The 288,358-nt window shown below is 39.2% G+C and overlaps 7 protein-coding genes across 13 annotated transcripts; 4 read left to right on the top strand and 3 right to left on the bottom strand.

Annotated features, from left to right (window-relative positions):
• Window positions 1–4,269: 4,269 nt before the first annotated feature.
• On the bottom strand, window positions 4,270–9,278 carry IL22 (interleukin 22). Its single transcript, XM_089527180.1, has 5 exons — window positions 9,084–9,278; window positions 7,193–7,258; window positions 6,941–7,090; window positions 6,606–6,671; window positions 4,270–4,419 (listed from the first exon to the last, which is right to left on the bottom strand). The coding sequence occupies exons 1-5, from the start codon at window positions 9,276–9,278 to the stop codon at window positions 4,270–4,272; spliced, it is 627 nt and encodes a 208-aa protein (XP_089383306.1).
• A 13,712-nt stretch (window positions 9,279–22,990) lies between these two features.
• Window positions 22,991–56,610, bottom strand: SAXO6 (stabilizer of axonemal microtubules 6). Of its 2 annotated transcripts, XM_089524160.1 has the most exons (15): window positions 56,474–56,610; window positions 53,997–54,114; window positions 52,584–52,945; window positions 51,023–51,157; window positions 50,269–50,448; window positions 45,054–45,175; window positions 43,651–43,750; window positions 38,417–38,455; window positions 37,875–38,050; window positions 36,254–36,556; window positions 33,098–33,240; window positions 32,870–33,000; window positions 31,090–31,342; window positions 29,857–29,925; window positions 22,991–25,265 (listed from the first exon to the last, which is right to left on the bottom strand). In XM_089524160.1, the coding sequence occupies exons 1-15, from the start codon at window positions 56,489–56,491 to the stop codon at window positions 25,150–25,152; spliced, it is 2,265 nt and encodes a 754-aa protein (XP_089380286.1). In that variant the 5' UTR covers window positions 56,492–56,610; the 3' UTR covers window positions 22,991–25,149. The 2 variants fall into 2 exon arrangements, with proteins under 2 accessions (XP_089380286.1, XP_089380287.1); XM_089524161.1 differs by lacking the exons at window positions 38,417–38,455; window positions 56,474–56,610 and adding an exon at window positions 55,239–55,310.
• Window positions 56,611–108,619: 52,009 nt separating this feature from the next.
• RAP1B (RAP1B, member of RAS oncogene family) lies at window positions 108,620–146,347 on the top strand. Of its 3 annotated transcripts, none has more exons than XM_089524156.1 (8): window positions 108,620–108,739; window positions 133,230–133,316; window positions 136,049–136,117; window positions 137,948–138,004; window positions 139,242–139,382; window positions 140,660–140,803; window positions 143,747–143,862; window positions 145,103–146,347. In XM_089524156.1, exons 2-7 carry the CDS (start codon window positions 133,260–133,262, stop codon window positions 143,831–143,833), a joined length of 555 nt encoding a protein of 184 aa, XP_089380282.1. In that variant the 5' UTR covers window positions 108,620–108,739; window positions 133,230–133,259; the 3' UTR covers window positions 143,834–143,862; window positions 145,103–146,347. The 3 variants fall into 3 exon arrangements, with proteins under 3 accessions (XP_089380282.1, XP_089380283.1, XP_089380284.1); XM_089524157.1 differs by lacking the exon at window positions 108,620–108,739 and adding an exon at window positions 121,536–121,611; XM_089524158.1 differs by lacking the exons at window positions 108,620–108,739; window positions 133,230–133,316 and adding an exon at window positions 137,813–137,834 and having other exon boundaries at window positions 136,065–136,117.
• A 5,264-nt stretch (window positions 146,348–151,611) lies between these two features.
• Window positions 151,612–181,616, top strand: NUP107 (nucleoporin 107). Of its 2 annotated transcripts, none has more exons than XM_089524154.1 (28): window positions 151,612–151,707; window positions 152,100–152,165; window positions 154,183–154,269; window positions 154,555–154,670; window positions 156,973–157,105; window positions 157,789–157,892; window positions 158,675–158,802; window positions 160,871–160,919; window positions 161,563–161,634; window positions 163,493–163,581; window positions 165,884–165,962; window positions 167,415–167,528; window positions 167,858–167,948; window positions 170,118–170,194; window positions 170,409–170,468; window positions 170,555–170,700; window positions 170,795–170,843; window positions 171,637–171,706; window positions 172,782–172,900; window positions 174,840–174,878; window positions 175,246–175,396; window positions 175,567–175,673; window positions 176,841–176,943; window positions 177,076–177,236; window positions 177,605–177,730; window positions 178,930–179,043; window positions 179,490–179,657; window positions 181,304–181,616. In XM_089524154.1, exons 2-28 carry the CDS (start codon window positions 152,102–152,104, stop codon window positions 181,409–181,411), a joined length of 2,724 nt encoding a protein of 907 aa, XP_089380280.1. In that variant the 5' UTR covers window positions 151,612–151,707; window positions 152,100–152,101; the 3' UTR covers window positions 181,412–181,616. The 2 variants fall into 2 exon arrangements, with proteins under 2 accessions (XP_089380280.1, XP_089380281.1); XM_089524155.1 differs by having other exon boundaries at window positions 151,624–151,703.
• Window positions 181,617–184,697: 3,081 nt separating this feature from the next.
• SLC35E3 (solute carrier family 35 member E3) lies at window positions 184,698–194,942 on the top strand. Its single transcript, XM_089524153.1, has 5 exons — window positions 184,698–185,092; window positions 187,055–187,165; window positions 189,916–190,074; window positions 190,314–190,396; window positions 192,115–194,942. The coding sequence occupies exons 1-5, from the start codon at window positions 184,703–184,705 to the stop codon at window positions 192,299–192,301; spliced, it is 930 nt and encodes a 309-aa protein (XP_089380279.1). The 5' UTR covers window positions 184,698–184,702; the 3' UTR covers window positions 192,302–194,942.
• A 10,053-nt stretch (window positions 194,943–204,995) lies between these two features.
• Window positions 204,996–222,461, top strand: MDM2 (MDM2 proto-oncogene). Of its 3 annotated transcripts, none has more exons than XM_089524150.1 (11): window positions 204,996–205,170; window positions 205,579–205,714; window positions 207,216–207,290; window positions 207,866–207,999; window positions 209,746–209,795; window positions 210,424–210,494; window positions 210,601–210,661; window positions 212,918–213,078; window positions 215,414–215,557; window positions 216,444–216,521; window positions 218,158–222,461. In XM_089524150.1, exons 2-11 carry the CDS (start codon window positions 205,589–205,591, stop codon window positions 218,725–218,727), a joined length of 1,470 nt encoding a protein of 489 aa, XP_089380276.1. In that variant the 5' UTR covers window positions 204,996–205,170; window positions 205,579–205,588; the 3' UTR covers window positions 218,728–222,461. The 3 variants fall into 3 exon arrangements, with proteins under 3 accessions (XP_089380276.1, XP_089380277.1, XP_089380275.1); XM_089524151.1 differs by having other exon boundaries at window positions 205,570–205,714; window positions 210,604–210,661; XM_089524149.1 differs by having other exon boundaries at window positions 205,570–205,714.
• A 787-nt stretch (window positions 222,462–223,248) lies between these two features.
• On the bottom strand, window positions 223,249–264,953 carry CPM (carboxypeptidase M). The gene is made up of 9 exons (XM_089524152.1): window positions 264,900–264,953; window positions 263,678–263,840; window positions 248,500–248,597; window positions 237,316–237,488; window positions 235,335–235,519; window positions 234,252–234,422; window positions 231,710–231,862; window positions 226,474–226,622; window positions 223,249–223,643 (listed from the first exon to the last, which is right to left on the bottom strand). The coding sequence occupies exons 2-9, from the start codon at window positions 263,835–263,837 to the stop codon at window positions 223,401–223,403; spliced, it is 1,332 nt and encodes a 443-aa protein (XP_089380278.1). The 5' UTR covers window positions 263,838–263,840; window positions 264,900–264,953; the 3' UTR covers window positions 223,249–223,400.
• Window positions 264,954–288,358: the final 23,405 nt, after the last annotated feature.

The raw sequence follows: 288,358 nt of genomic DNA, 5'->3' as shown, positions 1-288,358 counted from the left end.
TGCTTCACATATTTTCTCTCTTTCCTGTCTGCCAAAAATGGTGGTGGGGCTAGCTAATATCAATAATAAAATAAAAATAGGACTCTAAAGCAGTTTGGCACCACTTTAACTGTCATGGCTCCATCTTGTGGAATCCTGAGATGTGTAGTTTGGTGAGGTATTCAGCCTGGTCTGTCAGAGAGGTCTAGTGCCTCACCAAACTACAAATCCCAGATTTCTCTAGGGCGTTTTTCCAGCTCAGATCCAGGGTGATTGCGAATTGAGCAATGCGAATTCACGTTATAACGTTAATGTATTTTCAATGGGAGCTCTTCCCATGGGGCTTCTGTGGTGCTTCCAGACTGAATCCTTACTGGCTCCTCATTTTGGGGAGTCCGCTAAATAAGTGAGTTGATAGGATTCACTTTGAGGCTCGCTTCGAATTCACTGTGTATTGGTCTGGTGTGGAATGCCAGTTTGCTTGTGCTCTGGTACACCATCGCAAAACCCCTGGGTTGCAAATTTCCCATGATGCCGTGCTGTAATTTTGTCCCATTTGCTTGCAGTGCCCCCCCCCCCCGAATGAATGAATTCATGTTTTAACGTGGACAGGAGACATGCTGGCGAGGAAGGGGGAGATGGCGGGAGAGAGAAAGGGAAAAGAGGGGGGCAAAGAGAGAGAGTGGGGCTAGTAAAGTTTCTAAAGGACTCTTTGGGGGTGGGGAAGCAGGATGTCCTCCAAAGTGGGGCCAAGGTGGAGGCAGGATTTACTTCCAAATAGAACTGCAGTTTCTACACTGATTATTTTGCAGTGAAATAAATTTATTATTATTATTATTATTATTATTATTATTTTAAAAAATTCTTTCACTGTAAAATAATAATAATAACAACAACAACAACAATTTTGCCAGTGGGTGATACATTCGGATGAAGCAGAGGGCATTTAGAGATAGGTGACATTCCCTATCATTCACGTGAGGCTAGGGATGGAGGGTAGATCCAGATGACAGATCTGAAGGGAAAGAAACAGGAGGCTGGAGGGAGAGATGGAACTCCCAGAATTCCATAGCCTCAAGCCAAGTACCCCACAACAAACTCCAACTCCAATAATAATAATAATAATTTAAGTTATTAGTTTGCTGAGGCACCAGAGCTCTCCGGCAGAGAAGGCTCAATGTCTCAGGAAACTACAGTTCCCAGAATTCCATAGCACTGAGCCAGGACAGTTAAAGTGGAGTTAAACCGGATTATCTCCCCAGTGTGGATGCAACCTAAGAGAAGGCAACTGTTACAAAGGGAAGGAGAGATGTAGATGAAATAGATGAGGAGAATGATAGGAGAATAGATGTAGATGAGGCTGAAATGGATGGGGGCTCTGACAGGGAGGAACCCTTTGAATTTGGCTGCCAGGGATGGGAAACTAGAAGGGAGGAAGAAAGGTGAAGCTGTCATTCCCGTGAAAGTGGAACCAGGCTCCCTTCTTAACCCCAGAAGTGCAAAGGTTCAGGATGCATCCAGAGCCCCACTGAGCATGCGCAAGGGTCTCAATTTGAATCATTGAATCTGCATGGCATGCATCGGTGTGGTAATACAATGTGCACTCACTCTGCTTTGCCTGAATCCACATCACATGACTTGCCTTGGATTCGATTCCCCCTCAGTTCGGAAGGGCAACGGAAGGGCAACCAGGTGTGATAAAACAGTCACGTTATAACATCAATTCACATCGTTCAACCCGCAGTCACCCCTGATCTTAGCTCCAATAACCTCAGTGTGATAAACACCTAGGATTGAATCATAACAGTTAAAGTGGTGTCAAACTGCTTTATTTATGCAGTGTGGCTACACCCCAGGGCAGAAATCCCCAATCAGCTATGAAAACTCACTGGGTGATCCTGGCCATTTAGCCTGAGAGGATGGCAGTGGCAAATCTGTGCTGAGGAAATCTCATCAAGAAAACCAACTTCTTTCTTCAAATTAGTCTCAAAGGTGCTAAAAGATCCCTTTGCATACTGATTTTCCAAACTGACACAGCTATGTCTTTAAATTCCAGAAAAACTTGGGACATTATCACACAGGGAATGTGATGTCATTGTCCCATCCCTGTCCTATCCTTCTCGTGCAATCGAGGGAAGGACTTTCACACGAAATTGCACTTATCCGGACATTGTCCCATCCGGAAAGCACAAATGGCAGTGATTGAGCAAATGACTTTCACATGTCATCGTGCTGATCTTGTCATTGTCCCATGAATAAAGAGGAATTGTCTCCTCATTCCCCATCATTCTGCATTATCGGAAGATTCCGTTAATACAATTCCTCTTCATTCAAGGGACATGAAAGTTCAGCTTGATCTCATGAGAAAGCCTGTCATGCAATCACTTTCACACATGTGAGAAGGATGGGATAAGGACTCCTGTCCTCATGTGATAATGTCTTTCATCACTATAAGTCAGAGTTGACTTGAAAGCACATAAACACATCAACAGTGGTCATCAGGTAGCTGTATGGGAGGCAAGAAACAAATGCATTTGAGCTGCCACTTCAAATTTGTCCTAAATTTGTACTAAAATTTATTTTCATATACGGTAAGTACTGTTGCAAAAATGGGTGAGTGAAGGAGGGAAAGGTGCATTGCAGACATGTTAAGCAGAAAGGTACTGTATATACACATGTATAAGTGTAGAAATATCACTCATAAAATTGACACCCCCCCAAAAAAAAAAAACTGAACCAAGTAAGTATGGTGGTTTTCAAAAAAGCAATCATCCCTTTCTCTGAGTAGAGTGATGAAAGGTGAGGGCAGGAAAATGACAGCGATGGCAGCTCTTTGGTGCTTCCCCTTAAATGTGCACTAAGAGGAATTGATCTTTGAATGGTCTGAATAAGAAGGAATTGAATAAGCTTTTCTAGGTTGTAATCAGGTGAAGTTATCATGTTAAAAGCTACAATCACTGTTAATGCACTTGCCATTTTCTTGGCTCTGCCTTTTCAATCAGGTATGTGCACTTTCCTAGACCCACCCACACCTGGTTGCCTCCCCCACACATCCAACAGCCACCATTTTCTGTACAGTAGTTCCCTCCTCATCCATCTAGCCTTTAGTGTGAGCACAAACAGTTACACCTGCTGGAATTTTGTAAGTTTTTTGGCATCAGTTTCCTTTGCTTCACTATTTAGGTCCTTTGTTACATGTCACTAAGTCTTACCCTTGATTTATCCTTGAGTCATATCAAAATTCATAATTTTGGCCCCACAACCTGTTTTTGACTTATACATGAGGTCGATTTATAGTCAAATATATACAGTAAATGTGTGGCAGTGAATTTATGAAGCTAAACACATCAATTGTTGAACTGACTTTATTATCATCTTCATCATCATGATCATTATCATTCCCACATGTTTAACACCAACACATCATAAACAATGCAGATTGTGGATTGACTGAGGCAATGTTTGATTACAGAAGGAAAACAACAACTAAAGATAAATCATAAATATATCCTAAGACATTGCTATAAATACAAGTTGTTCATATACATTATTTTTTGATCATATTAAATTTTGTTCATATAAATTATGCCCATTATGTAAAAATATAAGTTTATATAAATTATCCTTAAATAGTTAACATCTGCTAAAGCTTTTATAAAATACAATTTTTCTCTGAGAATAATAAAACAGATAACATTTTTTCCAAGCTTTGTTTTTTCCTGATACCCATTAACCAGAAATAATAATTATACATGTATCATCACATGACTATGAGAAAATTCTTATCTAAGTCTGGCAAATTCTTCTTCACTCCAGCCTTCCCTGGTGTGGTGAATCTACATGGTTTGAGCTATATAGCTTTTTGTCATCCCCATTGCCATATTGACCAGGTGCATCCAGAGCCACAAGACTGGAGAAGGCTGCTCTATACTTTATAAAAAAAATTACATCTGGAAGAACAGACAGTCCTTGGCTCTCCTACCCCAGAAGTGTCTCATTAAAGTCTGCCACTGTTCTCGATAAGCTGTATAAATACATTGTTCATATAGATATCGATATATAAAAAACTTTAAATAAATTATCATTTAAAATAAAATAAATTACCTTTAAAATCTTATCTGAATTAAAATGAAATAGCTGTCCTCTGAAGAGAAGTAAACTGTTTGAGAGATTCTGCATCTGAGAGCAACTGGAGAAATCGTTTACAAAAGTATAGCATAAAAGCACAGTTCTAAACCCCTTGTTGAGTGAGCAAAAGGTCTTGTGCAGTGCATTCTCTCTTGATATTTCTCAGTTCACAATAGTGGTCTTCTGTACATTCTTCTTCTTGTTCCCCTGTCTACTCTGTGTTCTCTGTAGCACTTTGGAGCATGCATCTTCCAAGTACTCAAACAGTAAATCCAACTCACCAACCATTTTGTTCTTTCCATTCTCTCCCAACTGTAGAATTAAAGCCAAAACAAGTTCTTCAATACAATGTGTTGTGTTGTGTGTGAGAGAGTCTTCAAGTGAGTCTGTTAACTTATGGTGACTCCATGTATTTCATAGGATTTTCTTAGGCAAAGGACACTCAGAGGTGGTTTTGCCAGTTCCTTCCTCTGGACCATTACAAACGGGCATAAAGTACGGACTGGGTCCGTATTAGGATTGGAAAGGGGCGTCACTTCCGGACGCCCCTAAACCTAATACGGACCGAGTCCATACAAAATGACGGCGCCCATTCCACACGGGGGCTGCCATGTTTACGTAGCGGACGTGCTGCGTCCGCACATCGCGCAGTGCATATGACGCTGCAAGTGCGCCATTGGCGCCTCGCGGCATCATATCCACACTGCAAAGAGAAGCGGTTTGGACACTGGGGCTCCTCCGTGCTGCAAATGAAGGCGGCAGCAGACCACCCCTTCTGGGCGGTCTGTAACACGCCTCTGAAATATATCCTACAGCATCTGATATTCATTGACAGACCACCATACAAGTGCTAACCAGGACTGGCCCTGCTTAGTTTCCAAGATCAAATGAGATCTTGGCTGCTGCTACACCATAGAATTAATGCAGTCTGACACTGCTTTAACTGTCATGGCTCAGAGAATTGTAGTAGGTTGTGGTACCAGAGCTCTCTGACAGAGAAGGCTAAATAGCTTACAAAATCACAGAGCACAGAATACCATAGTAATTAGTCATGGCAGTTAAAGTGGTGTCAAACTTTATTAAGTCTGCTGTGTAGATGCAACCATGATACCTGTGGCCAAGCAACATTAAAGTGTGGTCAATAATGAAAGTTATTAATGAGGAAGAACACACAAGCTAGAAGAGGCAGCAACGGTTTATTTTGGCCCCAATCTACAGAAAGGGTCTCTTTTCTCTCACTGCTGAGATAACTGAGCACAAACTTCTTTTGCACTTTGAACTCAGGCTGCAGCAGTTAAAGTAAGCTGAGGACAAAGTGCAGGGAGGAGAGAGAAATCGGGACATTTTAAAAGCAGCTGAGAAAGTAGCTACAGCTCTGAACCTCCCTGTCAACTGGTAGGCATAATGGGTGAGGGGATTTGGGGATTTCTGTATTAAAAAAAGAACTTGCCCAAACTACAAGTGATTCTGACTTCTGTTCATTTAGTAAATGCACAACAAAATTACTTTATTCCAAATTAGACTGGTAAAATAAAGAAAGGTTGGGCGGCAGGAGATAGAAAATGTTTAGTGTGTGAAAGGAGTGCAAATTTGGTTCTGATGCTGAAAATAAATTCTTGTTCTAAAGCAATAGACTCAGGAGCATATTCTTCCTTAATTCTTCCAGTCATAGGTCTGCTCTGGGTCTCCCTATATTATCTCCATCTGGTGGACACTGAGGACTTGGTGAGGTACTGGAGTGCTCTGGCTAGGAATTCTAAATACCCCTCGTGGTTGTTGTGTGCCTTCAAGTCATTTCCAACTTATGATGACCCTAAGGCAAACCTATCATGGGGTTTTCTTGGCAAGATTTGTTCAGAGAGATGTTGCCTTTGACTTTCTCTGAGGCTGAGAGCATGTGACTGGCCCAAAGTCACTCAGTGGGCTTCATGGAAGAGTAGGGAATCGAACCCTGGTCTCCAGAGTCATAGCCCAACACTCAAACCACTACATGTTGTTGTTGTTACATGCCTTTAAATTATTTCTGACTTGTTAAGACTATCATAAAGTTTTCTTGATGAGATTTGTTCAGAGGGGTTTTGCCTTTGCTTTCCTCTGCAGCTGAGAGAGTGTGACTTGCCCAAGGTCACCCTATGGGTTTCCATGGCTGAGTCAGGAACCCTGGTCTCCGAACGTCATAGTTCAACACTCAGACCACTACGCCACTCCAGCTCACTAAACTACAAATCTCAAGATTCCATGAAAGGGCCCTGAGCTTCTAGAAATGCAGAAGCAGCAGCAGCAGCGTGGATATTTGAGACTATAAGTCTGCCTGTCCTATGCTATACTTCTTTCTGTAGTGCTGCCTTTATTTAACATTGATACTATTCAAACCTAATTCCCCTACATACAGATTGAGAGGTTATAGCCCACAAAAGCTGTAGAATCATGCCTTTCCTAAACATCTGAGTTCACCCCTAGTTGTATAGAAAAAGGTAGAGTTACCAAAATCAACTTACCTGATCTAATTTGTCTTTCATTTGTTTCAGATTGCTTTCAATGTGCTTTTTTTCTCCCAATGGTTTCTGAAAAGGAAGGAACACAATGTGGTTTCATTTCACACCTTTCTCTTAACTTGCACTTTTGACCTGAAATTTCCTCTTCCTATATTAGTGGCAGTGATTTGGTGTATTGCTTTTTTGATGGATATATTGAGATGGACTAGTTGTATATATACATTGGACACCGTTTAATAGCAGGGGAAAGAACGGAACTGAAAAGTAATGAGATTTCAAGGAAATTGGGGACAAGAAATGAATAATAAGGCGGGCCAGCAGATAAATACCATACTTACACAGCCATTCAGATCCACAGACAAATGAGCCAAGAAATTTGCCACTTCCTGGACTTTGGAATGTGTTTCAGGAGAAGATTTTAGCTCATAGAGGACATTGGTCACCACAATATCTGTTACTCTCTTCATTAGGTAGCAGCGATCCCTCTCCTGTAAAACAATTTAATAAAATTATGTGGACTGAAGAATAAGAGAACACGCAATTTTTAAGTTAAAAAATTAATTAATTCATGTAGAAACTGGGAAGCTCACCTTGATGTTAACATACAGATGTTCCCCAATGAATCTGTTATCTGTATCTTTATCAAAAAGTTGGGCCTAAAAAAAAAAGAATCAGAATAAGCGTGTGGCAGAAAGATAAGTTCTTTTAAAACATTCTGCATCGTGGCAGCACAGCTCAATGGAACACTGCAGCTCTCCATTTTTTACAGACAATTTAGGGGCGAGTACTATATAAAAATACAGAAAATCATGCAAAGTAAAATTAAACTGTAGGAATGATGAATGCAAAATCCACTAGGCTAAGAAGGTCCAAGTTGTTTTCAGCTCATGAAGATCTATGCCTATACCTAATTTATTTATATCCCATGTTTTCCCCATACCAGAATGCAAAGTGGCTTACAAAAATTAAAACAAATACAGCTTAAAATATATACCTTATCAGTTAAAAAATATATCAAAATTATGTTTAAAACACAATTAAATAATTTGTAGAATTAAAACCATTTTAAAACATTAAAAGACAGAAGATAAAAGCCAATAAAACAGCAGATCACTAAAAGCCCATTGCATTCAATTCCCAAAAGCCTGCCAGAATAGAAAAGTTTTCACTTGCCCACAGAAGGACGGCAAGGAAGGTCTCTGGGGACAGAGTTACAAAGCCTGGGAGCTGCCACCAAAAAGGCCCTCTCTCTTGTTCTTACCAAACAAGACTGGTGTGACTGAGAGAGGGGCCTCGCCTGAGAGCCTGGGGAGACTCATACAGACACTATTGGATAACTATATGCCAGTTTCTAGTATTCCATTTTGGGGCAAAAGTCTGAAGGGCCTAAATTTCCTAAAGGCACCTGATCTCAGAAACTAATCTAACCAGATCATAGGTGCTAAGTAGGGTCAACCTTGGTTAGCACTTGGAGGAAGGAGATGGAAAAATTTCAGAGGAAGGAACTGGCAAAACTACCTCTGAGTATACCTTATCTATGAAAACCCAAGAAATTCATGGGGTCGCCACAAGACAACAAGCTACTTCACTACACTGGGGTGTGTGGTAGCCTCTGGTTTCACAATGAAATGTTTATTGTTGTTATTTACTTATATCCCACCTCTTTCCCAGCACTGAGATTTAAGGCGGTAGACAAAAATGAAAACAAATAAAATCTCATATAACTGGGGGGAAAACAAAAATTCAAATATAACCAAACCACCAATAAAATTAAAATGTGATTTTAGAGCATGTTCATCTAAAAAAATATACCACATGTACAGATGACAAGATACATTATTAAAAATTTTATCCCCTTAAATAGTCAACTCTCAAAGGCCTTCAAAATAAAATGTCTTCACCTGTCACCAGAGGGACCCCATGGAGGGAGCCAACTGAGCCTCTCTAGAAAGGGAGCCTAGGAGCAGTCATCAAGAAGGCCCACTCCCATGTTCCCAACAGATGTATCTGTTATCGTGGTGGGATCCAGAGAAGGGCCTCCTCATAAGAGTTCAAAACCCAGCCAGGCTCATATAGAAGAATATGGTTCTTGAGATAACCTTGATCCAAGCCATATATTCACATCCTTTGACACAAAAATAAAGTACATATAACAAAGCATAAATGTTTGCAAGGTCTATAGGCAGGTAACCCTGAGTGGCCAATAATGAGTAGGCTATGTGGCTGAGTGCTATATCATTACAGTAGCTAGATATGTTTTAGTGGATTGTTGTGATGTCCCTACTGTACTTTTTTGAAATATGTTGTATAAATTAGCTTATCTATATAACCATAAATCATCAGAGATTAGTTTCCTTTCAGAAAGAAGAAATGACCAAAAAAGAAAGAAAGTGTAGTATAAAATGTCAATAGCCCTAAGTGACAGGAGAGACACTATAGAAGGAAAAAACACTAATGTGATGCATTTGCTTAATGTTTTACCTGTTCAGCCAAGGTGTCGGTACAGTTCTTGATGTAGAATATCTGGAAGACGCTTTTGTTGAGTGTGCAGGAGTGTTTAGTAACAGCATCAGCTTCCTTTGGTGGCACAGGGCTTGCAAAGAGGAGAAAAGACAAGCACCAAAAACAGAAAAGCCAAAAGGAGAGGCACCTCATCCAGTTTTGCAGTGGATTCATGGCTCCAAAAGAATGGCAATAAATTCAGCCACAACCTAGAACCTTCATGAGACAGAACGAAGGAGAATTACCCCATAAAGACTGACAAATATACATATATATATATTCCATTACTATAAAATTATATTTATTAAAATGTTATATTTTTATTTTTTTACATTTATAAATTATAATGTGGTAGAATTTATATGGAGATATATACAATATTGATATATAGGAAGAGAGAGATAAAGAGAGATTGAAAAATTTTCTACTTACTTGTGGATTTTGGTCTGTGCTGCAAAGGAGCGGAGGATTCTCTTTTATATATACCCATTTTCACCTTGTTCAAAAAGGAATGATGAGTTACAGTGACATCATCTTGCTTTCCACTATTACTTCTGAGAATTTACTAACCACTCTACACAAAAAAGCCACAAGACAGAACCTCACAGGTTTTCTATTGTTTAATTTCTTACGAAGTGACCCTGTTGATCATGCTGGGGGCAAAAAGTGTGTGGTTTGAGGGGTAAATTTTGCTTACTTCTTTGGTCACCTAAATCTGTTGCAATTTAGGGTCAAACCAAATATGACACCAAATATGACACCATTCATACAATGCACAAGCACTATGAGGATCAAAGCAGGGAACAAAGGATTGAAGCCTCTTTTCAACTCTTTTAAGGTGCCATCCAAATTGCATTTCCCATAGTTGCGATTTACATTTTAAAAACCATTGTGCAATCGCTACTATAATGAATCAAAAGTAAGGCATATTGCGCTTAACAAAGTCTCTATCAATTTTTACAAAGTGTTTTTAAGCCCTTTCAGCCCCCTACCTTCCTCTTTGTCCTCTGTCTAACTGAACATTTTTAGAAGCAACAACATTGGGAAGATGATGGAGAAACATAGACCCTTGGGGTTTCCTCACAACAGCATGTCTGTCAAAAACATGTGATAAAGCCTGAGCTGGGAAAGAATGGGCTTCTATTCTATCTTAGCAGTGTGCTTTTCTACAGTAGGCAAGGTAAATAGCAGGTGCCTTCAGAATTCCTTACTGAGCATAGGAGAACAGCAAAACAAAGAAAAGGAAAATGGAGATCATCTTGCCTCACAATCTCATAGAATCATAGTGACCACAAGGGCCATCCAGTCCAACCTCCTGCCATGCAGGAACTGTCAATCAAAACATCCCCAACAGATGGCCATCAAGCCTCTGTTTAAAGATCTCCAGGGAAGGTTAAAAATTCATAGATCTAGAAGTTTGATCACCACCATGGGAATCACAAAAAGTGGAGACTTGTGAAAGAAAAAAACAATCTCTGGATGCATTTTGGAAGATGTTTTCAAGTGGTCTCCATGAGATTCAAAATGTTTTCATGTACTTATATAAAATTTACTTGACCTGTTTGTTTCATTTTGCATGTGCCTATTATTAGATTTGAATTCAAAGTGTGCTGAAATATGTGAACTGCTCTTCTTCTTTTTCTGTGTGTGTGTGTGTGTGTGTGGTGGCAGTGTAAGAATTTATCTCTATTCTTTCCATGTTAATTGTGTCTCTGATACCAAATTTTCTGTTAATGAAGTAATGTCCAGGAATACATCTACTTGACAAATCTGTAATAAGAAGCAAGAGAAACAGATTCATCCCTTTCTATCAGGGATCCACTCTGAAGTAAATTTGCAATGAGAGTGAGTGCCACAATGAAATTTGTATGCATTTTGGGTACACTTTTCTCTTAATGCATGTAATCTATTTGCAACCATTTCCCCAACTATATTAGTTACAACACCTTTCACTCACACCCACCAGCCATACCTCACTTGGCACTGATGACAAGTACAAGTATACTTTGGTTAACAAAGAACAGTTCAGCATATTTCAGCTGACCTTTTGTTCAAAAGTAACATTGTGCACATGTGAAATGAAACAACCAGGTCAGGTAAGCCTTATGTAAGTAAACAAAAACATTTTGGATCTTCTAGAGTCCACCTGAAAGTTTCTTCCAAAATGCAGAATGCCATGCCAGCCCAGGATTATTTCTTTTTCTTTCAACAGCCCCTACTTATCTCCTGATTTCCATTTTAGTGGTGAAACTCATAGAACTATTCTTTTTTAACATGCCAGGATAGCTGGTGAGGTGGGTTAATTTGTTTTCCTATTTTCTTTCTGTTTTGGTCTTCACACATGCATGCTCCACATGTGATTTTGGAGGCAGCAGTGTACCTTGCCTGTTGTATGTAAGCACAGACAGCCAATGGTGTCACTAGGGGGTGTAGGATGTGAGGACTGCACTTGATGACACCCAAAAAAAGGGGTGACACCCAGTTAGGCCCTCTTCCCAATGTGCCTCTCCCAGCTTCAGCATGGCAGCAGAGGCCTCCTCACAAGAAGATTTCTGTTGCCACAACAAAGGAGAGGGCCAAATGCCACCCTCACAGCTTCACCAAAGCAGTGGAGGTCTCTTTATGAAGAGACTTCCACCTCAGCAGTGAATGAGAAGGTGGAGCATGCCCTTTTGGCTGCTGCAGCCTGCTCTGCACAATGAGTAACACCAGAGGTGGGGACAACATTGCACACAGCTATAACAGGATCACCTAGAGTAGGATCCTATTCTTTCCAAGGCCAAATTTTATTGCATTGTTTACCACAGATATGCTGCTGCAACCCAACACACTCCTGAACCCAACACTGCAACCCATCACACTGGTACAACTCAATCTTTCTGTACCCCTCCTTCACCATCCTCCCAATAGCAAAGCACTTGAAGCTAGACAGAAGACAGAGGGGCTGGGTTCAGTTCCCATAAAAAAAGACTTTGTAAAAAGGAACTTATTTGCCAGAGGCTTTGTTAACCAAGTTATAGCTCTGATAATTCAAATAATTTTCAGAGTTCCCAGTCTAAAGCATTGTTAGGGAGAATTTTTCCAACCCTTCAGGTTGGTAGGTACTTTCAGTCAATGATAGCCAGGTATTCAGATTGACTTTATCTAGCCTGTAGAGCAGGCACTGACAACGCATAGCCCATGGAGTGTATGCCAACACAACATCTTTCCAATCCTAGCCCTGCAATTTGTCTGTATGTTCAAAAAAGGAAAATCTGAAAAGCTTCCAGGAAATGCAACTCTTTGAAAAGTGTCCAGGAAATGTAAGTCTCATTTAAGCATGGTGCACAGTTTTCCTTTGTATTTTTCTTGTTTTAAAATTATATGTAGATTAGCCATTTTTCATTTTAAAAATGGGGAAAATCATTTTCATTGACAGTGTGACCCACTAAGGGTACCGGGCTGTGTGACTATTGGTGATGGTGATGGTACTGTATGCCTTCAAGTCATTTCTGACTTATAGTGACCCTAGGGTGAACCTCTCATGGGGATTTCTTGGCAAGGTTTGTTCAGAGGAGGTTTGCCATTGCCTTCCCCTGAGGCTGAGAGCATGTGACTTGTCCAAGGTCACCTAGTGGGTTTCATGGCTGAACAAGAAATTGAACTCTTGTCTCCAGAGTCACAGTCCAACACTCAAAGCAGTACACCACACTGGAATATATATTACTGTCTATATAACAATATCAGTTCCATCCCCAACTATGGGGATGCACTGAAAAACTTCCTGGCTACCTTTATCCTCCTTCTCCAGCACTCTGCATAACTTGCCAGCTTCAAACAGGATCTTGACTTAAGAGAATAAATAATTGTTCACTGTAACTTCCTTCATATCTTTGCTGAACTTATGGTCTCAAGCTACTTTGTAGCTTAATCCTGTGCTGCTCTAATACCATCCATTATAAAAAGTGAAATGGGATGGTTATATGATGCCTCCTTTCCCCAAAGCAAAACTGTTTGTAAAGCTGATCAGTGTGAGATGATCTGCAGCTTGACCAACTGACATGTTGTTACCAGAACCAAATAGAATCCAACCAGGGACAAAAGTTTTTGTGCCACACTGGTAATATATTAATTGGCCCTACACATGCTCTCATTGTCTACAGAAGCATCCAAGTTATCCACCCATTTCTGATCAGGCGTTCCCTTGGCATTCTTTTCATTATATGTTCAACCTTGTTTTACCCTCATAAGCATAAGATGGCTACTTGATTCATCTTTAACCATTGTTGTAGACCTGACGTAGGAAATGTGTCACCCTCCAGAGATTGTTTGACTGTCACTCCCAGCAGTCATCAATATTGGCTGTGCTGGCTAGGGCTGCTACAATTTGTAGTGCAACAACATCTAGAGGACCACATGGTTCCCACCCCTGCTATAGATGAAGTACAGTGTTCAAGTCTAGCAATCACCCATGGACCAGGTTGCTTAAGCATTGCAGATGTAGTGCTGACATCAAAAGTGAGAGCTCTTCTCCCTAAAGATGTTTTTTAAGAGACACACTGATGCCTCTTCCAGGTAATAAACCAGTGCTTTTCCACACAGATATCAATGAATTTATTTATTTATTTATTTATTTATTTATTTATTTATTTAAAAGAATTGTTAATTGCTTCCCTACCCACCAGTGCCTCCAAACCAGTGCCACTTGCATATTTGTCTATGGATTTATAACTAAGGTTCATGCCTACAGATGCTCCCCAGTGTGGTCAAACAAAGACAGCATTTTCTATTACATCTGATTTTGTCTGTGCACTTATTTAGCTGAACCTAAAAATTTATCTAAAATAGACTTTGTTGGTGGGATTGGCTCAAGATATTTTCCAGAATGAGATGAAAGCAAAGATATGACCAATAGACTCACTGACAAGGAGGAAAGTAATCCACTCTTGGTTACAGTCAGACTGTCATATCCATGGAGGATCTGTTCTGGACCACCATCACCCCATGAAAACAAAAAAAATGCAGCCAAGATGTGACTAGTCGATCCACTGTCAAGTGGAAAGTACTCCACTCTTGGTTACAGTCAGACCTTCAGATCTGTGGGGGATCCGTTCTGGACCACCACCGCCCTGCAGATATAAAAAATGTGGGACCTCAAGTCCTGTTGTTTCTAATGGTGGCGCAATGTGTGCACAGCTGCTTGTACGGCCTTCATGGTGCACATGCCACCATTTGGGACAACAGAGCTTGCTATCCTCAAATACTCAGGTCCATGGATGGTAAGCCCGCAGATGATGAGGTCCCACTATATGTGGCTCACAGTGTCTCCCAAATTGTATAGGAGCTACCTCAGTGTTGAACCTCTAGAACCATGGTTCCCAAACTTTGGTCCTCCAGATGTTTTGGACGTCAACTCCCAGAATTCCTGACCATTGGCAAAGCTGTCTTGGTCATCTGGGAGTTGAAATCCCAGACACCTGGAGGGACAAAGTTTGGAAATTGCTGTTCTAGAGGGATAGAGTCCAAAGCTGAGAGGCCTCCAATATGTCTCAGATTATCTGTATGAGGAGCTGTAATAAAATCAAAGATGGATTCTCAAAGGCAGAGAGAAAGTCTGGTGCCTCCTCTCTGCCCTCAATAGAAGCTAATATGACTTCCAGTTGAAGATCCTGCTTCAGTACTAGCAATGAGACAATAGTGTTAACTCCAGCTGAGGACAGCAGGCTAGTTGAGGGGATCAAGACAGGCACTTCTGGATAAAGGCTCATTCTTTCAACAAAAGGGAATGGCTGAGGGAGTCAGAAAAGCCTGTTAATTGGTATAACATTAGTGTTGATTCCCACTTATTTTAGCTTGGTGCATGTTTTATGAGTATAGTTTTAAGAATAAAGGCAAAGTAATATGCTTAACCCATTTAAGCCTTTTCTTTCCAGTAATGTCTCAGATGTTAGTCTTTTCCCACTCACAAACTCTGGGGCAACACTTCAACCACAATTGCAAATAGGATTTCCCTCTCTGACTATTCAGAGAAGTCTGATATTTTCAACAACTGACCCATATAACATGGGGAGGGTTCAAAGCAACAGAACAGCAGACAGTTCAGAAGCCACAAACACTTCCTCCTTGATTTCAGCCTTCTGCTATGTACACCAAAACTATCGTTCTTAAATTTCACTCTCCTACAATTTGCACAGACTTGTTTGTACCTAAAAGGTTGACACTGATTTATATAACTAGTGAATAAATTATGATAATACACGTATCAGAATCTTGGATGAGATTTTCCATGGGCTGATATATATACTATCATAGAAAGTCCAGTCATGTTAAATATTGTCTGAGAGTGCTCTCAAGATGCCCAAAAGAACATCCATTTATGAGCTGAAAATCCCAATGACTTTTGGCAGAAATGTATAGTACTTTTCAACTTAAAAATGGACCCTCTTTTGAACATCTTGAGACACATCTTTTGTTTCTCCTATAAATTTCATTGGATGATCTCTGGTTTCTATTTCTAATTTCTAAAAGACCACATTTTCTGTACTCTGCAGCTGGCACAGTCTAGTACTATTAGTGTCAGCAAGTAGGGCTTAAATATTTTGTCAGGTAATAACTTCTATTAGCTGTTTAAATCCTTTTGATGGATAAAGAAATTGTCTCTGGTTAATTGAACTTGAAGACAATGAGTTACAAGAAAATATAGCTGCCTGTAATGGGTTACCTTTCTTTTCAGTAAGAAGACCATAATAGAATTCTATTTCAAAAGTAATGTAATGCATGGGAATTATGCCATCTCTCTCTCTTTTGATGTAGCAAGTAATGCTTTATATTACTATTGTCTAGTAGGCTTTCCAAACAACTTTTTTCACTGCATTTTAATTGACCTTTTCAAATTTAATGGCATTCTCTTTCCATACCTTGGTGTTTTAAGTAAAAGTAACAGATGACTTTCTGCTTCTCAACATTGTCACAAATAACAAGAACAAATTACATTTTAAAAGTAATTTAACAAGCTTTGTTTGGCAGCAATTTTTTAAAAAGAGTTGTTACTTTAATACAAATCCTTTAACAAATGTGTGTGGCCTAAAAGCAAAAAAAGTATGTTTTCTTCAGGAACATTACTTTATTCATACATAACTTTTTTCCAGATTTGTTTAATTCATTATCAAAGATTCACATTATGAAGTGACGCACAAATTTTTAAAATCAGATTACAGCCTTAGTGATAAAATATTTTGGCTATGGAATTTTCCCCTCAGAACCATACTCCCTTTGGAAATAGCTCATATACCCAGTGTGGTTTTAGTTTCTGCAAATCAATGTTGTATTTTATTATGTTTCTTGGTAACTTCATGTCAAGGTTTTTAGGATGTGCTAGATTCTAACAGTTTATTGCTATTTTTGGAGCAATATGTTATTATTATACTTGACTGCTTTGTACAGCATCTAGGGAACTCAATTTAATAAATAAAATGAAGCAATTTTGTCTGTTTGGCACAGGTCTTGTCTGACTACCCACTCACCTATCATCCATTAATGCCTGGTAGGTTATCAGCAAAGAGGAAAGCTTCTAAGCACTGACATGCCAAAAGTACCACTAAAATCTTTCTCTCTTCCTTTTGCCACAGAACACTTTCCAGAAATATGTTCTTGCCTGAAGCTGGAGTAGATTTTAAAAAATATATAAATACATTTTAAAAATGGGAAACCCAGGAAGAAACAGATTTTGTGTGAACTGTATGTGGTAAATAGGCCACACAACAAAACTGAGATTTGGGCAAATCAGATTTGGAATGTACTGGAGAACATAAAATATCTGTAATTCCTTAGAAAGATAGCTACTTGTTCAGCAGCATGTATTGCAATACCTATATATCTGCTTGTCTGTACATTACAACATTCATGCAATATTATTGTGCTCTACACATCCAATCAGTGAGAATTTTCAGGGGTAGTACAATCCATTCTTAATCACATTTCTAGCAGACAGTGTGAGACATGCAGACAATTTTTATTTTTAAGATTTCTTTTACTTCAAACATCTAAGTAGAACATAAGTGGAAGTAAGGAAAAACACTTTCTTACAGGCAGCATATCTACCATCACACTTCAGATCTTTGTGAAAACCTCTGGACGTACAAGATATTTGCAACCTTCAGCTAATTCTTGTTTGTTTGCTTGCTTAGTTGCAGTGTTTTGTTTTTGTTTTTATTGAGTTTTAAAACAGAAAACATACAAAATTTTAAAAACACTCTTTTACACAAGTAACATAAAATCATAAATCTACACTAAACTACAAGCATACCTCTAACTAAACTACCTTCCAGCCCTCCTAATTCCCCCAATCCCCCCATATAACTACAATTAACACAGATCTAATTAACACAACTAACACAAATTATAATTGACTTCCCAAACCTAGGAGTGTTAATGCTCAATATATATACGTTTTCTCAATAATGGTAACTTATCTTTATTTTTACTTCTAACCTACAGAAAATAAACAAAAATGCTTCAAGTCTGAAGTTCTGCTACCATAATCTTCCCTTCTTTCTTAAATGAAAAATAGTTCTTATTCTTTTAAACAGTTATCTAGCAGATATTCTTTGATCAGTGTCACCAGTTTGTCTATCTCAGTCAACTCAAAGATTTTTAACAGTCCACTCTTCTTCTGCAGGAAGATAATCAGTTTTCCAACTCTAGGCATACAACAATCTTGGGGCTGTAATTGATTGCGGTGGTTTGAGTATTCGACTATGACTCTAGATTCCCTGCTCAGCCATGAAAGCCTTGGGCAAGTCACATGCTCTCAGCCTCAGATGAAGGCAATAGCAAACTTCCTCTGAACAAACCTTGCCAAGTAATCCCAGTGGCCAAATACTTTCAGATGTTTCTTGGGGAAGCACTGGTATGGGACAGAGAATTTGTTTGGAGTTTTGGCAGCACTTTACAGAGAAACAGTACTGCCTGATAGTTTTTTGTGGGTTTTTCGGGCTATGTGGCCATGTTCCAGAAGAGTTTCTTCCTGACGTTTCACCAGCATCTGTGGCTGGCATCTTCACATGAAAGCCTTCGACTTCACAGTACTGCCTGAAACTGCCACAAACTCTTATCAGATTTAGAAGACACTAGTTTTTAGTAAGAGAGCACAGCAAGATAGCACCAGTCTAGCAACTGCTCTTCATATCTCTTTCTTTTACCCTGCATTTATCTTCTATGATTATCTTATTCCTCCATGCTCCTGCTCTTAGTTTATTTCAAGACAGAGACTGTAACGAAGACAATTATTACCTGGAAAGTGAAGAACATAGTTAGAACTTATGCACCAAATAAATTCAGCTTAGCCTGGAATAAAAAGCATTCCAGGTTGAATCCAGGCAAACATGGACAGCTGAAAGCACCTAAACATCTCAGGACTGATTACCTTAACCTGACTGTGAGCAATTCTAATGTTACATTCATGATCTCTGTCTCAGATATTGGTGTTGAGTCTATGTTTGGATAAATACCTTATTGAGAGACTCTCCTTCCATCTGTATCCCATTCATTTACTGACCAAGGCAATTCATCATCCCAGGATGTGAATGAGAAAACCAAGCAAAAGCAAAGATAACACTCAAACCATTACAGCAAAGCAATGTCATTTAACTGCAAACATGTTATCTCCATTTTTTCTCAATTAGCTGGTATCATTATACCAAATAGACTTACTTAGGGATGCTTTTGTTCACAAATGTTTAAGTAATCCTAGAGGTCAGGTTAACTCCCAAGTCTGCAAATTACTTAGCAGTTTATAAGGAGAGTAAAGACAGCTGTGCTGAGTGCTGTCACTCTCTGCAAACGCTGAAGAGTAAAAAGTTAACCATACTCAGATACTGCAAACTAATCAAGCCATAATACAAATTGCCTTCAGAAAGGTTAATAAGGACTTCATGGAGATCACAAAAAGCAGTTTGAACCTCTTAGAGTCACCTTTTACCAATATCCCTACAATACAGATTTGCTTGCAGTAGACTGGCTTTCATGTCCATGAGTTTATCAGAAGTTATTTTAGTATTTAGATATACTACTGTCTCATATATGCTGTTTAAAATTAAGTTTTTCCTTTCAGCTTATCAAATAATGTCTGCACTTTTGTGTGTGTGTGATTCAATAATACATCTGTTGTTACTCAAAGGAAAAAATGAATTTTCCATCACCAGCTGCCTTGGCACCAGAAGCATCTGGCTCATTTTCTCCCTTCTTCTATCACATTTTTTGCAGATCATGGCCTCCAAATTACTCATGTAAGTTTTCTGGGGATTCACTGGATATGCAGTTGCTTATTTTCTCTGATTCCTTCCTAGGGAATGAAAAGACAAAGATTATCACAAATTTGGGAAAGGGAAATTTATCATCCATTCACACCCTGTTAGAACTACCCATGACTCCAATAGCAGCTAATGGGTAAGTAACTGTATTGAGAATACAATCAGAAAAGAACAGCAATAGGTGTTTAGCAATAACCACTAACTTTTTTTATTTTCTTCCTCTTATATTTTTATATTCTGCCCTTCCTCGTAAGACATCAGAGAATCTTTTAGAAAACAATTATCTTTAATCTACACGTTAAAAAGAAGCTACAGGAAAAGAAATTTCACCTCAACATCCACCTTCCTGACAGTAAGAGCAACAGAGCAGCTCACTCAAGCAGTCTTGATAGACAAGCTCCCAGGCAACTCCAACTGTCCTAATGCCCTAGAAAATTATGTGCCTCAAAACAGGACTGGCTGCCATGATGAAGAAGTGCTTTTGTTTTCCCCAATTGTCTGACTTTTCAAGTTCATTTACTTTGTGTCCTACCAGAAGCAGGAAGAGTCAAGTTAGTGGCAGTGACCATAAGCATCTCATTAAATGCTTAAGAGAGCATTAGTACTCCTCTTCTTCCTGGTGGCCTATGACATCGGTGAAGAACCTGTGATCCTCCATATATTTATGGAATTCAAATAATTATTATCCTAGACCACTAGCCACCTATACAAAACCTTTGATGAAAGTATAGATATGAAAGTTAATTAAAAAGTAATTAAGCAATTTATAATGTTAAAATATTAAACATTAAAACAGTTAAAATTCATTAAAGGGTTATACAATCCATAATCTGTACAGCACATAATGAAAACCCCATCCCATTCAATTCAGTTGCAGATGGAAGGAGAGCAGAGATGGGCCCATCCTGACCTCTTTAGGGAATGAGTTCCAGAGCCTGGAAGCTCCAGCAAGAACCTGGGAGCTTTACCTTGTTCTCACCAAAGCCTGAAAAGGAGGTGGGACAGAGAGAAGGGCCTCTCCAGATGATCTTACAGCTGTAATAGGCTCTAACACAGCCTGAATCCCTACTCCCATATCTATCAGACTGACCAAAAGCACCTGTTGTTTCTGGATTAATCTTCAATTTGTTCACTCTTGTCCAGTCTGTTACATCTGTCAAGCACTGGTTTATCACAGGAACAGCTTCTTTAGAATTAGGTGGAAAGCCATAATAGAGCTAAGTATCATCAGCATACTGGTGACATCTGATCCCAGATGTCTGGGCCACAACTCCCAATGGTTTCATGTAGATGTTAAATAGTATAGGGAACAAAACAGAATCCTTTGGGACTCCACAGGCCAATGGCCAACGGGATGAATATGAATCTCCCAACACCATTCCCTGAGAGTGTCCCTCCAGACAAGAAGGAAGCCACTGTAGAACAGCCCTAACCCAGCAAGGTGACCCAGGATACATGGCTGGTGGTACTGAAAGCCAAGATCCAGCAGAACCAACAGAGACACAATTCTCATGTGCAGTTTCAGGCTTAGGTCATCCACTAAAGGGATCAAAGCTGCTGCTTTCCCATAACCCAGCCTGAAACCTGACTGAAATGCATCTAGATCAGCTATTGCATCCAGGAAGCGCTGGAGCTGTAAAGCCCCCCACACACACAGAGTCCAGTACCTTGCCCAAAAATGGGATGTTGGAGACTGGCTGATAATTGCCCAGTATAGGTTTCAGGGAAGTTTTTCCCCAAAAAAGTTTTACAACCAACTCCTTCAGGCAAGCTGGAACCCTGCCTTGTCATAAAGAGATATCAATCATTCCCTTTACAACTCAACCAGTCCTCTGGTCCATTTACTAAGCCAGGAAGGGCAAGAATCTGCTCCTTGCGTGGATCTCGCCTCTCCAAGAATCCTGTCCACATACCCGGGTTGCACAAATAGCACAATATTAATTGGAATCTAAAGGACAAGTTAGGAAGAGCTGCTATAGACAATACTGAGTTTGATGAAGTAATGGCATGTTATAAGGCAGTGATGGCAAACCTATGGCACGTGTGCCAGAAGTGGCACTCAGAGCCCTCTCTGTGGGCACACATGCTGTTGCCCTAGCACAGAGTTTGTCAGAGTTTCTTACTAGAAAGCCAGAGGGACGTGGCACTTTGCAGTAAATAAGTGGGGTCTGGGTTGCAGTTTCGACACTCGGTCTGTAAAAGTTTCACCATCACTGTTATAAGGAATCAATATAAGGGTATGTTCAGAAATTGGTTTAAATTTGTGAGAAGCAAACAGATCAGTAAGTGCTAGTAGTCTACTTTTTACCTGTCTCAGAATGGATGATTCATTGACCACATTGCTATTACACACAAAGCAGAGTATATGTGTAGGAATTCTGTGCTTTATACAATCCCTTTCAATTATTACCATAAAACATGTTTCATAATGTGGTAAAACTCCATTTAATGACCTACTTAATTAAATGTTGTACTGACATTTCTGTATTTCCTGCAATGCGGCATCTGCTAAGCAATGACATCAAAAGTGGCTGGGGCTGTAGCCCTATACTCCTGACTTACCTTAGAGGAAGCCCTATTGAGTTCATTGCATGCTAGATATATGTAGGATTGCTCTATCAGTAACATTACTTAAGTACTATGCACACAAAGAAAACCAAAGCTTCATCATGGCTATTTCACAGAAATCAAATGAAACAATATTACTTTATGTCACATAAAAATCACAGGATTTTTAAAATATTTTAATCACTGATCATCGTCATCCACATTAAAGGACTGAACACAAAATAGCACACAGAATTGGTACGAATCCCCCTACAGAGATTTGCTAAAGTGGTCTAAAGTCAATATTTTGAATCATTTTTCTATTTATTTTGAAGAACCTCTCTGTATAGATTAGTGGCACTTGCGCTTGCTGCTGATGAAATGGCATCTCAAGAAAATTCTCTTTAAAATTTTGTAATTGAGATAAATCCATGTTGTAATCATGTTCACAAGGTAAATTATTTTGGTCAAAGCATAGATTCTCTCTTAACATAAAGAAAAAAAATAGTAAAATGTCACATACACAGGACCTGCAAGATCACAAAATGAATGGGTACTTTGAAACTGAAACTTCTAATTTGTGCAGGACAAAATCATGGACAGTTTTTCAGGTTCGAGAGGTAACATTTACTTCCAGTTTCAGCAGAGACCAGATGTAATGGCTCAGCAGTGTTCTGTTTTATTAAACAGTTCCAAAAAAGTTTTATATGTTCAGTGTTTCATTCCTGAATTAAAATGCTTAGATGCCTAAGGAACTGGATCTTTGCAATTTCTCATTAAAAAATTCTACAATTTCTGACCTGCACCTCCTGGATTAATTTGCAGACTGGAATTTAGCCATCCAGACAGGTTTGCTGAATGTTACAATACAGTATCAAAATATAAAAGTTTAAATACATATTGGGAGAAAGGAGATTCAAGTATGAACTAGAATGTTGAGCAGAAATTGCGAAAGTAACACTGAATAAAATATGCAAATTAACCCACCTCAAATTAAACACAGGACTATTTCCAATTAAGGATTTATTGTATACCAAAATACAGCTTGTTTTTCATTTAAACACAAATACAAAACTAAAACTACACAAATCTTTTTTATACAGTTAATAAAAATGCATCCTTTACAAACTGTACTCGCTTAATAAAATGCTGTGAATAATGTATCAGTAAAAAGAATAATTTTCTGGGCATTCTGGCTTTACAGTACTTTTTACAATAATGTCAACAGTTCAGAACTAGTAAACTGGGAAAGAAAATTAAAACTGCACATTCAGATGTCACTGCACAACTATAATTAAGTCCTTTCAAATTGCTGGAGTCTTAAAAAGTGATGTGTGTGATGGTGACAGTACCTAAATAAAAGATTTAAAACTAACTTTATCATCAGTACAGACATTATTAACAAAACTAATAGTGATCATATGCACAAAACTGAAGCACAACTATGATTTAAAAACAACAAACTAGATTGTCAAGAGCCTACCATCCTATGAAATTATGAAGAATGATTAAACGTAAGATTCAGGGGCTGTATGTGTGTTACTTTCCATATGTTACTTTCCACCAAAGTACCTTACATATTCAAGGCAGGGATTGGATGAACTAAGTTTTAGCTTTGTTATTATAGCATTAATGGATGAAGAGGACAGGGCATGACTTTGAAATAAACATTGAGGGAAATCCCAAGCAGACAAACAAGTTGCCAGCATGGTACAATTCAGAAACACAGTCATGTTAGTCTGGAATATCAGTATGCAAAAGATGTTGCAGCATTTTTTAGACTTTACTGCAGGACAGAACAGATGGGCAGGAAGGAACAGCCTGGGGCCACTGAGACTGCACGGCCTGCTCCCAAAGCGGGTCAGAGCTGCAGGAGCCAACAAGCCCCACCAGGCACATCATGTACATGCCAATCCCCCCAAAATGGCCAGAAGCCATTTCATTTGGCTCATCTCTTCCAGGCCTGTGTGAAATACATTGTAGCATGTATATTTTAGACACTTGGTCTACTTCTTCAGATGCATGGGCTATACAATTGATAAAGGTCCTTCCATCAGGTCACTCCCAGCATTTGAGGAAGTAGACCAGGAGCCTCGACAGACCAGCCAGAAAGCCAACATCAGGTTAGAGTGGGGCGTGACGTCGATGTGATATATGCCCCAAATCCAGCCCCAAATCCAACCCCAAGCTGGTATGATGTCAAACGCTCCACAACACAGCGGCCAGGGTTATGGCACTCCTTTGGCGCTGTGTCCAGAAGATCCAGTGCCAAAAAGCCATGGCACCAGCGGCTATGAGGCCCTTTCCACAGCACAAAAAGGAGCCACTTTTTGTGGTTCCTTTTTGTGCTGTGGAAAGGCCAGATCAGGGTCGTGGCATATAGTTACCACATCCCCAATTCAGTGCTGAAAGGGGCAGCCTGTTCAGCCCCTAAGTCTATCAAACCTCATGCTACAACTTTTTGTGCCCAGTTAATCTCAAAAGTGCTGGTGTTAGGCCATGAAAGTAACATCTGCCAATGTACATGGTAATTTCATAATGAAAACACAGACAATTTATGGGAGTTACACTAACACTATTGTTACTGGAAGCTGAACAACCAAACTGACATCAAAGTGAGGTCCATCTATGAACTGCCACTTATTTAATATATTTATATAATATCTTGATAGATCTGAGGAAGTGCCAATGCTGTGCTGGATCACAAGGAGGAATGCTAATGATTCCAACATAAGGAATGCAGAAAGCTATGGTGAAACTCCTGAGTGGGTCTGATCACTTTGAGTTCAGTGGTTACTAAGAAGAGAGGCTGCAGGATCTTTGCAGGGTATTTAAAGAAATAATGAATGGTGCAGATCAACTCCAAACTCATTTTGATTTTGGATTACTCTTGCATGGCAATGATACAAGGTAAAATGAACACATTAGAGTATGGTAATATTTCTCTCCTATAATGTAATTTTAAAACTGTCACATGTTGCATATGAAATGAAAAAATATGTTCTAGGTAAAAAAAAAATTAAATGGCTTTCACAACTTTGTGAGGTAGAGTTCAATTCTAAGAAAGACTGTGCATTCCCAGAGCCTATCCAATGTAAAGTGAATGCTAAATACCTAGAAATTTCTAAAATCAGAGCCTTTTACAAAGCTGCAAACAATTTTCACAAATTGGTATTAAAATGCCCAAGTACAAACACAGCAGAATAGAATCACATTTTGCCCCAGAAGTTCTCTTTTCTCCTTTGAGCTCGTTCTAGAACCTGAGATGCAAGGGAACTAGATGCAGAAGATCGAGCAGACAACTGAGACAAACGGTCGTCATCATCTGTAAACATAACAAAGAACAACCCCATGAGCAGCACTATTACTATTAAATATATCCAAAATATGCTTTGAGATACAAGATTGTGTAATTAATTTCTACATTGGTAATTTCGTTAGGACAGTACAAGGACACTGAAGTCAAAATTTAAAAAGCATTTTTCAAGGGATTCACTATTTTCATGAGGCACATGTTTCTAGTTGCTTCATGGATTGTATGGTATTTAAATGTCACAATTTAACTTGTTAGGAACAATTTAAAGGGAAATTTTATTTTAGAAAGCACACAGTAAGAATTATTAACATTTCTGCTCCCAAGGTATGACTTAAAATTAGGATAGCAGAACACACTGCAAGGGCCATTTTACCGCTGAATTCTGAATGCACCAAGCTTACATATATAGCTGGACCTCCAAATTTGCGGCTTTGATTTTTGCAGATTTGATTATTTGCAGTTTTGATTAATATGTTCTCACTAGGAATCTCAAGGTTCTCCTGCACAACTCTGCCTGAATTTGACCATACAGTTACGCTGGAGAACCTAGACATTCCAAGAGAAAACACTTCTCTAGACATCTGTAGGTCCTCCAGCATGATTCTATGGTCAACTTCTGCAGATGTTGACTACAGAGTTGCACTGGAGGACCTGAAGATTCCAAGAGAGGTGTTTTCTCAAGTAAAAAGAATAGCACTTTTTTTTATTTGCGGTTTTTCCACATTCACAGAGGTATTTCACCCCTAACCCCCAGCAAATGTGGAGTGATCACTATAGTATTTAATTGTGAAAGATGCAAATATAACAACAGCATACATAGAGGAGATGGAGCTACAGGAAATTCTGAATACAAGAGACTGTTGACATATGGAGTCCAGTGGCATACTTCAGCAAAAACTAAAAAAAAAACTTGCAGAGGATTTGAAATAAAAATGACAAACTAGCAGGGAAGAGATGAAATGCACTGAGAGGTGCCAAGGCTCACCACCGAAGTCTCAAACAGGAAATATATACATTTAAAACCAACATCATTAGGTGAAAGCTCAGAAGCTTGTTTCACCACTGCCAACCATTTTCTTTCCTTCTTTAGTAATACAGAAATTATGTATTTATTTAATATCCTGCCTTGCTCCCAATATAGAATTTAAAGTGGCTCACAATATGAGTTAAAGCAAAACACATTTAATAAAACAATGGGTAATACAATTAAAACAAACAACGAAACAATAATATTAACAACACTGAGCACAGGTTTTTAAAAAGCTGTTAAAATATTTTAATAATGATGACTGATGTCTCATCTCAATATGTACGATGAGACTGAAGGGCATCTCTGAAAAATTGGTGATTTGAAATCATTTATATCAACATGTATGGTAAACACTAAAAGTTGTTCATGCTGGTTTCATATTAAAAGAATGAGATGCAGCAAGCCTTTGGCTGGCATACTCCCCACCCCTCCAGTGTGGCTGCAAGGAATAGCTCCAAAACTCTTGCTTCTGTTTTAAACAGCTTGATTGCTATAATTAAGATTAACCAGGCTTAATGGTTCCAGCACTACCTAAACCGTGGTTGATCTAAAATCAAACTGGAACTTTCTGCCTCCTCACAGTCACACCAGAGGAGCAGGTGAGGACTGTACAAGTCCAAGGCTCACTCAGATGTATTTACATAATACTAAACGCATGGTTTAGAACAGGGATTCTCATGCAAAATTCATTGGGAGATGCATGAATGGGTAGGGTGAGCCCAGGAAGAGGTGATGATGAGTGAGGCTAGGATCTGCCATCCACTGACATCCACAAGGAATCACTGGGATGGGGATTTAAAACCTCCTTCTGCCACAAAAATTCTCAGCCAGATCACTGTTTCTCCTGCTAAATATCCCAAATAAATTGTCGCCTTCAGGACTTTGTGGATAGAGAGATCAGTAATCATCACTCATCATTGCCTACACTGTTGTTGTGGAATGTGTAAGGTTCAAGATCCATTCATGGATTCTCCAGCAATTCTAATCAAGATTATTGTTTCTTTATTGCTAACAGCTGTGCCAACACTGTGATCTCTTCTCCACTTCCCAAATGATGGAGAAAATGATGGATGAAAGTGGAGCTCTCCAGGTCACATGGAGAATGGCTTTGGGATGCATGTGATCTGCAACAGATTGGCCATCTGTGGTCTAGCTTTACGTCCAAACACAGCTAAAGGAAAGAAACACTAAATCTAAGCTATGACATTCTACAATCTCCCACTGTCATTCTCTCCTTGATTAACATATGGGGCTAATACTTTGACCATTATCTCTTGTCCTTTCTAAACCTGAAACAACTTTGGATCTTCCTTTTTTAATTATTATTTGAAATTTATTATCCTTCTCCCATCCCATCCCCCCCTCAATAAACAGTCTGTTCACATCCTGTTTTCTCATATACAGTCAGCCCTTCTTATACACGGATTTGTTATACAGTCAGTCCTTCTTATACACGGAATTTTTATACACGGATTCAAGCATACACGGTTTAAAAATGTTCCAAAAAAGTATAAATTTACCTTGATGTTCCATTTTTTATAAGGGACACCATTTTGCTGTGTCATTATATTTAATGGGACTTGAGCATACACGGATTTTGTTATACACGGGGGATCTTGGAACCAAACCCCAGCGTATAACAAGGATCCACTGTACACGGATTCAAGCATACACGGTTTGAAAATGTTAAAAAAAAGTATAAATTTCAATTATCAAACCTTGATTTTCCATTTTTATAAGGGACACCATTTTGCTCTGCCATTATATTTAATGGGACTTGAGCATACACGGATTTTGTTATACACGGGGGATCTTGGAACCAAACACCAGCGTATAACAAGGGTCCACTGTACCATATTGAACAGGGGTAGGCAACCTTTTTGAGCCGGGGGCCGGGTTGTTGTCCCTCGGACAACTGGGGGGGCCGAAGCCGGGGGGTGGAGCTTCCACCCTCCGGGGGCGGAGCCACACACAGGGGTGGAGCTTCAACCCTCTGGGGTGGAGCCACATGCTAGGGCGGAGCTTCCACTATCTGGGGCGGAGCCACATGTCAGGGGCAGAGTTTCCACCCTCCGGGGGCGGAGCCACATAATAATAATAATATTTGCAAGAAGCTACTAGGGCCAGCAATGCCATAACATAGGAAAAATGCATGCACACTGTCTCAACCCAGAAAAGAGCAAGCAAGTCCATGTGGGGGGATTTTGCAAAGAGAATACCAAAGGATAACAACAATAATAATAATAGCAATATTTGCAAGAATGGAAGCGACTAGGCAAGGCCACAAAACAGCAAAAAATGCATGCCACTGTCTCAACCCAGAAAAGAGCAAGCAAGTCCATGTGGGGGGATTTTGCAAAGAGAATACCAAAGGATAACAACAACAACAATAATAGCAATATTTGCAAGAATGGAAGCGACTAGGCAAGGCCACAAAACAGCAAAAAATGCATGCCACTGTCTCAACCCAGAAAAGAGCAAGCAAGCCCATGTGGGGGGATTTTGCAAAGAGAATACCAAAGGATAACAACAACAACAATAATAGCAATATTTGCAAGAATGGAAGTGACTAGGCAAGGTCACAAAACAGCAAAAAATGCATGCCACTGTCTCAACCCAGAAAAGAGCAAGCAAGTCCATGTGGGGGGATTTTGCAAAGAGAATACCAAAGGATAACAACAACAATAATAATAGCAATATTTGCAAGAATGGAAGCGACTAGGCAAGGCCACAAAACAACAAAAAACGCATGCCACTGTCTCAAACCACTTTCTTTCTCTCCCTTCCTCCCTCCCTCTCACTCCCACCCTCGCACCCTCTCTCTCTCTCTCTCTCCTCCCCTCCCTCCCTCTTTCTTCTCCCTCCCACCCTTTCTCTCTCTCTCTCCTCCCGTCCCTCCCTCTCTTTCCTCTCCCTCCCACCCTTTCTCTCTCTCTCTCCTCCCCTCCCTCCCTCTTTCCTCTCCCTCCCACCCTTTCTCTCTCTCTCCTCCCCTCCCTCCCTCTCCTTCCTCTCCCTCCCACCCTTTCTCTCTCTCTCTCTCTCTCTCCTCCCCTCCCTCCCTCTCTCTTCTCTCCCTCCCACCCTCTCTCTCTCTCTCCTCCTCCCCTCCCTCCCTGCCTCCTCCTCCTTTCCCCCCCCCCGCCCCTCCATTTATAGGAGGGAGGACGGAGCCAGGAGGGAGGTGGGCAGAGCCAGGAGGGAGGTGGGCGGCGCCCATTTGAAGGCCCGGTGCGGCTCCTGGAGCCCCGATTCAGGGCTCCAGAGGCCGCATCGGGCCTCCCAGAGGCCCGGTGCTGCTGCTGGAGCCCCGTTTCAGGGCTCCGGAGGCCGCATCGGGCCTCCTAATGGTCGCCGCCATTTTGAAGGGCAAAATGGCAGCCGGAGCAGCCGAAATCGGCGGCGATTTCGGCGGCAGGAGGGACTGGGGGCCGGCAGAAAGGCGCCCGCGGGCCGGAGGTTGCCGACCCGATATTGAACATAACCATGCAAACATATATTTCTGTTAAGCATTTGTAAGATTTTATAAATGCAAACCTTTGATTTTAACTATACCAAATGCATAAATACCTTCATCATTATAGTTTCTCTCCTGAAGTGGTAATTGCAACCAGCTCCTTTGGGGGCTTGCAACATTTCCTAAAAGAAACAGCATAGTCCTGAAGCATTTAACCAGTCCATAAATATTTTATCTCCCAACAGAAATACACAGAGGACTAAATCCAATTATTGATCCTAATTAGAATATACCCATTGAATCAGTAGAAATTTTACAAAAGTTCCACTGATTCAATGAGTCTATTCTAGCTGCCACTCACAGCTGGATTTAAACCAGACTAGCCAACATACTAATTTGTAGCTAATATAGGCCCCATACAGCAGGCCAAAATAAAGCTGCTTCGGGTGACTTTGGGGGTATGCTGTTTAAATGATGCATGCATACTAAGAGTCCAGAAGCTGCACCAAAGCTGCGCTCTAGTCCTTAGGACTGGATCGTGGCTTTGGCATGGCTTTCGGACTCTTAGTACGCATGCATCATTTAAACAGCATACCTCCAAAGTGATCCAAAGCAGCTTTATTTTGGCCTGTTTGTATGAGGCCATAGATACCAAGAGAGCAGTCTCCTAATATTTGAACTCCTTCTGTTATCTCATTAGTAATACAGGAATAATCATATTCTATGTATTTTCTCAAATCAGACTGTCTGAAAGTAATGCTACCAGTTGTTTACTGAAAAACTGTTTAGCTATAAATTCAGTTGTCACTGCCGTCATTTCAATCATGAGTATAAGCAAGACTTTTTTTTTTTCATTTTGGTTAATGTGGAGCCATATTGTGGCATGAAAGAGATAATACAGGGTGATTGAAAAAAGAATGGTGCAAAGTAAACAACAGTTTTACTTTTGCACCATTTGTTTTTAATTACCCAGTACAGTGGTCCTTTCCACATTCGCTGGGGTTAGGGGTAAAGGACTCCTGTGAATATGGAAAAACTGCAAATAAAAAAACCCTATTCTTTTTACCTGAGAGAACACCTCTCTAGGAATCCCCAGGTCCTCCATTGCAACTCTATGGTCAACTTCTGGCAGAGTTGCGCTGGAGGATCTAGAGATTCCTAGTGAGAATATATTAATCAAATCCGCAAATAATCAAATCCACAAAAGTCGAAGCCACGAATGTGTGTGGGGGGGGGGCAATTTAAATTGAACTATCATTTGTATCCAGAAAAAGAGACAAAAGTGGTATAAAACAAAATGTTCACATTTTTAAAAAGGATGTGAATGCAACATAGAGCAAACCAACCATTATGTTGAAACTCTGGTTCCCTGAGAGTTCCTTGAATGCGGCATGATGGGTTCCAAAAAGACTGAGCAGGGACCTTAGTTGACTTCACACCAGAGATTACAGATGCCTGCTCTGCATGCAGTGAAGTTGAAGGAACTCTTACACTACAAGTATCTTGCCTGGGCCATTGATCTTTCCTCAGAGACAAAGGATCCATAGTTTTTAGCCCAGCAGGTAGGGAATGGCTCAGCATTACAGCTTTATTTTCATCCTGAAACATCAAAGTAAATAGGAACTGTCATGCTGTACAGAATGCATCTCTTTGCACTATTACTCTAACTACTGCTGTGCCAGAGTATTCACAGTAAACTCAATACTTTCTTGTTCCCCAGAAACACTGCATACATCTTTTTCATAGGATAGTAAGCCATTTAAAATCATTTTAAATTACTGTCACATATGACTACCTCCAGACAGTTTTGTGAACATGAGAAATGACCAGCCATATTTATTTGCTTTCTTCATCCTCGACTTGGAAATAACATGCTAGATATTTAATCAATATACTTTGAAATTGGTGTCTTAGGCCTCAAACAGAAGGCCCAAAAGGGCCGTTGGACTGCATTGGGGGTGTAGCATTCATATGATGCATGCCCTGAACATGGCTGGAAGCCACCCCGGGCATGGTTCTTTTGCAAGGAACCAGCCCAAAAAGAGCAATAAAATACAGTACCACTCCTTTTTAATGGCTGGTTAAATACTGTGGCAGCAGCCTGGATCAAAGCCAGGTGTGTGCAGCTGTCACGGTCCTGGAGTGAACAGCGGTGGTATGGTCCCAGCGTGGACCTTTTGCACCATCTGCTTCGTCCCTTAATGATAGACTCCACAAATCCTGCAAGCAATTTTGTATAATACAAGAAACAGCCATGTGTCTCTTTCCCCATGTCAGTCTAATGATAGGTGACGTTGAGCCATAAGAAGCAGTTTGGGATCTGTAATAAAATGTAGACTAGAATGTTTAGGTGCCCAATGCAACTGATGTCCTTTCCCAGTATACTCCATTCTATTCTTTCACCACATCTGCAGCTGAAAGAATTCTCACACAAGACGTATCCCATTTTTCTCTCCACAATATACAACTGTGTTCTGTAGATACTCAAAATTCCATGGCTTCTGAGCATGTTCAGTCCTTCATAGATGTCCTCCTACTCCTCAAGTTTTTTTAAAATAAAGTTATTTTTGATATTTCTACAAACGTCTACATGACCATATGTCCAATGCAGACTTCTCACTCACACATACACCATTTCCATACCATTCCTCTATATGGTACACCAAATTCTATAACACAGGACTAATATAGCTATTATAAACACCATTATAGTTATGAAAATATCTCAAGAATTACTACGGTGACATTTACATTTTGTAAATGTGTAATTTCTTTAATTTCATTGTGACACGATGCTAGATAATTAGCTTTTTCATGCTGAAAATGTAAAAATACAAAAGTTTAAAATACAGAAGATCCCCCATGTCCACATGAATGGTATACACATTTTCACTTACTTGCGTTTCTAGGTTCTCCAGTGCAATTCTTTGGTATGTTTCAACCAGAGGCCCAAGACTTCATTCATTTCAGGTTTTAAAAAAAGTGTTCTCAATTATCTGCATTTTTCACTATCCATGGTAAGTCCAGGAACATACCCAGAAATGGGAATTGGGGACCTACTGTAATTTGGATGGGGGGGATCCAAAACTCTTTGCACCCTGTTTTCTTAGAAATGTAGTGCCTTACCATGTTAGATTTTCTTTTTATATCTTTCCTTGAGTTCTGATTTGCCAAAATATTCTTCTCAGGAGATCCCTTTCTTATTTGCATAGAAGATGAAGACTTCACTTTTGGAGGAGATACCAAAACAGCACCTCCTAAATAAGAATATAAAACATCATGGTTTATATTAAATTTCCAAATCATAACTCTTTTTAAAAAAAAATATTTTGAAATAAACAGCACAAATTTTACCAGTAGCTGGTGTTGTCAGGTCAAGATGTGTTCTTTGCGCTCCACCAAGTGCTCTTAACTCTGGGGTAGGAAGCCTGCCAACCCCTCTGTAAGATTCGGAAGAAGAGTCTGCCATATCAGCACCTGGAACATTTTCATTTTCTCTGAAAAATATGACATTGCATACAAAAATATGCATGGTAAAAAAGTGCTCTAAGCACAATTACCAATTAATAAAAATCTTGACAACTTGACTACTCTTCCACAATATATTGACTACTCCACCAAAAGTGGAAGTTGAACTTTTGGGCCATAAACAGGACAACAAAGTAGAATAAGCAAACAAGATATTTCTGAAAATACTATCCAGCTATACTGAGTTCTGTGAGAGTTTGGTTTCCTCAACCATTATGCAGAGATTACTTCTGAATTTTAATAGACAGAATCACTCTTTTTATTCTAACTGAATTACAGTGGACCTACAACTTCAAAATGGCTTTCTCCTCTTCACCATTATGGTCTTATGGCATAGGAACTATGGCATATATTTGTAATGTGCAAGTTTAGCCTCTAATATTATCTCCCAAACCTCCAATTTTCATTTTATTTAATCACTACCATATATACTCGACTATATGTTGAAACGTTTAGGCCCAAAAATGGACCTTCAAATCCTGAGTTGGCCTATGTATACACTTGACTATAAGTTGAGAAATTTATGCCCAAAAAGTGACCTCAAAATTCCAGGTCGACTTAATATGGTAATGTGATAGCAGCTCTTTCAGATTTCCCCATGCAGCCAGGAGAGCACTTTCTTTCTCTTTTGAGCCAAACAGAAAGAGTCCTGGGTTATTAATTGCTTTTAAACAAACAGAGTCCCTCTCCCACCTGCGCTGCTGCTATCTGGGGAGTAAAGGATAAAATGAAACGTTGGAGCAAAAAGCCTCAATTAGAGTCCCTCTTGCCACGGGCACACATAAAACACACCAGAGCCTCCAGGTTTTACCCTTGACGTATCCATGGGTCATGGCAAAATCCATAATTTTGGCCCCAAAACCTGCCTTCAACTTATACATAAGGTCGACTTACAGTTGAGTATATACAGTATAAGACAGTAATACTAGTTAGAAAGGTCCTGAAAGAAGCACCACCCTGTGATTTCTGGAAGAGCTGCCCAGGAAGCTGTGTGTGTGTGAGAGAGAGAGAGAGAGAGAGAGAGAGAGAGAGAGAGAGAGAGAGAGAGATGATTTTCTTCTCAATCCGATGTTAAAACCTTCTCTCTCCATCCATCTCCTCCTGCTCTGGATCTCTCTGCCCCCCCTCCCCAAACACCACATTTCCCTCCACTTCCCAATCCAATGTTAAACCCTTCTCTCTCCACCAGACAAACACCCCATTTAACTCCACTTCCCTCCCTTCAGAATCCGGTGTTAAACTCTTATACTGCAGCACCAAGGAAGTGGTGTTAGGCGGTCAGGAAAAGTCTGGAGAAGGAAAAGAAGGGAGGGAAGTGTGTTTTCCCCTTTACGTTCTTTGTTAAATGCCCCTAAGTTTTATCATAGGTCATATCAAAATCCATGACTTTTTGACCCTAAAACCTTTTCGTCGACTTGTATACTAATAAATACAGTAATTATGCCTGCATCTGTGTGTGCCATTTAGCATATGCAGTCATAGCTAGTGCCTACTCCCCCTTCCCTGCTCTTTAGCTATAACTAAAGAGTGACACATTTTACAACACAATATGTTCACATTAAATATGTTTTGAAGGGTTTTACCAGGCACATCTCAGAGCCATTTCTCATTATGTTCATAGTTCAAAAACACAAACTTTCTGCATCTTCCAGATGGTTTCTCACAGAGATTTAAAGTAAAGTCATTTTTGGCATGGTTTATTGTGCAAACAGCCATTTTCAGAAAAGTCAAACATAAATTTCTCTCAGTAAAGGTACATGAGAGGAAGGTTATTCATTCTTTCTCGTAATGCTTGTGTTTTTTTATCTTGCAATAGCAAGCAATCACAAGTACATTTCTATACCACTTAACAGTGCATTTAAACACTCCCTAAGTGGTTTACAAAGTGTAAGGAAATTGCCCCGAACAATTTGGGTACTATAGTTTTTTGTGGGTTTTTCTGGGTATGCAGCCATGTTCTAAAAGAGTTTATCCCTGATGTTTCGCCAGCATCTGTGGCTGGCGAAACGTCAGGGATAAACTTTCCTAGAACACAGCCACATAGCCCAAAAAACCACAAAAAACTATGGATGCCGGCCATGAAGGCTTTCGAATTCAAATCTGGGTACTAATTTTAGCGACCTCAGAAGGATGCAAGCCTGAGTCAAGCTTAAGCCCCTGGCTGGGCTTGAACTCGCAACCTTATGATTTGTAAGTGAGTGGCTGCAGTACAGGGATTTAACAACTGTGCCACCAAAACAGACATCAGACTATACTCTGCCACTAGTGCAAACATCTAAATAAAACAAAATAAATAAAACATAAAATAACATAAAATATACAAAGTTCAAAACAAACTAAAAACCCGCCTGCTTCATAAAAACCACCTTGCTATGCATTATATACCAAATGCCTGCCTACATAAAAATGTTTTTACTTGCTGGCGAAAGGCCAGCAGGGAGGGGGCCAGTCTAGCCTCCCGCAGAAGGTCATTCCACAGGGTGGGAGAAGCCAGCAAGAAGGCTCTTTCTCGTGTCCTCACCAAGCGAGCCTGTGATCTTGGCGGGACTGAGAGAAAGCCTTCTTCTAAAGATCTTAGGGCTCCAGCAGGTTTGTATGGCAAAGATACGCTTATGCCCATCAATTAGCTTTCCTTCCCTCCACCCACCTCTGGCATGCTTTGCTTGACTAAGATCTTACTATTTTTTCAGCAAGCCACTGTTCATGACTGCATCCAAATCAAGAACTGTAGTTTACATATGCCTTGTGAACCAGGCTTGGAAACTAGAGTAAAATGGCAGTTTCTGAATGAATAGCTCTGTCTGAAATTTCTCTTGTGGCTAATTAGTAATATACGAATTCTAGTTCAATTACTCATGCCAATTGATTATATTTCTCCATTATGCCATGAAACTAGTATTGCCCTACTTAACAGACACTGTACATAATCATCATAACTTAATGACAGCATGGATTTCAAAAGAAATACTTTTAAATATTTACTCCTGCTGATCGTCTCTAGTGGTATTTTTACCACTTTCTTCTGGTTGTTTAACTTCTTCTGATTCCTGCCTTTTTCCTTTTTCTTCTTCTTCTTCTACTTCTGCTGCTGCTTCTCCTAACACCGGTATCTGATGTTCCAGTTGTTCATCATTGCCTGGTTCATCCCAAACTAGACGACGCTTGACTGGAACAGTTGTAGCTTCTGACATGCCTAATTTCCCAGTGTTGTTCTCCTGGAACTCTTCTGACAACTCAGATTGTGGCAAGAATTTAGGGCCTGGAGGAAGCTTTTTCTCAGGGACCCTTTATAAAGAAGAAGCAAACAGTGCATTAAGTCCCATTATTTTGTCTATATATCCAAAAGCTTAGTGATACAAGTCTGTCAAATGCATAGTGGCATTTATGTCAAATCAAATCTGATAGAATTACATTTGAAACATACATATTCAAAATTCTACTTGCAGACAGTTAGTCATTCAAACTGCTATGTTGTTTTGTGCCTTCAAATCATTTCCAACTTTTGGTGACCCTAAGACGAACCTATCATAGGGTTTTCTTTGCAAGATTTGTTCAGAGGAGCTTTGCCATTGCCTTCTCCTAAGGCTGAGAACATGCACTTTGCCCAAGGTCACGCAGTGGGTTTCATGGCCAAGCAGGGATTTGAACCCTAGTCTCCCAGGGTCCCAGTCCAACACTCAAACCAATACACCATGCTGGCATATATTACAGTCTATGTGACCAACAGCCAATGAACTATACAGTTACTTTTGTGTGTCTATGAAGGATAAGGGCTTGAAAAACATAATCTGCAGCATGACAACTTTTATGAAATTTTCAAAAGATATTTGCAAAATGGCATAGATTTGTTCTGATTTAAGAAAAAATGGCAGAAGGTCCACTGGACATGCTTTAGATGAAATCTTTTGGTGCATCTATCATAAATCTGTGGATTGTCTCCTCTACGTATCTACCATGGCACCGAACTACAGACAATATCCAATCCATAAAACTGCAGGAGAAAGCTGCATAAAGCTAAACCTACCTACAGTACCTAGCATACAAGCTTAGATACCTGAGGGTTTATACAGGAATATTCCACTGCTGAATATATATTTTCCTCTTACTCCATATTTTTTGATGTAGCAAATATAGTACAGATGCCTGCAAAAACCTATCGCCAGAGATGAGCACCCAGCCCCACTAAATGCTACAGGCACAATTCTGCCACAGGTTCTACTGACTGTAGCACCAAACAGTCAAGCATTACAGTGAATTGTTAATCACTTCATTCTGCAAGAAATCCCATCAAATTTGATTTCCATTACTGAAACTACTCTTAGCAATTTTTAATGCACAGAAATAGTCTCTCGTATTATGGTGATCCTTGTTTCACTAATTATGTTATGGAGGTGGGGGGGGAAGAGAATTTCATGTCAAAGCTGACTTTTTGAGCATAGGTTTTTTTGTTTTTGTTTTTGTTTTTGGAATTTAGTGGAAGTCAAGACTGCAATGGGATGATTTGGGGCCTTAACTGCAAATCAAGCAAAACTAGCACAATAAATGTTTCCCTTCTAGAACCACCATATTCAAACTTTTCTTCTTTCACACAAGAATCCCTTACCCTGCAAGATCTAGGGCTCTGACATTGTTGCTAATGGATTCTTCTGCACTGGAATCTGAGGATAAATCCCAAAGCCTATTGTTCTCTGACAGAATCTGATTCAAATGATCTCTGGAGAAATGAGTTCCTCGTATTCTTTGCCTGTAAGCCTCTGCCTTCTCTCGAAGTTCTTTCACCTAAGTATGATTTCACAAGATAGTGAGTTTTCTTGCCTTTTCATTGATAATATTTATGCAATATTGATGAGTCAGCAGACACAATTAAAAGCACAGAGCAATGTGTCACAGACAATGAATACATGACTAGACACAACACCAATAATATTAAGGAACAGGGAAAGCAAGTACAAGTAACAGTTTCTTACTATTTTTAAGCAAGCATGCATTTCAAACACTCAAGACAAAGCATAGTTGTCAATAAATTATTCAGCAAGCACAAAAAACACATTAGCTATGCATCTGCTTAGTACTACATTGCATTTCTTTTGAAGGATCATGAATTCTGAAATGGGTTGAAGCATGAAGAACTGAGATGCAACCAACCTCCATATACCACATGGTATTTAGAGTGTTTTGAGACTCCTGAGGAGAGGAACACAGAAATGAACAATATTTACTTACTTAGTAATAAAAGTTACCGAACTTGATTAAATCAGAGCAGAAAATAATCAAATTCATTCTGCTGGGGTTATAGTGTTATTCTGCCTCTTAGAGTTCACACTAAAAAAATTAATTTCCTTTAGGCGTTTTTCTCACTTTCCTTAATCAATAGTCCTACTTGGATCCATTCGTGAAAATAACCATTTTGACATTCTCAAGATTAAGCTCTTCCATGTATATTCTGTGTACAGCTTGTGAATATTAAAACAACTGATTCTAAGTCTTTATAGGATTATAATAATTTTCATAGAACTAGCCTCTGTACGATTGAAGGTGTTTAAATTGTTAACAAACAATTTAAAATTATTTAAAAATTAAATAAATTATTAAGCATGTTTCCTTTCTAAAGAGATAGAGGCATAACAGATTTTATTTACAGCGAATGCAGTATTTTGGTATTATAAACTATTTCACAAAGTCTACAAATTTTGAATCCTAATCCAAACTGCACAGATGTATTCATCGACCCAAACAAGGTTTAAAATAGGATGCTAAAATACTATTTTTCTATATTTCATTGAATAAGATTATCTGTATCTGATTGCAGCACAATCTTCTGCTTTTTATTGAATAGCAAAGACATAGAAAAGGTACTATGCACTAAATAGTTGCACACAGAAAGAATTATGACTTAAGCACTTGAAGACATTGCGGCAATTATCTGTAATGAAGCAGGATGTCAATACCCCTACCCCCATCCACAGCCTACAGCATGTATGCTAGGGCTCAAACATGCAGGCAGAACTGAGTGCAAGTCGAGGTGTCCTTATTCTCTTCACTTGCAGGAAATTATTGTGCAGACAGCACTTGTTTTTGCTGAATTCATTGACAAAATCATTGAAAGATATAGAACACATACCACATAACTGACTGGCATAACTAATGAAAGCAAGCCAACCTTTTTTTTTACTCTTACTCTTCTTTCAGACTCTCATTAGGCCTAAACTATTGAGGAATTTGTAATCATACAGATCTTAAATGAACTGCAAAGTTAACAGCTTGCATTATGGACAGTGACTGTCTCTCAGATAGTTGTGGTACTTTTTCAAGTCTCATGTGCTTGGATGCAAGCAAACACAGATAGATAGACAGACAGACATATATGCAAGAGAAAGATTTAAATAAATGACTCGCCCCAAGATCTGCAGCCAAACAGTTAACTAGGACATAGAATTCCCTTCTTACAACAGTTCCAGTGTCTGCTGACCTGTTTCCAAACATAATTCAAAGAGCTGGTTATGACATCTAAACCTCCATATGGCTCAGGTCTAGGCTACCTGTAGGACCATATCTCTCATAAGATCTAAGATCTTCATCTTGATCATTGTCCCACAACCTTCCCATGCACATTTCGTGGGAACACAAAAGAGGGCTTTCTCAGTGGCTGTTCCTAAGCTTTGGTACTCCCTCCATAGGGGAGCTAGGTTGGCTCCCTTCATTTCCAGTCAGATTTAGGACTTTTTAAATGGTTTTGTGTTTTAATAGCACAAAGTTTTATCGGTTTTAATCTCATGACTTTTAAGGTTTAAAATAGTTTTAATTCTGTGGCTTGTTTAATTGCATTTTAACAATAACTTTTTCTGCTTTTCTTAGGTTTTGTAAATGTTTAATTGTATTTGTTTAAGTTTTTATAATCCATCTTGAGTCCTGGTATAGGGAAAAAGTCAGGATATAAATGGACAGAATGAAGTTTTTTCACTTATCAAACAACTTGCAAACATGACACCAAATTAGGAGGAGTAGCTAATACCCAAGAGGAGTGGATCAAAATTCAAAATGACCTTGATAAAGAAGAAAGCTGGGCCAAAACTAACAAAATGAAATTTAACAGGGAGAAATGTAAGGTTCTGCATTTAGGCAAAAAAAGTGAAATGCATAGATATAGGATGGGGGGCACCTGGCTTAACAAGACTACATGTGAATGGGATCTAGGAGTCTTAGTAGACCACAAGTCGAACATGGGTCAACAGTGTGATGCAGCAGCTTAAAAAGCCAATGCGACTCTAGGCTGCATCAATAAAAGTATAGTGTCTAGATTAAGGGAAGTAATGGTGCACTCTATTCTGCTTTGACCAGGCCTCACCTGGAATACTGTGCCCAGTTCTGGGCACCACAATTCAAAAAGGATGTTGACAAACTGGAGCGTGTCCAGAGGAGGGTGACCAAATTGGTAAATGGTCTGGAAACCATGCCTTATGAGGAGAGATTTAGGGAGCTGGGTATGCTTAGCCTGGACAAGAGAAGGTTAAGAAGTGATATGAGAGCCCTGGTTAAGTATCTGAAGGAGTGTCATACTGAGGATGGAGCAAGTTTGTTTTTGGCTGCTCCAGAGAATAGGACCAGAACAATGAATACAAGCTGCAGGAAAAGAGATTCCACCTCAACATAAGGAGGAACTTCCTAACAGTAAGAACTGTTTGACAGTGGAACATGCTCCCTCAGAGAGTGGTGGAGTCTCCTTCTTTGGAGGTCTTTAAACAGAGGCTGGATGGCCATCTGTCAGGAGTGCTTTGATCCTGTGTTCCTGAAAAGCAGGGAGTTGGACTGGATGGCCTTTGGGGTCTCTTCCAAATCTATAATTCTGTTCTATTCTATTCTATTCTGTATTCTTGATTAATTCTTGATTAATTAGCTCTACAAACTTTACATGGTGACAAAATTCTGCTCTTAAAGATGTATGTGACCCTATAAAGACAACTGCATTAGAAAAGCACATACCCATATATTAATACAATAAGGTACAGCATAGAACACAGTCCACTAGATACTTTATTTAAAACAAAGATTTCAAAAAATGCACTTTTAAGCCCATGTCCTATTATTTTTCTACATTGAAATTAAAGCTGAAAAGCCAAATACTGACAGAATATAGATATGATAGGAACAACTGCATACCACAGGAGGAAACGAATACCGAGAATGCCTCTGATGAATTATGGACAGACACAAAGAACCCCAAATGAAAAAGGAAGCAGCATTTATTCCAAAATGACACTGGCCCAAGAAAGTCCAACTGTGTTTATAAACTGACTGATATGAACTTTTCAGAAGTCGAATGTAATGCATTATATAGTATATAAAAATACATTTTTGGTATAATTGCTTTCAAACTACCACTGTACAGTACTATAACCATAGATTTCAACATATTCACTCTTTTGAGATAAGACTCTTTGGGGTAGAAGCTAAGCCACCTTGGTGTTAAGTATTAGGGGAACAAGAGTGCCACTGAGGAATTATTGTTGCCTTTTCTGAGTTTCAGTTTTACTTGGTGTTCAGAGAAAGGGAAAAAAAGAGACAAGCATTTAGCTTTCTTCTCCCCACCCCCCCCACCCCCACTTATTTTAAAATTACTACCCTACAGACAAAATGTCCACATATAAAAGATGCAGAGGAAATGAAACTAGATACAGTTTTTCCTTCTCATTGACAGTAAATGTATGTTCACATCATAGCAAAAACAAAGAAGAAAATTTCAAAGGGGACAGAAGCAGCTTTAGATAGACCCTTCTCTGCAACTACTGTACTTTATACTATGTGGTGGAACCATCTTTAAAATACAATAACTGTCTTCAGCTTAGTTTTCAGTCATAATGATTCTATAGAAATTGAAATGTACCATGAGGTTCTGGCATGAATAAAAATCAATCTGGAGAACATCAACAGAAACTGAGTGAGAAAGCAACCATTTTGGAAATCATCTGCAGTAAAGAGGTATTACAGTGTTAAAGTATGTCTTTCCACACCAGTTTCCTGTGGTATCATATTATAAAGTTTCCTACCACAAATGCTACATGGTGCATTTGGTACATCTGCAAAGGACTGAGAGTTACTGTAGTTTACTGAGAGTTCACACTGCAGAAAATCCATTGTCCCTTAGTCAAACGGCATGCAAGAAAGCTCAACTCACACAGTAAAGGAGACTTTAAAGAAATCTAAGTTGAACAACTCATATCCACATCTAAACCTGTATAAAAGGACTTACAGGAAATGCAAAGTTACCTGCACAACATGTAAAGGGGTGATGGTTAAAAACAGACTGCCTATTTCACCACCATTGATAAAACTTCAACTGGTAAGAAAAGACATTCAAAAAATTAGAAATTGGGATGAGAAAAAAACAGGACAATTATTATCTTCTTTCTATAGGGGAGACCCATTTACTACTCATCAATACCCTGTGCAGAAACCTGCAGAAGTGGCTCCAAGATGATACAGTTGATTATTTTTAATTGTTAACTTTTATTGAAGATTCTCCCCCCCCCCCCTCCGCCCCCAATACAGGAATAACAGAAGAGATGTGCTAGGTATTAAAAGTCTTTAGCCAATGGTGGATCAGATAAAAAAGAATTTCAAGAGAGAACAAATGAAACTGTTGTAGCCAGTAAGATTTCATAGATGATTCTGGACACTGATACAACGTCAAACTTTAAGAGGGATATGAACAAATATGGCACACTACTTTTTCTAAGAAAGAAGGTGGGGAGAGAAAGGTAAAAAATGTTTAGGTACCTATGTATGTCATGTGTAGATATATGAAGAGCAGGTATGTAAACAATATTCAAATTTCCTTTTTTCAAGAACATTGAGATACTCTATCAAAAAAATGTAAATCTTTGTGAGAGTTTTACCCCTGTGGAATTTGGGCATATGGAAGAAAGGCACTTTAGTGGGCTGCATCAACACTGCAGAAATAATGCAGTTTGACACCACTTTAACTACCATGACTCAATACTATGAAATTTTGGATTTTGTAGTTTTGTGAGATATTTATTCTTCTCTGTCAGAGAGCTCTGGCACCACAACAAACTACAGATCCCAGAATTCCATAACATTGAGCCATGGCAGTTAAAGCGGTGTCAAACTGCATTATTTCTGCAGTGTGGATGCAGCCTTTGTTTCATACTTCAGCTTCTGTGTATCATCTTTAAAAGTATGAAGAAGCAAATATTAAAACAGTTACACCCTGAGCCACCTTTGTCCATGTGGCTCTTGAAAGTACAATTCCAAAAAAGAAAGAAAGAAAGAAAGAAAGAAAGAAAGAAAGAAAGAAAGAAATAACACAACTTTAGAATCTATAAATGAATATTGCTGGAAATATTTAAAGACATACTCACCTGATCAGGTATATTTCCCCTGATACGCAACCAAACTCCATCTTTGTACATGTACTGAGCTGGAGACAAGAAATTTGATCTGTATTCTGTGTTCATTTTCCTAGGAAAAAGATGGCCAGGGAGGGAAACAAATACTGTAATTATCCTGAAGACTTTAATAATGGTTACTGCTCACATACTAAATATTTTTTAAAGCTCATGTACGATGTAAATTCAGGCAAAATTGTAGAAAACAAACTTTATCTGAAGAACATATTCAGGGATAGTTGTGTTCGCCATGCAACAAAATAAAAAATCCACAAAACAGCAATATGGTTATAGACCAACCTAAACGCGTACAATACATCATGCAAGCTTTCGAAGCTCTACTGGCTTCTTTATCAAACAAAGATTGATGATGTTTAAAATCATACCAGAGAAGAAAATTGATGATGTCAGAGTCACAGGCCTACACTTTGTATCAGATGAACTGCTGTAGTTCAGTTTTCTGGAGGGATTTCAATGCAGGCAGAGGCCACTCCCCTTCTTGGCCATACGGGGACTGAGACAAAGGATGGTAATATTTAAATTCCATTAGCAGCAATAAAGTAATTTTACTTTTCATCTGTTGCCTCACGAAGAAACCAGAAGAGGTTTAAAAATGTGCATGATGTATTTCATGCATTTCAGTTGGCTATTAAAGATATCGCTCTTTTGTAGATTTTGTTGTACATATCCGAAGAGAAAAATTACCTATGGACAGGAATAATGTCTCTTTTAAAAACACTATGGACCTCAACTCCACCAAGCTGGGTTTGACTTCAAGCAACAGAACAAACAAGCACTCAGCACATTCTAAGACCTACTCATCTGTACTAGACTACCTTATGAATTCCAAGCCTGTCATAATCAACCAGAAACCTCTTTTGTGTATCTACATAACTCCCATTTGTTATTAGATCAGTTTATGTATCAAAAGAGTGTACTGCACAGCAGTCACACTACAGTAAACCTTACTTACTCAAGGTTTGGGGATAAATCACTTCCCCTTGTAACAAAGTGGATTAATGAAACTAGTGAATTTATTTTATATCTCAATGAACTATCTCAATTAATAAGATGGTGTACTGCCACTGCAAAGGGGTCAAGTTTTCAATCAGAAGGTCTTGGTTCAGATCTCATGAACTTCAGGCAAGTCACAATCCAGAGTGTCAGGTGAGCAAGCTATAGTGGGTGGTGAAATCCTTCCTGGAAAATGTTTCCAAAACCAGTTTAAACCCAAATAAATATAACTAGGGTAAGAATGAATTTCAGCAACGGACAAGTTTTATATGTGTGTGTGTGTGTGTGTGTGTGTGTGTATGCCATTTCAAAACAACATAATGGCTGAATACAATATATATTCTAAAGTATACTGTAATTACCTGAATCTTCTTTGTACGCAGAGAGGCTTATGTTTTTGTTTTTGTTGGTTTTGCTCTGTTTCTGGTTTGCTTTCTTTTGATAGCTTTTCTGTTGTCTTTAAAAATATTTCTGTTTTCTCATGCTGAAGGAAAAATAACAATAAGCCCTTATTAACCTTTTCAACAAAGAATTAACAAGCTCCATTTCAATTAGACCTCTATCTTCAATGTGAATAGCTATAAATGTAATAGCAATGAGAACTTCATTTTTCTGGACTTGCGGATAGGACTATGGCAGGTTAAACATCTCACACCAAAATGCTTATACATGCCTTACAAGGACAATGAATCTGCAAATTCTCTACTGTCTTAACCATCTTTAATTGTTTCATTTACATCTGAAGAGAGTTCTTCCTTCTGGTGGCAAAAATACAGCTTTGATGATTTCTCCTTTTTTTAAACAATGTCTGATAAAAAAGAAAAAGCCTTTTTACAAGATTCAAGTTAAAAAAGAAACAGTGAAAACTTAACAAGATTTGTCTTAAGAAAATGCAGTCAAAAGATATGAAACTTCTTATTTTGTTATCGTTATTTGTTACATTGTTATTTGTACAGTACAGTACAGTTCTTTATTTCAGTCGTTGACCAGTATAAGAGTAAAATAATTGGAATTTGTAATAAGAATACTGACTGTAATTCTCTAAAGAGTTTGGCCCTACATGGAGAAGTGTGAAAAAATGGATTATTTGGCTTCCTTCAAAAGAAAATAAGGCTGAGATAATGTGAGACTGTAAAGTGCCAGAAACTTGCCTTTTGGTTTTAATCCTATAACTGCCAGACCTACAAATGATAAAGCTTTTCTTCAGAAACTTTCCAGATGTTGCTGGAAGAAATGAAACTGATAAAGAGATGAATTTAAGTATTTGAAACAGGGAGTTAAGATTTGAAAGCTGAGTTTAACAAAACTAAGGAAGCAATGAAGCAATTGACTGAGGATGTAAAACAAATGGGTGACTAAGTGGAAAATTTGGATGCACATAAAGAAAAAGAAGAAAATAAGCTCTGGCCAATCCAATTGTGGGAAGCAAAGGCATGGAAACAAAAAAAGAAGACCAGCTTAAGAGACAAGTTGAATCTGGGAACTATGCTGGGATGAGCATGGATATTATGTTGTTTAAGACAATTATGCTGGGATAAGTAATAGAATAGAGATAGAGCTGGCCTGGGCCAGAATGAGTTTGTGTTGATGGAGAGAAATCCTGGGAGGGAAGGGAAGGGAATGTTTGGTTTAAACTGGGGTCGCTATTCCAGACAACATCTGTAATGAGATTTGAGGTTTCATTTAAGCAATGGCAGTGAGAAACCCTCAGATTTGTTAAGACCTGTGGGGAAAAAACCTAAGAGTTATATATAAAAGGAAGATTAAATTAAAGAGTAAGGGTTAAAACAGATAAATAGTTCTGGTTATAACATACTAGTGGCTTAATGGGAAAACGTGTGTTTAAAGAGACTGTGATTTGAATTATTTTTTGGTTAAAAAAAGTATTTATAAAATGAATCTCTAAAATGAGTTGTAGTTGTTATAAAATATTCCAAATTAACACATGGATAGAATTTAAGAGTAAGGGTTAAAATGGGGAAATAATTTTGGTTAGACTGAATTGGTGGATTAAACTGGGGGTTTAAAGAGACTGAAATTTGGATTATGTTATAATTTTAAAGTTTATGCATAAAATGAATATTTATAAAATGATGTATACTGTATGTACTCATTTATAAGTCTAGAAATTTAGGTTTAAAAATGATGCAAAAAACCTGAGTTGTCTTATCCACAGGTCATGTAAATACTGTATCTTAATTCTTATTTAAAAGAAGGAACTATCCCCTGGTGAAAGGCAAGAGTATAATCTGTCCTGGAAGTACCCTCTACAGTCCACTCTCATCCATCTGGCCTTAAGAGTGAGCACAAAGAGCTATGTCTGCTGGAATTTTGTAAGTTCTTTGACATTGTTTTGCTTTGCTTCAGATCCTTTGCTATATGCCCCTAAGTTTTACCCTCGACTTATCTATGGGTCATATCAAAATCCATAATCCCCAAAACTTGTCCTCGACTTATACATGAGGTCAACTTAAAGTATACAGGGTCGTTGCTAGGGAATGCCCTAATGATAACATATGGATGAATAATAGAAACATATGTGATTAGAGATTTAGATTAGGTTAGAATTAAAATGATAGATTATATTGGAAAATTAATTACAATGTATAAAGGAACGGTACATGTTCCTGGGAAACAGTTGTACAGTCTTCTCTTGACATTCATGGCTTTGACACTCGTGGCTTCAGTCATTCGCAAGGTCAAGGCAGCAACGTACACACACACTCCTCCTCCGTCCTGGGCTTTTCCTTTTTGAAGGAAAAAATCCCAGGGGGGAGGGAGCAGCAAGGAAGGGTGAACACACCAACCCCGCTCCTTTCGAGGGCATCTTGGAAAGGGACTTGGGGGATCAGCATGGCAGCAGCCAGAGGAAGGGAGAGTGAGTCCCCCGGCCTCCTTCCGATGCCTGAGAAGGCTGGGGTCAGCTCTCTGAGGCATTGGCAGGTGGGGGAATCCACACGCATTTCTCTCCCCCCTTCTCCAATGCTTCAGAGGGTTTGCCTGAGCTGTCTGAAGCATCAGAGGAATGGTGAGAGCAGTGTGTACGAGTCCCGCCCCCCACTTCTTTCTGATGGCTCAGAAAGCTCAGGGAAGCTCTCTGAGGCACTGGAGGAAGGTAGAAAGAAGTGCACATACATGCTTCTCTCCAACCTCTCCCTGCTGCCTTGTAATTAACCCAGCTGAGCCAGTAACAGGGCAACAGGGAAAGGAAAAGAGGCATGTGTGCACACTCCTCTCCAACCTTTCCTTGCTACTCTGTAACTGGCCCAGTTGAACCAGTTACAAGGCAGGGGGAGGGACAAGCGTGTGCGCTCCTCTCCAACCCCTCCTCACCGCCTTGTAACTGGGGGGGGGGAAGTTAGTCACAATTTTTCCACATTTGTGGGGGTCCTTCACCCCTAACCCCTGTGAATGTGGGAGGAATACTGTATAAACATTTCATGTTTCTATAGATGTTTTATGAGTTTTAGATCTGACAGATATAGGGATTAAAACATTGACTGCAAATGAAATAATTTATGAACATTTCAATATCAAGATAATAAAAGTAAGGGCTGATAAATTAAAGAGAAATGGATATGATGTGTGATCTGACCCCTCAGTTATTATTTGTGGGGGGAAATATACTGGTGATTTGTGAATTTGATAATTAATGAGAATAGTTTATTGGGAAAAGTGAATTGCTATAGACATAGTGTGAGCAGTTATGAATAATTGTTGGCATTTATAACGTCCATAAGGAGGTTTGAAAGTCTTCCTCCGCCCCTGCCCCGCTTCTTCCCTTTCCTAACTTTTTCTTTCTTTGTTTTCTATTTCTTTTCTTTATCTCTTAGATTTTATTGTACTTATAAAATGCATAATAAAAAACTATATAATTTTTTTCTAGAAAATCTTGAATTTTTTCTTTAAAATTCTGTTATCTTTAAGAGATCTGGTTTAGTACGTTTGACTTGTGGCTACATCTACACTACAGAAATAATGCAGTTTGACACAGCTTTAACTGCCATTGCTCAATGCTACAGAATCCTGGGATTTGTACTTTGTTGTGACATCAGAGTGCTCTGTGAGAGAAGGCTAAATCTCTCACAAAACTACCTGAGTTCAATAGCACTGAGCCAGGGCAGTTAAAGCAGGGTCAAACTGCATTATTTCTGCAGTACAGAAGCAGCTTTATGTTTAGCAAATGAGATTTTCAAAATAAACTCTATTAAATTCTATATGGTGTATATATATCTTAGACTTTTTTTTAATATCCAGAAGCATTTGGACTAAAATATCTGATTAAGAGAATGGTTTAGTAAAGCACAGCCATGCTGTGAGCATACAGTCATTATTTGCCCAGATAAGGAACACAGGAAGCAAGAAGAGATCATCATGGAGTGCCACTTCTGCCACTAGAGGCACTTTGATAGAGCTATGGAAAGCTCTGCAGATATATATATGTTCCACTAGCAGGGTACACCTGATGGTAAAGGTTCAAGAAGGCCATGCCAGGTATTTTTCTGGAATGGTAAGGATGCACAGGATTATAAGCCACTTTGTTTACTTAACATTTGTGCCACAGGAAAAATATTTGCACCTTTACTGTGTATACTTCAAATGGCAACAATGCTAGTTAAAAGCACTTATATTCCAGGTTGTAATATGACAAAATGTGAAAAAGTCAAAAGGTGTGTGTGAAAATTTCTGCAGGTTCTGCATTGTAGTTCCTCTGCCAGAGGTTCTTTCTCTTTCTCTCTCTCCCTTTACACACACACAGATACATACACACATACAACAGGATTGCTCTGGTCTTGTATAAAGTTAAGTTTGTAATCAACTGTACATTATTATGTATATATACTTATATAAACTCAAGATGTTATACAGGTAGAGCAATCTGTGTGTGTGTGTTTGTGTGTACATTATCTAGACAGATATATACACACACACAAAACTCAGTGTATGTGTATACATATAAATTTTTAAGTTCACAATCAACTGTTTATTACTATGCCTATATACAGTAGGCCCCTCTTATCCACAGTTCTGTACCAGACCCCCCACCCCCTGCGGATGGCAAAAACTTAAGTGACACAGTTTTTAACAGCAGCGCACAAGCACGTGGCCACTTTGCCCGGACCGCATGCACACGTGCCTGTTAACAAAATCTTAAATCCGCTGATAATAAGCCCACAATTGGGGCAGGCATGGTGTATTTATATAAGCCAGCATGATGGATGATTTGGACTAGGTTTGAAGCCCTGTTCAGTCATGGAAACCCACAGGGCAAATCTCTCAACCTCATATGAAAGTCAAACTGATCCTGAAAATCTGTTCTGGGAACTCCTCTGGACCTGGTCTTTGAGTGGCACCAAGGATTGAAGGTAGTGTAAGAAGAGAAGTTCTAACATGCTGGTGATGCTGAATGTATACCTCTTTTTAAAAAAGATAGTCTCTTCTCCCCATATCTCACTGTCAGCCAAATGAAAATCTAAGGAAACTCAGTTTGAGAATATGAGTTTAGAAGTTTTATATATATAAATTATTAAGTGACAAAGTAAACAAATCTTTAAGTTAGGTGTAGCAAAATAATACCTTTTCCCTAGGAGCAGTTTCTAAAGGATCAGATCCAGGATGTTCTCTCTCTTCCAAAGAGTACTGGTGTTTCGGTTCTTTTGCAGGTGGTGAAGCTTTGAAACTCCTTTCATATTCAGTCTCAGGAATAATCAAAGGAGATTTAAATGGAGGAATGGAAGGACTTGAACTGTAAATAAGCTTAACATTCAAAAAATGTATATATTAATATAATGTTTTTAAAGCTAAATTAAGTTTCCCACGGAAATCAGTGGGACTTAATGCTTACGTTTGCTACACAATGCCACATTATACTGAGGAGTGTCTGCTACTAATTTATTTACTGCACTTATATCCCACCTTTCTCCCAAAATAAGATGCTAAAATATATTACAGATATTATGGGACTTCTGTAATGGAGTAAACACGAACCATATCCTCACAATTGTTAATTTTACCTCTCCAGATTACTTATTCGACATATTTTTCATTTGAGAAACAACTAGTTAACATTTTGTTCACCGCAGCTTAATGTATCATTTGGCACTCCCACATCCAGTTACCTGGTATTAAGTCCCACTGAGTACAGTGAAACTTCCTAGAAAAGTTACATAGGATTGCAGTTGTACGTATATCCATATTATTTCATATACACTTAATTCCTATCCAAACTTACTCAGATAAAAGGCCCACTAAACTCAGGTTTACTTTTACACAAACGTGTACAGGTCAAGCTATTCGTTAAAGAAATTATTTTAAATCCTTTGAAGGTTACCTGATCTGCTGCAAGAACTGGAGACAGCTTTTGAGGAGTTTTCCAAACAAACTGCCGCTGATACTCAGAACTTCTAGGGAAGCTACTTGACTGTGGAATATTCATACCTGCTTTCCTCTGCAGAGCTCTGTTAAACTATCAACAGATATTAATAAATTCAAGAATCTGCTCCATCTTCTCATATGCCAGTGACTTATTAGTAGATCAGTTGTTTAATACTAGTCAGGATATTTATTTGTAGCCTATTGATAAGGGCAAAGTATACAGTTGCATTCGATAAGCTCCTATGTAATGTATATGTTTGCCAGCTAAATCCTACTCCCTTAGTATCAATGATAAAATTATTGCTGATTTAAAATGAGAATAAGGGTTTGAAACAAAAATAAAGTTTGCTCAATATGACCATGAAACAATAAATCTGAAGATCTGCAAGTAACTATTTATCTCAAATCAATGTGCAAACCTTTGCCTCCCTTACATTTGTCTCCACCAATATAAGTTTCCTTTCTCCTAGTTTTAAGCTACAATCCCATCTGTATCAGTAAACTTGACATTAAGTCCTATTGAACTGTTTAACGTCCGAGTATTTTTGTATTAGGTCACACTCTTATTACAGTGGTCCTTCCACATTCGCTGGGGTTAGGGATAAAGAACCCCCGTGAATGTGGAAAAACTGCAAATAAAAAAAAACACTATTGTTTTTACCTAAGAGAATACCTCTCTAGGAATCTCCAGTTCCTCGTGCAACTCTGTGGTCAACATCTGCCAGAGGTTGATCACAGAATCATGATGGAAAACCTTTAAAAGCCCAGAAAAATGTTTTCTGTAGGAACTTCTAAGTCAACTTCTAGAAGAGTTGCAATGGAGGACCTAGAGATTCCTAGAGAAAACATATTAATCAAAACCGCAAATAATCAAATCCACAAAAGTCAAAGCTGCCAATGTGGAGGGCCAACTTTATTTCCCTCTTTGGTCTTCTCCTACAATTTCATCTAGACCACTCGCTTGTCCACTTCTCTTTCCATCAATATCTCTATCCACTGCTTTCCTATTCTTTATGTCAGTTTTACTCAAAGTGGTGGTCTATAGACTATTACCAATCCACGAGCATTAGCTGACAGTCCAGGCAGGTTTCCAGAAAAGAAAGTTGTGGTCAATGGATACAAACATGGTGCCAGTCCCTGAGCCGTTGAGGGAAAACCCTTACTAGTTCTCCACATTGGGTAGCTTAAGCACAGCTTTAAACCATTCTTCCCCAGGATCTTTTGCTTGCCTTGTCTTATTAGGAAGCACCCAGCTCGGTCAATGGTAGCCCAAATTCCCCTGCTTCCTCCACCCCACTGCAGCAGTAAGACCAAATCACTGCCATGCCCTTCAAAACCAAAGTCCCTTAATGCATTAAAAAAGTTTTTTAATTGCACATTAGAAAATAGTTTAATTATTATTAGAATATCAGTTTTACTTGCACCATCAAAACAGAAAATATTATTATTATTATTATTATTATTATTATTATTATTATTATTATTATTATTTAGGAAACATTTTAGGAATTCCTTACCCCACTGCTTATTTTCTCTAAGTCTTTTTGGGCAGATGTTAATATTCTCTTTTCTTCCAGTGGAGGTACGGGAGATGCCTTCTTGCTTTTTGGAAGAGCTACTGTTAATTCAGATCTAGAACCTGAAGAATTGAAATGTGTTTTTTCTGGAAGTCTGGGTGCATCAGGTGTTTTAATTTTTTCCTGATTTGTATCATCTCTGCTTTCACTGGCATGTATCTCCAATGGCCGGTGTATTTCAGGTTCTGATGATGTATCTTTTTCTGACTCATTTTCCCCATTCCATTCAAAGGATTTTGAAACCTGTGTATTCTGATAAGGTACTTTTCTTTTGGAAATAAACTTTGGTTCTCTTGAGATTCCTGTAAAATAGGGAATTTCAAATCAGCATTCCCTAAAATTTTGTATTGGTCTCTGACTCTCAGGGCTTTCTGTTCTTTCCCTACAGCAGTTAAGTACAGGTCAAAAACAGAAAGTGCAAAAGACATTTATATAATAAATTCATATCTTATTTAGGAAACACTGCTAAGAATACTTACTAAATATTTTAAAACACTGTCCACTTAAGACATGAGTTAAGGCTATCTCTTGTTGACTTAATATTCACAAAGCCAGAAAACTGGAGGCTAAGATTACAGTCTGCCCTCCTTATCTACAGATTCCTTATCCACAGATTCAATCATCCACAGCTTGATATTTTTTTAAAAAACCTTGATTTTACCATTTTATATAAGGGATACCCTTTTACTGTGCCATTATACTTAATGGGACTTGAGTATCCACGGATCCTGGAACCAAACTCCAGCAGATACCAAGGGCCCACTGTAAATGCTTTAACAGATATGCCACATTATCAATAATGATGTTGTGCAATGTTTCTTTCCAACCTATTCTCCACACTCTGTTACTTCTGCTTTATCTTTCAGGTTCGTATTGAAGCAATTTGTATTGAAGCAATTTGGAGTGCCTGAAACCAGCAAAGATGTCCCTCCTTGTTCTGTCCTTTATTTTCTTATGATGCATCTGAGCCTTATAGTATTGTCTGAAAAGTCCTCCTGTGAGCCGCCCCCTGTCTGTTTGTTTAGTGCACTTCTCTCTTCTAACACACTGGTTTGAGTGATGCTTTCAAGCCAATATAACACAATGGTTTGCAATCCTTAGTTTGCAGGGATATTTCGAACTGGAAGATAAATACCTCACTTAATAAAAAGATTTTTACCAAAACAATGTACAACATGAACAAACATATGCATATAAAAACATAAGACAATGTACACTATTTTCATATTGTTTGTAAGTCTGGATGTCTTCATATTAATAAATCCTGTATAAACACATAAAACATCAATAACTAATATAACTGTTTTCTAGAGCGGTACAGTGCCTGAGAAAGACATAAATAATTTGGCTTACCAAACTCATCTGACCGAAGTCCAGCCCATCGGCATTTTTGCTCACGCGGAGGACTGCAAGGGTTAGTAGACTGATCTGGTTTTCTCCATTTGAAATTCCTCTTGTACTCACTCAGTCCCTACAGCAAGACAAATATATGCAAGAGTAATTCATGACACATTTCAACACAATTCCCATAGAGTCTAACTTCACAACAACTCTAGATATTGTTAAATATTTCACTGAGATTTCAGAGCACATAGTTGACTCATTGTTATCAAAGGTACTTGAAAAAATGAACAGGAACAATAGTTTTTTAAATCCCTGGAGGTCTTTAAACAGAGTCTAGAGGGCCATTTGTTGGGGATGCTTTGACTGAGAGTTCCTGCATAGCAGGGGGGGTTGGACTGGATGGCCCTTGCGATCTCTTCCAACTCTACGATTCTATGATTCCATGAAAATAAAATCTTTTAAAGACACTACTAAAGTTGTGTGCCTTCAAGTCATTTCTGACTACATTTCTGGCTACCGTAAGGTGAAGTTATTGAGGGGTTTTCTTGACAGAATTTGTTCAGAGAGGGTTGTCCTTGCCTTTCTCTGAGGCAGAGAGCATGTAACTTGCCCAAAGTTACCCAGTAGATTTCCATGGCTGAGCGGGGATTCAAACCCTGGTCTCCTAGTGTCCTAGTCCAACATTCAAGCTACTACACCATGCTGACTCTCTATACTACTAAAGACACAATCATATTATGCTAGGGAATTCACGATTATCTTTAAACATGAACAGAAAACCATAGGTAGCTACAGGAATGGAGTTAGGGGCTACCAATCTGATCGGTCATGTGGGGGCTAGAGATGTGAAGGACCATGGAAAATTAGGAAAAAACATTTCTGTCCATGTTTTCCCTGAATCATGGTAAAATAAAATATTCTATAATTGATTGACTTCCTTTTTTCAATTTTTTCTTGTTTTTTCCCCACTTTTTCCCCTGGAAAAATGGGGGAGGAGTGGAAAGAAACAAGAAAAAAATTGAAAAAAGGGGGGAAATCAATTATGGAATATTTTATTTTACCGTGATTCAGGGAAAACAAGGACAAAAATGTTTTCCCCCTAATTTTCCCATGGCCCTACACTATAAACCTCACACAGGATTTCCACCATAATAAAGTGTCCACTACATCTGCTCCTTTTCTAGGAGGAAGGAAATATCCATATCCTCATTAATACGGATCAATTGATCATTTCCCTTTTATACTATTTACCAGTTGTTCTGACAAGCAAAGGGTGTTGTGAGAATCCTTTATTATCATGATTCCTCTGTTTGTAGAAGACCTGCAAAGTCTCTGGGCGTTCTTTTTACCAGGAACCAAATCAATCTATGGCAGGATACAAACCGCCGCTTTGCGGCAGTCTGCCGCCGCCGCCGGTTAGTCTGCGGGGGAGCCGGAGCCTCCACACGGCACAGCTCCCGCGCAGACTGAAAAAGAAGCTCCAAAATGGAGCTTCTTCTTGAGTCACGTTTGCGACGTAGCGAGGCGCCAGGGGCGCACTCGCTACGTCACAACGCCCGCGACGCGTACGGACGCTCAGCGTCCGATACGTCAAGATGGCGGCACCCATGTAGAAGGGGCGCTGCCATCTTGTACGTATTGAATACGTACTAGGGTTAGGGGGGTGCGGAAGCACCACCCCTTCCTAACCCTAGTACGTATCCTATACGTACTAAATGGCGGTATGTATCCCGCCTATATCAAAGGAGTTGGTTTTGTTCTCCCTGCAGATGTATCCTAAACCATTACTCTTTTGTTGTTTTGTACATAAAGGCCAACCTCTACATAAATGGGGGAAAGGAAAGCATGTTGTCGTGTGCGTGGCATATACTGGTTTCAGTGCTGGACTATGACTCTGGAAACCAGGGTTCGAATCCCGGCTTGGCCTTGGAACCCCACTGGGTGACCTTGGGCAAGTCACACTCTCTCAGCCTCAGAGCACGGTCATGGGGGCAAACCCCCTCTGAACAACTCTTGCCAAGAAAACCCCATGACTGGGTCACCTTAAGTAGGAAAAAAAGGCTTGAAGACACATAACAACAAGTTGTTGCATTTATGGTGTAATGCTCTGAGCACTGGACTGTGACTCTGGAGACCAGGGTTCCAATTCCCACTCAGCCTTGGGACCTGACCTTGGGCAATAAGTCACACTCTCTCAGCCTCAGAGGATGGCCATGGGGGCAAACCCAATCTGAACAACTCTTGCCAAGAAAACCCCATAAGCTCTCCTTAGAAAGGACCTGAAGGCACACAACAACCCTTTGTTACTCTCTTCCGTCTCTCAAGCTAGAACTCAGGTAAAGATTGAGTGACGTCACCTATCCAGAACAGAACCACCAACACCCCCGTGTGACTACAATGGATGCTCCCTGTGAAACTGAAGAGGCCAGAGCGGGCAGTACCAAGTTATACCCCGGGGGGGGGAAGAGAAGAATGGGCCTCCTCACCTTCCAGCGCACAGGCATGACTCTTCACCTGGCGAGAGACCTCTGAACGGTTACAGAAGGGGAGGGGGAAGGAAGAGGAGGAGGGAGACGCGACGTAGCTATAAACACTGTCTCCTTGACAAAACTGGCTGCTGCTAAGCCAGAGAGCTTGGGTGGCTCTGCGCCTGCGCGGGGAGCCACCCAATCAGAACCGGCGGATTACTTTGCCTTTATCTCCATCTCTTTCCTCTCAAACAAGGGAGGCAGCGGAGGGGGGAGGTCCGGCTATTCCACTCCTCTTCTTCCCCCCCTCCTCAAAGGACCCTCTGGCTCAGTGCTAGGGAATCATGGGAGTTGTAGTTCGTTGTGGCACGAAGAGAAGGCTAAAATCTCTTACAAAAACTACACCTCACACAGTTCCCCTAGCATTGAGCCAGGGGGCAGTTAAAACATTTTTGGACCAGTAAAAAGCCATTTTTAAATTTAAATTTTTAAACTGTACATTAGAAAAACAATAGTATTATTAGAATATCAGTTTGGAAATAAACTCAAACTGGATTATTTCTGCTGCGGTGTGTTTTGGACACTTGTGGCTGCGACAAAGTTGTGGTTGTGTGTGTGGCTTCAAGTCCTTTTCCCACCTAAAACAAACCTATCCTGGTTTTGTTTTGTTTGGCAGGTTTGAAGTTCAGAGGGGTTTTGCCATGGCCATCCTCTGAGGCTGAGAGAGTGTGACTTGCCCAACATCACCCAGAGAGTTTCCATGGCCCAGCTCTAATTCGAACCTTGGTCACCAAAGTATTTAGTCCAACACTCAAAGCGCTACTACACCACATTATCCACACTGCAGAGATTATCCAGTTTGACATTACTTTATCCGCCATGGCTCAATGCTATGGAAGTCTGGGAACTGTAGCTTTATGAGACATTTAACCTTCTCTCCCAAAAAGTATTGGTGTCACAACAAATCCCAGAATTTCATAGCATTTGGCAATGGTGGTTAAATTGGTGTTAAACTGGATTATTTCTACAGTGCGGATGCAGCCTTGGAGAGGTTTTTCTGCCTCTGCTAGGAATCGCGTTTCAGTTGTATGAACGCTGTAAAAAATAAATAAAGGAAAAGTTTATGTGTTTTTCCCCTCCTGTATGGATTGCTTCAATCCTATATAAGCAATAATTATGATACTAATAAATTTTATTTCTTTCCCACCTCTGCTAGAGGAGCAGGTATAGCATGTCAAAATACAAAATGCAATTAAAAAAACATAAACCCGTAGTTAAAAGTACAATACTATAAAACCACTGAAATACACTCATAAGAGTACATGTACAAATTAAAAAGTCATGGTTTAAAAATGTACAATAACATCCAAAACTGGTACTTTTACTGGACCAAGCAAAATACATAAAATATATGTTGCAAGCTTTTGAAGCTCCACTGGCTTCCTTATCAGGCAAAGGTGTTCATAATATAGGAGAAAAAAAATTGACTATGTTAAATTAATGGGCCTGCATTTTGTCAATATGCTGGTGGTGGGGTTCTGAGTATGGAGGCATATCTTATCCCATATAGTTCAACTGCTGCGATTGTAACTACTGGATCTGGAGAGATCTTGTAGCACCTTTGAGACTAACTTTCGTAGACTTTAGTCTGTTTCCTCAGATGTATTTGATGGAAGAAGCAGACAGCCGTGTCAGTCTGTAGAATCAGTATGTAGAGAGATCTTATAGCACGTTTGAGACTAACTGAAAGAAAGAAGTTGGCAACATAAGCTTTTGCAGACTTCAGTACAGTATATGCATTTGAGAAACTAAGGCCCATTCCGCACAGGCATATAGTACACGCAGAGCGCGTACTAGGGTTAGGAAGGGCCGTGACTTCTTGATGCCCCTAACCCTAGTACGCGCTCCACGCGTACAAAATGGTGGCACTCTATACAGACGAGGGGCACCATGTTGACATCGCGGACGCATAGCGTCTGGATATCGCGCCGCGGAAATGACGCAGCAAGTGTGCCATTGGTGCGCGGCGAGTGCGTCATTTCCTCGGCGCAAGAAGAAGCGCCATTTTGCCGCTTCTTAGCGGCGGCGGGAAGCCTCGCGGTTTGGCCGCTGGGGCTTCTCGCCACTGCTAATGATGGCGCAGGCAGACCGCCGCTTTTCGGTGGTCTGTAACGCGCCTAAGACTTGAATCTATGAAAGCTCATGCTGCCAACTTCTTTATTTCAGTTAGTCTCAAAGGTGCTACAAGATCTCTCTACATACTGATTATACAGACGAACACAGCTATATCTTTGAATTCTACTGGATCCGGAGATTGTTTTTTTGTTGCTGTGTGCCTTCAAGTCATTTTCTACCCTAAAGTAACCCTATCACCGGGCTCTGTTCAGAGAGGATTTGCCATTGCTTTCCGTCAAATTACCAATCTAGAGGGCTTTTAAAAATCCATTAAGACAGATCTCTTCCGGCAGGCCTTCCCAGAATAAAATACTCTGCCATGAATAAGACTTCCCATCTATTGAACTCTGCCCATGATTATTATTATTTGGATTAGTTGGATTTTAATATGTAGTTTTAATTTTATACTGTTTAATCTTGTTTTAAGGGAGGGCATTATGCATATATGGATCCATTTTAACTTGTTGTACGCCGCTTTGATTGCCTGGCAAAAAGCGGGATAGAAATAAAAAAAATATTTTATTTATTTTATTATTACTTTGAAGATGAGAGCGTGTAACTTGCCGAAGGACAGACAGTGGGTTTCCATGGCTGAGTGGGGATTCAAACCATGCTCTCCAGAGTTTGCATCTGCACCGTAGAAATAATGCAGTTTGACACTACTTAACACCATCCTATGGGAACCTGGGATTTGTAGTTTTACAAGGTCTTTAACCTTCTCTGCAAGAGTGCTGGAAAGAGAGACACCTGAATTCAAATGCATTCACAAATGTCAGGCTATCAGCACAGGTTTGAACAGAGATAATGATTTCTTTGTTGCTATCACAGTTGCTTTGTTGTATGCCTTCAAGTTGTTTTTCACTTAATGACGATCCTAAGGCCAACCATGGCTAGATTTCTTTTGGCAGGAAGGAGTTGCTTTTGCCTCCCTCTGAAGCTATTAAAGTTAATAAATCATATACCTGGCCTTTGAGAGTTCCCTTTGTACAGGCTGGGTCTCCCTTATCCAAAATGCTGGGACCAGACGTGTTTTGGATTTCAGATTTTTAAATTTTATTTTATTCGGGAATACCTCTATTTGTACATATTGTATATATCTGTGTACATGTCGACCTCATATATAAGTCGAGGGAAGGTTTCAGGACCTTTCTAAGACTACTGATATAGTGACCCTTATATAAGTCTACCCAAAATTTTAGGGTCAATTTTGGGGCATAAATTTATAATTGAGTATATATAGCATGTCCATAATGAGATATCTTGGAGATGGGACCCAAGTTTAAACACAAAATTCATCTTTGTTTCATATATATCTTATACAAATAGCCTGAAGGTAATTTTATGCAAATTATTTTAAATAATTTTGTACATAAAACAACACTTATGCACATTGAACCATCAGAAAGCAAAGGTGTCACTATCTTAGCCACCTATAAAAAAGTTTTGGTTTTGGAGGATTTCAAATTTTCAAATTCCAGATAAGGGAGACCGGCAGATACTATATTGGCCAATCTCTTACGCCGCTTTTTCCCTACAACTTCTCATGTCACTTCCTAGGAAACTGTCTTTAATACAGCCCATTCTGGTGTCCCTCAGATGTGTTAGACTAAAATTCAAGGTTTGGCCTAGCATGAATGTGGTAGTTGGGGATGATGGGATCTCTACAACTTAATTGGAGGGAATCGGGTTGGGAACAGCAGCTTCCACACATTTTTCTTTGGACTATCTCCCTGTTGCAAATCTGCATTCAAGCAACCAGCTACTGAAGGAAAAGAGCAAAAGGGAGACATAAATAATAAACTAGAACTGCTAAACAAATGCAAGAGAAGACCATGTGTTTTCTTTTCTTTCAACACATTATTTTAGGAATTGTGACCTCTTGCTGTTATTCAACAATTGCAGTACAGAAAGGAGGCAGTGGCTGGCTGCATTTCAAATTACTCAGAGGAGATGTAAAACTGAGCAGACATAAATGATGTGCCATTTATTGTGCTAATGTTTGCTTTTGGGCTGCAGCAAAACAGCAGCTGCTTTCTGTTCATTAAATAAGTATATAACCAATTTGTGTATGTAAATATGCAATCATTTCTTCGGTCAGAAGCCTAGGTTACTAAAGTATGCTATTCACACAGCACTGCATGCTGTCCCATTACCTAGTCACAGCACGCCTCATAATGTAATTACAGGAAAAAAGTGGAATTTCCACACAACAATGGTACAGTTACCCAGGATTGCCACAAATAACAGGTTATGACATGTTCTTGGTGGGTTAAATGATGGTGGCTGGTACGCATGGTCCTTTGCTCCATCCAAATAAGAATGTAATAGCAGACGGGAAATGAAAGCCTAATGGGGTTTCACATTTAAGCTCGGCATACTTAAGGGACACAAAAAATTATTCTCAGACGGCTCAGCAATATAACTTTCCCCAAATGTATTATAGCTTAAATGTTGAGAAAGAGACCTTGAACAACTGCAAAGGAGTTATCCTTGCTGCAGGAAACAATTTCCATTTGTCTACTGAAATGAAAAAAGGAGCCAAGTTTGGATTTTAAAACACTATTGTAAGTAGGAAATTTCCAACCGGTGAACTGCATGTTGTGTGCTAGATCTCACCATACATTTCATGGCCCCCTCTGCAGCCTTGTTGTTGCTGTGTACCTCCTAGTCATTTTTCTTTTTACTTACGATGACCCTAAGGCAAACCTAACAAAGGATTTTCTTGGTATGTTTCTTCAGAAGGGGGTGTGCCACTGCTTTCGCCTGAGGCTAAGAATGTGTGACTTGCCCAGTAGGGTTCTGTGGTCCTGTGGAGATTCAAACCCTGGTTTCCAGAGTCATCTTCTAATGTTCAGACCAATACACCATGCTGGAGCCCTATCCCCTGGGAAAGGCAATGCTTAAAGAAAGCTGACTGCATTGAAAAACATTATCTCAGGTGGCCAGGGATACCTGAAGGCAGGAAGACTAAGCAAAGCCAATTCTTCTTTGTTGCTGCACAGCTGTATAACAGCAGGGTCAAGGTAGCATGCTGTGTTTCTGTGCTATAGAATAGGAAATGGATTCTCTTTCTCCCCATGCAGCTCATGGGGAGGGGAGAATTAGTGAGGGAAAGAGAATGTAATGTGTGCAGCCACATTGAAGAACGTCAAGGGAGACAGTTCAAAGGCAGGGTTGCAGTTGAACATTAAGAAATCAAAACTAATGACCACAAATTATTTACATAAATTTAAAGTACATGAGGAAGACATTCAAGTAGTTAAAGATTTCCTATACCTTGGTTCAGTCATGGATCCAAAGGAAGAATGTTAAGAAATCAGAAAAAGAGTAGGACTTGGAAGAGCAGCTATGAAGAAACTAGATAAGATCCTCAAGTGTAAAGTTATATTATTGACTAGCAAAGTCAGGATTGTCCATGTCATCATACTTACGATCTCTATGAATGTCTGTTCACCAGGTGCACACACACCATCTGAGTTGTCACCCGGTACAATTCGCACCCCCTTAAAGACACCACTGGGTTTTAGAGCAAATCAAGTCTGAATTCTCCGTGGAATCCAAGATGACTAAGCTGAGACATATCATGACAAGACAGGACACATTAGAAAAGACAATAAGGCAGTAGGAAAGAGGAAGTCCCAATTGCAAGAGGACAGACTCAATCAAGGAAGCCATGGCCCTGAGTCTGCAAGACCTGAGAGGGCTATTGATGACAGGGTAGCTTTGAGGTCATTTGAGGGTTGCCATAAGTCAAAGTCAACGTGATGGCCATTAACAACAACAAAACAACAAAAATATGTGAAAAGTGTATGAATAATTGACCATGGTGTTTGGGAAATGGAAAGTACTTTTTTTTTGTCCCAGGGCTTTTTTGTTTTGGCCTTGTATCCCCAATCCCTGCTAATGTACACAGCCTCAAAAGGAGGGGGGGAGTTTCCCTAGCCCTGTTCAAGGTTCATTGACTGTCTTGTCATGGCTGTACCCATTTTAAAACAGTAATAGTAAATACCATGTCTGCAGCTCTTTTGGGGGGGGAATATGAAATGCCACCAGACTACGTTGGAATATTCGTTTAAATTTAAGAGTGCAGTGTTTAATTGTTTAATTATATTAATTTTAGTAGACAATCTAAGACCAATTAATTTTGAATTATTAATACAAGCAGTTTGGTTTTTTATTTTAAAAGATTGAACAAGCAGTCTCTTAAACAAGGCATTCCTTCTTCTAAAGTAACATGGAAATACTGTGATAATGAATTAGCTATGATAATGGATTCTGCTTCTTAATCCAGCACCACATTCTGGTATTATTAATGTTATTAGGATGGCTTTTTTAAAAGACTAAACAACCACTTCTCCCTGGATGACAATGACTAATACCTCTTCTAAGATTCTTTCTGCCATCACACACACATACCATCTACCCAAACACAAATTCAGTACATTAATGCAGCAATCCTGTACTATTTACCTCTAACTAAGCCCTATTCAATGGAATTTCTGAGCATGCATTTATAGGGTTGTGCTCTGAAATGCCCACAATTAAGATTTCCTTAGTCATATGAACTAGTGCATATGAAATTGTGTACATTAAAATAGATGACATGAAACAACAAAGTGCTAATGTTCGTAGTAATTATTTCTTTATAAAGACCTTGCACGTCACGTGAAACATACTGGAAATTTGCAAATTAATAGAATTTTGTTCTGTTGGGGGCTTTTCCCAATGCAGTCTTCAAGTTCAAGGAAAGTAATGAATGATATCTTACATATAGTTCTCATGTATGTTTTAAGTGTTCCAAAAGCTTGTTCCACTCGTCAAATGAATCTGCTCTCCTTCAAATGTGATATGAGTTGTTGTCAATAGGTGGCAGGCCATCAATACAGTAATGTGCTTCATGCTTTCAAATAGATAACAGACACTCAGTAGTACCAGCCTTGAATTACTAGAACTAGTCCAAAGAGCATTACATCACAGTACAACGTATTTAAAGTGTCTATATTGTTTTCTCAGTTTCATGGTCTGAATACTGTCAGACTGTAATAGAGCAGGTGAATACTTTTTGTTATTTTATTCTTTATTGTTTGGGAACTGATTTTTGCAAGGAAAGGATTTTTCTTTATGTATTGTACTACAGTTATCCTTTCTTGTTAAATGGAGATGTTTTTAAATGCTTTAGCTGTGTAAATAGATAAAAACATGTTTTAAATGTCAGTAAACTACCTGTGATTTTACTTCTTTTTATCTTGTGAACAGCCTTAAGTCATAGTTTTGGGGGAAGGTAGGGTAGATAAATAGATAAATGAAGTTATAAATACATACAGTTAGACAAAAGTCTTTCCTGTCTGAGGTTGATGGGAGATTTAATCTAATGCATTCTGACAGCACCAGGATGGGCCAGCCTGTTTTAAACCATTTCCTTTGCATTCAGTATTAAAGCTCAGTATCAGATGACTGCACAATATAATGATCCTCTCATAATAGTGTGACTCTGGAAGAGTTAATGAAATATTAGATTACCTTTTACTATTATCCTACATGGGAAGATTGCATACCTTGAAACTCCATTTCAATTTCATATGTTCAGGCACCAGCAGGGCTTATAGTCTTTTGTGGTAACAAGTTGACCAGCTAGTTGCCCCATGCTCAGGGTCACCACTTTTTAACATCAATGTTAGTTATTTGTGAACCTTCAACTCCTTACAACGCATTACTATTTTGCCTCTGTTTCTGCCCATGTTAATTTGCAAATGTTTTGCTGACATTTCTTGGTACTGAGATCACATCAACAAAGTCCTACTGTTGAACTGAGCTCATTACATACAAGGTGAATTCACCTTGACAGACTCTCACTATATATAGACATATAGATGAATGAAAAGCAAACAAACAGCATTTCTTATAAATTTGTTCTGGACCCTTGTAGGATACAGCTAATCATGAGATGATTAGTCAGACAGACAGACTGCATTCTACCAGGATATAGATTATTTGTATGTATTTGTCTGTATAGGTATATTATTGGAGAGATTAAGAAACAGAACTATTAAGCTCTGTTTCTTAATCACACCAATAAATATAGATATACTTGACACACATATAAAAATAAAAATAATCTACACAAATCATGAAGTAGCAATTAATTTCACATGAATGAACCATGATTGCATCTACACTGCAGAATTAATGCAGTATGACACCTCTTTGGACGTTATCAGACAAGGGAAATTGGAAGTATAATCCAATGACAATTCGAACACAATCATGGAGTTTAATGTTATTGTGTGATAGGCTACCACACACAATTTCGGGCAATGGGAAGTCAGTCCGAACGCAATCGTGGGGTTTCACGTTATTACATGAGAGGTGATCACACGCAATTTCTGGCAATGGCAAGCTATTTTCGGGCAATGAGAAGTCAGTTTGAATGCAATTCAAATTCATGTAAATTCTCTGAACTAGCGAATTCACGTGAATGCATTCTGGTCCCACTTTCCTTTCATTCGAAATTAAGAGAAATTCCTCCCGTGTAATAAACTCCTTTGATTGCCATGGCTCAATACTATGGAATTCTGTGATTATGAGATCCCACTCAAATTTGTCCAATGATAATTTGCCTTTCAACAGCAAATAACAGGCTTGAGGAAATGATTCCCTGTGGGAAAAATGGCAAGGGAGGGAAAATATTTATTTCCTTTCTGTGTCTGTCATGACTGGGTTCTGTATGCAGAGAGAGGATGTGCTTGTGGCTAGTGATCAATTTTACACGTGCTTGAAAGCACATGCAACACTGTTTGACCTTCAAGCACATATTAGCATACATTTCATCACAATATTAAAGAATCACATTTTTGTACCCATCCAAAAATAGGAAGCCTAGAGTGTAAGGGCTTTTTCCAAATTAGCTCATATTATTTTTTGTGTGATTTTAAATTGAAAACTCCTGCCATCAATAAAGGTTTCTCCACCAATAATGGTTTATCCAATATTACAGTCCAGTATATACTGTAAATACAGATCGATTTGGCTTCTTGGCAAATCCCACCCTGATGATAAGATGGAGCTGTATCACTAAGCATATCTTCTAAAAACTACCCCAGAAGTAGAAAGATACAAAAGAGTATGCCAGCTGCTCCCCCAGCTTTCTTAGGCAGTCCAAAAGAGTGGTCTATGGTATGCATGTGTGTGCACTTTCAAGTCACCTGTCAATTGATGGTGACCCCATTAATTTGGTATGATTTTCTTAGGCAAGGAACACTCAGAGGTGGCTTTCCTAGTTCCATCCTCAAAAATATAGCCAAAGCAGCTGGTATTTGTTGGGGGTTTTCCATCCAAGTACTAACCAGGGGTGACCCTGCTTAGCTTCCAAGATTAGACAGGACCTGGTATCTTTAGAGTATTTATGCCCTGCTATGGCAAATGATATTGAAGGCTAAATGATTCCCAGGTCCAAGATTTGGGGAGATGGATGAGGTTGCCTCCAAACACGAGTCCAAGTTGCACATGCCCCACCTAATCCAGATGTGATAAATAGTTTAAATCTGCATACTGATAACTCCCAACTCCAAACTTGCTGGTTACTACCCCAAACATACACATGCTAAAAAGCATTGGAGAAGAATTGTGCCTTATTGGAACCCACAAGATAATTCCTTAGGGACCAAGAAACAATCTCCTAGTGCCACTCTTTGGCATTTTCAGAATCCGAGTTCTTTGTGTCATCTACATAGGTATTAGCTGAAACATAAATTCTCATTTGGGGTCTGCAAAATAATCTGACAAAATCCACAATATGCTCAGTCACCATGGCAAAAGAGAAAAGATACTGACCTATCATCTTCCTTTTTCAAGGAGTCAAGTAGTATCTCTTTAAGGCTATGTGGAACAAAACCTTCTCTTAGCTATATTCAATAAGGGGTTCATAATTTCTCCTGATTCCTCACTAACCAAGATGAACATAGGTCAAGTAGGCTTGTTCTGTTCACTGCCTTGAGTGTCAACAACTGAAACTGATCCAATACACTCAGATAAGAAGGCGACGTTCATGCATATGCTATTCACTCTTAATGAGTGGTAGAACTGAAGGGAGAGGCAAGGCAAATGCAGATTATTTTTGTCCCCAAAGAACTGTGCAAACTGAGTGCTTTAAACCTTTCAAAAGCCAGTCTTTAAATTTCTTCACCCTATCAGCAAAACTCCCTGAAACTGTAATCATGCCAGGGGGGAAAACCTGTTACCATCACTGCTATGAAATTGCTTTTTAAATGGGCTTCACTGAGTCAAATTTGCCATGGGTTTTCCTTTACCATGGGTTCAAGTTATTTTGCTGCAACATTGCTTGAAGCTCTTAATTAAAGTATGGAGAGGCAGGGATCCTAGCAAAGGGGAAAGGATATTTAGAAACTTTCTTGACATTGTAGGTGGCACAATAATTTGAATAATTATCTAAAGACAACCTGAATCCATATGTCTTCACAAAGGAGCATGTTACTAGGACCACTATGCAGTAGGCACAGATAACCACTGCAGTAGGCACAGTTTAGACAATCATAACCTAGTTGTAGTATACAACAAAAGAGTCAAAATTAGGTTATCATACAACATTTGTTTGGAATAAAAGATTCCAAAACTATATTAAGAATGTGGGGCAGACGTACAATGACATAAGTCTGTGGTGACCATCAATTCTTCCACCTGTATTGGTGTGGAAATAAAGATCCCTGGGAGTTATAAACATTGAAGACCTCGGCATTAAGTTGACCTCAGTAAACTCAATCAGAGATTCTGCACTGACAGGCCAGCTCAAGATTGGTTGAGGAGGACCTATATAAACGCCACCTCAAATTTTGCAAAAGGCAGGCAACTCCTGTGAATTCCAAGGATCTCACAAGAAATCTAAACTCTCTTGGGGCTTGAGGTGGCCTTTATATAGGCCTGCCTCACATGTTGCTCATCTCACCCACCTGGGCCTATAGACCTGAGAGCAGGAAGAATGGAGACCAGATGCACTTGCAAGAGATGGGCCTCTACAACATTTAATAATTTGAGGCCCTTTTGCTGCATACCAAATGTTCAAGTGTCAGTCTGATGTGAGCATGCACTTCTTGTGCTCACTAGATCAGCAAATACAAAATTTGGGGCTGCACTGCTTCAAAGATGAAAAACATGCAAAATGGTCATCCTGGCATCATCCTGTTCAGACAACACATGGCCCAAACCCCAGTTCTGGTATAGGCAATACAAGTAATGTTCAGCCCATCCTGCACCAGAACCAGGACAAAAAAAAAAGGTTTAAATATATTTTTAAAAAACCTTTACCTGTTGCTATGGGTGTTCTGGAAAGATTTGGAACTCTCCATTTCTGTAGAGAGTTTTGGTGGGTAATCCTAGAATGAACCAGGTTCATATTCAGTAAAGTGATTTTACTGGTAGTCCTGCACGTTTGGTGCTCTTCTGGAGTCTACCATATGCATCTACCTGTAGGTGTACTATAAGGACTTGTGTCTTCAGGTAAGATTTGAATGTTCCAAAGTGCTGGAAAATTAACATTGCAGTTAGTTAAGATAGACTGCTGATTGTTGGGAGGTCCTCCTAATATTTTATTATTTTAAATTGCATTCGTTGTATTTTGTAAAGCTTTTTAGTGACTTTTCTCCACTTTGATAATGTATCTAAATTGAAAAATGGGTGATAAATTTCCAAATAAATCGCAAACTTGTGTTGTTCTAAAAATATGTGTGGATAATCTGTTGCCTTAGTAGCAAGAGTTTATTATTATTATTTTTACTTTCCCCAAGGAAACTACTTCCCACTGTCATCAACACTTCATGATAGCCATGCCTGAGGAGCTATGTGAAACAACTGTGCTCACTGTTGCTTTTCTTAACTGCTAAGGAGCTAGCTCAATATAAAACAAATTTACTGGCTCTAACACACAAGAAGTCTTTCCAGATTTGATGCTCCTGGGTAGCTGATGTCAAGCAGGCATTTAAAAATACATGATCCACTAGCCCACCCATGATTATAAATGCGAACATAAGGATAGTGTTTTAACAGGTCAATTCCAGTGAAAGCTGTTCCCTATTCCAGTATTATTGCTTTCCTAGAAAATTGCTTTGTGTGCATCATTCCACATATGGAAATCTGCTTATTGGTGACCTGCAGTTGCTTCTCTGCCCACACATTATTCTCACCTGTGCCTACAAATTCTATTAATGAATACATCCAGATCAAGTCACATCTTGTTCAGCTCAACTGGTTTTTTCCCCTTGTTGGTAACAAAAATCTCTTTAATTGTTAAAAAAAACCCATCATGAGCAACAAAATGAGAGGGATAGGCAGGGAGATGTAAGTATCCTTCCATTTAGCCAGCTAATTAATCCCTACTTTATTAAACCAGAGGCAAGGCTAAAATATTGGTAATGTTCAAGGTAATATATTAAGGCAAATGTTCTATCAGCAAAGAAAATAATTTTAATCTTGAACATAATATAATTTAAAAATGCAGATTTAGATACTTTAAGCAATCTTTCATTGTAATCTACATATTCTTGATTTCTATATTTTTATTCATTAAGAACCATCCCTTAATTATCTTATGTTGCCATACTGACAGCTCAAAAATATCTGCTGTGTGCTTCTTATTCCAGTGTGCTTGAATTACACAGGAGAGCATCCCTGATTTTAAAAAAAATATTTCCATTGTCTTCTGCCATTTCCAAATGGCTTACAAGTTATCCTGTTGAAATCCATGGGTTTTGCCTCCAGGCAATATATTAATGGTTCCAGGCAAAGAGATATAAGTCAGAAAGTATTGACAAAGTAAAATGATGAAGATGGAGTGAAGTCTGAATCAGTGAGAAAATTCTGATGGGTTTGGCATACTTCAGGGATATGCTCAAAGGGAAAACGTATAGCATATGGTACGTATTTGTAACATCAAGATTTTCACTTATGGCAGTGCTCCAGATAAAGAAAGCAGATGTTTCATGGTAATCTAAATACAAACATGAATCCATGCAACATTCTGCTGTTCATTTGACCTTCTAAAAGTATTTTATGGCTAAGCAGGTGAGTCATGGTTATGAAAGTTTAGCTGTGGTGAGATCATAGTATTCAAACTTCTAATGTTAACCATCTCCCCTACAAGACAGAGAAAATGAAAACATGAATAAAGATCTTGAGAAGCCAAGCATAACTCATACAAGAATAATCTTGAAGCAGTAATGAAAAAATATGGAATAACAATTCAGGAGCAGAAGAATATAAACTCTACATGATTTGGGATGTCCTCCTTCCATATACTGTACACTCACAGTTGGACCTCAGCCGTCCAAATATTGAAAGACATGTATCCCCTGTCTCTTTTACACAGTGGAAAAAGCATCATAACACAGACTTTCAGTAGCAACTTGGATTCTGGTAGAAGGAAAGGATCCAGTGTTGAGCAAGTAGCACAAATGCTGCATCTGAATGCGGACATCAGTACTGAGCCTGAATCCAGAAACCAAGGGCCTTCAAAATTCAAAAGGACCAGATTCCCACTGACTACAGCCAGCATTTTTTCTGTCAAAGGCCTCATGTGCTACTGAGCACAGATAATGTGCCTGATTAATTAGCAGAGAAGCCACAGAAGTAGGAAAACAGTCTAGGGCTGCATCCACACTGCAGAAATAACACTACTTCAACTGCCATAACTCTTTCCTACAGAATCCTGAAATTTGTAGTTTAGTGAGGCATCAGAGCTCTCTGACAGCCCAGGCCGAATACCTCACCAAACTACAAATCCAAGGATTCCACAAGAAAGTGGTGTCAAGCTTCTTCATTTCTGCAGTGTGGCAGGTTTCTAGGAGGAGTATAGGAAACAGCTCTTCTCTTTCAATTTGTCTGAAGGATTTGTTACTGACCACTCTTGTTTCAAAACTGTGGGTCTTGACCTTGCTAAGTTGTTACTTGTTACTACACTTTGATTCCACTTTAATTGCCATGGTTCCACTTCATGAAATCCTGTAATTTGCAGTTTAGGGATGAATAATTAAACATTTCAGCCCGAAAGCTCTTCTAGTGCCACACCAAACTACACGCCATGGCCTTCTATAAGATGCAGCCATGGCTATTCAGTTAGAATCATAATGCTATAATTGTGTGATATGGAAAGACTCTAGAAGTACACTTCCAGTCATTTCAGGTTTGTGTATTTTTATCATGTAATGATGCTTATTAAGTTCACCCAATGATTCCCCCTCCACAATCCACACACATTTTTTTAACCTGTTTTAACCACAATGCACTTGTTCATGGCATGCCTTGTATGGATGGATGTGCTATAGTTCTAGTCTCCCACTGTGGGAATTATTACTTTATGGAAGATTGCTCTGTTGTGTTAAATTATCATTCTATTGTGCCCCTTGAGCTCATCACTACTATTTGGGAACTGGAGCTAATATCCTGTTATGTGAAAGTAGTTGGGCTTTCAAGCCTAGGAAAAGTATTTTCTGGCAAGAAGCACCCCAAAGCCATATTGTGCTTTGTGATGTGAAAGTAAATACAGCCTGTACTAACACTGTTGTGGTATTTTCCTGTCACAAATTCTCATTAGTCATCGCTCATCTCTCTGTGCTAATTTTTCCCCCCAGTACTACAGTATAAAATAGTACTGTTGTGGGAGGAAAGATAAATCATGAGAGTCAACATGCACAATACTCTGTGAGTAGTCTCCTAATATTTACAGAGTTTTTAAAGTAAATGTAGCCATGCTACTTAATTTATTCAGGAAAGTAGTTTGGGAGTAGGGGGCATTTACACCCACCCATAAATAATTTTCCAGATTATAAGGAGTCTCTTCAAAAGAAATGGGTAACTTTCATTTGCTAAGAAAGGACCAGCCACTGAATCTTCAAGCTAGTGTTTTCTTACAGAAGCATGGGATTATATATGGCAATATCACATGTATATATTTACACACAATTAGAGAGAGAGCAGGTATAACTTGGTGAAGAGGTTGTCATACGGAAAATGGGGGAGATTAAATACCACCAGCCACTACCTACTCTATACTTTCTTGATCAGTTTAGTACACGTATATACATAAACACACACACACATTTATCTATCTATTTATTTTTGGTATTTAATCATAACAGTAATCAGGATCACCCAATGGCTATTCACCTCCACTCCTGTTTTTTAATGTGCACATTACTTATTCCTTATTGTGCATTCAGCAATAAATACATGCTGTATTTAAAGCATTGTAATGCTTTATCTATCACCTCTCAGCCCACCAGGGTCACCAAAGCTATGTACAAGACATAAAAGAATTAAAAACATTTAAATTCACCAGCAAAAATATTTAAATACAGATTAAAATAACTTCTTAATATAGTTAAGAATACAGAGCTGCATTTAGCTTTTAAAAAACACAAAAATATCAGAGCAGTCATAAATCTCATAGAGCTGGAACAGCCCATAAAGGCCATCCAGTCCAACCCCCTGTCATGCAAGAATATACAATCAAAGCATTCCTGATGGATAGTATAAGGTGCAATTAAACTATATCTCTCAGCTGCATATACACTGCAGAATTAATGCAGTTTGACACTGCTTTAACTTTTATGGCTCAATGCTATGGAATTCTGAGATTTGTAGTTTTGTGAGTCATTTAGTCTTCTCTGTCAAAGAGCTCTGGTGCCACAGAAAACTACAAATCCCAAAATTCCATAGGATAGATCCATGACACTTAAAGAAATGTCAAACTGCTTTAATTCTGCAGTGTGGCAGCAACCTCTGAGTTACACATAATGTGTCTTTGAATGTGACATTACTAGTTGTTCTTTTTAGCTAAAAAAATAATTCATACTCGTGCCGACACATTCATCTGAATGGTGATGTCTGAACATCTCTTATCACAAGTCACAGTAGCTTCATAAATACTCCAGTGATAGATCTGAACTGAGAAGGAACCTCTATTATGTATGGCTTTTCTGAAAAGGTATTGAAATTAAGCATTAAATTCAGTGCATTATCAGTGCATTTATCACTGATAATATGTCAACATTTTACAGCAGTTTCAGGCAAATTTGGACTGCTGTAGAAAGCAAGCCATGACTGCCAAAGGTGAATGTGATCACAACCACAAGACAGTGGTCATGGCCTCCACTTTATAATTTTCTTTCTGTTCTCAATTCTTTGGTTCTAACCCTTTATCTTAAACTTCATGGGCCAAGATCATGCCTTGTAATATTGTTTATATGTGGTGAGGGCATACTAGGATTTTCAGCATTACAGGAACATCATGAACTGTTTTATACCAGGCAAGATTATTTATACTGCTTTCTACTCTGACGGGAAGTGGTTTGCTACCCGAGATCCTTCTAAGACAACAAGCCTGTGACTGGATGTGGAAGAAGCTTCTATATACAGAACATCTGCTCTACCACAAAGCTATAGCTTCACCCAATCCTTGTGGGGATAATTGGGGGAAGCAAAAATAAAAAGAGAAATATGTAGTTAGAGGATGAAAAAGGCAAGGAGAAACAAAGATCAGTATAGATCTCACAGCTTCACACATGTCACACAGAATAAATAGAATGCAGCCCAGGTCAAACACAATGTTTTTGACCACCTAACCACAGTTAGCTAATCAGGTATGCAGCCACCAAATGAATAAGACACCTTGCATTTCTATTGAGTTGTGTATCTGGTGCAGCTACACTTGGTGATGATGTATGATATCAGCCAAAACAGTTATGCCAGCAGCTAGACTTAAATTAATCACTGTCTCACTGCTATAACTTCATTTCAGGGATTATCATCACTCTGGAAAGCAATTGTCTCTGACACTGAAAAGCCTTAAAGACTGGAGACTGGACTGTTTAGTGATTGGCATAATTTATAAGCAATTATGCTGAATAATTCATTTTGAAGTGACATGCTGATAATATATGGCTGTGGCTAATAGTACCAAGTGGGGTGCCACTTATAAAACCAGGGTCAGACTTTTTAGCATTCTGCGCTCTTGTTTAATAGACCACACAAGCCTTCATGATAATATTGAGAATGCAATATTTTCTTTCACATATAATACCATACAGTGAGTTTTACAAGCATGGGATTTGGATACAAAAAAGATAAAATTATTCAGTCTTGCCATTTGAAATATTTCACTTCAATGTTGCACTAAATTTCAACACATTGAATATATAGAGAGCTGACTGACTTTTGGCAGATAACATACTGATTTAATCATACCTTTAAAATTATTGCTCTGAAATGTTTCTGTTTGGGTTAAAAGGTTATGTGATCTTGTCCTAACCAATAGGTTGAACTGAAACTATTCTCCCCAGATTATGATCTGAGAGAGCAAAAATACAAATGATCTATCATGAACATACTAAACCTCTGTGTCTGTTTTGTGTACCTTCAAGTCATTTCTGATTTATGGCAACTCTAAAGCAAGCCTATTATAAGGTTTCCTTGGCAAGTTTCATCAGAGAGGATTTGCCATTGCCATCCTCTGAGAATGAGAGAGTATCATGTGCCCAATGTCATTCAGTGGGTTTTCATGGCCAAAGGGTGATTTGAACCCTGGTCTCCAGAGTCATAGTCCAAAGCTCAAACCACTATACCACACTCACTCTCAAAACCTATTGTACCATATTTCTGATTATTAGGGTATAGAGAATACTGAGAGTAAATAATCAGTTGCAGAGGGATCAGGTTCCTAGGCTGTTCTGCATGTTTTGGATCACTATTTTAAAACAAAGGGCAAAAACCTAGACTAGAGTACTAAAGAAATATATGCCATTAAAGGCAATGTTTTGCATATGTTGTTTTTTCTTATACTCTGGTAATATGGCAGTAGCACTGTACCATAGATATTGTTAGATTATTATGACTAGGACTATAATTGTGGGTTGCATGAAACAGGAAAAATTCTGCTGCCTCAAAAAGCCAAGGCTTGACAGTAGCAAGCTGCAGCAAACAGTACCAGTACTGCTCATATCCTCTAGCTGTCCCAGTTTGGCAGTGACAGTGCAAATTAATCCTCCGCTGTCCTGCTTTTTCAGCTGTTTTTAAAATGTCTAGGTTTCTCTCTCCTCTCCCATTTCCCCCTTTGTCCTCAGCTTATTTCAGTTGCTGCAAACTGAGGAGTTTATTGTATTAACGAATAAGCCAGTTTACCTCTTCCAGCGTGAATTCAGGATCCGGGATGTGGTCGCATGTTATGATACCTAAAGCACCGCCTATCTAACCAGGATGCCACCACCTGGATGCATCCCAGGTCAAAGCCTCACACAGCCAGCACTTTTTTGAAGTCAGGGAGCTTTCCGACTTCAAAAATTGGCCAGCTGAGCCAGGCTTCGACCTGGAATGCATCCGGGTGGTGACATCCTGGCTAGATAGGCGGCAATTTAGGTATGATAACATCCAGGCACACCCCAGATCCTGAATTCAAGCTGGAAGAGGTAAACCGGCTTATTTGTTAATGCGATAAGCTCCTGAGTTTGAAGTGCAAATGAAGTTTGTACTCAATTATCTCAGCAGAGAGAGAGGATTCTTGCCCTTCCCAGTAGGCACAGGACAATGCAAACAGCCACTGTCCTAGCTTGTGCATTTTTCCTCATTAATAACTTGGGTCATTTTGACCACTATTTGATGTTGCTTGGCCACATGTATCCCAGATTTCATCTGAGGAATGTTGAAGGGTATGCACTGTTTGGTCTCTGGTAGCTCTGAATTTTGCCAGGTGGGAGAGTTCCAGCCAGGGGTTTGGGGGACCACACTGGTGGGTCTGGTGGCTTCATATGGCCTACAAGTTACACTTTGTCCACCCCATCTTAAGGAAATATCTGTCCAAGGCATTAGATTTTGCAAAGTAATTAACAGCCTGAAATGATCAGGTGATGTATCATCATGTAAACTCATTGTTGCTCAATTGCTTCTTGACAGAGGACCACTCTGGGAGGCTGTGAAACAGTGAATGAGGAGAGGAAGAGAACAATCAGAAAGAGGAGTGTGGGACATAAAGAGATGATCTAGCATTTAAATCCTTTTTTACTACATCCATGGAGACAAAGTGTGTATAGTGGCATTTTTTAAAAAAGAGATGGGGAGGGTTTCCTAAGTTTCCTGTTAATAATTATCTTTTAAAATTATCTTAATAATATCAAAACGATATAGCAATCAGTAAATGTAAAGAACCATACTGAAGTTTTACTGCCACCACTTTCAAAAATGTGAAAGCAGATGCATCTGTTACAGAAAGCTTTCACTACCTTCTGTTTTGTCTGTACAAGAATGATAGAAGGCCAAGCACCCAAAGGAAAAATGGTAAAATACTGATATAAAAAAGAGTAACAGATGCCAATAGCAAAGGCTGCATTTTAGCAAGCGTACAGAGTGTCATATAAAAGACAACTAGCTTAAAGGTATAATTAAAGGAGCCAGTATATTGTGTGCTCCATTCCAATGAGTAATTTGTTTCAAGCACCATGTCTGTTAGAGTGTGTGTGTTTGCATTGTGCATTCTTCAGAAGGAAGACAGATGCAGCATTAGTCTACATCCAAGCTTTCTAGGGTATATCAGATAGTAAAACACATGTGAATAAAAAATACAGCCCAAGAGTTGAAAACTGCTGCTCCTTAACTCTTCATACGCGATAAAAATTAAAAATTGAAAACAAAATATGTTCTATTTTAGAACCTAAGTGTCAGAACACAATCTGAACACATCTAAATAATGGAGGTATATTCCTTGGAATGTCCATATTTCTTATCACTGTGAGAAACCAAAACTACACATCCAAAACTAGAAATCCAAGTCATATGGTTTCTATGTGATGATCATGCCAACAGTCTTGCTGCCACATATTGGCCTAACTGCAGCCTCCTGTTGTCTTCAAGTGCAGTCCCATGTAGTAACAGTTATCTAAATCAGTGCTTCTCAAACTCTGGCCCTCCAGGTGTTTTTAGACTGCTATTCCTAGAAGTCATCGATTAGGAATTTGGGGATCTGAAGTCCAAAACAGCTGGAAGATTAAAGACTGCGAACCACTGATCTAAATGATCAGTTACTAGAGAATGAATTATTGGGTGCAGCTTGTCCTTGGAATTAGGTAAATTGTTTACATTGTTTTATCTGTTTGCCATCATGTGATCTTATGCTAAAAGGGTGGGATACAAAATAGTTTAATTAATTAATTAATTAACTTGTAACATTGTATTGTAAACCGTAAATTGTAACTGTAGTTGAATAAATTGTACTAGAGGAAATAATGAATAATTGGAATTAATTATTTGGCTTATTTGGATAGCAACAACATCATGTTAGGATAAAGATAGAACAAGGCAGCCATAGAATTCAGTTTTAGATTTCCACTTATTCACTATCTTCGCTAGTGTACGCCTTTTGAATATGAGACACATTTAGTAATAAGATTTTACTGTCATGTCTAATTTTTAAAAAAATAGCTGGAATTTATTTAATGATATACATAGTACTATATGCACAATTTATCTCCATTAATTTGAAATAGTATGGACCTATATGCTCCTATACTGAGCAGTTTTTCCAAAAAGTCAAACATTACAATTTATAAACAGGAATACACAAGCTGATCTGGCTAACAATCATTATTTTTAATTCACACTTAGAGTATAATTGAGAGTGTGTATTGTTTTATAAAATAACAAATGTGTTTCCATGTTGCACATTTGCTGCTCACAAGTGAATGGTGTCATCTTCCTTAGGACATCTGTATTCTTGAGATCACTGTTGCAGAAAGAGACTTGCCATCATATCAGTGGGCAAGTTAATTAGTCATGGATCTGCATTTCCAGATGTCTCTTAAATCCTTTCCCTTAAATAGCCCAAACCAGCATGTTAGTGAAGAAACTGAATTCTTCTAAACAAGAAGGAACTTTTCATTGAAAGATAAAGGCAACCTCTAGTTTGGAAATAGAAAAGTCAAGATAATCATGCTGTCCATATGTCAGAGGGTACATGCCTTGTCATTTCCTCACTAACTTGTTTAGGCCATGTGTCATTATATCTAGCATATGTTCAGAGATTATGGTTTACTTCCTAACTTGACACTTCTCTTAGAATTAGCAAAGACGTGGCATAATGACTTGCAAGGAAAGGAATATTATTGATAACTGAGTAATTGTTGAGTTGGCTACCAGGATAACTATTTGAAAAGCATTAGACAAAAGCCTGCTATTGGTGTTTAAATAAGGGGATCTGCTCACCCATGTCACAATGTAATATCATATAGTACAGAACATAACACTGATAGTAAATTTTTGATAATGTGATATTAAGGGGGCAGGTGCTACTTCATGTGGGTCAGTAAAGATTCTGGTGTTGGAAACTTCATATTTATGACAATTCACTTTAAGAACTCTTCAGTGTAAAACAGAGATGAATCACTAAAATCTTACAAAGCACACATGAGAAACATATGATTGCAGATTGCAAAACATATGATTGCAGATTGCAAACCCAAATTTTATTAAAAAGAAAAGGTGTGATCCTATGTTTTCTTGTTTTTGATCAGTCTTGTAAAGGATTGCACTGTCAGTTCCACACACGTATTTGTTGTTGTGTGCCTTCACATTGTTTTCAACTTATGATGACCTTAAAGCAGGGATGTAGCCAAGGGGGGGGGGGGGTCTTGGGGCCCGGACCCCCCCTTCCATTAGAAAAATGAATGGTGTGTGCTGCCGCGCTGCTGTGCCCAAGCTCCATTATAATGGTGGCACTTAGTCTGGACCCCCCCCCCTTCCTAAAATCCTGGCTACGTCCCTGCTTAAAGCCCTAAATTTCTAACTTATGATCCTATCATGGAGTTTTCTTGTCAATATTTGTTCAGAGGAGGTTTGCCTTTGCCTTCCTCTGAGGCTGAGTCACCCAATGAGTTTCCATGGCTGAACAGGGAACTGAACTGTAGTCTCCATAATCATAGTCCAGTGCTCAAACCACTACACCACACTGGCTCTCATTATTTATATGCAATATAAATTGCCAGTTCATAACATATTGTGTGGACAGCTGACAAGGCAAATACAACAAATAAACATGCACAGAATTGTCCTGTTAGCAAAGGAAAATAATTGTGCTTATCTAAGTCCACATAAAAGTCTTTTCTCCGGGACTATTGATTCCCCCCTCCCAAAAAATGTCTCTCCTCATTCAAGCTCATTTCAGAACATTGTGAGATTCAAAACCATCTTGTGTCCCTCCCAAGTTTAGTTTCAAATTGTCTGATACTTCATTTTGGAGTTTGAAAGATAATTAGAGTTGCCAGGTCCCCAACATAGTTAGCAATCATTATAGCAGCAGTTTCATAAGGTTAAATGCATGTTAATTATTAAAAATGTTTCTTTTACATTACAGGACATTGTTCTGTTCAGTAATACAACAGGTGGGGCAATTTTATCATCCCCAGCCTGCAAAGGAGTTGAGGAGCAAGGCCAAGTTAATGAAGGCTTATCTAATGGGCTTGTAATGGATGTCAATAGCTTAAACTGGTCTATGAGTTGGCCTGTATTGCATTCTTCTCAAACCAGCCAGTTAAGGTAAATTCAAATTGCCTCCAAAGGCTGACAGTTTTTAAACATTTTATATATCAACTCCATCATAATTTTAAGTGCTCCGTTTTCCCTATGTTTATTGCTGTTACATTTGGGCACATTACATCCTGGATAGAAGTTAAGAGTAAAAGATTATTTCAGTGAGATAAAATCATTACAAATCAATGTGTTCCAGTTTAACCAGATTCTCAGCTGCAGAAATAAATAATTTTATTGCTTCTTTATGATGTGTAGAATTTATAATCCTCAAGTGAAGAACATCGGGTACAGCCATACAGTATGATGAAATTTTGCTACTGTTTGGAAATTGGCTTTTGGAACACCTTAAAACAGGAATGGTTTCCCACCACTATCTCATTAGACTGAAGGACTGGGGGTCCTTTGCAATTTGTCACCTAATCTGTATCTATCTGGGGCCCTTTTCTCACTCTCTGACCACCTGGATGTCCACCTTGTGATCAACAGCAAAATCCAGACAGGCAGAATTAACATTAGCACTGCAAATAAGCATCTTGAAGTATTGGGATCTCAGGAGATTTAAATGGGAGAATAAGTAAGTTCTCTGTTAGTCTTTTTGGTTGTTTATTATATGCAGTCATGAACACAGAAAAGGGCGGTCTGCTGGCGCCTCCGTTTCCGCCACCAGGAAGCCTCAGCCTCCAAACGGGGAGGGTTCCCGGCGGTGGAAAAAGAAGCCGCCATTTTGTACGTGCTCGGCACGTACTAGGGTTAGGGCGTCCAGAAGGGACGCCCTTTCGTAACTCTAGTACGTGCCGAGAACGTACTTTTTGCCCATGCGGAACAGACCATACATATATTCTCTATATGGAGAAACATAGGCCCGGTACATACCTCTCTTAAGTCCAGGCTGGCAGTGGCCTGATTCCCTCTGGAGGGTCACCGCAGCAGCCAAACTGTGCAGTGTCCCTCTGGAGTAAAAAGAACCCAGAAAAAATGGGTTCTTTTTACGGTGCCCAGCACACTTCACAAATGTGCCAGTGACGTACTCATGACGTAAGTAATGCACAGCAACGTGTATATGCTGCACGTCACTTATGTCAAGATGGCAGCGCCCATGTGGATGGGACGCCACCATCAGGCTGCCGCCATGCCGTGCTAGGGTTAGGGCCCATGCAGTTGGTGCATGGTCCCTAACCCTAGTATTGCTCGTGGCACAGCACTTTAGGACTGTCTGTCCTGCACCATAGACTAGCACATTGATTTTATTATACAGTAATTACATTCAATGTAAAACATCATACATTCTTTACATTACAATATATGATAGGCAAGTTGTTACATTTTCATAAGGACTAAACCTTTATATCTTTTCCCTCTCTTTAGCAGACTTCTCTATAGTTAACACATATAGGATATTACTACCCTAAATAATATAACATAGCCATTTATCCACTAAGGAATACACTCTCTCTTCTGTTGCAGACTATGCATCTCTACACGGGCATCTGTAAATTCACAGGCATCCCAAGTTGCTACGTTTGGTAGTATGTATTATGTATATAGCAGAATGGGAAATATATCTATTTGACATAGGCGGGATACAGACCGCCCAAAAAGGGCGGTCTCCCACCGCCCTGGTTTGCTGCGCAAGGGAGCCGCAGCAGACAAACCGCACGGCTCCCTTGCACAGCAAAAAGGACCTGCAAAAAGCGGGTTCTTTCTGTGGCGCAGTTGTGCCAATGGCACACTTGCGGCATCACAAGGGCGCCGAGATGTGAGGACACTAGGTGTCTGTCATGTCAAAATGGTGGTGCCCATATGTACAGGGCGCCACCATTTTGACGCCCTCGTCACATGCGAGGGGCGTCTGAAAGCGCCGCCCCTCACATGTCATGACGGCGCCCCATAGGACCCATCTAGCCAGCGCCATAGTTAGCTAAGATTCTCTTCTACCAGTCTTTATCGGCTATCCAAAACTAGTTAAACCAGACTGTCAGGAAAGTGTAACATGGCATCTCTGTCTAATCCGTATTATAACTGTACAATCATATAAGATCGATGCTACACTCAGTAACTCAGTAACAATACATGCTGATATATATTCAGAAAAGACTTGGCTTACAGTTGATGTTGAAGCCAGTCATTCTCAGACTTCTTCATGAAAATGTAAGTCAGTTTTTGCAACCAGTTATTTGCACACAACAATTACAAACACACAAGCAATAATAAAAAAAACCTCTTGGCAGTTTTCTGCCCAATAGTTGACAGATGTAAACCCCAACTTTTTAAATAAATGTCACTTCCACTCCTTTAAGTCAAACCTAATGATTGATTCCACATTTCTATAAACTACCCATTGTTGATTCTAATCTCTAGAGAAAGCTCTTAATTTTTGTAGGCTTCTGACATGACTGACAATGCTTTACAAGTTTTGAAAGTAATCAGGCAATCATACTTTTTGCACTATATGGCAAGTTAAATGTTTATTCTTTGAAAAATTTGACTGAAAACAATGTCTTTTTTTAAAAGTGGCTCATATACAGTGTACTTTCTCTATTTGCATTTACACAGCTATCTCACAACCACTAGTGTGTAGAAAATGTAATGAGATATACTGAAAAAGCACAATGCCCCTGTTGCTTGTAGCCCCAGCAGATTGCATACTGCTAGGAGCCGAACATCTGGAAGCACTCTTTACTCCTGACAATGGATCCCTGGAAGAAACTAAAACTACCTAACAACCTAACTATATTGTATAATAAAAGAGTTATTGTAAAGGCTAATAACTGAGTGCAGCCTCTATTTTAGCATGAAATCTGGTTGGACTAGTCACATTATCAATGGTAAAAGTAACCCTGGGCAACTCATGCAGATCCCTAAGAGAAATTTTTAGATCAGTGACAGAGGATAATATAACAATATGTATGCTGAAAGGAAAAAAATATATATAAATGTTTTAAGGCTATAATACTGACCATATTTGATTACAAATTGGGAGGATTTTTGCTTAATATTCCAAGACTAAATTGTGTACAGCACTTTATCACAAACACATGGTATTTAGCTTACTGTAAGGCATTTTGAATTCATTCCATGTGGGGTTCTGCTCACAACTGACCTTATAAATAATAGATATACCTTACATTAGAGCCTTGTAAAGACTGTAAAGAGCGCTGTTTGTCTGCATGAGTTAGATGGACAGAGTAATCCTATACTTATATAGCACTGGGACAAGACTGGAGATTGAGAAAACAGCAACTGTATCCAATGTGCATACAAAATTGGCAGAGAAACAATACACATCCCTAAAAACTCCACCAGTGCCCACAAGCCAGGGGCACTGTTATTACTTGCGATATACAGAAGAAAATAATGTATCATCACATATACAATGACACAATAGTATATGTGTCACTCCAGAAGCCCTTCACGTGACCAGTGACCATTCTATAGCAAGTCCTGAGGCATTCTTTTAGAGAGGAGTTAAATCCCCTTGTGCACCTCTGAAGCACCATTTTGGAGTACAACATACAAGGGAAGGAAAGTGGCAGCCATACAACAATGCAGACCAATTATGTACCTATTTATTTATTAATGCATTTACTTTATTTATATGCTGCCTTTCTCCCAGGATGGGACCCAAGGCAGCTTAAATAACAACAAATCAAAAACATTTACAAAAAGTTTTAAAACCAAAAATATCTAGGATATTTGACTCCCAGTGCAAATCATTTTTAATACCTGTTCTCTTTTGTTCAGCAACCTTTTCTATGGGTCTTCATTCAGGTAGAAACGGACTCACCCCTGGACATGTAATTACTTTTCACATTTTATATGTCAATCAAATGGCAAGAAAAATACAGAAGGTGGCCTATCATGTGGACTCAGAACAAGAGAGAATCTCATGACAAAAGAAACCCATGTGAGCATCCACACAACTCACACAAAATTGAGAAATTAACAGGCTGGCTCTCGTCAGGTTCTGTGCAAAGTGACTGGATGCAAGAACTACAGTACTCTTGCAGTGTGGGGGGAGTGTGTGTGTGTGCTGGAATAATGCATCATAACACCCAGATTGTTGTCCCAGTGCAACAGTTCAGGATGTGCAAACGTATAATCACAGCTGCCGCCTGCAAGCAGTTCCCTCATCCCAGAAAATAGATTCCTCAGCTTTGCAATCCCAGATCAGACCAGTTCATTCCAAGAGCTCAGGTTTCCTGCTGCTGCTAATTGAAGAGATGTGAAAAGGAAGGGATTTGGGCTACACTGGAGACAAGAGTACCCAGCAATAAAGAGATAGCAGTGTAATATGGTAAGCACAGCAAAACTGTTCACTCAGGTAGCACAAATGGCATTTAGACAAGTACCTTAATGGTTGATAGCATCTCTGCCTACAACCTGTTTTATGACTCGTGAAACCATTCATGATTTCCTGTAACACTTGTCCTCTCTATTCATGACTGGGTTTGAGAGGTAGCAAAAACAAGTAGACATAAAGTCACATAATATATCTGGTACTTATTTACATGGTTAGGGAGCAGTCCTGTGGTATTTGTTGCATGGCTCTTCTCTTGATTGCATGGCAAAATGCAAAACAAAACAAAGAAGTTTATCAGACAAGGGAAATTGGAAGTATAATCCAATGGCAATCCGAACGCAATCATGGGGTTTCATGTTATTGCGTGATAGACTACCATACGCAATTTCAAGCAATTGCAAGCTATTTTGGGGCAATGGGAAGTCAGTTCGAACACAATTCGAATTCACGTAAATTTGCTGAACTAGCGGAATTCACATGAATGCATTCTGGCCCCACTTTCTTTTCATTCAAAATTATGAGAAATTCCTCCCGTGTGATAAACTCCAAAAATACAAAAAACCTTTCCCTCCTTGACTGGGTCTTAAACCAATCCCAGGGCAACTTTGTGTCTGTCCAGAGCAGTGGTTCCCCAACTATGGTTCTCCAGATGTTTTGGACTTCCACACCCGGAATTCCTGGCTGTTACTCAAAATGTTTGGGGTTTCTGGGAGCTGAAGTCCAAAACATCTGGAGAACCAAAGTTTGAGATCACTGATCTTGCAGTATTTTGCCCAGGGAATTTTGTGTCTGCTACAGGGATTTCACAAGGGAGGTGCAGGGTGTGTGGACCACACTGGGTGACACTTCAGAGGGGGGATGAGCACCTGGTGAGGTCCCCCTGGCCACCCGCTGCCACCAGCCAGGGTGCCTCTGCCATTCATTTGCTGCAGCCACTTTTGAGGATGGGGTGCTGCTTTTGCCTGGAAGCTCCTTCTAGGGCTGCTGGTGGAGTTGGAAAAAGGCTGCCAGGTGACAACAGCAGCCCATCCCATCCCAGTGGTCCCTGGTGGGAAGGGGCTGCCTTCTGGGTCCAGCAGGTCTGCTGACTGAGCCAGAAAGTGAGTTGCCTCCCTTTCTTAGTGGGCCAGTGGCTCTGCCAGACCTGGAAAAGTTGTGGAGTGGCAGCAACATCCCACTGCCACCAGCTGTCTCTTGTGGGAAGGGACTGCCTTCTGGGTCCTGCAGATCCACCAGCTGGGTAGGTAAGTCCCACAGCCCCATTTTTGGCTGCTTTTTATATCACATATAAAAAGAGTGAACTAATTTCTCTGAGGATCAGAGAATGGCACGATTCATGTACAACATGCTGAGGTATCTGCAGACTTGGCAGGACCCCTGGGTATACAGCAATACAAAAATGAGGTAAGGGCTAAGGAATTTCACAAAACATTTGAATGAGGACTGAATGTACTAATTTGCTCCTTAGCTGACTGTGCTCAATCAGCACAGAATGCTAACGGAAAGCCAACATACATGTCCTTTAAAAATGTGACTCTAGTGCTAAGATCTTACATGCACTTGAAGGGTACTCTTTGGTTGATGCAGAGAGTGGAAGATGCAAACATCTCTTGGAGAAAAGAGAAGAAAGATTATCTCTTTTCATTCCTTACTAGTGCCAGTGTTTATAATGGTAGGAATTTACTTAGATCTGTTCATCCAGTACTACAAGATGTATCAAAATGCACATGCAGGTGCTGGATATAAAATTTAGCTTTACAGAAAGAAATCCAAGGTAATGTGCATACAAAAGCACACAAAAGGGCTTGAACCAGGAACGTCATGTTCCAGGACTAGGATCTAGCCTAATTAGGGTTGCCATAAGGCAGGAGCTCCAAACCAGGACAAATGTAGGACAACATTTTCAAATGTAGGACACGTTCTTATAAAAATGGAGGACATGCGCAAAAAATTGATGATGTTTTTAAAATGTGAATCTAAATGCATGTTTCTAAGGCATGATCAAAACGGAGGACATTTTGGCATTATTCCTAGACCAAAAAAAATAAAAATCAAGACAGGGGTGTATATATTTCATAATAAAAATCAAGAAAAAATAAAAAAGCAATAATAAAAATTAATAAAATAAAAAACAAGAAATAATAAAAATTAATAAAATAAAATAAAATAAAAATTTGATATTTTAAAAAAATAATTAAAAACCCCCAAAATCCCAAGGCAGACCTAATGGCCACTGACTCACCTTTCGTCCTCCTCCTCCTCCCCCTCCCCCTCCTCTTCCTCCTCTTCCTCCTCCCCCCTCCTCCTCCTCCTCTTCCTCCTCCCCCGTCCTCTTCCTCCTCCTCCTCCTCCTCTTCCCCCTCCTCTTCCTCCTCCTCCTCCTCTTCCTCCTCCCCCCATCCTCTTCCTCCTCTTCCTCCTCCTCCTCCAAAACAGGAGCTCGTCCCTTGCTTTGGCCAGCCAGCCATTGGCCAGCTCGCCAAAGACGACTGGCTCCTCAGCGCGCGCCGTCCAGGCCTCAGCAGGGGCCAGCGGCAGCGCGTACGCCTGGCCTGTGTCCCTGCTGCACGCGCGCTGCTGCTGGCCCCTGCTGAGGCCCAAGCGGCACGCGCTGAGGAGCCCATCCCTTTTGGCCAGCAGGCCAATGGCTGGCTGGCCAAAGCAAGGGATGAGCTCCTGTTTTGGAACCCCGCGCACGCGCGGGCGGGCAAGCCTTAACACTGGAGGCGCTGCTGCCGCCGAGGAAGAGGAGGAAGGCGGAGCCGGAAGAGGTGGGTTGGCGCTGCCCACCACGGAGGTGGAGGTGGGTTGGTGCCGCAGCCAGCCACATTAGCGGCAGCGGCAATGGCCGCAGGAGCGGGCCCCGAACCGGGAACAAGGCATGGGTGGGGGCCAAACCGGACCGGGACCAGGAGGGGCCCCCCAAAAGCGGAATTGTCCCGGGGCCACCGGGATATGGCATCCCTAAGCCTAATGAGCTATGTGAAGCTATGTATAATTAGGTCTCAGAACCATCTTTTGGAACAGAGATAAATAAGGATATGAATTCATAGCTGCTGTGCTAAACAATTATAATGAAGTTCCTTTAGATAGGGCCATAATGCTTAATCATTTTTAAAAAGTTCTAAACAACTAAAAAGGTGCTCTGATTAACCAGGCAACAATAGGTATGTGTTTTGAGAAGCATGCCCACACATGCTTCCCAAAACTTTGGATGGCAAGCACCACCTTAAAGGAAGTATCACCCCTTCTTCTCACACACAGAAGTGTCTCTTCTGAGTTGATGCCTGTTACACCCTGTATGTGTATCACCTAAAACCAAGATGCTTCCTGTTTTAGAATTATTGGTACTACTCTCCTGCAAACATGTGCATAAATTGAACAGGTAATTCACTAAAATGCACATGATTAATAGAATATCTTTTGTCATCTCACAGTCTTAGTTATTTGTAAATTTCTCTTTGCCTCATTGGAAGAACAGGGGCTGCTACATATTGAACTTCAAGCCCTAAGCACTAATTTTCAAATTAACCTTCAGCTTCAGGGGCCTTAAAGAATAAATACTCCTGGTCTGAACTGAGAACAGATATCCAAGCTGTTTCCTGATACAGATTGCTCTCACTAAACCAGAATGATGAAGCTGGCAGTTTTGCAAATCCCATTTTCAACAGCTTTCTATATTTTCCCTTCTAAAAATTAAAACAAGATAGCTATGATTGCAACTAATGTTACAGATATTGTATCTGACATTCCAACTATTAACATGTCCTATCACTTTTCAAGAAAGTCTAAGTATTAAATTACACTTCAAATATAACTCAGTGCTATAGTGTCTTCAATATTAAGGTTACCTTAGCAACCATAACCCACTGTTCCTCTGTCTTAGTTTGCACCAAAGTATATGGTGTTAATTATAATGTTTTAACTTTTATGTGACCTGGTTATAAACTACAGGAAATAGATTTCGAGTATTCCAGTTCTACATTTGAACTAGCATTGGGGAAACAGTCATGTGTTTTTGATCTTAGCATTCTGATCCACACGTACATGTACATCTACCAGTGTTTCCTTACCCAGTGGACAACATTTCCTCTTATGCACTTCTGAAGATGTAAACAATTCACTTTGGAAAGTGTTGTGTCTACAATAATTTAAGACAGGGTGCAGAATCTGTGGACTTCCAGTTGTCACTGAATTCTAGTTTCCATTAACACTATCCAGGAAGGCCAAAGGTTGTACAAACAACCTAGTAGGCCACAGATTCTCCATCCCTGGTATCAAATGATATGAAAGACTTGGATGTAATTTATTTATTTGTATTTATAATAACCACATGTTACTGACAACAGAGAAAGAAAAAATAACAATGAGTTAACTGTTTTGCAGAGTGAGATCACTTCTTGAAGCTACTGAAACAGAAAAGCAGTAAGTGGGTAAAAATAACATGGCTGGTTTTTTGCTATCTGCTGCAGGTATTTAGTTCAGAACTACATCTGGTGTACTACTTTCTACATTAATGTTTAATGTATACATTGCATTACATGTATATATTTAATCAGATATTCAGATAAAGCAGTAGCTAGGTTCTTCAACAGTTCTCCTTCGCAAGATTTACAAAGTTCTCATAATGTTTTAACTTCCATTTTAATCACAATTTACTGTGGCGAATCTGAAAACTTGTGGTTAATGCTACAATATGTAGCAATATGTGGCTTATTAAAACAAGACAAACTGACTTATGATGCTGGCTTGTTTAAACAAAATACTGTTAATGTAAACAACAGTTAATATTAGTTAATTGTTGGTTGACATTAGGTGACATATTAAACAGAGATTAATGGAAACTAGATGTTCTTTTCGTGCCTGTTTTATTGAATCATTTCCTGTATTGCTATGTATTTTATATGTATTATCCTACTAGAGAGGCCCCTTCCCCACCACCTTTCCCTTCTCCTTTTGTGTCGTGTCTTTTTAGATTGTATGCCTGAGGGCAGGGAACCGTCCAATTAAAATGATTGTATGTAAGGCGCTGTGTAAATTTACAGCGCTTTATAAATAAAGGTTAATAATAATAATAATAATACAGTGGACCCTTGTTATACGCTGGGGTTTGGTTCCAAGTTCCCCCGTGTATAACAAAATCCATGTATGCTCAAGTCCTATTACATATAATGACATAGCAAAATGGTGTCCCTTATAAAAAATGGAAAATCAAGGTAAATTTATACTTTTTTGGAACATTTTCAATCCGTGTATGCTTAAATCCGTGTATAAAAAATCCATGTATAAGAAGGGCCGACTGTAATAATAATAATAATAGACTCCTTATATCCATACTAGAAAAGTAGGTGAAAGTCCTAGGCAGTAGTTTAGTGTAATGTCTAAATATGGTCTATATAAACAAAGTATAATCTATGAAAGATTTTTCTATTTCAAATATTCATGAATCTAATGTCATTAATTAATGCAAAACTGGAATTAATCAATAAGAAAACAAAGAATTGCCACTGAAATGTTCAAACACAAGACCGCCATCTCTGTTTTAACAATTCTACTGGCAAACCAGCCGAACAGAGTGCCTAAGCACAGTCCTCTCCTCCATGACTCTGACTAATGGCATGCAAACTGAGTTCTATCTAAATTTGTAACATAACTTTAATCCTAACAAATACTTTCAGATCATTTGAATAGAAAATAACATAGTTTTATAGTTCATTAGAAGGCAACACAACACACAGTTAAGTACAAACACATTTTAATTAATTAGCATATCAAAATTTGCATAACAGTAGACAAAAATTATTGAAGTGATTCCTACTTGTGTCACCTAACAGCACTGCCAAATAGTGAAGATATTTACATTTTAACTTTTTAAAAGAATTTACTCTGTGTATTAAAATTGCTTCCTGGGGAGACTAAACCACCCTCTGTCAATTTCTTGTTCTACTGTTTTCAAACAGGGACTTATAGTTGCTGTCCTGTATACTTTTAAACCATTACCACTAAACAGAATGAGTTTTTACTTCTGAGCAGAGGACAGCATTACATTCCTAACTTCTACCATTTCCATTCCAGCGGCACAGTTTTAGAAATGCCTTGCAATGTGCTACTACTACTAATAATAATAATAATAATTTGATGGTGGTGGTGATGATGATGATGATGATGATGGTGATATATATATATATATATATAGGGGTGAAATCCTCTTCCCAAAAGGGCCAACAGTTTCCTACATCATCTCAGTATCAGGGAAGCAAAGAGGAAGAGGACAAGGAAATGTGCCTTCACGACAAAGGCACTTCCTCCCCTGCCAAGAAGCCTGCATGTGTCAAAGGATGTGGTGCAGGACTGGAGTTTCTGTCAACCGCATTGCTAGCTACACAGTTGTCGGGGTGGAGGAGCAGCCCCAGAACTCTCTTTTAACTCTTCAGTTCTTAGGTAGCCAAAACAGCTCCATCAGTGCACAAGAAAGAAGTGCCAACAGGCCTGGAGGAACAAAGAAATGAGAGGGGGGAGCTCTGTTGAGAGACGACTCAAATGAAATCCAATAAGGAGGGAGCTTGCTCAGTGGGCACAACTCCCACATGTTTACTTTGATTTTCACTCCTTGCCAACAGAGGAAATTGGGCAAAGTCCATATTTTCATTTTGAAAAAATACTATAGCCCTACAGCGGAAAGCAAATATCACTTTGAGCAAAGTACTTGCAGCCAATTGAAGCCATATTGCTTGTCAGCCTCTGCCAGCAAACACAGACAGTACTCATGAGAGGTGTAACCTGCTTCATTCATCACACTCAGAACCTTGCACAGTCTGCAGTTCACTGTTTATGGATCCCCACCACCACTCTGCTGAAATAAGAGCTCATGGAAGATGCAAGAAGCCACGAGGCTTACATCAATTGCAATTCTATTTCCTGTGCAAATGGAACGTGGGGCATAATCACAATTTATTATTGGCAACCCGAACATTTGCCAGTAGTACAGTACTTTCCCAGTTTTTTATTTTAGGAGATGTTGCAGGAGGGGCACAAATGAAAACTCAAAGTCTGAAAGGTAATATGTCCATTCTAAATACTGCATGGACTTTATGCACAGAGATGTTTTCCGTATTATACAGTGTTCTGAAAAATGGAGGCAAAACACTGACAACAATATAACAGTGAAAATAAAAAGGAGATAAAGCCATTTTTGAGATTTTCCAGATCCAACTGAACCTGTCCACACTAGTTGAACATACCCTCCAACCATCTGAAATTTGCAGGGACAGTTCCAATTAGTTGTCTGTTAGCCCATTTTTTTCAGCTACTTTCAAAATGTCCCACTTTCTTTTTCCTGCACACACTTACCCACTTCATCCTCAACTTCAGTTGCTGCAAACTGAGTTCAAAGTGCAAAGTGCAGTTCACAATTAACTCAGCAGGGAGGAGGAGAGGGGAGTTGTGCCCTTCCCAGTAGGTTCAGGCAAAAGCAAACTGCTGCAGCCTCTCCTAGCTTGTGTGCCCTTCCTTATTAATAACTTTTGCTGCCTTGACCACACTCTCATGCTGCTTGGCCACACATGTTCCAATTTTCACCTGTGAAACTTTGTTGGATTTAGTTGAGGTCTTCCCCAAAGTGCATTACACAGTTTTACTGGGGCATCTCTACTTCTCCCTCATTAACAGTATAATAACTGTTACTGTAAACTTATGCTAGAAGGCTTATTCTAGAGTTTGTTTTTTTCACAGTCTCAAAAGTGCTACTGAATTCCTTTATGCAATTTTATATTGTAAAAACAATCATCCTCTCACCTTACAACAATGCAAATTGCTAGACTTTTAGTTTGACTGGTGTTTCGCTGAACAGCAAGAGTCAAGGTAGAGATCTCATTTAACCTGTAAAATGTCTAATAATCATATTAAGTCAAATAATCGTATTAATGTTGCTATGGAATGGGGAAGGAGGTTACCTTGGAAAAATATTCCATTGTGCAGGGGAATAATGACTGGCTAGCTTGCTCTATCCTCTCCCCACCAAAGAAAGAAAGAAGGAAGGAAGGAAGGAAGGAAAGAAAGAAAGAAAGAAAGAAAGAAAGAAAGAAAGAAAGAAACCGAAAATCTGTATTCAGTTAACTCCTGATTTTGGGTGTATTACCATCTTGTCTCTAAATCTGAGGCCCTAGTTTGCCTTTATTTCAGTCTAGTTACTGAAAATTACTTCCTATATTCTGATGTAATTATTTCCTGTATTCTTTCTCTCTTTCTTTTCTTTTAATCTCTTCTCTAGGTTGGCACTTAAAGTAACAAAGCAGTCAGAACTGAGTTCTGTGTAGACTATTTTCCAGACCAAGCTAGGCATATAATTAAATCAATCTAGCATTTTAGCTATTTCAAATAAACTATGTGTGCTAAACATGTTTCTATTAATTTTCATCACATTCTGTCAGCTGCCATAGCAGAATTTGCCCTTACACATACAACAGAAAAATTCCACAATAAAAATCCGGGAGGTTTTTTATTCCCACATTAACAGCAGAAATAACTATTGTAGGCATTAACTGGAAAAAACGAAAGTAAGTGAAATATAAAAAGTCTCCTCTTTGCAAGCAATAAAGAGGGAAACCACTTAATCATCTTGTTCCAGTAGTTTCTGTCTCCCTTCTCCATTGAGAATTTTCTCATTTAGTTTCAATATTTGTGAAGAACTGGAGAGAGGGACAAAGATAGCGAGAAGCAGGGAAGTTTGAACCCCGATCCCCAAGACTAAGTGTTAAGGTTAGCCCCCTGAAATGATTTGGCAAAATTGGACCACCAAGACGTCTATGTAGTTAAGACTCCTGAGGAATTATCAGTCATAAGTGAACAAAATGATAAAACATTAAGAAAATATTAAGGCAGTGATTGTTCTTGAGCACTTGTGGTTGAGGAATAGTGAAGGCTGTCTGAAATCTCCCCTACTCACAATTCCTTTTGAGAAAGGGTGAAGGGCACTTCTAATAATGCATTGTGCTTGGAAGAGTCTTCATATTTAAAGATACTTGGATGATAATGGATGGGAAAGGTAATTTGCTTTCCCCTGCAAGTACAGTGAGCCCTTGGTATCCACAGGACACACACAGACCTGTGGATACCAAAATCCATGGATGCTCAAGCCCTATTAAATACAACAGCATAGTAAAATGGTGCCCCTTATATAAAATGGGAAAATCAAAATTTGCTTTTTGGAATTTATACATTTTTAGAACATTTTCAAGCCATGGATAGTTGAATCTGTGGATAAAGAATCTTCGGGGGGGGGGGGGGGCTGTTCCTGCAAGTAGGCAAAAATATAGTGCACCCGTGCCATATGCGGGTGCACCATATGCGGTATGCGGCTTTCAGCTTACGCTGAAGGTACACTTTAATAAAATTAATGGCGCAGCAAGCACAAGCCCCATTGTACTCAATGGGGCTTGAGCATATGTGGTTTTTGCCTTATGCGGGGGGGGGGGGTCTGAACGGATCCCCCCCCATGTAAGGTAAGGGCCCAGTGTAGTAGCAAGCTATCTACCATTGATGAGACCCCACATCTTTAAAACAGTGCCAGGGTCCATGAGAGAGGGTTCACATACAGAGCATCACGACCATTAAAAGTGCTCTCTTTCTGGTCACAGATGTCTGTCCATCTGTCCAGCTAGCTTCCATCTTCCAGAAGTATATCCTGTTTTTCATTTCCCTCTGGTGTACCAACTTTCAGTACAAAGACAATTTGTACATCTCTCCATGACAAGAAATACAAAATATTGTTTTACTAATGGAGATACCAAAGGACAGAGCAAGAATCTCTCTGTTCATGTGGATCACTTCCAAAATGGCTCCAAGCAATCATTTTGCAAAGAGCCTTTTGACACCTGATTGACTAATGAGATATTTGGAAATCATGTCACCATCCAGCAAATTGTAGCAAAAACTACAACTGAACTCTAAAGAAGAGAGATCTATACATCCATGGCAAGGGCAAGTTGTAGTCAAGCTTGTAAAAAATATTTTTTTTTTTAGCACAACTGCCAGAATCACCAAAATAACATGCCCATGTAGCCCCTAAAAATGAACATTTAGACAACTGGCCCTCATAAAGCATTCAACTTTATGCCAGAATGGGCCCAAAACTACAATTTAAAAATGAGGACAAAAATAGCACTACAGGTCTGGCAATTTTATTCTGATACAGTATTTTTATGTTAGATGCATATGATACACAAATCCCAGTTGTACATTGAAGGAGAATCACTGTAAATCACTGTAAAGGTTAAGACCAGGAGCCTGAAACAGGCAGATAGCCAAAAGCCATAAAGTACAGCAATACAGCAAGTAGAGCAAAGAAAGTTATGACATGCCGAGGGAATCTCATATTTGTTAAAAACATTACCTCTAAATTATGGTTACTCCTTCATCACAGGAAAACCACAAAGAACCAACACCTGCAAATTTAATTCTGGACATCTTTAGTCTGTATGTGGGCAGCTGTAGGTGGGTCTAGTAGTCACTTTCTGCTTCTGGGAACCTCTGGAGACTATGTGGACTATCAAAAAGAGACACACATCCCCAAAACCCAGGACCCTAAAACAAATGGCTAGAAGTTTTTTTAATACTCCCTTTTAAAAAGGGAGTATTAAAAAGATGAATTGCTTCCCCCAGTTGCTTCTAGGAGAGGAAATCCACCAATCTGGGGGAATCAGCAAAGTAACAATTCAATGAATCTGAAGGAACTGGGGCTGCAAAACGAGCAGAGGTGCATTTTGTCCACCATATTGGTGGCTCTGCTTAAGGCTGACTCCAGAAAGCCTAGTCTGAACAACAAATGATAAGGGGAACCAGATTTTAAGATATGCTCTACAGAACTATAATATACTGTGACTGAAAGCTGGGGGAACAGATCAGATAAGAAGAAATGATAGAATTATAGAGTTGGAAGGAGGTACAAGGGGCATCTAGTCTAGCCATACAAGAATCCACTATTAGAGCACCCCTAAGAGGTGGCCATTTAAGCTCTCTTTAAAAACTCCCAGGGAAGGAGAAATATACTACCTTCTTAGATAGGCTATTCCGTGTAGAACAGTTCTTACTGTCCAGAAGATTTTCCCAATATTTAGTCAGAATCTCTTTTCTTCTAATTTGAACCCATTGTTTTGGGTCCTATCTTTTGGAGGGCTGCCTGATTCCCATACCTACCATAGAAGTTGGCTCTTCATCATTGTCACATCTTTATCACTCAGATTGTACCTTTGTAAAGAAATGGAGTAACACTGCAGTACCCAAAGTCTTCCATATTCTTTTCTCTACCCTAACAGTGTGTGCCTTCAAGTCATCTGTTGACTTATGGTGACCCCATGAATTCTGTAGGGTTTTCTTAGGCAAGGAATACTCAGAGGTGGGTTGCCAGTTCCTTCCTCTGAAATATAGCCTATAGCAGTTGGTATTCATTGGCTGTATCCCACCCAGGTACTAACCTGTGCTGACCCTGCTTTAGCTCCCAAGATCAGATGGGATCTGGTGTCCATAGGGTATTTAATATCTGTCTTGAATTTTCTGTCATTTAGGAACAGCGGAGTGGAGGAGTGGATTCTGTTTTGTGGACACGGATGTGACTGATTTTAATCAGTAACAGGAGCTTATGCCACAGATGAAAAGAACTATATGTGATGATTCAAAGGACTGAGGGACAAATGGTGCTCGTTTATTTGCCAAGAGTCAGATTGTTATACAATGTGGTCTATGACCATTAGCTAATAAAACAGTACTTCTGAGCTCTGAAGTGCAATAATGCAGATGAGCTAACGCCTAGGGTTGTGAAGTGCTCCCACATAACTGTCTGGAATGAATAAACCGTTCAATATTTTTCCTCAAGGTATATTGTTGTGTATTCCAGGTTCTTTCGTCCTATTAAATAGAAATGAACTGTTTTGTCTTCAGTTAGTCAGAGTGGCACATCAGCTTTGTGTCAGAAATTCATCTACATGATCTGAGAATAATAGAGAGGGCTTCTTTGTACAATACAGCTTACTGCAGTTGCCCTCTTGCCAGTATCTTTTGTTATATTCTGCTTACTCCAACAATACTGGCTAACCTGATACATCTTTTGAATGACATTTAAACCTTTTTTCCCCTTTTTAAAGCTGCTTGGCTTAAGTTAGAAAAGAGAGAGAAAGAGAGTCTTTCTGATTTCTATGATATTGATTATTGAAACAAATGAAGTGAGCATTTCCCCCCCCCCCCCCCTGGATGAGCAACCTGGTGCTTTTAAAATACCATAATCCTGTCATGACTGATGTTCCATTGCTGATACAGGGCCATCCAGTGAATATGATGCTAAATCAGAGGGGGGGAAATACCCTTGGGCAGGGCCCACTCTTCCATTAGGCAGAGCGAGGCAACCACATCAAACGACATATGTGGGTGGCAGCACTCACTGTCCCCTGGCCATTCCACTGTGTTGGATTCCCAAACCCAGCCTGCTACTCTCATTTGCAGCATAGGACATTGTCTGCTGCCACACTGCAAAATTGATGCAGTTTGAAACTGCTTGAACTGCCATGGCTCCAAACTATGGAATCCTGGAGTGTGTAGTTTGTTGTGGCACCAGAGCTCTTTGACAGAGTAGGCTAAATATCTCACAAAGCTACAGATCCCAGAATTCCATAGTACTGAGCCATGTCAATTAAAGTGGTGCATTATTTCTGCAGTGTAGATCCAGCCATTGTCTCATCACCACTGCTGCAATAAAATTTTGCTGCAATTTCGCTTAACCTCCCAAGCAAATAAATTGAGATTGCCTTTCTCTTAATGCTTCATTGGGATGTTTATGACCACGCATACCAAGGACCCAGTAATCCTATAATTCGCAGGTATCGTTTTGTTGGAAATTTCCTGCCAATAAGCCCTTCCCTTTGCGCTTTATATTCTGGCTTGACAGACAATAATTTGGGGAAAGAGAAGGGTTAGTGCCAGAGCTGATAGACAAGCCTATGTACTCACAAAGGTTTTAACAGAATGGCACCATGCTCACCACTTACCCATAAGATTGGAGAGGGCTGCAAATTCAGGGAAATTGTCCCCCCCCCCATCCTCTGCCCCATATCTTCATAGTAGGAAAGTCAGAGACTACAGGTCAAAGACAACAGACACAATGGAGATCAGCAGTTTCAACCAGCCACCTCTGCTTACAAACACACACACACACTCCCTGCACTTCAGAGAGCAAACTTTTTCTCACAGGGAGCCTGGAGGACTGTAAATTTAGTTACTTTGTCCTCTGTTGTGCTTAGGACATCTGGTCACTCAGGGAATATGCACAACCTGAAGATCCTCTGTGTCACAGAACTAAGACAAATGTAGGACATTCAAGAAAAATGGAAGACATGACCAAATAAAAGTTAAAAACATTCCTATAAATATTAAGTTCATGCTTCTTGGACATGATCCGAATTGAGGAAATTTTGGAATGCCTCCTGGACAGAAGGCTGAAATGTAGGACGAGTCACTGGAACAGGAGGATATCTGGTCACCCTGTCTCTTTACAACTTGCCTTCCAACAATGTGATTTCTTTAGAGATACATGTCCCACCAATCATACTTGTCGATTAAACTTGTGCTTACTTTCAATTGACCAATCTTGAAACAAAGTACACTAAATGTAAGGGACATAGGAGAGAAAAATCTAGTGCATGAGAAGCAGATCTGTTTCACTCCTTGGGAGATCACTTCAGCAAAAAAAAAAAAAAAAGTGACAAATAAAGCATTTGGCTTGGCTTGCACAGCCAATAGAAAGAAAGCACAGAGGAGAGTCTTTAGGGAATGCTCCTTTACATCAAGCCTCATGACAGCAACACTAAGGACAATATCACACGACTGAAATTGTAAGTATAATCCAGTGTCATCCTGAATGGAATCATGCATATTCATGTTATTGCACGAAAGGTTACCACATGTGATCGCTAGCAGTCCGGATGCACTCCAAGTGCAATCACACGTCAATCCACAGTTAAACAAATTTGGTGAACTAGCGAAGTCACAAACCCTATCCCTAGGCAACTTCGCACTCAATGCACTCTTGTTTGGTGTGATGTGCATATCTCCTTTGGTCCTGGTTTTCCCCACCCAGTCTGGAAGGGGGGGACCCATGAAGCCACGCTGCAATTCTGCTTCAATTTTGCTTCCATTTGTCCTTCAGCATTGCTGAGGGGGGGCTGCTGCCTGTTAATTAAGAGTCATGGACCGGAAATTATTGGATAACCATTATATTCATGTTTTAATGTGACAAGAGTGAATATATGTTCGTTTTAATGTGAATAGAGTATGTTCTTTCAACCATTCTTCCTGCCCCCCGCCCTCCAACCTCTTTTGTAAATTGTGGGGTTCCTTGGTTCCTCTCTCTCACTCACCTAAATATGCTATGCTCCAGTCATCTGGAGTCTCACTGAGCATGCGCAAAGGTGCCAATTCGCAATTAAGAACCCACCAATGTGATGGCTTACTTTGCACAGAATCTGAGTCACATTCGGGAAGGCCATCACAGTGAATTTAAGGTGTGATAAGTAATCACGTAATTGCATGAATTTTCAAATTGACCTCGCTATCTTCTCTTTCGAAATTGAGAGCCTCCCGTCCCGTGTGATAAACTCCTAAGAAGGGGATCCTGGGCACATCTGCATGCAGCACTGCAGAGGAGGTACCCAGCTTTGATGGTCTCCAATGGGAGGAGACCAGAATCCCCTCTGGGTGGTGCAATGTGCCATGATGTCACATATGGGGGTGACAGAGTCACAGGTAATATAAGGCCCAACCTTTGCAGGTATGACCGCACTCCGCACAACACACCCTCTCAACCTTAGTGCAGTGTGAGCATTGCTAGTCACTATGGAGCCGGTAGGATCCCCCCCCTTTTTTTTTTTACCAGGGGTTTTTCTCCCTACTCCACACTGTATCTGGAGAAAAGTGGTACAATTGGCTAATACTGATGGTGATAAATAGGCTTCCACCAGGCAAGTAGTGCGGAAGATTGTAAGAGTTCTAGTGCACATCTTGGCACTCTTTTGGTATAGAGCTCATGGTTTGAGCGCTGGACAAGGACTCGGACTCTGGAGACCAGGGTTTGATTCCCAGCTTGGCCATGAAATCCACTGGGTGACCTTGGGCATACACTCAGCCGCAGGGAAGGCAATGGCAAACCTTCTCTGAACAAATCTTTCCAAGAAAACTCAATGGTAGGGTCACCCTATGTCAGAAACAACTTGAAGGCATACAAGAACAACGATAAGAGCTCTGAAACCACCTGCTAGGGTGCTGTGGCCCAGGGATAGAGAAGGAATCTGTGGGGTTTTGCTTGTACCTGTAAAGTTACATGGCTTGAGTGGAAGTACCTGGGTTTGCCTTCCAGCAAACGACCAACCAGGGAGCAACCCAATGGACTGCCCTCTTGTCTCAGATGTTTCACCTAAGGGAAGACTGAGGACTAGGCCTCATCTGAGCCTGCATCAAGTTGCTCCCTGTCTTGTGGTCTTTCAGGATTGTAAAGGTTATTAATCTGGTCAGTGGATCTCAAACAGTGGGGTGAGACTCCAAGGCTGGGTGTGAGAGTTGCTTAAGGAGGGCTGAGATTTGGAGGCCCTGATCCCTCCCCCTTTTCCTTTTCCCAAACATTTTTGTGTGTAAAATTTACACACTCATTGAGTTAAATATTGAATTTACTTTAAATTGTTCTAATTTGAACTATGTGTTTTCCTTATAAAATATTTAAAAATACATGAATACATAAATGAAAATATGCACATTAAATTAACAAAATATGTTTATTCATATACTACACCCAGTGGGGGGGGATGCAACATCTGTATATAGATGTAAAAGGTGTTTCAAGGGTAAAAAAAAAGTAATACCACTTAATTACATCAATAAAGTGGCCCTTGTTTAACTCAACTACTCATGTCTGTACTCATTATTCCATGGTAGGTCACCAAAGAGGAAGGAAGAATTGGGGTTTGATGAAATGATGGATAACTTTGATGTAGTAAGTACATAATAAATCATTTAAACACAAAATATAGAACACTTAATTATTTAATTGTTGTTTGATCATTTTACAGAGGAATCAATAGAAATTATCTTAATAATCCTTAAAAGATGGACGTTCTGTGGAAAGATAGTTGATTCATCTGTTTTAGCAGATGGTGTTCAGCCTGTTCTGAATGGTTTCACTACTCATAAAGGATTAGATTCACAGTCAGGAATGCTTCTAGATCCAGTGCAGTCACCAGACACCCAAGTAATCATAGTGGAATTTTTGCTTTTATGATAATGGAGGCAATGAAATTACCATATAGAAAGGTGTTGTCATTTCATGTCCCCAGTGCTGGTCTATCCTGCTTGTTTTATCCCATTTCTTCCAGAAGATGTTCCTAGGAAGTGCAAATCAATGTTCCTATCATCTGTGCCATTTAGACAATGTGCAAGTAATTAATAGAGTTTATTTTTGTAAGCAATCAAGAAGATCTAAAATTCTTTACCTCATAGATGGAGGGGTGATAATATTAAATAGTGTAAATGAAATTGTCTACTTAAGTTGACTGCTGGCTATTAAAAGTGAATGTTCCATCTTTTCTGAGAAATAGAAAATATGTGGAAGAATATTAGAAAATTAGTCAGCGGCGTTAGTAACCAAACAGTTTCATAACCAGCAAATTGGTGGAAGACACCAATCATTCTGTTCAACATAGAGCATTGATAACAGAGGCCTGGAGGCAACTTACGATTGGAAAGAGAGCACATGAATAGGGCTAATTTTAGATCTGTGAGGGTCCTGGACAAAGTTGAGTCTTTGAGTCCTGTTCTTAGATAAAAGCGGGATTTAAATTTAATCAGTTAGTTAATTCTGTGAGCCGTGGCTGGCTTACCCAGTAGCAAGAAGAAGCTCCTCAGACAGTGGCAAGAAACTGGGTCTTGCCAGTATTTTAATTTATCATTATTAATATTATTATGAAAAATATACTCAGGGTCTTAGATCAGCTTGGGGAGTGGAGCAGGACAGGCATCCATGCTGGGACAGCTTCCTTATCATTGTTGATCCAACATTTGAGTGGCAACTGTTAGCAACTAGGTAATATTCCCAAGGCATCAGATCCTAGCTGATCTTGAAAGCTAAGCAGGCTCAGCCCTGGTTAGCACTTGAAATGGACAGTGAATACCAGGTGCTCTCGGCTATGTTTCAAAGGAAGGAACTGGCAAAACCACCTCTGAGTATTCCTAGCCGAAGAAAACCCTATGGAATTGATGGAGTTGCCATAAGTCGACATTTGACTTGCAAAGCTACATACGCACACCATGTTCTCATTTACTTGCTGATTGTCTGTTCCTCTATGTGACTTTTCTTGGGATAATTGTAAAACCAATTGGAGCTTTGAAAAACAGCCAGGAATGAAATGATATCTTAAATATTAACAGCTTTCCTTTACCATACACTTATTTGCACAGCAAGCCTATCTCATCAGATGCATGAAGTCATCAGATGCTAAATGAAACTTGTTTAAGGTACTACATCACTATAGTTTTTGTGGCAATAGGTTGACCCTTCTGGAGTTATCTATAAAGCTGGGAGAGTAAGATTTAAGTCATTACAATTACCTGCTGAAGCCCTTCATAACTGTATAATGTTCTGAGACCTAGAGCATCATCCTTGAGGATGGCTTCCCTCAGTCATGGATGGCTTCAGCATGACATTCTATTCATTCTTTAAAGTACCTTTCTAAGCTCTGAAATATAATGAGTGTTTAAATAATGTTATAAATACATATATATCTATCTACTACTGATTTTTTTAAAGCACACCTACAACACTAACTAAACCTAATATTTCCCTTTCCATTTTCAGAAGACTTTTGCTGAGTCTTCTATGTAAGAATATAATTAATTCACTGCTTATATGATCCAACTCACTTTCTTGTTCGCAGTTTGCAGTTTTTGCTGTGTCACTTTAATCATTCATGCTTCATCATTATAGTTTTCACCACTGGACAGTTTAAGCCTTTCTTTCTCATGGTGTTAAACAATGCTCCTGTGTTTTAATTTGCATGACTTAATGATCTCCAGTGGTTTGCTCTCCTGGAAAAACAAAATAGGCTTTAAATCCTCTCAATTTTTGCAGGGTTTTTTGCAAGACCTAATAAGATATGAACATTTACAACATCAAGTTTCTGTGCTCAAATTTTTCTATTTCACAAAGGGGGGAAATCTTATGAAGACTAAGGGGTTATTCAGAGGGTGAAAATAATCCATGATGAATTCAGGTTGAATCTAAAATGCACCCAATTATGTTTTGTCAGGGGGGGCTGCAAAAAAAACCCTTAACCTTGGATAATCAATATCAAGTTTTTTCCCTGAGTTCTTTTAAAACATTTGCATTATTGACAATGTGAATAACTGATGCAAATAGACCTGAATATTTATTTATTTATTATGTTTATTTGTATCCTGCTCTTTTCCCAGAACTGGGACTCAGAGTGGCTTCACAAAATTAAAAAACAGTAAGATTAAAAACACAGTATTACAGATAGTTATTAAAAGTGTGTGTGTGTGTATAAGATCAGAATAGACCTGGGATAAAATTCTGCCTGTCTTGAACGTGTTCATTATGGATTCCATCTTTATTCAAGTGCTAGCACATGTAAACAACAGAATGTGCAGAGATGTGCATTAGACGTGGTTCCATAGTGTGAATAACAAACTTGGAATGCATGAGTGAGATTATTTGCATCATTGCACTAAAAAAACCCCAGATGTCGGAATGACCCGAGAGAGAATAAGCAGCACTTATCCATCCATTTGCTCCATCACCTATGAAAGTGAAAAGCTCCACAGGTCCAACTATCCAGCCCCTCCAGACTTTAGGTCTAATCTGATATAATATCAGCCACTTGTTTCAGAGGACCTTGGCTAACAATTCGCTCTTTCCAGCTGGACCATGCAGTAGTTGCTAACTTTTCCCATATTCTAATGTTTGTCAAAATAGAGAATTGCCTTTTTATCACACAAGTTTTGTCTTGCTGCAATTGCTTTAGTAAAAGAAAATGGTAAATATACCAGTTTGGGAACATTCGATTATCACATGTCTCTGCAATACCAAAAAGGTATTGGTTTTGCCATTGATGGTCCCTCATACTCTCTTCCACACATCTCCTTAATTCTGCCTTTCTGTCCTATGGTGAATGGGGGAAGGAGTCCTACTGAGATGCTACCCTGCAATAGGGTAAATTGGCCATGAGATGCAAAGGGACAAAGCAAGTATGAAGAGAGGGTTGGCCCATTCAAGGGCCAGGTTTGGGGCCTGTGTAGTTCTTCTTCGGATTGGTTCAGGAGTCCCTGAAATGTTTCCTGCGTGTGTTCTCCATGCCCTGCAAGAAGGCTAGGTCTGGGAAGCAATATTAGCGTTTTGAAATGTTTTTCTGACTCTTACAGAAACAACCAGAATATAAAACAGGGATAGGCAAAGTGTGCCTCCCCGGGGCTTTTGGGGGCCCACAGTGGTCAAGTTTACTGTTATCTTCATTTTGTTCCACAATGCCCAAAAATGATATCTAGGGGGCATGGGGAGCATTCCCACAATATTTAGTTGCCCTCTGGAGCCCCCAAAAGTCAACATGTCATTTTAACCCCCCTCAACATTATTACAGCAGCCCCCTCCATTTTTGCAGACTTAAAGTCTGTGTCTCTTGCCCGTTCATGGGCAGCAAACGGAGGAGGACAAAATGGGGCACACACCACCATTCAAGCCAATGGGACTTGAATATAGGCGAATTTCCATTTTCATGGGGGGCGACGGCTCGGAACAGATCCCCCGCAAAAACAGATGGGCGACTGTATTGTTTTTCTTTAAAATGTTCCAAAAGAAGACCCCCAAACATAACCCCATGTGCCCTAGAGGGCATCTGAAAGCATTTGGGGGCAAAAACGATATTATTTTGGCAGAAGCAGGTACAAAGGGAGTGGCAACCCTCCAAGGCAGGGGTAGGCAACCTTTTTGAGCCGGGGGCCAGGTTGCTGTCCCTCAGACAACTGGGGGGCCAAAGCCAAAAAATAAATAATTAAAAAAATTAAAAAATTTAAATATATAAATAAACCAGGACAAATGTAGGACAAAATTTTCAAATGGAAGACACTTTTTAAAAAAAAATGGAGGACACGCAAATAAAATTGCTGATTTTTTAAAAAATGTTAATATAAATGCATGTTTCTGAGGCTTCTATAGACAATTGCCCCCCAAAGGCCCTGGTGGCAATCGGCGGCAGGACCAGGCTGGGGCTGGTCCCAAGGCCTTGCCGAGCCGCATCCGGCCCGCGGGCCGCAGGTTGCCTACCCCTGCTCCAAGGTCTTGGATCCCATGCTGGGAGAAAGGTGGGATATAAATGAAATAAACATGGCAGCCCTGTACTCTTCTACAGTTGCCTACCCAATATAAAAGTAAATCCTTCCCACTTTCACCATGCCTTGAAAAGGTGTGTGTGTGTGTGTGTGGAGGAAAAACAATTCACTTAAGTTTATATAGCTTTAGCTGGGAACTCGGATTACCCCTGGAATGCTTACATATGTTGAAGAGTTCAGCTCTGACCATTCTAGATACAGCAGTGTAACTCTTTAAGCCCATCACAGGCTGTCATGATACCAATGAATAGTTTATAGACTTACAACAATTTCTCCCCCATATGGAACCACGACATTTTTCTCCAGGCATAGCTTCTGACCAAACTATATGTGAGAACTATTGTACCAGTTCTCCTCCTTTGTCTGCAATGCTCCAAAGCAGTGATTGTGAAGAGCAAAAGGAAATTAAAACTCTTGTCTAGATGAACCCCTGAGGAGTGGTTGTAATGGGGCTATTATTGTCCTTTGAGGCCAATGGACTCAGGGTGCTGTAGCATTAACTTGCATGCTGTGTCTCTTTTGTGATGCAGTAATGCATTTTGGAGGCATGTCCCTATCATCATAAAATCCCAGGTTTCCTCTCTGTATTGCAGCAGGTGGGCATTGTTGCTGGCAGTCCATAATTAAGGAAGCTGGCAAGTGCTCGACTTACCAAAAAACAGATGTATACTGCACCTTAGTACCTCTCAAGTTAGAACAGGCGACTGTCAAAATAACAATTGTAAACCATCATATAAGGCACCATGTACACAGATAACACAGCTTGGGTCCTCAGCATCCTTTAATATGGCCCTAAGGCTGGGAAAGGTCTGCAGTCTTCACACTTTTATTTTCTAGCTTTTTTCTACCTTCACTTTCAGTCTTATGTACACTTTCCACACTAGATACAGTGGCAACTTATCTCTGGTCCTAGCAAAATGATATCTTCTCAGTGAAACATGAGTCCCTCTTCACACATTTGCTGTAGATGTGTGAAAAGGCCACAGTCACAAACTTTGAACCTAGTATCCTTCTTCTCATCTGAGACATTCATGTGCTAGCACATGAAAAGTACATTCTTTTCTTTTCTTTGGCTTGCAATCTCCCTTCAGATGTTTGTGCTGAATGTGCAAACACTGGGAGAGGATAGTACAAATGTCCAGTTTATCCTCCTGTATTCAGCTGAACACCTTCATAGGGCTATCATCCTGAGATGATAATTTTGAACTGCAGCTCCCAGAATCCTCTAGTCAGGATGGCCAGCATCGATCCCGCATCGACTGGGGGATTCCAGGTATTGTGGGTCCCAACGAGTAGTTTTTCCAAGTGTTGCTGTACAGTACTTTAAAAACAAAATTGCAAAAAGTAAATTGAAAACACAGATAATTTACATAGGGCAAGTAGCTCTTTAGATTTTGGAGTAACTGGGATTAAGCATGTATCCAACATCGCAATTATAAATGGCTCTTTAGATTAAAATGCAGTAAAATGCCATTTCTGAGATATAGCCAGGGTTTTGTATACAGTGAACTGTCTTTTTTCATAAACATTTGGAGAGTGCTATTTTTGCTCCAATACACATAGTTTAAACTAATCTTGGTATGCCTGTAGACTCCTGGAAGTAAGAAAAACAATCTTCCTTTATTTTAAGTCATTGTGGTCTAAAGTCCAAGATGTGGGCATCCAGCTTTCGGTGGCCTTGGGCACAGTACCTTTTCAGCTTCTCTTTGTTATAATAATCTTGTTGCATTACACTACATCTGCACATTACACTCTGAAACAAATGTCAAACAGTTTTCTATATGAACAGACAACCTTATGCCAAGTTTGCAGAAAAGTACATTTTACTACTGGGTCAACATGCTCTGGAATAACCATAATTAGGGACAGTCTGCAACAATTTCATATAAAGAACTAAAGATAGCAAGGCACTTTGGGGAAAACACAGGCTTTTTTTACCACGAGCAACTGCTTCTCTTTCCGCCGCTACCACTCCCTTTCCTAGGAGTGTCATTGTCACTGCAACTTCCTGCCAGTTTTACACAAGACCCATTCTGTCTAAAAGTTAGTTATGCCTAAAAGTGCTGTGGCACCAAGGGAGGTAGTTTGTTGCAATGAGCTTAACAGCACATTCCTAGGGATATCTACTTAGAAATTAGTCTAACAGAATTCAATCAGGTTTTAGCTCCCATATAAAAAATTGCAATTTGAACCTAGAATTGGACATAAATTGCAGTCTTACATACACCTGCCTAAAGTAACCCCTGTTAGAGGCATTAGTTCTTACATCTGAATAACATGAATGGCAGTGTATTATTATTATTATTATTATTATTATTATTATTATTATTTTGTTATGGCTAACTTTTGATGGGTTAATATTTCCAGCCAGGAAATATTGAAAAATCGTCACAACGGTCTGGAGGAAGTGAATGTTTTTATATTAACATTAACATCCACATCCTCTTCCTCCTCCTGCTTTCCCCCCAAAATTGGGAGTCAAAGCTGCTTACAATTTAAAAAACAACAACAATATAGGTGGTATCCAGACTGGTGCAAAGCGCCGGCCTGAATACATACTAGGGTTGCCTCCGGGCGTCCTTTGCAGACGCCCCGCAACCCTAGTATGTTGTAATGGCAGTGCCCTTTCTACATGGGCGCAGCCATTATGATGTCATGGCCACACCGTAGCCAAACAGCGTGGCACAGACATGACGTCCTGGCGCCACTGCAGGGCACTTGTGGCGCCCTTTTAGCAGCGCCAGAAGGAGCTCCGTTTCGGAGCTCCTTCGGCCACACGTATCGCTGGCACAGCCTTTAAATGGCAATGCCAGCAATACAAAGAGAAAGGGGCCTTTCTCCCTTTTCCTGCTGCTGTTGGGGTGTCCTTGGGGCATGAAGCCCCAAGGTCACCCCTTTCCAGGCTGCGGGCCTTTTGTGGCCTGGAAAAGCGGCGGATCGGGTGGTCTGTATCCTGCCATAGTTAAAAACATACAAAAAGTGAACATTAAAATAGAATTCAACTATTCACAGTAGTAAAACAGTTCAAACCTCAAGTTAAATGAATAAAATGCAATTTAGAAAATATAAAAAGCTATTAAAAACAGTTGCATTTAAAACAAAACAGTACATTTTTTAAAAAAAAAAACCTTGCTGTATGAATTAAAAAAACTTGTCCAAATAAAAAGTTTTTAGCCTGCTGACAGAAAGACAAGAGGATCCTTCTGGTTTTGCTGGGAAAGATATTCCAGCATCCAGAGGCACCCACCAAGAAGGGCTTGTCTTGTGTCCCCATCCATGGTGCTTGCAAAGGTGGTGGGACTGAGAGAAAGGCCTTTTCTGAGGATCTCAGGACCTGGTGAGGCTCGGATAGCTTGTACTTGAGCCATATCAGGCTTTCTAGGTCATAACCTGTACTTTGAATTGGCAAGCCAGTGTAATGTAGTGTGTGTTAAACCAGTGCATGAGAGATCCAGGTTATTTGTTAAATATACAGTTGGCCCTGTGTATCCACAGATTCTTTATCCATGGATTCAACCATCCACAGCTTGAAAATATTCAAAATAATATAAATTCCAAGAGGCAAAGCCTGATTTTGGCATTTTATATAAAGGACACCATTTTAGTATGCCATTTAATCTAATTGGACTTGAGGATCCATGGATTTTGGTATCCATGGGGTGTCCTGGAACCAAACCCCAGCAGATACCAAGGGCCCACTGTACTGAATATAGCACACCTTTCTTGCAATTAAAAGTGGCTCTTCCTCCCGCTCTTTCTGGGGCCGTCTTTAGAAACTGTTTGGAAACTTCAGTGGGTCCAAAATGCTGTGGCTGGGATGTTGACCAGATCCAGTTATAGGGAGCATACAACTCCTTTGCTGAAAAAGCTTCACTGGTTGCCAGTTTGTTTCCAGGCACAATTCAAAGCACTGATCATGACATGCCATATATACTCAACTACATTATTATTATTATTATTATTATTATTATTATATCCAAATGCATCTGAGGAAGTAGACTGAAGTCTAGGGAAGCTCCTGCTGCCAACTTTTTTCTTAGTCTGTCTCAAAGGTGCTACAAGATCATTCTATTATTGGTATTATATCCAAATGCATCTGAGGAAGTAGACTGAAGCCTATGAAAGCTCAGTCTGCTAATTTCTTCTTTCCAGTCAGTCTCAAAGGTGCTTCAAGATCTCTCTACATTATTATTATTATTACATCCCAATGCATCTGAGGAAGTAGAATGAAGTCTAGGGAAGCTTCTGCTGCAAACTCCTTTCTTTCAGTTAATTCTCAAAGGTGCTTCAAGATCTCTCAACATTGTTGTTATTATTATTATTATTATTATTATTATTATTATTATTATATCCTAATGCATTTGAGGAAGCAGACTGAAGTCTAGGAAAACTCCTGCTGCAAATTCCTTTCTTTCAGTCAGTCTGAAAGGTACTTCAAGCTCTCTCTACATCATCATCATCATTATTATTATTATTATTATTACATCCCAATGCATCTGAGGGAGCAGAGTGAAGTCTAGGGAAGCCCCTGCTGCCAACTTCTTCCCTTCAGTGAGAGAGAGGCCCTGCCTAAGGTTGCGGCGCCTGTGCGCATGCGCAGTGCTAGGGCGGCCCTTTCCCTCCTCCCTCAGCAGCAGCAGCAGCAGCAGGGCCGTAGTGCGCAGGCGCGAAAGGCGTCACGGCAACGGCTCCAAGCAAGCCTCGCCCAGCCAGAAGGAAGGGAGGAAGGGAGGGAAGGAGAGGGGCGAGTTGGCTTTGGCCGGGGCGGTGGCTTCGGCGGCGGCTGGGAGCGTCAGCGCCGTCCGGTAAGTGGAGGCCGCCATGCTGCGCTCTGCGCCAAGGAGGAGGGCGTCGCGGGGCGTGTGCGAGAGGCGCCTCTCTGGAGGGACCAGGCTCCTTCCCAGCGAGAACATGGCGGAGGCGGAACCCAGCGGAGGGAAGCCGGGCGAAGCAGCCAGCAGCCACTCCCAGTTCCCTCTGCCTCTAATGGCCGCCTCCTCCTCCTCCTCCTCCTCCTCAGGAGGAGAAGTTAGGGGCCTCAGGGAAGGAAAGTTAGGGCCCCTTTGCCACCTCTGCCCCGGGCTCCATCCGCACTGCAGGGATAACCCGCTTTGGGTCTCATTTGGCCTCCATATATATATATATATAGAGAGAGAGAGAGATTAAAGCGGGGGGGGGGAATCTGGGGTGAGCTGGCTGGTTGGGAGTAGCCCTCTGGTGCTTCCCCTTATGGCACTCCTGGTTGTGTAACTGAAAGATATAGCTGTGTTAGTCTCTAAGATCAGTAGAGAGGTCTTGTAGCTCCTTTGGGACTGAATAGAAGAAAGAAGTTGGCAGCAGGAGCTTCCTTAGGCTTCAGCCTGCTTCCTCAGATGCATTTGGATATTATAATAATAATAATAACATAGATCTTGGAGCACCTTTGGGACTCAAACAAAGAAGTTGGCAGCATGAGATTTCGTCGACTGTAGTCTACTTCCTCAGATGCATTTGGATATAATAATAAAATAGAGAGATCTTATAGCACCTTTGGGACTGACTGGAAGAAAGGAGTTGGCAGCAGGGGCTTTCATGGACTTCATGAAAGCATAGTCTCCTATTCCCTATAGTGATGAGGCTCATATATTGACCAGTATTAACAATATTAGTCTCAGTTACAACAAGCTGCAAAAGAAAATGCTAATCTATAAATGTTTTCACCCATTATGTAGAGAGATCTTGTAGCACCTTTGAGACTAACTGCAATAGAGAAGTTGGCAGCATGGTCTTTCGTAGGCCTCAGTCTACTCCCTCAGATGCATTTGAAAGTAGACTTAAGTCTAGGAAAGCTCATGCTGCCAAAGTCTTTCTCTTAGTCTCAAAGGCGCTTCAAGATCTCTCCACAGACATTCCTGATGCTAGTTTTCTGTGGGTTTTCTGGGCCACGTTCATAGAAAACTATGGCCACTGGTCATGAAAGCCTTCGACTTCACATTCCTGATGCTGTCTGTTGCCTTGGACCCAAATGCAAGTTCTTGGCACAAATATCACTGAGATCAGCCAGTATTAATTTCTGCCCAGTTGTGCTGAAGAGCGCAGGCATTTTACTTTTGTGTCTTTAGTGAAGGTAACTTTTCTAAATGGAAGAGTCATAGAAGCATAGAGCTGGAAGGGGCCTCATGAGCCATGAGGCCCAACCCTCTGCTTAGTGCAGGATCTCCATCTAAAGCAGCGGTTCCCAAACTCTAGACTCCGAAGTTTTGGACTTCAGCTCCCAGAATCCCTGGCCAAGGGAGCTGAAGTCCAAAACAGTTGGAGGACCAGAGTTTGGGAAACACTGAAATTCAAGCGTCACCAGGAGTTAGCTGTCCAGTATCTTTTTGAAGATGTCCAGAGAAGGGGACCCCGCACCTTTAGGCACTTGGTTCCAAATTGCCAAACTGCTCTTACTGTCAAGAGGTTTCTTCTAAGGTCCATTCAAAATCTGTTCTCCTGTAACTTTAAACCATTAGATCTGGGCCAGCAGACAAGAGTCCTCCACCCCTCCTCTCTTGAAGTGTTTAAAGAGTACAGTCATGTCATCCTTGGTCTTCTTTTCACCAAGCTGAACAAGCCCAGCTCCTACAACCTTTTCTCATATGTCTTATAATAGTCATTAAAAATTCTGAGTTTTACATGCATCTTTTATTCGGAAGCTGCCCCCTCCCTCCCTCCCTCCAACAATCTTGTGCTTTTACCTTTGTCGAATCGCTGTATTCTGTAGTTTCTAGTTAACTTGCCCTAATTCAATATTTGAGTAACTTCCTGTGTTAAACTGAAACCAGACAGGACTGAAATGAAGATTGCCAAGCCCTGTGATTGCTGAGAAGGATGGTGCTCCTGTTAGTATTGTGGCCTTGGGGTGCTCTTGCAATGAGGCCGATGTCTAGAAAGTCAGGATATAATAGTATCTAGTATCTGTCTGGAAATGCTGTTCAGCACTTGTGTTTGTCTCGATCACAAGGTTTGTCTCAAATATACATGTGAGGTTTGGTTACCGTAGTGCTCTGCAGATGATATTACCTTGAAAACAGGAAAGACTTGGACTGGTTTAGAGTGTAGAGGCTGTGAAAACTTGTTTCTAAATAGGGAAAAGGCTGCTGAAAAACACTGTTTCCAAGGTATAGTGATTTTAGTCTGTTACATTCAGAACAGTAGAGTCCTGTGGAGCTTTGGCTAATACTTCATAGCATGAGCTTTCAGGTACTATGGCCCATTTCCTATCTGGGCACATTTTTTTATATGGACTCTCCTAACAACTTCATGGCAAGTCTGTCTCTTCCCATTTCTACTTATGACTCTCAGAAGCAGACCTAATATTGTGTCTTTGTTTTTGATTAACAGACTTGTAGAGGAATATTATTATGACTGCTCCACATTGGTGGGACCCTCTACCCTAAGAATTGACCAGCAACTGAAAATTTAGCAAGAGTAGCATGAACCGTTCTGTTTCTGTCTAATTTTGTCCTGTTTGTGATGCCAGTGGGGTGTAAGTGTGAATATGATCATCACCCAGTCTAAGGCTGCTCCTAGCTGCCCATCTGCTTCACCCCTATATCAATGATATAAAGCCAGGTAGCAAGGCAGAGACCATTGTCTCCGTTGAATTCTCATAGCTCTCTAGAGACTACTCCTGCATGTGGAGGAATGATTTTTATAATCCTGAATACTTTGAAACAGACCTTTATGCAGTACCTCAGAATTAATGCATAATTGTAAACATAGGACTGGATCCTTTTTTTCCTCTCTGCACATAATGAGCATCCATTAATGAAAAGCATTACTCGGGAAGGGACCCCTTCTGTGACCAGATAGTTTTCTATGAGTGGGAGATTCTTTTGTTCACAAAGGAAGGGATTATAGTATCCAAGCAATGGTATATACCTAGAGTCCTAGGAAGGGACTTTCGAGATCATTGGAAAGGACGTTGGAGATTGTATTCTAGTCCAGCTGTCTGCTTAGTGCAGGATCTGAAGTGTCACAGATGCAGTAAGATTCAAATAGTTGTCCAGATTCTCTTTAAACACCATTGCAGTCTGTTGTATTAGTAGGAAGTTTTTCTTGAGCTTAGCTGAAATTTGTTTACCTGCAGTTTTCACTACTGGTTCTAGTCATGCCTTCTGGCGCAACAGAAACTATGCCTACTTCATCTTTGATGTGACAGTTCTTCAGGTATTAGAAGAACATGCCATGCATTTCCTTATTCATATCTTTCTGAATTAAGTGTACCCAAGACTGTTCATCATACCAGAGTTGATTTTGAGTGTCATCCTCATCCTGATTTACATTGTTTAGCATTTTAGTCAACTTCTGGAAATAGAAAATGTGAACTACAGTATATACTCTACTATAAGTTGACCTCATGTATACGTCAAGGGCAGATTTTGGGGCCAAAATTATGGATTTTGATTTGACCTATGAGTAAGTCAAGGGTAAAACATAGGGCATGTAACAAAGGATCTATCTAAAGGATGAAACAAGGAAAACAATGCCAGACAACTTACAAATTTCCAGCAGGCACAACTCTTTGTATTCACCCTCAAGGCTGAACGAATGAGAGAATAGAGGAGGGGTCAATGTTTCCAGGACAGATTATGTTTTTGCTTTTCACCAGAGCATGGTTCATTTTTAAATAAGAGTTAAAGTGCAGTGCTTACATTGACTTGTGGATAAGTCAGCTCAGGTTTTTGGGGTCAATTTTTTGACTAAAATTTCTAGACTTATACATGAGTATATACAGTAAACTATATGGCTCCCAGGTCCAGCTGACTTTAGCTAGTTACATTCCATTATAACAGTATAATATATTTCTAGTTTTGATTAACTATGAGCAAAAGGCTTTAATCAGACTTAGTACTGTAGGAAGAGATCTGCTTGCAATACATGTTTCACCATCTTCATAATTTTTCTATAGTTTTCTTTGCACTTCTGATGTGATTTGCTCTATATTGTGAATTCATGGCCTCAGTTTCCGGCTTGCATAAAAAGTGGCAAAAATATTAAATTATTTGATGAATAAATCGAGCAAGACGTTGGGCTCAATCAAGTGTGAATCCCAACAAGAGTGCACCTATAAAAATTGATGGAATGTGTTATCCATCAGTTGTACAAGTTCCACAATTTCACTGGGTCTGCTTCTAGTTGGGGTAAACATTTGGTTTAGCCTATAGAAATATAGATTTCATACGGAGCAGCTGATGTTACAGGGCCAAGCAAAACATGAGGGCACATAATTTTTAAAATTTCACTTCTCTGACCTGTTCTCATGCACTTCACAGAGTGATAGCTAATCTTTGTCTCAGAAGAGGTAAATAGTTGGTGGAAGTTGAATTCTCCCTGCCATAATTGGTATGCATTGTCACTCTCCTGACAGCCATGCTAGTGTCTTGCAACATGGCTTGACTGAGTGAAAAGCCCAAGAAATGGTGAAACAAGGAGAGAGCACCGCTGCTTGTGAAATTAAAAATCCCCTATAACATTCTGTTTTACATACACCAGTTGGTACAAACAGGATAGGCATGTGAATAAACAAATATGGTTTTCTTCTAATACACCTACTTTGGATTTTACTCTGATGAAGTTGATTTGTTGAACACTAATCAACAATTCTGAGAGTAACACTTAGTGCCTCCATGAAGAAACATCTCCCAGTGATCACCTTTTGCACAGACATTTCCTAAATGTGTCTGTTCTCACTGTTTTGCTGCAATGTATTGGATTAATTCCAAGTCTTCCTGTCCATTAAAAAAACTGAAGCTAGCAAAGTACTGTCATTCATTTAAGTGGCATTTAATCACCTTAGCCTATTTATATTTTGTAGAGGAGTTGCTGAACCATTTCTGTTTTGGTGATGCCTGCTTTATGGTGACTGTTGACCTCTTGATTCAAAGATGTTTCCAAGTATCATTGTACTGTTTAGGGATTAAACTCATGCAAAGAGAAATTGGTTTTTTAAGCAAAGCCTTTGGGAACCCAGTTGATGACAAAATAGAACATTTACTTCTTTGACAAAAGCCACAGAGGTTAGATAACATGCATTGTATGTAAATACCTGTAAAAAGTAAATTATGTAGTAAAAACAATTAAAGAGGCATTTTGACATGACCATGAATTATTCTTAAAGGAATATTCTTGCCTAAATAAGCAATGTAATTTACTGTCGAAGATAAATAATCCTGTGATGAAATTATTAAACTGAATTTTAAAATTAGCACAGGAATTTGGTAAAATGGTAAGATTCTGAATTTCTGGAGGGTTTGCTTTAGAGGGGAAATTTTTTTTCCCCATACAAACCCAGCAAAAGGGTACCTTTGTCTGTTTGAAATTGGGGATTTTTTTTCATTTACCTCTTGATGCACTTCTTGGGGGTGAGATCCATCAAGAGCACTACATGTAAACAGTAATTAGGCCCCAAACCCACAATGGATGAAGACAGAGACAAATGTAGGCAGGATATCCTTTTTCCCTCTCTTTGCCCAGGAAGCTGGAAATAGCAGTAGGAGATTCAGTATTTTTTGCAGATATCTGAACTGATCGCTTGCAGAAAGAGATTAAAAAGTGGGGTCAGCTCTGGTTAATACTTGAATGGGAGATAGCCAATGAATAACCAGTGCAATAGGCTATATTTCAGAGGAAGGAACATCTGAGTATTCCTTGTTCCCTAAAATCCTATTAAATTCAGGGAGTCACAATAAGTTGACAGGTGACTTGAAGGCACAAGAACTGCCAGTTGCTCACCGGTGGTTGGAATGAAGGAAAATCCATGCACTATAAACTTAGAATTTCTGGGTTGTTGTTTTTTATGACATAGGGGTTTGTGCAGGAATGTGGTGGCAGGGGAGAGATTAGTGCCATTATATATTTTACCTTCATTTAGTGTTTTAAACTCCTTCATTTAGTGTTTTAAACTTGACCATCCATGTTTTGGTGACTTGATTGGAAAGAGATTTCTGAAGCATACAACTTTTTACAACACATTGCAAAAGCACATTAATAAAGATTTTAATAAGCGTTTCTGCTAATTGCAAAATTAAATATTTCACAGTGTTGTCATTTTACAATAACAATTAATCTCAACATTAAAATGAATTACAGCTTAATGTTAGGAAGGCATCTGTAAATGTGAATGATTAATTGAACCATTCTTGGCTTTGGTTTTTATTACTGGAACACCAAGGTCAGTCTATAAGTGTATTTTAACCAATGAAGATAAAATAGTGTCTTTTAATGTATTTATTAAAATATTTATATAATACTCTATATCCAAATCTAGCACAGCATACAATATATTTAAAACATTTAAAACAATTTAAAACAGTACAAATATTTTAAATAGGTTAAAAGCACACAGGTTGAGTATCCCTTATCAGAATTGCTTTGGACCAGAAGTGTTTTGGATTTTTTTGGATTTTGGTTTGGAAAGACCATAGCTGGCTGACAAGATGGAACTGGCTCCAGTTAGATTGTGCCATGCAGGCCACTTGAGTTTCCTTCAGAGAGGCTACAGACCTATTTCTCAGATCCAAGAACCACCAGTCTGCAGAGTTTCTGTCTTCCTGGGATTCAGTTTTAGCTTACTGTCCTTTATCCATCTCATTATAGCATCCAAGCACTGATACAACAGTATCTTGAGAGCCTCTCCCAACCCTAATGACAAGGAGTAGTAAGAGATGAGTGTCTTCAGCATACTGATGGCCCCGTGGCCCCAAATTCCTAATTACTTCTCCTAACAACTTCATGTAGATATAGAATAGCATGGCAAACCCTTGTGCAACTACCACATAATGACCCTAGACTGAATTCTGGAACTAACCTTGCAGATAGGAGAAGAAGCACTGTAACACATTGCCTCAGCAGGGTAGCACTACCACAGTCTTTCTCCCAGAGTAGGTCATTAAGACAGTCAGGGCCATGTCAGTAGCATACCCTGGCCTGAAAGCAGATTGAAATGGATTCAGATAATCTCCAAGAAATTTTTCCAATTTCCTCCAAGTGCATCTTAAGTTGCCCACTCACCACATGATCGTGCACTTGGCCCAGAGAGGGGATATCAGAGTGTGGTGATTCTTACAGTTTTCTGGGTGTTTAGGGAGGTTGGCTTTAGGAAAGGACTCGCTGCAGCTTTCTTCAAGGAGGCAGACACCTTCCTTGTTATAATGAAGCATTTGCTCCCCATGCATCCATATGATCAGTCCACCTCTGCTAGATCTTATTGTCAAAGTCGGGCATGGGTCAAGCTTACATAGGATGGGATGACTTGATTCTTTTGAACATTATCGAGTTAACACAAGTGAAACTGATTCTCACCACCACCAAAAAATCAGACCAAATGGAACACTGGACACTTCCCCAGGCTCTGTGATTACTAATGCCAAGTTATGAGTGAATACAAGCAGCACTCGCCTCAAAATTCATAGCAAATGCATCACAGCAGACAAAAAATATAATGCAAGTGTATCACAGATCTCATCTCATAGTAAGGCTTGGATTACTTTTTACTTTTGTGTTACAACTGTATGATATGTGATTTCTCTAGGAGAGTGTTTTTCTTACACACTCTGTTTTTTTATAGTTTTGTTAGCTCTAAGGGTGTGAATACCGTTCTGTATGTGGTAAAAGGTATTGTGCTTCTTGTTCAAGTGTATGGATACACATTCCAATACAAACTGTAAGTGGCCGACAGAATCAAAGAAATATATTAATGATGCAAATAGAAACTTGAATTGTAGATGTCAGTGAATAACAGATTCACTGTCCTGTGAATGTTTATGAATACAAGCTTGATTTGGGCTATGAACAACATGAACAGTACAAGAATATTTCTTTCTACTGTCAGTATTAGAGTTTTTAAAATGTTTTGTAGTTAATATTCAACGTATTTGAAACTTTAGAAGAATTTTCAGCATTGCTTGTTATAGAAACAGACTGTTTGGAATAAATTACACTTTTTTCTTTCTTTTTGAAAGAAACAATTTACTGAAGAAAAACAGATTCTTTTTGTGGCTTACACAGTTTGTCTAATTGAATGGTTTTAATTTCAGCTTTTAAATTGAAATGGTGTAAGTGAGTGTGACCTGTTTTACAATGAGGTGGCCATAAATCAAGGGTTAAAGGAAGAAATGTTTTACTATAAGTATAAATTAAACAAACAAATCAATTTACTGTTCACTAGAATGATACAGGGCTTAGAACACTGGTGGAGAGAGTTAATCTCAGTGGATCACTTTAGCTTTGTTCTGTAATGTCTTTATGTGTCATCAGAAAAAATAGCATACATTCTGGTATTCTGCAGTCTTCATGCAGACCAGCTAAATGGAGCACCCAGATCCCAGTTCAGGAATATCTGGGCTATAGTTACAGAATGTTGTAAGACAGCAGCAGTCATGTTGACCTTAAAACAAAACCCAAAGTCAATATGATGGCAATAGAATGTTGACTTCTGTTTAAAATAATCCTTTTGTTATGTCTGCCCTCAATTTTCAGTATGGAATTTATTGATGATACAGTTGGCCCTCTGTGTCCATGGATTATATCCATGGATTCAGCCAATCACTGCATAAAAATATTATAGAAAATATAAATTCCTGAAAGCAAACCTTGATTTTGCCATTGTATAGAAAGGACACATTTTACTATGCCACTGTATTGATTGAGACTTGAGCATCTATGGATTTCGATATCCTGGGGGGGGGGGGGGCGGGGGGTCCTGGAACCAAATCCCAACAGACAATCAAGGGCCCACTGTACTATATTTCTTGCTGCTGCCTTCATAAAATTTACTTGGTTTAAGAATGGAGAAATTCTTTAGGGGGGAGGGATATTGTCTAGTTCTGTGTGGGTAACACTCTTGGCTGTGTATTTCCAGATAATAGTCCTGCTGTGTAGAAGAAAAACTAATGAAGAGAGCAGCCGCATCTAGGTTCAATGTGTTGGGGAGGACACAAGAATAAAGAAAAATGGTGCTGAAACAGAAAGCCTTGTTTGAAAGATGTGTAGTAGGAAGAAGAGGATTGCAACTATTGTAACATAGCTTGAAGGAAAAAGGAAGCATGAGAACCACCACATCAAATGTCCCTTTGTCCAGTACAATTTTGGCACTGTCTTATAGCTATGACTAAGGTGGTACTTTGTTGGACCAAGGGGACAGGCAATCAGGGCAGCTGCTGAATATTCCTGCATATATTTTGGGGTACAGCTCTTGTAAACCCCCAGCAAGCAGAGGCTTCTTGGCTCAGGATTATGGCAGTTGTGATCTTAAACAACTGGAAGGGCACTGGCTTCGAGGTTGGTCTGTAAACTCCATAACAAGCTTGAGCATAAGCACTGAAGTATTTATCCAGGGTCCTTAGAGTTACTGAGTCCCATAGGTCAAGAGCATGTTTTAGTACAAGTAGCTTTTTTTAATGCAATTGCACATGGGCTTGTTTCCCTTTAAGCAGGGGCTTTACCACTTGAAGAATTTGTGTCCAGGAACTCCTTTTTGGAATTTCTAAGGCCTTCCTTTATTGGAGGTGTGCTCTTTTTTCCTCTGTTCTGAAATTAAAATTTAATAGCAACTAGAGCAATGAGACAATAGACAAGGAGAGGAGAAGGATGACTCAGTAGATGAAAGAGGGAGCTGAATATGCAAAATGGTGTTAATGCAAGTGGTTCTCAAAGGAATAAAAACATAATCTAATTCTACTCTGATGTCTGTCAAGTTTTTATAGAATACTGCCTAAACCTTTCTTCTGATAGCACTTGTGATTCTCCTTTAGAGGGCAAGTGTTGGTAATACTGTTCATATTATCAGAAATTCTGAACTCATTAACAGTATCTAAAATCATTGGCAGCTTATCTTTTTGTACATATGAATGCTATTATTAGAGTGCATGATAGTAAATACAGCACCAAAAATTAGTAAACATTTGAATACTGACTATTTTGCCAACTTCTGCAATGAAAGTACTTGGCTAGAAAGGCAAATTACTTCATTTCTTACATGTCTGGCAAATGTATATGATAACAAGCATTTGAGAAGACCATGTCAGAACTCCATTAACAGCTAAACTTTCACTTCCTAGTTTTGTGCTTTTTTGTTTGTCTTCCAGACTAGTTGAGGCTGCAGTGAGATAAATGGATGGGCATAGATTACATTTTCCAGATCAAGTAAACAGGCTGAGCATATGAATGTGTGTTTTTCCACCCTTCTTGGAAAAATTTCAGGTTTCCATAATGTGATATCAGGAAAAGGCAACAGGTGTTCCAAGGGCCAGAACAGACAACCAGGAAGAGGCAGCTTGAAGCTACCCCCACCAAAGACACATTGGGGCAGCAGCAAACACATGCCACGGCCCCAATCCTCCCTGAATTCAGCCCAAATAGGAGTAGAAAAGCTCCACTACTATTTGTCTCTTGCCAATGCTTTTTCTCTCTCTCCTTCCATGTCTTTTGATCTGACCACTAAGAAAGGGTGGAAGTATTGATATCCCCACCCCACCTTTCACCTTTGGTTTCTAGTTCCTGGTTTTTCATTTAACAAGGAATCCAGGAGTTTGGCAGTGACCTCTTATATTCACTGTGCATGCATATTTATATTCTTATAAACCAAGGCAGTGATGCTAGAGTACTTGTAAATATAAATTCCATTTGTAGAAATTGATTTGTGGCTTTTAGACATATGTACAGGTAAATCTGAATACAATACACTGTGAAGAACTGTTGAGAGTGATCACTACTGTTTTATTTTTATAGATGAAGCGGGCAGATATGTGATAATTGCCTCTGAATTTATCATGTACCTTGTGCTAAATGTTGTCCATATGTTTTCCTGTTGTTTCCTGTCAGGATTTATTTAAATATACAGTGCCCAAAACTGATTTTGAACCATATCAGTTCAAAGTGTTTAGAACTATATGTTCTCATAGTTTAGGCCAAATGAGAATAATGAAGTAGAGAGGATCTGGGATGTCCTGAATACCTTAGTGAGTGTATGAAGCAGAGTAAATGATGCAAAATGGACTTAAAATGCATTTTTAAAAATCCTTGTATTTCAGGTCAGTGCACTTCTAGGTCAGGAGACTGCTCCACTATTGAGAAACTTGCTAGTGTCTGGTGGACATCTCTGGTAGAAATGCATACGTTCCTGAGACATCTTGATATCTCTAAATTTAAAACACCAGTGGACAGCATTCTGGAATATTCTGTATGCTAACTATGTCCCATGACAGATGAAATGCCTAGCTTGTTAACCTGGGGTGCTTCATTAAACACCTTTTATCATGTTGGCCTGAGAGCATTATAAAGTAGTGGTATGGAATTATACAATCAAGATGATGCCTGCAGTCATTATTCATGTTCTTTGAAGTTTTTCTAGATGGCATACAAATTAAGATACGTGGAATAATAATAATAATAATTTATTTAAATTGATCTCCCACGGATCAAGGTGGGATTAAATAATAATATTAAAATTATACATAATACAAAATACAATCAATAAAACACTAATCCTGAATTAACCAACATTCCTATTATTTCTCTAAAATAGCAATTCATCAGTTAGCCAACAATCATTGTCAATAGTGGAGCAATTGTCATAACCTTTTATATGGAGTCCAGTGGATAAGCCTGCCAGAAGAGATCTGTTTTGAGTGCCTTCTTAAAGGCCTCTAAGGTAGTGATAAGACAGATCTCTTCCAGTAGGCTGTTCCATAACTTTGGAACCGTGGCAGTTAATGGCCTATGGGAGGTTGTCATTAACCTGGTATTATGATGTTATAATAAAAACTTCCCAGATGTTCTGAGAGTGTGGGGCGGATTATGTAGGGATAGGCATTCCCGCAAGTAACTCAGGCCTGAGCCATGTAGGGCTTTAAAGGTAATAACCAACACCTTGTACTGCTCCCGGAAGCTAATTGGCAGCCAGTGAAGAGATTTCAACACTGGTACACCTAGGTTTGACCATATGATGACCAATCTGGCTGCTGCATTTTGAACCAATTGAAGCTTCTGAACTTGGTACAAGGGTAGCCCCAAGTAGAGCACATTACAGAAATCTAAACGAGAGGTTACCAGTGCAAATACCACTGCTTCAAGGTCCTTTCGGTCCAGGTAGGGGCTCAGTTGGTGTATCAGCCAAAGCTGATATCAAACACTCCTAGCCGTCAAATTTATTTAAGATGACAACTGCAGAGATGGATCAAGGAGTACTCCCAAACTGCAGACCTTGTGCTTTAGGGGAAGTGTAACCCCATCCAGGACTGGTTGACAGATCTCCATCCCTGGACTTGGGGTACCTCCGTTTTCTCTAGATTCAACCTGAGTTTGTTTTCCCTCATCCAGCCCATTACCTATCCAGAGGAGATACCATCCCCAGTCACTGCAGCAATTAACCATTGTGAGTGTGGTGCATGCCTCTGGCAAGCAAAAACATCCCAAATTTGAAGTTGTAGAAGTGTGGAATTGTCAATAGCTTTGTGTTGATCAGTAGTTTCTCCATAATGGGAGTGGAGGAAATTGTTGCATGTGTTGGAAGCACAGTCCTTGCCTCTCTTTCCTGTGGGAAACAGAATCAGGGAGGGAGAGACTCGTGCAGTTTCTGTTTGAAGGGCTATGAGTCTTTTCACTGAGCACCGAGGCCAGGATTTTCTCCTGCCTTTCCTGAAGGAACTGCTGAAGGGTAAGGGTCCCTTGATGTTGGCTTAAGCTGTTTGTCTCTATCCAGGATGGTAGGACACACCTAAACACCACAGATTTTGGTTTGGACAACAAGGCTAGAGGAAAATTGTAAACTGCCTGGTTTTGCCCTATACTATTTGTGATTAAAATTATCTGAGGGAGATCCTGACCTGAGAAAGAAATCTATTACTTGCAAACCTGATTCATAGTGTTAGGGATTTCTGCTTATTTTCACTATCACTATCACTATCACTGTTCATTTAATTAAGATTATTTCAAAACAGTATAATTATCTTGGGCAAAAGCATTGGATTTGGTCAGATGTGAAATTTAGCACTTGCACATCTTTTCTAATATGAATATAATTACACAAATGTGAAATTCTGCTAAGCTGTATACATGTATGAGGTTTCAAAAAAAATTGTTTAAAGATGTTCATAATATACAATAACTGTAAACTCTTCATTGCATATGCACAGTACATATGCATATGCCAAATTTTAATTTCTTCTCTGTTTCCTATGTTACACTTGGTATTTATTTGGAAGCAAATTATGAATGATAAGTAAAAACAGACTTAGTCTAGAGTTGTACTTTTGAAAATTGCTTTAGTAACAATAAATATGTTGGATTTATTGTTGTTTTGGTATATACTGTTTGGTCAAAGACAAAAAGAGATTATCAAGAATCCACACATGCACCTACCACTGAAAAATTGTTTTCATTCTTATAAAATAATGAAGTTGTAATCCCACTCCCCTTTCTTGTCTGGAAAAAACTGGAGATTCTTTCTAATGTCATAGTAGCTTCTCGATATTCATATTGTCTGAAAACTGGATTTTAGTTGGATAAGCTTGAAACATAAAACTGTAATTAGACTCCTCTAGATATTAATGGAGAGCCAGCATGGTGTAATGGTTAGATCATTGGGCTACAACCCTACAGAAACCCACTCGACCTCAGGGAAAGGAATAGATAAAATCCCATGTGAACAAATCTTGCCTATAAAACTCCATGATAATTTAGCCATAAATTGGAAGCAATTTGACAGTACACAACAGATATTACATATGGTTGTTGTGGTAGATGAGCAGTAACTTCTAAGCATTTTAACTGATTGTTGGCTTGCTTTAATACAATGATTTTACATTAAACAGTATCCGATAGCAGACTACATGAGAAATATTAATCAATAAATAAAATCTTTTAAATACATGTGTTACATCATCAAGTCTTTCTGCTACCTCTAAAGAGTCCAGTACTCTCTAGCCATTTATTGCTCTCTTGCAACAGTATTGGGCAGATATGATAAAAAAGCTATAGCTCAAATGTTTAAAACAACAGACTTGCATTTTGTATCGTTTAACAATCCACTGTGGTTACAAATAGCAGGAAATCTTTTGGAGAACTTTTCGTGTAGGGATTGATTACACAAAACCATAGAGAAAAGTTCTCATAACCAGGAATAAAACAACAAAATACAGTAATAATGTTGCCTGTTGGGCGACTTCAAAAGTGGAGAAAATTTGGCCCTACAGATCTTGAACTACAATTCCTAGCATTCATCACCATTAGCTGTGAGAATAAGGGATGCTGAGAATTAAAGTTGCAACATCTGGAAGGCATATCATCCTTGGCCTGCAAATATTCAGTCTTAAAGTAAAGACATCAGTAAAAATACTGGGTTTAAAACTGAAAAAGATAAATATACAAGGACTTCTGAAATACAATACCTATCCATCTGCCATATAGTAGTCTTTGGAGTTTAGGCATGTTCCTAGATAGCTAGGTAGCAATAGGTACATTATGTTTACTTTTGTCTTTTCACCATTTATGCTCATTATTGGCTATATTAAATCTATTTACCCATTTTCAAATAATTTCCAAGTTTAGTGATTATGGTTCTGCACACTACATGGATGTCTTTGAAATTAGTTTAGACTGGTTTAAAATACAAGTGGTGGGTTCTAACAAAAAGCTGCAGGTTGGGTTAAATTAGCCAGGTTTTATACCATTGATTATTATTCCATTTATAGGGTCAATTTGAGGTACTTGTTTTGATCTGTAATGTCTTAAAAGTCCTAGGAACAGGGCATGTTTCAGAAATTGCCTCCTGATTTACAAACTTGGCTGAATGTTAGTAGCAAAGACTTTTCTGTTTCAGTAGACTTCCTCAGATACTGCTTACTGAATAATTCAAATGCTCTTAGTAAGTGTTATTTTGGATTTATTTTTGAATTTGAATTGTCTCCCACCTTACTGAAAAGGCATTTTAATTTAGAAATAAACATAGATGAATGCTTTCTTGTGTGTAGAAACCTCTAGCATGAGTTCTTGGATAGCTGTCATACCTTCATAATTAATTTGTTGTAGCTTGGGTTAAAGAAGCCCCCAGTACTTGGTCTTAAGACTTTTTATAAAATAGTTGGCAAGCTCATTTATAATATTGGCCTAGTATAAATTATCAAAACAAGCGGAGGGAGCCCATTCGATAGCAAAAATTATTAGCTCATTGTTGGTGGAGAAAAATGAGTCAGTAGTGCTTGGTAGTCATGTGGCATCTGATTGTTTTGTATGAGGGGGGAACTTTAGTCACAACAGGATAGCATCAGAGTTCTTGAACTGGGCAGAGCATCATCCAATGTCAATAAAGGCCATTCACATCAAGGGAATCCAACACAAAGGCTTTCTAACACAGTGGGGAATCAATATCACAGGCTGGAACTGGCAATTAAATGATGTAGCATGCTGCATCTAGGAGCTAGATGTTAGTCGCTTCAGCAGATAATACTAAGCTTGCTTGCTTTCTCTAGGAAAATGAACTCATCTTGGCAAATGTCAAAATCAATGTCTCTGCTGTTTTTGCTTGGATGTTCTTTCAGATATCTTTAACTAATGCTATCATCTTTTCCATGACTTCTGTGGAACTTGTGCAATGAGAAGGCATAATTACTGTTAGTCTGTCACTGGTCTTGCTCAGCTTTTCTCATACAGGAAGTTGGGCTGTAACTTACATTTCCAAATATGGCTTCACATGCAGAATAAATGTTTGGCAGCAGTTTAAAATTAAAGATTAAGTCTGAACTGAATTTACTATTGTAAATGGCTTCCAAGCCAGTTATATCAGAGTACTCACCAAAGCAAATGATTAACAGTCAGTAGTTACTGAATGCTGTTGGAACCTGGACCTATATATAGCAGATTTAGACCTCAGTTTTATATTTGAGCCTATCTCAGCTGTTGAAGCATGATGGTCACAATCATTTGTGGGTGAGCAGCCACAAACAAATCCCCTTATTTGCACTACTTCATGATTCTGCATAGACACTGCAAGCTGCTGTATAACTGCCCTTTTCAGAATCCTTTGTCTATGTTGTTCAAATGTGAAGCTTAAAATGACAGTCCTGAACTTGAGCAAGATTACTTTGACTGTATCCTTGTCTACTTCAGCATTCCTCTCCCTTCCCAGCATATGCCTGATGATTTATTTTTCTATAGCAAAGAGGTGGTAGAGCAAATAGACTTTCCACAATAGATAATGGCTATGGAGAAATGACCTTCTTAAGCATGTGAACACTTCTTAAAAATCTAGACTGAAATGTCATTTTATTCAGGAATGCGTAGACAGAGGATTATGCAACTATGGAATTCATGTATCTAGGCACACATGCAAAATATTTTCTTTGTGCCTTATCTAATAAAAATGTGTAAAGGAACTTTTAGTTCTAGAAGCTGGAATAAAGTATTGTAATGGAAATAGAAAGTATGTTAACATTTGTAGACTATTTTCTTGTGTCTACTGCATATGTATGTGCTACAACCAAGATTGCCTGCTTTTTAAGGCAACATGGACTTAAAAGGGCAATGGAGTATATATGCTTAGTAATAATGCTGGTCATTACTTTTTTCCAGAAAACTTAATCTTAGAGTTGGCCTTTTCAACTCACCATCTCCTCTAGCGTGAGACTGATAAAGATCTCTGATCTTTGATGTAGCTCCTGCTTTGGATATTAGTGGCTATAAAACCCTTTATAAGAGGAGACAGTTCTCCTCTCTACTAGTATCCATATATCAAGTAAAATGTTTTGCTGTGCTTCTAGCAAGAACGTGAACTAAAAAAATTGATTTAGACTCTTCCACTGCGTCACTATTTGTACAGCAGTATAGAAGGCAATGATAAACCTCCTCTGAACAAATCTTGCCAAGAAAACCCCATCATAGGGTCACCACAAGTTGGAAATGATTTGAAGTTACACAACAAGAAATATATTTTAATATTTTTGGCTGGATAGCAATGTCTATAGTTTTCAGAATGATTGGTCATGACATTGCAATAGCAGTGTTCAGTGTGAAGCAAGCAAAAGAAAAAGAAGAGATTGCCTTGTCCACATAGTATATCAGTGTGCTTTGTTGTCTTCGTGTACTTGCTCACCTGTAGCTTCTGCAGAAGGATCCTTGATGGCTACAGAATTTTGTCTCTTATATGGGCCCAAGTCAACATTACCAGTTTCTAAAAATGTACTTCTTCCTTATAACATCAGTTTTTCTGATCGTGCACTTAAAACAGGTGCTGGCTTGGAGAGTGGAACCAGTGCTGAATAGAGTTACAACTGAAGGGGCAATATCAAAGATGTTGCCTTTAGAAGCTATGAGGGCATGAGCATCATATCCCTGCATGTTCTAGTTAATCTTGGGATGGATTGGATGCTGCATCAGGATGGTTGGAGTTAGGGAGACCCAACAACAATAAAATTTGTTTGAAGCCAGAAGTGGGAAAGAATGAATCAACATCCCACATTTATTTTCTCTTCTGTTTGCCCAGTAGAAATATTGCTGTTTATTTTAATAGCATGGCCTGGTGGTGCTGTTCTTAAATACTGTTATAAAACAAACTTTGCCAAATGTAGTATTTAACCAGGCCACAGATAAAGAAGCAAGGGTTCTTTGGGCCAGATAAAAATACTGATATAACAACTTAGGGCCTGTACAGATGGGGGGGAAGGAGTGGACAGAGGCTGCCCCTTTCTCCCCTGGATCGTGGCCGCACCAACTGAACGGCACAGCAGTGATGTGCCATGAAAAAGGAGCCGCAAAATGCGGCTCCTTTCTCTGCCACTTTCGAGGTGCCATTAGCGCCCTGAAGCGGTGTGATGACATCCCTTGTGTGCCGCTCCATTTGGACACGGCACACAAGGCATGTGATCGGTGCATGCACGGTCTGAACTCACACATGCCAAAATAGCGCCCAGACAGCGCGGTAGGACTTGGGAGCATGCAAACGCTCCTCTCCCCTGAGCCCTAATTTTGGCTCCAGGCCTGTGCATACCACCAGTCTGTACTGGGCCATAGTAACTTTATTAGGCCATCTGAAAAGTTAGAAATAATGCACAAGAATTTCAGTTCAGAACTGTTCATTAAGTCAAATGATAAAGGAGGGAGGGTAGGAGAACGTAGCTGATGTTCAAAGTATGAAATCTGCATCTGTTTGCAATTATAGGATAGAGCCTGGTTTGAATGATTTCCTGTTTCTATCAGGTACTGAAATGTTTTAGCTTTTGCCTGTGACTCTCCTAACAGTTTGTTGGCAAGGAAAAACACATAAGCAATAGTAGATACCCATAATACAAAGTCTTGCAATCATAAAACAATGGTATAAAAAAGTTTCATGTCATTAAAAACTTTCTTTATTAAAATTTTACACAATTCAATTCGTTTAAAATAAATCTGACCATAAAGAACAGTGGCTAGATGGAGGAGAAACGGATGTAAAACTTGTATTAATGTAATCTATAAGAGGAGACAATTTTTCCTGAACAGGTCTTTGATTTTGTTGTTTTGAGTTATATTTCATATTATATGTTAATTTTTCCATAAGCCATTGATCCCAAATTCTTTTCCACCAGCTTCCCTCCCCCCCCCCCAAAAAAAAAAGTTGATACCCCATGCTGGAAAATAAAATCAAGCATTTTTCTCTGAGCAATAGGGCAATTTTGAGAGAACTGTATTTTTTCTTTTCATTGATTGAGATTGATCGCTGGGCACTCCAGTGATCTCTGAATAAAACTGAGCATTTAGATCCCTGCTGTCTCAGGCCCGGTTTAGGGATAAACTCCCTTGACTGCTTGTTAGATGAGTTTTGAGAGAGAGTGGGTGGGAGAGCGGTGTGAGGAAAAGTACTTTCATGATAATTACTTTTAGGACCATGTTATCTTATCTGAGCTAGGTGTAGCAGATTCAGAAGTGGTTTCTAGAAGATTATTCATTTGTCCTTTGAGAGTCATGCTTTCAGATTCTGCTCTGTTCTGTTTTTTCCCAGGCTGTTTAACATTTGCTGGGGGAGGTCATCCAGAGATGGGGTCTGAGGTATCAGCATTATGTGACGTAGTGTTCTGTTTTTGTTAAATGTAGATGCGACTGGTTATCCTGCACTGTTGCTGGAATAGCACAGCAATGGACTGAATGAGAGTAAACGCATTGAAACTCAATCCAGACAAGATGGAGGCATTGTTGACTGGTGATTCATCTATTTGTGTGAATGGCATTGAGCTTGTTCTAGGAGTTTCCTAGAGGATCAGGTTTGTAGTTAGGGTGTGCTTATTGATCCAGCATTGTCATTAAAATCTTAAGTAACCTTTACCCACCTTTTGTTGACTCTGGTTGATGTGCCAGCAGCAATCTTACCTCACTAGAGATAAGTTGATCACAATTACCCGTGATCTAGTAACCTTGTGTTTATACTATTTCACTGCATTGGTGCTGGACTATCTTAAATTGTTCATCCCAAATCATCAAAATAAGAAAGCTAGATTACTAGTGGGTACTGAGCAACTTCACAGTGTGCTCAATATCAGCTCCCAGCCCATTTTCAGGCCAAATTAAAGTACAGTACAGGTTTTAATGTTTAAAACCTTAAATAGCTTGGGGCTAGATTACTGAAAAGACTGTTTACTCAGATAGGTAAATGCTTTTAAAGCATACATTAATAATCCAAAGTTATTAGGCTGTGATATGATTTTCATAAATACACCAAATAAAAACATCAATTTTTATTGCTTATTATTCCTACTAAATCTGAATGTATGTAGACTGTACATAATAAAACATTACAAAGTACACCCAGAGTTGTTTTGGTTAAACCTATGTTAATTCAAGAATTTGTTCTGAATGGCAAATGACCCCAGATACTGGTCTAACAATGAACAACTGCCAATAAATTGTTAAAAGTTAAAATGTTTAAATTCAAACAGTCATGGTTGTTCCAGTAAGACGGATGGAAAATAATATTAATAGCCAGACGTTTTTTAAAAAAATAAAAATCAGGTTTTTAAGGGAGGTTTGTTTTTTAAATAGTAATTTGGTTTAAACCCTGATTTCAGATAAGCTCAGCTTAGCTTTTACTTGGTTCAGTTTTGATTTTTTTTTTTTTAATCAAGATACTTTTTCTCCAGTACTTTAAAATAGTGCTCCCCAAAATTATCTTCTAAAGGTGACCCATTTTGTTGAGTGAGGCTGTGAATTCCTCCACATGCATCTGGCTGCATAATTCCATGCATATTGTATAACTCAGGCTTTTGAAGGTCAAAGGAAGAATTCTGTCCTCTCTAGAATTGGAGCTTCTCATTGGCTGTTGGCAACTGAGCCGGAATGTGGGTTCTGAAGGGAGATGCTAAGCACCTTTTTTAAAGTATCTCACCTACTCAATATTGACAGAGTTCAGCTTGGCTTTTATTACTGTTGTGCTTTTCATCATAAACAATGATTTCATAACTAGTTTTCATGACTTATGGCTGTAAGCAGTAAACATGCTGTCTTCTCAGCTGGTTGTATTGAGTGTAGCGTTTCAGTACTGAAAGGACAAAAGTCTGCTAAAAGGAGAATTTAATACAGCTTCCTAGGTCAAGGAGTCTGTGGGTTGACTTTGGTTCTTGGAGAAAGGAAAATCTGATTTTCTGTGTGCTCAATCTTCATCTTTTTTATTTCTCCTATTCAGGTATATTAGTAATTTTGAATCATTGTAGATGCTGTAGAACTCTATGCTGTAATATTTGCATGGTTAGTAAGAATAATAGGGTTCATGTGTCCCATTGACATCTAGGTTGGGGCACTGTATTACAAAGTCCCTGACTAGAAGAACAAATTAGTGTATTGTGTTCTGCATGTTGCAAATCCTTGACAGTGAAGGCTCCCATGTGGCAGATATGTAACAGAGCACCATGCTGGAGCTGAGCCAACTGTGCTTTCACGCCTAAACGATGTCTTCACGTTCAGTGCATGGAGTATACATTGCACTATGAGATGAGACCGCATAACATAGTATGAGATTTATATACAATAGGGTTCCTTTGATTCAAAAAGAAAACTGATGAGGCAGTTGAATACACTCTGCCATAAAAAAAAGAAGATGGAAAATACCATCTTTGAATCTTCCATGTAAAAAAAGAAATTATCTGCAAAGGTTTGGATTTGATATACTGACTTTTTATTTGAGTGATTTATTTTAAATGTAGGGCAATGTTCCCAGCTGAACTGCAAGGTGGCTGTCCATTATGATATCTTGTTTCCGATGCATTCTGGCTCTAATCCTGATGGTGTATTGCACTAGTACCTACATTTTTTCCAGGGTCACAGAGGATGATAAGGGAAGGCAAACAAATCTGCCAGCTCTGAAAAGCCTATTTCTCCAGTGCCTTACTTCCTATGTTTGGGAATGTATCATATGTACCAGAGATGAAGAATCCGATTAAGACTGTTTGTTGCCTTAATATAAAAAATAGCCCCTAGGAGTACACTGTATATTGAAGCTTCTGCTCAGATGGAATTTTTAAACTATCAGTCAACTCTAATTTTTAGAGGCCCAAATGCACTGTTCCTCCCCATTGAGAAATACCCTTGTTGCTGTGCCACCCCAACTGAGAGAGAGGGGGAGAGAGAGACCTTATAAAAAGAAGCATTGGTCAGGACAAGGAGTATTTGCCACCTTCTTTCCCCACTTTTTTCCTCCAGTTAATTTTCAGGAATTTTATTTCAAAAAATAACGTGTTCTAGCAACAACAAAAACTGTCTCAATGTGCTAGTATGATGGATAATGAATGCATTAAGTAAAATTGCAGGTTCTTAATATTATAACCAGATGTGTTAGAAATATTACAGTTTTCTGGCAGAAAATGATAAAAATAGGTGTAAACCTATGGCAGTTTGTCGCTTAACAACAGTGAACACTGTCAATACTTACCCTCTTCCTATTGTCATTCTGCTAGGTTCATACCCAGCAAAAAAGACTACTTCAACATGTTTTAGTAGACATTTTGTCCAAAAATTGCCAAACTGACATAAGAGAAGGAGGAGGCTACTGTGGCAGTGGCTGGGGACTGAGTAGTACAACCACCTTCCTTCCCTAGCATTGTGGCTACTCCTACAAGCTCATCCACCCCAGACATAGTGGTGGCCATGAGCTTCTGCTTGTGTGAGATGGGTGTCTTCTCTGGACTCTTGCCATTTTGCCCTTGGGGAGCTGGAGCTGTAGAAGGCTCCTGGGTGACAGTGACAGCTGATCACTGCTGCCCAGAGCTACTGTATTCTAAATAGAGAAATATCTGTAGTCCAAAGTCTTAGAAACTCTGAAACACTTCTCATCCCAAGCATTTTGGCTAAGTGTTACTCAACCTGTGATATCAGATTTTCTGTTAAAAGAAGTAATGCATAAAAATGAATACATCTGCTATAGTCATATTTGATGCCTGTTTTGTTATACTATTAATTTGCCCAGACCATTGAAAATGACTTCATCTTTTTGCTAGGGCTCAGCCACACATGTGATCATTGACCCAGAGTCTACACCTGCTAACATAACACTGAGTTTCAAATATTACTTCATCATAGGCTGTGCAGTTTTGTTTGTTTTTAATTACCAACTAGACATTCCATGGGTGGAAAATCATATTAATTCTAGAGGTAATAACTACTTTACTTGGTAGAAATCATTTAGGGAATCTTTTGGGTGTAAATGCGGTTACTTGTATATACTAACAAATGAATGTGATGTTTCTCAAAGTGAGGTGAGAGGCTGGGTAGCTCTATTTGGAGGTGGTTCAGTTGTTGTTGTTTTGTAGAAGTAGAACATGTAACTTGTATATTTAGAGTAAAAAAAATTAACACTTGCTCTTTCTCATTTTATACTTTGTGTGTGCTGTGTGTACTAAAAAAATAATAAAGTTTATTTAATATTATTTTAACTGCCAGTAACTTTATTCTATATACTAGAACTGATATTAGCTATGTTATTTGTTCCTTTGTCTTAGCAGATTTTATTTCTACATACATTCTTATATTCTTCCTCTCAGACAAATTACCTACTGGCTGTTATGCTTAAACCAGTTAATAAGCAAATTATAAACAGTCTTAGCCAATCTGATCAAAGACAATACAGCAAATTGCAGTTATCTGATTATGAACAGGAAATATTTTAATCAGTCTTTTTAAGGTCCTCAGCCAACCAAATGGATCTTCCTGAGGCAAGGAATTTCCACAGGTTGGGCTCCATGGTTGTGAAAGTTCTTCACCGCTATTAAGTTTATAATCCTTTTTTATTCTTGTTGAAAGGGCTAGTACCACTGATTTCTTCATTCTTAAATTATTGCATTTATATTAGAGTATACAAATGGGCTGTGGAGAACTTGGAATCAAACTTCTGTTGTCACATAATAAGCTTTCACGGAACTTGTGTCTGTCATGGATTTTACTGAATTTCTTAAAGCTGGGATGATACAAGTTGATTTTGGTTAATGTGTTTTTATCTGGTATTTCAAACAGTTATTACTTGCTGAAGTGACTCACATAAGTTTTGAGAAAGAAAGAGGGAGAGATGTTGTGCCATTAGACTGTCCAAAAAGAGAAGGAGTGTGGTGGGGAAAGAAAGAGGAAAGAAATCAGCTCTTCAAAAAAGATGAAATAACAGAGGCTTGTGGCACTCTTAACGACTATGATTTTTATTCAGCCATCCCAAATAAAGCTTGTTAGTCTTTAAAGGTGTCATTATACTGTTGTTGTTTTTCCTGCAGCAGCCTAACAGGATATTCATTTTCAAAGTACAAACAGCAGGCAGTTAAATGCAGTTCATGCAGTTTCTGGACAAGCTAATGCCCTCTTGCTAGTGATTTTGCTTTAATATCACATGTTGTTTCTGTAACAAAAGGCCAAAGTATTCTTCTACCAGTGTTCCAAGTGTTTTATCAAATGTCAGGACTGAGGAAAAGGTGGGATGATGATGATGATGATGATGATGATGATGATGATGATGATGATGATAGCAGCAGCAGCAGTGTTTTATTTCATCAAATGGTTTATAGTTTCTGGATAACTTTGACAGGAAACTAAGTAACAAAGATAAAAGTATAAGGGAAAATGATGTGGGTTTTTTTACCATTAAGATTTCCTAACATGCTTTTGCGGGCTTAGTACATAAAAGTGCTATTAACTTTGGGAAAGAATTGCTATTGTTCCAAATTCTGTTCAGTAGAAGAGTATAAATATGATTGCTATTCTGTACATATTAGGCATAAATTAGTAAATCAATTTGACACATACAGGGCTGTAGTGTAACATATTCTTTCTGCATTTTAGGTATTGAGGTGGTGACTCAACACTTCCATCATGCGTGAATACAAATTAGTAGTGCTTGGGTCAGGAGGCGTTGGAAAGTCTGCACTGGTAAGTAGTATTTTGTTGCTTCAGATATGCATGACCTTGGATCCCTGGAGGAATTTAGTATCTATGTTGACCAGAAATAATGACTATGGAGGAACTACATAAATTCAATCTGGGCAACGAGGAAGTCGAAATAGCTAAAGGGTTCTCATACCTTGGATCAAACATTGATCAGAATGGAGACTGCAATCAAGAAATCAGAAGAAGACTAGGAAGGAGAACAGCAGCTATGAACTAGATGAGTTTATAAAGCGTAAAGATATACAACTGAGCACTAAACTTAGACTCATCCCAGCCATTGTGTGGACTGCTGTAACACACTGTATCTAGCGGGTGCCTTAGAAACTGTTCTGAAACTTCAGTTGTTTCAGAATGCTATAGCTTGTATGCTGACCGGGGCCAGCATTCTGAGCATATAACTCCCTTGTCGAAACAGCTTCACTGGCTATTGGTTCATTCCCAGGCACAATACAAAGTGCTGGTTATGACCTATAAGCCCTATACAGCTTAGGTCCAGATTATTTGAAGGACTGTATCTCCCAATATGAACCTGCCAGAACACTCGGATCTTCAGGGAAAGGCTTTCCCTCAGTCCCACCATCAGTGCAGGCTTGCTTGGTGAGGACACAAGAGAGAGCTTTCTCAGTAGCTGCTCCCACCCTGTCAAATGTCTTTCTATGGGAGGTTAAGATGCCCCCCTCCCTGCTTGCCTTTCTTTGGCAAGCTAAGATATTTTTATTTAAGCAGCTGTTTAATATATAATCATACCAGGATGTTTTTTATGGAGTATGTGTGTTTTAGTCATGCCTTTTAACTTTTCTATATTTTTATGTAATACTGTTATACTGTTTTTAGATTATTTTAACTGTTTTAAATGTTACTGTAATGTTTTTAAAAATACTTTTATCTGTGAGCCATCTTGGATCCCTTCTGGGAGAAAGGTGCCATACAAATAAAATAAAATAATTGTATGTGTCATCACCATATACGGATGAGAGCTGGACAGTAAATAAAACATAAGAAGAAAAACAACTCATTTGAGTTATGGTGCTGGAGAAGAGTGCTGAGGATGCTATGGACAGCCAAAAAGACAAACAAATGGGTCCTTGAGAAGATAAAGCCTGAAATCTCCCTGGAAAACACAGGCGGGTTACAGACCGCCAAAAAGCGGCGGCCTGTACCCGCCCCTTTCCCTGGTGTATCGGAGCCTCAGCGGCCAGAGCGGCAGCAGCTGAGGCCCCGATCCGCCTCTTTCCGGGCCGTGGGGAAGTGGCAAAAGGCCCCTTCCCCGCAGCCTGGAAAGGTGTGTCCTTGGGGCTTCAAGCCCCAAGGACACCCCGCGGCGGTGGGGAGGAGGAGAAAGGGGCCGCTTGGCCCCTTTCTCCTTCACGTCGCTGGCGCAGCCGTCTGAAGGCTGCACCCAGCAACGCAAAGCCAAGAAGGAGCTCCGAAACGGAGCTCCTTCTTGAGCTGCGTAAAGGGCGCTCTAAGCGCCCTTGCGCGGCGTGATGGCATCACATCCGCGCCGCCTCATTTGGAGGCGGCGCGTTCGTGACACCATCATGGTGGCCCCCATGTAGATGGGGCGCTGCCATCTTGTACGTCCTGAGGACGTATTAGGCTTGGGGGAGTCAAGAAATGACGCCCCATTTTAAAACTAGGACGTCCTGAGGATGTCCCTTATGGCGGTTTGTAACGCGCCACAATGACCAAATTGAGGCTTTTGTACTTTGGCCACATCATGAGAAGGCATGACTAAAAGAAAAGACAATAATCCTAGGAATGGTAGAGTAAAGCAGAAAGAGAGGAAGACCACATGGCAAATGGATAGACTCAATTAGAAAGGTCACAGGGCTGATTACAGGATCTAAGCAGAACAGTAGAAGACTTGTCTCATCCAGAGTCACTATGAGTTGGGGTTGACTTGAGAGCAGTCAACAACAACAACAACAACAAGTATTGGATATATAATACTCTTTCCTTCAAATAGTATTCATATTAACATTTAAAGTATATAAAGCACAAATATCAAATAAATTCAGTAAGATAAACTTAAAACTTTTAAGTACTGAACCAGCATCTCTCGCCCAAAGCTAACTTAGCTTTCCTTCCTTAAAACACAATGCTAGTAAAGAAAAGGTGTGACATGTCTTTAAACACTCCATGTGTGCTGTAGCTGTGCCCAAATTGATTATAGTGAGACATGTAACTTAACAACATAGTTGGAAATGAGCAGCAACCTTGACAAATTTCTCTCTTAAAAATGGCTGATAATTAAATATTTTCTGTAACATTATCTTGAAGATAGAGCAAATCAGGCCTGAACTCTTCCTTGAAGCAAAGATGACAAAACTGAGGTTGGTGTACTTTGGCCATATGATGGGAAGGAAGGAATCATTTGAAAAGATTAATATTTGCTAAAGTTGAGGGTAATAGGAAAAGAGAGAGACTGCATTCCAGATGGATAGATTCAATCACAGAAGCCATGGCCATGAATCTGCAAGAGCTGAGCAGGACAGTTGAGGATAGGGTGACTTGGAGGTTTCCCATTCATAGGGTTGCCATAGGTGGAAGGCCGTTAACAACGACCACCATAACATAACCAACAAGCTAAAAATAGCTTTTGTGGGTGCAGATTTTGTGTGTGTAAACTTCATGGTTTAAAATTGAGATTCTAGTTAATCCAAACAATTGTTTATAAACTGTGTATTTATAACCACTGTCTTTTGTTGTAGACTGTACAGTTTGTTCAAGGAATATTTGTTGAGAAGTATGATCCTACGATAGAAGATTCCTACAGAAAGGTATGTATATTATTTTAAGTTGGTATCATTAATTCAACAGCATATTTGATACCTGTTGAGTCTCCCTTATCTGAAAGGCTTGAGACCAGTAGTACTTCGCGTTTTGCATTTTTTTGGATTTTGAAAAATTTGCATATATGTCTTGGAGATGGGACCCAACTCTACACACAAAATTCATTTGTGTTTCATATACACCTTGTGCACATAGCCTGAAGGTAGTTTTATAAACAGTATTTTTAATAATTTTTTGCATGAAACAAAGTTTGTGTACATGGGACCATCAGAAAGCAAAGGTGTCACTATCTCAACCACCCGTATGGACAGTTTTGGACTATTTCGGATTTTGGAATTCCTGATAAGGGATACTCAACCTGGACTTTGCAAAACTCTAGTCCACCATTTGATATCACTTAGCTGAGATGAGGAAGAATTGTTGTCCAAAAGAGTAAAAGTTGCCTGCTCTGTTGCTCTCAGTAGCCAAGGAGCATATCAACTCAGCATGAGAAATGAGGCTTACAGACTTTTCCAGTTAGATGGGAATGGATTGGCTAGAAGCTTGGCCTAGCTTTCAGAATCTAGAAAGTAAGGTGATACCTTGGCTTAGGAAAGATGCTAGGCTTTATCTTGAACACTATAATTGACAAAGTAACTATCCAAACCCTATTATATCAGTAGTAGAAACTTCAACTTCACCATAAGGGGAGGAGTTAAAATCAAACCCTCATGACCCTGGCTAAAATTTCCTTCAGCTTGACTGGTGGTGAGGCATGGTGGGAATGGTAGTTCATCAGAACCTGGAGGCCGGTAGGTTCCTCACCCCTGTTCCAAGAGAATGTAGTGGGTATGGAATTATTTATTCTCAGAATGGAAGACAAAGTGGACCCCCGTGCTAGCTGCTCTGAGGCTTGCTAAAAGGAAATATTGGATAAAGAGAAAGAAAGAGAGCATGTAACAGTCCAGGGCTGTTTAGGACATCATTACACTTTTTTTATTGGTTTGTTTTATTATTCTATGATTTTGCAAACTGCTTTGGGATTTGTACAAACAAAAAGCAATATATAAATATTGTGGTGTTAATGATAATAAACATGCTAACATCAGTCAAGGATGTAGAATGTCAACTAACATCGGTTATATTAAAGACAAAGCTTAGGTTAATGCCAAACAGTAAATTGACCTTAGGTCTAATGCGTGCATATATAATGCACTACATAATTTTGTGAATGTCGTTACAGTTTGTCTCAGAATTGCCTGAGTTGATATGATATTGTAGGGTGTTCATGAACATTCTCTTGAGAGAATAAAACAACCAAGAGTAGAATGGTAGTGCCTGTTCTCCTAAGGAAATGAAATTATTGATTCTCAGATAAGCTGAAGTGCAGTGGAAAAATCAAGGGGGAGCTAAAGAGAAAATATATTTACTGGGGAATAAGGAATAGAGAAACAGAAGACTCTAACCTTAATAGGCAAGTAAGGAAAGGCAAGTCTCTCACTACCATAAACCACAGTCAGAGGCATTATGTATTAATAAAAATGAATTTCCTGTTAGCAAACATTACAGTTGTTAACAGGTGCTATAAATTTTCACTGACATTTTGTTCCTCGTATGCTGTCTCTTCCCTCGTTAACGTGGTGACCCAAGAAAAAATAACCATTTTGCTATTTTATTATATAAACTCTTAAACTCTCTTACAGCCTGCCATTTGCTTTGAATATGGTAAGGGACAAAACCTTGTGCATTGTGGATATAACTTGTAAATGCAAGCAATTGAGTTTTTGAAATTTCATGATCTATGCTTCAGTACAAATTTGCTTCTGTTCTTTTGACAGCAAGTTGAAGTAGATGCACAACAATGTATGCTTGAAATCTTAGACACAGCAGGAACGGTATGTAAAATAAAACATAACTGTTGCAGGCCAACTCATAATACTGTTAGGCTTTAAAATAGTCTAAATTTTTGTTAGCATTTCCTGACTATACTTAGCATATCATTGTAGTTTTTCATTAATGCACAAATAACTTATCCTGCTGTACCATTTTGGTAGAAACAAGTGGAATTAGTGGTAAATAGAAGGACTGATAAAAGTGCCGGATGTGGATTTTTAAAAAAATAAATTGTTGTTCCCTTAAGTGAGCTTCTTAATTGAAATGTGAGCTATTGACAATAAATTTGCCATATTAATTTTATATACTGTGCAAATTTATTATCCTCCCAGTAGCCAAAAATAGTTTAGTTGGACTGTTATGTTTTTAGCTTTATTTGAGTATTGTTTTAAAGATTTGTCAGGATACGCTATTGTATACAATAGCATATAGAATGTGCCCGCCCCATACGTGGGCTTGTCATCTGCGGCTTTAAGCTTACACAGATGGCAAGCCCCAGATGTTATAACGGAGCGTGTGCCTGTAGCATGCACAGCCATTGAAACAAATAGGACTTGAGGTCCCACAGTTTTTCCCTTATGCAGGGGCATCCAAAACAAATCCCCGCATATACTAAGGGCACACTGTCCATCATATAGTTTTTAAAAGGGGTGGAATGAAGGCACTGCAAACTAATGATGAGATATTTTTAACAGGCCCACAGAGCTGTGTTCAAGAAGTTTGAAAGACTATTGCATAGTTATTTCTCTTGTGATGCTAATTATGTGTAAAATCTTGGAATGTAAAGCTGTTTCTTGATTTAGCCTTTTCCAGGCTGCTCTTTTTAAAAACTGGTATATGTCTGGACTAGTAAAATGACTGAAAAGAATGTGAATTTGAATAAATCAGTATAGAAAAACATAGCCTTTCTTTATACAAAACAGTTATTTTACCTGTGAAGGAGTAACATACCTGGTTTTGTTTCTATTTATAACTCATGTTTGCTATAAAAATAGGAAAGGGATTAAAAAGGGAAAAAATGTCATCCTTGAAAACCCCTGTTGCATTATGTTACATATTAACGTTTCACTTTTTATGCAAAATTCATCATAAAAATAGTTATCCACTTTTTCTTTTTTTAAAAACTAGGAAGAGGCTTGGGCTTTAAAAAGCCAGTTGTGTGATTAGTCTTCAGAGTTATCAAAGTCATGTTGCTTTTGTCAAAATCTGAGTTCTCCATTTCCATCCTTGTGTTAACAGGAACAGTTTACAGCCATGAGAGACCTCTACATGAAAAATGGTCAAGGATTTGCTTTAGTATATTCCATTACAGCACAATCCACATTTAATGACTTACAGGATCTAAGGGAACAGATTCTTCGAGTTAAAGACACTGATGATGTGAGTAGGTTACAAAACTTTCTAGGGAAATGACTAACAGATTGTCTTCATAAATTTACCTTAATAAGTTTATCTGGGTAATAATGGGTTCCTTGCTTCTCAATTCTAAATGTGACCACTCAGCAGAAATCTATGGATAGTAGCCTCATAATTGCTGTAGTTGTACTTGTTGCAAAGCTCTAAATGAAATAAAAGAGACTAAAAAATACATAGAGGATATTCTTCAGGTCATGGGTGGAAATGAGATGGCATTCCAGATGTTGTTGGACTGCCATTCCCACCTACCCTAGTCATTCTAGATAATGCTGAGGAATGTTGATACTTATAGTTCAACAATCTCTCGAGGGCTGTATGATTCCCACCCATGCTTAAAGGATTTTTTTCAAAAGGGGACAAGAGAAAATAAGCAAAGCAATGAGCAAGAATTAAAAATCATATATAGAGTTGAACTGAGAGAATTTTGATTTTATTTTTTCTCCTGTTAACCCCAAATGTCAATACAGGAAGAACTGTCAAATGAGACTGTTGCTAGGTAGTGACGGCACTTGCTTCAGAAGGTTAAAATGTCTTAAAATGTTTATGATAATCAATAGTGCCCATTAAAAATAACCTGATTTTTTTGCTACTTAGAGATATATATATAGGTACCACTTCTTGAATGAACACGCCTAGAAACATTAAATTTTCACTAGAAGGGAACAATCTTCAAAACATTTTGCAGAAAAATATATCATATGATAGGTTAAGACCATCTAGCAATTTAACTTGTCAAGATTTTTATTAACTCTGTTGCTGTATATTGCAATATACTTTATAGCATCACCTGTCTGGGTGATGCTGATGTGGAGGGATCAAGGCAGGAGACAACTAAATTGTCCTGGTAGTCCCCAGGTAATTTTTTGAATAAGAACCGTGCAGTATATTCTCCATTATGATCCCATGAAACTTTCGCATCCCCATGGGGCATTTTCTCCAGTTATGAACTAGATAAATGAATTCCAGTTCCCTTACCCCACTTTCAGTTCTCTAAATATTGAGATAAAACAGAACTACGGTTGGCCCTCCACATTTGTGGCTTTGGCTTTTGCAGATTATTTGCAGTTTTGATTAATATGTTCTCTCTAGGTCCTCTAGTGCAACTCTGTCAGAAGTTGACCATACAGTTTTGCTGGAAAACCTAGAGGTTCCTAGAGAAAACACTTCTCTAGGCATTTCCCACAATAGCAGGTGTTCAATATGCTTATTTAATCTTTATGCATTACTCTTTATTATTTCAGGTACCAATGATTCTGGTTGGCAACAAGTGCGATTTGGAAGATGAAAGAGTTGTGGGGAAGGAACAAGGACAGAATTTAGCAAGACAGTGGAATAACTGTGCGTTTTTAGAGTCTTCTGCAAAATCAAAGATAAATGTTAATGAGGTAAGGATAAATATTCTAAGCTTTTAATTGAACTGTATTTGTTTTATCCAGCAGCCATGTAGTCATCATTAACAGCTCCTATTTTATTGCTCATAATATTAATCTTCTGACATTAAATTATACATAGGGTATGATTTGTGCTGAGGTCCTGTTGAAATCAACAGGATAATTCAGACTTTGGTAGTCTGGAAATGCTGTGTAAACTGCTATGGCCTATGTCAGAAGAATGTGTTATAGGTGTAATTAGTTTTCCTTGAATGAAGGACAAATATTATTTTAATACAGGTTGAGTCTCTCTTATGCAAAATGCTTGAGACCAGAAATGTTTGGGATTTCACATTTTTCTAGATTTTAGAATATTTGCATATACATAATAAGATATTTTGGAGATCGGACCCAAGTCTAATCATAAAATTTATTTATGATTTGTATATATTTTATACACATAGCCATAAGGTAATTTTATACATAATTTTTTTTAGTAATTTAATGCGTGAAACAAAGTTTGTGTACATTGAATCATCAGAAAGCAAAGGTATCGCTATGTTAACCACCCATGTGGACAATTTTGGAGTATTTTGGATTTTGAAATTTCAGATAAGGGCTGTTCAACCTATATTAAGCTTTCAGTGCTGTTTGCACTTTCCTAGAGTTTCTGGATTGAGATTTTGAATGTTACTACTTTATAATTTTTGTTGTTGTTTATATCCTTCTAATGTGATAGTTTCATTAGTATCTTCTTTGACGTAGTGCAGCCTTTCTATCCTGTAATTGTAATGTGGATTTCAAAAAACTAATTAGCAGTTCTAGACATCTAAATTTATTTTTGATGCATGGTCTTTAAGATTTGAAGTAAGTATTTTGGTTTAATTTGATAGTCAGGCAATATTTGTGATCACTGGTGATTCTCTTAAGTCTCAAAGAAGTCCAGGAAGAAGGAACATAAACTATCCTTTCATGAATTGTGGGGAAATGTAGTAGTAGTTAATCTGAGTGTTCAGAAAGTACAGTGCGTCCTCGCCTTACGCGGGGGATCCGTTCCGGATCCCTCCGCGTAAGGCTAATTCCGCCTATGCTCGAGCCCCATTGGAAACAATGGGGCTTGTGCGCGGTAGCGCGGGCGCGTGCGGGGCGCACACGCCCATTCAATTGAATGGGACGCTCTGCCCCGCGCGCGCCGCGGCTTGAGCGCATACGCTCAAGTCCGCGTATGGCGCGGGCGCACTGTATATATTTACTGGATTTATTTCTCAACCTTTCCCCCCAAAAGTGGAACTAAAGGCAGCTGACAACAAAATGTAATTAAAACAAACAAATTCAAATATTCAAAACACAGTGACCTAAATCCATTTGCTAGTCTCAGTCAGAGTAGGCCCATCAAATCACTGGATATTCTATGAATGTTGATTTAACAAGTTCCCATAGATTGGGTCTGTTCTGGGATTTAGATCAATTAGATAAAAAAAATACAGTTTAAAACACATCAGTGAGGAACATTAAAGTACTTCCACGGTAAAAAAGCCCCTTAACTTCTCATTTGCCAAATGCCTAAATAAATATGTTTTTGCCTGCTGGTAGGAGGATTGCAGGGTGGGAGCCTGCCATGGTAAATAGTTTCTCAGTCTGAGAACAGACTAAGACAGTTGACCCCAGACATATGGGAGAATACATTCTTTCATATAATCTGGACTAAACTGGACAAGGCTTTATAGTCATAGGCTGTACTTAGAATTGTACCTAAAAACAGGCCAGCAGCCATTGAATCATTAGTAGCATTTACCAGCCTTAATCATCAGTCACACTGTGGTGCTTTGACCAATAGAAGTTTCCAAACACTTTTAAAAAGTAACCTGTTGTACAGTAATCTAAACAGGGTGCATTTAAGACACAAATAGGACCTTCCTTCTTGTAGGTCCCTGCAGTTCCCGGAGAACTGAAGTGAGAATTCAAAGGGTCTTGCTTGTTCTTGTCATGTGGAACAGAGGGAGTTAGACATGTTGTCCAGTCTGTTTGTAGAACCATTGGACTCTTGCTTTTAAAAATGCTTACTAAAATACACTCATTGGCCTCATAGCAGTGTCTTGTGGTGCTAAGGCAAAAATGGATATTCTTTTTGAAGTTTATATCTTTTAAAGATTAGTAATTAAATGGTTGGAAAATGTTTTATAACAGAGTTTGGGAGGAACATTTTGCACTTCCTGAAGTTTTCCCACCCACCCCAAAAAGTGCCTTCAACACATGCATCCCTAGAATTGGCAAACTAGTTTTTAGATCTGATGTGACCAGTTCAGGGGTTTCCTGAGCTACCCAACAGGAGTTCTCGTTTAAAAGCATCAAATCCCCCCAAATGCTTTTTAACCATCAACGAATTTAAACTGTGTTGAGGAATCAGGGAGGTGTTTTGATTATCAGTGGCTGAAAGAAAGAAAAAATCTGAGAAAAATCCTCATAAATGAACAGATGTCACGTGGATGTCCTGCAACTGTGCCCCCAAAATTGCAGTATTAATACATATCCAGGCTACCCCTGGATATATTTTAATAATTGGTTAATTAATAGAATTGCATCCATTACCATACACATACAAATCTATAGAGACTTAAAACAGCAAGTCCACCCAATTACAAATTGTATTTTTGGTTTCTTGTGCAAGATTTCCAGAAAGGGAATAAATATTCATTCTAATTGGGAGCCTGCACACTTATGACATCTGTTGAAATTGGATCAGGCGATCTTATAGTGGTAGAAAAAGCAGATATCCCAATGTACTGCAGTGCAGGAAGAAGCCTAAGGTTTTATTTTTTTTGGTGGTGGTGGTTTGTTTTGGGATTTTTTTGGTATATTCTCATTTCACAGTAAAACATTTTCATCTTTGTAGCTTTTTGAAATCTAAAAATGACTAAACTTGTCAAATGTTTCATATATGATACTCCTTGTTTACAGATCTTTTATGACCTTGTGCGACAAATTAACAGAAAAACACCTGTGCCTGGAAAAGCACGCAAAAAGTCATCATGTCAGCTACTTTAATACATGTGTGTACTGTAGCACTGAGCCAGGTAAGACTGAGAGCAAACAATAATAATAATAATAACAACAACAATAATAAAATTTATTTGTATTCCGCCCCTCTGAGAACAATCGCCCCTCTGAGATAATGAAAGACTCATAGCCTATTTTTGAAGTGCTAATCAAGTTGATTGTTTGAAATATGTCTTGCATTAAATGGTTTTGATCTTTTAAATTTTGGTTTTGAGGGATAAGAGGGTACAAAACTGGCTACAGATGAAGAATTGTAACCTGTATGTAGGATGTATCTTAGTTCCAAACATACCCCTGTGCAAGCAGAAGGCATTTCTGTTCATAATAGAAGAGTCTCTGATTTTTATGCTTTTTTTCCTTACTCTGCTTCAATGACCTCTGATCTCTGCTCTTCTCAAGAATCTCTATTGCATGAGTACTACTGGCTCACAGCACCCCCAAAATAACTTTTATGCTGTGAGAAGAGGAAGGTAGGAAAACTCTGTTCTGAGAGACATAGTTGTGATCCAAGTCAATTGTTAGGTCTGAAAGAAAGAACATGAGATTAAGGACAAACTCAAAAATATGGGAAAGTGAAAATAATACAGAGGCTAAGTAGAGAGAGAGAAATTGGGGTGATAATGAACCCCATATTATACACTGTAAATAACAGTAAAACAAAGTCTATTTTGGGGAATATTAGTACAAATTTTGAAACTGTTACCCAATGAATGAGTGATTAAGCATGCACATGCAATTAGCATCAAAATGTAAGCCAGTTGGACAACATGTACAGCCAATACTGTTGTCACATTCTCAAAATTATGTTTAAAACAAAATATAGCAATAACTATATTTTAATTTCAGTAAAAAAGTAAACAAATGGGGTGAAGATGCAGCCTGAGTCTGGCAGAGAAGTTGTATGGCCTCCACATCTGGGGAAGTTGCCTGCCCCAGCATAAAATTTTCACCCTCTTGATAGAAGTGGAATATAAAGACGTACATGGATTATCTATACATATTTCAGTTCTCAAAGTCTGTGGATGTTCAGAACACTTTCTGGTTCATGTTTTCTCTGGGTTTGATTTTTATTATAAATATTTAATCCAGTTTGTTTGAAGATCCTAGCATAGCAGATGAATTATACTAAACACCAGGAGGATGAAAAGCCAGACTGCCACCTGAAATAAGAAATGTTTATAACACAGTGATTCTGCGTCATTGCCTAGATGCTATCTGAGTGCTAAATCTTCCTGGTTTCTTTCTTCATTGCTCTAGGTCTGAAAAACTGTTGCTGACTACAACAGTGCCAGCGTTCCAACTTTATTAAATCTACCAACATCTTAAATGGACTTTCCTGTGGTGGTACCCTAATGAAATGGATGACAGCTACTACATCAGTTTGCACATTCTAATCACTTTCCAGTGTCACAAGAGATTTTTACTTATAAATGATCTATGTGTATGCAACTGGTAAAACCAGAGCCTACATCCAGTATTACAGATAAGAGACATTGTTCATCCACCAATGTTGTACATGTATGAAAACTGTACTGTACCTGCAACAAACCCATACTTCCTATTGGAGAGTACAATAATGTAAATCCTAAAAGCACCACTATTTTAGCGTAATAAAAGAAAGTCCAAAGAGCTCCTATATAGACTACTCCAGATAACTTTGCTTCATTGGTATTTGTAGCTTACTGTAACTTTTTTAAAAGAAATACAGGATCATCATTGTATTGTACAAAAGCGCTTTGATTAACACAACAGCTATCTAGTTTTTTAATTTTAGGATAAAAACCTGTGGAGGCAGTGATCTAGTCTTATTAAAATGAGTCCTTTCAGTATAATGTCTGCCTAAAGACATTGCCTTTAATATCTGTTGGGAAGGAAATGTCCAGATTTTTCAACCTTTTATTGTATGTTTCCTTTTCCTTGTTTACATAGGGAACAATGTTTATAGTTGTGTGTACAGTGGGGGTCTACAACAAGAAGTGTATATTTTAAAACAATTTTTTAATGATTTAACAATTTTTTGTAAATCATTTTTGGGCTTCTGCAGCTGTAGATTCTCACTGTGAATTCCCTTGCTTGCTCATGCATAAGTGTATTTGCAATACCAAATATACAGGTTTAGTACTTTTGCCTGTTAGTGATTGTTTTACATGTGTAATGTTTTGGTTGAGATGTTAAATGGTGGACGAGTACTGTGGATGTGAATGTGGGAAGTAATTTTAATCATGTGTAATTGGTCCCAGGGCCTAAGTTGCAGTAATTACCTTTTTGCTGATTTATTTAACAATGCCTTGTTGCTTTGTATGCATTAACGTTTGGGTGTAAAGATTGCGTGTAAAATCCAACAGGGAGCCACAGTATTTAAATTGACCAACCTAATGTTACAACTGCTTTGAGGTGGCCAAATGTAAACTAAAAGCCTTAATTAAAAGTGGTGCAATTTTGTATGACTTAGCATCAGTAGTTCAATAAATTTGGATTGCCATGCAAGGGCTTGCATTACAACTAGCTGTAACTGAATGTTTTGTATCTCTTGCTGATGTCAACCACAAGGTGTTAAAACATTACTTGGACAAAAAGAATTTAGAACTGCAAGGAACTGTTATTTGTCTTTTATATAACACTTAGCCCAGTTTAACTAATAAGCCATCAAGGCTGTGCTAATCACTAATATTCCAATAACTTCCTGTTTCAACACAACTTTCTGGAATTGGATCAACCACCATTGCTGAGTATCTGTTTTAAGAAAGGTGAATTCTTCAAAGTCCCAGTACAGCACTGACCACTTTTTAATTTTACATCATATAAACATATCTCATAATGAGATTCATAACTCTGTTTTAGGATTAATATGTCCAATTTACCATTCAGAGTTTGTTATAATTTCACATGGTAACTGAGCACATCCTAATATGTTAGTACAAACATCCTGGAATATTTATTTTAAATTTGGTAAAATCAAACAATCTTTGAATTTTGCAAACCAAATTTTAATGATGCAGGCTGTTTGGACAGGTATGTCTTCAAGACAAACTAACAAAATATTCTAGATAGTAGTCAAGCATTGCATGATAGTAAATTCATAAGGTATTTTAATGTTATTTGTGACTCTACTTTGCATGACTTCAAATGTTTCTTCAGCTTTCTGAGGACTTCTCCAAAGCGGGCAAATGTGTTGGGATGTTGCAGAATTTTTTGTTGTAGTTCTCAGGGATTGTTTTAAAAATATCCCAATAACTTTTCCTGTTGTCCTGGAATATATTCTGCCAATTCCAAACACTATTTTAGTTTATTTTTCATTCCAAGACTAGAACAATATATTCCCTTTTCTTTCTTTCTTTCTTTCTTTCTTTCTTTCTTTCTTTCTTTCATTTATTCATTCATTACAGGGCTATAGAGCATCAGTGAAATTGCAGTTTTGTTCTCTAACTGTAATCACACACACACACACAAGCTCCAAGGAGCTATATTGCAAAACCTTGCATTTCTTTAGATCAAACTGGAAGGGTCCTGACATTGTCTAGATTTTCTAGATATAAAGAAGCATCTGGTTTCAGTAATAAGGATTCTTTCTCTTTAGAAATGAGATGGGGAAAGATTTTGCTGACTTCAAAAGCCCCTTAATTCATTTCATCTCAATGAACAACTGTACTCTTGAATAAGTGGCTTGTGTCTAGTGACCTAAAACCCAATCCTAACCAAAAGTCAAGCTGCATCTGCACCGCAGAAAGAATCCGGTTTGAGACCCCTTAAATGGTCATAGCTCCATGCTATGGAATTTTGGGAATTCCCAGAAGTCCATAGCACAGAGCCATGCCCATTAAAGCAGTCTCTTGGTAGTTTTTGCAAAAATCCAAGAGAACTAGACTTTAAGTAAAGAACCAATATAGTAATGTAACATTTATTGACTTCTCAGCACTGTGTCTTATTAGTAACTTAATTTTGGAGACGCATTCACGGCAACATTTCCACTCAAGCTAGTCACTTCAGTTCAATAAAGGTGGTTTTGGTTAATAAATTTTCATATTTCATACCTTAATTGATTTTAATTATTATCACTTGACTGGGCTTTTAATTTTAGAGCAGAAGGGATTTCTTCTTACACTCCATTTATGAAGTTCAGGAATGGTAAGGAGATCAGTAAAGACATGTAGCTTGTTTAGCTATGCTGGGATAGCAAAGGCACAACAGCAAGATATAGAATTGGCCCTAAAATTTCATTTTTGTTGAAAAGTACATATTTTCCTCTTAGAAAATGATAACTGCACATGGTATTTCTAAGTAATATGAAATATTGTGCCAGACACCTGTATATATTATCCTTCTGGTCAACCTTTTATGTACAATCCTACCTTTTCCATAAGATTTTAAAGAAATTGTGCCTTCTCCTATCTTCTTTAGTGAATGATGAGATCTGAGAGGGAAACACCAGCACTCATCTGTCTATAAAACTACATTGGAATGCTGCCAGGGTACTCCTGCTATCCCTTTCTAGCCAATAAATGGTCACAGTAGCATCCTGGTACATGCAAGCTGCTATGGATGGTGCTAAATGTTGTGCAAGGAGGTACTGAATACCTTCTTAACACCATCCAAAAAGGACACAGACACAAATGTATCCTCAACAAGAATCTAACCTGTATGTTTCAGTGCGAGCCTTAGCTGCAGCTCTGTTTAACTTACTCTAGCTATATTGTAAAATTGAGGGGCAGGTCCTCTGTCAGAATTGCTCTTTTTGCAACAATTGTGTAGATGTTTAGTTTTGGAGTATTCTTAGATCCATATTTATCAGTATAGTCCCGGTGGATTCCATGGCTTGGAGTACCTGGGGCCACCTCCAACTGGTCTGCCACACAGGGATAACTTAGTCATAATAGTTGATGTGAATGTAACCAAGTAGACTATTGCAATGCGCTCTGAAGACAACTCAGAAGCTACAGCTAGCTGAAATGCAACTGCTAGATTGCTGAACAGAACATTGTATAAAAACCATGCATAAAAAACATGTAAGCCAGTGAAACCTCGACAGATGACAGATGAATATCTTCAAGCAGTTTAAGGAAAGATGAGAGGCATAAGAAATTCAAAACAAAACACTAGCATTTGGAATGGCAACTACGTAGGAACTAAACAAGATCCTGAAATGTAAAGATGTAACATTTGAATACTAAAGTTAGACTTGTCCATGCCATCATACTTGTCATTTCTATGCATGGTTGTAAAAGCTGGATAGTGAAGAAAGCTGAAAGGAAGAACATGAACTCATTTGAAATGTGGCACTAGATGAAAGTTCTATGGATATTATGAAGTGCTACAACGACCAATAAGGGGTCCTAGAGCAAATCAAGACTTCTACTTTCCCTAGAAGCCAAGCTAACAAAACTGAGGCTGTCATACTTTGGCCATATCATGAGAAGACATGACTCACTGAAAAAGACAATAAGGCTTAAGTAAAGCAGAAGGAAAAGAGGCCTCAAGGTGGAAGAATATGCAAAAGGGGATTGTGTCTATTTATAATATAATATACAGTGGGCCCTCCTTACACGGACTTGCCATTTGCGGATTTGAGCATCTGTGGAAGCTAGTGGGGGGGAGGAGGAAGAGGCGGCATGGCAGCAGGAGGAGGAGGGAGAGGAGGAGGAGGAATGCGCACCAAGGTGAGGTGGTAGGAAGAGGAAGGCATGGTGTGTGAGGTGGGAGGAGGCGGCTGCGTGGCTGCGCTACCATTGAAGTAAATGGGACTTGAGTATATAAAAATTTTGGTATCCGCGGATACCGAGGGCCCACTGTATGTATGTATGTATAAATAAATAGACACAATCTATTTAAACTAATTAAATAGACACAACCCCTTTTTGCATATCCTCTGACCCTGAGGCCTTGCTATTCAACAGCAGAACAATACACAGATGAACATGCAAACCACTCCTTCCAACCTAGGGTCACACAGTATATGTGTGTGTGTGTGTGTGTGTGTGTGTATACATATCTCCATCCCACTCACTTCCATGCCAGCATTTTCTGAAGATGCCAGCCACAGATGATGGCAAAACGTCAGGAATAAACTTCTAGAATATGGCCACATAGCCCAAAAAACTTGCTAAAAACTACTCAGGTCCTCTGGTGGGCATTTACTCCAGTCAGCCAGGACTAGCCAGAGGACTTTCTCTTCAGCCGCCCCTAGACTGGAATGAGCTGCGGGAAGAGATTCGTTAGCTGAATACGCTGTCTGAATTTAAAACAGCATTGAAGATCAGTCTCTTCCAGAAGGCTTATCCAGATACTATTTAAATTGTGAATGTCAAATGATGATTTTAAATGTGAATTGTTTTAATAAGCGTGTATCTTATTTGTCATTTTAAACTGATGGGCATTTTAACTGATATGTTTTTAACTGAAGTCGTATGTTTGTTAATTGTTGTTCTTCCTCACCTGGATCCATAGGGAGAGGTGGGTATTATTATTATTATTATTATTATTATTATTATGACATTAGTATATAATAATGAGTTATGAATAATTGCATTATTATATTAATAGTAATTATTATTAAGTCAGTGTGGAATAGTGGTTTGAGCGTTGCACTATGACTCTGGAGACCAGGGTTCAAATCCCTGCTTGGCCATGTAGACTCACTGAGTGACCTTGGGAGAGTCACACTCTCTCAGCCTCAAAGGATGGTAATGGCCAAACCTCCTCTGATTAAACTTGCCACGAAAACCCTGTGATAGGCTTGCCTTAGGGTTGGTATTATTATTATTATTATTATTATTATTCAAAACACACATCTTTTTACTGATGATCCAAACAAGGACATAAGCCTTTATTCCCCCAATGCTACACACAAATGATTCTTCTTTTGAATGGCTTTGTTTTAAATTTTCTCAGTACCAATAGTAATGTAGTAATGTATATTTTAGTAACGTTTTAACTTTCTGTATGTTTTGGTTTTAGGGATTCAATTCAGAGGGCTTGACAGTGTTAAGTGACCAATTCATCATTAAAACACACTCATTATTATTAATAGTAATTAATAAAAGCTATTATATTACATTAGTATATTATGTATATATATATATACACACAGAGACACATACACATTAATAAACTAATATATTAAATACATTATTCTACAACTCTATATATACATACATACATACATATATATATATATACACATACACACACACACTTTACAATTATTATTATTAACGTTGTGGGCAAAGGACTGCTGGGCACCACCAATAAAGTCCTTCTTTAAGTACTACACTTAACAGTACTATAATCATATATATATATATATATATATATATATGATAATAATGATAATAAATTTAATATTATAATGTATTTAATATAATTATTATTATTATTATTTATATTCTGCTTTTTCGCAGAGGAATCAACAAAGCGGATTACAACAGTTATATATTATTAGTATGATATATAGACACATATATTAATAAATACACTAACATATATTAAATACATTATATTATTATTATTATTATTATCATTAACCTTCTGGGCCAGAGCCCTCCTTTCTTCTATAGGCTCCTTCCCCATCTGCGCCTGTGTCAGCGGTCCTCCTCGCCTGCAGGTGGCGCTGTGAGCGGCGCTCTACATTACCCTTTCATACCAAACTCGACAGCGTGCAGCCCAGTAGACGGCGTTTCCGGTATATAAACATAGATGCATGTGGCTAAGTTACTTAGGCAACCTTCCTAGAGCGCCTACACGTCCCTCACTCCCAAGGGATCGTCCAGGAAGTGCTTCCGGTTTCTGGGTTTTACTTCCGGCTCATGGTTAAGCGCACCCTGAGGGCGGGAAGTCTTATGGAGCAGAGGCTGTCTGGAGGCAGGCAAGTGAGTGCCGTTGAACGTGTGAACGCGCTATTAACGCGTGTCAAGGGACTAAATGCGTTTTCCCGCCTGCGGAAAGCAGCAGAGGGCTTCTCCTTCGTAGAGTCTTAAGGGCTGCAGGAATAATAGGGTTTGACACCGCTTTTTAAGTGCTGTGGAATCCTGGGATTTGTAGTTTCTCTACGTTGCTGTTGTTATTCTGTGCTGCTTTGTCAGCCTCGCTTTATCATCTTCCGTTTTTAGTGTCTCTGGCTGTTTATGTTTCTCATTTAAAGCAACTGCCACCCCTCCATTGAGGAAAAGGAGACAAAGCTCTCTGCCCAGTTGCTCTGCTTTAAAGTGCCATAAAGGATTTAATGATTTCATTTGTTCTCCCCCCCCCCCCCCTCTCTTAGGAATGTCTTCTCCACAAGAAATGGCTCAGCCAGTTTGGAAGCAGAGCTCTCAGAAAAAAGTCTCTAGTATCCTTTTTAATGCAAATCTACAGTAATATTAATATTAATAATAATAATAATGCCTGTTGGAGTGGTCCAAATGTTTGCATTTCTAATACAATTCTTATTCTAGTAAGTTACTCCTGTTTGTTCTTAATTGTATGTATGTAACATAAACAAAAACATCCTCAGAATTATCTCTCATCGGGAGCTTCTTCTAATCTGAATTTTATCATCAAGGTTATTATATTAACCAAGGAAATGGCTAGGGATCTCAGGAAATACAGTTAAAATGTATTATATGTATGTATAGGGTCACTATAAGTCAGAAATGACTTCAAGACACACAACAACAACAACAACGTCACTTGAAGAAGAATGCTAAACATGCAGTTTTATGTATATTTAGACAAGGACTCAGTTTTCCTCCTAGCAGGCAAAAGCCCTTTGTACTCAAACAAGCTTTCAGGAACTGCTAGCTTATTGAGTGATGCCTTTTCTCTATTAGTAGGTTTTTTTAACTCCCTAATTTAATTGTGTTTAAATATTAGAAGTTGTTTTATGTGTTTAAAGGTAAAGTCCCCTGACATGACTGTCCACTCGTAAATGACCTTAGGGGTTGGTGCTCATCTCTATTACTAAGCCGAAGGGCCAGTGTTGTCTGAAGATGACTCTTGTGGTCATGCTGCCAGAATGACTGCACCGAACGCTGTTACCTTCCCACCCAAGTGATACCTATTTATCTACTTGTGTTTGCATGCTTTTGAACTGTTGGGTTCAAAAGCTGGGACTAGTGACAGGAGCTCACCCCATCATGCAGCATTCAGGCCTCAAAGTACCAACCTTCCAAGCTTCCGATCATCAGACTTGGCATCTTAACCACTAAGACACCACATCCCTCTTTATGTGTTTACATTTATTTGGGGGGGATTTCTCCCAAAGCAAATACAGTTGGCCCTTCTTATACACAGATTTTTTATACACGGATTCAAACATCCACAGTTTGAAAATGTTCCAAAAAAGTGTAAATTTCAAATATCAAACTTTGATTTTCCATTTTTTATAAGGGACACCATTTTGCTATGTCGTTATATTTAATGGGACTTGAGCATACACGGATTTTGTTATCCACGGGGGATCTTGGAACCAAACCCCAGCGTATAACAAGGGTCTACTCTACCTTCATAGAGCCAGCATGGTGTAGTACTTTGAGTTTTGGACTATGGCTGCTCAGCCAAGGAAACCCCCTGGGTAATGTTAATAAATAATAATAGTAGAACTTTTATTTATAGCCCGCTTTTTGTTAAGACAATCAAAGTGGTGTATATCATTAAAATAATACAACAATATATACACAATATCTCCCCCCCCCTTAAAAAGAATTAAACAGTTAAGGATTAAAATTACATAAACATTAAAATCAAAGACAGTGGGTGAAATCCTAGCAAATGTGGGAGAGATCACTTTGGCCAAGTGCTATTCCGGGAAGGCCTGCCAGAAGAGATCTGTCTTGACAGCTTTCTTGAAGCTGTTTAAGTTGGTAATTTGATTGATCTCGTCCGGCAGGCCATTGTTAAGCAAGTCACACTCTCTCAGCTTCAGAGGGATGTAAAGGATACCCCTCCCTCCGAATAAGTCTTGCCAAGGATATCCCATGATACGTTCTTCTTAGGGTCTGCATAAGTTTGAAAGGACCTGAAGGGACACAACAGCAGCAACAACAAATATCTTCAGAAAAGACTGTTTCACCTTCAGGAAAGAGAAGTGTAAATGCTACCTTCATCTTTCTCTGTTTATTATCTGTCCTCCCTCCCATCTGATATAATTTGCATTTTTTAAAAAATAATTTCCACTTCATCTAGTTTCAGCCAAGGTTTTGTGGAAAAGATGGATTTGGGGAAAGGATTTAAAAAGGAAGAGAGGGAAAGAAAGAGGTGGCCCTGCCTAGATGATCTTGTCATGAGATCTGTTATAGCCAGAGATCTCTGGATAATGAAACACAATGTAGAAACTTTATTTTCTTAACTTGATTCCATTTTCTTAGTCCTTGCTTCCCTAGATGACAGTTTAAGTGGCATGGCAACAAGAGGAGTGACAGTTCCCAGGACTCCAGGACTATATTCTCACCCCTGTAAGCTCTTTTGTACTTAATGCCCTGCTTTATTTACAGTTCAAATGCTTGTTTTATTTCGGGAATTTTACTAATGTTGTAAATGTTTACATAGCGTGTTTTTCTTTCCCTCAGTCAAAATTCAATTAAGTTAGTATCTTTTAAAGATAAGAGTTTTGAGCACAAGAAAATGGTTCTTTTTGTAATGCAAGTACAGAAATTTATTTATCTCACTAGAGAGACTGACAAATGTCATGACTTGATCCTATTTCTCTTTGAAAAAAATACTGTAATATTTTTCCCCAGTTACTCCACAAAGCCGGAGTTCAATGAAGCAACCAAACATGTCTACCATTCTGGGCACAGGGGGGAAATCTCCTTATCTTGTGCATACTCCTGGGCGTCTTGGAAATTTATCTATGGTAAGAACATGCTAACTTGGAATGGGCTGCATGGAGTATGTATGACAGCTGAATCTCCCATCCTTCACAGTGAACTTACACACCATTAACAATACAGTCTAGTTCAAAAAAGCTTACTGAAAAGTAAATTCTGCTGTCTGTAGTGGAGTATTCTTCTGGATAGCTAATGACAGAAGCTAATTGGATTAGCAGTATAGTATTATTATTTTTTTCCTAAAATTGGTTCTAATTCTCCTTTCTGTGGAGGTAGAATTCAAAGACATAGCCATGTTAGTCTGTATCAGTATGCAAAGGGATCTTGTAGCATCTTTGAGACTGGCTGAGAGAAAGATGTAGCATAATCTTTCAAAGATAAAAGCCCAGGTCAACTTATTTATGGGTCACTATGGTAATGTGATAGCAGCTCTTTCAGATTTCCCCATGCAGTTTGTTTCTCTCTTGAGCCAAGCAGAAAGAGTCCTGGGTGACTGATTAATATTGCTGTTTGTTTAAGAGTCCCTCTTCACTGTCTGGGGAGTGAAGGCTGAAACAAAAGCTGAAACGTCGAAGCAAAAAGCCTCAATGAAAGTCCCTCTTGCTGCACGCACACATACACACACACAGGAGCCTCCAAGTTTAACCCTCGACTTATCCATGGGTCATGGCAAAATCCATAACTTTGGCCACAAAACCTGCCTTTGACTTATACATGAGGTCGACTTATAGTCGAGTATGATTTTTGTTGTTTAAGGTTTCTCTGAGCTTGTTGATAACTACTTCTTTTCTCATTGGCCTTAGTTTTCTTATATAACTATCAGTAATCACATCTTGATTTTACTGCTGGAGAAATATAAAGAGTGGCCAAATTTTTTCTTTTAATAATACTTTATAAATTACATTATAGAGCATAAAATCATACAAAATTAACAATATTCCCTTCCATAATTAATTAATTTTCATTTCCCATGAAACAGCTTTTTAAGAGCGGTTTTGATTTTAACTATCCCCTAGTTTAGAGAAGCTGTATCAGATTAATAATATTTATAATAGTTAGGAATGAGTTATATAGTTAGCTTGAAGAACCAGAATTATCACCTCACCTGCTCTAGCGTACTGCTAAAACATGCTTTCATTTTGGAGACTAAACATGAAAAGCTCTGCCATTATGTGATTGTGACATCATTGACTTGTTGACTGTAGTTATTGCTAGTAAAGTAACTGCTCCTCAGCTAGCAACTATTACAGTGTCCCAGCTTTCACCTTGAAAGCTACAAAAGCTTGTCATGTTTTCAAAGTAAGAAAGTTTCAGTCTTTGAATGAATGGAAGATGCAGGCTTTGTTTATACTCTTGCTAAGGTTGACATTTCATTGCTGATAGTTTTGCTATCATTTTGCATGCCATAATATCTTGTGTTGACACTACAGTCCTTGAAGGACAATAAGCAATGTGGGGCTTCTTTTTCTTAAAGCTTTTAAGGGCTTCTGTTACTTTCCTGTTGCTCAGAATGTTTTAGGGGGCATTTTACTGTTTGTTTCTGGGTGTGTGTGGAGATACAGTGTTGTGTCTTATTTTCAGTTCATGAGCTAATAAAATAACATGTTTTGGTGGCAGCCATGTAATTTTGTGGCAAATAATTAATGAATATAAAGCATTAGTAGATAGAAATGATGGTCATGAAGGAACTTTTCTTCTTTCCAATACATTTTTAGGGAGTCTAGGAGTCCACAGCATGGGTGTGTGTCACTGATGTGGGAGACGCAAGGAGTTCAGAAGTTGGGATTGCTGTATTTGAGTGACATTTTTGTTTGCTTGTTCACACATGCACTTTGAAGAGATGAAGAAGGCTAGACACCTAGAGCAGAGCCAAGAAGTAGAACAGACTTTATTCTAGCACTGCCATTCCATCTTCTCTGCATCCTCTCTTTTGATTCCTCATGTGGCAGGATTTTCTCTACAACAAAACAAACTTTGTTCCCAAAACAGAGGAGGCAAATGCTGCCTCGTCCAACACTTGTTTCACACTGCAGACCTCCTGTGGCTCTCTTGTCTCTCCATCCACCAATGTTTCTTGACTCAGCACTTTATCCTGCACTGATTTTCCCAAAATTGACCTTACTTCTAGGCATGTCTAGTGTTCCTAGGATGTATGAGAGAGTGCCTGTTTTCACCATGACTTTAGTAAAGACATTTATTTTGTTTGGCTCGACTGACTTCATTACCAAACAATAATTCATATAATAAACTATTATACTGTCAAACCATTGGATTTGAATCCAGGCTTTATTCTTTATCCTTCATTATTCTTTCTTCTGTATTGTTCAGTTAGATGACAATGACTGCACAACTGCACTCACTCCTCCACATTCAGTGATGTTCACAAATTTAGACTACAGTGCAACAGAAGATGTCACTAAGAGTGCTGTTTTGTTGAATGAGGATGATCCTGGGGAAGCAGGTATGAGATTACTTTTCACCTTTGTGCTTTTTTTACATACATATTTAGCACAGTTTTGGTGTTCTGTTAATGAGCTACATAATCTGTGGGGTCCAGCTAGGGTAGACCTGCTGAATGGAACACATAAATAAAGGTTAATAATAATAATAATAATAATAATAATAATAATGTAAATCCCATTAATTCAGTGGGTCTTCTGTAGCTGAAATGAGTGACTGAATTTATGTCTGAGTGGTTTACACTAGGTCATCCAGTTTGATTTGTTTTACAATTATAGAAAAACAGTTCCTTAGGGAAATGGCCATATTTAGTATAATGCTAAGTGTCTCAGATATACATATGATACACTTGAAGATGTTAGGCAAACCACATATGCATTACTACATACTTGGGATGACAACAGTGGGTTATTTTGTTTTGGTATGGTGACTTGGATTTATTATGAGTGAATAATTCATGTTATAACTCTGACTTAAGAAGTGTTAGAATCATCCTATGAAGACACTCATTTTACCATTCTAAAAACCTTTCAGGACACCTTGCTACAATAATCCACTGTGAAATGTAGTACTTAGTGTGTACAGTTATTAGAAAAAATAATTTAAACATTACCTTATTACAAGCTAGAATTTTTAAAAGTAAAGCTGTTCTAATATGTACTTTTTTCTCTTTTGTGACTGTAGCTACTAGGAGCATGTACTCCGATTTTCTGCATTTGTTGTTAAAGCACACTTCAAATACCATTTTTGAACTTACAGATGAGTATGAAGATATTTGCAGTAGCCAGGTATTTTTTGTTTTTGTTATATTTTAACTCATTCATTCATTACTTGATTTAGTAATTTCCCATCAGTGAATAATTACAGAACTTGTACAGCAGATGTGGCATTCATTAAACATTAAAGCATATATGCTTAAGATGAAGCTAGTAGCTACTTGGTATTTTTGGCTGTAAAGGAAGTGTTAAATGACATATGATGCGTTGAGCACGCAACATAAAGGCAGTTTATCTATGGCTCTTCCATTTCTCTTTTCTACTTGTTATATTGCACTTTTGACTGTATATTTCTTCGGACAGGACCTTGCCCATCTCTTTTTTTCTGCTTACACTGTGAAGAAAGAGAGAACAGGCTAGCCTCATGAGGCTAACATTTGAGCCCTGGACCAACCACAGGTTGCACCTGTTCCAAACCCTCAGCCCAGAACTGAAAGTGGTTACAAGTGCATTTCCAGTTTTGTAAAAAAAACCAACAATAACACAAACATTTTGTTAAACAAGACAAAGGAGAGAGGCACCTTATTTTAAAGGATAATTGCCTCTCCTGGGGATTCCAGGAGATGCAGTCCCTTTTTGTCCCCTGAACTGTTTTCAGTAGGGGATTTTCTGGGGTAGCACAAAATAGCCTGTGTCAGGGGGAGTGCATGACACCTGCAGGCTGTATGAGTCCCAACTCTGCTATAAAGCCAGCTACAGATACACATATACACACTATTTTATGGATGATAAAATATTATGTATTAGGTGAAACAATGTAGACTAAATGAAGGTTTCTGATTTTTAAATATCAGGTAAACATTCTTCAAAAAATAGTATACCGAGCAACTCCTGGACAACAAAAATTTTCAAAAACTGCCAGTGTGTTGTGGCTTCTCAAGCAAGAGATGGTAACATGGAGACTTGTGTCCTCAATTTACAGGTAAACCACCCCAAAGAATGCTTGGTTCCCTGCCCTTCGCTCATTAATTTAGTATAGTGTGGTCTTTTAGATTGCAGATCTAGACACCTGAGTGTAGATTATATATGATGCTTCCATGAATTATATATGTTTTATGTCTTATAAGACAGCACTGAATGCATGTGAAACAGTAAGAAAACAAAGTGGTTTTTTTTCTGTGTAGGGACCTATGCAGATTTTTCAAAAGCTTTTCATAAGCTTGCAGTGCTGTCCTATGTGTTCTTACTTAGTGGCTTCTCACCATGTTCAGTGGGATATTGTTATTGTGTGCCCTCAAGTTATTTCTGATTTCTGGCAATGCAAAATCTGGGATTTTATTGGCAAAATTTGTTTAGAGGGTATGACAGATTCTGACAGGCTGGCTCTGAAGTTCCAACACTTGGAATCCTGTTACTCACCCTGTCTTTGTTCCCCATTTAATCCCTTCCTAGACTGGGTACTTGGGCCTCAGGCTGACCCCTTTTATGTGGGCTATGTTGTGGTGGTGGGTTTGCTGTGGTTAGCATGACTAGCCCTCCTCCAAATTTAATATGAACAGATGGAGAAAATGGTAAAAACAAACAAGTGGAAGTTTATTAAGACATAGGTAATCAATATATTAACTCTGCAATTCCCAATCAATTTTAGCTCTTTAAACTTCCAGTCAGTTCTTTCCTCTAGCTGACTATCCTATCTGTACACTATCTATTCTTTACTGTCGCATCCTTTCCCTGTCTGGCCTCTCACAGAAACAAACCTCTGTTTTGTTACAATTTTTCTCCACCTTGCTTACAGAATTGGTTTGTATGCCTTCCGCTGAGGCTGAGAATAGTGCAGCCTACATATTGTGTTTTTAAACCATATTGCCCAGTTGCCTAACTAGCTATTAGCTTGATTAGAAATTTTTATTTAAAAAGAATAAAATTTCAGTCTTCAGGTCACTGACACTGATATTTGTGGAATAACATCATAAAAGCAGCAACATTTTATTAAAACAACCCATTTTTTTGTAAATAAATTGTTAATAAATTTAAACAACCCATTTATCTGTAAATAAATTGTTAATTGAGCTAGGCAATACCCCAAGGCAAAACCGAATACAGCTTCAGTAACAAAATATTATGAAATAAAATGATTTAATTCCAGATGCTGAAAAGCAACTCAGATCAAATGGTCTTAATATTCTAAAGTTGGAATGTATATAACATGTCTCCTTCCATATGCTGGTGTGCAAGTCTCATTAGCCCTATCCCTGTAGCCATGATAAGGGATGAAAATAGCACTCCAATAAGATCTAGAGAACCACATTCCCCACCTTTGTTTTAACGATATCCAGCCTCTTCATTGAATTACTAGAACAAAAGTGGGATCTGCCTTTCTAGATATTTGGACTCAAGCTCCATTTATCCTGGACCATTGGTCATGTGGCCTTGGTGGCAGTTGGAATCCAGAAATATCTGGAAGGATCACCAATTACTCACAATTGCTAAAGGGAAAAAGAGATTCAGTACTTAGGGAGAAGTCAACCTTTCCTTCTTCTGCTATGTGTTTTACTAGTATAGTTGGTGTGAAGAAACTATTGCCATTCTTACTAGACTACCTTTTCCCTGTATTCTGTATGTTGACATTTTTGACTACTGTCAAGTTGTGCTTTGAAGATAGTAGTGAATTAATAGGAGAATAAAGGAGTTGAGTGAAAGATGCAGTGTCACCTATTTTGGAAGATATGTACAAAAGAAAATATACAGATACACAGGAGCTGTTTCTGGCATGGAGAATCCCAATAAGCCCTGAGTAGAACTTGTAAGAAATATAACTTGCAAGACAATGTGGGCCTGCATGGGGATAAGAGATCTTTCAGTTTCCATAACACTGGATAAGTCTAGGTGGAAGAAGGGGGAAACAAAGCTAAGAGAATCTCTTGTATATAGACAGTGTACGTATGACTGTGAGAATCATGTCCAAATATTTTCATTTGTTTTTAGGTATTGAAAAATAACATGTAATGCTAATCTGCATTATTATTTTTTTCTCTTTCCTTTAAATCCAGGGATAGGATACAGTCTGCTTTGGAAGATGAAACCATGTTTGATGTTGCAGTAAGTTTTGTTACAATCATTTCCTATAAAAGGATTTGTTGTTATTGTGTGCTTTAGTTTCCAACTTATGGTGACCCTGTTATAGGTTTTTCTTGACAAGATTTATTCAGAGGAGGTTTGCCATTGCCTTCCCCTGAGGCTGAGAACATGGATCTTGTCCAAGGTTTAATGGGTTTAATGGCTGAGGGGGAATCGAACCCTGGTCTCCAGAGTCACAGTCCAGCTCAAACCACTATGCCACACTGGCTCAAGTCTAAACACATGACAAGTGTTGCACTGTTTGAAATGTAATGGAGCATAGACATGAAGCTATGGAATGAAATACTTAAAATAGCTTTGAAATTCTCAAATATTATCTAAATGTCCAAAACATTTAAGTAGAGCACTGTGCAAATGGACTCCTACTCACAGAAAAGAAATCTGCCTTCCCATAGCAGTCCCCACTCACATGTACTATAATCTTCATGAAGCCCTCTCATTCTCTGGACTAGTCTTAGGGAGGAGGTTACAGCAGAAAGGGGGAATCCACTTTGCTTACAGATCCTATTCCACTGGATGCAACCAAGAGAAAAAAGATTGTCACTTAGCTGAACAAAAACTATTTGTTGATCACTCATCTGAAGATGAATGTATTGTTCCCTAGGTTATAAATGCTAGTGAAAAGACTGCTGTAAACAACCTGTTCCAGAGAGATTCATTGGTTCGACAAAGTCAGGTATGATTTAAAAGAATGCTTTTTTTTTTTAAGAATTAGGCTGCACTTACTTTTGAATACATCCACTTAACCCAGTTGTATCTGCTTCCAATTAAATATGCATTAGATCTGGCTACCTATTCTTCTGAATAAATTGCCAGACTTTATTAGTTCATATGATTGTTTGGTAGGAGGCAAATGCTTTTCCATTCTTCCTAATGTAGAGAAGCAAAACAGATTTGTTGTACTTAACAACATTTACAATATTTATCTTAACATATTTAAAATAGGTAAATGCACAGCTATACTACAGCTTCTTTTTATTCATGAGTGTTGGCAACTATGTAAGATACTTAAATACAGGGCTTTGCTATTTGTTAGTTTCAATAAAATGTTTCTAAATTGCCCTACATTTTTAGGATACCTGGCCAGTAAGCCATACATAATAAAACACACAATGGCTAAGTATAGTCATAGACATTAATATTGTATTGTTCTATAATATTTCTTATTATAATACAGTTGAAGAATGGTTAGAAGGTATACCTAAATTAAAATGTTTGGGTCAACTATTTTATGAGCTGCTGAAAAGCTTGTATTGTCAGTGGCAGTCATATGTCGGTGGGGTAAAATTCCACAGTTAGTATGCCACTACTGAGAAGATTCTGTTCTTGTCTTTATTCTGACTCTGCAGACTTTAAGTGTGGGCAGGTTACTATAGGGAAGGGCACTCTTCCAAGCAATTAGTTGTCAGGCTGTTTGAGGCTTTACAGGTGAACATCAGTACCTTGAACTGGACTTGGATATAGCTCTTTCAGAATCCATCTAAATTTATTCGTTATGCACTCTGTGTACTGAATTTTGCAAGAGCTAAACGTTTGAAATCATTTTCAAGGATAAGCTCAGCTATAATGTTGCAGGAATCCATTCAGGAAGTTATCAGAGCATAAAACAAGCTTGCCAAGGAATGATGCTACAGACATAACTGAGTTAATAAAGCCTCTAACAAAGAAGCTTCTTTTTACAAAGTCTTTACTGGGGTTTGGTTCCAGGACCCCCCATAGATGTCAAAATCTGTGAATGTTCAAATCCTGTTTAAAACAATGGTGTAGTAATATGGTGTCACTTATATAAAATGGCAAAATCAAAGTTTGTTTTTTGGAATTTATATTTTGTAAATATTTTCAAGCTGTGAATGGTTGGATCAATATATATGGATAGATAACATCTAGATAATAGATAATATAAATAATATCTATGGACCCACCCCTTAATCCCAAAGAGTTCTCCATCTCTGGTGCAGATGTTAAAACATGAAGGGGAGATGGAACCTGGCAGGGTTCTGCTGGTATTTTGTAAAACAAATGCCCTGTCCCCCGTATTGCATTCGGGAACCACTTCTGCAGTTAAGAGCAGAAGCTGTATATCACAAATACATTTCAAAAACCCATCCCAAAGGGAAGGTCTAGCAAGAAGCCAGGATCATTAGTTTCAAAAATTTAAGATACAAGGAAGAAATAACTGGTGTTTCACTCCCTAGCCCTCCAGTTTAAAATCATTCTTGAAGGCAATTTAGGAATTTTTTATTCTAATAAATCTCAACTTGAATCCATATTGAAACAGAGGGATGATTTCTCTCAGAATGTCTTAAAATATTGAAGAAGGAATCGTGGATTAGACTGCAGGCTCAGAACACATTATTTACTTACAAATATGTGTTCTGAGCCTGCAGCAGTATTTACTGTTGGGCCTAGAGGACTTTTCCTAGTAAATTGGGCTGAAGCAGTTTTGATTTTCCATAGTAAAAGGTAGGATGTATGCTAGAGGAAAGTGGATTGTCTTATTTTGTGTTTATTTGTACATTTAATTTAATTTTCAGTTGGTGGTAGACTGGCTGGAGAGTATTGCCAAGGATGAAATCGGAGACTTTTCTGATAATATTGAATTTTATGCGAAGTCTGTGTATTGGTAAGTTAATGGCAAATACTGAATGCTCATTTTTGCTTTCTGTTGGTATTTTGTAAACATTTCAAGCAACTGTTTGCATTTCTCTTAAATATAACATGAAAAAAAATAATCTATGTACTCAAGCAATGTTGTGATTTCTGAAATACATGACTTTTTAAAAAAAAAATAGAGATATTTTATTTCTTTTGGCTTTACAAATATTTTAATACAGCTTGAGTATGTCTTATCCATATCTCATATTCTAGGACCAGAAGTGTTTTGTATTTTTGATTTTTAAAAATATTTTAAATCTTTTATTATTATTATTATTGATGGCCACCTGTCAGAGGTGTTTTGATTGAGAGTTCCTGCATGGCAGAATGGGGTTGGACTAGATGGCCCTGGGGTCTCTTCCAACTTTATGATTCTATTTTTGGAATACCTGTATTTGCATACACATACGTAATGAGATATCTTGGATATGGGGCCCAAGTCTAAATACAAAATTCAATTTTGGTTCATATTCAACTTATATACATAGCCTGATGGTAATATTATGCAATATTTTAAATAACTTTGTGCATAAAACAAAGTGTGTGTATACTGAACTATCACAAAGCAATGTTATCACTATCTCATCCACCCCGAAAAAAGTTTTGGGTTTTGGAGAAGTTCATATTTTGGATAAAGGAGACTCAACCAGTATCATACATCTGAACTCACTAGCAGGCTCTTTGAAAGCAAGGCTTTATGACAATTCATGTTAAAACCCAAAATCAGTATTTATCAGCAGCTACCTCTTACAAAAGTTTAGTGATTTTTACTATTAAGTGCACATTTACTTGGATAAGCCCAGTTGTCCCAGTGGAACTTCTGAGTAACATGTGTAGATATAGACTGGATATCATTTACCATATATATTCAGTTATAAGTCAGCCTCATGTATAAGTCGAGGGCAGGTTTGGGGGCCAAAACTAGGGATTTTGATATGACCCATGGATAAGTCAAGGGTAAAACTTAGGGTCTCAGTACCCTTCCTCCCCTTCCGCAGCCCAGCTGTCCCCTCAGAAGACAGCCGGGCTGTTGAGGGGCAAGCACTTGCCTTTCCTCTTCATCCCCAGCCTAGCTGTTTCCCAAGGGGGAACCAGGCTGGAGACAAGGCTTGGAGGGCAAGCACTTGCCTTCCCTCCTCCTCCTCCTCTAGCCTGGCTGTCCCTTCGGGAGACAGCCGAGCTAGTTACCATACTGACCTGTATATTTGTCAACCCAGGGGTTTTGGGTCAGTTTTTTTGTAAAAAAAAAATTTTTTTTACTTAAGTATATGTGGTAATATGGGGCAGGAAAAAGAAAAACTTCAGTTTACACATTAACTCATTTGTATATGCCATCTTCCATTTACCCCATTTTCCTTATACCAAGCCTGCCATGGGCTTTTTAAAAATGTTTTGGGGGAGTGTTAGCCATCATAACCAGTGATGTGTAGCTTATAGAGTGCACTACTTGTGAGTCTACTGAATCCCCTAGTGCTTCTGGGAGGAATTTAAACAAAAACAGACCCTTGACTAAGAGTTCTGGTCTTAAGCCCTCAGGCTGCAATCCTGTATGGAGTAAATCTAGTTAAGCTCACTGCTGCTATGTGAGTAAACATAGATCAAATTCCACAGTCACTTGCTCAGATCCAAGTCTGCACTGAATAATCTGAAGATGCTGTAATTGCTTTGGGACTACAGAAGATAGGGAAGCAGACATTCAAGCGCTAGCCAGAGGAATGCTGGAAGGTTCCACTCCCAGAAGGAATATAACAAGGGGAAAACTGATGTAGTTTCAGCTTCAGCTGTCAGCCACAGAATGAGCAAATGTAGGGAGCTTCCTACCGATGTTCAAAGTATTTGTTGGATGGGGCCTCAAGTGAGGTGAAAAGTGTTATTTGCCAGTGAGTGAAGGACACTGTTCTTGCATAATGTTCAATGAGTTGGAAGCTACCTAGAAGATTATTTAATCAAAGAAAATACTTCAGTACCTACAGTCAGCCCTCTGTATCCACAGATTCTCCATCCACATATTGAACCATCCATGGCTTGAAAATATTTTCTTTTAAAAATCCAGAAAGCAAACCTTGGTTTCACCATTTTATAGAAGAGGCACCATTTTACTACACCACTGTATATAATGGGACTTCCACAAATTTTGGTATCTATAGCAGAGTCCTAGAACCAAACACCAGCCAATACCAAGGGCCAACTGTAATTGTTTCAGTAATAGAATATTTAATTCAGTAGCCACTGCTGTTGAAGTACTGTAATTAAGTGCCTTGTGTTTTCAGGGAGAATACCCTGCACATCTTGAAGCAGCGACAATTAAACACATTTGCTGGGAGCTCACGACCACTCGTGACTGAATTAGTAAGTGTAATTTATTGATTTCAGGTCTTAAATAACTAAACTTGAATGAAGAAGCAATTAATAATTTCCTGTTTGAATAAAATGCTTCAATAATTTATTAGGAATGTTGTTGTTTTTTAATGGAGAAGCACTGCATTTATCTGGCTGTAGTCCAGTCTGAACTAGTTTCAGACTTCCATGTTCTAATAAAGTTAATGCATAGTAGCATTTGCTTATGCAACAGTTTTTATATAGGGATTGGCAACTGTTTTGGCCATTATATGAATAAATTAATTACTGTTTTAAAACACTTTTTCAAAATGTGATAAGATGGAACATCTTACACTGGTAGCATGTGTAACTTATAAATATAAACAAAATTATTGTGATTTCATGGAATATTTTATATTTGTACATAATGAAAAAAGAGGACCAAAAACTGAGGATCCCCAAAATGAAACAAAGGAGGAACAATCAAACAAAAAAGATTTAAGTCAGGACAAAGCAGTCCCCATTATTCACAGTGGTGCCAAATGTAATAATAAGATCTGATGATCCAAAGTAAAGGCTGCAAAAAGATCCAACAGGTTCAGCACAGATGTTTGATGCTGAGCTTCAGCTGCTAGAATATCTTTTACTACAGTAGTAAAAGCCATTTCAGTGAGTGGCATACACAAAAACCTGATTGAAATAGGTCAAGGAGCACATGTGTAGTCAAATAAGGTGTCAGTTAGGAAAAGGTAGTTCTTTTAAAAATTGTTCTGGATGGATTTTTAGCTTGACATATATCACATCATATAATAACTTCGGTCTATATAATTAATCCAATAGGTGATACCAATGGTCTATTTGGGCAGATACTAAGGAACTCAAGACTCATACTATCCAGTGACTTCTAGAGATCAGGGCCTTGTAGAGGATTTCTAAATAGGTTACAAGCGACTGAAAAAAGGAAAAGCATTGTGTTGAGAGAGGCTGCATGAACCAAGCACATCTTAAGTAAGAAACAGGTTATACCAAAGCAGGAGTTGCAATACATATGTAGATTGATAGTAACTAGAATTGTATAGGCCATATCTGGCTTCTTTACTGATTAGTGAGAAGAGCAACACAGAGAATTAAAAAGATCACAGAAGAACAGAGGAAGAATTGGCAAAAAAGAATGTACTGTCATTTTCCTGTTGTTGTGCCTACAAGTCTTTTTTTTACTTATGGCAACCCTAAGACCAACCTTCTTGGCAAGATTATTTCAGAGGAGGTTTGCCTTTGCCTTCCTTTGAGAATAAGAAATGCCCAGTGGGTTTCATGGCTGAGTTGGGAATTGAACCCTGGTCTCCAGAGTCATAGTCCAACACTCAAACCACTATGCTTGGCTGGCATAGTCACTTTAGCATAAATTCAGGAAATTCATAGAAAAGTATGCTTCCATGATTTAACAGAATTTGTACTGTACTGTTTTTTTCTTATATTTAGGATCCAGATGCTCCAATAAGGCAGAAAATGCCACTTGATGATTTGGATCAGGAAGATGATTCACGGTTGCTCAAGTTTCTTTTCACTCTTATTAGAGCAGGAATGACAGATGAAGTAAGTCTCTGAAGCTTTATATGGATTTTCCTTTAAGTGTACACATCTGTGAGCAAACTATATCTGCTGGGTTAAAACTAGTTTAACTGTGATTTATACAAGCTGTGGGTTAGTTATTAAACCAAGATCTGAAACCATGCTTTGATCCTATGAGTTTTATCAGGTATTTGAAGCCTTGAACACTGCAGGGCTCATGTTCTAGGCTAGGAGCAACTCTGGCCATTCTTTCTAATGGCTAAGGATGCACTAAAGAATTGTTTGCCCTGTTATTTAAAAATGAGGAATGACTTTTTCCTTCAAAATTGGTCCACTCATGTTTGCTTTTACAGGCCCAGCGACTGTGCAAAAGATGTGGACAGGCATGGAGAGCCGCAACTCTCGAAGGATGGAAACTGTATCATGATCCTAATGTGAATGGAGGTGCTTATCTGAAATGTGGTGTTAGTATGGCGGTGTAGGCTTCTGTTCGTACATTTGTTCATCTTAACCAAGTTTGCCCAAACTCTCTTCCTAAAAGATGTATTTTGAGAATTTTTGGATATATGCTTTCTGTAATCTATATTTCTGTCTGTAAAGATGTATACGTCATCTGACTAAATTAACAAGTATTAAATGAAGTGGATAGTGTCCATATAGCAGAAATAGGAGATGATATGGCACTGCAATCTGCCTGTTAATTTTCTCCAAATTTCTTGGAATTTCATATGCCTAATACCAATTAGGATATCTAGGGGTAGCCGTGTTGGCCATATAGCAAATCCAATAACATCCTAACATTGATACCTTTATTGGGACAACCAAAAGACACAATTACATGTTGCAAATTTTCAAAGTCATATTGGCTTCTTTATCAGGCAAACAGGAGAAAGAAATTGAAGATGTTAGTCCATTTTCTGCATGGTCTTAGTTCAGATGATAGGTTACTGGTCTTAGCTCAGATGGTAGATGCAGATAGCCCTCCCTACCATCTGAACTAAGACCAGTAACAGAAAATGCAGGCCTATGACTAACATCTTCAAATTCTTTCTCCTGTTTGGTTGATGAAGAAGCTAGTGTGACTTCGAAAACTCGCAATATGTAATTGTGCATTTTGGTTGGCCCAATAAAGGTATCACTGTTTGGATGTTATTGGACCAGTTAGGACTGTTCATGATCTCCAAACACTGGTAGACTTAACATTAGTCATCCTCCAGTCTATGATTAGGAAAATCAGTAATGAGCCTGGTATTTGTGTGCCTTTCATTCACTCACACATTAACTTAATGGACAATGTATTAGCAAATAATAGTTTGCTGTGATACCTAAATTGGCCAGCTAATTTGAGCAAGCCCACCAAACTAGGACTGCAGGGAGTTGGTTTGAATTACATAGCAGACTATGGCTGGATCAAATTAAATTATGAGAATGGGAAGAGGAATGACACAAGTACAGAAATAGTTTGAAGAATATGTCTGAATGTAATCATTATGCTGCTATCAGGCTCTCCTTAACCTGGAACTACTAGTTTTACTTGGAGTGGGGGCTTGATTATTGCCATGGGAGCTCTGCTACGTTTCATGGCTTTATGTTGCACTGCCTGAACATCCCTCTATGCAGATAAATGGTTTCTGCACTAAATTATCTAATGGTCCCAGTGCACAGAATTCATTAACTGAATTGTCTTCTCTGTAAGCATTGTAATTCCAGCCTTTAGCATCTGCAGCTAGGGATGTCACTGAAGTCTTAAGAAGGCATTCCTGCATTGGACTTGTTAAATCATTTAGTGGAACCTTGTGGTCAACTAGCTGTGGCCAACTAGCTGTTTGGAAGTAATATATTATAAAAAAGCATGTATTAGATGCAATGTGTTGCTTTGGGGATAGCTTCAGTAGTGTCATTGCCTTTTTAAAAAGTCATGGTTGTACATTTCTACATTTAGCCATTTGTGCATTTTTATTCATTTTTAAGTATATTCTAAACAACTGAAAAGTGACTAGTCATTAATAAGTAATAACAAGTAATGTTAATGAGCCACTCCCCAGGAATATTAATAAAAGGATGCCCCTGTTTAAAAGATCAAACAGTTTTGACTTCTCTCTGTCTTGATAATTGTCATTTCAGGGTACTCTTTTATATGTAATCCTTAATCCCTGTTTGCTCTGGTAATTCAGCTGAACTGGGGGTGAGGGTGATATAAACCATTTCTCTCTCTTTCTTAGCCTCTTTTTCCCCCTTTAATTTTCCATGTGTAAATACTGGTCCTCCACAGTTAGGAGTCATAAAGATGTAGATTGGAGCCATAAAGAATTAGAGGCAGAATTTGCAAGCAAACAGTATTAGCAGTTGAATTAACATTAGAAAGGGGGAAATGATAGCTCGGAGTAGTGAATATTTTAGAAAGATTTCTAAGGATTTGCAAAATAGAGCTCATTTTTTAAGTCTTCTCTATTTTAATAATTGACATTCATGAGAAGTTCTTCAAAGACATCTGTAACTGAACTTTGAGAGAGGTTTCAGAGAAACTGAAATTGATGGACATTACATTGCACATTCATTACTGAATTCTGAAATGTCATCTTTCCTGGTTATAAAATTACTGTTTATGTACAGGAACAGAGCTGGAGCCCGTAGAAGGCAATCCATACAGATGTATTTGGAAAATAAGTTGCTGGCGACTGGCAGAAAAGGTAAGAAATTGACTTTAAAGGAAAATCTTATGCAATTTGCTTACAGTAGATAATGTAAGTAATCTAAAAGTGTATTATTTGTATGACTTTTAAAATGAATCTGAATGTAATATTTTTATGTAGCAGTTACCCATTTGTGGTACATGTCTTAAATATCTGAAGAATCAAGACATAATGATCTTAAACTGAAATATTTTTGAACTGAATATTTTAGGAGCAGTTTGACAAGTATGAAAGAGCAATATATGCAGCACTCTGTGGGAACCTAAAACAGGTATGAGATTATGTATAATTCACTTATTTTTAATGCTACATTTTCTCTCTTAATTTTGACTGATTTTTTTCTTCATAAACCTAAAGCTTCTTCCAGTTTGTGACACCTGGGAAGATGCAGTCTGGGCATATTTCAGGATTATGGTGGATACACTTGTTGAACAGGAAATTCGTTCTTCAGTTATGACCACGGAGGAAACGGAAGAACTCCCTAGAGAATATTTGGAAACAAAGTGAGTTATCATTTGTGTGATAAGTAGCTATGATGCAATATTAGAATCATCCCTATTAATTCCTGTGTCTCAATTCTTTTAATATATTTTGAAGCTGGACTTTAGAAAAGGTGTTTGAAGAACTTCAAGCAACAGACAAAAAGGTAATTTGGGCCTGAACTGAAAGAAAGGGATAACTCTTTATTTTTCATTTTGCATCACATTGGTTTGTGTCTTCTCAGAGGTATTGAGTTCAGTAAGGCTTACTGCAAGTTATGTCTTGGGCCACAATCTTTTTACTTGTTTGGGAACATGTCCTATCAAATTCAGTTAGATTTTTTTAATGAATGTATCTCACACTTTTCTGGCTGTTCATGCACTGTTTATACATTTGAATCTTGGTGTCCCAGAGTTCCAGTCCAACATTCAAACCACTGCACCACACTGGCTCTCTCAATGGCAGTACCAGATATTTAAAAATATACAGTAATATAAGCACAGGAACTTTGGTATATCTAGGAAAACTGATGCTAGCGGGAATGGTTTGACTTGCCTCCACTGGCTATAAGACTTGGACTTGACTCAACTGTTTGTTTAGTCAGAACAGTAAACTTTTTGTTTACTCATTGTGAATGATTGTCTACAATTGAGGGGGGGAGAAAAATGAATAAAAGGAAGCATCAGTCCTCATGGATCTGATAATATTTACTTTCTCCCTCTTCAGCAGCTGCATGCATACTTTTTCTTCTCAAGCTCTGACAGAAGATGAGAGCCTTTTTTATTTTTATACTGCATGCATATAGTTTAGAATACGATATGCTTCTTTATTTCACAGAAATTTTGTCCATCATGCTGTGGTGCAACGTAAGCTTCTTCAAAATATATATATGGTTTGGCTGTACATAATTTGGTATGGTTATATGGTGTGTTTTCTCAAACTTACAAACTGTTTTTCAGAGAGTTTTGGAAGAAAATAAAGAGCACTACCACGTGATTCAAAAGTTTGTTATCCTGGGAGATGTGGATGGTAATTTTGCTTTTTCTGTATCTCAGTTCACTGCATTTCTTTTAGTAGCTCTGTAATAACTGACATATATGACTTCTTTCTGACTTCAGGGAGAAATGCAACTAATGTGATTTTATGGAAACCTGTGGAACAGTGGTTCTCAAATTGTGGGGCGGGAAACCTAGGCAGGGTATGAGAGTTGCACAAAGACAAGGTGCAAGACTTGGAGGCCCTGAACCCTCTTCTTCTTCCTCTTTCCAAACTTTTTTACGTGTAAAATTTACACATGTATTGAGTTAAATAGTGAACGTATATAATAGAATAAATCTATTCTAATTTGAACAATATTGTTTCCTTATAAAATGTTAAAATATGAATATATGTGTATGTACAAATGAAAATATGTACACTAAACAAACAAAATATTTTTGTTCATAAACTACATTGAGTTAGTGGGACAGGCATGACATCTGCATGTGAGATGTAAAGGGAGGAGTCACAAGGTTAAAAAAACTGAGAGCCATTGTTATAGAAAGTCCTTATACTTTATAGGAGTGAGGTGTGTGTGGGACAAAAGAGATGTAGTTATTTCAAATATTGATATATTAATAGCAGAATGGGATTTCAGCTGTAGTACAGAAGAGTATATTTGTCTCCCCTTTACTTTTGCAGCATGGCCATATATAGTAGCATTTATGTCTGCACAAGTCTTGGTCTGCTGCCACACTGCAGAAATAAAGCAGTTTGATACCACTTTAACTTTCATGGCTCAGAGTTATGGAATTCTGGGATTTGTATAAATATCTCACAAAACTAGAAATCCCAGAATTACATCGCATTGAGCCATAGACATTAAAGTGGTGTCAAACTGCTTTAATTCTGCAATGTAGATACACCAATGGTGTGATGTCATATTTACATCAAAGTTCTAGTCAATTATGTGAATGTGAAAAATGAATTCTTTTAACTTCATGGTATGAGGATGCAGCTATAGTCAATGTACCGTGTCCTTTTAAGGTAATATATCATGTACAGCAGACAACTTTAAATATTTGTTTCTCACCACTAAAGCAAACTGGGACTTGTATTTTGTCAGGTTTGATGGAAGAATTTAACAAATGGCTCTGCAAAGACAGAAATATGCTTCCAGGGCACCTGCTTCGGTTCATGACTCATCTCATTTTATTTTTCCGTACTTTGGGACTACAGACCAAAGTAAGCTTATTTTTATGAAGATTAACTTATTCTGAGACTCAAATATTTATATTCATTTTCCTGTAGCCATTGAGCAGAGTTGAGGAGCTAGAGGGATTGAAGTGGGAAAAAAATAGACAAGAATATATGAACCTTGAGAAAATTTCTTAGTGGTTCTTTGCCCTTTTCAGATTGCTAATAGTTAATAGAATGAAGTTGGCCACATTCAACCTGAAAAGCTATAAGCAGTTATTATTTAAAGTAGAACAAATATAAAATAAATAACTGTGCTAAATATTGCTGTTTGTTTGCACTGTAATGCATCTCTGCAGCAACAGTCAAAGTGCTCCATTATTGAAGGGGAACTTGGGTTCAAGTAAATACAAGTAAAAGTCCAGAAAATAAGTCCCCCTTCTTTCTGTATGTATCCCATGCAAGCAAAATTGTGCTCAGAATTCTACAACACAGACTCCAACCATACATGGAAAGAGAAATCTCAAAGAAAAAGTAGGGTTCAGAAAAGTAAGCAGCACTAGGGACCACATAGGAAACACATGACGGCTAATGGAGCACACCGAAATTCCAATGGAAATTCATTATGTGTTTTTTAGACTGTTGCAAAGCCTTCAGCTGCATAGATCATGAAAAGCTATGGAACACTCTTAAAGACATAGGAGTGCCACCACATTGGATAATCCTGATGAGAAATCTTTGTTTAGAACAAGAGACTACTGTTAGAATATGGAGACACAGAATGGTTCCCAATTGGCAAAGAGGTCAGGCAAGACTGTGTCCTTTCACCTTCTTGTAAGCAGAAGATTTCACAAAGAACAGGCTTGGACACAAGAGGAGGAGGAATGAAGATAGGAGGAATGAATATCAACAATCTAGAGACGACACCATACTACTAGCAAAAAAAAAATCATAGACCTAGAATATCAAAGAAGAAAGTGCAAAGGCAGGATTACTGTGGAACATAAAGGGAAAAAATGACCACAGAGGAGCTACACAAATTTAACCTAGACATTGAGGAAATTGAAATAGTAAAATAGTTCCCATACCTTGGATCAAACATTGACCAGAATGGGGACTGCAGTCAAGAGATCGGAAGAGGGCAGCTATGAAAGAGCTAGACTAGATCTTAAAGTGTAACAATATACAACTGAGCACCAAAGTTAGAATTGTACAAGCCATTGTATTCCTCATTACCCTCTACAGATGCAAGAGCTGGACAGTAAAGAACGTGGATAAGAAGAAAATTAATTATTTTGAGATGTGGTGCTGGTGAAGAAATGCTAAGGCAAACAAATAGGTCATAGAACAGATCAAGCCTGAAATTTTCCTGGAAGCCAAGATGATTAAGTTGAGGCTGTCATACTTTGACTATGTCATGAAAAGACACAACTTATTGGAAAAGACAATAATGCCAGGAAAGGTGGGGGAATGTAGAAAGAGAGGAAGACCACATGCTAAATGGATGGACTCTATTAAAATGGTCACAGGTGTGAATTTGCAGGACCTAAGCAAAGCTATGGAGGATAGAGAATCTTGGAGACGTCAGATCTACAGGGTCTCCATGAACTGAGATCAAGTTGAAGGCACTTAACAACAAACTACAATATCTGAAATGAGAGAACTGAATATAACAAATCTTAGTTCTTCGTTCAGCTGTTTCCTCCAAAAAACAGCTTCGGGAACAGTTGATAAGAGGGAATTTTATATGAATACTGTCAACATTGTGGGACTGTTTGATCTCATTGTACCTTGTGGCCCAGGTATGAACAATGCTACACTATAATCTTTCTGGTTCTCATTTGGACTTAATCCTGCATCTTTAAAGGTAACATGAGAAGTGTAATTTTCAATTTCCTAAAAAGACAAGAAAATGATAATTTTAGTTTCCATTCTTTAAATTAAAGTATTGATTTATTTAATGTATTAATCTATTTTTCCCATTCAGGAGGAAGTGTCTGTTGATGTTTTAAAAACCTACATTCAGGTAAGCCATCAGATTTATCCTATGAACAAGCTTTAAACATACTAGAACATTTCTCCTTCTCAAAATGGAAGTACATGTTGATCATAATGAGCAAAATATTAGCCAAAGCATTGTGACTATCTTCAGCACATTTACTTACACAAATACAACCACTCGCTGTATAAATAGTCGATTAATGGTCCTGTTTATAATCATAGAATGACCTTAAAATTTAGTAATTCTGTTTATTTGAAAGACACTTGCAGAGAATGCATTTTGATTCTTTACCTCTTTTTTTCTCATGTAAATATGCAGATACAAAGATGAAATCTAGAATGACTCCCATAAGTAAACTCATATTGTGTTAAATTTTTGTTTTATGCTGCAGCGGTTAATACGTGAGAAGCACACAGACCTTATAGCATTTTATGTGAGCCACTTACCTCAAAATGTAGCTATTGCTCAGTATGCTGTATTTTTGGAAGACATCACTGAGACTGAGCAGCGCCATCATTGCTTGGAGCTAGCAAAGGAGGCAGGTAATGAATACTGTGATTCATGTACTGAGGAACTGCATTCTTTGAGGGAATATTAAGTCTTATTAATCTTTTTTCTTTATTTCCTCCTGTAACCTCTATTTGACCCTAAGTAGTATTTTGTTTAAATCCCTCCTGATTCTTCATATGTACTTCTTACCTTTTCAATACAGGTCTAGAAGTTGCAACTATAACAAAAACTGTTGTTGAAAATATTCGAAAAAAAGATGCTGGCGAGTTCACTCACCATGATCTTGCAATAGATACAGGTACAACAGAGGTGAGTAGTAGTGCAAAATGTATTCTGCACACAATATAAATATTGTTAGGTGGAGAACTCAAACACCAAGATTTCTCGGTTGTAGTATCTGATCATATTTAGAATCAGAGGTTTCCGATCATTTTTAGAATTAACAATTTCCCAGCACCTCTGGGAGAGGTGCATACTCATGATGTTTAATAAGTTGCATACAGACCAGCATGAAAAGCCAGCTTCCAGTTTGTTTGGGAGCACTGCGTACACATGGCACATGCTCCCATGATGCCCAGAAGCAACTGGCTTCTGGGCATTCTGGTGGCGTGGCATTTAGACACTGCATGCCACCAGAGTGCCGTACAGCTACACAGGAGCAAAAAAGGAGTGGCATTTTGCCTCTTCTTTTTGAGCCAACAAAAAAGCAGATTGGGGACATGGCATGAGATTGCTGCAGCCCCAATTCAGCTTCCTGAGGGGCAGCTTGAAGCCGCCTTTTCACAGCTGTCTGTTCTGCCCCTTAATGGCAGCAGTAAGTACTGCTCATAATATAGATAGAAAGCATTAGTATTGGTATGAAGTGCACACTATTCAGTGCTAGTACTGATTCAAGCCAAAGCATCAGCAAAAATATATGGAGACCTGTGTTGTGGTCAAGATGATTCTTCTCTTGTATAGCTACCCCTGAGAGGAGACACTTGACGTTTATAGTTTATGCTAAAATATGTTTGTTCTCCTTTTTAAAAACACTTGGCACACACTATAAAATCATTTTTTGTTATTGTTAAACATGAATTTTAGTTTCATGGGGAATCTGCATAGTAGTGAACAACTATTTTTTCCCGTAAAAAAATTGATATGTCTTATCATGTATTGCCTTACTACAAATGTAACTTTTACATATACCCTGTGTTGAGAATTTTACAGCCACAGTATGTCCAGTGGGACTCTTTGGAAGGCTATCTCTACACCACATTTACAAAATGTTTATACACATATCAAATGCATTTTGTCCTGTGAGACACATTTCCTGTTAGAGCAATCAAGCCTAATGCCTTTCTGGGAATACAGATGTCCCCACTAGGTTCTCTAGAATTTCATCTTTGTTTTTAGCTTGGCTTGTATCCTTAAGCAAAGAGTAAAATAAATTTGTTTACTGCATATATACTGACAGTAGATTTTTTCCCCTCTCAGGAAGATCAGTTGAAGATTGATGTGATTGACTGGATAGTATTTGATCCTGCCCAAAGAGCAGAAGCACTTAAACAAAGCAATGCTATAATGAGGAAATTTTTGGGTAAGGCAATGTTAACCATCAGTTTGAAAGTAGAGATAAAGTGTAATGCATCTGAAAGCAGTAGTTCTGTTCATAATTTGATTTATAAAAGTGATAATTGACTGATAACTCTTTGAATATTATATTTTACAGCATCTAGGAAACATGATGCAGCCAAAGATGTGTTTATAAAAATCCCGCAAGACTCTATAGCAGAAATATACAACCAGTGGGAAGAGCAAGGAATGGAGAGCCCACTTCCAGCTGAAGATGATAATGCTATCAGAGAACATTTATGTATTAGAGCGTATCTGGTGAGAATGTGACTAAGTTCCAAAAAGAGGTAGTTGGAAGGCCTGTCTCTAATTCCAGATGTGTGGAGTGGGTTCATATTTTTCATCCATGAGAGAAATGGACATGGTCAGATTAAAATAGAATATTTTAATTATATCTTTCACTTGGGTATGGTTGAAAAGTTATTTTTGATAGTGTTAGCAATTTAGATCATATTTTGATGAATCAAGTAAAATGTATTTTCTAAATTGGTCAGATGTTCAAACTGTCTGATTGCTGCAGATCTGTCTATATCAGGAATCAAGACTGATCTGGTACATTTTTTGACACATAACTAAATATTTTTCCATTTATCAATATAAAAAGTAATATTTTTGCCCCAATTTAGGAAGCCCATGAAGCCTTTAATGAGTGGTTTAAGCACATGAACTCAATGCCACAAAAGCCTGGCGAGCCTGCCCAAGCAAGTTTCACAGAAAAAGTAGCCCATGAACTTAAAGAGAAGCAATATGAGGTAAATAGACATGAAACCAAATATTGTTTTATTGTTAGCTAAATATATATTGAAGAGTCAGTGTCATGTATTGGGTTGACTGATGGACTAGGATTTCAGGAAAACAGGGTTCAAATCCTTGCTCTGCCATGGGAACCTACTGGATACCTTTGGAGAATCAATACACTGAGCATAAGAGGAAGGCAATGATAAACCTTTGAATAAATCTTGCCAAGAAAAACCTAATGGGGTGATCATAGATTGGAGTAGATTTGAAGGGACATAACTGTAATAAAGGGCCGGAACAGACTGGCAAGAAGGTGCGGCTTGAAGCTGCCACTGCCAAAGACGGATTGAGGTAATGGCAAACACACCCTGCGGCCCCATCTACCTTGAACCTGGCCCAAATAGGAGTGGAAAAGATCTGCTTCTATTTGGGCTGGGAAAGAGCTGGCTTGCCCAACCCTGCCACAGCCCCAAGGCAGCTTCAAGACACTCCATCTTGAATTAGCCCATGGGTTCTGGGCATGATTGGAGCATGCAGCATGGAAACGCCATGCTCCAGTGACACCCTGAAGTGGACTTTTTTCAGCCGTCTGTTTCAGCCCAAAGTATATTAGAACATAAATTATTTGCCACAAAAAGACATTGATTACTCTGTTGATTGCCAGTAGAACAGTGTTCCTCAAGTTGGGGTATCCTTCAGATGACCATGTGCACTGAATGTTATGAAATTCTACTCAAAACACATCTGGAGGGTACTGCTATATAAGATATTGCAAGTTGAATGCTAGATTGCTAGCTAGTTCCATTTCATGAATTTATGAAATAGTTGAGACAGCCATACTTGTAGAGACGCTCACTTGCCAGAGAGGGTAACTTATAGGAGCAGAACATTAAATTGCAGGTATATATTTGTAAATGGCTGGGTTTTTTAAAAAGTGTTAGTGAACAACATCATATTGTGTAGGTATTGTATACATGCATTTTGAATTAGTAACTAAAATTCATGCTAAATTGACACATTTACTTGGACATATTGTTCAGTTCAGCTTTGGTTAGTTAATGAGATTTAATGGCACAGTATCACAACTGTGGTTCAGCATTTATTCTTGGGGTGGCAGGTGGAGCAATCCACCACATTTGGGATTATCCCCTTCTGCTTTAAACTGAATGTGTTATAGAGCAGTTTGTGATGGTTTCACTTTTTCCTTTTACAGATGGATTATGGTATTTGGAAAGGTCTTTTGGATGCTTTAACAGCTGATGTGAAAGAAAAAATGTACAATGTCTTGCTGTTTGTTGATGGAGGATGGATGGTTGATGTCAGAGAGGTAATGCATACATAATTCAGATCAACCATAGAGGTGGTCCTAACCCAACATATAATAGGAGTAGTAGTTTCAAAGCCAATCAGTTTTCTGCCTTGTAATTGTTCCAGGTTTTTATTTACTGTGGATTGACTGCTACCTTGGTTATGATTGTTTCATTTACATGTAGGTATACTTGCCATATGAATAATGTCTATACAGAGAAAACTGACTGCAGCTCATAGGTCTGCTGCTTTTAAATGCAACAATGCTTAAATCTCACATTACAGTGAAAACCCAAATTCAGACTAGCTTTTGGCAGTCACGATTGAGTAGGCATAATTATTAGTAGGCTTAAGAGTTGTCATGTTTTATTGTGTATGAGAGACAGACAGACAAACACAAATAAGTCTTGCTAAAAATAATAAAGGACACTGTTGCTTAAACTTAATTCTTGCTTTTTAATCAAGGATGCTGAAGATGACCCTGAGCGTACTCACCAGATGATCATGCTGAGAAAACTCTGCTTGCCAACAATGTGCTTCCTCCTTCACACAGTATTGCACAGCACAGGACAGTATCAGGAAGACCTAAGGCTTGCTGACTTGATTGCATCGGATCGGCACAAACTCTACATGGTAAATTAATACCAGGGAGCTCTAAGTACTTCATCACATTTTAAAGGCTCTGCTTGGCAATTTTGTTGTGAACATCTACACAATAATAATCTCTTCCTTTGTTTGATTTTCTGTGTATATTGTGGGGGAAATCATGTTACACATATGTGCGATGTACCATTGCAGTTCCTCATTCAAGAATCTAAGCTGAAGTTTGACAGGAATCTTTCCCACTCTGTTCATGCCTTTAAAAGTCTTGCCTTAATTCCCCTTAGTTCCTTCTCAAAGGCCTCTCTTGTCATCCCATAAAAGGCTAGAAATTTCACTCCTACTCTTCAGCAAGAAGATGGATGATGCTGTTGCTTTTGCTGTAGGGTTGGTCATAAATGCTACTCTGTAGGGGATGCCTTTCTGTTTTGGCAGCATGATCCTCTTCTGAGGCTGCCAAGATGCAAGCAAACTGGTAAGATTGCATTCTGATAATGCTTACCTGACCACCCATGGTCCACCTTGCCAATGGTACAGAACAGGCAGCTGCTCAATATTGTAGACTTGCTAACCCTCCCCTAGCGGCAGGATACAAAACTGCATTTGGACATACTGAGGTTGACAACATGACAGATGACCCTGGACTCTTGCCAAAGGAAGTCCAGTATGTTGTAGCTGCTCAAAACCCAGCCACATGCAGTGGACATTTTTGCCCTGTTCAAGGAACATCAACCCATGCTCTTGCTATAAAGTGCTGAGCATTTGTACATTTTCCATTGCCTGTAGTGTTCAGTATATTTGCTATTGTTGCTTGCTATGTGTGTTCAGTAACCTAAATATTTTGCAGTGACATTTATAAAGGTATATTGGTTCTGTGTTTTGGGCATATGTTATTTACCAATATGGTAGAAATATATATCCCCTTTTTAGAATAATGTATTTCATTTTACAGCTCTATATACAATCAATTAACATTTTCACCTGTATATTTTGTAGCACAGGAGAAAGTGTTGAACAGCTCTGTGATGTCCCATCATCCCACATGCCTCTTTTATTTTCTGAATCCTCTTGAGTCATTCTGCTGATAGAACAGCTTCTGTCAGCAGTGCTGGGAGGTTGACAATCCCTCCTCTTCCTCTATGCCTTCAAAATTGGCATTAGAGGGCTGGAAAATCCTTCAGAGAATTTCTCAGACAGCACAGAGGGGTTGCTGGGAAATGGAGAGGGCAAAAGTCATGTTCCAGTTGTGGATCTACAGCAGTGTGGACCCACTATGTTAAATATTTCAGAGTAATTGTTACTGTGTTTTGCTTTTTAAAAAAGAATAGGAGAGAGTATGAAGGAAGATTTGGAAAATATAATGCATCAATAGTCTCCCAACATAAAAAATGGAATTTCTATCTTAGCATAGCATTTCTAGGAGTTAAAAATCCTTGTGACTGATTCTTTGAATGTATTTTCTCTGTAGATGCAAGCCTTCCAAACAGAAGGTAATTATAAGGGAGGAGGAGAAGTTTTTGACAAGCTGTTTTGAAAAAAAAATCCATGGCCCATGGGGGGGATTATTGTGAATGAATACCCTCACTGTTCATATTTAATATGTTCTTATTAACTTGATCCTTATGTTGCGAACACTTACAAAGGCATCTGTAACTTAAGCCATCTCTCTCTTCCTTCAGGTGTTTTCTAAGGATGAACTCCGGAAGCTGCTACAGAAACTGAGGGAGTCTTCCCTTATGCTTTTGGATCAAGGTCTTGATCCTCTTGGATATGAAATTCAGTCTTAACTGTGTCTTTCTAGATAATAAAGGGGCTGAAGAGTGGTATAATATAATGAAGACAGGAATCTTTGAATTCATCCTACAGTGTGTGGTATGGAAATGTCTTAATGATGTTGTAGTGCATTGTGGCTGATAAACAACTTTTGTATATGTAAAGTGACAACCATTTAGATATAAATGTATTTTTCTCAATAAAATTGCAAATGGTTTAATAGGAAAAAAAATCTTTGGCACTTAAGTGTGTAAACAGTCATTTCAAGTAAATACCCTTGTTTGCCAGACTGTGTGGCTGGGTCTATATATACCAGCACAAATACAGCTTAATGCAGCACTTACGATGATGAAAACACTCTGGCTGGAATCTTAGCTTCTGGTCCTGTTGTATCTTTTTCTATGCCACTTGGCAAGCTAATTTGGATGGAAGAACATCAGAAGAGTCCTGTTGGATAATATCACAAACATGCCATGCAGCATTCTGTTCCCACAGTGGCCAAGCAGATGCCTGCGAGAAATCCATATACAGGACAGTAATGGCACCCTGCACCTGTTGCCCAAGTTACTGAAATACATACTGCCTCTGGTATTGGAGGTAATATGTAGCATTGTGAGTACTGGATGCTTATTCTCCACTTAGCCCCACTAACTTGGATAGCTTTTAAAAAGATATCCCTAGTTTTGATAGTTTGACTATGTATCTATATTGGGATGGGCAAGCTGCAGCCTGAGGACAATATGTGGTCCCCAAGGGCCCTTACTAGACCAAAAAGGTTTTTTTACAGAAAAAGCAAATTGTCCCTGTGACACGACCTCCTTTTCTTTGCCTTGAAGCCACCTTTTTCCTCTTTCCAATTATAGAAGGTCCCCTGTCAATTACACCTGCCTAGCATCCATCCTTTATACGGTTTCCCTAAATGTATAAGGGCTTGGGTCCCAAGTGTCTTCCTTTTACAGGTTTAGTATCTTAGGTAGCATGTTTATATGTGTCTGTATGGTTTAGAACTCAGGCAGAGGCTTCTGTTATAAAAATGAAACATTGACTTTATTGAATAACATTTAGCAAGAGTGTAGTTCATGTAGAATAGTTCAAACGTGGTGCGGTTACACTAATGTAACAGTTTCAGGCATTTCAGTCAGTGGTGTCACTAGGTGCAGACCACAGGTGACACCCTAAAAGGGGGGGGGGGGTGATACCACCGCTCCTCAAACACCTAGCTTTTTGCAGAAATGGGCTGTGGCATTTATTAGTTTCTAAAATGCTTTAAGAGATGGTGGGAGCGGGGTAAGGCTCAGTGAGAGGAGAAAGGAGAGGCCCCAGAATTTTTTAAAATTAAAATGTCAAATTTTAAAATTTTAAATTTAAAAAAAATGAATTTGTTTTTTTTAATTTATTCTTTTTAAATTTTATTTAAAAACATCACATTTTAATGAAATATCCACTATGTATATGTGATTACTTTTAGGTTGTACTTATGATATTGTAATTTGAAGGTATATATTTAATTTTGCTAGTTGTTTATGTCACAACTATTAGCATTACATTCAGTTATATATGGGAGGGCCTGAACAGACAGGCCAAAAAAAAGCTGCTTCTGGTCACTTTGGGGGTATGCTGTTTAAATGATGCATGCATCCTAAGAGACCAGAAGCCATGCCAAAGCCACACTCCAGTCCTAAGGACTGGACCACAGCTTTGGCACAGCTTCTGGCCTCTTAACATGCATGTGTCATTTAAACAGCATACCTCCAAAGTGACATGAAGCAGCTTTATTTTGGGCTGTCTGTTCAGGGCCGGAATTATGATTTACAAGTAACGTTAGTGCAAAACAGCATTACTGGGGATCCTGTATGGTGTGAAATAGTTGGAGGCTGACACCCTGAGTTACTGCAGCAGGTGACACCAACCCTAGGAGCACCACTGTTCAGTTTCCTCTTTACAATCTCCAATACACTTTTTCTCCCAGTCAATAAATATTATTTTCTCAACTCAATTCCCTTCAACTCCCCCTCAACTAACACTTAACTAACCTTACAGTCAGCCCAAACCATGATTGTCTGTCAAGAAACCAAGTCTTCCTAGTGACTCCATCCCAGTCCCCCAACTCCATGCTGTTTTTAATATCTCCATCCTGCTGTTTTATAGCAGCGGAGGGGGCAGTGGTTGAAGGATGGCACAAATGATCCCCAGACCCTTAGAAGTTACCTACACACACAAATAAGTACAGATCTGTCCCCATTCAACTTACATGGATGATGGCAGAAGGAGAGAAGCACCTCCTGTTTGAACAATGCATAACTGGATACAACTCATGTTTGCAAGACTTTGTCAAAAGCCTGTTTCCCATTCTCCAAAACTCCCTGTATAACGGAAAACACAGCAGTAGAATAGTAATTATTGTATTTGGCAGCTAGTCCCAAACCTCAAAACTATGTGTCCCTACCTGCTCCTGTGCTATATAGTCTTGAGGTTCGGGAGTAGCTGTCAGATACAATCAATAGCTTTAAGATGTTGTAAAACTGCCATCATCTCTGACTTGTTCATGTTATCTAAGGACTGCCATAACATCTGGAGAACAACTTGCCCACCCCAATATATCAGGAGGATGGTTGGCCAAAGGTATGCTATTTTAACTCCTGACACATCTGTGTCCCCCTCAACAGTACCAGCCTCCTGGCCCCTGTCGGCTGGAGTCCTGGGTGCGAATCCTTGAGTGTGGGATTCATGCTGCCACATTTGATTGCAGACCTGGCAAGGGAGGCTGGATCCTCTTGTGCTCCACTGCCAAGGATGGATGGAGGCTGAAGAGTTGGCTTCATCACTCCCCACCTGTTTGGAGCTAGGGACACAAAAGGGTTTTTTATCCTAACCCTGCCACTCAGTTTTGGGACATGGCTTCCTCTTACATGCTTGGATCAGGGCTATGGAATTCTGGGAACTGTAGTTGGCTGTGGAACCAGAGCAGAGCTACAACAAACTACAGTTCCCAGAGGACCCTAGTGCCACCACAAACTGCAGCCCCATCCACACTGGGGAAATAACCCGGTTTGGCACCGCTTTAACTCTGTCTCTTTGCTATGGAATTCTGGGAATTGGAGTTTGTTGTGGCCCAGAGTTCCATAGCCGGGAAGAGTGGAATTGGCGCCAAGCCGGGTCATTTCCCCAGCGTGGCTGCAGCCAGCAGGGAGAGCTAGAGGGCGGCAGGGGCTCCCTTGGCGGGAAGGGCCTGTTCCAGGGCGGAGCCGGGGCCTTTCCTGAGCCACGTGTCCGGGGCTGGCGGGCGGGAGGCGGGGTGGTTGGCCATGGCTGTCGGCGTGGGCTCCTGGCGGCTGGGTCTGGGTCTGCTGGGGAACCTGGGCGCCTCGACCTGCATCGTGTTCCTGAACAAGTGGCTGTACGTGCGGACGGGCTTCCCCAACCTGAGCCTGACGCTGGTGCACTTCGCGGCGACGTGGCTGGGGCTGGGCCTGTGCCAGGCGCTGGGCCTCTTCTCGCCCAAGCGGCTGCGTCCGGGGCAGGTGCTGCCTCTGGCGCTCAGCTTCTGCGGCTTCGTGGTCTTCACCAACCTCTCCCTGCAGAGCAACACCGTCGGCACCTACCAGCTGGCCAAGGCCATGACCACCCCCGCCATCGTCCTCCTCCAGAGCCTGGCCTACGGAAAGGCCTTCCCCGCCCGCGTCAAGCTCACCCTGGTCAGAGGGAGGGAGGGAGGGAAGGGAAGGAGGGAATCCAGGCAGGGAATCGGGAGGGAGGGAAGGAAGGAAAGCAGGAAGAAGAGAGGAAGGAAAGAGGGAAGAAGAAGAGACAGAGGGGGGGGGGAGGAAATAGGGGAAGGGACCAAGGAAAGAAGGGAGGGAGGAAGGAAGTGGAGAGGAAGAAAGGAGGGATGGAGAAATGGAGGAAATGGGGGGAGGAAGGAAGGAAATGAGGAAGAAGGGAGGGAGGAAATGGGGGAGAAAGGAAGGTTGTGGCACTAAGCTTTCTGACAGAGAAGGCTAAATGTCTTGTTGTTGTTGTTGTTGTGTACCTTCAAGAGTTTCAGAGTTATGGCGACCCTGAGGCGAACCTTATCACAGGGTTTTCTTGACAGGTGTCTTCAGAGGGGTGTGCCATGGCCATCCTTTGAGGCTGAGAGAGTGTCACTCACACAAGGTCACCCAGTGCGTTTACATGGCTGAGCTGGGATTCAAACCCTGCTCTCCCAGTGTCCTAGTCCAGCACTCAAACCATTACACCACACTGTCTCTCACCACATGTCTCACAAAACTGCAATTCCCAGAATTCCATAGCATTGAGCATCAACAGCCTTCTCTCTGGCGCCTCCTTGGCCTAGTTGGCCATTTCTGAGGTGAGCACGGCTGACTCCAGTCAGCAGCTTTTCTTTTGAGTTTCTCAGCCATAGTGGCCTTAGCGGCATTTATACTGAAAAATTAATGCAGATTGACGCCACTTTAACGACCATAACTCAGTGCTGTGGAATCCTGGGATATGTAGTTTTGTGAGATGTATAGCCACTTCTGTCAGAGAGCTCAGGTGCCACAACCAACTATCATTCCCAGAATTCCATAGGACTCCTGGCTTAATAGCTCAAAGCAAACTGGTGATGCCCACCAAGCTGCTTGGAAGAGGGAGCAGGTGCACAGTCCACACATCACCTTTCCGCTTAACAGAATTAGGCGTTTTACATTTTGAAAAGTTGTGTTCTGTGAAGACAGTGTACAGTCAGCCTTCCACATTTGCGACTTTGACTTTTGCGCTTTTGATTATTTGTGGATATGATTAATATTTTCTCTCTAGGGGTTCCTAGGTCCTCCAGTGCAATTCCATGTTGGGAATTGGCGATAGAGTTGTGCTGGGAAAGCTAGAGAAAATACTTCTCTAGGCATTTGTAGGCCCTCCATCATGATTCTATGGTCAGCTTTTGACAGATGTTGCTGGAGGCTCTAGTCATTCCTAGAGAGGTGATCTCAGGTTTAAAAAAGTAGGTGGGATTTTGTTTTTGTTTAATTTGTGGTTTTTCCACTTTCACAGGGGTCCTGTGCCCCTAACCCCAGCAAATGTGGAGGGTCTACTGTATAGTGAAATAAGCCCCAACTCTGTTAAACCAGGTTTGTCTGGTGAATTTCTGCCTTCTTCTCCTACTTTCTCAAAATCACTGGCTTCTGAAGCTCCTGAGGAACGAAGAGAGCATAGGTTTTTCAGCATAAGAGATAAGAAAGGAAGAAAGCTGTGATGTGTCTTGTGTTTGCCTTGCTTTTCCCGATGGCACGCCATGAAGAAGATAATGCTTCTTCATTTACAAACTGTTTAACCATCCTAACCTTGCTTATCATTTTGGCAGCATTGTGAGGTCAGTTACCTTGGCCATAATCATAATCATGCATTTTGGATGGAAGTGTCATTCACTTACACTGTTAGTTGCCATGACTTTTGTTTCTCTTAACCATTAGTATTGTTTATATATTAACTATATCCTTAGCTGTGGTGGTCTAGCTTTCTATGAAATTATGACTTAATAAAAATGCACCAGCATCTCTGGTTGAAATTGTGTTTTCAGCATTTTGGGACATTACAAATAGGGGAAGTTTTGTTTTGCTGAGTTGTAGTGGCAAAAAATGCATAGAAAACATAACATTTCTTCCTCTTTCTTACAGATTCCAATCACCTTAGGTGTCTTCCTAAATTCCTATTACGATGTGAAATTTAACCTGCTTGGAATAATTTATGCTACTCTCGGTGTTCTAGTTACCTCTCTTTATCAAGTGGTGAGTTTTAAAAGGGGTTTTTTTTCATATGCAGTTTTAAATTGAAAACATAAACTATTTTAATGTAATGCATGTACGTCTCACCTTTTCAGCTTGTCCCTCTCTTACAGCCAGTCTCCTGGGTACAAATATATTCTTGCAGCTCATATCAGCACTCTCCACAAAAGTAAAATATAAAATGGCAAAGGAGAACCAAAACAATTGTCTTGAAGCAACAGGCAAACATGTGTGTTATATATACGACATTCTTCAAAATTATGCTCACCCTTTATTTCAAGATTGTTGTGTAATACTCTACAAAGCTGTGAAACAGTAACTATACTTCCTTTCTTTTGCACTCCACCCCAAGCTTGCAGCTGTACATGTATATAAGCGTAAAGGAAGTTGATTATGTATTATAAAACACCACTGTAGAATGGCCTTTACCTGAACAGTTTGTTTATTCAAAGCCACTGTAGTCTTCAATTGAGGCCTAACTTATCACAGTTTGTTTCCATCACTCCATTATACCTTTTCTGAGGGAGGTGGCTGCTATTCCCACTGCTACAGAATGGGAGATGAGATGAAATCCTGTTTTGGAAGACTGTTTTCTTGTCACTAAGTAGAATTTTTGATCCAGGCCTTCCCAGAACAAATAAAATCTATTTTTAAATATATTTAAGACTTTTTTTAAAAAAGAAAAAGCTCACAGAGCAGCTTACAGGTCAGTTAAAAAGAAAGCCCACACCCTCAGGTTTTCACTCTAAAATACACAACACAAAGGGAAACTGGGTGGGTGAAGAATGGAAGGGGAAAGGAAGGATGTATCCACACTGCAAAAAATAAAGTAGTTTGACACCACTGTACCTGTCATAGCTCCATCCTGTGGAATCCTGGGATTTATGGTTTGGTGAGGTATTCAGCCTGGCCTGTCAGAGATATCTGGTACCTCGCCAAAATGTTACTAAGGTTTTGTAAGTACCCTCTGGGATGAAAATAAAACAAGAGGAAAAGCTACAGCCAGATGGAATGACTTCTGCCAAAATGACAGCTAAGGGAGGGAAGAACCCAGTGAAACTGATTGGCAATTAATGGAGAGGAAAAACCCAGAACTGTTGGCAGAGCTGATGGCATGACCTTGCTTCTCTCCTGCTTCAACAGGCTATATAATTTCTAAAAGGAACCATTACTATCTCAAACCACTGCTCTTTTGTGGTTTTTAAAAAAAACTATATGGGAAATATGTAAGGCTGTATTCCTAAGCATATTACAAGGCACCTATAAAACCCATAGAATTCAGTGGGATTTTCCTTTGAAAAATGCAGGTTGTGAAGCAGTTTATATATGAGAATATTGCTATCCACTTCATTGCTATTTTACTCATAGAAAGAATGACATCTCAGACTTAATAGCTGTGAAGCTATCTTACGGTATTTTCAGGATCAACAAACAGCAAACAGCCTGCATTAAGAAATGGAATACTTGAATTTCTTATTGCGTGCCCTGCCTGTTGACACTGGGAGTAACAAGTCCTGTGAGTTCCTTAGGGTGGAAGTATACTCTCCCTGCTTTTTCCCTTCAACTACTTGAGCTCTACAGTGTGTTTTCTTCTTAGATAATAGCCCTATTCAAGCCTTTGCCTCAATGTGGGTGACAGAACCTGGGCATGCACCCTGATTAGGCAAGATTCTTAGTCATGGGACCTCTGGAACTGCTAGCCAAATGCTTTTGAAAGTCATGGGTTCCATGAACCACACACAGAGAGGTCTCTCACCTTGCCAGGTAAATGGGGATATTCAAGGAATGGGGCTCATCCATGTATCCATCCACATTTTCAGGCAAACACCTGAATCAAACTTAGGTTATACTTCTGCTAATCAAACATAGGCATCATCAGTCTCCACATTGAGAAGCACCATTTTGTTGAGTTATCTGAACAGTTAGAGCACAATCCTGTGCATATTTACTTGGAAGAAAGTTTTACTTTCAGTGCATAGGAACTAAGGGCCTGAACAGACAGACCGAAATAAAGCTGCTTCAGCTCACTTTGGAGGTATACTGCATACATCCTAAAAGGCCAGAAGCTACACCAAAGCCATGCTCCAGTCCTAAGGACTGGAGTGCAGCTTTGGTGCAGCTTCTGGCCTCTTAAGATGTGTGTGTCATTAAAACAGCATACCTCCAAAGTCACCCAAAGCAGTTTTATTTTGGCCTGTCTGTTCAGGCCCTATGTCTCGCTTTCAGCCATACGCAAGTACAGTGCTATGATTTCACTATAACTTTCTGGAAAGCCTGGGATTTGCAGTTTAGGGAGGGATGTTCAGAATTCTCTCAAGACCTCTACCATCTCACCAAACTGCAAGCCTCAAGATTCCATAGGATGCAGCAATAGTGGTTAGAATGGAATCATAGTGCTAGATTTACAGTAGTGTGAAAGTGTTCTACTAGGTAATTTTGCATCGCGTTCTTGCATATGCATGAGGAGATCCAAACAGATTTTTCTTATCTGTAAGTAGATTGATTTCTGTAGTCTACGTGAACTGCAGCATCCAAGCCCTATTAAGTAGCAAACAAGTATAAATTAAACATTATCCCAACAATTTAACATGAATGCATGTTCAGGTAAACTGGATAAATGGAGCTGTGCTGTTTTGTAATGTACATTAAAAAAAATAACACAGTAATCTAGTAGAAGGCACATAAGATTACTTGTAACTTTTGTTTTAGAGCTGGATGTCAGATCTTATTAATGTTTTTTTCTTCAATTTCAGTTGGTAGGAGCAAAGCAGCATGAGCTGCAGGTAAACTCTATGCAGCTCCTCTACTACCAAGCTCCAATGTCTTGCGGCATGCTGTTGTGTATTGTGCCCTTCTTTGAACCAGTATTTGGGGAAGGTGGGCTTTTTGGTCCCTGGACACCTTCTGCTGTGGTAAGACTTCGTGCATCTTGCTTTTTGTTTCTAAAATCTTAACATTTGTGTGTGTCTCTGTGTAGCATTCTTGATTATCTATGTCTGATACTCCACCTTTTGGTGAAAAGGGCATTATAAATAAATGCTCTTCTTCTTCTCAACATTAAATTCAGTAATCACTGTGAGGGGACAGAGTAGAAAATCTTCATTTATCTCATATAACTTGTTTTTACTTCTTTTCTTTTTTTAATTCACAGTGTCTGGTGCTGCTGTCTGGAGTAATTGCCTTTATGGTGAACTTATCTATTTACTGGATCATTGGGAATACTTCACCAGTCACGTATCCTTTCCCCTTTTACCCATTATGTTTTTGTTTTTGTTTTACTTTCTGTTGGAAAAAATAATAAAGTACAGAAAACAGGATCACCTGCAGATAATAATTATGTTTGGGTCATGAAGATAAGTCAGGAAACAAAATATCTTACTGAGTTGTTTTGTGAGGGAGTGAGGGCAGTCACCAAGTATCTTCCCTTCCTTGTCTGTTTCTAGTGGCAGCTGGAAGCATTGATGTTAATGGAGCAGTGAATCTTCTCTAGGCTTTCACCTGAAGCTGGAAAGCACTATTGTTGTTGTGTGCCTTCATGTTGTATGCAACTTATGACGACCCTAAGGTGAACCAGTCATGGGGGTTTCTTGGCAAGATTTATTCCAAGGGGGTTTGCCATTTGTATCTTCTAAAGCTGAGAGAGTGTGACTTGTCTAAAATCACCAAGTAGGTTTACATGACCGAGTTGGGATTCGAACCCTGGTCTCCAGAATCATAGTCCAGTGCTCAAACTACTACACAACACTGGCTCTCTTAAGTACTATACAAGCTAGTAGAGTTCAGCACTTTGGATCACTACTTCAAAGTTTGGCTAAATGCAAGAATAGAGTCACTGCTCCACTGTCATTCGTTACTCTGAAATTTATCATGGTGATTATTCCAACCCTCTGGCCATGGAAAATTGCCTTACACACATAGGAATATTGATTGGTCTACCCTGGCATTGTATATTCTGACTGGCAACACCTTTCCCCAGTTTCAGATCCTTTAAACCAAGGTGTAAGGACCAGTGGCCATCAATAAATACATGGTGCTTTGTTACATATCCATTTTGTCCCTCCTCTTTGACAAAGGGCGAAATCAGTGTCATTCCCTACAAGGTGAAAATGGCTTCTGCTCAGAAAGAGGAATCTTTGGATCAAAGCCAATACAATTTCTCAATCTTTTCACCTAAGCTTCTGGGACATTCAAGGATAAAATATACTTTCTATAAAACCTAGCCAGGTTTTATAGAAACTATATTAAAACCTGAAATGCCAAGTTTTATAGAAAGTATATTAAATGACAATATATTATGAAGTGTAGCATGTTTAAAATTAAAAAAAAGAAGAAATGTCTAAAGTTCGGACAGCAGCGGTCAGCTTTGTGATTGAGTTACTTAGTATAAGCAGTGTGGTGTAGTAATTTGAGTGTTGGACTATGACTCTGGAGACCAAGGTTTGAATCCTTGCTCAGCCAAAGTATAATCATAATTTTCTAACTGCATGCATTTGCATCTTAAATGATTTTAAAATGCACTAATTGCTGAAAGAATAATGATAATATCAACTTGTTAAGCAGATGAATTGCATTTTGCCAGATTAACTCTTCTGCATTCAAATTTTTGGGTGTGTATGTACCATACCTCAGCAGCCTGATTACAATAATGAAATGCCAGGTTTTATAGAAAGTATATTAAATGAATATTGTTATATAATGAATGAAAAACATGTGTTATATTATGATAGCAGAGAGCTAGATGGAATTTTGTTTAAAATCTGGGTTACCAGGACGGGGACGGTTAGTAAGTACTAACTGCAGCCTTGTGCACAATTACGTAACCTGTTTTCAAATCCCATTGACTCTGTGGGATTTAAGCAGAATTTTATCCTTGACAGTGCTAAATGAATTCAGCATGTTTTACATTTAATCTTCATTGATGAAAAGATGTGTTCCTTAACAGAAATATGCAGCTATAATATGTTTGGACACTTCAAATTCTGTCTCACTCTCATGGGAGGGTATATCTTATTTAAGGACCCTTTGTCAATTAATCAAGGCCTTGGAATTACATGCACATTGTTTGGCATTTTAGCTTACACCCACTTCAAACTTAGCGAACAAGATGGGAGCAAAAGCAAGCTGATTCAGCGCCCATAAATCATGTACCAATGTGGATGGTGGATGAATCCTTTTAATATGCACTGACTTCAATAAGAACAGAGAAGCTGGATTAAGAAGTAGATATATCCTGTTGTTAATAAGGTACTGTAAATTTGTTCTCTTTAAAAGGAATAAGGCACTACATAATACTCATCCCTTACAGTGTTCAGATTATTTTCTATTACATATAAATGGGCTTCTTCAGTTGAAGGACTGGTCATAATTACAGTGGCACTTCTGAGTGAACTCTCCAGTTTGTACCAAATGAACTCATCAAGGCAGATGTGACATTTATGGCCAAAGGAATTTATTCTTCTGATCATATCAGTGTTACCATTGTCAATCTGTGCTGATATTCTGAAATCATATGAACATTGTAGCTTCTCAGTCTGGTTAATTATAGAAAAACAGTTTTAACCTTTTCTGATTTATTGAGAAGGACTTCAGTGGTATTGTGTCTAACATACCCATGCACACATATATCCCCCCCTTTTCTTTTTTCAAATACAGTATGTATTCATTTGAGAGAAATTAAGTTTCTTTATTCATGGTCCAACAAAACTCTGGTATTCTAGTACTATCAGGGCTTTGCATCTTGATCAGATTTCCAACTTCACAGAATATTTTGTAGTTCGGTACAGGGCTGGTCCCTGTAACTTGAAATACTTTTCTTCCTGCCCTGCTTTAGGGCCAGTTAAATAACTTATTCAAGAGGGTGGGTTTCTCAGAGGATCTAAAGAATCTGTGTCAGGCCCTTATGTTAGAACAACACAGGCTTGAACAAGACTGAAATGCTTTGGGGAAATTACGTATTATGCCTTAACTGAAAGATTAAGATGTCAGATATCTGTAAAATAAAATGAGAACATAATAAAGAGTGTTTTTGATAGCCTTACCACAATTCTAGAGTGGAGGGCAAAACCTGGAATAAACTGGACAAATGGATTCTGCCATAACCTGATGGGTAGATGGCTTTAAATACTAACTATACCTCCTTGTATGTGCTGCTATTACTGTTCATTGTATCCGGACCTGCAACTACAATCAAAAATAGTCATCCTATGAGCTATATTACTTCTAATCAGTAACTCATTTTTTGAAACACCACCAGGATTTTTCTTCATGTGCTTAAACAGGGATGGTGAGATACACTTTTTCACTTCTCTGTTTTTGCAGCCTCGCCTGTGCTGTCACTAAATTTGAGCAAAATAGCAGTAGGAAAACCACACAGATTTTCAAGTTACTGGGTTATTTGAGAACCAGGTAAACATGATTTACCTGTAAAACAGGATAGATGATTGTACTTGTTCTGCTGGTTAAAAATATAACAATTTTTTTCTTAAAGGAGATGTGTAGTAGCTACTGTACAACAAAATTCAAACTTAGTGAAGAAGATAGGTGTAGGCATGTGAAATTGACCCCTGGGGCCATATCCTGGCAACTAGCAGTTTTATACACGGAGAACTGAATAGGAACTGTTCTTTTGGTGTATTACACAGTACATTCATGCTAGCTCTGCCATGAAGCCATCAGAGCTTCAGCTAGAAACTTGAAATATAAAGTTTTAATATAAAATACAAAGTGCCCTGCATCTTGTCACATTGGCAGCCAACCAGCAGCACAACAGGACATTCTTCACCTCCTTTCTGTGGCCCTTCATCAGACCTACCAACTGGCCCTGGATGGTTTCCCAACCAGGATGGGGAAGAGTCGCCTCCCAATGATACTGATTTTTCAAGGTGGCACCCCATAAAATTATGCCATATTGCTTTCAAAGAGCAATTGGCTTTGGGAGGTATGGAACTTTTACCTTAGAAACTGAACCATTAATTTGAAAGTCACACTAGGACAATGACATGGAGATGTTCTTTGTTTTGTCTTTGAAAAACAGAACTTAATGTACTGCCTGTATTCTAATCTATTTTTGTCCCTGTGGCTTGAAGGAAATATATGAAGAAGAACAAATAACTGAATTGTACAATCTGTGTAAAATTGATTGGATTCTTATCTCTTCAAATAAGGTCTTTCTTAACAACTATGATCCAAATTTCTCATTATAAATGCTTTCGGTGATTTGAACAGCACAGTATGGGGGTGGAGGGGGAGCCTCACAAACATGACTTGTGTACATTCACTTTGCTTCTTATTCAGTTCCGAAGTCTAGTCTGTCCAAAGCAAAATCTCTTCATAATATACTTGTATATAGTTGTTACGGATTTTTGTCAGTATTATGGTATCTGGAGCATTTCCTCACATTACCAACCGTATCTTAGGCACTAAACAACCTGAAGAATTATTTAAATACATTGTTAGATATCTGTAATTAGCACTGAAAAAAGTACTCATGCAAATCTGTTCAGAGCAGGTGCATATTGAAAAAGCAATTTGCATTATATTTGTGCTGTGCACAAACTTTCCTGAAATATACACCATAAGGATCTGTTTAATTAAAAACAAAGACTAATGCAGCTGGTTGCATAAAGACATAAGCTTTTATTTTACACAAGACAGCTGTAACATTTCATGCCCATCCTGTGTTTTAAAAGGTAATATAAAAGAGACAAATATACTAAGGCCTGTTACAAACTGCCAAAATAAAGCTGCTTTGGGTCTCTTTGGAGGTATGCTATTTAAATGATGTATGGGTCCTAAGAGTCCGGAAGTCGCGCCAAAGCCGTACTCCATTCCTAAGCACTGGAGTGCAGCTTTGGTGCAGCTTCCAGATTCTTAGGATGCATGCATCATTTAAACAGCATACCTCCAAAGAGACCCAAAGCAGCTTTATTTTGGCAGTCTGTAACAGGCCATGTGTCTTTATTCAGACTGTTCAAGATATTCTTCTTTCCCTACTGAAAGGTTCCCAGATATGAGAGAGAATGGTGAATCTCATCATACTCAGCTATATCATGGTTTGTAGTTGTAAACAGATAGTGTTAATATGCTGTATAATAACCATGTACCGGGGGAGGGGGGGATACTGTTTGTGGCGGTCTGTGCTGGATAAAGTTGCAAACATGTTAATAAAATACACAAAACTTTAAGAATATGCTGCCCAAATATACAGATCCTCTAGTAAGCAGAATGAAGGTGTGTTTTTTTTAAAAAAATTCAAATACTTTCTGTTTTTGCTTATGAATAAAATCATTCTTCATTTTAAACTTCTGTATGGTCTCTCTCTGAAGCAGTTTGTCTTCCTAGCCATTTTTTCATTATGAGAATGGTATTTTTTAAAAGAAGAACAGTATCATTAATGGTTGATACACATGCAATACATGTGCTTCCTTAGTCCTGCATCTTCATATTTTAGTTTAAGCTTTTTTTTCCCATACTGTCAGAAGCTGCTCTTCACATGAGCACTCTGTCCAGGTAAGACAATCTCCTGAATAAAAATATTTTTATTTCTAACCACTATATTAACAAACAAATAGTGATACTCCATTGCCAATAACCTGTTATCTTAGCTCTATGTGAGGAATGGGTATTGAACTTAATGGCCTTTCCATCATTTTAGGGTTCTTGTTGTTTTCCATTAAAGAGTGCATTACAAGAGGGGAAAATCTAAGAAAAAGAATTCAGGAGAGGAGGGGATATTAATTGCATCAAAATTTATCCTGTAACTGATATTGTTGTAACCCGCCTTGATCTACGGAAAGGCGGGCTATAAATAAATATATTATTATTATTATTATTATTATTATTATTATTATTATTATTATTATTTATTAAAATGCATTGAAAGAATATGGCTAAAGGCCCTAATTTTTTGCAGAATCTATCACTAGTAATTGGACAAATTAAGATTTCAATAAACTTGAAAAGGACATTATTCATTTATCTTCCTAAACTTTATCAAAATTCCCATACATCTCAATCCTGTTCAACACTCTGCTGTAGTTGTTCAGTTCTCATAAGTTGTAGAGAACCACTGTGGACTCCTATTGAATGAAACCTCTGTCTTCTAGATAGACAGGCCTCTTTCATAAAAAGAAGAGACAACCAACATTCCTTCATGCCTCACCACCCAGTGCAAAATGCTTCTGAATCAGAAAACACAGTTAAAAGAAAGAGTACTGTTCATATTCCTTGCTACAATTTAGCCTTTTGTGGCTCCAGAGACGCCAAAACTCCTGCGGGAGTTTATGAAGTTTAAGTGGGGATTCCTATTTATTGTTTTTCTGGAATAGAAATAATGTTAGCTCTCCTTTGCTGTTTGCTCAGGCTATTCACCTGACCTCTTTAGTTGCAGATTTTGTGGAAGGAAACTACTATGTTGTGGATTGTTTGGAATTTACCATAGCTGGGGGGAATGTTTTCAAGCTAAAGTGTAACTACTCTTTAATATTATTAAAAATTTACATAGCACTGTTAATATACACAAGATCTGTTAGGTAAAGAGTGTTTCTGACTGACTTTGCAGGACAGTCAAGGTTCCATCACTTCTGGTATTGTCTTTCTGTTCCTTGGTATGTAATATTTCCTCCAATAATTTACTCTCCTGGTTATCAATACGTTATTATTATTAACCTTTATTTATAAAGCGCTGTAAATTTACACAGTGCTGTACATACAATCTTTTTAATTGGACAGTTCCCTGCCCTCAGGCTTAGATATTTTAGTCAGAAAATTGACCCAAAAAACCTGAGTTGACTTATCCATGGGTCAAGGTAAGTATATATGTGGAGCCATCCCTTTCTATGAATACAGTGGTAAAAGACGAGAGCTTAATCCATCCTGTGTGCACCAAAAAGTAGCATGGATCCCTTGTACTCTCTCAACCATCCATCCTTTAGAATGAGTTACGCCTGCCAGAATTTTCTAAGTTCTTTGGCATCATTTTCCTTTGCATCAGCCAAGGGTTATGCCAACATAACTTAACAACATGATCCTGGCAATTATGTTCAATGACCTTCACCCCATATTTAAAATAATAAAAATGTCTGATCTCTGTATCTTGTAAATATTATCTTTACCCATCATTGCTGTTCCTTCATCTGTATTAACAGCTTAAAAACTGCTGTTTTTATTATAAATTACTTGGATTCAAAAGTCTGCAGTGGTTAATCTCAGATACTTCAGTTCCCTGTGCAAACATTTCTAAACCAAAGGCAGCACATTACTTTGGTATGCTTTCAGTGCATTTGTAGTGTAGAGACAGGAATTAAACAGACCTCCAGAGTTTGCTAGAATTCAGCTCCTCAGCCGGTGAGGAACCCTTGGAGTTACAAATAACGTCTGGAGGGCTGCACAATTTGCACCCCTGTTGTAGAGTGTAGAATATAACCACCTAAGTAGGAAGTGAACCCAATGCAGTGGAGATGCCTTTATGTGCAATTCTATTTCTTTTTCTTTATCTAGACTACATTCACTGAAATATTATGCTCTGCATGCTGTTCCTGCACAAATTAGGTCTGCATTAATTTCAATTCAGGAACAGTTCCATTGACATCCAGGGAGCTATACACCAGGATTGATGGTGGCAACATCTGAACTAGTCTGAAGGTTATTGCTTTCCAACAGCCAGTATCAATACTGTAACTATTATTTTAATTCTAACAGCTGTGATTACCCTTCTATTAACATCAGAAGGCACTAAGAACAAACGGATTAATATCAGTGGGAATAAAATGTTAACAACACTTCAATACAGAAATTGCAACACAGCAAAATTTGGAGTGGATAGAGGGTGGTAATACATATCAATGATACCAGCAAAATTGTGCTTATGATAACTACCGCTTTACCCCAGTTTTTAAAGTTCATTGCCTGGTTTGTGTCTTATTTGCTTCCACAAGATATCAGTGCTATATCAGTCAAATTAGTTTATTAGAAACAAAGACCTCTTAAGAAATCTGAGATGTAGCTTACCCTGCTGGTTCAGCCCTAGTCAAAAATCCTATGGGCCAGGGTCCCCCTCCATGGGTTGCTACGAATATAGCTGTGCCCTGGAGGAGGAGTTGGGAACCTTTGATCCTCCAGATATTTTGGACTAGAACTCGTGCAGACTCTTAGATACGTTGGCGATGAATAATGGATGAGATAGCTAAAAATCTGGAGAGTTAAAAGTTCTCCACCTGAGCCCTACAGAGTAGAAGGGAGAACTAACTCTAGATGGGAAACCTGAATATGCTGACTTGATCTAACTGAGGATGGGGCCAGAGAAACTATTGTCAGAAGTAAGTTTTTTTGCCTAATTATGCAGTGAGGCATATAATACTGGTTCATTTGTTTTTTTCACAGCATACTATTGCATTTTCCTGCACATATATTGGGAATTTATACTCCAGAGGAAAGAAGACAAGCTAGTGACAGGCCCAGTCTGCACTTGCATGTGTATACATGAGCGGTCACTTACATGCTTATGTATGAACTAAAGCCCATATTATATTAGTCATGTGATTCACATTTTGAAGAGCTTTTAATGTAATCCTGGGCAGAGGGATTGGAGAATCTCCATAGGTACAGCAGTATGCTATGGGGGAAACTGAATAAGCCACGGCAATTACTCTCATAATAAAACCTCTTCTCTGCTCATCTGAAATTCTGACAAAAATCAGCAATTAGCAATTAATCTGTTGCACTTAAGTGCTGACTAAAGCCAGTCAATTTGCCAATGATCAATTTTTAAAATATCTTAAGGTGATCAAACCCACCCTGTTATCCTAAATTGTAATTAGGCTCTCTGTTCAGGCATGCATGGGGTAATGGTTTGAGCACTGAACTATGACTCTGGAGACCAGGGTTCAAATCCCAGCTTGACCATGTAAACCTGCGGAGTGACCTTGGGCAAGTCACAGTCTCAGCCTCAAAGGATGGCAATGACAACCCCCCTCTGAAGAAACATGCCAAGAAAACCCTGTAATAGGGTCACTTTAGGGTCACCATGAGTCAGAAACTTAGACACCCAGCAACAAACAACAAGTTCAGGCATGTTCAGACAGGTCTAGTTGTCTGGAAGAAGTAGAGTTAAAACTAACTGTTGCCCAATCCTAGTCTAAGGGAACTAGGTACTTTCTCTTTGTTCTAGGCAGGGTCTTTGTTCTCATACATTAAAGGTGGCATAGGACAGAATGAGTACAGCTGAACAAGTGAAACAGGTTTATGATTTAGCAGTTAAAATGCCTAGAGGAGAGAGAAAATGCTGAAGGATAATTAGAGATCAAAGAAGAAAGATGGTAAAGGTGAAAGTGCACTTAATGACAGAAAAGAAGCTTATTCTGGAATGGATTATAAACATTCACACTCCTCAGAATATACACTATAAAAATTACAGAAATGTTTTCTTCAATAGATTACCTAATTAGTTATTGGAGAGTGTGCTCTTGACCACTAGAAGTTAATAGTATAATTTATTGATGACATCATGATATTTGGTAATCAAGAAATTAAAAACAGAAGGGTGCAAGTCAACATCATCTGATTTCAGTCAAGAAAAGGAAATTAGTCATAAACAGACTTTAAATAATTGTTTTATTTTTTTCTTTATTATGCTTCCTCATTTGTTTGCTGTATTGCTTATGCATATAATATCCAGATATAAATCAATTTAAATAACACCTTCCCTCCCCCCCCCCTAATTCCAGCATTTATTCAATATCAGCAGCGTTTACAGGCTGGGTTTTAGTATGTTCTTTCTCTTTTATTTGACTATATGATAGGCCTGTATACATGTATTCAAAAGTATGTCCCATTGAATGCAGTGATATTCCAAGGAAACAGGCTTGCAGATTTAATTAAGCTGGTAATGAAAGATGCAAGCCTTCATGAATTTACAAGTTAAACAAATTCAAGTGTGCAACTTTCTTAGTTTAATTAAGTAATGATTTTGATAATGTCAAAGCTGCATTTCCACTGAGAGTTAGGAATACGTTTACTTTAGTTTTTGAGGCTGTTTGGTCTAAAAAACATTGATATAACACAGAAATAAAATATTCAAGACAACTTTCTAACATCAAATGGTAGTTTCTCTTTCTTGAACTGCTAGTCCTCTAGTTTTTCCGTACCTGATCAGTATTTTGAAATGATGATCACATACACATTTATTATATACATTTATTTAGTTGAATCACTTTGATGGGGCAACACCCATGCTAATAACCCATGGTGTTAAATCCAATTGTTAGTCTCACTTAGAGAAGATTTATTAAATCAGTGAGAACTTGCTTAGTCTGCCCCTATTTAGGTTCCATAGGCGGGATACATACCGCCATTTAGTACGTATAGAATACGTACTAGGGTTAGGAAGGGGCGGTGCTTCCGCACCCCCCTAACCCTAGTACGTATCCTATACGTACAAGATGGCGGCGCCCCTTCCACATGGGCGCCGCCATCTTTGCGTATCGGACGCTGAGCGTCCGTACGCGTCGCGCCGCTTGTGACGTAGCGAGCGCGCCCCTGGCGCCTCGCTACGTCGCAAACGCGACGGTAAAAGAAGCTCCATTTTGGAGCTTCTTTTTCGGTCCGCGCGGGAGTCGGACCGTCTGAAGGCTCCGGCTCCCCCGCGGACCTACTGGCGGCGGCGGCAGACCGCAAAGCGGCGGTCTGTACCCCGCCATAGATTTATTCAGGACTAATAATTGCATTTGAGCTGTTATCACACATCTGATAGACTGTTGTCTGCAAAAGCTAATTTTTTTTAACCTGTATTGTCTAGGAATTTTTTGTTTAGATTGGAGCAAAGGTTGCATTGAAAGATCATGCTCTGTCACCTGTAGGTCAAGGAACATTCCAGCCCTTAATAACTCTGGAGATAAATGGGGAAACGCACACAGATTCCATTACTTAAATGCCACCCCTTGGACTTTGAGTTTTAGGTTTAACAGGGCTGTCTGGATAAACTTTTCACAAGTGACTAAATTCCTCACAGACTTGCTCATCATGTTTCCTCGGTCCTGTTGTTGTTTAGCAGAGGACAAGCCTGGACAAAGTCCCTAAGAAGAGACTTGCTGGATCAGACCAGAGAACTGTCCAGTTCAGCATCCTACTGCCTACTTTAGAGAACTAGATAACTATGGAAGCTCACAAACAGAACATGAGAATGATAATATATTCTTGTTCCCCAGCAATTGGTATTCAGAGGCACACTGGCTGGGATCCATATACATATAGATAGTAGCCCCTGGTAGCCTTATCCTCCATTAATTTATCAGCCCACTTTTTAAAGTCATCTGAGTTGGTGTCTGGCATAATAAAATAATAATGTTTTTTATTATTTTTATGCCGCTTTTTGCCAAGCAATCATGTGTTACCCAGACTGAATTTGCCTATCTAATCCTCTCCAACACCAGTCACAGTTTAACATGTGTATATCCACACCACTATAATTGTCTCTGTGTTACTTTATTCTTTGTACAAAAATCCTACAGTTGGACTTAAGTTGCAACACAGAGGGTGGTTAAGATGTTCCCCCCGTTTTTTATTTTGTTTTGCCCATTCCACCCTAAAATGCCATGGAAAAATGGTTTCCCTTGCCAAGCAGTACTCATTCTATCCACACCAGACACAGCAGCTCTACTCATAAGATCGCTGGCAATGGTTGCTAGTGGAAGACATCCAACCTGCTGGTGGGAATAAGCATGTTGCAGAGTTACATGCATCAGTTTGTGTGAATATACACTATACATGTCAATTGATGCATGTTCAAGTGTCAATGCTACATATACTTAAAGTAAGCTGCACTTACAATTCTGCTTCCAAGTACAGTCGGCCCTTCTTATACACGGATTTTTTATACACGGATTCAAGCATACACGGTTTGAAAATGTTCCAAAAAAGTATAAATTTACCTTGATTTTCCATTTTTTATAAGGGACACCATTTTGCTATGTCATTATATTTAATGGGACTTGAGTATACACGGATTTTGTTATACACGGGGGATCTTGGAACCAAACTCCAGCGTATAACAAGGGTCCACTGTAAATACAAAATGTATGTGAATCCATGCATATAGCTATGAATATCAAATTTAGTACATTGTGTGATCTGGAACAGAAATAAGAGACAAAACCGGATGTTTACTTGCCCAGTGCTATCAGTTGCACAGACAGATTTGGAATCTACAAAAATAACTCATTTCTCTCATTTAATCAGCAGCAATAACTCACTCATATTAGGAAGAAACTGAAAGTATTATTTAAACAGAAGCGATAAACAAGCACTTAGTAGGCTTACTGTGACAGGTCCTTTCTCCCTGTCCTCCCTATATAGAAATAGGGGATGGTGAAGAGTAGCACAGCACAGTCCCTTGAAAACATCAACCCTTCCTCAACACATACTTAATATTAAACCCAATGTGTTTCTTGTTGACTATTCCGTTCCAAATAGCCAAATAGATGCCTATGAGAAACCCAGAAACAAGGATGAGAATGACCACAACCATTGTCTTGGTTCTCCAGCAACTGATACATAGAGACATATTCAAATAGTGGCAGCAATATGTAGCCATCATGATCAATTCTAGCCTTTTCGTCTTTGAATTTGTCTGCTCCCCATTAACAACTTGAAGGCACACAACACACAAATGTGACCTTTTCTCCAAGGGGAGCTGCTCCAGCCCCACCAAAAAAAGATTTGATGGTCTTTTTTTTCATACTTTTCCCAGCTGTTCAATGCAGAAATTGCAGATGTTAACTTATCTAAAATGTGGTGTCATCCCATATTAGCGCCACCTCATGCACACCTCTTCAGAACTAAACCCGGCTTAATTCAACAGGTTTTGCTTACAGAAGTGTAAGGATTGTATCAGCATGCCATCCTATACACAGGCTACATCCACACTGCATAAGTAATCCATTTTGACACCACTTTAACTGTGACATGGCTCAACGCCATGGAATTCTGGGAATTGTAGTTTCGTGAGATATTTAGCCTTCTCTGTCAGAGAACTCTGGTGCCACAACAAACTGCAATTCCCAGAATTCCATGTAATAGAGCCATGAGGGTTAAAGTGGTGCCAAACTGGATTATTTCTGTTGTGCGGATGCAGCCTTTGTTTGGCTTAACCTTCATCTGAATTCATGCTATTGTTCAGGGAAGCGTTCCCAGGCATTATATCCAATGTTATTTTAATTTGCTGTCTGCTTTATTTTATTGTTTGAATGTTAAGAAGTATTAATATGTATTATGTTTAATTCTTTTTGTAGAATGTATGTAGGGTTGCCATATCCCGCCGGGGGGCGGGACAATCCCGGTTTGGGAGGGGCCAACCCGGTCCCGGTCCGGTTTGGCGCCCAAACCGGGACGGCCCCGCCCACCACGGCCACCTCAGCCCCCGCGGCGGCTCCAAGGCCTTGCTGAGGCCTGGGAAGGCTCTCCGCGGTTGGAGCTCCAGCCGCGGAGACGCTCCCTCCCGGGCCCCAGCGAGGCCTTCGAGGCGGCTCCGCAGTCGGACCTCCGGCCGCGGGGTCCTCCAAGGCCTCCGCAAGGCCAGGGAGGAGGAGGAGGCCGCTTCCCACTGCGGCAATTGCCACGATGAGGAGCGGCCCCTGCCTCTTTCCCGGCCTGGGAGCCTGCTGAGGCTTCCTCCCAGGCCGGGAGGAGGAGCAGGCTGCTTCCCCTTGCGGCGATCGCCGCGATGAGGAGCAGCCTCCGCCTCTTTCCCGGCCTGGGAGCCGGCCTAGGCTTCTTTTCAGGCCGGGAGGAGGAGGAGGAAGCCTGGCACCGCGGCGATCGCCGCGATGCCAGGCTTCCCCCCGCCCTTCTCGGCCTGGGAGCCGGCCTAGGCTCCCTCCCACGCCGGGAGGAGGAGGAGGAGGAGGACAAGGTTTAAAAATCTAGGACTTTTTTTTTTTAATTTCCTAGCCAGGAAATTTTTAAAAAATGTCCTACATTTTCAAACCTTGTCCTACATTTGTCCCGTTTTCGAGGTCCTCCATTATGGCAACCCTAAATGTATGCTATAGCCAGGTTCATTTTGATCTATTTTAACTGATTGTGTGTAAATGTACAGTGCTTTATAAATAAAGCTTAATAATAATAATAATAATAATAATAATAAATAATATATCCTGCCCTTTTCTTCACACAATGGGATACACAACAAGTATGCCAAGCTCTTTTGGAAAAATGGGTTTTCTGCAGGAGTAAGAGGTTGTTGTGGTTGTTGTTGTGGATTAATTTTAGATTGATTTTTAGCAAATTGATAGCATTTTATGATGTTTTGTTTGTTTCTAAAAATGGGGGTTAGGGAATTATGTTTAATTAATGTCATTGTGATATTTTATAGTTATTACCCGCCTCGATCCTGTCAGGGAGAGGCAGGCTATAAATTAATTAATTACTTAATCAATCAATTAATAATATATTATTGTTATATATTATGATTATAAATAATAATATAATATATTATTATTATATATTATTATAAATGTTATATTATTTATACATTATTATAAATAAGTTAGAATAGAATAATATATTATTGTCATACATTATTATAAATATGTTATAAAATAGAATAATCTATTATTATATTATAAGTAAATTATATTATTATTATTATTCTGTAATTTTGAGAGACGTTTAGCCTTCTCTCTCAGAGAGAGAGTGCCACAAAAAACTACAACTCCCAGAATTCCCTAGCACTGAGCCAGGGCAGTTAAAGCGGCCTCAAACTGGGTTAATTTTTCTGCTGTGTGGCCTGAAAAATTCAAAAAAGGAAGCGACTAGGCGCGCCCACTCCAGGAGAGGCGGACTACTCCTCCTCGGCCCAGGCGGCGCCAGCAGCCAGAGAGAGGCGGCCGTTGCTACTGCGACTATTCGAGGCCTAGTCGTCGCTCGCGCTGGGCCGCGCCAAAATGGCGGCGCCTGAGGTAAAATCTGTCCCCGTCGAGGGCAACGAAGACCCCTTCCAGCGCCTTCTAGGCGAAGTAAATGAATCTGTGGACGGGGGGGAACGGGGTTCTAACGAAGCCAGGGGTTTAATGTTGACTCTGAGGGGGCGGCGGCGGTGGTAGAAGGCGGGTTTACGGAGAACGGGCGAGGCCTAGGCTTCTTTCTCACGGGGCCTAGTCCTGCCCTCCCTGGTGTTGATTCATGCTCGGGCATGTCGGGCGGCGCTTAATGGAGGAGCCAAGCCCGGACTTGCCCCTGGTTACAACGCCCAGAGATACTATTTATACTCGGCCCTCTTTCAAAGGAGCTTCGTGGCCCAGACTGAGGGAGCGGGAGGAGAGAGTTTCCGTGCTTCTCCTTCCTTGGCAAAGGGCTTCTTCCCCTGCAGTCTCAGTTGAATCGCGCCGCCTTTCGTCTTCTCCTCTCCCACACAGCAGGAGGAGGAGGAGGCCCATGTGCAATGAGAGTACCAAGATGGCTTCCACCGCAGACCCGGCGGCGGCTGATGCGGGGACCTCCTCGGGCGAAGGCAGCAGTAGCAGCAGCAGCAGCATCCGCCGAACAGGGCAAGAAGCGCTGGTGAGTATCTTTATTTCAGGGGTGGAAAACTAGAGCGAAAGACAATACCGCCCAGGCCTTATTACATGATTATTATCCAGTGTTGTTTTTAATTTGTTCTCTGCTATATTGTTATTGTTTGGGTGTTAAGATGTATTAATATGTATTAAGGTAAAGCTATTCCCCGTTGACGAGGTTGTCTCAAGTTGCGCCCGACCATAGGGTTATCCAAGGCTGCATCCACACTGGAGAAATAACCCGGTTTGGTACCTCTCTAAGTGTCTTGGTTCATGGCTATGGAATTCTGGGAGTTGGACAACAAACTTCAACTCCCAGAATTGTTGAGATCCACAACAAACTCCAACTCCCAGAATTCCATAGCCTTAACCGAGACACTTAGAGCGGTACCAAACTGGGTTATTTCTCCAGTGTGGATGCAGCCCAATGTTATTTTAATATTTTGATTGCTATATTTTGTTGTCTGCTCTCTCTCTCTCTATTCTCCAACCATATGGTTATCTAATGTTATTTTAATTTGTTGTCTGCTGTATTGTTATTGTACAAATGTTAAGATGTATTAATATATATTAAGGTAAAGGTATTCCCTGTTGACAAGGTTTTCAAGTCATGTTCAACCATAGGTTTATCCAATATTGTTTTAATTTGTTGTCTGCTATATTTTGTTGCTTGCATACATACATATGACCATGCAAATGTGCAAGGGATGAAAAGTTCAAATCATGCGGTCTACATGCTTTTAAGGTGGTTTAGAGGAAGGGTCTGTGTAGACCAATGCTACTGAAAGTGGAAATCCATGAACTGGTGGTAGTGGTCCACAAGCCATTGGCAGCCAGTCTGTGATGAGTATTCAGGAAAGAAAGAGGAAGAAAGGTAGGTAGGTAGGTATAGCCAATGGAAACAAGTATGCTGCCATTCCCCAGCACATTAGAGAAAAACACTCTGCTGGTTTGCCAGATCAAACAACTGAAGATGCACTGGCATAGAACATGAAATTATTCCATGTCATCTGAGGTCATCAGTGGACTGGGTATAGAGGCAATGAAGTTAGCATCTGTATTACAAATCACTCCCCTTAAAAATTCAACATGCTGGTTTACATTATAAGCTTTTTAACCATATTTATGAGATGTATTGGTTGCCTTTTTAAAGATGCTTTGAGTTCACTAAGTGGACAAAACCTAATTTTAAGTTAAACAAAAAAAAACCCACATCCCCTCTGTTTGGCCAAGTTGTGTGAATATACCACAACCCTATAGTTCTGCAAAGATTCCCCCACCCCTGGCTTTCTGGTGTGTAGCTATCAAAGATAAATGTGAAACACTTTTGTCAGCAATACTTTTGTTGTTGATCTAAGTGAACTTGTCCCATTCATGCTTATCAAAAATGTTTAGATCTTCCATGCTTATTTTTTAAAAAAAACTTTTGCACTTCCCAGACAGGAAATAGCTGTTTGAACAGTGGGGACACCTGTTCAGAAAACTCTTATTTTAACTATTTTCAGGTCAAACCGAAACCATTGTTGTTGAAGCTTTTACAGTGTGCTGGTGCACAGAAGGATACTTTTACTATGAAGGAGGTAAGTCACGTTCATTGCAGTAAAGATATACTACTTGGGGCTCTTCACTTACTTCTGAAAAAGTGTAATAGTAATTAAAAATAAAGAACATTGGGAGAACTACTGTAGTTTTATCACATCTTTTATATGTGAGGACATGGGCCAAGGTGATATTAGAGCCTGTTCTCCCATCTTCTTTATTTTCAGTGATATTTCATAACTTCTGAATAGACAATTACATGATGATAGTTGAAGCACTGCATAAATGTAAATAATTTCCAGGGATATTTTACACTAGCATTATGAAAGATAGTGTGTAGAGTAGAGGAGAAGAAGAGAGACATACATAATTTAGTAGAAAACATAGAAGCCGAAATGTTTTTCTGCATGTTAATCCATAATTCTACCTATTATCCCAATCTTAATTTTTTTTTTAATCATGACAGGGTGTGATAGAAACCCTAGTTGGAAACTGGCTTTTAGTTGGCATGCCTATCTAAAATATTAATACTGTGGGTGTTTGTGCAATAATTATACTACAAATTCTACATTTATTTTGTACTGTAAAATAAAACATATTTTAATATTTGTTATAGATCCTGTTCTATATTGGTCAATATATTATGTCTAAACATCTGTACGATGAAAAAGAGCAGTATATTGTCCACTGTGCAAATGATCTTTTGGGTGATCTCTTTGGAGTACAGAGTTTTTCTGTAAAAGAACACAGGTAAAATATATATATTGTAACTTGGTATTAAACTCTGAGAAAGCCATATTAGTGTGTGGCTTTGATGGTCATGTTCTTAGGTGCATGGGGGTTGGTGGTGGATGAGAAACATGGCTGTGTATTGTTACTCAGTTCAGTTATTTATTTTGAATTCAAATATAACCATTTGTGTAGTTTTGGTCCTCAGTTGTCTTTTAAGTGTTATAGATACTATCTGCCATAAAAGATAACCACTTTTTCTTTTTTAAATATTATTTAATGTACAAGGGTTACACTAAGAATATGTTGTAATTAACAATATGTATTTTCTAAATTGCATATATACAAGATGCATATATTTTCTAAAATTTCCCCACTGAGTTTGTTGGGAAGTTTCTCTGTGTATGAAGTTGGATCCATGTGGAGATTTCCATACTTATGCCTATGTTGGGAACAGCTCAACATGCCCCAAGTAGTCAACAACCTTGCAGTGGATGGAACAGCCCTCTTATGCTGCTTCTGAAGTCTTCATCTTTCATAAACCTCTTTAAAAAACTGAGTAAGATAGATGCCCAGTTACTTCAACTTCATTACTTGGAATAAACCCAATGTAATGCAGCCCAAATGTTGAGACTCTTAACAACTGTCATGAATAGTCACTTTGGCCTGTTACAGACTGCCAAAATAAAGCTGCTTCAGGTCTCTTTGGAGGTATGCTGTTTAAATGATGCATGCATTCTAAGAATCCGGAAGCTGCACCAAAGCTGCACTCCAGCGCTTAGGAATGGAGTGTGGCTTTGGCGCGACCTCTGGACTCTTAGGACCCATGCATCATTTAAATAGCATACCTCCAAAGAGACCCGAAGCAGCTTTATTTGGCAGTCTGTAACAGACCCTTGTTTTAGATCAGTTACATGTTCTTAAGCTATCTGATGTGGGGACTGGCGAGCTGTCTTTGTCCCCTGTGTGCCAGGGACTGGCACCGGCACCATATTTGTGCTCATTGACAACTACTATTTCTTACTTTCCTAGAAACTCACCATAGACCCTCTCCCCCAACCTTTAGCTCACAAACTCATTGATCCCCAGACTGTTGCTTTTAAGCAGCACTGATTTAGATTACCTTGATTAATGCCTTATAGCTCTGGAAGTTTCTGATAGTTAAACAAAAGTACTGTTTTCTTAAACCTTGGTATTCAGAAAGAAAGGATAAAAACATGTGCACGTTTAAGTTGGCTTAAACTTTAAAATTTCCTCTGCCCTTAACAGTAACCTAGTATGTAGAAATTGAGTAAGTGAACATTTTTCCTGGAAGGGAAATAAATGTTAAGGGAAAGCATTAAACCTTATGTGAGAATTATATTTAAGTCAGAGGAGTAAGGCTAATAATGTGAAGTTGAAGGCTTTCATGGCCAGTATCCATAGTTTTTTGTGGGTTTTTCGGGCTATGTGGCCATGTTCTGGAAGAGTTTATTCCTGACGTTCCACCTTCTCTGAAGGCGCCAACCACAGATGTTGGTAAAACGTCTGGAAACAACTCTTCTAGAACATGGCCACATAGCCTGAAATACCCTCAAAAAACTAAGGCTAATAATGTTCTTTGTTTTAAGGTGGCAGTACTTCTCTAGGACTACAGTTCTGAAATCATGATGTAAAGATATTAAAAGATCTTTGAGCTTTATCTGCTTCTATAGTGCTTGTTTTTCAAAAATAAAAGTACCTAATTTGTATGCCTTATACCTAAGATCATGTTCTATCTTTCTAAAGGCAACTATATTTGATGATTTCCAAAAACCTGATAACAGTCAATCGGCAAGGTAAGTTACTTTGCTATTCTGATGCTGTTATTAAAAACATTGACTGTACAGGGAAATATTATATATTTTATTAAGTTAACTTGTACAATAAAACTGGTTTGTTCTGACAGCAGACATTTTAGGGAAAGCAGGAAGTGCTTTAGGTGAAAAGTAATTGCAGACTTGTCTTACCAGTTATTATCAACAGGCATTTGGGATATGCAATAGTTACTTTTTAAAACTAGAGCTAATTTAGATGCCATGAGAAGTCATCCTTTGTGTGCCTGAGCAAAGCTTATAAATGGCTGTTGGCCTCAAGCCCCCACAGTGTACCTTCTAATGTGCAATTGTTGTCATGTCTCCAAACATAAAAGCCATGCTTTTATCTTACCCTAAACCCACATCTTAGAATAGGTCCTGAAAAATTCAAGATAAACCCATATTTAGTTACAGATGTAAGCTCATTGTTTTGTACAGGCTGCTGCACCTCTTTGTTTTTTCACATGTTTGAATTTTCTTAACATTTATTGCTGAATTAGGATTTTGAGTGATTTATACTGTATTTACAGAGTTGCAGTTTAGTAATCCATTTGTTCTTAAATGTATATCTGAACCACTTTGGTGATTTCCAATGTGTATTTCTTTGAAGACTCTAATAATGTTAACCCATCGGTCCAGAATCAATCCAGGTGCCAACTAGAAAATGGAAATACTCTAAAGGTAATTTTAATTACACAGTACATTCCTATATTTCTGTCTTTCAAGTGTGATGTCTGGATCAGCAAAGCAGGTTTCTGTGGAGTATTAATTATTTATTTATTTTTAGCAGGAATTGGTGCAAGAAACAAGTGACACAACTACTAGGAGGAGGGCACACAGTGAAACAGGTAAGACTAGGCATCTGTTGCATAAGTTTCATTATAACAGTTTAAGTGTTTAAAGCTCAAGGCATTGATAGATAATGGAAAAAGTCATAGAGAAAATTTGGCTAGTTCAAGTATAAGGGCTGGCTTGCCTAAGTCCTCAGGTAGAGGTGGATAGTTGCCTGACTCCACATCTTGGCCTTATGGTTATGTTAGCCGTTACCAATTTCTTGAGTGTATTTCTAAAGCTCTACAAGCTTCCTTTTATCCCTTCTCCAGATGGAGACAACACATTGAAAGGCAGTAGAACAACCCATACAGCCTTGACTTGTGCCTATGACTTCCATCTTCCGGTTTGCATAGTCTGTCCATATGCTACTATTATTTGCCACTCTACAAGCAGCCTTATGTTGCTACCTATAGCCTGTTACAGACTGCCCAAATAAAGCTGCTTCGGGTCTCTTTGGAGGTATGCTATTTAAATGATGCCTGGGTCCTAAGAGTCCAGAGGTCATGCCAAAGCCACACTCCATTCCTAAGCACTGGAATGCAGCTTTGGTGCAGCTTCCAGATTCTTAGGATGCATGCATCATTTAAATAGCATACCTCCAAAGAGACTTGAAGCAGTTTTAATTTGGCAGTCTGTAACAGGCCTTAGTCTCAAAAAAGATTCTCCCAAGTGTCATAAAGGGCCCTCTCCCATCTGTTTGTAAATTAAGGTGTTTTTTTGTGTGCAAATATCACTTTTAGGTGCTTATTTATCCTTCATCTATATGAGATCAGAATTCTAATCTCAACTAATTCTTCCTCTCTAAGCCATTTAAAAACTTATTTGGCCACATGTACTTTCTGCTGCTGGCAGTTTTGAATTGTGTGTGTGTATTCAGCTATTTGATTTGGAAAAAATTCTGGAACAGTCTTTTTGCACTACATATTTGTTATTTTTCACAATAGTCTTGTGAAGGGAATACTTATTGGGGCACTGATATACTTAAAATAATTAGGCCATGCTGTGGATATACGCCTTAAATTTGGTGGTTCAACTTAACACAAATTTGTTAAGCTGGCTTTTCATTTTCAAGATGGAAAATGTGTTTACTAAGACCTGTTGTAGAAGTATCAGTTGTTGAGTTTAAACCGCTTTCATACAGAAAATGATACTCCTCTTTGTATATGCTATATATAAGTTCTTTCTGGTCACTCTCATGAATTAAAATATTCATTATATGCGGGTATTATTAATTAATAATGCCTTCATATATTTAAAATGTTTTAAAAGGAATGAGTATAAATGTTATGAAGTATAGCTACTTGTAGAACTGTTTCCTTCTATATTTTGTTACTACTAAAGACTTGATTGGTAACTCAGGGCCTGAACAGACAGGCCAAAATAAAGCTGCTTCGGGTCACTTTGGAGGTATGCTATTTAAATGATGCATGTGTCCTAAGAGACCAGAAGCCACGCCAAAGCCACACTCCAGTCCTAATGACTGGAGCACAGCTTTGGTGCGGCTTCTAGCCTTTTCAGATGCACGCATCATTTAAACAGCATACCTCCAAAGTGACCCGAAGCAGCTTTATTTTGGCCTGTCTGTTCGAGCCCTTAGTTATCATCTTAAAATGTTTTTAAAACCTTGATTCTTCAATTCTTAACAACTCTATAAATCTAAGGGCCCATACAGACAGGCCAAAATAAGCTGTTTCGGGTCACTTTGAAGGTATACTGTTTAAATGATGCATGTGTCCTAAGAGTCCAGAAGCAGCTCTACTCCTTAGGACTTTGGCGTGGCTTATGGACTCTTAGGACTCATGCATCATTTAAACAGCATACCTCCAAAGTGACTTGAAGCAGCTTTATTTTGGCCTGTCTGTATGGGGCCTATGATTTATAACTAGCTACACGTTCCTGTATATTATAATAGCTACATGCTCATATATGTTATAATGTATAATAGGCACCATTGAACCCACTGGAGCTTACTTTGGTCTAGAATGTAAAGAATTGTTTTACAAAATCTGTAAAATCCCAATTTGTTAAAATTGGATTGCTCGTGGTTCTTTTGTGGGCTTTAACACTTCATGTTAGAAACATCTTTTGATTTCCTGAGAATTCAGTGGTGAGTATTAAAAATTCAGTGGTTACAATAATGGAGACAAGCCTTTGCCTTTTAGAGGTAGGGAATCTCGTGGCAGAAATAGGCACTCAATCAAGACAATCCAGAACAAAATTAGAATTTGTAAAACATATAAGAAGCTAGCTAATTGTTTCTTATCATGCAGAACATGGTTCAGAAGATATTAATGATGAAAGACAGAGAAAACGACATAAGTCAGACAGCATTTCCCTTTCATTTGATGAAAGCCTTTCCTGGTGTGTTGTAAGCGGATTACGTGGTGATCAGAATAACAGCAGCAGCTCTTCAGGATCGCCATCAAGTCCAGTAAGTAGAGATGGGTTTTCATTAGGGAAATAATGCTTTGTAACTCTCTCCTATGTCCTAAGAAGTTTTCTAAACAAAAATGTATGTGTTAAAACTATAGTATTGCACTTGAAGGATTGCTTGTAAACCAAGGTTGGTGTACTGGAAGGAAACTGAAGTTAATTTTCTGTGTAGATTGTTATTATTACCCATCCCATTGTTCCTACTCCTACAATAAGTTTAAATAATAATTTAAATATTAAAAGAAGGAAGAGGTGGGATTGTGTTTATGAGGACTTGTTTTTTTAGAGGGGGTAATTAAGGCCTTTGTCTTTCTTATGAAAGCTATGAATCCTCTACCCAGAAAAATACACAAAATATACACACAGATGAAACATTGAATCAAGTTTATCTTAATGCATTGGAAATTTACTTCCTACATATAGACTGGTCTGAAAAGAATTAAAAAGCAATGAACACGTGGAGACTTAACATTCACAGTGACAAAAAAAAATTAGACTAACAGGAAAGAAATAGGTGTCACTTTTCCCACCTAATCCATGGACCCCTGATTAAGAACACTTGACCTCTTAGTTTGAAACAGTTATTCCAATACTGTTTGACCATGGCCTAAATTTTTTCCTTTTGATATCTGTTATTATTTTCTAAGACAAAAACATACTCTGTTGCAGTGGGAACACAGTGTAAAAGATAAAGTCTCTATGAGCTACATATTCTCAGTTGTTTTCAAGTCTCAGTTCTCTTCCTGCGTTCACCATCACCAAATTACATGTCAGGATCATTATAAAGATAGCTGGTGTGAGCAGTCTGATTTTTGTCCTCTTAAGGAGTGTTGTAACAATGTGCTATTGCACATTAAAAGTGGCACAAGTTCTTCGTTACATGCTTCAAGGTGATACGTGCATCTTTCCTTCACCTTCATTAATTATGTTCAGAGCGGAGTAATACGGTTATCAAGACAACATTTAGCCCTGACATATATTAGCCTTTGTCCTCCAGCTTCCTCCTTGAATTCTTAGCCACTTTTGATTAACAGTGTATTCTCCATCTATTGTGTAGTAATTCATCCAAGAAGCTAAAGCTCTGGAAACCAAGCCCTATGAGAAATGGTTTAGGAGGCTGGAAATGTTTAGACTGAAAAGACTTGAGAGGTGACATGAGAGTCATCTTTAAATATTTGAAGGGAAGCCATGTAGAAGATGGAGCAAGCTTACCCTTCTGCTGCTTCAAAGATTAGAACGTGAATCAGTGGGTTCGGATTTTGAAAAAATAGATTAGACCTGAGCATTAGGAAGGACTTTTTCACAGAAAGAGTGTTTCAGTGGTGGAATAAACAGCCTCAGAGGGTGGTGGATTATCTTGGAATTTTGGAATGGTTCTTAAAGATTTTCAGATGAAGAACTGCTATTCACTTTCTTCACTCCCTTCAAAGTGCATTGCCCTCTTGTAGTGCAATCGCATGCACGGAGGCATGTTCATCACTGATATGGCCTTGTCCACATTTCGTTTTCCTGTGTTGCAGGATACTGGCCTCAGTTCAATTGCTGGTCTCAATAAATCTATGGAACTTGGTAAATCAGTACGCATAAGAGTTCTGTTGATTCAGTGGGATATTCCTAGTTAGGAATAGCAGTTGGCTCTAAGTCTATATCATGCAGCAGGCCTTTACACATAATAATAATAATAATAATAATAATAATAATTATTATTATTATTATTATTATTATTATTATTATTATTTATACCCCGCTCTTCAGCCAAGGCTATCGGAGCGGCTTACAATTTGTAAATTAGACATTTCCTTGCCCTCAGGCTTACAATCTAAAAAAAGACAAGACACAAAAGGAGAAGGGAATGACATTGAGGAAGGGGGAAAGTCCAGGAAATGTCTTCTCCCTCAGAGGCCTGTTGGAGCTAGCCTTCCTCTCTCTCCCTCAAGATGGTGGGTGAAGGGAGGGCTTGTCTTCTTCCAGGCAGGCCTGTTGGAGCTAGATGTGGTAGTGGGTGTTATTTCATCACTGCCTGTTCATATGTGAATAGCTGCTTGTAAATAAAAATATGTATCTTAGCATATGAAACCTGTATTTTTGGTTATAAAAAGTACAAATTAGTTGCAGATTGCTTACTTGTTCTTTATTAGTCTCTGTGACACTGCATGTTTACTTCTGTTACTTCAAGCAACCCCCCCCCCCATTTCTATATATATATATATTATTAGTGCATTCTATAGGAATGTACCACTTTCACTTTATGGACTAGTAAGCTGTTAATTGCATTATGGTTGTTCTGGTCACTAATCTATTTAAAAAGCAGTACATCTTTGTCTCACTTTTAGGATCACAATGCCAGTTTAAGTGACTGGCTGGATGATGATTCAGCTTCAGATCAGTTCAGTGTTGAATTTGAAGTTGAATCTGTCTATTCAGACGACTATAGCCCTAATGAGGAAGGACTTGAACTTACAGACGAGGATGATGAGGTATGTTATACTCATGATGTATGAGTTATACAGTTAGTTGGCAGGTTAGTGCAGAAAGTGATGTCTATGAGCACTAGATTGGATCCAGACTTACTCATGACTAGAATAAGCCCGCTAAAATTAATAAGATAAATGAAATGCTGAGTTTTTAGCTCCCTGACATCAGGAAGTCTAATGTCTGCTTTCAGCTCACTGTGTTCAAATTTCATAGAACACAGAAAACCAAACTATAATTGTGTCAGACTGTTTGGCTAGTCTGTCTGGTAGTAGGTCTTGGCAACCTGAAAGATCTTCCCCTGACTGCATTTTAGATGACTCTGGGATTTAACTGCCAAGTACATTCTACAGTGCCCTGTGTCTCTTTTCAGAATATGTTTTGTAACTTTCATATTTCCTAAGAGAAATCCAGAAGATGACAGAGACTGATTTGAATCCTTTTTTCAGCTTATTGTCTTCCATAGATGATTTTTACCCAGGCTTATTCCCATGTCATCTAATCTTTACTGTGTGTTGTTTTTACCAACAATATGTATATAATTTGGAAGCAGGATAAATAAAAAAATATAACTGTCAGTTTGAATATATGTTCTTGACAGATATAAAACTATATTTTTTTCTTTATAAAATAGCCTGTATTTTAGGCTGAGAACCCAGTTCAACATGAAATTAGGAAAATCCATATTAGACCACTGATGGATCAAGTGGTTGCAAGGACAGAAATGACTGTAGTGTTTCCTTGCAAAATGGAAAAGCCATCTATGTCCTACTGGCAACAAATGGAAGAGAACTAAAATAGTTATATGAGTACGTTTTCCCTCTGATGTTGTAACAACATGGTTTTGGTGTAAATTATAACAATAAGGCATTAACCATTTCCTTCCATCAGATATATCAAGTAACAATATATCAGACTGAAGACAGTGATATGGATTCATTTGATGATGATCCTGAAATTTCAGTGGCTGTAAGTAAATTCTTGGGTTTGCACAAATTGCATTGTTCGCATTAAAAAAACCCCCACAGATTCTAGTGCACGTGTGGGCAACCTATGAATTACATGTGCTCTCCCCCCCCCCCCATCCCTACCCCACCAAAATATATATTGTTCTTTTAAAAGAAGGACTGCTTCACCTGAAACGTTTGGAACCTGCTTTGTTGTTAGTTTGTTCAAAGGGGGTTTCAAAAACCATTGAAAACTTGCAGTTACTTATGATTTTGAGACAACCACTAAAACACTCTTTGGGTGCAGGTATAACCCATGGCAGATCCCCCTAGCATCAAAATTGTCCCAAAGACCCACCCAGGTTGTCACTTCTGCTGCTCTGGTGTGTACTGGACAACAGGTACACTTTTTAAAAAAGGAATTTTAGGATAAAAATAGATTAACAGAACTCACCTTCCTCCTATGAGAGAAAACACTTCTTTAGACATTTGTAGATCCTCCAGTATGACTCTATTATCAACTTCTGGCAGATGTTGACCTAATAATAATAATAATAATAGGATTTATTTATATGTCGCTCAATCACTGGGAATCCGGGCCGCTTACAACAGAGGGGTTAATAGACGTATCCCTGCCCTCAGGCTTATAATCTAAAAAGACACGACACAAAAGGAGCAGGGAATGGTGGGGGGGGGGAGGTTATTTGTGTTATACTGGAATACCTTCAGATTCCTAGAGAGGGTTCTTTCAAGTAAAAGGAATAGTTGGGGGGTTATTTGTGGGGGGGTTTTCCACATTCATGGGGGTCCTTTACCCCTAACCCCAGCAAATATGGAGGGTCTACTGTAGTTCCAATAACGTGCTGTTTAGAGTGTGCTTTTAAATGCACATCTCATGAACAGGAATGGGTGGATTGACGTTTGACATAAAGGTTTTAATTATTTGATTTATTCAAGTTTATTTATGTGATAGCATGCAATCCCACCTTACTTCAAAATTCTCCCAGTTGCCAGAGTAACTTAGTACCATCCCGCTGTCCTACAGAAGCCACATTTGAGAATGCAGAAGACACCTGAATTTTCATTTAGGACACCTGCTGAAATTCATACTATTGTGTGATGCAACTAATTATTTTGGTGTTCTTAGAGAGGTGCATGAAACATCATTCTCCCTTGAATCTGGGCATCTCAGAAAGCTTACTTAGGCCTGTTACAGACTGCCAAAATAAAGCTGCTTCGGATCTCTTTGGAGGTATGCTATTTAAATGATGCATGGGTCCTAAGAGTCCGGAAGTCATGCCAAAGCCACACTCCATTCCTAAGCACTGGAGTGCAGCTTTGGTGCAGCTTCCAGATTCTTAGGATGCATGCATCATTTAAACAGCATACCTCCAAAGAGACCCAAAGCAGCTTTATTTTGGCAGTCTGTAACAGGCCTTAGGATACTGGATGGTTAAGAACTGGTGGGCTGACTGACAAAGTCCCCACGCGAACATATGCATATGTGAAGATGTGGATGGCAGGAGACATTACAGGCTGTCATTAGTGTTTTTCTTACATGCTGTGTGTCTGCCTTCTAAAAATGCTGAATTGTTGATCTGTGCCTTTTCTTTAAATTTTATTTACATACATGCTGTTTCATATATAATTCATTAAAGGATTATTGGAAATGCTCAAACTGCAATGAAATGAACCCACCCCTGCCACGCCATTGTCTTAGATGCTGGGCTCTTCGAGAGGATTGGCTCCCTGATAACACTGAGAAGTCTAAAATGAGCAAACATGAAAACTCCACATCACTAGACCCTGAAAAGACAACAGAATTAGATCAAGAGGATGGTTTTGACGTTCCTGATTGTAAGAAAGGGAAAATAAATGAGAAGGAAACAGAGGATGCAGAACAAAACTTAGAATCTCAGGAAAGTGAGGCATATTCTCAGCCATCTACATCTAGCAGTATGCTGTGCAGCAGTCAAGAAGACGCTAAACATTTTGAGAAGGAAGATACTGAGGATAAAGGCAAAAGCCCAGAATCCATTCTATCTATGTCCGATGTAGACCCATGCATCATATGCCAAACTCACCCAAAAAATGGTTGCATAATACATGGAAGGACAGGACATATTGTGTCATGTTTCACATGTGCCAAAAAACTGAAGAAGCGGAACAAGCCCTGCCCAGTCTGTCGGCAGCCAATAGAAATGGTTGTGCTAACTTATTTTTCCTAGCCAGGGAGAACTGTTTTAAGAATTTCTATAGACTGATGCAAAATATTTTGAAAGAGTACAAAAGTATGTTATTTTTCAAGAATCTTAATGCAAACATTGCACTGGAATTGGTTGATCAGTCATAAATGTTTTCATAGTATTTGTTGGTTGGATTTTTGCAATCAGTGTGAACATCTAGGCCTAGATCCTGCACCAGGAGATGAAGCATAAAGTTCCACCCAGGTGAAACAACAGCCTTCACATCATCACCTCCCACATGAGGTAGTTCCCCCAACATGACCATGTAGAGGCTAAACGAGAACAGGTTGGGGATGCCAGGAGAGCATTTGCCTGTGTATTTTGTTACGTGTGCAATGTCAGAGGAATCCTCTGGGTCCTCCAGCTGTCCTGTAGGATGGCATCCTTCACCTACAGCTCTGTACTGGCCACCACATGGCCATTATGGGTGGGGGAGGCGAGCTGTGAAGGAGTGGGGCACATTATACAAAGGAGGCAGGAAATTCCTCCCACAGTGACAAAAAAAGCCATTAGCATTGTGCTGATGTTTGTCATTGTTAACAGGATGCTGACCCTAGTTACGTTTTTATATAAAAACATTGTAATATTTTAAACTTGGTACTTGTGGTACTGGTTTTGTTCTAATAATTCTTGTTCATTAGTTCAATAGAGTAAAATTACCATTCAAGTCTTCTATTTATATAAATTTGGTATTTGAAAAAAATGGGTTTGCAGCATAAAAAATCCCTTCAGTTCTTCATTTATTTTAAAACTACATTTATTTAGCTAAAACTACCCTGCTCTCAGACCTGCTTCCAGTTATTCTTTTGGGCAATGCCTATAGTAATATCAGTGCTCTTTTAAAAGTGATTAAAGGGTCAGAAATAATACCGTGTGGTTGTAAGCATTTGTCCCTCTCTCTGGAATTCTTTTTCTTTTTAATTTCAGCTGTTACTAGATTACACAGGACAGGGGGTTACATAGCTTTGGGAGCTGATGTGGAACCCCTTGGTTGGCATCTTACCAGTGTTGCGATGGTGAAGGTGGAAAACAGTTACTTAAGGGCTCTTCCCATTCTTTTCACAAAACCAGTTTCAAATATGTAATCACGGTTCAAGAAGCATACATCCCTTTGTCACTCAAAATCCAGGGGACACTGATTAATGTGATCTCTAATGAGGTAAGAATTGCTTGCTCTGGGTACTGAGAGAACAAAGGCAGCAAGCAAAATCCCTTGATTTAGGATGCTTTAGATCATGGGTAGGCAACCCTTTTGAGCCGGGGGCCGGGTTGCTGTCCCTCAGACAACGGGGGGGCCGAAGCCAAAAAATAAATATTTTTTTTAAAAAAAATTAAATAAATAAATCGGGGCAAATGGAGGACAGAAATTTCAAATGGAGGACACTTAAAATAAAAAATGGAGGACACACGAAAAGATTTGCTGATTTTTTAAAAAATGTTAAGATAACTGCATGTTTCTGAGGCTTCTATAGACAATTGCCCCACCATGCCCCTCGCGCGAGATGCCAAAGGCCCCGGCGGCAATCGGCAGGACCGGGCTGGGGCCGGTCCCAAGGCCTTGCCAGGCCGCATCTGGCCCGCAGGCCAAAGGTTGCCTACCCCTGCTTTAGATCATAGACACCATATCTGAAGTTCTGTGGTGAAATTAGGTCTGTTGAGTTGAAATAAATTTCTTGATTCATACTTGGTTTTCACAGCATAGATAAAAAGTTTCCTGTTTTGCTATTTTTTAAAATGTGTATGCTGTTACTGTAAGTAGGATCTAGCATTCCATTCTTGTCAGAATAAAAAGGGACAACACAATGTGTTGCATCTTAAAAATTATTTAACATGACCAGAATGAGAAAAAATATGCATACAGACATGCAACGCACGTGCACATTTGAGTTATGTTTGGCCAAGTACGTGACCAAATCCCTCAATAAATGTCTATATTAGCGGTACACATTTATATTAGCGGTTCACATTCTTTGGCTCTACCTCCCAGTTTTAATCAGGACATCAAAACAAGTGGCTAGTAACAAGGATTCAACACGCTGTCTGCTAAAGGCATTTCTACAACTGGAGTGGAGTAGCATTAAATTATTCATAGTCCCCTACCCCAGATTATGTAAGGAAAGGCAATGTGTTCATCTCTGCTTCTTCATCAACTCCTGGTGTAGGTTTTCTGGAGGTTGTAAATATTCCCTACAATTTTTCTGTAACTCATGTTTGATTTCAGAAAATAGGGCAGGGCCAGGAACAGCCTCCACTTACATATGTATGTATGTGTCAGGTTCAGAAAAGAACCCGAAAAGTGTCTAGCTCAACCTCATAGCACTTCAGTACTAGTTTTAGCATGCCATCCTCTACCTTACCTGAAGGCAGTGAAGGATATTTTAACCTCATCACATTACAAGACTTATGCAGTTGATGGGATATCAAAAAGAAAAATGGTTAGTCAAGACTCTGCCGGTACATATAATTTTTTTGGGAAAGTTTCATTTGCTCTGGCACTTTCAGGAGTGCTTCATTAGGACATGCTAATGGTCATTCCGGTGCCACCTTCTGGCACTGGAACAAGGGATGCTGGAGAAAGGTGAAAGCAAAGGGATATAAGGCTCTGCCACCCACCAGATTTCAGTCATGCCAGCTGGTTCATAAAGCTGATCATACAAAGTGCCTGTTTCTTGTGTGCCTTCAAGTTGTTTCTGACTTATGGTGGGGTAAGGTTATTCAGGGGAGTGCCATTGCCATCCTCTGAGGCTGAAAGAGTGTGACTTGCCCAAGATCACCTAGTGGGTTTCCATGGGCGAGCCAGTATTTGAATCCTGGTCTCCAAAGTCGTAATCCAATGTTCAAACCACTATACCACACTGACTCTCATGCTTGTTTCTTAATGCAATACAAATCTGGTGCCCTCAAATATCCTGAGTTCCTGGAAGCCCTGAAAGATGTCAGTCTGCATCTTGCTGTGGGACATGGCATCTCTGTCCATATTAGATGTTTCAATCATTATGCAGCCTTAGGGGATTCATTGTCACTCTGCCTGATTCAATCCAGGGTTGATGCGAAGCTATCACTGACACCTTGTGCATATTTTCTGAAGCGAACCAGCAGCCTCCACTTCCCCTGAGGGTAACAAACTACTTTAGGGATTACAGGACAGGCTGTGTGGAAGACACACTTGGCTTTACACAGAGGATAACAGCCAGCTCCATACACTAAGCATCTACCGTCTGCAGCCACTGCCTTGCTGCTTAACAATAGGGTCTGTCTTGTGTGGACTGCAGAGCGTATGAGCTGATAAAATTTTATATGGATTATTTAGCTAGGCTTTCTATTAACTGCTTGATGATGACTAATATGGTTGATGAATATGCTGATCAAAATAATCAGACTAGAATCTGATGAATCCTTATTTCAACAGACTGGTATGGCAGGTACAATATAATTAGAAAAAGTTTTGTATTTACAAGAGCAATCCTTTGGTGTAATAGAAGGCTGGAATTCTTCCTTGCCTGGGAATAAACACTACCAACAATATATGTGCATGCATTTGTACTTGTAGCCCAGTGGATTAGACCTGGCTTTGTGCACTGCCTGTTAAATGAATTTCTGGAAGTAAAGGGGGAGATGCCATTAAAATTCATTTTCCCTTGTGGCTATATGTTGTTGATGATGGTACTGAATTCTTTCAGCAAGAAAATAAACTACAGGCTACATTTCTAAAACAGCACATTTCTTTGGTATTGTTTTATTATCACATCAGTACAGAGCTTTAGTGAAACAGTAGCAAGTGTGTTTATTCAGCAATTATTTTTACTTGCTTTCCACTAAGGATAAGTGTTAGAGACAAGATGGAACAATGCTGCAGTTTGGGCACTCGGCTTGTAAAAGGTTCCCCATCACTGGCTTATGCAGCAAAATGTTTGTCCTGTTGCTTTGACCTAAGAACTGGCATTACCAACAATGCTATCCTAAGCCAATAATGTTCCTGTTCTTGATTTACCCAGGAAGGTCAGAACTGTAGAGGTAGTAATTCTGAACTCAAGAGCAAGCCCAAGGCATTTTGCCTTGGAGGACTAAATAGGAGGAGACCCTCCTGTTCCACCCAGAGAAGCTCAGACTAGCTCTTCAACACTGGTAATAGCACAGCATCTTCCATTGTCCTGAGGGCAGCAAAGGAGTTTGTAACCTCTGCATATAAGTGGGGAAATGATGCAATTGATAAGATACCAAAGGTAAGTAAAATATTCCTCAATCCAGTCTTTGCTGGTAGCTGTAATGACCTTTAGGGAGATGTATTAAGTCACCATAACAAATGCCAAGGTAATAGTTCTGCAGCTATATTTGCCTGAACACAATATATTAAGTTCCCTTACCTTGACCTCAAACAGTGAGACACACATTTTAATTTGTTAGTTTAATACATTTTTATGATGCAATTTTTAAAATATTTAATTTACGGTAAGTTGTTTAAATTGTCTGTTACTTGAACATCTCTGGACATGGGGCAAATACAAATATTTTAATAAATAAAAAGAGTATGCGACAACATATTAAAATAGGCAATATTTATTGATTGTCAAGAATGTAGCTCATTTTTATGTCTTATATGTTCAAATATAAACCATTTTTGTTAAAGTACTTTCAAAACCACACACATTTATAAGTTACCTGAATGCTAGATATAAAGTATTAATTAAAATCAAGAAGTTAATAGAAGGTTTCAGCATGGTTGAGGTGCTTTTATGGGAATCTGGAGGATAAAGTGGCACATCAGGGCATGGAGCAGGTTCCACTCTGCTAGGGCTTTCACTGGGGAAAATAAAGTCATGTTTCAGGGCACTGAAGTTTGCTGTGCCATTTGGTACATACACTTCGTGCTGCAATGAAGTTGATCCAGGTATTGTTGCCTAAAAACAGCAGAGTAAGAAACATCCTTTCAGTTAGTCAATACGACTAGATTCAATTTTCCAGTAGAAACTGAACATAAGAACCTTCTTGTGTGCCTTCAAGTTGTTTTTGACTTACGGCACCCCTAAGGCAAACCTAGGGTTTATTGGCAAAATTTGTTCAGAGGAAGTTTGTCATTGCCTCCCTATAAGGTTTAGAGCAGTGGTTCTCAACCTTCCTAATGCTGTGACCCTTTAATACAGTTCCTCATGTGGTGACCCCCAACCATAAAATTATTTCCATTGCTACATGCAAATACGTGTTTTCCAGTGGTCTTAGGTGACCCCTGTAAAAGGGTTGTTCGACCCCCAAAGGGGTCCCCAGGTTGGGAACCACTGGTTTAGAGAGTTTGTTTTGTCCAAGACCACCCAGTGGGTTTCCATGCCTTGGTCTCCCAGGGTCCTAGAAGCTCACTGGACCAGCTCTTCAGCATTGGCACAGCATCTTCCTCTCACCTGAGGGCAGCAAAGGAGCTTGTACCCACTCCATTTCAATGGGAAAATGGTGCAATTGACGGTATATCAAAGAGAAAAGGAAAACATTGCTTAATCCAGTCTCTGCTGATAACTGTCAACCCACTATACAGTATGCAGCGAGGAAGTAGGCTGAAGTCTATGAAAGCTCATGCTACCAACTTCTTTCTTTCAGTTAGGCTCAAAGGCACTACAAGATCTTTTTGCATGCTGATTTCCTAGAGTAACATGGCTATATCTTTGAATTTACCTACTATACAGTGAGCCCTTGGTATCTGCTGGGATTTGGTTCCAAGATCCCCCCCCCCCCATGGATACCAAAATCCATGGATGTGCAAGTCCCATTAAATACAATTGCATAGTAAAATGGTGCCCCTTATATAAAATGGCAAAATCAAGGTTTGCTTTTGGAATTTATATTTTTAAACTATTTTCAAGCTGTGGATGCTTCAATCCGTGGATTAAAAAAAATCAGTGGATATAAAGGGCCAAATCAGTACTACCTAAATTAGTGCTACCAAATCAAGTCTTGATTTATATCCAATCAGTCAGAAAAAGATCCTACATCAGTGCATAGCTCCACACATGTTGTTCTTTATCTTTCCACCTCTTGGCAGCTGTTAATGCCCAGGAAGGGCCCTTGCTGCAGTTGTTTACCAATGGAGAAAGGAGAGAGAGGTGATTAAGACCACGGAGGTAAGAACGAAGTGTGCACTCTCAAAAGGTATACTCACATTATCCTTCCGCAGAAGTTCAGAAGGGTTGGATCTCCATGGTCTGAATTGCATGCACGCACGCACGCACACACACACCACCTTTCCATCCCAACCAGGAAGCATCAGCAGGCACCCTTCCCCAGCATTTGATATGCATGGAATACAAGGACAAGTGAATATCCCTCTGTAGCTATTTAAAACTACTGGTAAGTATCCTAAAGGGATCATATCTGATCTGATCTTGGAACCCTATGAAATGTATGGGGTCATCATAGGTCAACAGCTGACTTGAAGGCATATACACATACACATGTGCACACACCTATTTAAAATGGCACATTATGCACATGTAAGCTTTACTTATGCATGCCTAAGTCACTTAACAGGATGCCAGCCAGCCACTGCCAGACTACCTAGCAGTGACAACCCAGGGTCTCAGGCACTGCACTGATATGCCAGAGACTGGACTTGAGATGTCAGTCAGGATCCAACAGTGTGTTTCCACTGGGTCTCAACTATGACCATCCCTCCCTCTAGTAGCTCTCCTCTTGTCCCATGCATCCTAAACATCTGTTCCAGAAGGCTGGTAAACATTTTGTGTATGTGTGTGTATGCACACATGTTTCTTCAAGTCGTCTGTTGACTTATAGCGACCTAATGAATATTATAGATTTTCTTAAGCAAGGAATACTCAGAGGTGGTTTTGCCAGTTCCTTCCTCTGAAATATAGAGTACAGCACTTGGTATTTGTTGACAGTCTCCCATCTAAGTACTAACCTGAGCTGACCCTGGGGGAAGGAGGAAGAAAGTCCCAGTCCTGCTATTGCTGGATATCAAATTACTGTTGGATCTGGGCTCTTGCATGTGCATACTTGCTTGTCCCAGCAGTAAATTACTTGCAATGTGCTTGTTTCTTATTGTACCATAAATCTGATACACTACGAATATCATATATGGTATGATGTGTTGTAACCTCTCAGCACAGAAGCTTTTCAGCTTCATTCTGTAACAATTAAGTCCCTTCAAGCATAGGTTTATATATTTATATATCTTATTCTATACACCAATGAAATTAACTTCCCCATTGCAACCACATCAAGCAGCTAAATCTCTAACAGATGGCCTAGCCAGTAGAATACAGACCTCCTGCACTACTATAATTAATGAGAGAATTAAAATAGAGATTCCTTCAAATACCAGGGCAAATTTTGGAAGATGGCAGTATGCCTTTAATCAGAACCTGATCCTTGGACATGGGTTTGTCAAAAGCAAGGATTTTCCAGCTATGTTTCAGGGAAGCCCTATCTGGAAGCAATTTAAATGTAAAACAAAATTTGGCATAGAAATTTTATGGACATTACCATCAGAATATCAATCAAAATCAGAAAAGATTTGGGGATGTCTACAGTATTGTGCAGGGAATTTCAGTCTGATTTCAGATAGCCTCACTACCAACCCACCACCCCAAAAGCTGGAGGAGTAAATGACTAGCCTACCTCTTGTATAGGCCCAGAAGCCTTTTGTCAACAAGAATGGTCCACTACACATCTTGACCGCCATTATTGCTACAGCAGCTTTTGTACCTGGACAAGAAGACTTACATTAAGTGTATAGGTCCCAGGCAGCAGCAGCAAATAGTACTCTCCATTTCTTCTGGTTCTGTAAGGACATATGTGCTGTCTTCCTGTAGCCTCCACTATCACGCCTGGAATAGGTTTTCCATTCTTATCCAGAACACGACCTTTTACTCCTATATGGCAAGAAAGAGGTTAAAATGTGAACATAATTTCATTTATTTTTTAATTTGTGACTGGAATACAGTTGCTTTCTGACAAGGAAGGGCAGCAACACAGGTGGGCTTCCTTGGCATCACTGCGCACAACCTAGCAATGCCCCTTTGTCTCCTAATCTAAGGCTGTAGTGAAAAGGTGCACAATCTATGGAAAGTGCATCTTTACCCAGAATTATAGTGGAGGGAACATAATATATGGGGCTCAGCCAAATAGGTTGCTGAAGCCAGCAAAGGAAGCATGCCCATTTTCTCTGTAGGCCCCCAACAGAACAACTACATAAAGGGAAGGTTGAGTTTACCATTGGTATTAATAGGAGCCTTTTTTGAGGCACAAATTATGGCAGAGTAGCAATTTGGTGGTCACAATAGGGGAAGAAAGGGCTAATTTAAATCTATCCTATAGCTACTACAATTTTGAAAAAAATCTTCCACTGGTAACTGCAGCAAGCGCGCACGCGCACGCGCACACACACACACAAACGTGTGTGTGTCAGAGAGAGAGAGAGAGAAAGGAAAAGAGGAAGTACATGCATGCAATATATGAAAATGTTTGAGTGTTTGCATATGTATGAAAATATGGTTGGCATCCCATGACATACACAGGCATACATTGCACGACACATTTGGAGTACAGTTGTCCCTCCATATTCGCTAGGGTTAGGGGAACAAGACCCCCGTGAATATGGAAAAACTGCAAATAACAAAAACACCATGTTTTTACCTGAAGGACACCTCTCTAGGAATCTCTAGGTCCTCCAGTGCAACTCTGTGGTCAATGTCCAACATACACTGACCATAGAATGGCACTGGAGTAGCTACAAATGGTCTTTCAGTGCAACATTTAGTTAAAGTTGACCACAGAGTTGCACTGGAGGACCTAGACAGTCCCTAGAGAGAACATATTAATGAAATCCATGAATAATCAAATCTGCAAATATCAAAGCCGCAAATATGGAGGGATGACTGTATTATTTTTGACAATGCACAACAGTCATGTACAGCTAATGTCAATGTAAGTAAAGTTGCACATGTGGAACCATTCCACATGTGGTAGCATATTATAGTACACAAAATAACATGTGAATGTACATTGTCTTTCTGCATTGTGCCTTCCAATTGTGCAATGGGTTGTTAGCCATGAATATTGCTCATGGATCCACATACGTTGTGCTACACTTGTAATCAGTATAGGGGTTGTATAACATAAATCTGCCTGTATATATTTATGCTAAGTTGAAGGAATATAGGTTTTCAACCTTTGTGTGAGTGGCACCAGTCCCTTTGGTTTGGATCCCATCCAGCTTTTGTAGAGGAGAGGCCACTCAGGCAAGCATTCCTCTGGTGTAGCCTATAGCCTAAAGGAATGTTTCCCTAGTTGCAGTGAAGGTTAAAAACACTTGAGGTATTTTGCAAACATGCTCCCTGGATTGCATTTGTCTGATTTTAAAATATATTCATGTGGGAAGCAAATTGACCTCCTGTGATTTGAAGAGAATAATGAGCATGGTGGGTGTATGCTGAGCAAAGGGTGAGGAGATAAATAAAATCTGCCAATTCCCTCAACACATTTCACACAGAAACAGACATCTCTTTTCCATCAATGCACCTCTACTGTAGGCCTGCCCAGAAACCACAACAAAGCATGTACTCTTGCAGTGAATACTGAAGGGAAAGAAGGATCCCAAGTGGAAGATGTGCAGGCTTCAACTGTGTCTCCCACTCAGGATACCTATACTACAAAACTCTGTGTGACATAAACAATGATCATGATTCTAGATCAGCTACTTAGCTACATAACTGCTTAGTTATGCAGCTAAACAGCATTTCCTGACCCACATCAAGACTTTCCAGGAAGTAGCCACAATTGAGACACAGCAAACTGATGTCCCCAACTCTCTAGTGCAAGAATCAGAACCAGAATTCGTGTCATAATTCCTCTGCACACAAGAGATTGCTTGCAGAAGGGGGCTAGAAAAGTCAGTCTTTTGTGTTCCAATCAACAGGAGAGCAGGCTCCCACTGACAGCAGGAGTTGCTGCTCAGTAAGTCCAATTTGAGGGACTTTTCCAATCCCTAGGTATTCCCTACTCTATTGAATGCGTAGGGCTCGTGAATATGAACCAGTCATAAATGAATGACTCTAGGATACACATTTATAACTGCAATCATGAATTTCAGTCATCATGTGTGCTATTTCTGTTGGGTAAAATGTCCCTTTAAAATGTTATAAAATAATTATATGGCTGTAAATGGTGAGAAAAACCAGGTATCAATCCTTAGTTGTTAGTAATGTATATAATAACTCTGAAATCCAGAGCAAGTGAGGGTTGAGGATAGTGGATTGGAGAGAGGAGTTGGTGTGTTCGTTTGGAGAGTTTGGATTGTAAATATATCAGACAAGTCTATGTTGACAGAAGTCAGAACTTTGTTGTATATACTGTACATATTGCAACAGGAAGATAAAAGCCTCCAAGGACTTTGGAAGAAGTTAACTGTGTCTGTGCCTCATTTCAAGTTGGTCAGTGCCTTGTTGCCAAATATTGCAATACTGCATACTGGGTTGTGCTTCTGCACTCTTATGTGCATGAGCTACTGTTGAGGTCAAGCACCTCAGACAGTGCTGAATGTTTGCACATCTGTTTGGGCCTAGTTTTTGTCACTGCACACCTGCAGTACATAGAGGAGAGCCAACAATTCCCCCTTAAAAAGAAAAAGGCATGGGCTGAGAATCAAATCAAAAAGAAAAATATACTGATCCATTGTACCATAATGGAAAACAATGGCTGAGATTCTGAATCAGGAGACATAAAGTTCCTCAAAGGTGGAACTATGACACACCTCCCCCTCACACACCTCAAACTCACCTTTCAGACACTGCAGATTCCCTAGCAAAGCCACTTAGTGGTTGTTGGAGAGGAAGGATGGAGCAGTGTCCAGCTATGTTCCTACAGCTGGATGCTGTGACAGCCATCCTCTGGAACCTCTCAGGAGGTCCTCAAAAGTCCTGGAGGATGATGTCATTGCTGTACATCCATACAGAGAAACACAGCTGGATACTTCTTTGTCTGCTCTTAGCTTACAGTTGTAAACTGCTTAGACACTGTTCATCCAGTATGAAGTGGTATACAAATGAAGCTGTTTGTTTTTTGCTCTTTATTGGCCAATAAACTGGGATTTGGGAGCAGCTTAAAATGTGGGTTGAAGGGGAGTTGGTTTGTTGCATTATCAGTAAAGAATATGACCTTCCTCTGAGGCTGACAGAGTGTGACTTGTCCAAGGCCACTCAGTGGGTTTCCATGGCCAAGAGGGAGCTGAACCAGAGTCGTAGTCCAATGCTCAAACCAGTACACAGCACTGGCTCCCTTGCCATCCAATACTTAGTTTTAAATTAATTAGGGAACTTATTTTTATGGGAGTAGGAGGGAATGAAGGAGTCCACTTCCAAACAAGGAAATTGGCAGAGGAGTTTATCACGGGGAACAACTGGAAGTATAAACAGTGATAAACCTGTAATAATCCGTAGTAATTGCGCTATTAGTTTTCGCATGACGTCATGTTGAAAGTGATATCCCACAAATAACCCATTATTATTGTGGAATTGCGCAAATGGTTTTCACACAACACTGAGGTGAAACGTGATTAAAGTGCCATTAACCCCATGAATAACCAGGCAAGAAACAGCAGCACATCATTCACAAGATTTTCCTGTGAATGGCCTTTTGCTGGTTATTCCTTGGTTATTCCCTGGTTATTCACAGGATAATGGCTCTTGTGTTAATCTCATTTTAATCACTTTTTAATGCCAATTGCACGATTTTCTCGGGTTAATCACTGTGTAAAGTCCCAATTTCCCCCAGTGTGACAAACTCCAGAGTTTATATGCCATAATGACTGTATCACTGTTTTTAAGTTCTGCCCTTTACAAGCCATAGGAGGGCAGTGTTGTTTTATAGCAATACACTGCTCTTATCAATGAGGCCAATATAAGAAACATTGCCAGTGGACAAGAGAAGGACTACAATGGAGTAGTAACATCATCTTAAGACAGAGTAGTTAGTGTCACAGAACAGTTGGGTGTATTGTAATACTGATTTTACCGGAATAGGAGCTAAAAAGGCCTCATCAAGAGCCAAACTAGATAGAGGAGCGGCAATGTTTTATTAGATGAAAATCAGCTACTGGAAAAAGGGCAGGAAGTGGAAAAGTTACTTTTGTGATACAACCCTCAGAATGCCCCCACCTGCAGGACCACTGACCATGCTAGCTGCAGGATTCTGGGACTTTTAGTCCCCTCCTTGCAAAAGGGAATTTTTCAAGTTTTGATAGAAATCAACACTTTCCATTTTACACTCCCTTCCTCTGTTCCTAACTACATGCCCTTGTTGCTGCATTTCATTAATTAAATGAAAAATTGCACCCAAGAATATGCTTACACATTATGATCTAATGACTTTTCACGGAAAGCATTTAGCAGAGCCATTTTAAAGATAATCCCCCAACCTTAAGAACATAAGATCCATGTTAGAGAAAGCTAAGGACCATACCAGTCTAACATTATTCTTCCACTGTGGTCAACCGGTTGTTTGTCAGAAGACCACCAGCAGTGCATGAATACAGCTGCATCTTCCAACTTGTTTTCCCCAGAAATTGATAGATAGGGACATTCTGACCCTGATACTAGAGATGATATATAGCCATGGCTCGCTCAGTGTTAGGGAATTCTGGGAACTGTAGCTTGTTGTGGCACCAGAACTCTCTAACAGAAGGCTAAATTTCTCACAAAACTACAGTTCCCAGAATCCCCTAGCATTAAGTCAGGAATTAGATTATTTCTGCAGTGTCTTTTGTCCGTAGAGGTAAAAGGAGTGGATCTATTTTAGTCAGGATTAACTATAAATTTTATGCCAGTGTATAGCAGAGAGAAATTTCATGTAGAAGCAACATTATCAGAGAAGTTATCTTAACTGCCCTTTCAGCAATTTTTACCACAAGATTTAAATGAGAATACAATGAACAGTAAAGATACATTCAGCTGATGCAACTTACCAAGATGAACTTGCTTAATGTATTCAATCAAAGCAACTTTATTGTCATTCCAGAAGGATGGGAGATCATTCTCTGGTGGATACTGACAACATGATACTTCTAATGTAATTTCGAAGCACTGACCCCAGATATAGTTATAATCCTGCATCCCACCTAAATAAAATGTGTAAATGCATAGTTAAAATCTGACTAAGAAAGAAATATACATGTTGATGCTTTTTAAAAAACATGCTGGCTGGGGGATTCTGGGAGTTGTAGACCAAAACATGGGTATTTCCAAGCTCTGTTTTGATATGAACAGCAAACAGAAATAACTGGAATCCTGTTGATGACATATTTTGGTGAAACCTTCCATTAAAGTAGTGTACGTTCTTTCCTGGTTACTGGGAAAGAGGTATCCAAATTACTTCCTTGTGCAATGAGCCTTCCTAGAGTAGGCAGGAAGAGGACATCTCCCTTCACATTTCTAGCCATTTGTTAGAAGAAGGCTGAAAAAGATAAATGGGTGATTTTCCCCCCTGGAAGATTAACAGCCAGCCACAATATATGACTCTTTTTTGTTAAGTGATATGGTTACATTCAACCTAAAAATAATTCTACACACTCCACTTCTCTCCTTATTGTAAAGTATAGCTGTGTAAGTAAGAATTTAGGCTTACATTTGCTTTGCCTCACAACAGCTGAACACCCTGGGGGAGGGAAAATGTAACCAAAAGGTGGAGTGTACCAACAGGATTCCAGCTCTTCTTTGTAAGAAAAATTGTGCCTCTGTACACCTCCAGAAAGTATCTTCCTCCAAGTTTTTGACATGTCTAATGCCAAGTCATGGATGGTGTAATCCGTGTATGAAGAATCCATTTTGCTACTGCTGTAGCAGCAGCGCTGGGTTCAGCAGGAAGGGCTGGGGGAAGGAAAAGGGTGTTCTTCTTGGGAATTTAATGCAGCCCTCTGTCCTCCTGAGGTTGCCCATCCCTGTTTTAGATTAAAATTAACATTTCATTTGAAACAAGATTAGAAGCTGTGGTGATGGGAAATGTGTTGGTCATTAATAAAAGACAATGCCACTATTTTCTGGCAGCAAGTGCTGGAAAAGATTACCCATCTGCATGGAGAAGCTGGAAAATGAGAGAAACAGGTGAGATTGGAGAGCAGCAGAGAAGGGGAATTTGAACTACAGTAGGGACACATGCAGACAATCTGCCTTGCAAGGGGCCGACTAGTCAGAAGACTGCTACAGCAAGTGAATAGGAGATCTAGCGTCAGTCCATGCCATGAAGTGGTGGGCTTGTGAGTGACTGCACAGTCTGCGTCAACAGCACCTGGGCAACCTCTACATCACAGGACTGGGTACAACTAACTGGTCCCATGTAAACAAGAGAAATGTCATTCTTTTCCCTCCATTTCTACCTGACTTCATCCTGTTGGGCATCTTACAGTACAAAACTAGACAGTGTACAAAACTAATCATACTCTTTTATAATAAAACAGCACAGTTGAGCATGTACTGTGGAACAGAATGACTGTGCAATCTAGCCAAAGCAAGTTTTCATTTGACCTAGTAAAATCCAAAACAAGTAGAAACCAATTCAAGCTAATGCACCAATAAGTCACAATCCCCTGAAGCACCCCTTGGTTAATACTGTTTGCCAAATTTTAATGGGGTATGTTCATTATTTTTTCAAAATCAGAAACAATGTTTGCCTGGGAGTCAATGTGTTGGCTGGAGCTTTGAAATGCAAATGAATTTGTCACTTAGCACTCTGCATAACTCACCTTCTTCAACCCCATAACCACCACCACCCCGCCACAAACCACCCTAGGGGAAGGAGACTTCAGGGGTGCTTCATGACTTGGCTTTTATCATATAATTGCCCCGTTTCATTCACTCAGATTTATGGGGTCCTAGGAACTTTGCCTTCTGTGGTTTCCCACTGTTTTCCTTGATCTTATTGCATCTGTTAAAGATTGAAAACCAGAATAGTTGCACAATGCAATTTTAATTATAGTACCAGGCTGTCTCCATTTGAATGCTCCTCAGGGCTACGGAGTCTGTATATGAGATTCATCAGCTAGAACCTGGTGGATAAATTTAGACCTGAAGCACCATTTGAGCAGTGACTGAGTAATAATAAGGATTTTTTCCCCTGTGGCAGAACTGTGCCAAACTCCTAATCCTTTCGCACATAAATCCATTGTGGACTACCTCAAACTGTCTTCATTTCAACAGTCTATTATGGGGAAAACAAGTGTTGTTGTTGTCAATGATTGTTCTTAATGTTAAATAACTGGATACTACAAGTAATCAGATAACCATGAATAGATTCTAAACTACAGCTAGCCCACCCAAGCCTAAGAGGAGTGATTCTTAAACTGGGGTTTTCAGATGCTGTTGTATGACTCCCAGAAGCCCCAGCAAGGTATGCTAGTAGCCAAGACGTCTAGGAACTGTAGTCCAACAACCTCTGAGGAGGAACCAGGTTAGGAAACAACTGTTTTAGAACACACACATACAAAGCTGCTGAGAAAGAGAGGAAAGTCTTACCTATCAGCCTGTACCAAGCATATCCATTTGTAATGCCATGTGGAAAGTTGTCTCCACTGAGACATGGTTCCCCTTGATGCATTGTAGCATGGTTGCTTGCATATGTTTTTGCAAGGTGCACAAAAACATCATCATCCAGAGTTTTACTAATGCCTTGCGAAGTAACTGTAACTATAGGAGAGAAAGTGATCACATTAAAATCCAATTAGCATGTGTACAGGACTTCACACCCATATTGCAACTCATGAATTCAATTCACTTTATAGAAATTTGGGATACCTCTAGAAGTCCCTCCCAATGCAAAGGAGTGTTAGACTGTAGTCCTGTGTTGTTATTTTTTTGGTTTTGTTGTGCTAAATTACATGTCATTTTATCTGATAGCTTCTCCATTAGCTATTGGCCCCAGATTCTTTTCCACCAATTATCTAGGGATACAAGTGCTATCTTCCAAGCTTTGGCCACTTCAAGTTGAGCTGCAGTCAAGAGAAAGGTAATCAGCATTCTGTGTCTTAAATGTTTACTACCCGTAGTATAGATTGAAAGTAACAAGAGAGCTGGGCAGAAGTTGATTTTTTGCTTAGTAATTAAAGAAATCTGATCAAGCACTTCATGTCAAAAGGAATTAATTTTGGGGCAGTTATATGCCCCTGGGCATCCCTGCCAGCATAAGGGCAACATGGATTTTACCATCCATGATAATCTAATAGGAGTCATATATCATTTGTGAACCACTTTAAAAAATTCTGTCTGGTCAAGACAGATCTTGCCTTCAGTGGGAGAGATGACCAGATAGCAGCCCATTCAGATTCGGGTATTGACATATTCAAATTGCCTTTCCAGCTTATTTTAGAACTAGATACTCCTGGCTTTAACTGAGTGAGTTAAAGAGTTGTTGAAGCCCTATGACTGACACTGGAGATGCTGATGAGATTTCTAGTCCAAAACACCTGAAGGACTCCAGGTTGTGGGGAAGGTACTTCATGTAATAAAATAGGATTTATTTTAACATGCATTTCAGTTAATATCAGCTGGGAGCCATCAAGATATCTAGTGCTCCAAAATCAAACAGAAGCTTAAACTTACCTGAATCACCATTATCAAATGGATAACTTGCTACCAGTGAACCACCATGCAGATTAGCAGAGAGGACAAACATCTCATTTTTTATCCAGTTCATCACTGCTCGAGTCTCTGGCTGGATGGTGGCATTATTCCTATCGAAGACATCAGGAAAGTTCCTGTTCAGGTCTTCCATATTAGCATTGTACCTTAGCAGGATAAAATGAATATTATTTAGGCTCCAGTATGAAACATACCTTCAAATGTTAGATTGTATTCTGACCATCTAGGGACAAGTGCATCTTCTAGTATTGTCCCATCATATTATTCTAAAGCAGTTTGAGCTGTCTATGGTGTTCCTTGTTTTCCAAGTGCAAGAGGTGCTTTAAATACAGGGTTTATAATATGGTGCTGCCTACAGAGAGAGAGAGAAACAGACCTAATATATAGAACAGAATGCACCCCCAGCCACAAAACATATCAAACTGTGTTGCACAAATGTGAAAATCTTAACCTATTGTAGGGTGATGTTCCTGTCATAATGAGCATACTGCCTCTAACTCACACTTTGGGTCATTCCAGAGGTTAGAATTCTGTTACTAACCAAAAGTCTCCCCAAACCAGGGTGACTTGATGTCCTCCTTTCTGTTAATAGTTTTAGCTTTTATTTTGGAATGTCCTCCATTTTTCTTGAATGTTCTACATTTTTCAGGGCCTTGTCCTCCTTTGTGGTTATGACATCTGTCCCTCCCTTTACCTACATATACGGTCATTTTCTGCCTGGTGGAGAATGTATAGAGTGACAGAGAAATGTTTAGCTATTTAGGTGGACAATGACAGGTGTTCTCTGGGACCTCCTGCGGGGTTCTTCTGAAGTTCCCGAAGATGACAAAATTACTGTGCATCCAGCTATAAGAGAACAGCAGGACACTTCTCTACTGCTCTTTTGGCATTACACTAGACACAAAATGGAATGGGAGGGGGGCTGAAGAAGATAAAAGGGCAAGGTTTGGGGGAGTGCTGAATGGGAGCAGTATCATAATTATGTACTGTATGTGCAATTCCCATCTCCCAATCCAGGATCTTGACTCTTATTCAGGGAGATGCTTACAGTGACCCAGAGAAATTTCACTGTAAATAGCAAACTAAACAAAATACACAGTATTTTATTGCAGAGAATATGCAGGGGTAGCTGTGTTGGCCATTTAGCAAATTCAAATAAAAAATCCACCAAACAGCGATACCTTTCTTGGCCAACTGAAATGCACAATATACTTGTTGCAAGCTTTCGAAGCTCCACTGGAACAATAGATGCAGCCATCTTACTAACATCTCCAATTTTTCTCCTGTTCAGTTTGTAACATCTTGCCTGATGAGGAAGCCAGTGGAGCTTGAAAGCTTGCAACAAGTACATGGTCATTTCGGTTGGCTGCCAAGAGAAAGGCAAAGGAAGTGATGGCAAAATGAAAGTGGCACATAATAACTAGCAATGTATAGATGCTTATGAAGTCAGCTAATGTCTGTGGCAGACTGGTCCCCAGAGGTACACACATTGAAAAAGACATACCCCTAATAAATCAAGTCTCAAGTGGCATTTTCAAAATGTAAAATCAAACTTGCCCTTCCTGCTCCCAGCAAGCATAAGAGCTATTCTTGGTGAAGTGTGAACAACCGCATCATACCTTTGGGCTACTGGATTTTTTTACAAATGTTTCTCTCCTGTAGAATCCTCTTTCACTTGTTTGTGTCCATATTTGCTCAGTTCTCCTGTTTCTTAGCCTTGCCATCTCTGCTACCTCTATCTAGAGATAGAATGTACAGTATTCTCACATTTAAGAAGGTATTCTCACTATCTACTGATCCCAAAGAACCTTAGCTGGAACGACCCTGAATCAATGCCCTCTATGGTTTGAGCTTCTGGTAGGCAAAAAGAAAAGGTGAAAAACCAAAAATATAGGTATTAGTAGTAGTGGAAAGTAGTGCTTAAGATACATATCCTTCATACCTGCCATATGGGGGGAAACAGGCAAGAACTATTGCTGCTTCAAATCCATCAGGGTTCATTGAAGGTAGGATGTGTATCCTGGTGCTGTCAATGAGTTTTGTAATTACTGGATCATGCTGGTCACTTGTCACCAAAAACTCTATCAAATGGAGCAGCAGCTCACGTCCAACTGCCTGTGTTAAGAAGCATAAGAGAAGATGTTTTTAAATGCAGCTGACAATACGAAGCAGCACATATCTGAACTGAACTGAGAATAAAGGTTTATATAAGAGGCAGACCTAACACAAAGCATCATGTGCTTAAATACATCAATGAAATATGTCAACATTGCTTGTTTTTTTTCCCCAGACATTTAAACAGACAGGGAAAATATGACAGTACAAAAATATGTGCTAGGATTTGAGTTCTTCAGATCTCTTCATTCAACAAGATTTTTTTTAAAAAAAAAGACAGTCTGAGAAAGAGAAAGAGGCAATAGATTCAACCATTAACTCTTAATGTTGTGTTGCAATATAATTAAAGGGAAGGGTCAGATTGGGCTAAAGAGGTGATGTGGTGACGTTAGGTTCCACCCAGAGTAGCCACTAACTAGCCACTTTTACAAAACTCCGAGTTTATAATGTAAACGCTGAACTCTCTCCATTCTGTCCAAAGCTCAGAGTCTTTTGTCACTGAAAAGCTGAAGGAAACAAGATCATGTTATAGTTGGTTTCAACACAACTGTGCCAGGGTGTGTCTCTGAGCATTTTGGGATCTGAAAATCAACATTAAATGGCTGTTATCATAGTTAACACCATCCATGTGGAAAGTGAACCAGATGATCAGCAGGTGCAGCTACCTGACAGTGCCTGAAGGAAAAATACCTATGATGGCAAAAATCAGGCTAGGTTATATGTATGACATTCTCCACACAAATAGAATTCAAATACATAGCCATGCTAGTCTGGATCAATGTGTAAAGAGATGTTGGAGCACCTTTGAGACTAACTGAAAGAAAGAGATTGATACCATAAACTTTCATAGACATAAGTCTACTTCATCTAATACATCACCGTTAAGTCTATGAAAGCTTATGCTACCAACTTCTTTCTCTCAGGGGCTCAACATTTCTAGCAAAACACAACATTGTTTTCTCCACTGTAGGATGGCTACACTGACCTTTAACGAAATCGGATACATGTTATCACTGCAAAATTGGACATCACAGTTGTGAGGGAGATTCTCTAAGAACTGGGAAGGATGTGTGTGTATATGAGTTGGGAGTGTAGACGTATATATGAATGGGTAATGAATCTATGAGTGTCTCTGTGAATAGAAACTGAATGTATATCTATGCAAAATTAAATGTTAATCTATCCTTGCATTAGAGAACTTTCTTAACTAGATCCTAATGGAGTGATGGAGAAACTTTGCTGATCCAGATATTTTGGCCTACAACTCCTGCCCATTAAGGCCAATAGTAAGGGATCACGGGAGCTGTAGGCCAAAATTTGGAGAGACATATGTGCTCCATCTCTTCCCTAACATTGGAATATCTAGGATTGATACTAACAATGTTTTCATCTGTAGATGGTTCCAAAAAGATGATAAAATTCTCTTTGTGCACAGCAGGACAATAAAACACCTAACCTACTAATACTAATAGGATAGATACATGCTGTGAGGAAACTGAAAGCTAGCAAATGATCATCTGGATTTTACCCAAATCTGTCAACACAAAATAGAAATCAGACAGAAAGGAAATTTGATAGAAAGGCCAAAAACATACAAACCAGCATTTTAACTATATTTGCTCAGTGTCTCATTTGGTTTACTTTAGGATACAGTAAAAATGTTCTCTAGATGCTGTGTTTTCCCTACTCTTTCTTTACTTGATAACTGAGCTGTGGTGTGGATGTTGTTAAAGATGGAAGCCAATAACATGAGGAAAGCAGGCTGTGAACAGTGTCACAAGATTGCATATAGGTCAATACGTTTACTTCTATTTTAATTTTTCAGTAGGATTTGCCATGTCATAATGTGATCTTGTGAAAATAGTTTCTTGGGATGAAAACTAGTATCAAGGTAACCTACCTACTCTGAGAGATTATCATTGTTTTACATTAGCCTTTCTCAATCTGATGGTCTTCAGACATTTTGAAGTACAACTGCTGGTTGGGAAAAGTGAGTTTTGTAAGTCCAACAAATACTGGGGGTTACACAATCTGGGCACGTTTTCATTTTCTGTTTCTGTTTTCTCCTGCACCTTACTTTTTTGGTACAATGGAGTCTTCAATACTTTCCCTATAATAATAATAGTAAATATTTAATGTCTAAGCAAAGTTCTAAACTTCAGACTTGGCTTTTGACCCTTAAATATGAGATTATTACTCTTTGCATAACAACATTTACTAGAAGTCAACAGCTCTTCTACAACATCCAAGTATGGTGAACATAACAAAAGTTATTAATGAGGAAGAGCACAAAAGTTAGGACAGGCTACAGCAGTTTGCTTTAACCTAAATCTATAGGGAAGGGCAAGATTCTGTCCCCTACTCTTCTCTCCCTCCTACTTAGTTAACTGAGTGCAAACTACTTTTGCATTTAAAATTGAGTTTGCAGCAGCTGAGCAGACATTGAGAAAGGAGAGGAGGAGAGATAAACCAGGACATTTTAAATCAAGTCAGAGATTGTATTTTATCATTTTTAAAATTATGTGAGTTCCAAAATCACAATAAAATGTACAGGCCCTTGACTGCAGGTGTCACTGTCTAAAAAAGATGAGATAAAAGGGAAAAGGAACTTGGGGGAGAGGAGAAACTTTGCACTTGCTAAGTAAGACTGAAGGATTACATTAAAACCTACACATTTAACCTTGATGTTTGAAGAATGGTAAGAAAAGATTGGAAGCATTCAAGGAAGTAGTAGTGTTATTTTCATAGAATGAAGGGAGGGAGTAGTAAAAAAAAAAAGATATGTGGCAGCAGCTTGAAGACTAACTTTTTAATTTTTTATTTTTGTATAAGTTTTCATGGATATAAATTCACTTCTTCAGATGCACTACCAAGTGGTATTACACCTGAGGCCTTACTACCATTCAGTACTGCTTCTGAAGAAGTGAGTTTATATCCACGAAAGCTCATGCAAAAATAAAAAAATGGTTAGCTTAAAAGATTGGAAGGACTCAGAATCTGTCTCTTCCATTTCTATAATTCATCAAGAAGGAAACACAAGATAATACACATAAGATCTTAAAGGAGGACAAAAACGTTTATTTATAAATAGTCCCCCTGGGCAGGGTAAGCTCAGAGGGCTGGATACAATTAAAACTGTACAATAAAAACAACATATAATAAGAATAACAGCAACTAGCAATTAAACCAGCCTGTAACACAGAACAGCAATTAAAATAACTTTTCAACATGCTGAAATGCCTGGGCAGGCAATAAGGGATGAGCCTCACCCACAAAGGCCAGCAAAGAAAAGAGAAAGCACAGAAATAAAGAACTATACAACGGAGTGGAAATTAACTAAGAAGATTGGCGTTTGATGAATAGTGAAAGAGAGAGAGACCAAGAAAAACAGGGAGAAGGCAACAAAGTAAGATGGGACAAAACCATAAAAGGGACTTAAAAATCACAAGTTGGTTAAACTTAATATAGCATAATGGAGCAACAAGTGAAAAACAAACACAGACGAATGCAACATGATCAAAGTGAAGGAGGAGAGACAACGTACACCCACTGAATCAGTGAGATTTTAATAAGGCCAGGATCCCCAAATTTCCATTGGTTTAATTAGTCCACTCTAGCCAGGATTAACAGTTGAAGTCAGCCTGAGAGTGGGAACTGCGCAGCCCCCCAGATCTTTTGGGACTGTAGCTCTCATCAGTCCTAGCCAGCACAGCTAATATTGAAAGATGTTGAAAGCTGCTATTCAGCAGCCTCTGAAGGGCCACTCAGTTCCTAACTCTGATTTAGCCCTATCAGTTCTGTCTTCTGCATACCTGACATAATCTGACACTGAAGCAAATGCAATTCTCATATTGGAAATATCGGCGGCGGCGGGGGAAGAAAATGGGGGGAAACACACACAAGAGGCAGAAGTTGGCATCTTCACTATTATCACTCCACATGGCATACTGTTCATCAGCTCAAGATAATGTCTAAAATGCTATCTACTAAGCCTTGGGGAAAAGATGGCTTCAGCTACTAGCCCTGCAGTGTAGCTCTACTCAGTATGCAAAATGGTTTGAACTGCTGTGGGGTAACAGAAAACAGCTTTTCTTCCTGGGAAGTGGAATGTCTGGACATTACGAACCCTTGGCTCTTTCTATCCCTCATTTCTTAACAGGGAATCCATAGTTTCCTGAGAAGGAAAGTTCTGGAGAAGCCTATTTATTCTCATTAGAAGGAGGCTAACTTCATTTTTTTCTCTCCTTCCTTTTTGATATTTCCAGTTGTAACAGAAATAAGGTTAGCTTGGAACTGGAAGCCAGGAATACCCACCATTCCTTCCAGTTTGACCATAGGCGCATCCTATGGGTCTAATTTGATTTACTTAAGAATAGATTGTTGGTATCACACCAGAAGGACTGGCCCTACCATTAGGCAGAGTAAGACAGTTACCAATGTGGTAGTTATTTAATTGATTATAGCCTCAGTTTTATTACCAGGCAATAAGAGAGATTTTTCTCAGCTATTCAACCACAGGTGCCAAAATCGCTTTAGCTATTATGCACCTTGATGAAGGGTGAGGAAAATGCAGCATTTACTGCTCTACCTCAAGTAGCAAAATGCCACGGACCAGCTCTGAACATAAATAGTAAAATAAAACTGGAATTCTATGGGGGGGGATTATTTTAAGCCATCACCATGATCTGTGTCTTAGGGCTGAGGCTGACACTTCTCAAATGGTTTGTGATTGAATGCTTTCCTTAAAAACAGTCAAATGCAGTTGTGTAAAAGCTGTGCTCATATTGGTACTATCAAATTGCAGCTCTAAAGAATGCTTCTTTATCAACACTAGCTTGCCTTTCAGCAATGAGTTGGCACAATGGTTTGGTCTTGCTACTTTCAAAGAAGAGACACACAGAGTATTGAGAGAATTTTTTGTTAACAGATGCCAGTTTTCTGGTTAGTGTACACAACTGAACAGAGCTTGGAAGGGTTTTGTTGTTTTCTTAGCACAGGGCATGTTGCCTTGGTGTTTCTCGAAGTTTTAGTCCAAAAGGTAGTCTTTCCATGATGTGTAGCTGAGTATCCGATTTACATATTGGGCCTTCCTTTTTCAGAACTGAATAAAATGAAAAAGCCTTTCACAGGTTTACTGGAAAAGAAGATGGCTACAGCTCACAATTTGCTTCTTCACATAAATCTTGAATCTTCCAGTGCTTTCAGCCAGAAGACTCCTAGTACTACCAATGGAAAGGTATCATGAAATTATTTTGTCTTCTTTCCTTCATTATATTTTAATGATAAGGTAAGCAGCAGTGGGAAAATACAATAAAGGAACAAATTAATGAGTCTGTTATCTGAAACCCCTTATAAAATTGCACAAATATGGCAGGGCGATTCCAAAATACATGCTTCATCTACCAAAACTTTTTCATGGGTGGGCCACCTTAATTGACACAGTTTAATCCTATGGATTCCACCCTAATTGCTACAGCTGTGGGATTCTGGGATTTGTAGTTTGGTGAGTTACTCCGGGATCTGTAAATACTTCCCTAAATTGCAAACCTTAGGATTCCACAGGATCGAACCATGGCAGTTAAAGTGGAATTGCAGTGTTATAATTGTGACATATGAAAGGGGCCTAATACTAAGCATGTAGATAATTTTCTGAGTAACTATCCTTTTACCCTTGCTATTGTAGAGAAAGTTTTTAAACCGTACCAACATCCACCTTGTGTTAGGCATCTTTGTATTTGATATGAAATGTTTTCTGTTCTTTTCAATGGAGGAAGAACAGAATGTGCCAATTAATATGCAGGGGGATAGGTTCTTTTCCTAACACAAATGGAGGCTAATGCACACACTCCTTGCCTTCATTTTAGAGATAAATAGTTGTAGAGAGAGTGTAGTTGTTGTGTGCCTTCATGTCGTTTCCAACTTATGGCGATCCTGAGGTGAACCTATCATGGGATTTTCCTGGCAAGATTTGTTCCGATGAGATTTGCCATTGGCTTTGGCTAAAGTCCAATTAGCTACATACAGGTAATGGAGTTCAGGTAAAAGAAGGACAAACCATGAGGAGTACAAAGCTGTTCTGTAGTAGACACTGAGAAAGCTCTGCATTGGTTTTAATCACTTACTGGATCATAGCCAAAATAACGAGAGGCTCAAACAAAGGAGGGACTTTAAAGGGCTCCTCATGATCATGATAAGGTAAGTAGTGCTGCATGATGGGGTGAGCTCCTACCACTAGTCCCAGTTTCTGCCAACCTAGCAGTTCAAAAGCATGCAAAGGCAAGTAGATAGATAGTACCACTTATCAGTGGGAAGGTAACAGCATTCGGTGCAACCATGCTGGCCACATGACCGCCAGAGCAGTCCTTGGACAACGCTGACTCTTACAAATGGAGATGAGCACCACTCCGTACAGTCAGTTTTGACTGGACTAACTTTACTTTTTACATGATCATTTGAGTTGCATTTCTACACATACTTACCTGAGAGTAAATATCTTTAAATTTAGGAGGCTTATTTGTGAGTAGACATTTATTAGCCTGCTTTAATGATAGGTTTATCCCTTTTGCCATGCCAACACTTCAGTGTGTTCCCTGAAGACTTCTCAGCAGTTGAATTAATTTCTCACACTGCAAAAGGTTTCCCATTCTTGACTTATTCCTCCTCTATAGCTTCTTCTCAGTGGTCATCTACTCCAATCTCCCTTCTTCTCCACTGCCTCAGTCCCTGCGAGTCCATTGTACAAGCAATATTACTATCTATTGTAAATCTGTGTAAAATATTCTCTCTGTTATCCTAGCATTGTCTTTCGCTGCTGCTATACTGCAAAATTAATGCAGTTTGACACTGCTTTAACTGTCATGGCTTCATCCTATGGAATCCTGGCCCCATAACCCTCTGGCAGAGAAGGCTAGATATCTCAGAAAGCCCCAAACCCCAGAATTCAATAGCACGGAATGGCATTTAAAGTGGTGTCAACCTGCATTAATTCTGCAATCTAGACACAGCCAACCTTTTTGTGTGCGAAACACACATCCCTTCTGCCGGCTGATGTGGGCTGAAAGTTGAAAGTGAATTTAGGACAAAAAACAAAATAATTTGTGTAATTGAAATGCTTAACTTCTAAATCTTGTCCTTTGTTTTCTATTTATTTTGACATCTTCCTATATATACATTGTAGTTTATAGTACCAATGGATGGATGTTATTATTATTATTATTTGCATTTGTATGTAAAAATACCAGACTGTCAAACAATCTTTATCTCTGTGCCCAGATTATAAGTCTCACTCCCATTGTCCATGATTATTGTGGTAACTTGTAAGAAGTTTCCACCCCTGAAAGAATTGTGGATTTTTTATCTACAAGATTCATCTGCTGATTACATATGCAAATAAACAAATAATTATACAAATAGATCAAAGCAAAGACAAATCAAGAGTTATTGACGAAGACAAAACCATTAGTATAACTAAACATTTCCAAACACTGTAAAATAACTGTTGCTGACAAAGTCAATACGTGATGCAACAGACAGCAGGTAATTCTATCAATAATTCACATTTATAGTTATGCACACTGTTGAGAAAACGCTGGAATTAAATGTTAACATTTAAAAAGCCAGTCTACCATTTCATTAAAACAGTATGCACTCATCTCAGTTTCAAACAGTAACACTTTCCCTCATACACTGTGAAGCCCTAAAAGGGATGAGAACCTGTTCCGCTCCCTCTTAAGTGCCTTTGTATGTCTATTTAGAGAAAAAGCCTGCCAAGCCTCATATCACTTGCAAGCCACAAGAAACACCACAGAGATTAAACAGCAGTGTTAGTGTTAGGAGAGAACCCATGGATTAAAATAGGTCTTATGAACTGCCTTTTTACTGAGGTGCACTAGTGCAGGCAGGGATAATGGTGGTTGGGTAGGACTCTATTTTGTTCAGCATCAGTGATGACAGGCACACTAGGTATCAGGTGGCTGTTACACTCATGCAACTATAATTCAGACAACACTATTCTTTGGCAAACCTCTCACTTGACATCATCATCATCATCATCGTCATCATCCTTTATTGTTGTTGTTGTTTGCTATATTACTACTAATGTTGCTGCTATTGTGGCATTCCCTTAGCATATTTTCTTACAGCAGGAATTTAGAACATGTAGCCTGTCTTGAGACTCCAACTTTCATTAGTGAACACTCAACGGTTCTCTTACTATCTATAACTCATGCCAATATCTGGAATGATGTTTTAGCTTGATATGAGGTATTATGCATGGACATACACAGATGCTAAAGGTATATATATATATATATATATATATATATTCTGTTTCATGAACTGTATCATTACAGCTAATGTTAAATTTGTTTAACTTTTATCTTCGTAACACATTTGTTAAACATAATTTTTTTTAAATGGGGGATGGAACCTGCAAATTAACTTTAGGTACAATGTATCTATATACAAATGACACATAGGAAAATTCTTCCTAATTACTGAGAGGCGTTATTTGCGCACCCATGCAAACACGCGGAGCGTTTGCCTACTGGATAATACAGAAGAATTTCCTACCTGCTAGACAGAAAAGATAATCTGTCCCTTCCCTCTAGGAAATTACAGAATTAGCTATTACCTGCACCCTAATCCAAGGGTCAGTTGATTAACCAACCATGCAATAATTAACCACCCTGTATTTTTCCCTATCTAAGGAAAAACTAAGAGCTTTCTGCCTATAAAAATAAGAGACTTATATGATTCAACCTGTCAATTGAATTGACCAGCAATATCAATTGAGCTGATCAGGATCAATCGAATTGTTCAAACCAGATGGCTGATCTTGTCTGATTTCTCTATAATGATACACCAAAAAAGAGGGAAAAAATGATGTTCCTCTTTTTTGGTGTGTCATTTGTACATAGATGTACTGAGATTGTAAATCTACCTTCCTGTATCACTATAATAATAAAAAACACTTTAAAACAATTGCATTTCCATCTGCCACACATACTTATCAGCACAGCAGATTTTGTTCATTCCCACCAGAACAACCAATTCAAATGTAAGTATTTTCCCGCTTCCCAGCAGTCTTACTTCAAGAGGAGAAAAACTAAGAGCCACTTTCTCTTAAAAAAAAGAAAAGAAACATCATAAAATGCCTTTCTAACCCTCTGAAACAATAGGATTTTCCTATTCTTGCTAACTAAGAATTGCAACATCTTTAATGTATCAACTAGATAACATGTAAAATTTCCAAAAAACAACTAAATGCAACTAAATTTCCCATATGACATATATGAGAACCAAACACAAATTATGAACATGGAGTGATGTAGGAGGAAATTTGTTAACAATACATTTGATAAAAGGGATACTGTATATTTGTTACAACACTTGTGTGTGATTAAAGAGCTGAACTGACTGCCTAGAGTAAGAATTATACTATGGTTCCTTGATCCTTTCCGAGATAAGTTACTTCTTTTTTAAAAATAATCAACATTAAACTTATATTTACATAATAGTACAAAAAATAGCCAAGTTAAATACAGTTCTAGAAGGCAATAATCCAGAAAAACAAGAACATAATGCAAACCAATGCTGAGTTACTTCTACTATCCCAAACCGTTTATGGCTAGAAAGATAAACCATGTGCAAAGCTAAACCGTACTCAATTTATTCCAGAATGCACAGTAACTGTGGACCCTTTGAACTATACAGTTACAGCACCATAATTACATTTTAACTGCCTGGGCTCCATCCTAGGGAATGCAATGACTTGACGTTTGGGAGATACAGTGGTACCTCGGGATACGAATTACCCAGCTTACGAAATTTTCAGGATACGAAAAAAATTAATTTAAAAAAACTGTTTCGGGTTAAGAAAGTTTTTTCGGGTTACGAAAAAACTTTTGGTGCTTTTCGGCGCTATTTTACACCAAATCGCGGCTTTTCCCCATTAGCGCCTATGGGGATTCGGCTTGCGAAAGCCTTTCGGGTTACGAAATTGACAGCGGAACGAATTAATTTCGTAACCCGAGGCACCACTGTACTGGAGCTCTCTGGCTGAGATTATAAATACATCTTCCATAAACTGCAAATGCCAAGATTCAACAGGACATAATCATGGCATTTAAAGTGGAGTAATAGTACTGTGATTGTTTAGTGTGGAAAGGCACTTTGGCATTATATCCTTGAGCAGGAGTGAAAAACCTCTGACCCCCCAGATGCTTTCGACTTCGGTTCCCGTAATACTTTGCCAGGGGTCATACTGGACTGGGCTGATAAGAGCTGAAGTCCAAAAAGCCTGAAAGGCCAAAAGTTCCTCAGAGCAACCCTTGGAGCGCACACACGCATACACAAAATCTTCCTAGCACCAATTTTCCAGATAATTCACTATAGTATTTCTTTCATGTCTTATCAGTCTGAAAATACCTCCTGATAAATATTATGTTTACCCAATGATGCGGATAATGCACTTAAAATAATTCTGCTAAGTTTGCTTTAGACTGTAGACTCATTGTGATAGAGGAGGAAAGTCAGGATTTCTCACCCAAACACTAACAGGATAATCCTATACATCTTTACTCAGAGATAAATCCCAATTTCAACAAGGCTTACCCCTAGGTGAGTACAAACACTTATTATGCAGAAAGCCTCATTCAGCAGAGCACTTTAAAAACAGCTCCTCTCAATGTTAAATGTGTACTTTAGCAGAGCACTTTAAAAACAGCTCCTCTCAATGTTAAATGTGTACTTTGATCATAATTTAATGTAGCAGACACCTCTCCTCTGACACTATGATTCTTCCATATTACCAAAAATTACAATAGCTCTTTTAGGGATAATTAATCTATTTATTAGAGTCAGACAGTCCTTCTCACAACTACTACCACTTCTTCTACATCTTTAAAAAAATCTTCTAAATGTCCCCTGTGTGCATGAGCTGGGCTGCTTCCAAGGTACCTGGTAAACAACATTGTAAAGGAAATTGCAACAGTTGAAGTTGTACACGTACCTCATCCCCATGCATATTAGCAACATACTTGAACTCTGGTATGCCAATCTTATGTTGGGTTGGAAACCTTCCCAGAGCAAGAACCCACAGGTCTCTACCTTTAAGTGGAAAAGAAATTTTTTATGTATACAGTGATAAAATAATGCAAAGAAAAACAACGGACAAACTTCTTTTGCTTTTAATTTATTGTCCTCAACTTCTTCCCCAATCCCTTTTCCTAAAATAGCAATATTATTCTGCAGTGGGTCCTTGGTATCTGCTGAGGTTTTGTTCCAGGACCCCCATGCATACAAAAATCTGTGGATGCTCAAGTCCCATGAAATACAATGGCAGAGTGAAATGGTATCTTTTCTATAAAATGGCAAAATCAAGATTTGCTTTTTGGAATGTATATATTTTTAAAATATTTTCAAGCTGTGAATGGTTGAATCCATGGATACAGAGGGTCGACTATACTGACTGTAAAGGATTTGCTTTCCACCCACTACTGCTGCACACCACATCAAATTCTCAATGAATTCAGGAAATGGCCATGCAGACTGGAGGATTCTGAGAGTTGTAGTTACCCCCCTCCCCCCCCCCCAAAAAAAAAAAAGGTTTTGGAGCTCTAGTTAAAACTCAGGGTCATTATGCACAGGATTGCAACCCCCAAATTCTTTTTTAGTTTAGCTTAAAAAAATAAATAAATCCTTAAACAATATAGAGCAAAAATAGTTTACCAAGTTTTAAAACATGCCAGATTCTAGGAGCTAAAGCATTTTATTTATGAAAACAAGGCTGTTAAAATGCATCAACAGGAAATGTGCTGCAAAAGGAAGAGACAAAAATAACAAAGTAAAACAAGCAGGCTCTCAGTAAAACAGATGTATGCATGGTATGGTACAAAAACAAGCTTTCTTAACAAGCCAAACATGAAATAAAAGGCTGGTCATACATTTGGAGACGTTAGAAATAACTGCAAAACTAAATGTGACTAAAGAGACACTGGTGTACAGTATATATATTTAAAAACAACTTAATGGTTTATTTTAAGACATTTTGGTGCCTGGGGTAGAAAATCCAAGGGGAAATCCACCCACTAATTTAAAAAGGGGACACAAACCACTGGAAAGTTCTCTGCCTCACTTAAATGAAGGGAAGCTCTCTATTCACTACAGTGGTACTTGTGCAGTAGATTATACCCCAGTCATAGCTTAGAAAAGTTACATTTTGGATGACAACCCCCAGAACATCTCAGACAGCACAGTCACTGGCCATGCTTGCTAGACAGTCTGGGAGATGTAAATAAAATGAACAAACAACCCCTTTTCCAAACTCTGTTCTGAGTCCCATTCTACTACCCAAAGTTCACCATTTGAAGCAGCTGCCATATCTGATCCTCGCTGCTGCTTGAAGTTTACATAAGTCTTATTAGAAATGAAACAAAAGATTCAGTGGCCATTGTCCACTGAAAGCAACTTGACACACACAATGATACAGGTTCTTTCCCATAATTATGAAGAGAGACTGGGAAATTGCTTTTCAGAATTAATCCATTATCATGACCGTGTTTAAAGATAAATTAGCTGCTGCTACTCATTATTGTGGCAAAAGTTGGTAATTTACTATGTTGTTTTTACACTGCCCATTTCTTTTCCATTACTTTCTGTTACCTTTGTGAGGTGGGGAATGCAAGAATGGCAACAAAAGCGATAGCCCTTTCCCATTTTTGTTCTGCAGAAACTAATATTCAGTGGCATACTGCCTCTGAATCTGGAGGTGGTTTGCATATAGCCAATCTTTTCTAATTTCCTAATAACATCTTGACTAATCGCAATGGGTGGATCTGTCTTCCATTAATTTTTTAATCCCCTAGTGGCTATCACCAAATCTTCTAGCTGCATATTCCATCAACTTGTGTTGCATTCAAGTTTACCTCTCCCTTCCTACTCTCAACCCTGCTGCTGCACTACTTTCAAAGCACAATGGCAGTAAGGAGGATACTATTTTCAGTAATATATTTATGTGGAACTCTGATCTGGACTAAGAGCATCTTCTGAATTAGTGTCTCGTAGCTACTTTCTCTTTGAAATGTAATGTCCCTTTATTCTAGAAGTGAATAACCTGATGTATAGCTTATACTTTAGACCTATTTCACAGTTTATGATATACAGCACAGGCTCTTGTCTAACACACATTCACTTGAGAGTCAGATTCCCCCCTCACCCATGGATTGGGACTTAATTTTCAATAAACATGCACAGGAGTCCATGTTTGGAAAAATTATATTTTGGGGCCACCCTCCCCATGTAGACGAAAAAAATAACTTTCCAAGTTCTGAGAGTATTACAGTATAGGTAACTGATGGAAGAGGAAGCCAAATTATTTATCTGAATAATTTTAAGCTTATCCGTTCTACCACTTATGTGCACCTACTGTTTTGTGGTTCTAAAACATGCTTGAGCACAGCATTGTTTAGTCCCCCCCTTACCATTCTTAAACAATCACATACAGGCTGGGTAAGGGCGAAACCCCTGAAACATTATGTTGTTTTAAGTATAAGAATAAACTTTTTTCCATAAGTATATCCACACTGCACTACTGTAGTACAGTAGTTTAATATCACTTTAACTGCCAAGCCTCCATCCTATGCAATCCTGGGATTTGAAGTTGGGGGGGGGGGGCTACTAAAGTGTTGGTCCATTCCTCTGAACTACAATTCACAATTTTCTTGTTGAGAAATCTGAGTACCTCTGACTAATCTACAAATCCCAGGCTCCCCTCGTGTTTTAGAGCTTGTTTTAGAGCTTCCATAGCAGTTATGGTGCTTATGAAAATCATATAATAGTGCAGATATCTCCATTCTTGGTTCAGTGAAAGCACTAAAAACAGAAATAAATGAATTCAGCAGTAACTTTTGTCTACAATTGTTAATTACTATGAACAGTTGCTTGTGCAATTAGAATGTTTTGCTGCTGCATTTGATATAGAATCGTGTCTCCCAAATCTTTCAACTACTGATTAAAAATTTATTGCTAACCTATTGTCTCAGTGAAACCAATGGCTGCAGAACAGCTGGAAGTCTCCAGAGCTCTATATGAGAGTGGCTTACTTCAACATTTATTTAATGTTTCTCTTCCAAAGGGGAGTTTATTGTGTTAAAGAAATGGAGATGCACAGAGATGGCCATTGAATACAGGGCTGAATTATTTCCACAAATGAAATACACAAAAGCCTGAAATCCAGAATGTTCCCAGAAAGAATAGTGATGATAGCAATTGATTGGTCTTTTTTTTTTTTTTGCAAAAGCTAAGAGCAACAGAAAAGCAGCATGTTTCAATTCTTTCTTTTTTAGAAAGGTGGGGATCCCCACATACTGTGATCTAAATAGAAGTCCTTCCCCCATGCCTGTTTGTTTGTTTTTTTAAGTGGTGCCTTGTGACACTTTCCGACTCAAGGCTATTTTGTCTTCTCCATCTCTACCCTTCAAAGGGTGCAAAAACAGGAACATGTTGTCACTGTCACAGAGAAAGAATGAAAACAAAGGCAGAAAGAACAAAAAGGCAGAAGTAGTGACACTGTCAGCAGAACTAGTTTGCATGATAATGAGCAGACACAGAAGAATGTATAGGCTCCCTCTTATTGCTTAGTTAGATGACTATCTGCAAACAAGCTGAAATCTTGGAATGAAACAGTTATCCATGCCTCTTGAAAATCCTGTTGGGGGCCCTTTAATGGTGCACAATTACATTGCTAATGATCCTGCTTTAACTCCTATTGTTCCATCAAATAGAATCTGGGATTTGAAGTTTGGGATGGGGAATTTTGAATTCTCTGCCAGAGAATTCTAATGTCTCCCCAAACTAAAACAACAACAACAACAACAAAAACAGGATCCCACAGGAACAGGATAGAGCTATGACACTTGTAGTGAAATCACAGTGCTATACTGTAATTATGCAGTGTGAAAAGTCCCTCAGTGTAGACAATGTTCAGTTAGATTGGAATGGGTAAATTGGAAATAGGTAATATAGGTGAACAACAGCCTCTGCAATACCACATATTCTTCAACTCTGAGACAGACCAGCAGTCTGACTCAATATAAGGCAACTTATTGTGTTCCTACATTTATTCAAATGTACAACTAGCAATTTCAGTAAGAAAGTCTGTCCCACAATTGTGGGACTTGCATTTAAAAAAAATAGTATTGGGACATTAAGCAATCCACCATCTAAAGACTTTTTTTCAGAAAAAAACTCAGGAAAATTCCTGAGAAATACAGCGAAATGCAGATAGGATGAGCACCTGGGACAAAGGCCTGCATGATATATCTTCTGCATTTGGTCAGCCAATAAAGTTATTGCTTGTTTGTAGATTCTGTATTTGCTGCATGGCCAACACAGGTACTCATGAATATGTTTCCTGAACTTACACTTGGTCCCTTTAAACAGGAAACAAGATCTTTAAAAAAAAAGATTGTCAACCACTTTCAAAGGCCACTGAGGTTTAGGTTATATTTCAGAGGAAGCAAAACCACAGTAACTTTTCCAAGGTATAACTTTTCCAAGTTCAAACAAGAATGTCCCTTGCAGATTGTTCCGATGGCACAAGCCATTTTGGGATGGGTTCTTGTCTATTTTATACCCCTAATAAGACGGGGTATAAGATGATTAAGGGAGCCTTTTAAATCTTGCAGGGTAAGGGCTTCTAAAATGCCAGAGACAGCTGTGTTCCTGAAGTGATCTGAAAAATTATAGATATACAGCCATATAGATGAGGATATTTCCAATTGAAACGATGAGAACTAAAGAAAATAAACAAGCACAGTACATCTGTTAGAATCATAGAATCATAGAATCATAGAGTTGGAAGAGACCACTAGGGCCATCCAGTCCAACCCCCTGCCATGCAGGAAATCCAATTCAAAGCATCCCTGACAGATGGCCATCCAGCCTCTGTTTAAAGACCTCCAAGGAAGGAGACTCTATCACCCTCCGAGGGAGTGCATTCCACTGTCGAATAGCCCTTACTGTCAGGAAGTTCCTCCTAATGTTCAGGTGGAATCTCTTTTCCTGTAGCTTGCATCCATTGTTCCGGGTCCTGTTCTCTGGAGCAGCAGAGAACAAGCTTGCTCCCTCTTCAATATGACATCCTTTCAAATATTTAAACAGGGCTATCATATCACCTCTTAACCTTCTTTTCTCCAGGCTAAACATCCCCAGCTCCCTAAGTCGTTCCTCATAGGGCATGGTTTCCAGACCCTTCACCATTTTTGTCGCCCTCCTTTGGACACGCTCTAGTTTCTCAATGTCCTTTTTGAATTGTGGCGCCCAGAACTGGACACAATATTCTAGGTGGGGCCTGACCAAAGCAGAATAAAGTGGCACTATTACTTCTCTTGATCTAGACACTATACTTCTATTGATGCAGCCTAAAATAACATTGGCCTTTTTAGCTGCCGCATCACACTGTTCACTCATGTTCAACTTGTGGTCTACTTGGACTCCTAGATCCCTTTCACACGTAGTTTCATTCAGCCAGGTGTCACCCATCCTATATCTGTGCATTTTATTTTTCCGCCCTAAGTGCAATACCTTACATTTCTCTGTGTTGAATTTCATTTTGTTAGCTTTGGCCCAGCTTTCTAGTCTATTCAGGTCATTTTGAATCTTGATCCTGTCCTCTGGGGTATTAGCTATTCCTCCTAATTTGGTGTCATCTGCAAATTTGATAAGTATGCTCCCAATTCTGTCATCCAGGTCATTGATAAAGATGTTGAATAGCACTGGGCCCAGGACAGAGCCCTGTGGGACCCCACTGGTCACTTCTCTCCAGGATGAAAAGGAGCCATTGTTGAGCACCCTTTGGGTTCGGCCGGTCAACCAATTACAGATCCATTTAACAGTTCCTTTGTCTAGCCCACATTTTACAAGCTTGTTTGCAAGAATGTCATGGGAAACCTTGTCAAAGGCCTTACTGAAATATCCACAGCATTCCCTTCATCTACCAAGCTGGTAATTTTATCAAAGAAAGAGATTAGGTTTGTCTGGCATGACTTGTTTCTCTGAAACCCATGTTGACTTTTTGTGATTATGGCATTGCCTTCTAGATGTTCACAGACTCTCTGTTTAATGATCTGCTCCAGAATCTTTCCCGGTATTGATGTCAGACTAACTGGACGATAATTGTTGGGATCCTCTTTTTTCCCCTTTTTGAAGATGGGGACAACGTTTGCCCTCCTCCAGTCTGCTGGGATCTCTCCTGTTCTCCAGGAGTTTTCAAAGATTATTGCCAATGGCTCTGATATTACATTTGCCAGTTCTTTTAATACCCTTGGATGGAGTTCATCTGGTCCCGGAGACTTAAATTCATTTAGATTAATAAGGTGTTCCTCTACTATCTCTTTACTTATTCTGTGCTGAAATTCCCCTATTCTGTCCTCTGCTCCATTATCCTCAGGTTGAGCACCCTTTGCCTTATGTGAGAAGACTGAGACAAAGAAGGTGTTGAGTAATTCTGCCTTTTCTCTGTCTTGTGTTAGCATTTTGCCATCTTCTCCACGCAGTGACCCTACCGTTTCCTTCTTCTTCCTTTTGCTGCGGACATATCCAAAAAAGCCCTTTTTATTGTTCTTAACCTCTCTAGCAAGCCTGAGTTCATTCTGCGCTTTAGCTTTTCTGACTTTACCCCTACACATGCCTGCTATTTCTTTGAATTCCTTTTTTGTGATTTCCCCCTTTTTCCATTTCTTATACATGTTCCGTTTCAAACTTAGTTCGGTTGAAAGTTCCTTAGTCATCCATCCTGGTTTCTTGATACACCTCCCGTTTTTCTTTCTCACTGGAACTGTTTGAAATTGTGCCTTCAGTATCTCTCTTTTGTTACTGCAGTCCACTGTACATCAAAAACAAAACAAATGGGAGACTAAAGACTAAGCTTAGGCAAGAATACTTTTGTGGGCTACAGCTTCACAAGCCTCCCTATTTATATGGCTATGGTCACTGGGAAGTTCTGGCAATTGTCAAAAAGTAATTTCAGCAAACTCTGAAACATGGGAAGAAGAAATGTGTGGCAACTTCAGCAACATACCATTCAGTGTGTTCCAAATGATAAAACAGTTTAGAAATTAGGCTTTTTATTGCATACAAGAATGAGAATTTGCTTGTACGTAATGGAAAAGCAGGGAGAACTTGCCCATGCTTATATTCTCAGGTGTTGTTGCATCAGATATACAGAAGACCAATGTGAAAATTAGACAGGCCTTTTACTACATGGTATGTGTTACAAAAGAAGTCAGAATAAGTAGAAGCCGTGCTTCAATTTTCACTGCTTTCCTATAAACATGTGGGCAGGTCTCTGAGAGGCAGAACAACCAGTTATTTAGAAAAATAAAATGCTATTCCCAAACTTCACTGGGGGGGGTCATCACTAGGAACTCAACATAGGATCTGAGAAAGAGATGGTAAAATTGAGTGGAGAGCTATAAAACTAACCATTAATCTTTAAAATATATAGTTGTGTCATAGTATTTAAAAGCTTTCTCAGTCCCGACCTCTCTTTCCTCTGACTAACCCAAGATTCCTAGGGTGTGTGACAATTTTCTTCAAGAGTTAACATATCACCTGCTTTTCTTTGTCAACTTCTTTCACAACTATTAAGCCATTGGATAATTTCAAGTATCTTGTAGACCCAGGCGAGAATTTTCAAGCTACTTAAGTCTGCCTACTTGCAAATATGACAGTAATTGTGAAGTTGAAGGCTTTCATGGCCAGCATCCATAGGTTTTTGTGGGTTTTTCAGGCTATGTGGCCGTGTTCTGGAAGAGTTTATTCCTGACATTTTGCCTACATCTGATGTAATTTTTCAGCATCAGGATTGTTCATCTATCTATCTAATATCCATTTTCAGCAGCATAAGACATTTACAGCATGACCCTATGTTGTTTGGTCACTAGAAAATCCTGCTCTGCTCACTGGGGCTTTTAGGTAAGTTTGCGTTGGATTGCTGCTTTAGCTGATTAAATGGCCACAATATTATTTGGAAAGACAGAATGGTTGTCTTGTTTGCTCTGCATGCCTACATGATCTGGGTGAAAGAGACTGAGGCGGGTTACAAACCGCCATAAAGTACGCGCTCCGCGCGTACTAGGGTTAGGAAGGGCCGTATTAGGGTTAGGAAGGTTCTTACCTTCCTGACAGCCCTTTCTCCCAGTACGCGCGGAGCGCGTAGTTTTTTGCGGTGCCCATCCACATGGGCGCCGCCATGTTGACGTACTGGACGCTGTGCGTCCAGACGTGTCGCGGCGGAAGTGACGTCGCGAGGACGCACTCCACCCCTCGCAGCGCCACTTCCGCGTTCCAAAAAGGAGCGGCATTTCGCCGCTCCTTTTTTGCTGCGCAGGGAAGCCTCGCGGTCTGGCAGCTTGGGCTTCCCTACGCAGCGAATGGCGGCGGCGGGAAAACGGCCCCTTGAGAGCCGTTTGTAACCCGCCTGAGTTTTACAGCATCCAAACACAGAAGCACACATGAGCAAAAGGAAGGACTTGTATAATTAATGGGAGGGGGGAGCAAGAAATGAGACCAGCTTCTGATGCCTGGTAATACTGTTTGGCTCTACAAGTGGGGTGCGAAAGGAGAGTCTTTACTTATTTAATAAAGAGCTAGAAAGTATATAAGGGGAATAAATACTCAAAAGGCACCAGATCCTGTTTGATCTTCAAAACTAAGCAGAGTCAGCCCTGATTTGTACTTAGACAGGAGACCATCAGTTAATACCATGTACTAAAGCTATATTTCATTGGAAAGAACTGGCAAAACCACTCTATGTACTTTTTGCCTAAGAAAACCCTTTTGGTTGCCATAAGCCAACAGGCAACTTTATCTCTGTCTCTCTTTCTCTCTCTCTCTCTCTCTATATATATGGTCTTTTTTCATCTTCTGTTAGTGATAAGGGCTACCAACAGGATATTCTGGGCTCTGTACACTGAATATGTTGAAAAGGACACAAATTGTGTAAACTTTGCACATCCTGATTCATATGTTATAAATTACATGGTTTTAATAGAAATACCATACATCTCTACACAGTGAGGAAAACTGACCAAATCAGGTGCAATTTTAGCCCATTTGGATTTCTTTATTTCAATGAAGCTCTATAGGGTTAGAGTGGGAAACATTTGTTTCCTCTTTTTCCTATGCAATGCAACACCAGAAAAAAAAAAGATATCAGTCAGTGGTCACATAGAAATAACAGGAAAATCAAAGAGAAAGTCATTAGATGAAGTTCCCTGATAACTGTATGACCACACTAGAAAATACTGTACTTAACTATTTTGTTAAGTATAGTTACTTCTACGTGCCACAAGGAAATTCTGTCTTGAGCTATTTAAGGCTCAAAAGCCTTACAGTTCCTAATGCCAATCGTAAACCTTACAAAGAAGTCATGTTTCATGAGGAATAAATCGATTAACTTAATATAGGTTTTTATCAATGAGCATAAAGCTCAACAACATTAAATGGAATTTCAGTGAGGGAGATGTGAGATGACATTTAAGATTTAAAGCAACCTGTGTCCCAATGTTTGTACTTTGATAAGTTTGTATAAATTTACATAAATATCACCCCTTGTAACCTTTAAGTGTACATCCACTAATAAATGTGCATCTTTTTACAATTACCATCTCCCCATCTCCTGTGAGTAAAATTGGATGTAATAATTCATCATGTATGATTTAATTTTCTCTTCATTCTTAATTTAGACTAGAAGGTTAAAGTTAAACTAATCTTTGAGTCTCTCCAGACAAGAAAAACGTGTCTGAAAATAATAATAATAATAACAATAATAATAATAATAATTTGTTTTATTTATATACCGCTATTCCAAAGATCATAGCAGTGAACAGCAAGTAAGCTAATTAGCAAGTAAGCTAATTTGCCCCCAACAGTCTGGGTACTCATTTTAGCGACCTCGGAAGGATGCAAGCCTGAGTCGAGCTTGGGCCCTTTTGCTGGTCTTGAACTCGCAACCTTGTGGTTTTGAGTGAATGGCTGCAGTACAGGCATTCAACCACTGTGCCACCAGGGCTCCCAGGTCTTGTTATTGTACAAACCAATTTTATTGTACATAATGTCTTCCCATCCTCAAATATTCACAGGGAACCCCTGGCATTATCCAAGACCTTTTACTACCTCATCCCAAGTCAGTTTAAATTAATCCATTGTTTCCCAAAATGAAATGTACTTCTCCATGCCTGTTTGTGTTACACCCGAACTAGCTACAGTAGCTGTGGCCAAGAAGCAGTTGGACTGGATAGCCCTTCTGCTCTCTTCCAACTCTATGATTGTAAGAAACATAATACCCCCTCCCCTCCAAAACACACACACACACACACCTAGATTCAATACAGATGAAACAAGGGAATGAGGAATGCTAGCAATAAAAGAAAATTAATGTAATGCTTTTAAATACCCAAGGTATTTAAAGAATGATTTTAGGTGCAAAACCATGAATATGCAGATAAAATCAAAACAAAAAGAACTGGAAGCACTCAGTAGTTTCAGAGGCTTTTATTCTTCTGGATTAGCCCTAAAATATAGAGTTGCTTTTCCCTCTCCTGCTGAATTACTGAACCTCACTGCCAGGTGTACTGCTTTGATTCATTTATATGCCCTCTCGCATCAAGGTTAAGCCATTTATAGCTTGGAGTTATCTCTTCCCCTCAAGCAAAACTTTCCTATTCAAAACTGGAGGGCAAGTAAGCATGGCAAGTTATTGTTTTATATGACAATGTGTGCAAGAATTGTTTATGCCAGTAAATGGAAAATGTCAGTAAGTCCGGATATAGAGGATTGGTTACATAAATTATTGGCTATGGTACAACTGGACAAACTTACCTGTCTGAGGAGAGAGCAAGATTGGGATAATAAAAAAAGGCAACCCTTACAACAATATTTGGATAAGGAAGGGTGTATACGATATATATGTAAGGTTTCATTATTTTTTATTTGCTAGCAAAAATGTTATTCTGCTACTTTCCTTACATGTTTTTCTTTTCTGTTCTGTAATCTGGAGTCACAAAAAGGACTGATTGAAGAATATATTTAGATTTGACTTATCTGGAGTTTAGGAAGTCATTTTATCTTCTAAGATATGTCTTGTTCATTATTTATTGTCTCTTTCAAAGGGGGTGGTAGGCCAGGGTTGGGGATGTATGTATTGTTACATGTTGTTATATATTGTATTGTTTTGTAGTGTAGTGTACAATGTATAGTTTCTTGTATATGTGTATGTTTTCTCAATGTTTTTTAATTTAATAAAAACTATTTTAAAAAAAGTAAAAATAGAACTGGAGGGACAAGAAAAGGAGAGTGAAATTGCCATCCTGATGGAAATGTGCACACCTGGCCCACCTCGCAAGGCAGGCCATGACAGGCAGCCAATTGCACTGAGAAGAATTAAAAACTGCTCACCAGAATGGTATTTATATCCCACTCTTCAACCTTAAAGGCTTTACATTTGATGTCTTCAAACTAATCTCTCCCACCTTAGCAATCATCTTACCACTAAGTTATATAGTAATTGGTTAATTAATTGATAATAGTCACTCATTAGTTTGCTAAATATTTTAGTAAGGTAGCTCTGTATAGTTGTATAGAGGCAAATTATGAAGTGCAAGAACACATGTCAATTTACATAGGTGGTCCCCAGAGGACAGCAAAAAAATGCAGGCAGCAAATGCAGGAGAGTCCTATCAGTTTCATCTCAACCAGGAGCCTGTATTTTGTAAAGTCAACAGGCCTTAATTCACACTAAGCCACTTGAAATTACTTTGTATTTCAATGGGGTTATTTCATAGCAGTTGCTGTGAGCATTACAGCAAAGCTAAAACGGGACAAAGAATACCGAAGTGGAGGGAATCAACTCTGCAAGCCTTGTTCCATTATATTACTTGAAGTACCACATACCAATGTCTCAAGAATTCTTCACCATATCTCTTGCAGAAATAAGGCATTTTCCTTAGTTGTCAACTAACTAAATAAAAGGGAAAAATCAGAATGCATCTTCTTTTTAAAAAAAAGACAAATGGTTTTTCAATTTTCAGGGTGCAGTTGGACTGCAGTCTGGCTGGCAGTTGATTAACTGAATGGAATGATCCAGCAGGGCTCTTGTAACTAGAGATATAAAATTTGCAGAAATATTGAATCTGCATAGGGAAAAACCACCAAGTTAAAAGAAAATCCCAGAAATTTTCAGAACAAATGAAGAAAAATCAAAATAACACACACAGCTCTTTATGGATTGAAAGTACTTTTATTACTTAAGGAGTATAAAATGCATTACATACAAACCTAGCATAAAATTAACATGTTTGATCTATTAACAGTACCGTTTATTCAGAATATAATTGCAAGCTTAATTTACTTTTTAAAAGTTTTAAAAAGTAAACTTTTTAAAAAAAATTCTGCAAGAAAACCTGAATTATAAAGAACCTCTTTGTTTTTTTCTGGTTTGTGGAGCAGGTAAAAAAAAAAACCTCCAGTTAAAAACAGAAGAGAACATCAACATTAGTAAAATAGAGAAAATTATTTTGTCTCCTCTAGTTCTCTGTAGCATCAAGCAGATAAAACACACTTGTCTCCATAAAAAGAACTGAATACAGTAAAGGAAACCAAGAACTTAAATCAATCTGATGCTATACATAGTTTTAAATATGGGAAAACCTTGTCTTAAATATTTTATTCATCATTCTAAAAGAAAATATTCCATAATCTAAACTTTTTCCTCTCCCCCCCCCCAAGTCTTTACATCTATCTTTATGGTCTTACTTCTGACACCAATATTGGGATGTGCACAAGTTATAGGTACTGCTAATCCTTCCTCTCCCTGGGCTTTACTGCCATTGTACCGTCAGCTTACATATATAAACAAATAGATGAATTCAGAAGTTGGGCAAAGATTGAGCAAAAGCTTGTAACTGGTACCTTACAGAAGCTGAATTATACTTTTGACTTTCAAATTACAATATTTGCCTTGGCCAAGAAATGTAAACGGTGTGTTTAAAAGCTGCATTTTCACTGAATTCCTGACACTAAATAACTGACTCAAGGGTTTTAGAAAAAAACTGTGGACTGGCATTTTCTTTATCTATGAATTGTCACTCTGAAGGAAAATATCTCACAAGAATAAATGTATTAATTCCTCTTATTTATTTGGCACATGATGGTTTTTCCTGACTTATGCCTACTATGCAAGGTGAAATACATTTCCTTACTTGAAAGAGCTGCCATTTGAAAGACTTCAGCTATGGGTATTTTAAATGTTGGATATTATTCATTTACCATGGTCAGAGTCTACAATGAACTCCAGATGTGTGCATTTTTTACTACCCTGGACATAAGCCATAATTAGAAGAGTTCTGCGCTACATTTAAGCAGACAGTAATAAAAGAGTTCAGATTCTCCAATGCATATTAAATCTGAAACTAGTGGGATTTAATTCTAAATACAGGGATTTAAAAACAGGTCATAATCATCATTTGGAATTCTGGGCACCACAATTCAAAAAGGACATTGAGAAACTGGAGCCATGTGTCCAAAGGAGGGCGACTAAAATGGTGAAAGGTCGGGAAACCATGTCCTATGAGGAAAAACTTAGGAAGCTGGGGATGTTTAGCCTGGAGAAGAGAAGGTTAAAAGGTGATATGATAGCCCTGTTTAAATACTTGAAGGGGTGTCATACTGAGGAGGAAGCAAGCTTGTTTTCTGCTGCTCCAGAGGCTAGGACCCGGAACAATGGATGCAAGCTATAGCAAAAGAGATTCCACCTCAACATCAGGAGAAGTTCCTGACAGTAAGGGCTGTTCGACAGTGGAACAAACTCCCTCGAAGTGTAGTGGAGTCTCCCTCCTTGGAGGTCTTTAAACAGAGGCTGAATGGCCATCTGTCAGGGATGCTTTGACTGAGAGTTCCTGCATGGCAGAGGGTTGGACTGGATGGCCCTTGTGGTCTCTTCCAACTCTATGATTCTATGAAAATAATGGCATCTTCTACTGTAGAAATACTGTACCTACATCAAAAGTTTATTTGGAACAAAAATACCTTCTTAAATGTCTGACACCATAAGCCTACAAATGGACCACAAAAGTTTTCACATTAAATCAATTAGTTCCTTCATTTCTTTGAACTCCCTTCATTTTGCAGAACTGCCACTTGTTCAGAAACATCAAGGGAATCTCGATTTCTGTTACCACATTTGTCTTGCACATCACCTCTTACAGTCATAAAATATTAAGCTATGTAGGAAGGTTTTCCTCTCATATTTGCAACCATACGTGACAACCAAATCTCTGCAGCTAGTTGATGTTGACAGGCCTCCTTCCATGCAGTTACAGATTGCTTTTAGCAAACCCAGATTAAACTGGATTATAGAGACAGATGATGCATTTCTTAATAAAATAACTTTATACTGTATTTCTTATAGTGTCATCTGCCAAGTAAGTGACAGCTTTGGGGGCTTAATGTCACTATGATACTTACTAGTATAGCACAAGTTTGTGCAGGAATCAAGAACCTGATGTTAAATCAGATTTTGCTGTGGCAACACAACAACAGATTATTCCATTAGATCGTATCTGTTTACACAGAAACTGTAACACAAGATGAGACAAGTACATAAATTTAAAATAGTTTAAATTATGTGTACTAGGCATTGACTAATATATTAATCAGATGATAAAATTATTCAATAAACTTCATTGTTGTGAAGTAGTATTCTAATCACAGAGCTCGTGATTTTAATAGTAGTAGTAGTGGAGAAAATAGCATCATCTATCGTTCTTCTCCAAATTCCCTTGCTCACCCTAAATTTAGCTGCAGTTCTCACTGTAACTAGAAGGAAAATTGATTCCCCCAGTTTCAAAACATTGTTGAAAGCTATTTCTGCCCCAGTGCAAAATATTCTGAGGTGTCTTGGTCATGAATGGGTAATTAAGTCATACTCAGAATGGAGGACATTTTGGAATTTGTCCTGGACAGAAGGTTGAAATGGAGGACAGGTCCTGGAAAAGGAGGCTGTCTGGTCACCCTGCTCTTGCCAGATGCACAGTGGGTTTCTAGAGACATAGTGGGCTAGAAATAGTGAGGAAAAAAGAGACGAGTGAGGGCATGAGACCAGGGTGTGTGAACACCAGGATGACCCCTACCTTGCAATGACTTGCCAATGCTGTATAAGTGAGTGGTGGAAGAGAAGTTCTTGTGTATGGCTTTCAGGAAGGTTTCCATCTCCTCTGTGTGGTGGTAGCTGAAGTCCAACACACTGTTGGCCCAAGGAAACAGCAGGAGCACCAAGCCGAGTCTGACCATCACCTAGAAAGAAGCAGAGCAAGTAAGCCAAGAGGGCTGACTGAAGAAGGCTGCCTCCGCACTGCAGAAATAATCCACCCTGACACCACTTTAGCTGCCACGGTCAGTATTCAGGGAAAGTGTAGTTTGTTGTGGCAACAGAGCGCTCTGACAGAAAAGGCTAAATGTCTCACAAAACTATAATTCTCAGACTTCCATAGCACTGAGCCATGGCAGCTAAAGTGGTGTCAGATGCAGTCTTCAACTGCCATGGCTCAATACTATGGGATTCTGGGTGCTGTAGTTGGTTGTGGTACCAGAGCTTTGCTCTGTAGGTAAATATATTGAGGCTGTGCTTTGCATTGGCGTTACAATAAGCTACAATGCCCAGAATTGCATAGCACTGAGCCATGACAGTTAAAGTGGTGTCAAACCAGATTATTCTCTAGTGCCACAATAAACTACAATGTCCAGAATTGCATACCATTAAGACACAGCAGTTTAGTGGTATCAAACCTGATTGTTCTCTGGTGCTACAAGAAACTACAATGTCCAACATTGCATAGCACTGAGCCATGGGAGCTAAAGTGATGTCGAACCAGATAATTCTCTGGTGCCACCAACAACAACAATGCCCAGAATTCCATACCACTGAGCCATGGCAGTTAAAGCGATGCCAAACCAGAATATTCTCTGGTGCCACAATAAACTACAATGCCCAAAATTGTATAGCACTGAGCTATGGCAGTTAAAGCAATGCCAAACCAGACTTCATTCTGGTGCCACAATAAACTACAATGCCCAGAATTGCATAGCACTGAGCCAGGGCAGTTAAAGTGATGCCAAACTCCATTTTTCCTCTGGTGCCACAATAAACTACAATTCCCCACACTGCAGAGCCCTGATCCAGGCAGCTAAAGCGATGCCACACCAGATTTCATTCTGGTGCCATTTCCTCCTCCTCCTCCTTTTCCCCCACATACAAAAAAGGGGGGGTCCCAAATGGGGGGATCAGGTGGGAGCAAAGCAGCAGGGAGGAGAAAGTTTTCTGCCCCTTTCCAGCCCCCTCTTCCTTCTCCTCACCCCAGAAGCAGAGGCCAAGCCCCCTGGAGACCACCTCCGACTGGCAGCAGTCTTCCCACTCCTTCGGCTCATTGCCACTTTGCAGAAGCAGCAGCAGCTGCAGCAGCAGCAACAGAGTCTGAGAGGAGGACTAGCAGGAGAGGCGCGAGGGCAGCCCTCCCGGGCAGGATGAGGGACGCAGGGGACACCCAATCCAGTCAGAGGAAGAAGGTCCCGCCCCCTCCTCCTCCTCCTCCTCCAGTGCCCACTAAAGCACCTGGCAGACAGGTGGGAGGAGAGTGGCCTCCAGGGGTCCTCCCAGGAAGAGCAGGAACAGCCCAATAGAGGACATGGCCATATCCAAAGCTGGGGAAAAAACACTCCTAGAAATATAAATCCATGCTTCTGCGTTGTCCCAATGGTGCCCTAAGGCTGCAATATTTTTTTCCAGGGAGGGTTTGCCCTTGCCATCCCTTGAGGCTGAGAGAGTGTGACTTGCCCCAGCTCACCCATGGCCAAGCGGGATTTCAAACCCTGGTCTCTTAATGTCCAGTGCTCAAACCACTACACCATGCTGACTCTCAAATACTGGGCTGCTCTAGATCATAGTAGAGACTGACAGTATCTGACATTTGCAAAAAAAAGACTGCAATGCTTTATCCATTTACCTGGGATTCAGCTCTATTTATCTCAAGGGGACTTTTATGCATAGCTTTGATGGAGAACCTATGTAGCTCCAGATGTTGATATTGACTGACTGGACTTGCAAGGGCTGATGGAAACAAAGCTTTGGCAACATCTAGAGGACCAAAGTGTCATTTGGTATTGTTCTGTACAAATCTGTTGTTGTTGCTGTTAACTGCCCTTGAGTCAATCTTGACCCATGGCAACCCTGTGAAGAAAACATTTCCATGATCTCCTATCTTCCAGTGTTCTGCTTAGTGCCTGCAAATTCATATATATATTATAACCTCCCTAATAGAGTCTACCCATCTAGCATGCAGCTTTCTTCTCTTTCTACTTCCCTCCATCTTTCCTAAGCATTATTGTTTTTTCCAATTAATCCTTCCTTTTCATGATGTGTCCAAAGTACAGCAGCCTCAATCTTGGCTTCAAGGAAGATTTTTGGCTTAGTCTGCTTTAGGATCCACTTGTGTGAAAAATAAGGTTGTGGAGACAGAACAGCCCAACATTCCTGATTTGCCAATGGTTGCTGTGTCACACCTGTACCAGTTTGAAATGGTATTGCATAGTTATGATATTCCAGTAAAAGCAAGAAGTAACATAAGAACGCCAGAATCTACTCCTGTGATGACCATGGCAACTCAGTCAAAGCTTACCAGTCACAACATTGTGTACCGATGTTGTCTTCATATTACCCATTACGGGAGCATATGCAGGGAACACAGTTCATGGCATGGCAACAGCAGAACTGCTTCACGATGTCATAGACAGAACACAATGGCTCTTCCATTCCCAAGAGTAATGCACTCTATATGGGGCTGCCCTTGAAGATGACTTGGAAAGCTATCGATAGCGAAAAACACAATAGTAAGATTGCTGACTGGAATACTTACAAGAACACACAACACCACATTCTTCAAATAATTTTACTGCCTGGCAAGACACTTCTGGGCTGAATTCAAGGTGGTGAAATCCAAGGACTGAAATGGCTCAAGATCGCAATACTTGGAGAACTTCTCCTGATATATTCTTACCTGAGGACAGAGATCTGCTATGGGCCAACCCTCTCCAACCACTGGGAGTAATACATATTGGGAGCACATGAGAAAAGGTCTTCTCTGCCACGACACTCCATTTGTGGAGATATGATATCATTCTGTGCCAAGCTAAAATGTGGCTTTTGATTAAAGCTTTGGGACTCAACAGATTCCCCCCCCCCCAAATGTACATGTACATGGTTTTTAAACTGTATTAACCTTTTAAATTATTTTTGCTTATTTGTTTCATATTTCTGCCTCCTTAATTTATAATTGTTTTAAAATTTTGACTTGTTCTAATGAATGTATTTTGCTTGCATAGCACCATGAGATTTAATAATTTAGAGTGGGATGTAACTATTTATAGTTCATATATAAGCGTGAGGCAGTCAGTAGGAAGCACTCTTGGAGAATGGAGAATTTGCAAGAGGAGGGTTTGAGGCTAACTGGGGGGAAACTGTTCTCACAAAGACAGCTGCCAGGAAACTTCTCTTCTGATCCTTCCCTCCCAGTAGATTTCACTCTGTAGCATCCTTCCCACTGATACTTGAGGTGCTGCTGAGCTGGACAGGAAGAGCATTTCAGAGTTTCAATGCAAGATTTTCCTGACACCTGGACATTGTCTGCAGCAAATACCCATGTACTGCAACTTTAGCAGAGTTGCAAACAGGCAACTCTGTATCAGTTTGCAGGCATTGTTTGGCATTTTGGACTGACTTCTTTCCCCTCTAAAGATGTGCTTTGGGTATTTTATGATTTTTAAAAAAGAAATTTTAATTTTATGTTTCCTTTTTAATTTCATCTGGCCTCTCTTATCTTCCAAATCATTTGATTCTCATCATCCCCAGCCACTCTGGCCAGTTAAGATAGTGGAAATTCAATACACAGCAGCAGGTTGGGAAAAGCTGCCTTAGATCTTGCACCTGAAAGGGCAGAGTTTGGAAAACTTAGCAGGGGATTCTGGGAGTAATGGTCCAAAAAGTAGCATCTTGAGCTCAGTTGAAGGAGCAGGAAGAACTGCAGGAACTTTCCAAGCCCTTGGGAAATTTGTTTGTTGTTGTATGCCTTCAAGTCATTTCTGATTTATGGTGATCCTTAGGGGACATAGGGTTTTCTTGGTAGAATTTGTTCAGAGGGTTTTTGCCCTTGCCTTCCTCTGAGGTTTCCTCTGAGGCTGAGAGAATGTGACTTGCCCAAGGTCAACCAGTGGGTTTCCATGGCTGAGCAGGGATTCAAACCCTCCATAGAGTCATTCATAGTCCAGTGCTCAAAACACTACACCACGATCTATAAATCAAATGCATGAATGAATGAATATGTGTAATACGTCAAATGTATTAATGAATAAATCAAGATCTCTGTGAGGGAAGGATTGTTTTTCAAACTGGTCATAAAAGAACAAGGAAGAGAGAAACTACCAAAAGCTGCCTGCAGTGCTGGCTTTGGGCAGTAAATCAAATTTTAAAAGAGCTATCCGGGGTGCTGAACTTATCTTTAAAGATCAGACCAATATCCAGAGCAGAGTTACCAGTACCACTGACATGGGAGCTGTCAACTGCCCGGTAGTTCAATAGGAAAAAGAGGTAAGGAGGTAGAAGGAAATCCTTCCCCGGGGAAAAATGGAGCTCACAATTACAAATTATAACCATCTTGCTGGAAACACACTTTGAGAATTGGATTACCAAGAAAAATTTACAGGCTGTGTTGCTTCTGCTTCCTTTTGCACTATACAAAGTTTAAAGGAGCTGCTTTTGGAAAATACTGTGCTGGCTAGAGATTCTGGGAGTTGCAATAAAAAAAAAGTCACTTTTGGATGTATCACATAACCTCCTGGAGAATGACAGTGGAAGGCAGGGTGTGTAAACTCAGTTTTGCTTTAAATACCTCAGCTAACATCCTTGACATTCTTTGAGGAAAAAAGGCTTTCTTCATTCCTTTCTACTCATTCCTCTTAAATTGAACTCCTCAAATGGAATAGACTGTCATAAATTCCTTTGCACTAAGTCCATCTGAGAAACCCACATAGATTAGTATAGGACAATGAAGAGTAAACAAATGTACCAAAGGACATTGCCACATTGATACTTTAAAGACCAGAAAAGATGACACTGAGAGCACTATAACTGCACTTAAAATTCTTCAGTTTAAAAAAAATGACTTGGATATTGTTTAAACATGTAACCCTTTGCTGAAGCTGGGATAGCAATTAAAAAATGATTTTGTACAGAAAATATCTGGTATTTAAGTGCGTTGTTGATGGAACATTATTATACTATGCTGTGACAAGTTAAAGCAAGCACAAATAAACATGCTTGGAGATAGGCTCATGGTAGCCTAACAAATCATTCCTCATTGGAATTGTCAGAAGTGCATCAAGCATTAGGACATATAGCACAGTGTTCCTACATTTCATTTCAGAAAAAAATAACATACTTTTCATTCCAGGAAAAGAATGCAATATTGCTAAATACAGGCAAGCAGTTTGAGGATTTGCACACCATCCTCATAATAATAAAGATGGTATTTTAATTAATGTTGTGGTATCATGTGGTCACATATTCATAAGTTTGGGGTGTTAGGATGTAAAACAGAAGAGCTATCATTGGTCATTTCCTCTTGTTTTTTGGAACTTCCATGTTCTGTTCATTCATGTTCTACAAAGATTCTAGAGAATAATATTAATGTATCATTGGATTTTAGGGTTGCCTGCTGTTCTGTTTTTTAAAAACCTAAATTAAGTGAGTCTGAGCATTTAAGATGATAAGATAGTGCCAGTGTGTACAGAGCCAAAAATGCCATTGAAGCTGCTCAAGGTTTCTGTAGCTACATAGGAGATGTTTCTGCTTATGGGTTCAGTTCAAAATGATAAGGGGATTGGTAATTAACAGTTTGTCAATTATTCATTAAACTGCGCTTGAGTCCTTTGACACTGCACCATGGACACTGATTCCACTTTAATTGCAAGAGCAACAGCCTATAAAATTTTGGAATTTGCTCTTTAGGGAGAGAGAACTCTAGTGCCTCACCAAACTACAGATCCCAGAATTCCATAGATCCCACAACCCGAAATCTCCCCAAACATATGCCAAAGCAGCATCTGCCATATAAACTACAACTAACCTGGGAGAGTAGAACTGAAAGGGTAAACACATAGCTAAAAGAGCACACATCAGAATGAAACTAATAGCATCCATGACAGCAATACTGTGACAATGTTGCCTAGTGCAGTAGCATGGCCATGCCCCCATGTCAGCAAGAAATAAGAGGAACCAGCTGACTTAAGAACAGGAAGACACTATAATTTTATTTCAGACACACAAAACATATTTTAGATACACTGATGCCACAACATGCCACAAGCTAGAATACAAGAACGAGCAAGATGTTCCTGCCCAGAAAAGTTCGGTTCTTCTAGTGCCACACTGATCACAGGTATTGTTTCTCATCCAGAAGGAAGAAAGGGGAAGCCTTATAACATAACACCTATGTAGCTCCCTCAACTGGAGACCTGTGGAGAATAAATACAGCCTTCTGGGCAAAAGGTTTTGTGCACAAGGGGTGAGGATGTGAAACATGGCAGGGACCTGGACTATGAAAAACATACTGGCTGTAAGCATCCATAACAACACTTGTGCATGCAAAGATGCCTGAGGACTGCAGTACTAGCAGGGTTGTTGTGACTGGGACTGATGGACTTGGAATACTGCAACATAATGTGTGTGTGTTGTGATGTAAGTGATGCACCAGGGATCCTTCCCCATCATCATGGGTTTATGGGCTGTTTCTATGTGTTGGCAACATGTGCTCATCATGGCTGGCACAGTATCTGATTGTTTTGAGGTTTTCAGTGTTGTGTGTTTACTTCTTTCAGAGTAGTCTTTCTTAACTTGGCACCAATGTTGCACAGCAGTGATGCGTTCAATTCCAACAACATTTGGATGGCCACGAGTTGCCCAGCCTTAACATATAGGATTGCCCTGTGCCCCCCCCCAAAATCCCAAATTGAATTGCATTATCTTTCCGTAACTTTTACTGGATTCAGTCTTTAAAGAAATACAATAGAGGTTCAGATAAACATATTATCTGAACCTCTATTGTTTGGTTCAGATAACCATTACTTTGAAACAAAATATATTTTGTTTCAAAGTAATGGTTTCCTCATGCAACTCTTTGTCTTTCTGTGACTTTTCAGTTAAATGAGTAACATGTTCAAACCTTATCCTGGTAGAAACAGCAGGAAGGACCTGATAAGATAGCATCAGGTACAATTAAATAGTGATGTTTGCCAGGAAAGATAAGAGGAGAATGACTGCTATGACGATTCCCAATATGGCTTGATGGAAAATGCTGTACAATCAGAACAACAGACACAAATTGTGGGAAAGAACCTTTAATTTTTATAATTTTTGCATCTACCAATGTCTGAATTTACATAACTCTTGTACCTTTTGATTGACCTAAGAAAGATATTACCATACTATGGATGTGAGAATGTTTCCTGCTGTTACTTATGTGTGGGACTAATGTCTAGACAGTCTTTCCCAGGGTCAAGAATCGTGGGAGTGGGAATCCAAGACATCTGGAGGATGCCAGGTTGCAAAAGGATGGCATAAACACAGAAGATGGACTTTGTGTCCATAACTGGCCATGAAAAGGAAAGGGAGCTCTATTTTCTCATTCATTCATTCATTCAATTTATAACTCACCGCTTTGTCAGCCTGCTTAGTTGCTTAAAAGAAATTAAAAGCTGAGCATGACAAAATATCCTAAATTTCTTTGGGGAACAGTGATCAGCAAAATAGGTTGTTGCCTATAAAAGTTTATGTTATTCTGTAATAAATAATCTCTTTAAAGGTTTTTGTGGGTTTTTCAGGCTATGAGGCCATGTTCTAGAAGAGTTTATTCCTGACGTTTTGCCACTCTTCTAAAACACGGCCTCATAGCCCAAAAAAACTCACAAAAAATATGGATGCCAGCCATGAAAGCTTTCAGCTTCACAATCTCTTTAAAGGTTAGTCTCAAGATGATATCAAAGACATTTATTTTTCTTTGAAACAATTACATATTGTTTCCCTCATTATTTCTGGCACTATTTCTTTTCTCTGTGGCTAATTTTCTAGTGTATTCTTTCCAGGATAGGGACATTGCCTTTCACACTCTATAAAGACCAATAAACCATGCACATTGATGGTGTGTCCTTTTCCTCCTCCTCCTCCTCTCTGTCAAAATACATATTGAACAGTATATGTGCTCATAGAAGGATAGGTGATGTACACATAACGTTGACTAGAATTTTAATAGTATGATTGAGTGTATTTGCAAATGTATATTTAACCTATTTGTCAGGCATCCTACACACACACACACACACACACACACACACACACACACACGGATCTATTGTGCTCAGTAACATTCACCTGGAGGTATATGAGTACTGGACTGAAGCTTTAGGCATTATGTCATTCCCTATGGTTAATGTTAGTGCTTAATTGTATCTTATGGCCCAACCGAAATGAGTCTTTTGACTGAGGATTGCCGCCTATGCAAAATAAACATGTTGTCATGTTCATCAGTAAAAGAAATAGTGATAGTGATACAGTGGGAAACCTCCACTCCAAATTATGACCAAGTTACAATTCTCTCCTTAAATGACCACTTTTGTTTATAGCATGTTCTATTTTGGGCTTCCCTTTTCAGTTTTTTCTGCCTGGAGGAAATAGAGGAGAGACAGATTAGCAGAATGTTGTTTCGGCTACAGTCCTTTTAGGCTTCAAATGCTGTTACTATAGAGATGGTGTGGGAAGAATGACTATGGGAAAATCCACATAAAGAGATTAGCAGAAAGGGACAAGTTCCCCCCTGGGAAAACAATCCTACAGGAATCATAAAAACCAGACCAGTAGGGTGGAATCTAATTCTTTAAACAAATGAATGCAAAAAGCATGATCATTGATAGTGTTTTCTTCTCATGATGTTCAGATTGTCAAAACAGACACCCCCTATTATCTTTTCATACTACACAATTACAGTGCTATGATTCCACTTTAATAGCCATAGCTATATCCTATAGAATCCTGGGATTGTAGTTTAAGGGGTCAAGCAAGGCTGCATTCTATCACCGGGTTTGTTGTATGCAGAAAATAAGTCATATGAAGAGCGGGTTTAGACTCAGAAGAAGGAGGAGTGAAAATAGGAGGAAAGAACATCAACAGTCTAATATATGCAGATGATTCCATACTACTAGAAGAAAGCATTGCAGACTTGGAGCAATTATTTTAAAAAGTCAAAAAAGAAATACTCCAAAGGTAGGCTTAATACTGAACATAGAGACAACCAAACAATGATCACGGATGACTTACACACATTCAGAGCTTAGAAAATTTACTTTTTTGGCAGTGCACTGGTTTTACTGGTCTGGGGGAAAAGTTCTTCCAAGCACTATCTCTCTGCAGAATCTTTCAGGTTGAAGGTTTTAAAAATGGACAGTTAACCAAAGTGATTCCAAGTAAGAATGAGGTAGAAAGACAAGGTGATTATGTACCTAAAACAATAATTGCTTTATTTAAAAGACAGAAAAAAGATAGCAGCAGAAGCCAGCAGAACAGTTTATATTCAATACAAGCTGTTTCTCAAAGTAAAAGAGGGGAAAGACAATATGGAAGCTAAGAACCCTTCTCCTATCCAATCTAGGGGTTGTACTAAGCTTAAGGTATAACAGGCTAAAACACATACATGGATTTTCTCATTCTCTGACATGAAATATATGACTGGAGATTGGATCAGCAGAAGTCAGGGAGGCAATGCTAAGAGAGGGGCAGGTCAGAGAGATATGCTGGCTAAGGGAGCTACAGACCAAACGTGTCAACGGTCAACATTTGAAACTGGAATGGGAAGCTTCCTGAAGTTATAGATATTGGTTGGGTCATTGTCTTTGTATGAATCTTTGTGTGCAGATTACACCCACTTTTATTTCTCCATTTCATCTAAATCTGGTGAATCAATGCAGAGTCTGGAGCAATGTATGTGTCATTAATAAGCTGGATGATGGCCAAAAAAGTGAGACTGAAGCCTGACAGAAGGGAGGCACTGTTGGCAGAAAGTCCCCAGAAAAGTGGGAAAACAGCATGTTCTGGCTATACTTGCCTTCCTGATGCAGACCCAGGTGTTTGAGCGTATTTCTGGATCCAAGTTTATCCCTGGAAGCCTAAATGGCTGCAATGTTTATGAGTGTACATTTACTTTCAGCAATGGTCACCAACTAGGATAGCCTGGTCACAATGAGATAGGCCTTAGTAACTTCATGTTTGGGCTACACTAATGTGCTGTAAGTTGGGTTACCTTGACAGCCAGGAAACCCATTTTCTAACCTGGGAATGAATAATTATGAATATTCTCTCCATCCCTATTATCCCCACTGCCTACTGTTGGTGTATTTTGTTTGCTTCAAAGCCAATGTAGGCTTCCTATAGACATCTGATTAGCCGCCATAGAAACAGAACACTCAGTGCTGGATTGGATATGCCTTTAAACTGATTCAGCAGGACTCTTCATGAGGTTTTGATAACCAGCACCAGTAGCTACATTAATCTATAACGCACCCCACCAGAAAAAGAAGTAAAAAAAATGTAACATCAATAAAATCATAGAACTAGTAGAAACATGACTGGCATCAATCATGATGATACACACTGACATAACGCCCACATTTACCAAGTAGGGAAAACATCCTCAATCAGTACCAGGTGACAGATGCAATACCTTAGTGAAATAAACCTTTGTTTTGGAAATCAAAGTATGTAATCTACCATAGTGATCTACCAGTTCATGCCGCATCACCTTGCTTATACTCTAAGGATGGTTATAAACTGAGGCCTTCCTCAAAGTCCCATTTTCCTTTCACTTGAGAGTTATGTTTGCTAGACAAAGGGCCCTTCAGCTCTGCTGACCCAATTCTGGAATGCCCTCCCCAAGGGATCTCAGATAATGGCCAGTGTTGGCAGTTTTTACTGACCCTGAAAAACCTTATTTGTAATTCCAAGCTTTGGAAATTACATTGAAGTATATTTACTTTATCTTGTATCTGCTTTTGTCACTGTTTGTACAATTGTGACCTATTGCAACTGAATACTACAGCAGCAGTGAACCTGTCTGTTGTTCCAATTAAGATAGCCACTCTACTCCCATTAGTCATGTGGTGGCCATTGGTCATGACTGGATGTTTTTGGCATGAGAAGTCCACCGTGGCTAATATATTTCTGAAAAGCTTTAAACACTTATTAGTCTCACACTTCTGAAAAATTAAATTGCCTCAGACCCAAATAATTATAATAGGCAGATGAGCAGACCTTCCCTTCACTTAATAATTATATATAGAAGGCCAAATGATTTGGCACTATGTCTTTTATTTTTTTAATATTAAAGGATCAAATTTTATTGATTGTACCTATAATTCCCTGCTTGCCAGTGGAATTAAAATTGTCACATTATCAGGTGGTAAATGTAACTGATAGTGAATTTTAAAAGGAGAGAGAACATATTTAGATTGCTTTTGAAAAACAACAAGAAGATAACATTAGGAATAAGTAGGTTTGATCATAACTCATAAATCTCAGTAGTCATCCACTCTAGTCCTTCTCCAGGTGTTCTGGGCTTCAACCTAGGCATGGCAGCCAATGGTGAAGGATTCTGTGAGCAGAAGTCCAACACACCTGAAAAACAAAATAACAACAACACCCCCAGTGAGATATTCAACTCAAACCCAGACTTGTATGAATCTTTTTGGCTCACCTGCCCATGTCTTTCAAAATGTCATAGACACCAGAGCTTGAATTCCATAGCTGTCTTATGTCTAATTTATGCAGAGCACATGGGATAAATTATCAAAGGCAAAATTCCAAGAGCCTTCTGTAAATATTTTGGAAATGAACTGTGTGCAATGAGAAGCTGAAGGAGGGGAGCAGAAAAAATTCTGTGGCTTAAATCCAACTGCTGCTTTCAACTGGAGAAGTGTCACTGAGTCAATGAGATGTGCAAACATGTTACTTGGTAAGTTCACATTGATTCAGTGGGTCTACTCTTGTTGGGACTAACAACTGGATTTAGAACAAAATGTGCTTGTTCTCAACAGATCTTGGCAAACATACATTCTTTTGGACAACAGTTCTGGACAACAGAATTGTAGTTTCAATAATTCAATTGTCCAAGCTCTGGTTCTCAATCCAAAGAATTCTAGCCTTTATAGCTACCAAGGCATTCCAGTCAGGGCATGCTAAGCTATGAGTTGAACCAACATGCTCAACATCACACTCTGTGTAACTCCCCGAGAAAGCAATGAGATTTTTGTCAGTTGAATTTTAGTCCCACCTTTGTTTCTTGGGTGCTTGCTCAGTGGATGCAGTCTGGCATTGTTGCCAATAATTTGTTTACACAGAAAATTTTATGAAACAATAACAACAACAATAATACAGTTATTAAAATTGCTGTTGAACTTGCTAAGTGTAGAGACAGCACCTGACACTCTATGCTTTCAAGATATTAATTAGATCTAGATTTCAGGTGAGAAGTATCTGGTTTTTTTGTTTTGTTTTGTTTTGTTTTTTTGGAGGGGGTTACCCCCTAGAAATTTGAGATTCACAAATTGGAACCTAGTGCAGACTGCAATATGATAGCACTATGATTCCACTTTAACTGCTGTTGCAACATTCTGTGGAATCCTATAGTCTGGAGTTTGGGGAGGCACTAGAGGAGCTCTCTAGATGTAAATTCTAAATGACCCTCTCTAAACTTCAAGTCCCAGTGCATTCCAGTGGATGGACCCATGGCAGTTAAAGTGGAATCATAGTGCTAAAATTGCATAGTATGAATGAGATCTTACATTTGAGGCCTTTCACATGGAGGGGAGTACGTCAACCCTGGTATTCCTGCATTGTTCCCACAACATTTTTTAAAAAAATTATTTCAGCTTCATAAGCCTAATGGGACAAACAAAGAGGAGGGCTTTCTCTAAGACCCACCACCAGCACAGGTATGTTTGGTGAAGACTCTGAAGACAGCATTCTTGGTGGCTGCTCCCAGGCTATAGAATTCTCTTTGAAGAGAAGCTTGCCTGACTCAGACTAAGGCCAAGATGACCCCTTATCAGCTGATGTGTGTCTTTAAGTCACCTGTTGATTTATGACAACTCCATGAATTTCATAGGGTTTTGTTAAGCAAGGATAACTCAGAGGCGATTTTGCTAGTTCCTTCTCCTGAAATATAGCCTACAGCACCTGGTATTCATTGGTGGATTTTCATCCAATTACTAATCAGGGCTGACCCTGCTTAGCTTCCACTGTCAGATAGGATCTGTTCCCTTTAGCATATGGAGAAACCTTAATATTAAAAAAGACAGAATGAGAAGATATTTAGGCCCAGAAAAGGACCTAGCACTGGTGGACAACTGTGAATGGGGGCATTCCCTTTCTGCATGTCACTCCAAGTGCAACCAGAAGTGATGTAACATAATTGCTGGTTTCAGTTGAAAATGTCAAGCTTATATTATGGTTGCATTCGGGAACTGTAGGTATTAGTATTAGAGGACAAGAACAAAATTGCCACATTTTTCTGTGGATTTGGTTGTCTAAAGGTTTTTGGGTGTCTCTTGGGCTGCTTTGGTGGCTGCAAAATGGGGGTGTGCCCACACATGGATTTGTATATCTTCAGAGCTTGTAGAAATCCAATTTCCAGCTGTTGTAAGATTTTTGCATTCTCTTACCCCCTCCTTAGATAGATAGGGAATTCCTGAATGCAAACTCTCCCCTCTCTCTCATTCAAACTAACTTAGCCCTCTCCCCCTTTTGGATTTAACAGACATTCTCTCTCAAGATTTTCAAATGAACTGTTGGTCTTCTTCCACTCTCAATTTTCTTTATAAAAATGGTGAGATAAAGATTTCTTTTTACCTGAACTATTCACTAGCTAGATTAGGATATAGCTTTTATATAAATATAGATTAAAGCCATTAGTAAACTTTTGTTTTAAACGACAAGCTACGTGTTTGTTGTTTTTTAGACTCAGTCTCAGTTCTTAGGAAAGCATAGGTGTGTTCCCAACGGGCCCTATGGGGTGCTGTCGCTACGCATGAGGGGCGGCGCTTCCTGATGTGCCTTGCCCCTCGCACGTAACGAGGGCGTCAAAATGGCTGCGCTCTATACAGATGGGTGCCGCCATTTTGACGTGACAGACGCTTAGCGTCCGCACGTCTCAGCACCCTTGTGATGCCGCAAGGGTGCCACTGGTGCCTTGCAACGTCACAATGGCTCTGCAAGAAGAAGCCGCTTTTTGCGGCTTCTTTTTGCTGCGCGGAGGAGCCACACAGTTTGTCCGCTACGGCTCCTTTGCGCAGCAAACAAGGGCGCCGGCAGACCACCCTTTTGGGCGGTCTGTAAAGTGCCATAGTTAGACAAGAGCACATTTCTGCTATTTTTCTAATTTAAAGCTAGACTCTAACAGGCTTGGCTTTGACATTTTTGATGGTCAATATTTTTGCTTCCTTAGCAAAGGCTGAAGCCTTAGGAAACTTAAATCACCCTACACCAACAGACCAAGAAATTACGACTGATAAAAGGATGATAAAAGCGGAGGTCTAGGACTATCTGGAGGATGAGAATTTCCTTACCTCTAAGCTAGGAGAGTCAGAACTTAAACCTCCAACTGAGAGTTGATAGTATGATTCAGTTATGTGTTTTACTAGGCTAGGAGAGCTGAGAGAAAAAGAGAGTATTTCTGTATTTAGAACTCAATTAAATTCTAAATACAGATATCTTCTCTTTTCTCTCACTTCTCCAAGTAAAAATTCAATTCAGTACAAAATTATCAGAATGGAAAACTTTTCCTAGATAACAACGTAACCTAATTCTTATATAAACTGCAGTAGGGAAGAATAAATTAATCCCAGAAGGGAAACACTGGTCTTGGTCCCTAAATTAGGATAAGTCTTCACCTCTCTCATGGAGACATGGTGCCTGCATTACTAAAGCCAACAACCCAGAGGCTCTTGCTTAAGAATGGAACGTTTCATAAATATGATGTATGAAGTCAGTCTTGTCATCAGTTGTGCAGTTTTTAGAAAGGGTATTGACAAGGTTGCTAGGAGAAAAGTGTAGAAGCCATGGATTGTGGAAGAGAAGGAGAATTTCTCCATGACAGGGAGAAAGAACTCATCCCAAAGGTTATGTGTAAGTAGTTTATGAACAGCAGCAGTATGCTGTGTGTCATCTCAATGCCACAGAGTGTCTTTTATAAGAGGATCAGTAGAGCTTTGTCTGATTGTGGTGGTACCAGTCCAAGCCCTGGTTTCCTAACCACCATGAATGAGTTATTATTGTATGTTTTGTATTGGCGGGAAATTTATCTCAACAGAGCAGTCTTATACTCATACTACAACAGCACTGGATATATGCTTGCTACTACATTGACTAGGAAACCCATCCACTTCTTTTTTCTAGTCCATGGACAGGAATAATGACTTCCAGGTTGGATATTAAAGTCCTTGTAGGTTGAAGATTATATTCTATGGACTGAACCACTATAGATTAGAACCCATAATTGTTTGTTGTGTTGCTGTTTTTACAGAGTACAATATGGCTGCTTTCTATTGCATCCTTACCACCAATATCTTTATTGATTTGGGTTTATGGTTTCAGTTTTCTGGATTTCCCCCCCTCCTTCCTATGTTATATATTATATGTTTTGATTTCCTCCTTACTTTGTGTGTTATAATTTGTCAAATGGGCTTCTTTTTACACAATCCCACTATTATTATTATTACATAGCGCTGTAGATTTACACAGTGCTGTACATACAAATAATAAAATAGATAAAGTAAACCTGCCCATGGCATACAATCTAAGAATAGCATAATACTTATACATAATACATATACACTATTTGTCATTGATATGTTCTTTATAATTGTATTTTGATATTGTTACAATTTTTCTGATTATACTAATGTTTCTTCATATTTTCTTTGTACTTTTTCTGTTAAAAAAATAAGTGGGTGGGTTTCCTAGTAAAAGTGCAAGAAAGTACAAAAGCACAAAGTGCTTTTTATATGACAGTTGGTCCTCTTTTGCTAGACTACAAGATCCAACAGCCCCAGGAGTTTAGGCAATAGTGAGGAATGCTGGGAGCGGCCCTCCAACAACATCTGGAGAGTGACTTGATTCCCACCTCTGTATTTGTCAATTTCAAACATGTCCCTTGATTTTATTAGTGGCTTTCACAACCTTGTCTGTCATTTCTAATTCATTTCAATCCTAATTCCTTGATTTTTATGGTTATTTTTAACAACCTGACCAGAAAGCCCCAAATTGTTTTGGTCCATCAACCCTCACCTTCTCTCTTCATTTGAAGGGATAATTAATTGTTTTTCGAGCTGCTTTTTCAAAGGGAGAAAGTAAAACAGCTAAACTAAAATGGACAAGCTATGTGTCAGGTTTTTTGCCTCATGTTTTTTGGAGGGTGTACAAAATAGGTTATATGACAGCCATCTTTGAACATCTCAAGGGATGTCATGTAGAAGATGGAGCAAGATTATTTTCTGAAGCTCTGGGAAGGCAGCCCCACGTGTCTACCCTTGGAATGAACTTTTGTTTCTTGCAATAACTGAGCAAGTCTTCAAAATAATGTATCAAAGCTTTCCACAAACTCTGCAGCTTATTGTTTAAATCGCCACAGGGAGGGAATGTGGCGTGAGCCAAAACTTCTTACACTTGCTCAAATAGATTTTATCACCAGTTAGACAGTTGACCCTAAATGAACTTATGCATTAACCTCAGAAGGACTCATCCAAATTGCCAGAAGAGCTTGGGAAATTTTACTTTTTTTACATGCTGGCTGGGGAACTCTGGGAATTGTAGTTCCAAAAAGTAATTTAAAAAGTCTGTTGCCCATATGAGAAACCACAAAAGCTGTGTGTGTCAGTTCAAGTCTAATAACATTTTAGGGGCTAAATCAGCACCCCCAGCATTCTTCACCATTAGCTAGCGGAGACAGGAGTTGCATTCCAACAATATATGGGAGGCTGCATAATTTCCACCTCTGAGCTGAAGCCAACATTAAACCTACCTAGAGAAGACCTATTTAAATTACTGGGGCTTAAACCAGCTGTGACTGGCAAGTCGTATTTACTTCAATGGATATACTTTACATAAGATAAATATTAGATTTAGTCCATTGTCCACAGTTTTGCAGTCTCACTGAGCAGCTTTATGAAGCTTAAAAAGCAATATTATTACTAGTACTATTACTACTGGTACCATAGTACTACTGGTACTGGTACTATTGACATAATATATGTAAATTGGGCTGGTTTTTCCATAATTGTGACATCAAGAGAACTTTCTGCAGTGATCCTCAATGAATAATCTGCTACTTTGGGTTTTGCCGTATAAGCCCTGTTCTTGCAGCAATCACGTTAGTAAAAAAGAAAGAAAGAAAGAGAAACATATCACATTCAGAGTCCCAATATTGCACATCTTCAGAATCATGTGACCAGGACTACTACTGCCATTGCACTCTCTTCTTGAGTCTCCTTTAACCCCATCCCCTCCCTTATGCCCTACCCAGCACGCCTTTTGGTATTTTATTTTCATTTGTTTAACTCACACAATTCCAGAATGCTGCTATATTGATGTAAGTAAAAAGTTTTTTTTAAAAGGGGGGGAGGGAGGTAATTGAGATGTTCAGGAATATCAAGAGGGAGGGGGAACAGGGGGAGAGGAGGAGACACTGATGCCATGTGGCTGTTCATAATGTCACTACCCCAGAAGTGATGTTTTGCACCTGTGCACTTGCACTATAGAGAGTTCATTGACGGGGAAAGCCCATGAATGAAAAGGGACACCCTAATCACAGTTGGGGAATGCAGCAACTACAGAATGGAGACAGTGGTGTGCAAGAAGCATTATCAAAACTGCATTTTCCAGATGTAATTGCAGTTTAAAAACCATGTGTAGCAATGTTCTTTAAAACAGATGATCCAATTCACTTATCATGTGTTCTGGAGAGAAGGATACCTGAAAATCTGTGCCGACTATAGTCATCACCAGGAACAGTTGTGGAATCTGTGTGTGTAGCTAGCAAATGTTTTAAAAATAATTTTCTTAAGGTTCTCCAGATTGGCCAATTGTTCTGGTAAATGTCAGGTTATTGTGTTTCTGGATTTTATGCCTTGTAATGGTGGTTCCTGCTCCAGCATTCATTCATGCCCAAATATACCAGGGTTTCATCCACTCCCCCTTCCCCCTGCATTTAAGGTATGGTTAACTGTGGTGTGGGTTGGTTTCCTTCCTTCCTTGTTACCTCTCCATGAATTCAACTCTATTCCCCCCATCCTCCTGCCCCAGTATCCATGTTCTCTAGCTTGAACATTTACTTTCTAAATTTGTCATATTAGTCAAATTAGTCATAGTGCTAAAGTGCCACTTTAACTGTAAAAAAAAAAGGGGGGGAGAAATATTAAATCTAGTAATAAGAAATGTAATGATAAAAGGAGGGTTAGAAAAAAATCTGACAATGGTCACAATCCCTCCCAAGACATCATCAGTGGGACTGCCCAGAAGTACAAAAGGAACTGAGACAACGGATGTAGAGATGGGAAGCTAACCCTGCTGTATTACTGAAGAAAGTCAAGGAGGAAAGTGCAAAGGCAGGTTTACAGTTGAACATTAAGGAAACAAAAATCATGACCAGAGACTTTATAGAAGACAATGACAACAAAGATTTTTTATAGCTTGGCTCAGTTATCAATGGAGAATGCAGTCAAGAAATTAGAAGACTCAGCCCTGGAAGGCAGCTATGAAGGAACTATAGGAAGAAAGATATACAGCCGTCCCTCCTGATTTGCCACAAATCCAGAAAAACACAGATGTTCAAGTTGCCATTGATTTCAATGGTGGCATGCTCCTGTGTGCATGGCTGTGTGCGTGCCTCAGGCACGCACACCATTTTGTACCTCCTCGCTTGCTGTCTGCAAATGGGCAAGACTGTGGACTCCAAGTCTGCAAATCAGGAGGGAAGACTGTATAACTGAATGTTAAAGTTAGGATTGTCCATGCTATCACACGTCCAGTTTCTATGTATGGTTGTGAAAGCTGGACAGCGAAGAAAGCTGATAGGAAGAAAATTAATTCATGTGAAATGTGGTGCTGGAGGGAGTTCTACAGATAAATGGGTCCTAGAGCAAATCAAGTTTGAAATTTCCCTAGAAGCCAAGATGACTACACTGAAACTGTCATATGTATTTTGGAAATTTAATGAGAAGACATCACTCACTAGAAAATGGTGCTTGGTAAGGTCAAAAAGGCAGTGGGAAAATAAGAAGACTGCATTCCAGGGGGATAGACTCATTCAAGAAAGCCATGGACCTGAGCCTGCAAGATCGAAGCAGGGCTGCTGACAATAGGATGACTTGAAGGTCTCTCATTCATAGGGTTACCATAAGTTGAAGTCGACTTGATGGCAGTTAACAACAACTATCAAATCCTGACGTTTTTGGCCAGTCTGGAGGAGCCCTTAGTTCCCAACTCTTAAAGAACTCCACCTAGTTACTTGGGGGCAATATGGGGCATTAAAGTCTCTCTTTACATAGAACTGCAAGGGGTAAGAAATTGTTAACTTTGTTAACAATTAACAGGCAGCAGCCCCCCCTCAGCAATGGTGAAGGTCAAGCGGAAGCAAAATTGAAGCGGAATTGCAGTGTGGCTTCATGGGAAACCCCCCTTCCAGATTGGGCAGGGGGAACCAGGACCAAAGGAGACATACACATCACACCAAACAACAGCACATTGAGTGCTAAGTTGTCTAGGAGTAGGGTTTGTGACTTTGCTAGTTCACTGAATTTACTTAACTGTGGATTGACACGTGATTGTGTTCGGAGTGTGTCTGGACTGTCAGCAATCGCGTGTGGTAACCTTTCGCGCAATAACGTGAATACACATGATTGCCTTCAGGATGACACTGGATTATACTTCCAATTTCAGTCGTGTGATATCCTCCTTAGTTCTTTCCTACCCTCTTCATTCTTTTTTCTCCGCCCTTTGCTTCCTAGACAAGGTTTAAATGTCTCTGGTTCAGGCTCTGGCCTGCCTCCTTGGATCACTACACTGCACCTAGACTGCTACTCTGGTGGTGGGTCTTGGCTCCTGAAAAATATGAGTAGCAGCTATCTGGGTCATTTGCCATCCTGACTGGGTTGGACCCAATAGCACCTTACATTAAATAAAATGTTTTAGTTTAATTCCATCATGACTTCTTAAACATCTACCATTAATGCCAAAATACTGTCACAATTACCCTATTGAGCAGACCATACGTTTGCATGGATACCTGTATCCATACAGCACAGATGCCTCAGGTACAGTATGTCTTTAATCTATGCATACTTAAAATGTATTCTTCCCATGGTATGCTATGTTTAGAAATTAACCTTCTTGTTTTAGGCCTAAATATGAAAATATGAATATTTTTACCCATGAAAAATTCATTCATCTCAAATGTACACAAATATACTGTAATAGAAAGTAAGACATGGAGGAGTACTTTTTACCAAGATTGATAAGAAATGTAGTCACTAATCCCATGAATCTAAGCACATGTATTTAGAAATTAATCCCATCACTTCCCCTAAAATTAATGGGAATGAAATTGCTTATGAAATTAAGATATCAGAAGAGCAGATGCTTCAAAATGACAGTAACTTGGGAGTCTTACTTAGCTGGTCCTCCTTTTCTAAGTATTTCTACCCATGTACCTTGTCTGCCAGTTTTTCTGAAGTGGCTTTTGGTCTATTTCTCCCTTACCTTTTGAGACAACAACTTAAGAAGGCAACTTAATGTTAATTACAAAGATGACCTCTTTTTAGGTCTCTGGAGCATTAGAAGGTCATTCAGTGCAGAATACTGTTTGTTGTGAATACTGTTTGCCATAACTATAAGATTGTATAAATTTCTTTCTACTCAAAGCTCATTTCTTTCTACTCAAAGTTCATTTCAGAGGGCAATAAATATGTATTTATTTTGCTGTCCCATTTCTGCTTAATTTAGTTTAGCAGTTTTAATGCTTTGTCAGTTTATCATCGTTTCACCTGTTGTCTTGCTTTACATTTGAAACACTGAACTGTAATTTTAAATCAAGTGCTATTATAACTCAAATTACCTTTTAACTATAGCAGTATTAGTACTGTATACCATTTTGGAACAGTATGGTTTTTAAAAACCTCCAAAACTTTCACTTTCAAAATATAAACACAGAAACCCAACTGAAATTCAAAATGTTCCAATAACAATGTTGTATGCATATGTATATGTCGGTGGGTGGGTGTGTATATGAATGGTTGGAGACATACACAAAACATCTGTAAGATATTTGAGAGAAAAACCATGTTTCACACAAGTACTGTAGACTTTCTATCTACAGAATTATGAATTGGAGGTGAAAGGAATTGCAGAGTTAAATTTGGTTACTTTTACTTTTGTTATAGTGACATCTGCTGTACAATGTATGGCAGTTCAATGGAATTCAGAAAATCTGTTATTAACGGAAAACTAGTGTTGCATTAATACTTTATAGAGTGTGACAGGGATTGAGCACTGACATTTTTGAACTTGCTAGGAACCCCCCCCCTCCATACTGCAATGGATACTGTATTCACCAAAAGCATCTGGGGTTAGGGGGAGAAAAACAAGTTATGAGCATCACGAAAGAGTACCTTCTATGTTTTATATGAGAGAACAGAAAAGCTGTCTTAATGAAATTAGGTTGGGATAGGTACAAAGGATGTCACCAAATGTTTTAACGTGCCATAGGACTCCGAAAGAAAAAAAGAAATATATAATCTCAGTTTGAAGCTATAAAATCCAGTAACTGTTCGGATCTCTGTCTAGCACTAAGAGGCAGAGCCAGTGTGGTGTAGTGGTTTGAGTGTTGAACTCGGTTGAGATCAGGATTAGACCCTGCTCAGCCATGGAAACCCATTTGGTCACACTTTCAGCTGGAGGAAGGCAATGACAAATCATCTCTGAACAAATTTTGACAAGAAAACCGTAAGTCAGAGTCACTTTTAAGACACATAACAACTAGTAGTATGATAAAGAACCAGCCCCTTTTATAGCAAAGAACAGAAGAAAAATTCTAACATCTTATTATCCTTTCCATGAATGGGCCTGCATTTTGGTAGATCCAACAGATTCAATGAGTCTAACTCTAGTGGGAGCAGAAGTTGGGTTGAGGTTTTGTATCTCTTTTGTGTGCCCTTCATGCCCATCATTTACCTCACAGTTACAACTAGGTAGAGCCAGTGTGCCATAGAGGTTTGATAGTCAAAAACAATGAATACCAAGGGCCCACTGTATGTATTCCTACAGAGCACAGTCAAATGCCACAAGATATCGTTATGATGGTTAATGTGGGAAAATTTAAAAGACTTAGGGCTTTATCACATGGGGAAAATCAGGGAAAATTGGGGGCTTAAACAGTGAATATCCTGTGACAATTGCGTGATTGTGATTAGATTTTCACACAATGTCACAATTAAAGAGTCGTATCCCACCAATAATCAGGAATAACTAGCAGCAAATCATTCACGGGGAAATCCCTTGAATGATTTCTTGCTGGTTATTCCCAGGATAATGACTCTTTAATCGCTATGTGTGTGAAAATCTTAATTGCAATTGTGCGATTTTCACAAAACATTAACTGTTTAAACCCCTGATTTTCCCTGTGTGATAAACTCCTTAGACACATTTAAAAGGGTGAGATACATTCCTGGAGGAGCCAGTGTGGCACCGTGTTTTGAGTGTTGGGCTACGACTCTTGAGATCAGGATTCGAATTCCAATTCCTTCATGAAAACCCATTGAGTGAGCATGGGCAAGTCACACGCAGAGGAAGGCAATGACAGGAACCCCTCTGAAGAAACTTGCCAAGAAAAAACACAACAGGTTCACCAAGTTATGGTTGCTATAAGTCAGAAACGACTTGAAGGCATACAATACCACAGGCAGAGCCCTGGTACTTTCCATCCACACTGCAGAAATAATCCAGTTTGATGCCACTTTAATGGCCATGGCTCAATGCTATGGGATTCTGGGAATAGTAGTTTGTTGTGGCACCAGATCAAAGCTACCATTCCCAGAATTCCATAGCACTGAGCCATGGCCATTAAAGTGGCGTCAAACTGGATTATTTCTGCAGTGTGGATGCAGGCTGAGACTCGACTCCACTTCCCACCCCAATAACTGTCAAAAACAACAGAGATTACCACACTACTGTGTTTCCCCGTTTCTCTGGATGAACTCTCTAAGCTGCTAAATTCTTCCAAACCTACTACCTGTTCTCTTGATCCTATTCCCTCCCGTCTCCTAATCTCTATAGCCCCTTCTCTTCTGCCCTCGCTCCTCTATATCTTTAATCTCTCTCTCTCTTTGGGTTCCTTCCCTTCTGACTTCAAACATGCTCTCGTTTCCCCAATTCTGAAGAAACCCTCTCTCGACCCCTCTTCTTTGTCTAGCTATCGTCCAATTTCTCTTCTTCCTTTTCTTTCTAAGGTCCTAGAACGGGTCGTTTATTCTCGCTGTATTAAGTTTCTTGAAGCCAACTCCATCCTAGACCCCTTCCAATCTGGCTTCTGCCCACGGCACTCTACAGAGACAGCCCTCACCAAGATCTCAAATGATCTCTTGCGGGCCAAGGCAAACGGCCTCTACTCTATTCTCATTCTTCTTGATTTGTCTGCAGCCTTTGACACTGTTGATCACTGTCTCCTGGTTGATTTACTTTCTGACCTTGGGTTCGCCGACTCTGCTCTCGACTGGTTTAAATCTTACTTGTCAGATAGATCTTTTGCAGTGGTCATGGGTGGTCAGACTTCATCCTCTGTTCCGCTATCTGTTGGAGTTCCCCAGGGCTCTGTCTTGGGTCCCCTTCTGTTCTCTCTATACACACTGTCTCTAGGTAAACTCATCAGTTCTTTTGGTTTCTCCTATCATCTGTACGCCGACGACACTCAGCTGGATCTCTCCACCCCTGACCTTTCGACGGGGCTTGAACAGCAAGTTTCTTCTTGTCTGACTGCCATCTTTCAGTGGATGCGGCTTCTGCGCTCGAAGCTCAACATGTCTAAGACTGAGCTTCTCGTCTTTCCACCTAAACCCACCCTTCAATATTCCTTTTCTGTTTCTGTCGACGACACTTCTATTCAACCGGTTCATCAAGCCCACAGTCTTGGCTTCATTTTTTACTCTTCTCTGTCATTTATTCCCCAGATCCAGGCCACCGCCAAGGCCTGTAGATTCTTTCTCCACAACATTGCCAAGATCCGTCCATTCCTCTCAATCTCTACTGCCAAGACTCTGGTCCATGCCCTAGTGGTTTCGCGACTAGATTATTGTAACCTCCTTCTAACAGGGCTTCCTCTTTCACACCTCCATCCTTTAATCTCTGTCCAGTATTCAGCTGCCCATATTGTCACATCCGCTCGCCGCTTTGACCATGTTTCTCCTCTTGTATCCTCCCTTCATTGGCTCCCCTTCCCCTTCTGCATCCAGTACAAGCTTTTGTTACTGACTTTCAAAGCCCTCCATGGGTTGGCCCCTCCTTACTTATCTGACCTTCTTTCTCCTTACATTCCTACTCGCACCCTCCGCTCTGGTAGTCAGGGTCTCCTGTCACAGTGTAGGACTACCACTGCCCCCTCCCGAATTCGTACCTTCTTGCT

The sequence above is a fragment of the Sceloporus occidentalis genome, unplaced genomic scaffold (genome assembly GCF_023333645.1).
Source record: "Sceloporus occidentalis isolate IW3139 unplaced genomic scaffold, rSceOcc1.0.p SCAF_5, whole genome shotgun sequence".
Taxonomy (NCBI): Eukaryota; Metazoa; Chordata; class Lepidosauria; order Squamata; family Phrynosomatidae; genus Sceloporus; species Sceloporus occidentalis.
This window is presented reverse-complemented; position numbering and strand designations above follow the sequence as displayed.

Coding starts and splice junctions, on each gene's coding strand:
- IL22 (XM_089527180.1), bottom strand. CDS start 9,278: ATGAATCCACTGCAAAACTGGATGAGGTGCCTCTCCTTTTGGCTTTTC. Junction 7,259..9,083: donor CCGACACCTTGGCTGAACAG/GTAAAACATTAA, acceptor TTTTTTTTTTAG/GCCCAACTTTTTGATAAAGA. Junction 6,672..6,940: donor CTGTGGATCTGAATGGCTGT/GTAAGTATGGTA, acceptor CTTCCTTTTCAG/AAACCATTGGGAGAAAAAAA.
- SAXO6 (XM_089524160.1), bottom strand. Junction 50,449..51,022: donor CAGTTCTTGCAGCAGATCAG/GTAACCTTCAAA, acceptor TTGAATGTTAAG/CTTATTTACAGTTCAAGTCC. Junction 31,343..32,869: donor TAAAAAGAAAATCTAACATG/GTAAGGCACTAC, acceptor TTGATGTTTCAG/GATGAAAATAAAGCTGTAAT.
- RAP1B (XM_089524156.1), top strand. CDS start 133,260: ATGCGTGAATACAAATTAGTAGTGCTTGGGTCAGGAGGCGTTGGAAAG. Junction 133,317..136,048: donor GCGTTGGAAAGTCTGCACTG/GTAAGTAGTATT, acceptor CTTTTGTTGTAG/ACTGTACAGTTTGTTCAAGG. Junction 136,118..137,947: donor TAGAAGATTCCTACAGAAAG/GTATGTATATTA, acceptor TTCTTTTGACAG/CAAGTTGAAGTAGATGCACA.
- NUP107 (XM_089524154.1), top strand. CDS start 152,102: ATGTCTTCTCCACAAGAAATGGCTCAGCCAGTTTGGAAGCAGAGCTCT. Junction 165,963..167,414: donor GACCACTCGTGACTGAATTA/GTAAGTGTAATT, acceptor TCTTATATTTAG/GATCCAGATGCTCCAATAAG. Junction 175,397..175,566: donor GGAGCTAGCAAAGGAGGCAG/GTAATGAATACT, acceptor TTTTCAATACAG/GTCTAGAAGTTGCAACTATA.
- SLC35E3 (XM_089524153.1), top strand. CDS start 184,703: ATGGCTGTCGGCGTGGGCTCCTGGCGGCTGGGTCTGGGTCTGCTGGGG. Junction 185,093..187,054: donor CCCGCGTCAAGCTCACCCTG/GTCAGAGGGAGG, acceptor TCTTTCTTACAG/ATTCCAATCACCTTAGGTGT. Junction 190,075..190,313: donor CCTGGACACCTTCTGCTGTG/GTAAGACTTCGT, acceptor TTTAATTCACAG/TGTCTGGTGCTGCTGTCTGG.
- MDM2 (XM_089524150.1), top strand. CDS start 205,589: ATGTGCAATGAGAGTACCAAGATGGCTTCCACCGCAGACCCGGCGGCG. Junction 205,715..207,215: donor GAACAGGGCAAGAAGCGCTG/GTGAGTATCTTT, acceptor AACTATTTTCAG/GTCAAACCGAAACCATTGTT. Junction 209,796..210,423: donor GATAACAGTCAATCGGCAAG/GTAAGTTACTTT, acceptor ATTTCTTTGAAG/ACTCTAATAATGTTAACCCA.
- CPM (XM_089524152.1), bottom strand. CDS start 263,837: ATGGTCAGACTCGGCTTGGTGCTCCTGCTGTTTCCTTGGGCCAACAGT. Junction 248,598..263,677: donor CATTGGCAAGTCATTGCAAG/GTAGGGGTCATC, acceptor TTCCACTTAAAG/GTAGAGACCTGTGGGTTCTT. Junction 223,644..226,473: donor CTGGGACCTATACACTTAAT/GTAAGTCTTCTT, acceptor TGCTGTTTTTAG/GCAACAATACCTGGATCAAC.